The sequence below is a fragment of the Chelonoidis abingdonii genome, chromosome 9 (assembly GCF_003597395.2).
Source record: "Chelonoidis abingdonii isolate Lonesome George chromosome 9, CheloAbing_2.0, whole genome shotgun sequence".
Classification (NCBI taxonomy): Eukaryota; Metazoa; Chordata; order Testudines; family Testudinidae; genus Chelonoidis; species Chelonoidis abingdonii.
The window spans coordinates 13006827-13295184 of NC_133777.1; the positions used below are offsets into that span (position 1 = coordinate 13006827).

General features: G+C 41.5%; 2 protein-coding genes across 5 annotated transcripts; both read left to right on the forward strand.

The window, feature by feature from the left end:
* Positions 1-3787: 3787 nt before the first annotated feature.
* On the forward strand, positions 3788-119607 carry PRKAR1B (protein kinase cAMP-dependent type I regulatory subunit beta). Its single transcript, XM_032771018.2, has 11 exons — positions 3788-4032; positions 5442-5625; positions 24834-25004; positions 29670-29761; positions 61634-61695; positions 62465-62511; positions 74466-74624; positions 84308-84368; positions 88013-88134; positions 116500-116581; positions 116984-119607. Exons 2-11 carry the CDS (start codon positions 5449-5451, stop codon positions 117154-117156), a joined length of 1146 nt encoding a protein of 381 aa, XP_032626909.1. The 5' UTR covers positions 3788-4032; positions 5442-5448; the 3' UTR covers positions 117157-119607.
* Positions 119608-146416: 26809 nt separating this feature from the next.
* Positions 146417-177646, forward strand: PDGFA (platelet derived growth factor subunit A). 4 transcript variants are annotated; one of them, XR_004372392.2, is made up of 8 exons: positions 146417-146979; positions 148572-148668; positions 157175-157279; positions 159609-159796; positions 169587-169713; positions 172937-173019; positions 174023-174136; positions 174241-177646. XR_004372392.2 is itself a non-coding variant. In XM_032771004.2 (7 exons), the coding sequence occupies exons 1-6, from the start codon at positions 146917-146919 to the stop codon at positions 172990-172992; spliced, it is 636 nt and encodes a 211-aa protein (XP_032626895.1). In that variant the 5' UTR covers positions 146417-146916; the 3' UTR covers positions 172993-173019; positions 174241-177646. The 4 variants fall into 4 exon arrangements, 2 of the variants coding, with proteins under 2 accessions (XP_032626895.1, XP_032626896.1); XM_032771004.2 differs by lacking the exon at positions 174023-174136; XR_004372393.2 differs by lacking the exon at positions 172937-173019 and having other exon boundaries at positions 146419-146979.
* The last annotated feature ends 110712 nt before the right edge of the window (positions 177647-288358 follow it).

Below are 288358 nucleotides of genomic sequence, written 5' to 3' on the forward strand. Positions count from 1 at the left end.
AGATTTAAGACCTTGGATATTAAGCATACCTGAGATGAACCCAGCAGTGGATCTACTGGCCAGGCATGAATGGCTATGGAACAGTGCGAGCTGTGCTGAGTGTAGTGATCAACAACAGAAGGAGACTACATACAGCCTAACCTGACTCTGAGAAAAGGCCAGAACAGTCCTGTTTGTGTAGATGATAACATTTTCAAAAGTGCCCAAGTCACTTAGTGACTTTCAATGGGACTTTGTCTCCTTAGATACTTATGAAAATGTTTCAGTCTTTTAATTGTGTCTATCCCATACTCTAGGCACATTACACACATTCAAAAGATAAACATTTACAAAATGCATCAAATGAAGCTGGGACCATAGGAAGTGCCCTGTTGGGTAAGAACAGTTGTCCATCTAGTATCTGTTTCTAACAGTAGCCATTATCAGATGCTTCTAAAAGAGTTGCACGATGTCCCATAGTGAACAGTTATGGAATAACTGGCCCATAAGGGAAAACAACAAGGATTCCTTGTGGCACCTTAGAGAGTAACAAATTTATTTGGGCATAAACTTTTGTGGGCTAGAACCCACTTCATCAGATGCATGGAGTGGAAAATACAGGAGCAGGTATAAATACATGAAAAGATGTGAGTCCAGTTTGCAAATTAATTCCAGTTCTGCAGACACCATCAGATTAGGCCTGAATAAAGACTGGGAGTGGTTGGGTCATTACAAAATCTAAACCTAATTTCCTCAATACTAATTTCCCCCTACTGTTACTCGCACCTTCTTGTCGACTGTCTGAAATGGGCCACTCTCATTACCACTTCAAAAGTTATTTTTCCTCCCTTGGTATCCTGTTGTCAATTGAATTGTCTCATTAAACTGATCTCACACTTGGTAAGGCAACTCACATCTTTTCATGTATTTATACCTGCTCCTGTATTAGTGTCTCTTTCATTCTGTATGCAGCATAGTGCTTGTCTGACCACTACTGTGCATTGGGAACCTAGAGTAATTTGAATTACTCATAAAAATTGCTTTTAAAATGACTTTGCATTTACGGATGCTGAATTTCATCTGCCATTATGCTGCTCATTTGCCTAGCTTGCTTAGGACTCTCCGGAGTTTTTTAGAGTCTTGTCTACTGTTGACTAGCCTAAATAATGTTGTGTTATCTGCCAGTTTTGCCACTTAATTGTTGTCCCCTTTTTCTAAACCATTAATGGGTTTATTAAACACCAGCTGTCCTAGTTTATATCCTTGAGATAGCCTCTTACTAACCTTTTACCCTGTGATTATTGAGGGTATGTCTATACTGGGAAAATGAAGCTATGTTAGAAAAAGTATTATCTCACATGTTTTAATTAGCATGTTGTTAACAACACTTACTGCCATCCATTGTGGACAAAACACGTTAGCTGGCTGTGATTAAGCCTCCATCACAGCTTCCTTTCACCCCAAATTAATTGCTGTTGCCCCCAAACCCCCAAAAAGCTTGGGAGAACAGGCTGCATGTCCTAAAGCTCACCAAATCTGGTCTTTGGAGACGGAGCTTTCTCAGGGTCTGGTTTGAGGGACTGGAACTAACTCCCTTGGGGAATTGAGAACTGTCACAAACATTCCCACCTTCTCTTCCAAGTGCAACACACACTTTTCTGACCTGCCTTCTCTAACAACTACATAGCAGCACATATATTTAAAAGACCAAAACAAAGCCCTACCAAAACAAAATCTTATTGTGACCGATGAACCCTTCACTGTCAGCTGGCAAGATTTCTTAGTATGTACTTTCTGGTTCAACAAAATATGGCATGTGAGGTCTTAAAGAAAAGCCAGAATCACACTGTTCATTAATAGCATTGTGAAATGTACCGACACTATGCAAGGAGTTATGTATGTCTACTGAAAATTTGCTTTAAAGTGTGTATCAAGGCAGAGTTGACAAACTGGCTTTCTGTCATGCAAAAGAGGTTTAGTCACCTGTCTGTTGGCATGTAAATTAAACATTGTAAGTTAACAGCATAGAGAGTCATTTACATATAAAGTCAATGAGAGGATGTGAAATCAACAGAGAGGCAGCACAGTAGAAACTAAGCCACAGAGGTTATCTTGATTCTGATACAGAAAGTGAACTTTGGTGGATATAAGAAGAAGGCAAGGAAAACACCACATCATTCTCCTCCTAGGAAGCAATCAGGCTGTGTGATTATATTCATGAAAATGGGACCACAAAGGGCCTTGGTTAAAATGCTGCAAAGGACATTTGTTGTGAGATAAATTCCTTTAGACAGAAGGCTAGCTTGTTAAATTTAGTCTCTCGAAATCATGTTATGATTTTGTTCTATATGTAACCTTTGATTTTCATTATTCTTAGTATTTCTTAACTCTGATAATAAACATGTTGTTGTTTTCACTATAAATATATCCAAGTGTTGGGATATTAAGCAGGGGCTGATCCTGAGTTGAATCATACAAGCTGGTGTGTACACTTTCCTCTTGGAGACAGCAGACCTGCTGTTTCTGGGAGTGTTTGGTGGATAAGGAGCTAGACACTATAGGGAAATGCTTCAAAGGGGCTCGGGGATGGGATGCACCTATTGTTAAACTTCAAAGCAAAATAAGGGCTGGCATAATCCCTCGGAGAGTGCTTGGGTGGGTCATAGGCTGGTAGCATCAGGGAGCTGACACTCAGTTAAGCACAAGCAAGTCTCTCTCATGCTGAGGGCAGGGGGTAACAAGGTGATGCCCAGTCCTGGGTACCCCAAGAACCTATACTGTGCACACGGTTCCACTCCTGGAAAGAAAATGTATCGCAAGACACAGATTTGTCACGTTCCTTATTGTACTACTGGAAGGCACTCTGGTACTATGCTGATGAGGGTTGTATAAGAAGTTATGTAGAGCAGAATGGTAGCACATTGGAACTCTGAGCCTGAGCACCTGACAGGATGACAACTGCTGCAATATCATAGGGTAGAGAGGCAGTTTCTGAAAGTGACAAGCCCCAAACCATGTAGGGTTTTATAGGTCAAACCCAGCTCCTTCAGCTTGATCCAGACATTATCTGGTGATTGTGGAGCACAGGTGTCATGTGCACATCGAGGGAGACGTTGCTGATAAGCCACCACTTTCTGCAAGAGAAGTTTCAAGGCGTAACTCCAAGTCTAGGGCACTACTGTAATCTAATCCGGGGTGACAAAGGCACAGGCAGCCAAAAGGATGCAGCTTTAGTGCCAAGAGCAGCTCATAAGCACCCTGGCAACTGCTGCTATTGGAACAGCTGGTGATGCAGCAAGACTCCCAGGTTATGAGCCATAGAAACAGAGAAGGGGATACCTGTCACAGAGTGGCACCGATGTCATAGCTGCCATTTCCTCTGGCTAGAGTGACTAGATGTCCCAATTTTATAGGGACATTCCCGATATTTGGGCCTTTTTCTTCCATAGGCACCTATTCCCCCTTCCCCCTTCCCGATTTTTCACACTTGCTGTCTGGTCACCCTACCTCTGGCCCTTTTCTCCATCTCCTGAGCACCACCCCAAAAATCAAGATCCAGATGTCCAGGACACTTTGACAACTAGGGACCCCAGGCTGGGGGAAGGAGGCGCCCCTCCCCGGGCATATCTGTCTGCCTCTCACACACGCTGCGGTCCCTGGAGCAGGTTGCGTCCCCCTCCTTTGGTGCCCCTCTCCCCTAGCCTCCCCCCGGGCGCCCCCCACCGCCCCCCGCTCCCCGGATCAGAGCCTGCTTTGCCTGCAGGAGGTGGGGAGGAAGGCTGTGCTTATGCGTGACTGACAGCAGACGGGACTTCCTGCGGGGGAGCTGCTGCAGCGCCCTAACGCTTTGTAGACGAGCTCTCTGGGGTTGGGGGGCAGGGCGGTGAAGGGGAACCCTCCGCTGGAGACCTTCCAGTGCTGCCAAGGAAGAGGACGGGCAGCAGCAGCCAGGGAAGGAGGAGGCGGCTGCACTGCAGAATAACAGGATCCCTCACCCCCCTGCGTAAGGGAAGAGAGAGAAGAGCCGCTGCTGTCACTGCTCCAGCCACTCAGGTATTTATATGGCCCCTCTGACTCCACATTCTTTCCCCACGGCTCCTCTTGTCCCCTAGCCTGGTTTGGCACCATTGCGTCCTCCTTCCTCTCTGGTTTTGACAGCCCCTTTCCTCTCCATCCCCCTAGCCCCCCCGGCTTTGGAGCTGCTGCCCAGCAACAATGGGTTTATTGCAGCACAAAGCCTGGTGCTAGTGGTGGAGGGAGGGGAGGGGGCTGCTTATTCTCTTCATCACCCCCCCTCCCCGGTGCCATTCACAAAGGCTGGGAGATGCTCTGATGGAGGGGATGTCGTCTCTGGCACTGGGACAATTGAAAAGAGATGCCCCCTTTCCTGTCCCTTTTCCTACCCGCATCCCCATCCGAAAACAAATCCCAGTCGAGCATGAGAGTCTCCCACTTCACTGTAAAACTCATAGCTAAATTCTCTCCTACATGGAGGGAGACACTTTAAAAACTGCTTTAAAATGAATTCTTGGGAGGAAAGGGTTTCCCTCCAAATCAGCTTTAAGACATAGTCCCCAACCTTAGCTCAAGTTTCAGTTAGTTGGAGGGAGAATGGTTTCGTTTCAGATTCATTTTGAGCCAGGTTTATAAGAGCATCTGGCTCTTGTGATGAAGGATTTTGCTGTGCTGTTTTTTGTTCCAAGGGAGCATTTAAGCATCTCATCTATTGTTTTTCTTAAAAAAAAATAATATCCCTCTTGTTTGAAATTGTCCCCAGTCATGAAACATTCCTGCGGGTTAAAAACAAACCTCAAAAGCTGCTCTGAGGATGGGAATTGAGAAGAGATGATGAAACTTAAATTATCTGATATAAATTAATATACATCTAATAGACCACAAACATATGCCCTTTTATTTTGTAGTGGGTGAACACACATTAATCGGAGGAATCAAACATGTTTTTCCTTCATCACCAAACTCCTCTTTGGTGCAAGAGAGCTGCCCCATATATATCTTTAAAAAGGAGTGTTAAAGTATTTTACTAGAGACAGATGCCCCTCCATCTTCTACAGAAATCTAGGACCCTGCAAAGAGGGACCTAGACTCCATTTGTACACCAATGGGGACATTACTCTAAATTGTCATCTGGCAGATATCTTTAAAACTCATAGTGTGCATGATTTATTGCAGCATTGTTTTTAAATGTTGAAGAATGTCTAATAATTTGAATGCTCTTTTTTGTAATTCTTTGTATGTTGATTTTGTAGAGATGACATGATTCAGTATTTGCATGTGAAGTGCCACAGCTCTGAAATGTGCTGAATCGTTAGCTTGTGAAGAGAAGATGTACAATATTAAAATACCTTAGCTCTGTCAAATTGCTTTGACAAAAGACTTCAGGAATTCTCTTTGATATCTAAATTGCACCATTTTCTTACCTACGTTTGTTTTCTGTTTACAAGCCTGAAGATGGCTGCTTCTTCCTCCTACAATGTGGAAGAAGATGAGAGTCTGAAGGGATGTGAGCTCTATGTTCAGAAGCATAACATCCAACAGATTTTGAAAGAGTGCATTGTAAACCTTTGCATCGCAAAACCAGACCGGCCAATGAAGTTCCTCAGAGAACATTTTGAAAAATTAGAAAAGGTCAGTGACTTTCATGTGGCTTCTATTTCAGTTTCCAAGTGTATGAATGCAAAGGATGTTCTTAAAGTTTAATTTTTTCCTAGCATTCTGCTTTAACTTTTAATAAAAGCTCTTAAGAAACAAACTTTTGTTTGCATATGTCCAGTGCAGTATCTGATATCATGCACAACTTTTTTGTGGGATAAGGGTTATAATTTCTCAGCAGATTGCAAGGACAATTGCACTGACTGATAAAATTGATCCAGAGAGTTATAAAAATGTATAGCATTATAACATACAGGGCCCTGTTCTCCCCTTCCTTCAAAAGGACCTGCACAGCAGAGCAACGTGTGGATTCTTCCTATTCATTCCAGTGTCAGGAGGTGTAGTTTGCCCTTACGTCCATCATGGAATCTCCGAGTTCGGGGTAGATCTTGGGAAATGCGGAGGGGCCAGTCTGCTACTTGACCACACTGACTCCTGTCCATACTGGAGAGCACAAGTCCCGCAGGAGTGGTGCTTACAAGGACTATCTATACTTTGACTGCTCTGAAAAGGCGTGTTGCACAGTGTAGAGGCATGTCATTATGCTAGGCTGATCTGGAGTGCCCCCTCACAGATGAACCCTTACTTATTTTTTCCCACGCCCATGGGAATCAAGAAGTCCAAACAGACTGTTGGATGCTAAGAAGCACCTCCTTGTGGAGGGTCTCATTTATTAACAGAAAAGCCAGTACAGAGCATAAACAAAACTTTCACCTCAACATCTCAGCTGCATGACTGGGTCATTCTTAGTCAATCTGTCTTTCACCTGATTCTAGGGCTCACCTTTACCCGGACTCTTCTTCAAGGGTTCTCTCAGTTTCAGTCTTTGCCTCTGGAGTTAGGACTCTTGCCCCTACCAGAGTAAGAGCCTTCTCTGGAGTGAGGGGAGTTAGTCCACTGTGACTCTTCCCCAGGGACAGCAGGTGATCCCTGTCAGGCAAAGCCTCCGACCACTGTCTAGGAGATCCTGGCTGAGACCAGGCCCTCTAGGATACCTGCTGACTGCATCCCTCTTCCTACAAGGCTCCCCTCTCTAAGAGCACCTCTTACAGGTTCCCCATTCTGGTGGGTTCCACAGACAGCTCACCCTCTAGGTTCCCTGCTCAGCCTTTTCCAGGGAGCTCCTCCCTGCTAGAGCTTCTTGTCTCCATTTAGAGATTTCGTCTAACTAAGCTTGGATAATCTTTAGTAAATGAGCACCTGGACCTAATAATCAGCCACCTGGGGTAGACAGTTACCCCCTGATGAGGCTTTCATAAGGTGGTCACAGGCACTTGGCCCTAAATTCCACCCTTTATCTGGAAAAGCAGCACCGATAAACACATCCTCAGCTGGAACGCGACGGAGCTTGCCAAAAGCTATCTTGGCATGAGAAGGAAGAGGGGAAGCATATTGCAAAGAACTTTCTCCTCTGTGGAGATAGGATTCCCTCCAAGCATAGATGCAGAAGGAAGCATGTGGCCCTGGATCTTTAAATGTGCAAGGCCTCAGTCCTGCAAAGACTTACACATGTACTTAACTTTAAGCCTAAGAGTCCTAGTGGGACTACTTGTGTGCTTAAAGTAAGTGTGTAAATTTTTACAGGATCACGGTCTACGTTTTATGTGGTTGCAACTTGACTTCATTTTTTAAAGTATTTTTATTGTAAATGTGGAATTTTAAGTTAAAAAGGAAAAAAATATGCACAGAACAAGAAATAAAATAATCAGCTGCAAATGCAGCCCATGTACTATATGTTATGCATGCATTGTATATATGAGTGGCTGTGTTTACACTGCATATTAGATATATTTTACTGTCTGTACAGGATAGTACACCCCAAACTGGTGTTGTTTTAAAATAAAAAAGAACTATTCATATACTGTTGGAAACATCTTAGCGTGTACATCATGTTATGAGGGGGTAACACTCTTAGGGGAGCACCAAGATCATTAGCTGTGCCACATATATGACAAAAAAGACAAAATTCACATCAAAACAGTTTTTTCTAAACTTTTGAAAACTGAACTCCACTTCAGCACAATGAAAGCAATTTTGGTCCCTCTACCTTGCTATGTATTGGTAGAGACTTACCCATTTTAATGTATACATCTTCTGAACTTTGTAGCTAGTGTGAGGGGGATGTGCATCATACTTTTGCAAAACACTGTCTTAAAATGTGCCATGCTAGTCCATATTATTTCAATATTTTATCATTATTCTCCTTGGCTAATGGGATTATTTATTTGTATTGCAGTAGCAAGGGATCGTGGCTCCACTGTGTTAGATGCTGTATACAGAATTAGAACTTACATTGTCCCTGTCCAGAGAACTTACATTATTTTCACTTAGGTTCTTACTATTTCAGGAGAGAGCAGTAGATAAGAGTTCATAGTAGTAAACAACCTGCCCCATACAAACCAGTGAAAACTTTCCAGTGTTTGGAAAGCCAATGAGATTAGAGGCTAGATCTTCTCTTATGTGAGAAAAACCCAAGCAGGACAGGAAATTCTGTGAATTTCATGTTGACAGTGGAAGGAGGCAATGTTTGCCTTAACCCCTAGGGAACAGTCAGGGGAGTCAGACCCTGTAGTGCTTAAAGTTGGGTGATGTCCCAAAGGGTTGTGTAGACCTGGTAAAAAAATAAAATAATTGAGCTGGGTTGCTGAGGGGTGCACTTTAAACAATATCTTACCAAAGCTGCTGATTCCCAGTTTATGATAGGCTCCCCACTTTTTTCAGACCACTTTAAACACAGAGTTTAAGCACTGAATCTACAGATCTTGGGACATCCCTGGAAACCTATAGCTTTCAAATAGTGGCTAGTTTCTATCTCTGTATAGCAGCATGACTCCCTCAATCAGCAGTCTCCAAAGACCTCCTTGAGGGGAAAGGAGTTCACATCATTGAGCGTCTTCCAATGTAGGATAAGGTTGACTAGGTCAATTGTTTGGGATTGATGGGACGAACCAATGCCCTTGGAGAGTGGTCCTCACAATCGTACCCAGCTTGCTGAGCTCTAAACTCACAGGGGCAACAGTACGAAGATGCTGTGGAGGCAGCACTCCCCTCTTTTCTATGCAATCATCCAAGATCCAACTGAGCTGTGTGATCCCTCAATGAGTAGAAGTATCTAGGGTGATCAGGTCCAATATGTTGCTAGCAACATAAGATCCTCAGCCCTGCAATGTGCACAAGTGTACAGAATAATAGAATATCAGGGTTGGAAGGGACCTCAGGAGCTCATCTAGTCCAACCCCCTGCTCAAAACAGGACCAATCCCCAACTAAATTATCTCATCCATTGCTTTGTCAAGCCTGACCTTAAAAACCTCTAAGGAAAGAGATTCCACCATCTCCCTAGGTAACCCATTCCAGTGCTTCACCACCCTTCTAGTGAAAAAGTTTTTCCTAATAGCCAACCTAAATCTCCCCCACTGCAGCTTAAGACCATCACTCCTTGTTCTGTCATCTGGTACCACTGAGAATAGTCTAGATCCATCCTCTTTGGAACTCTCTTTCAGGTAGTTGAAAGCAGTTATGAAATCCCCCCTCATTCTTCTCTTCTGCAAACTAAACAATCCCAGTTTTCTCAGCCTCTCCTCATAAGTCATGTGCTCCAGCCCCCTAATAATTTTTGTTGCCCTCTGCTGGACTCTCTCCAATTTTTCCACATCCTTCTTGTACTGTGGGGCCCAAAGCCGGACACAGTACTCCAGATGAGGCCTCACCAATGTTGAATAGAGGGGAATGATCATATTCATCCCTCCATCTGCTGGTAATACCCCTACTTATACAGCCCAAAATGCCATTAGCCTTCTTGACAACAAGGGCATACTGTTGACTCATATCCAGCTTCTCATCCACTGTAACCCCTAGGTCCTTTTCTGCAGAACTGCTGCCTAGCCATTCGGTCCCTAGTCTGTAGCAGAGCATGGGATTCTTCCGTCCTAAGTGCAGGACTCTGCACTTGTGCTTGTTGAACTTCATCAGATTTCTTTTCGTCCAATCCTCTAATTTGTCTGGGTCCCTCTGTATCCTATTCCCTACCCTCCGGCGTATCTACCACTCCTCCCAGTTTAGTGTCATCTGCAAACTTGCTGAGGGTGCAATCCACGCCATCATCCAGATCATTAATGACAAAATTGAATAAAACTGGCCCCAGGACCGACCCTTGGAGCACTCTGCTTGATACTGGCTGCCAACTAGACATGGAGCCATTGATCACTACCCATTGAGCCCGACGATCTACCCAGCTTTCTATCCACCTTATAGTCCATTCATCCAGCTCACACTTCTTTAACTTGCCAGCAAGAATACTGTGGGAGACCGTATCAAAAGCTTTGTTAAAGTCAAGGAACAACACGTCCACTGCTTTCCCCTCATCCACGGAGCCAATTATCTCATCATAGAATCCCTGTCCCCATATGGAACCCCACTGAAGCAGTGAGGTTCCATATAGGCTCTGGGCATCACATGTAGAATCAGGACCCAAGAGTGCAAAACTGGTGAATCCTGCACTTTGATGGCTTGTGATGGGGCGATTTATAATTTGTAAACAAAAGTCAAGAGAATTACTTCAAAAACCTTCTATCCTGTTTTTAATATGTACTGACACTATTATTACAGGCAATAGTGCCAAGATAATTTTAATATACCTTGTGTTTGCTGAATTATGAGCTCAACAATTGCTGTCAGAATTTGAGCTACACTAAATATGACTGTTCATACAATATTTTACTCTTGCTTAGGCAGAGCAATGAAAATCTTTGAGTTTAAGATTTTGCTTAAAACTTTTGATCTAAGAGTTGTTTTCAAAAAATTGGATATTTTAGTTCATTTTCCAAATTTCTAAAGTTAAAGAAAAATCTAACTTTGTTTTTTGAGAAATGGCAATAGACTTGAAGGCCAGGACATATTCTCCAAAGTTCACTGAGAAATTTTGGGATGAGAGGTGGGGTTATTGACACAAACTTGATTTACTAACCATAGCAATTCCAGAATGTAGGAATTTAAAAATAATTGGTGGGAATCATTAGTACATCTGTTTCTGTTCATTAAATACAGCAGGACCTGGTTGTCTTCAATGTACTACATCAGCTCTTATCTTTTTACTATTTTATGTTGCTCTGAAGTGAGATAGGTGCCTAGCAGTACAGGTAAGTCAGGATGATCCCTGCCCCAAGGAGTTTATAAACAAATATCGAAGGACACAATGCAATGAGTGACAAAACATTAGGGAGAGATTGTGAGGGGAAGGCCAGAGTGACAATGAGATTACTTTGTTCCTTAACAAAGGTTTCTGCACAGCACAGATTGATGGTGGTTCTTAATGAAAGATCCGAATGAGAAGGCAGTGGGCTTAAAACAAAATGTGGGACCTTGAACATCGTTAGTTTACAGATAGAGCTTTCACAAACCAGAACAAATAGCCTAACCAATAATGAGTACAGCCCCAAACAGTCCATTTCTTCCAAGTCACCTCCTCCTCAAATGCCCAAGGGAAGAAAAAATGGACTTAGCAGCATTCCTGGAATGTAAACAAATCCTGGGTCTGTTGGATCAAAGGTGCAGTTGTCTAAGCCAAACATTAGTCACAGAGAACACACCTATAATGTTGCTAAGGGAATATCTCTTGCCCAACAAAGGATAAAATGTTAATAAAACCCTTGTTTACTGTTATAGCATTAAACCGTTAAGTGTGGTCTGGGGTTCCATGGAAAGTTCTTGCTGACTTATTCTCATTGTAACAACTGCCATTAAAAATCTTGAACCTTTTGTTGAACACAAAAAAGAACAGAAAACAGTTAAAGCATTTGGAACTTAAAGAATTAATTAAGGTTTTCATTTGAACAATTTCCCTTATTCTCATTTTCTTTAGCTTTATAGATTCTTTTATAGGAGGATACCTCTGCTTGATGGACTTTTTAGATGATATTAACTGTCCTTTTTGCGGAAAAGAGAAATAACTTGTCTGGTTTCCTTTAGGACAAAACCAACCAAACACACACACCAAGGGAGAAAGAAAGGATAGCAAAAGAGCGAACCTAGTTTCTGTCTCTAATGTTAATTCTTGCTTGCATCTTAGCTGCTGGAAATGGCAGGCAGAGCATACTATCTTATCAGCCACTCTGGGTATGTCTACACACGGGCCCATGGCCCTTGTCAGCTGATTTGGGCTTGCAGGGCTTGGGCTGCGGGGACTGGACTGGCCTCTCCGGTAGTGATTTAAAGGGCCCAGGGCTCCTGCCGCTGTGGAGAGTCGTGGGCCCTTTAAAGCACTGCTGGAGCTCCTCGGGCGGGGATTTAAAGGGTCCGGTGCTCCTGCCACACCGGCAGCGGGGCTCGGGTGGCACAGTGGCAGGAGCACCGGGGATTTAAAGGGCTCCAGCAGGGATTTAAAGGGCTCAGGCCTGCCTCTGCAGCTAGTAGGTCCGGGGTGATTTAAAGGCCCTGGAGATCCCAGCAACAGCTGGAGCCCCAGGGCCTTTAAATCTTGAGATGCCCTGCCTCTTCCAGCTGAGGCCATGCCTCTTCCGGTTGAGGCCACGCCCCACTCAGGACTCTGCATACCAGTAAGTCCTTTAAGTTACTTTCATCCTTGGCCTTCAAGAACCATTTAATTTGGTGTCTTTGGCCAAGTATCGTATTTAGACTCCCACTTCGCAAAGAGACTATATTGAATTTTATTATTAGCAACTTTACTTTTCCATTTATAAGGTATACCCATCAACAAATTTCTTCAGTGCATATCCGGAGAAAGAAAATGAAATACATGGTAATATATTGGCCAAATGCCAATTAAAGGGCTGAAACTTCCCACTCAGAAAGCAGCCGTGGATTCTGAACTCTCTCATACCCTGCCAGCCAAATCCTCTTCTCCAATAGACAGTATAGAGAGATGAGCTTCTTAATCATTGTTAGTTTTAAATAAACAGATGTCTGAGCAGGGTTGATTATTATATAATGGGTCCAGTTTCGTGGGGTACTGAGGACCTCCTGTCAGGTGATAATTGCCCTCAATTTCTGCTGACTTTGGTGGGAGAGGAGGGCACTCAGCTTCTCACAAGAGATGGTAAACATAATGTATGATCAGGCCCAGTATTTTCAAGCATCACTGTAGGCAGCAGCTCTACACCTAAGAAATCATTCTGGTCACTTTACCAGTGTATGGAACAGCTTCTAAGACCACTGCTTTCCAACAGAAATACAGCTCATTCCTTCAAGTTAGCTTTCCCGCAATAGTGCTTGTGCACACATGCTCACGACCTCCTCCCCAACCACCCTCAAAACACTGAGCACATTTTCCTACCCAGTGAAGTACTAGAGGAATATTATTATATCTTCTGAACCATAAGAAGCATTCAGACACTACGGTGCTGGTCACCAGTATAAGAACTTGATAGATTGAGTAGACAGGGCAAATAGGCTGCCTCAAAAAACATGGTTTAGACTAGAAATCTTTATATTTGTATTTTTAAACCCCTTAACCTACATTTTTTTAAACAAAGGAATGATGTGTTTTAGTAACTTATTTTACTTGTTAGGGAAACCTGAATCTCTGAAATTGTGCTCTTGAGAACCATGTGTCAGAAATAAATTAGAGCATCTCTTAACTCCCTGTCTTAGTTTACATTTGTCCATGTGACAATACCTTCTCAATTCTCTAAGTGGGGAATTGCTGGACTGGAATTCATTGGCAGACTCTGAGGGAAAGTTGCTCATTATCTGCCCTTACTTTGTCTAGATGTATCCTGTGCTTTTAGTTTCTGATTATCAAGTGTTTTAAAGCGCTAATACAGAACGGTGCTTAAGCACATGCCTATCTTTAAGCATGAGTAGTCCCATTGACTTTCAAAAAACATTGACTTCAGTGAGACAAGCACATAAGTAACTTGAAGTACATGAGTAAAGTAACTTGCTGAATTAAGGTAATAAAGTCCAAAAGAAGAGCTGGATCTGTCATTGTCCAGTGGCAGAATTTCATCTTGTTTAAATATCTTGCCAGCTCCTGATTCCCTCAGTGGCCTCTGCTATTTTGAAAGGGGTTTACAACCTCATGTGACCCAGCTCTCTTCAAGTGTAGTGCTTTCATTTTGGGGTTTTAATTATTTTTCAGTATCAGCACAATGGTATTTTCAACATCTTCCCTATTCACTGGCCCTAGCAGTGCCACCATAGCATGGATTAGAAAATGATTTAATTTCTAATGGAAAACTAGATTGGGGATTGGCTAGCTTGATAAGGAGTAACATCACTGTTGCTTGGGGTAATTTATATCTGGAGAAAAGCTACAGCAATATTTTTTGTTATTTCTTCAAACAAAAGATAAGCTGCTATTGACTCATTTCTCGAGTATATAGAATGCTACCTAAAGTGCCTCAAAATAAGCATTTTAAGGGCACAAGGATCATTTCAGAAATATCCACAGATCTGACAAGAGTCATTCATACTCAACTTAAAGTCATAAGAAGATAAGAATGGCCAACCTGGGTTAGACCAAAGGTCCATCTATCCCAGAATCCTGTCTTCTGACAGTGGCCAGTGCTGGGTGCTTCAGAGGAAAGTCAGCTGGTCACATCTCATAGTCTGCTTGAAACTTTTAAATGCAAACGTACCATTGTTAAAATTTATAGGGGAAGTTCACACCTCTCTTGGTTCTATTCTTTCATTCTGTCTGGTTGCAGTCTCAGTAAAATGGCAGAAGTTTGATTTACATTGCGACTGCTATTTTTGCATTCAGAACAGCTAAAAGCTTCAGTTTTTTTTGTGAAAGCTGAAATTGAAGAGCATCCAGCAAAATCTGTGGGAACTGCATAAGCATGCAGATTCAATTCAGGCTTAGTTTGCCCTAAGTAGTGGATGAGATTTTTGATGTTTATAATTGACATTCTTGGAGACTGATGTCTTCTATTTATCTATAGCAAAGGCAGAAGTGGTGCAAGCACTCACAATGCCCCCCATTGTTTTAGAGAGACCACTTCCAAGGTTTTGTCTACATTAGGGAACCTCATACCCATTTTTTAGCTCCAGTATAAGCTCTGGCATAGACTAGGCAAAGGTATTTTTACAGCCATGGTTAGATGTTACAGTGGCAAAAATCCCTATGCTAGGTTTATGCTAGAATTTATACCACCAGTAAAAGGATTACATGATTGGTTAAAAATTGATCAGGGATTTCTAGTGTAGATTTATCTTGGTACAAGGGCAATTCAGTCTTTATTCTAATTCAGTGCCTGGTCTGCCTGCTGTGAATACCAACACAGGTACTGCTTGTGATAATTAATTTCAAAAGAGTTCAGCACTGGTGGAACTCTCCTCTCATAGATGTCACTGGCGCTAGAACTATGCTGATTTTTTTCGTCAAGGATCTGGTCCTGTTACTTTACATGGCTTAGCTGTTCTTTCACTAATTTGGTTTGCTGTTGCATGTGAAATGCCTGTGACTATATAATACCAACTCTTCATGTAAGGTCAAAGTTTAGAATGCAGACAGATGAAAGATTCCGTTCCTTTCTCCTGTGACCCATGTTAAATTGTCTTTCCCCAAATTCTTTCTCTATCAGTGTGTTGGGCAAGGCTTCCCAAGAGCCTTTTAAGTAAGTCTGCAGCTAGTTTAGTCATGGCCAAAAAGTCATTGTGTCTTTAATCAAGGGCACTAACCTAATTTCTAAATTACACCTCTAGCCCGATATAACACGACCTGATATAACACGAATTCGGATATAATGCAGTAAAGCAGTGCACCAGAGGGGTGGGGCTGTGCACTCTGGCGGATCAAAGCAAGTTAGATATAATGCGGTTTCACCTATAAAGCGGTAAGATTTTTTGGCTCCTGAGGACAGCGTTATATCAAGGTAGAGGTGTATTTTATTTCATTTTCTTCTGGTTGTAGAAGATGCTTTGGGTAGTCTGGATCAGGCTATTAAAGCTGTGTCAAACAGCTTTGCCCATATTAACCACTCTAAATAAAGTGCATGGGAGATATAAATAATAACAAATAAAATGGAAATGTAAAATTGGCATAAATTGGATCTGCCTTGAAACATGTTTAAGAAACTGGGCAAGACTGAGAGAGTTTGGTTTTAAAGTAAACAGACACTATCGAGTGCTTTTAAACAATATTTCTGTAACCATTCTGCCAGATGGTGTCAGCAGCAACAAGAGACAGGTTTAATATAGGGGTTCCTCTTAAAATTACAAAAAATACCCCTGTCTTGAGTTCCCACCCAGAAATCTCACTAACTGCCCCCACTTGGTGCCTCTAATAGGTCGTACTTGCTCACTTTCAAGCACTGAGTCTGGTTCACCAACATCAAATCTACTCTGGAGGAATATTGTTTAGCTATAAGAATAGCATTTAGAGAAGCACCAGAAACTTATGGCAGTTGTGCTTTTTTTAAAAAAAAATTTAAGTAAATCTGGATTTTTCAAAGGAAAAATCTTAAAGACACATGGCACCAAATTATGTCTGTTTTGATCAGTGACATTTTAAAAGAAAGGTCTGTTGCAAAACTTTGTGAGTTTATTAGTTTGCAGCCTTTCTGGGTAAATATTAGTGATAAAAGGATATTGATGAAGAACAAGTCTACTCAACCCTGACCCCATTTAAGGTCCCCTAGCACCTTTACTAATTACTATTTTTTTACTGATCCATCTCCCATTTTTATGTCTTCTTCCATATGGCCTACTATCTATGAATCCTCAACCCAGCCTAATGTGGACCAACACCCTCCTACTTCAAATCCCTTTTTAGAATTCACTTAATCCAAAAACCCATTTAACCCCAGCTCCCTTCCCCCTACACCAGGGGTCGGCAACCTTTCAGAATTGGTGTGTCGAGTCTTCATTTTGTTCACTCTAATTTAAGGTTTCACGTGCCAGTAATACAATTTAACATTTTTAGAAGATCTCTTTCTATAAGTCTATAATATATAACTAAACTATTATTGTATGTAAAGTAAATAAGGTTTTTAAAATGTTTAAGAAACTTCATTTAAAATTAAATTAAAATGCAGAGCCCCCTGGACTGGTGGCCAGAACCCAGGCAGTGTGAGTGCCACTGAAAATCAGCCCGCGTGTCACCTTCGGCACCTGTGCCATAGGTTGCTTACTCCTGCCCTACACCATGAGGTGATAGTAAATCAGAGAGAAACTAAACCAACCTGTGGAACTATAGAGATGTTCTTAAAGAAAATGGTGAAGTTATCAATTTATTTTCTTGCATCCCATCCGCTACATACCTAGTGTCTGTATGTGAGTGCTATATAAATAATACATGATAGTAATTTACTGGGTAATTTTGTTTCTAAAACATTCCGAAATGCCACAGGGACTTGGTGATGGAGATTATCTACAGAACATGAAAAAGAAATTTGTTTCTAAGCCTGATGAGTTTCCAGGAAGTAGTGTCACAGACTTAATGTGTCATTTTCTATCCATAATTTTGTTTTTTTCTCTCTATTTATTAGTCTTCTTTTTTCAGCAGTATCATTTAATCAGTAAACGCAAGCAAAGAAATTTAGGAACTGATTTTTCAGGATGCCAATTTGATTTGCATAGTGTTATCAGATCAGAACCACATCTTTTTGGTACCTCTGTCATTTACTAAAGTACTGTAAATACATCAGAAGCATGTTGGGGGAGAGCAGTGAGGTGTCTTGGAACATGGATAACTGAGGAGTGATACTACAAAGAGGAATTTTTGAGGCGCCTTTGTGGTTTACCTCACAGAAATTATCATTTTTTCTTCCTGTGCTCTAAGGGCCAATTTCTGCCACCCTTACACTAAATAAATCCTTATTCCTCGGCTAGTCTCACTGAGTTCAGTGGCGTTACTTGTGGATTTAGGTATTCCCCAGTATAAATGAGAACAACAGAATCTGGCTGTAAGTAAACAGCTGTGGATTTGGCATTGTACATCCTGTAATATTTCCAAATTGAAAATTTTCATGGAGAAGCATTGATATTGCTGAAAAGTGCAGCAAAATATCCTTGCAGTTCAATCTGAAGTGATGTTTATCTATTAGAAGCGAAGCTATTTTAAGTGATTTTTTCTTCACATACTAGGTATGTATACAGATGTATTCTTGGCTTGGATTTTAAAAAGCAGAACCTTTGGCTACAGTTCTCTCTGTTTGGTAATATGAGCTTTTAAACATTGAAAATACCTTCTGTGTTTTGTAACGTAACCTCGCTATTTTATAGTGAAGTATATGTACAAAACTAGGGCAATGGTGGTAATGGAATGAGATTCTGCAAGGCATTGAAGTGGAAGACAAGTTTTAATGCGATACAGGAGGTAAGAGGAAGCCAGTGAAGGGATTCGAAGATGAACAGGATGGAGGCAAAGTCAAAGAAGAGAGGAATGTTTTGGCAATAGTATTTTGCTTAGATCATTGTATTGGTACAGCTGCGCCTCTGCAACACATCTGGTGAAGATGCTCTGCCGACAGGAAAACTCTCTCTTGTTGGAATAATAAAACCACCTCCACAAGTGGCAGAAGCTATATTGGCGGGAGATGCTCTCCCACTGACATAGCGCTGTGCACACAAGCACTTGTGTCGGTGTAACTTATGTCACTTAGGGAGGTGGTTTATTCATACTCCTGAGCAATATAAATTCTGCCGACATAGGCTGTAGTGTAGACATAGTGTAAGAAATGGGTAAGGACATTAGTGGTAAGAGATGGATATTAAAAGATTTCAGAGATGCCATGGAAGAGGAAATGACAGCATTTAACAGCCTGGATGTAGGTGGGGCAATGCTGAGGATTGGGTCAAAAAGCCCCACTAAAGTTACAAGCTTATATGATGGGGCAGATAGTGGAGTTGCCTGTCTGTGGTGATGATGACAGGATTGGATGAGAAGATACGTTCATTTTTCTCCCTGGTGAGATGTAGATGGAGGGGGGACATCTGTGCGGAGCTGACAGAAAGGCAGTCAGAGATGTGAGGACTGCAGAGTCAGAGAAGTAGGGGTAGAGAACTGCAAAATTCCCGTCAACTTCAGTAGGCTTGGAATGAGTCCCATACTGAGGAGATAAAACCAGCACTGCCAATAAAATGGAATAGTTTGACCTAATAAGACTTTTGCAGTTCTAATCTTTATAGTTCCAGGTGGCAGTCTCTAGCAATAACTGAATGGTCATGAAAACTGAATTACTTTCTCCTTCCTAGTGGTGATCACTCCGAGTCAGTTCTGGGGGCAAAAATCAGGAAGATTGCTCAGTCATTAACAGTGTTGCATATTGTCTGTGGGTAAATAGGACACAGACTTCAGGGCCATCAATTAGGAAACTTTCTTGAGGACTAAACTTGGAAAACGAGAAAATATTTCAGTTGGAGAGCACCCTGTGTGGGTGGCAGTTTTAGAACAAAGTGAATAATTTGTGGGGAGCAAAGTGGATATCACTTAATGAAACTTAATGGCCAGCTTTGCTTTTGAAAGTATTTCTGGAATGTTATTGTAAAGCTATACAGTGATTTGTACCTTGTCAAGTGTCATAGGTCTCTGTCCTTTCACATTGTGAGTTTTCAGACAATGACTGAGCATGAAAAGCAGATACGGGAGGAGGAAATACTGCAAATGAATTTCTCCTTGAAAATGTACAAACTCAGAAAGAAGAGAGTCTGTGGGTCAGGAAACATACTCTTGAACTCAAGTATGAAAGGAAGGGACTAACTCAAACACTTGTTCAGCATTGTGACCAGTTGCAATGCTTTGGCTCATACCCTATGAAAACACTAATTGGAGAACTAAATGACCTATTACTTTGAGGTCAGCACACTAAATTCTTTTGTGTCGTGCTCCAAACCCTCCCAGGACAAGTTCCTTAGCTACAGTCACACATACATTCGATTAACAGGCCACTGCAGACATTTACATTTTTATTTTTTTAAATTTTAGGCAAGGATGACATTTCTTGTTCCCTTTCCAATTTTTGTTCCTAATCCTACATCCACCCAAGCTGCCAACTGCAGTACTCCAAGTTCACAGTCCAACTCCCTTGAATTTGCTGGCAATACTATGGTCTGCCTTGAATTTTATGGTATTTGATCAGGACCCAAATGATTTTGGTGGCAGTAGGATCACACTCTTTGTAGATGAAATGGTTTATTATTATTGTAAGGCAGTGATGTGAATTTGTAACTTCTGGGCGTGTTGGTGTGGTTCCACAATAGTAGTGATTTAACACATGCCAGGCCCAAGGATCCAGTTACTACCTCAGTGTAAGTTTAGAGTAATTCCATTGAAGTCAGTGCAGTTACTAGTGTAAAAGTCAAGAAAATAAGGCGCTTGCTATTGGATTTGATCCAATACTACCACCTATTATACAGTGATCTAGTCTGTATGCCTATTTTCTCCATAGACTATCATTTTAAATTGGAAATATGATTTCCCTGCTGTTGTGAATTCTCTGTACCATTCCAACAGAGAGTGAGAAAGCCTGTTGTCATGCCAACAAAAGAATGGTGAGGTGTTTACTTGAAAGTGAGTTCTGCACAAGCATTCATAGCAAGCTATGTCTGATGATCAGTGTTTGAACTAATCTTAAGAGAGTCTCTTCTTCCTTCAAAATATTTGCTCTGTTTATGGAGTTTTACCCCAGGATATAAGGAAGATGGCTATTTGAGAGCAATACCAAGGACACAGTGTATGCTTTTGTTTTCAAAAAGCACTCTTGAGTTCAGTAATGGAAAGCATACCTAGACTACAAATAGCGGCACATGGAAAAACCAAACAGTCAGCTGTCTGCGGCTTATATAAAGAGAGTTTGTAGCGAAGAGACTTCTTTTTAAAATGAATCATATGGTAACTCACTTTTATAATTATTTAATATTTTTTGGTTTATACTGTAATTTGGTTTAAGAGGCATGTGAATTGTGATATTATGTTACCTCATTGAGCCTTTTACCTTTTATGAATTTGTACTGTACTAGGGGACATACTAGTTATTAATTCTTCACAAATGCCTATTATACAATATACAAAAAACAAGAAAAAGCGTGTGTGTAATATTCAGACATTGCAAATAAATCATTTTCTGTAGTAATATATGTCATATATGAAAAGAAAGTGTAAGTGCAAAGTAACATTATATAATTATTTACCTGGTTTTAATAGTATATCTTTTACTGTACTTTCAGAATTAAAGTGTTTACTAGCAGAATGTTGTCTGCTTAGGAGGAGTATGGATTTTTAAGTTTGCAATCAAGTGTCTGGAGAAACCGTATATAGTTTTGGCCTCTCTGAATGAACAGAGTTTATTATACAACTGAAGAATTACATGAAGTTAAAAATGCAGTGTGGGTTATTAATATTTGAAATTTTTCAAAAATATATCATTTTGATGTTAGTAAACATTAAAATTAGAGATGCACAGAACTTTTGTATGTTCTTTAAGAATGTTTGCTTTGCTGTAGCTACTTACTTCTTCTCAATAAGACGGTGCATCCAGATCCTTACTGTGTGTGTATGTTGTGGGGAGGAATCTGGTGAGAATGTTTGGCATGATTCACTGTTCTGAGAGTGTATAAAATCCAGTCTAGCCATCCTCTAACCACATGATTTATAGTTTGAGATAGAATTGAAGAAATTTTCAGTAGCCTGGAGCTCTGTTTTTCAAGTCGGTGAACACTCCCATAAAATCAGTTTGTTCTGTGCCTGTACAGCACCTAGTCAGAAGTGCCTAGGATTCCAAATAGTAAAGGGAGCTTGTCTCCCACAGGAGCACACTCGGCATGCTGCAGAATCAAGCGTTTTGTCTGGTCTCCAGAAAAGTTCAGTAGTTTAGATCTTAAAAATTATCTTTGACCAAAACAAGGATGTGCTGGGAGCTGTCATTTTGAATTATGCAGCTTGAGAAATACTAATTTGTGCCTTAACTCAGCCACCAGCAATATAATCAGTGTTGATGTAAAAGGTACTTTTGGATTAAGAAAGGAAGCAGTATCAATAAGAGTGGAGAAAGTGACTAGAACAAGACGAGAAATGATAAGCAGCATAGCTTGATTTGTCAGACATTCATAAATATCTGTGGCAAACCATGTATTAATCATCTGTTTTTCTTAGAAGCTTTAAAGTTGTGGACACGTGCCAGTAAAACAGGACACATTTTATGTAGCACACTCTTTTCTGGTGTCATACCTGATGAGCTAACCATAACTCATTTCCTGTGTCAACAAAACCAACTGGTTAAGATGGTAATTAACCACATGTCTATCACTGGTACCCTCATCCTTCCTCCTTCACTCCCTCCATGTGTTGCACACAAATTAGAGAAGAATTTCTAAGACAGGAGCTGTTTTTTGGTATCACAATCTAGCACAATGGGGCACTCATCTTACTGGGGACTTTGAGTGCTATTGTGAAAGTAGTTTTGTTAAATTAAATTTTGGGAAAGTTAAACAAATTCAGTGGGTCATGATACATTTTGATAAACATCATTGACTGCCACACACATTTGTAAGTCCCAGGACTTTTTCCCCATACTGTTTCTCTCCCCTGTTAGTGTCTATTCAGGGATTTCCCATCGTTTTCTGTATTGTTTTTGCAGGAGTGGCAATTCGGAACACAGCCTTTCTTTTGGCCAGCTGGTGCTAAACCAGCCATCAATTTTCAAAGTACTCCAGGGACTGACTCAGATCTCATTTATTCAGTTTTTACATGGATGCAACTCCATTGACTTCAGGGGAGTTGCTTACACTGTCATAAATCAGGAGTGAGATTAGAATTGGCCCCCAGCAGTGGAGATTCCAGAATATACAGCCTATTGAAAAAGGTCAGCCAGCAAGTTTGCTGTGTTCTGGTGGTGGGAATCCTGGAACAGAACTTCTTGCAGAGGTGCAGTGGTCTGATTAATGTGTGGCTTTTGATTTAGACTCTTTCCTTAAGAAACATAGTCATGACAAAGTCTGTTCTTTTACCCACTCCCTCATGAATATCTTCCCATGGGACATTCAAAGATTCTATAGATCAACTGGAAAAAAAAAGATTTTGGAAGATAAGTGATAGGAGTACTTCTCACAGCAGTACTAAACCATTGAAAGCAATGAAGATATGTTGGCGGATAATTGGTGAGAGAGTCAGGTCTAGCATTATGGCACGTTATTATGAATTATGCAGAGTAATAGAGTCCTTGATGGGTTAGGTGGCCCAGTGGTTAGCAAACCCAGTGCCACCTCCTGGTACGGTTGCCAACTTTCTAGTCGCACAAAACCGAACACCCTAGCCCTGCCCTTTCCCAGAGACCATGCCCCTTCCCCACCCCTTCCCAGAGGCCCCGCCTCCACTCACTACATTCCCCCTTCTCAGTGGCTCGCTCTCCTGCACCCTCACTTACTTTCACTGGGCTGGGGCAGGGGGTTGAGGTGCGGGAGGGGGTGAGGGCTATAACTGGGGGTGCAGGCTCCAGGATGGGGCCAGAAATGAGGGGTTCAAGGTGCGGGAGGGGGCTCTGGGCTGAGGCAGGGAGCTGGGGTGCAGAGGGGGTGAGGACTCTGGCTGGGGGTGCATGCTCTGGAGTGGGGGTGAGGCTGGGGATGAGGGATTTGGAGTGCGGGAGGAGGCTGCAGGTTAAGGCAGAGGGTTAGGGTGTGGGAGGGGATGAGGGCTCTGGGCTGGGGGTGATGGCTCTGTGGTGGGGCCAGGCATGAGGGGTTTGTGGTGCAGGAAGGGGCTCCAGGCTGGGGAGTGGGGCCAAGGGATTTGGAGTGCGGGAGGGGGCTGTGGGTTGAGGCAGGGGATTGGAGTGGGGGGCTGGGGAGGGCTCTGGGCTGGAGGTGCTAGCCCTGGAGTGGAGCCAGGGATGAGGGGTTTGGGTTGCAGGGAGGTGCTCCAGGTTTTGTGGGGGAGCTCAGGGCTGAGGCAGAAGGCTGGGGCTTGGTGTTGGGGCATGGGATTACCTTGGGCAGCTCCTGATCAGTGATGCAGCATGCTGCCTGTCCTGGCACCACACTGCACGTGCCCTGCAAGCAGTCAGCAGGTCTGGGTCTTAGGCAGAGGGCCAGGATGCAGGAGACACAGCCCTCCCAGCTCCCATTGGCTGGGAACCGACCAATGGGAGTTCAGAGCCGGTGCTCAGGGTAGGGGCAGCACACAGAGCCCAGTGGTCCCCCGTCTAGGAACCAGACCTGCTGGCCACTTCCGGGGCGCTGTGCGGTGTCAGCCAGGACAAGTAGGGACTTGCCTGCCTTAGTGCCACAGCACGGCCAGCCGTACCTTAAATGGCTTGGTCATTGGTGCTGACTGTAGCTGCCAGGGGCCCTTTTCAAACAGGTGTTCTGGTCGAAAAGCAGACACCTGGTCACCCTACTTCCTGGTGGAGATGTCTTGCAGTTTTGGTCCTTCTTTAATCAGAAGTGCGGTGAGGGGGCAGGTGGTTTGGGTCCCTCCTGTAGCAGGGCAGAGATAGTTGCCAGCCCTCCAAGATTGGCCTGGAGTCTCCCAGAATTGGCATTGACCTCCTGGTGACTATTGAAAGCAATCCGGGAGATTTTAATAGGATATTTTAAGAAAATGACATTACGTCATGTTGAGGGAAAAATATCTTCCGGAATAACTTTAGTCAGAGTTGGCAACCCAGCCTGTTCACTGCACCAGATGCCAACCCAGGGCCCTAGGAGAGTAAACAGCGCCTGAACCCGAAGGTGTCCTCTGAGTTACCCTCCCTGGGTCACTTCCTACTGCTGCTTTCCTCTCTGAGCTTACATCCAAGATAAGGTGGAAAACAAACTGTCAGCCCCATCCAGGCTCAGCATATGGCCATATTCCCTCAGGAGGCTTCTCCAGTGCCCTTGTCAGGAGCTTCAGGATAGGTCTGTCCTCCTCCTCAGCCTCCCTCCTTTTGAGCTGGGTTCCTCCCTTTTCAACCCTTTCTCCAGTTGGAGCATGCCCTTCAGAGCTAGAGAGGTGGGACTACCAAGGCTCAGTACGGTCCTTCAACCCCTTCCGGCCCAATGCTGGGTTTGTATACCCCATCACATGCAGATTGTGTTTGCTGGTTTTCCTTCATACAGTTCACTAGTGTTTAATTGTCCTTCATCAAAATACACACAAGTGCACAAATGTAAAAGCATTGATTAAGATGTAGAAATGAATAAATTGCTGTGAGTTACCAAAGAGAAATATACCAAGTTTTATTTAGGGTGGCAGCTACCTAGCTATGAAGGGAAAATACATCTCTGTCTCCTTTTCACTTACAGGAGGAATGCAAACAAATATTGGCTCGCCAGAAATCTAATTCCCAGTCAGATTCTCATGATGATGAGATTTCTCCTCCTCCTCCAAACCCAGTGGTGAAAGCTCGACGCAGAAGGGGAGGTGTCAGTGCTGAGGTGTACACTGAGGAAGATGCTGTTTCTTATGTTAGAAAGGTAACGTGTTAGCAACTGTTTGATTCTGAAGTTTATATTACAATCAAGTGATCTGTTTACATTTTACTCTGTAAAGCATCATTGCAATGGTTGGGTCATTTTATATTGCCACTGCTTCTGAAGAAATGCCAAGCACAAATTAAGAATAAACAAAGCAAGAACTAGAAGTTTGCAGTCTGTGGAATCCCTGGATTCTACTTCATGGAGCTCTTTCAGCCAAATCAATTTATGTTTATAACTTTAAATGTGTTTAATCTTTGGCTGGTGGTCCCAAGAGCATGGACTTTTGCTCATGCCACATTCATCTTCAGGTATTTCTAATTTTACATTAGAGATTCATAAGGTATTAAACTTGGCTTTGAAGAAGCTTTGCATATCTTAGATGAATCAATAAGTGACACCAGAAATACTGGACATTATGGGCCAGATTTTCAAGCACTCAGTCCCCACGGTTGGGCTCAGGTGTACATTTATGGACAAATTTTAAGAATAACTGAGCACCCAGTGTGCTGAGCTCTGTAGAACATCTGACCCTAATTGTGGATTCTGAGCTCTCTAAAAAACATTGGCCTATAATACATAGTACGGTAGTATTTTTAATTAGAAATATTAACTTGTTAAAAATTAACATGAATATTTGCTGTCCTACAAGAGATCCACATAGACTGCCTGGCTCCCTTTTCAGGATTGGATAATGAATGCCAATTTACACATGTGGAACTATTTTAATAATTTCATTGTTTCTGAGTGTCAACATTATTGTAGGCATCTGGTGTCAATGGGTGGAAAGATTTTCTTTCTTCATTTACAAATGTTGACTAACAGTTACCTCCAGCAACAGCTGTTGCTCCAATGTCTGAAGTAGCTCTCCCACCTAAAAGAGTTTATTTTATAGGAACACATTTTGTCAACCATGACTTTTGGGCAGGGTATTTTTTTTCTGTTCGTGATTGTGCGTGCCTTTGTCATCCTCTTATGGTATGAGCTCACTGACTGCTATTGCATCTTCCCTCACAAGAAACAGACACCTGGGAGAGCTTTCAGACTAAAGCTAATTAGAGAAGAGTATTCTCCCAGCATTTAAGTCAAATAATGCTGGCAACTATTCAGTACATTTTAAAAAACACTATAGTTAAACTGTTAATGCATGGCACTGTTTAAAAAAGCATTTATGTGATATTTTAAAAGGCACTTTCAACTACTTAGTATTTTCTCTCCACAGTTCTTGATATCTCCTTTAGAAACTTTAAAATCCCCCACAAATTTTCTCTCTGCTCATTATGGGCCCAGTCCAACTCTTCTGAAGATCAGTGGAAGTGTTCCTCCATATTCCTTTGGATTGTTTTCTTATGTTCCTAACTGAACCTGAAATTAACACAACTTTCTTTGCTTCCTTCTGTCAACAATGTCAGTACAAACTTACAATGAGGCGGGACAGGCAGTTGCTGCAAAGCTCGAAGTACAGTACAGATTATTTTCTGTGTTCTGCATAGAGATGATATGAAATTAATTTCTTAGAAGCAGACTGTGTTTAAATAATATTCTAGGGGGATATTTGTAATGCTAAGAAATAAAGAACTAGGAGGTTTTGTTGGAATCCTTTCTTCAGTGTCATCAGCACATGAATCTACTCAGGATATTGCAGAAGTATGGGTGACAGAGCCATCTACAATGCAGAGATGAATGGAGAAAATGACATATAGAACATCCAGGATGTTTCCAGCCTCGCTAGGATCATGCAGCAAGAGAACTCACACCAGTGTTTCTCTGGCAGGGTAGGACACTGACAATAAGCTCTGAGCTTTTCTCATAGTGAGCTAGCTTATGTCTAACTCTTATTTTGATATTAGGAATTCTGACTCTCTACTCAAGTGAATGTGAAATGTTGCCCTCTGATAAATATATGTGCTGCCATTGACTTCTCTACACCTTTGACTAGAGGAAATCAATGGGAGCTGAAACAACAAGTAGTCCTTGTGGCACCTTAGAGACTAACAAATTTATTGGGGCATAAGCTTTCGTGGTCTAAAACCCACCTCATCAGATGCATGGAGTGAAAAATACAGTAAGCTGTATATATATCACAACACATGAAAAGATGGGAGCTGTGTTGGTGAAGATAGAATTCGGCCTTTGAGCCTTTACCAAGATGGCTGTCACATTATTCTGTACCAGATATGGACTGGCTACAGAGCTTACTTATACAGATCAGATGTGTTCATCTTAAGATCCTTTAATGCTCTGCCATCTATGGCAGTAGTTTGTTTAAATAAGGTACACCTTTACCTTGATATAACGCTGTCCTCGGGAGCCAAAAAATCTTGCCGCGTTATAGGTGAAACCACGTTATATCGAACTTGCTTTGATTCGCCGGAGTGCGCAGCCTGGCCCACCCGGAACGCTGCTTTACCGCATTATATCTGAATTCGTGTTATATCAGGTTGCGTTATGTCGGGGTAGAGGTGTATTTTATACATAGTGCCACCTAGTGGCTAAACCATATACTATAGTTTAGCATACTATTATAGCAGAGGCTCTCAAACTTTTTACTGGTGACATCTTTGTCTCTGAGTGAGACTCCCAGCTTTATAAATGTAACCCACTTTTTTATATATTTAACACATTATAAATGCTGGAGGAAAAGCGGGGTTTGGGGTGGAGGCTGACAGCTTGCAACCCACCCTGTAATAACCTTGAGACCCCCTGAGGGGTCCCGACCACCAGTTTGAGAACCCCTGCATCATAGACAATAGTACTTTTCCTTAAAATAATTCTAGGGTTGTTCTTTGTTCAACACTGCAAAAGGGTTGTCATGCATCATTCCCCCCACTGGAAATAGCCTTCCTCTGTCTAGGCTGGCTCTCTGGCCTAATCTAGATCCCTTGCCTGCCAGATTAATAAGGGAAGGGACGAACAGCCGAAAACAGCCCTTTCTCCCAGTGGGAAAATGGCTTACTTCTGCCTAAATTACAGTGGGGTTAGGGAAAAACCAACAATAAAACCCCCAAGCCCAAGGCCTGCTCTTGTCTCTTGGGATTTTTCCCTGCGCAGTGTGAAAGGGATAACAAGAAGAAGAAGTTCAGTCTTTTTAGGGTGACTCTCACTCACAGCCTCTGTGGGGTCAAAGGGATTCTAAACTAAGCAAAATAAAGCTGATCCCTTTTGAGTGGAGGAAGGACCGTACAGAAGGATATCTCACCTCCTCACTTATTTCTTACCCTGTACTCCCTTAAGGCCCCCTTCTCACCTGTCTCCACCCCTCCTGAGTGCCTGTGCCTCCTCCTATGACAAATTGTTAACCCTTTCCCTGCTAGATCAGAGTAATGTCTGTCTACTCTGTGACAGACACATACTAAAATACTGTCAAATGTTTTACTTTTCAGACTATAGATTTCATTGGTGATATGAAGGCCAGCTCTTCGTTCTGTGGGATTTCTGTGAAAATGTAGATTGCTCTTCCTGTGTGATTATACTCTAGAACTCAAAATATTTTCCTTTTGCTTGATTAACTTATTTTCTTTAACTAATTTTTTGGTGGGAGATTGGAGACGCTTCCGACATAGGAATGTGTACAGTAACTGGAATAATGCAGGAGTTCTGTTTCTTTCATGAGATTGTGTCAATTGCCAGAAGATTTTTTCACCATCTTTAAGACAAGGGGAGCATCTTTAAGACAAGGGGAGCAGTAAAGCATTGCCATACATTCCTGTCTCTGACTTGTCTTTCCATTACGCCCAGCCAGGTCCTATCCCTGCATATGATGTCCTGCATCTAGTCAGTGGTCAGCCTGTAGGTCGGACTGGCCTTGGTTGCACTTGCATTATTTTCTCTGGCATCCTATCATCTGTTTGATACGGTGTCTCCACCATTGTAGTCTTGTTGATTGCAGCCATTCACATCCTATGTCCCTCTAACTTATTCATTTGTCTTACAATCATTCTGTGTTACACCTGCCATCTTCCGCATATCTCTACTGCCTCCAGCCTTCTGATGTCTGCTTCCTTTAATGCAACTGCTTCCAGACCATACATTAATACTGTTAATACACTGGTTTGATATTATGAACTGATAAAGAAAAAAATTACACAAAAAATGAATGGGTCACATGTTTGTATTTTGTAAGACAAAGAAACATCACTCATGTTTTATGTTTAGAGGTACATTGCTTCTGATGTTGCTTTAGGGAGAGGAAGTGTATGAAAAGTGTTTTCCTCAGTCTATTAAAAAAATACATGAAATATGAAAGAAGTTTGCGTAGCTACTGTCAGTTCCTGCTGAATTTTTGCCCTGTACTGTGTAAGGATATTTTATGAGGTGAGGAGGAGAGGCTACCATACATATCTGTTCTTATTGTTATATTAGTAACATTAATTCTTGTACCCAGGCTGTCGGAATTGGAATGTATTGCTTTCTCGGTGGTTTTATATTAAATTATAAATCTGACTCAGCAATGTGAAACAAGCTGCATCTATCATATTGACAAGTGTCAGGGGGTAGCCGTGTTAGTCGGTATCCACAAAAACAACAAGGAGTCCGGTGGCACCGTAAAGACTAACAGATTTATTTGGGCATAAGCTTTATTGAGTAATGCAGTCTTTTAGACATCAAGATATATAATGAAACAAAGCCAGAACTGTAACTTTGTGTGTTTCTTTTCCCCCACAGGTTATTCCAAAGGACTATAAAACAATGACTGCTCTGGCAAAAGCCATCTCCAAGAATGTGCTCTTTGCTCACCTTGATGACAATGAGAGAAGGTATGAGGAGGTGTTATTATCTCAGCTTTTTGAATTAGTGGAATACTTTACTTGAACTAAAGACAAATCCTCCATAAAACTTGATGCATATGCTATTGCAGCCTAGACAGCTTTATGGGACTTAGAACCTCACCCATGGTTATTGGTGGATTTGTATTGTGGCCAGAGTCTACCTAGCCCTTATACAGGGACATAGTGGGGGTGAGTAAGGAGGTGGTGGCCAGTGGAGCTGCTCTCCCTTGCATGAGCTGTGTAAGAACCATTCAGAATAGCAGTTCCTGAATTCAGGGGTGTGCAGGGATTGGTTTGTTCCTACCTCCTGGGAGAACATGGCAGCCTGGAGGGGCAGGGAGCATAGGAAGGAGTGAAGCCATGGACAGGTGCTGGCCAAGTATACAGGGCAGTGTGTGTGTGTGTGTGTGTGTGTGTGTGTGTTTGTGTGTGTATGTGTAATGCTGAATCACAGAGCAGCTGCAGAGCCTCTCCCCAAAGAGCAGCTGCAGAGCCTCTCCAAGCCCCTTAGATGGTTTTCTCAAAAAGTGGAGAACTGGATCCTCTTTTCCACACTCTTCCTTGTCCTCACCTTCCCAGACAGGGAAACCCTACAGATGATGTGGGTGGAGGGTGCACAGCTCTCTCAAATTCAGTGAGCACTCCCTTCTCCTTTCAGAACAGACCTGCTTCTGCTTCCAAGGATTCTTAGGATTTGCCCCTCAGTAGGATTTCTTACTCTGTTTTCTTTCTAATTCATATTGTTTATCAGTAAAGCTAAGACTTTGGCAAGATTATTTTTAGTAAAAGTCATGGACAGGTCACAGGCAATAGACAAATATTCATAGAAGCTGTGACCTATCTGTGACTTTTGCTGCTGGGGCTCCATGGTTTCCCGCCACCGTGGCGGCTGGGAGCTGTGGGGTTTCCCTTCCGCCCACAGCAGCTGGAAGTTGCAAGGGGTCCCCCCTCCACCCACAGTGTCTGGGAGCTGCAGGGATATTTTCCAAAGAGAAAACTGGGACAACCCAACCACTCGCCTGAGGCATCCCCCTCGCCTCCCACCACCCCTCCTGGCTGTCGCCCGCCCATCGCTGGAACCCTGAGGAGGGCCCCCTTAGGAGTCTGTCACCTTTCACTGGAACCTTGCAGGGGGACCCCGTGTCGCTGCTGTCGCCTGTTGCTGGGACCCTGCCAGGGCCCCGCTAGCTGCCAGCTCCAGAGTCCCGCAGCCCCTGGGGCAGATTCAGTGACTTCCATGAGATCCATGACATAAATAGCCTTATTATGTAGCCTTATTTATCAGCTAGGAACTAAGGCCTTGTCCACACTGGGGTTTTAACATGGGTAGCAACACTAGCACAATCCTTCAATGAGGCTACTCACATGCTTAGAGTTCAGCACACATTTATTTACGGGTTCCTACTTATACTAGACATCAACTAAACATCGTCAGAGGCAGTTAAACAATCTAATTACCATGAGATCCCATTAGAGTGCCACTCTCCAGGGTAATTAGGAGGGCATTAACTTTCCATATAATACCTTCTAACTTTCCCAGATATGTAAGTCCCAATACATATCTGCTTTATAAGACTATTAACATATGCAAGCAATGGAAGAGTATTTTTACCACCCTCAGGTACAAATTGAATGGACTAGTATTTAGGCTAAACGAATGTTTTAAGAATTTTTCAGCAGAGAAAAAATGAAGGAAAGACAGTTTTGCTTTCCCAGGTCTAAATCAGCAGGCGTGGCTCAAAGCGATAGCCCAACCCTTGTATACTATTTCTCACATCTCACCTAATTCTGTGAGCTAGTGTCCTTTGTCCTATTATGGGTATGTGGACATAGGGAAGGGAAAGTGTGCATGGAGCATTTCACCTCCTTGTGCACACCACATAAGGGTTAGAGACAATCTGTCGCTGCAGTCTGGAGAGTACAGGGATTGCTTTCTCCCTGGGGAGCAAATTTCCCCTAAAGAAGCAGAAAAGAGGGAGGGCCATTCCCCCTTTACATCAAGGCATGGTGCAGCTTGCATGTTTCCCGTTGCTGCCAGATGTTCCAGGAGAGATTCACCCTCCTGGTGTTCCCCTGCAGCACTCAGTTCTGCACTATCCCCCTGCTTGGGGCTGAGGCTTCATGCCACAATCAAGCCCCGTAGCGAGTACAGCAAGCTCTCATCCACATCAAAAGAGATGGAAATCTCAGAAGGACGGACACATTATGCTATTTTCAGACAAGAATGCTGTCTGCAATTGGCTGGTCTTTGAATCTTAATGAATTTCCTCTTGACATCATACCTTGTTGCTCTAGTCCTGTCTCATGTCAACTACCGGGATACACTACCGTCATTGCTGCCACTCTGCGTCTTACTGATGCAAGCAAGTAGCTAAGCAAAAGCAAAAGTGTATGACTTATATTTTGTCCTCTTCAGAAATATCTATGTTTTTGAATGACTGGCGATCCTGGGGATAATATTTCATCTCTTATGCAGCAGTAGTTTTTTTCTGCAATCAGCTTCTCATCCAGCAGTGTCTGTGATCACTGGATCATTATTTCATTGTCATCCCTCTTCCAAAATTGGGTGCTAGATAACCATTGTCACCCACAAAACAAACAAACCAGCAAATACAGTGTAGAGCTGCTGGTCTCTTGTACTTTTCCTTCTTGTTAGAATCAATTCTGCAAGATAACTTTATTTTTATCTGCTCCATGGCTGAGTCGAGGAGACCTGTGGATTATTCATTGGTCAGAAGCTGTGGCAGTCCTTACGTATGATGTGTGACCCGAATTCAGCATGATAGTGCAATGTAAATTTTCCCATTTCTCATGTATACTATGGGACTACTCACATGCTTAAAATTAGGCATGTACCTTGCTGAACTGGGGCTAAGATAGCATCATTCATGACATCATTGTGGAGAATCTATAATAGCATCCTTTCCTAAATATGGTGCTATGAGTAACAGGGATCTACCTCCACCCGCATAAACTAAGTAATGTAATGGTATACAGAAAATGGCTACAAGCAGCAGAAATGCAACTGCATTGGTATTAAACAGTGCTCAGTTTAAAATCCAGGGGTTGGTTTCTCAGCTGAGCTTTTGGTGAAATGTTCTGACTTATCTAGATGCCTACAACAAGGGTGGGCAAACTATGGCCTGCAGGCTGGATCCAGCCTGTCAGGGCTTTGGATTCGGCCTGTGGGATTGCTAGCCCTGCTCCCATTGCATTTGTAACTTTCATTGCATTTGTAACTTTACTCTTTGTTAAAAACAAATAAACACAGGGCAGATTTTGCTTGGCCAGTATACAGACATGCAGTGAGCAGGGTGGTGTGAGGAGCCTTCCTCTCCCTTGCTGGTCCATGCAGAACCCAGGAAGAGTTGTTATTATATATATTACTGTAGTGCCTAGAAGCCCAAGCCAAGACTATGGGCCCCATTGTGCTAGACATCACATGGACACATAATGAGAGACTTTCCCTGCCCCGAAGAGATTACAGTGCGATCAGGCAAGACCATCAAAGGGCGGGAGCGGAAAGAGAAGCATAGGGAGGCGAAGCGACTTGCACAAGGTCACACAGCAGGTCAGTGGCAAAGCCAGGAATGGAAGCTAGGCCTTACAATTGCCCGTTGAGTGCTTTATCCAGTACACAACACTGCTTCCTCAGAATTGCAGGTCATTCGCTCAGGAAAGTGCAGGGTTTGATCCCATTCTACTCCTTTGGGATTAATAGTGCATCAAAGAGGGTGGGGAAAGGCAGGACCATAGCCCTGACCCATCTGCATTAGCTTGAAGAGTATAATTGGTAATTAGGGGGAGCAGTCTGCATCCTCTAAAGGCATATAGCAGTGGGTGTTCTCTCCCTGCATCTGGAGAATTTTGGGAGACAGTCCGCAGACTATGGCAATTTGGAAGAAATAAATATATGCATTCCCAAATTCTGTCCTTTGATTTGCATTATGTAGTCAGACTTGGGTGAGACTGCAGCTTTTAGTCATGTACCTGATGTTATTTTAGAACATTGCAGATCTCACAGTTTATCACAACTTCAGTTCTTGATTCCCTTTTTAAATGAAACTACGAAGGTTGAAAGTGATGCATTGCCTGATCTAAAATAAAACTTGCCTTTATTACTGAACTGGCTCTATCCCTTCATATTGTGATGATGCAGTTCACTGATGTAGCCTACTGAAGTCATTTGGTGTTGTATTAACATAAGAATAGCAGCATACAACGATAACCTGAAACTGAAGACACAGTGATTATACTCATAGTCAAACGTAACATTCTAGTCTAAAAATGACCAGTATTGAACTATTCTGATGAATGGGATGGATTTTGTTCTTGGAGATTGGTCATTTTACATAATTAAAGAAAGCTGGCTTCTTCCCATGAACACAAAGCCTGGCCTTTGAATTCCACCTGTAATCTGCCAAGAAAGAGGAAGACAATATTCAAACCTATCTCTCAAAAGCCTTCTGTGAACTAAACAAAGCTTTTATGTCTTTTGAGTAATGCTGAAGGTATTGTCCGGGTAGATACCAATGCTGGCTCCCTTATAGTCCAGCTTCTCAGAGTTTTTCTGCTTGATGAATACTATTGATGGCCCAAATTCAGCATGGTACTTAAGCATGTGCCTAACTTTAAGCACAAGGGTAGTTCCCATGTCTTGCCATTGATTTCAGTTGAACTATTCACATGCTTAAATTTAGGTATGTGCTTCAGCATCTTGCCAACAAAGAAAACTTCTTATACTAGGAAAAGTTTGTGGATTTTGGAAACCATAGCTATTTGGCAGCAGAAATGGAAACGGAACAAGGTGGAATTGCCCAGCCATTTGGAAAATAAATTCTCCAATTCTCCATTCAAGGATTAGACACAAATTCAACAGTGACTTTATTTTCAGGCATATCCATCTTGTTAACCAAAGACCTATTGTCTTTTATCAGACAGGTGTCTGGAGGCAGTATTCTCTGGGTTAGTTTGCAGCTTTCAGGAGATTATATCAACTTCGCTATCTTTGTCCAATCAAAACTTTTGTGATTGCAGGTTTTTGGTTTTGTAAGACAGACTTTGCTCCTAAGCATAACTAAAGTCTCTGACATTTGATATTCTCAGTCTTTCATCTTTAAAGAGAAGTATTCTCACACTGAAAAAAATAATTGTAAGAACTTAGTTTTACTTTCATTGTTTTGTTCAACAATTCATCACAAATACTGGTGATTCCGAAGGCAGACTTCAAAAAATCTGTATCAATTATGATCCCAGTGGTTTACCAAAAGGCATTCTATCACCCATTGCTGGTAAGTATTTCAGATAAACAGAGTTTAAGTAGAGCACTAGTTTATCTGGTTTCTTTCTAGAGTATTTGAGTCAAAGAATGTAGAGTTAGGCCGTTAACATTCTTGCACACGTAGGATGATACCTTCATCCTAAACTCAGTGCATTGCAGCTGCTGTACAAGGATATTTTAATACAGTGGTATTTAAGTGTGAAATGATTATTTAAATAATATAGAAAAAGAATAAACTCCTGTTTACTGCTGAATTTATTAACTATTGTGAAATCTTTCAGTGTATATTACAATACCTTTGTGTGCTGCTTCTTTACACAGCAATTAACTGGCAATAATTCTGTAAACTTAGCCATTATGTGATGTAAAGGAGTACAGAATTTAAAAACAAAGGTTGAGTCTTTATTCAATATCCAGTCTTCTCAGTGTGGCAATATTTTGTCTTTATCTTTCTCATTCAAAGTAGATGACAGCTTGTTGGAAGTGGTAATTTGTCTCTGTGCACTGAAGAACAATGGCTTATTTCAGCTTGAGCTATTGAAAGCAGTTTACTTTTTTGTTTTTAGAAAGGACGTGTGCAACTTGTTCAGTTATTCTTACTGTACTATTTCTTGTTTTGTGAACAGAGCTTGCAGTCCTTCATAAGCAAGATTTCATCAAGTGGGAGTTTTACCTGTGCCTGGGTTGAAGGCTCAACTATCTGAGTTGCTCAGTTGTTGGTTTAGGTTGGGATTTCCAAAGAGCTTAAAGGAATTAGACATCCAAATTGATTGAAATGTAATGGGATTTGAACACTTAACTCCCTTAGGTTATTCTGAAAATCCCAGTTGTATATTTTGACATTTAGGCATACAAATGTGCATTACTAAAGTACATCTGCTTAATAATAATACCATTTTTGAAAGAAAGAAATTAGCTTAATGGCAAAACCCCCCTAAAAAACAACAACAAAAAATCTACAATACTCTGAGTTCAAACATTATTTTAGAAATAGAAGATCCAGTTTAATAACCATACGAATCTTCTCTGTCACTCCAATGCACTAATGGAAATTCTGAGTGTAAATTATTTTACTGTTAGACTCCAAAGACTGTTCTAATGGAAGAAAAATCTGACAAACCCAAACAATGATTTAGTTCTTATTTTACAAGTTGGTTACTAAAGAATATGACCTGAACTACATTGCATCTTGTGAGGTAACAGCTGGTCTATCATTGTCCTTGGAAAAAAGTAACAGTTGCTAATATTTCAAGAAACAAAGATGGTCTTTGAATCTACTGGAACAGCTGTAAGAGACTGACACACCATGAACTGTCAGCTGCTAAATTCATATATTCAGACTGACCGAAACAGAATACTTTAACCATTTGGTACCACCAGATTACTACTTTCTTTCTTTAAAATTTAGTTTAAATTTTAAATTTAGTTTTCAAATTGCTTTTTGCTTTCTCCTCCCAGAAATTTTTTTTTTAAATTTCCATACAATTTAGAACAAGCTGACTTTTCTATTTATCCAGCTTATCTTTTGCAACCCCTATTAACACTTGTTTCCCAACCTGCTATTGTACAATTGAAGTTTGTATTAGGTATGTATTACCCGATCTCCTGCATGGTGCACAAAACTGGACAAACACAATGTTTTAGACTGGGTATTAGGGTGAAAATGTCAAACACAATGTTAGAGCCCTCAGCATTTGCCTTTTCTTTCTTTCTTTCCTCCCAACAGTGTAATAGAAGCTCAAAGTACTTAGCTTATACAAGTAGACTTAGAAGTGGCTTGATCACAGTGTAGAAGTACTGATGGAAGGAGAGGATATCTGATACTAAAGGTCTCTCTAATCTAGTAGACAAAGGCATAAGGGATCCAGTGGCTTGCAGCACATGCAAATTGGAAAAAGGTGATTTTTTTTTTAGCAATGTCAGCAAATTAAACCTTGGAACAATGTAACCAAGGATGTGGTGGATTTTCCATCTTTTGAAGTCTTCAGATCAGGGGTCCACTGTTGCCAGCTCTTACAATCTTATCACGAATCTTGCCATGTTTGGTGTTTCCCTAGCTCCTGCAGACAGGTGATTACATGAAAATCTCTGCTTTCATTTATTAAAAGTAAAGTTCTAACCTTCATGCTTGTATGGAAATACTTGAAAACATGAACTGAGTGCACCCTAAAGGCTCAAAAAGCAGAGGCAAACAAAAAGGGTTTAAAATTTACTATTTTAAAACATGATTCCTAAGCCAATCTTGTGATTTTGGGGGCCTGATTTAAGATTTTTGAATTCTTGGGGTTGGCACTACAGGATATCTATAAACTATGTGCTGTAGTGCAGCTACAAGTTACTGTTCTTGATGCAAGAGTTATTTGGTGAAAATCTGTGGCCTCTGTTATGCAGGAGTTCTAGGAAGTCATCATGGCCCCTTCTGCCCTTAAAATCAGTTAATCTATCTACTCCTGTTGCCTTCTGCACAGCAAAGTCACTCCTGTTACTAAGGAGAAGTGTGTAAAGCCCCACAATATTGCTGTTTATTTGGCTAGAGGGCTTATGGTTGACTGAATGATGTGAAGTACATACAGAACACTGATCGTTCTTACATATAGGAGATTTATAAGCTACCTCATTGCAGTTGAATACAGTACTGCCCCAAGTCTAATTTTGCTCTCTCTCTTCCCTTTCTCCCCCATTATTATTTCAACTCAAGAGTCTCCTTGTAATTCTTCCATTGGTGTGAAGGGTTTTTTCCTAGAACGATGGTGAGTGTCCTTCCCTCTAAACAAATGGTACCCCATGATCTGCACAGGGGCAAAGGGAAACTATGGTGAGTCCCGTTGACTCTGTATCATAGCTTCCCACAGACTCTGGGTAGCACAGTTGCGGCATGAGCCGTGCTGGGTCAGGGATTCCCCGAGCTGAGGTCGCCTATGGGACCCTCACTAATAACAATTGCAATATAACAGTGGGTCAAGCCATTACAGATTCTGTTTGCTGTAACATGCTCTAACTTACCCTGTACCTTTGGGTGCTCGGTGGGGGCCCCTGCTCCTGCTCTCTCTGCCTGCAGGGCTGAGAGCACTACAAGGGGCTTATGTTGTGGAATCAGCTTCCCCACCCCCAAGTCTGGATCTGCAATCTCAGGTTCCTATGTGCACTCAGAAGTAGAGGGAAGCGTGGGGCTTTAGACACTGCATGGCTTGATAGTTTAGTGTTTATTTATGGCCTTATTAGTGATTTTCAAAGACATTCGTATGTACTGGAAGGCCCTCTGAACCCACCTGGGCACTCGGCAGTAATGTGTCATTTTAATTTACCTCTTCTCTTTAATATTCTTAACATTATACCTTATATGTAAAGGTAAAGCAAAGAGCAGAAAGCCTCAGAGAACCCCTGACTCTAGAACAGTGAGGGTGGGGAGCAACAGGCCTGATCCCCATAGGCAGATCTTCACCAGAGTGGTCCTACCAGCACTATGCATAGATGGGAATCTTATCTGAGATGCTGTGGTTGGGGAACAGGCTGATTTTTCATGGTGCTATTTCCTCCTTCTCCACCCCTTTATTTCTACATTAGAAGTGTGCTCCGAACTGTGTTGTTTCAGTATTCAGCCGCTAATGCTTAGGGACGGAGATTTTTATAAAAGAGAAAAATCCCTTTGCAGGTCACCTTCAACTTTTCTGATTGTGTTCCATGTTACGCTTTTAAGCCATGATCCTGCACTGTTCATGTCAATGGGAGTTTTGCCTTTGACTTCAGTGGTTGTGGGATCAGGTCTTTATAAGGTTAATGTACTTATTACTGATTATTATTATTTTATTATTTATTAATATGTATTATCAGACAGCGCCTATGAGGCTCAGTCATGGACCAGACCCCCGTTGTGCTAGGTGCTGTACCAACACAGAACAGAAAGACCGTCCCTGCCCCCAAAGAGCTTACAATCTGTGCTGTTATCATCAGCCTGCGAAATAGAACTCAAATCAGGCCACCAGAGGATCTCGGGGTGCTTTGCTACTGGTAAGGTAAACCCTACACATGAGGCCAGTGTAAGTATCCTCATTTTTACAGATGTGAAAACTGGGCCTAGAGAGATTGTCCAAGGTCACACAGGAAACTTGTGACAAAGTCAGTGCAGAATCCAAAGATCTGATTCTCATTTACGTTAACCCACTTTACACCACCCTGGCAGGGCCAGATCTCCTGACATACAGCCCTGTTCCTTTTATAACGGCTGCATTTAAGCACAAGATCCACCTTGCTCTCTTTGGATCTAACTTCACCTCAAATTTCCACTGTCTTGTTTTTCATGTTTTGTAAAAATCAGCAAGCTGAGGATTGAGAAGACTTCAAAAGAAACAAAATTAAAACAGCATTCTGCTTGTTTCATACACTTCCTGGATTTATTTTCTTCCCTGATTCCTTCTTAATAACAGTATCCATAAAACATCATGATATTTACATTTTTGTGTTCATCATCTTTTCCTTCTTGCATTGTCCTCACCTGAAAGCCTTTGGTCCAACACTTTTCCTCAGACAGACATGTGCATGCCCCACTGAGGTCAGTGGGAGCTGTATTTGCACGTCTGAGGTCAGAATTTGGCCTCTTAACATCTTAACAGTTCCCACAACAGCCAATAGAGGTTGCTCACACCAAGGATTTTGGCTCCCCTATTCTAATATTGTAATGTCATTGTGGTCTTAATTCATGATCACAGTTTTATCAGCACAGTGAATCTGTTCCTTTTATAACTGCTGCCTTTAAACTTTTTTGGTACAACATTCAGTGCAGCACATTGTATTTTTCTTCTTTCCAGATGCTAGATTTAAAATAGTCAGGGCATAATTTGTCTTTGGTCCAGCTTTACTTGGTATTCCTTAGTGCTACGGCTTGTCCTATCTTTCTCTCCTGCTTGTTAATTTCTGTAATTCAATAGATAAGTATTTCTTAAACAAGAATTTGAAAATATTGCTCTAGTGTGGTTATATTATTTGAACACAGAACTTGATTCAGTGAAGTGCTCAGAGGAGGTTTCAGCATCTTTGCAGGATCAGGCTTTTACAGTCAAAACTGGACCCGGTGAATTCAATGAGCATTTGGCCACTAACTTCACTACCACTACACTGGTCCTAAAATGGAGGTTAAATAAAACTATTCAGTTGGCTAAGCAATATATTGTGGCATATGGGCTTTAATCTTTCTCCTCTACAAACTCTCTCTACATGTTAATGCTGACATGCCATTGTTCTAGGGAAGTACACTTTATTATGTGCAACCCCATATATACAATACTTGACTGTGTTTCTTAAAGATTGTAATGTGTTCAATGGTGCAATTAAGGTTTTCTTGACCATGCTGGGCCATCAAAAAACTACCTGGTTGTACTACCTCCTGACATATTTTAGTGTTAAGTAAATTTGCATTTATTATAAAAAATACATCTAAATTGTTTGGGTTACCTTGGCATCGTCCTCGTGCCTTATATTTTAAAGTCAAATGTCCTAAACCTTAAAGTAGCCCATAGTTATTAGTACAAGACCTATGTGCTAACTTCTGAGAGCTTTCATTTAGTATGCTCTTTGGTTTTGGAACTCCCTTCCTGTTATGGTTAGCCAAATCCAGCCCTTTAAATCTGGGGTTTATTTTAATTTGTTTAATGTGGCTTGGTCTTAATTACCTGGTCTGTACAGCATTGTGTCACAAAATTTAGATTTCTTTTGCGGCAACTTCCTATAAAAACAATTGCCTTATGAATACAAATATGGTGAGAGTGAACAGTTTATATTTAGAAGGCTAGTTTCATTTTCAAATGATGCTTTCATGGAAAACAAGGTTTAATTGTGTGGGAACAATGGAGATTCTGCAAACAGCTCTAATAGGTACTGCTTTTTTCTCTCCAATAGTTTTATAAATTGGATTAGCTAGAACACAAGATATACAGTGAGAAAAATTAAAAACAAAGCCGTATTATTCTCAGAATCCATAACTCTTTTCTTAATGGTTCAAATTATGAACAATTCACCCAAAGTTTACTTAGAGCTTATTTCTAGCACACAACTTCACACTTCTTATTTATCAGTCTGATTTGTTTTTGCTGCTCTGTTCTGGTGCCGTAGTGACATCCTCTGGCGATGGCAAGATAGCAGAACTCTTTTACAGCAGATCAATGATGTAACTATAAGGGTACTGTGGCATATCCAGCGATTCCTACACACACAAAGTTTGCTTTGTCTAGTGATTAAAGATCATATATCCCTTTGTATATGAATGTAACCTGCCCAATCTTACAAGTTAACCTGCTGTGAGATAAACCATGCAGTTAGCTGGGTTAGTTGATGAGTGAATTTAGCGCTCATGGAAGTGGGGGGCAGATAGCCTTACTTTGAATCAAGCACAATAGGAGCAGGCATTGTGCAGAGTAAACATATATAGTCAAACCTGATCTAAAGCACCCCCTGCCATTCTAGTAGTAAGCCTTTGAGAAAAGTCTTCCAATTGTGCCAGCTATGGTAGGTTTTGTGATGCGCACCAATGAGGACTAGCATGAGAACCATCAAACTCAGTTTGCTTGTGAACTAAATCATCTTTTTGACTCATGTTTTCAAAGGTGAAAAGCCTAGTATATTTCCCTCCTGTGCCAGTTACTCTCATATTGCCAGTTTAGACTGTAGCTGCGTAATTCATTTGCCTCAGTGTTTTGTATGATCTTGTATGGCTCACATAACTCAGGCATTTATGGAGATGCAGGTTTTTCAAGAGATGGTGCGGAAAGATTGAGAAATTGTTGTCAGTTGGAGTAAAATTTTCAAAAGCGCCTAGGTGACTTAGGCTCCTAAGTCCCATTTTCAGAAGTGACTTTGGCAGCCTCTATCTTATTGAGAGTCCATGGGAATTTTGGCTCCTAAGTGTCCGAGTTGCTTTTTAAAATGGGACTGAGGTAGGTTTGAAAATGTTACACATTATCCCTTTGTCATCTCTATATTTAGTTATAAAACTTTTCCCACAAGATTTTTGAGTAGTGATTCTAGTGGAAAAAAAATCTTCGTACAATCTGCACGTAGGCCATGTATGTGACTAGTCAGATTGTCCTTGCCACTGTGAAATTCCCACGCATGGTGGAAAATAGCTGTGGCAGATCAGAGAAAGGGATGATATTTATTTTCTGCAGTGATGAAGAATAACCAGAGCACAATTTTATACAGACCAGACTGTAGTTTGTTAGCAAAACTTTGCATATAAATTAGGGCAGTGGTTCTCAACCTGTACCATACCAGGGCCTACTTCTTTATCCCCTGAGAGCTCTCTCCTATCTAGTTAGAATCTGGCTCAGAGGGACCCTGTACCATTTCACAATATATGCATTTCACAATATATGAAGGGTGGTCAAGACTTCAAGGCTGAGAACCCTTCAATTATGGAATTGGGTATTTTGAGCCTATTGTTTGTAGGAGAATGCAGATTCATGAGAGCGGCCATCATGGTACCTGCCACCTGAGGTCACTGTGTTCAAGGTTATTAAAGAATGTATAACAAAGAAAATATAATCAGCAAATAACCCGGAGGCTAACATTTTGATTGCCAGCAATGCACATATTATTTGAAATAGAAGACTGTATAAAATGTAACTTACTTTGGAAGCAATAGAAAATCTGTATTTTAATGCATAAAAACACATTTGCATTAACACAAGTTTATTTTAGAAAGCACTGGATCTCTCAAACTTTTCCATAGTACACATTTTCTAAGCTCTGTGCTCATTTGTGTTTAACACAACAGAGTATGAACAATCTGAAAGACCCACTATCTCTCATGTAATTCAGTTTCTATTTTGAGACTGAAAAATGTTTACTGGGCTTGATTCTGATCTTGAACTGGTTTCATATGCTAATATTGCTACGTTGACAACAGCAGAGTTATTGTTGATTTACATTGGTGTAGGTGAGATCAGAATCAGACCCAATATAGATTTTTAATTGTATCCACTTTATAACATCTCTTAAACCTACTCTGTATTAAAAACTGTGTCTTAGCTAAAACTACAATACAGTAAGCCTACATCCTCAGGCACAGGAAGACCATGCACTTTAGTTTTCAAGTTGACTGGCCTAGAGTAACAAAACAGATATTTAAAGTAAAAAGTCTCATAATGGTGTGTGTGTATGTGTAAGTGAAATTGCTTCAATAGAGATGATCGCATGTCGGAAAGAGGACAGGGCTGATGTACTCAGCAGAGCATTCTGCCTCAGATAATAAAATGCAAAATACAACCCCACCCTTGCCCCCCGCATGAAGTGGTATCAGCAGCTTGTGTGTTTGTAAGGAGCACAATATCTCTAGTGCCTTCTCTGGGGTATTACAACTCTGCATCACTTATGGCATAGTATAATTGTCACATTATAGCCTGAAATGTCTTAGATGTAGCTTTCATAGCCTTAAAGCTAAGGTGGTTGGACACTGAAATGCTAATTCAGATATTTTCTTCTATTCACAGGCAGTGATTCATGTATAAAGACCTTATCGTTGACCAAAGGAGTATATTCCTTGCAACCTTTTTGCTGTAGTTGGCCACAGGGTGGCCTCTGTAATATATGTCTATTTCTTTCTTGTCTAAATATTCTTTGAACTTGCTACATAGCAGCACTATACGTGATATTCCATTAAATCCAGGATGTTTTTTAATACTGAAAATTGGCATCTGAGTATTAGGACACTCTCTGACACTGATAATTAGAGTATATGTATGATCTATCTTTCATCTCGCTATTGTTATATCTTTTCACTGAACTATACGCAGAAGTACTCCAATTATAATGAAAGAGAAAAGTACACTGAAATTAATATTCAGGTGCTTCACAATACTTGCTCTATGGCTGTATAAACTGAAAAGAGATACAACTCAGGCAATACACAACAATTAGCAGTTCGGTAGTATACTGTGGAGTCCCAGATGAACTCTGCATAATCCATCAGCACCTCGAACTAAAATTGGTGTCCACCATCTTTTTTGTTTGAACTAGATTGTATGTGCTTTAAAACAGACATATGGACCAGGTTCTCCTCTCCATTGCACCAGTGTTATACTGGTCTAACATCTTTGATTTCATTGGAGTTCCTCATGATTTATACCAGCGTAAATGAGACCAGAAGCAGGGTCTGTCTAGGTTCTTAAATTACGTTCATCACTGGTGCATCTGAATGGTTTGCACACAGTTGGTGCTGAATAAAGAATGTAAATTAAAATGTTGGTTAGGACAAAAATGGTACCTGGGGTTAGAAAGACATCACGGATAAGTTTAATAGTGCAAATATTACTCTTATTTTTTAACTTCCTTCATTCCCTCTCTGCCACCATACAAATTATTGAGCTAAAAATATGGTGGAGGTGCCTTTTTTTTACATGTAAGAAAATGCCTGGACTGTGGAGCAGTGGAGAAAACTGAGCTCCTTTCAGCAAGAATATGTCACCTTTAGTTGCTGGCTCAGTGCTTAGGGCCTCATCCTGTAAGCATGTATTGCAAAGTCTAGCGAGTTCAGTGGTATTACTTGCAGTCATAAGCACTACAAGGTTCAGACCCTCAGACACCCCAATGATAGGTATGTTAGAGATAGCATAGATTTGATGGGTAGGTTTTGTTGTAGCTGAATGTGCACTGAAGTTGTACTGCTCATCACAATTGGACAGTCTCCTTTCCCCCACTATTGTCTGGGTTCTTTTAAACAATGTTGATCAGTCTCTAAAAGAACATTGTCTTGCCATCAGTTAACTGTGATACTAGAAGACCAGAGAGCAGATATGGATGGAAGTGAAGGGTGTTGTTGAGCTAACTCAATATGAGTGGTTCATTGATAACACCTGCCTGGTTTTAGACTCAGTAGGAGAAGAGGAAACAGCTGTGTGAATTGTAGGATGACTAGAGACACAGCACTGGAGAATAACAAAATGTCTATGACAGTGACTTGGTATCTGCAAGGTAGATAGTAGAGAGTTTAGTAAAGTACTTATATAATAATAATAATACTTAGCTCTTACATAGTGCTTTTCAAAAGTAAGATCTCTTGGCTCTTTAAAAAGGAGGGTATTTATCTTTTGTTCAACCAGTTTCAGATATTGTATAGCATTGATGATGACTGATAGGATAAAATTACAAACCAAAGCCCCAGTCCTACAACTGGATCAATGTAAAGTTGCATTGCATGTCGGGTGAAACTCAGCTGACTCCACTGGGGCTTTGCGTGGGTGTGAGCATCCATCCAATTCCACGGAGACTCAACTGCAGAATTGGTGCCAAATGGATAAAGAAGCTGTGAACCATAAAACAAAATTAGAAAAATATTGATAGAAGAGAATTTAATGATGCTCTCTTGCGATAGCTGTTTTTGTAAAAAAACCGAATGAACAGAACAATGATTAGATTTCTCATTAGTCAGCCACAATTCTAAGTTGGCCACATTTCACATTTACTGAAAAACTTACATAGAATAGTGCATATGTGTAATGTGATCAAGTTAATGTTGCTGTTGGAATCTTTACTTTTGCATTTCCTGACTTTTTACGATTTTATCTGGGCAAAGTTAATCTTGCATTGGCACAGTTTTTTGTGTTTAATTTCCTAAATTTTAGCCCTGGTAGATTGCAGGATACTGGACTGTAAAATCAATCTATATATAGAAAAGCTAGGGGTTTCTAAAATGTAACTAGTTCTAGAAAGTAGTTTCTCTCTTTGAGTTGGACTCCTGCTAGTAAGAGGGCCTGGCTTTGCAATCAAAAGGGTATGAAAATCAGACCAATTTTTTTCCCCAAAGCTGTTTAGAACACATCTAAAGAAGTGTTTTGTAAGTCTGTGGCATATGCACATTATACAGTATCGATGTGGTATAAGGGCTTGATCCTCATTTGATGTAGTCAGTGCTGCTACATCAATTTACACAAGCCAAGAGTCTGATTGGTATAAACTGCATAATATTTTTGCAGCTTTGCCACTTATGAGTAATGTGCCCATCCCAACTTATGTTGATAAAACCTTTTAACCACCCATGCCACCGTATTCACTTTCTCTTTCTCTACTTTATGTGAGTATGTGTGTTTGCCCTTATACCACAACTCACTGTGCTATATATTTGTGCGTGGGGAATACACATAGACACATGCACACATGTGTCTATGTGATGTGTCTGCATGATGACACAAAAGTTCTTTTTTGGTTGGGATGAGTTCGAATACCTGAATTCCTTACAGTCTGATAACGTACAAGTCTGAAGCCTCAAATGTGAGTCAATCCCTAGGGTTTTGGTACCAGGCCAGATTCTGGGAAAAGATGCAGGCAAAATCTCTTGAGAAAAGTCATTCTAGCAATATTTTTGCCCAAGATAGTACGAATTTTATGAGAACTGCTGATCTCATGAATTTTTTTCCATTGGGGTAAGAATCTTAGGAAAATAACTGTGATGCCACTGAGATATTGCTGTTCTCTAACTGTTGGTAGCTGTTCATAAAAAAAAAAATAATACAACCACAGTATGTTGCCATTGTGTAGCTATTTCCATCAGTGGATCTCAAAGCACTGGGGGAGGTAAGTAGGTGAGGAAATTGAGGCAAAGAGAGGTGAAGTTACTCACAAAGTAAACCAATAAGCATAGAAGAACTTTAATCATGGAACATTCTAAATTTCAAAGACTCTGATTAGTATAACAGCAACACAAAAAAACAACTGGCGGTGAATATGTTTCTAGGGATTTTGCAAATGGCTGGTTTATACATTTTCTTTAGCGGCCTACACAGTTGGTGATAATTCAGAATTTAACTGAGCCAAGCATCAAGAATATTGTGACCACATTTAGGGATGGGTGAAATGTTTTGATTACAAGAATTCCATCCCTTAACCAATGCCCGTACCTTTGTCTGCTCCTCAAACTGGTCTAAGAAGGAGATTACCCCAACTTTACTTCCTATTCCTCCTGCCAGTCTCTCCATCAGCTGGATATTAATCATCTCTTGCCACCTACCCTGCCACATAATCTTCTCCCTTTCACATATATCTTGTTGCAGGGTCCACTCCTTTAGCAACCATTCTATTAGTCCATGATAGTAGCTTAACTTCACTATTACTTGATCTTGGTCATGCAAGACACTTTGTGACATGAGATCCTAAGGCATTCTAGATTTGAATTAAGCAGCATCAGGCACTAGCCAAGAAGGCCCTGGGCCTTGCCCCAATTGTGTTAGTTTCTGGAAGGAGGAGAAGTGGAGTGGAGAAAATCAGGAGATTTACTGCTGAAAAGGCAAAGATAATGGCAGCAGTTAGGTCTTGGATCTTCCTTCTTACTGTCCAGAGGTAGCAGAAAGGCCACTGACTGTCCCTATCTTCCATCATTGCCTCAAGCATCTTTTCCTACCTATATGGCACACTGGTTGGTGCATGGCAGTGTCTTTGTCTAAGTTTGGAATGTGCCAAATGCAGTGAGGGTGCTACTGCAGTCTAAATAATAACTAATAATAGGTGAAGGTGAATAGTTGAAGGGCTAGAAAAGGACATCCAGGGAATGATGAGAAAGGCAGTCTGAAGTCACATCTGTAATAATGGAATTCTTACAATAATCGTAGACAGTATGTTCCCAGTATTACCCGAGCATGTGCTAAGAGACTGGAATTACACATTTCCTGAGATGCTGCAATCCAGTTTAACACATTTAGTTGGATGGGTCCCACAACTCTGATTTTTAGACATGAAGGTTTTCTAGAGAGTGTTAGGAACATTGCTAAAACAGACAATACTACAGAGCTTTCATAAGTGCTTTTGTGACTTCAGAGACATAGGAGATGGATTATGAAAGCTGCCAGTGCAAAATGGAAGATTATTTTTGAAGAATGATATGTCTCCTGCTTGACCCCTTTACCTAACATGCGAGCCAGGAGAAAAACAGTAATGCCAATCTAATAGGCACGCTCAGCAGATAATATCCAAGTTTCTGTTTTATATCCAGTGATGCTAAAGGTTGTTTATAAAGGCAAGGCATTATTGTTTTGAATCGTTGGCACTGCCTCACATCTTTTAAAGTTGAGAGGAGCAAGTCTGACGAGGTTTCCAGTTCCTTGGTCTCAGTTACGAGAGTGGGCTGTTGGAGATCATTTGTGCCTTCTTTGACAATGATCTTGCACTTGCTGCATTCCTCTTTGCCTTGTTAGGAAACATTTATTTTCTTGTCTTTAAATTACTCAGCCTGGCATTTGGATATAATCCAGCCTAGTAGACAGAACTAGTAGAATGTTAAATGCAGTAGTACCTCACTTAATCTAAATGTTGCTAATCTCCATACTATTGCTTTTCCAAGGAAAAGCCACTCATCCCACTTGTCAACAAAGATGCAATACAGTAACAGTGTACAGTAGCAAGTTCAAGATGTGCATACTTCAAAATTTAGGACTTGTCCACATCAGAAGTTAGTGTGAAATAAGCTAGGGTAGAATTTAAAGTGTGATAGCTATTCCACACAACTTCCCAGGTGGGTACTCTTATTCTGTACTAGACGTTCCTTTGTGCAGTTTAGCTTAGGCCACGTCTATACGACGCGCCGTATCAGCGCGTTAAAATCGATTGCTCGAGGATCGATATATCGCGTCTCATCTAGACGCGATATATCGATCCCAGAGCACGCTTAGATCGATTCCAGAACTGCAGCAAGACGAACGGAGTTCCGGATTCTACATGGCGAGCCGTGGACATCGATCCCGCGCGGTGAAGACGGGTGAGTAAATCGATTTTAGATATTCGATTTCAGCTACGCTATTCTCGTAGCTGAAATTGCTTATCTAAAATCGATTTTATCTCGTCGTGTAGACCTGGCCCAAGTCTGCTAAGTAACTGAATGATCTTATTCTTGTAACCCTTGTCCTTCCCTTCTCCATTCCTCTTATTGCTTGTTACTTTCCCTTGTCCTATTTATATTGTAAACTCTTTGGGCCAGGGAGCATGCTATGCCTTTCTATTTGTTGTGTGAAGTGCCTAGCGCATTTTTTTTTGCTGCTGTATAATTAATAAATACTAATTATTACTAGTAGTGAGGTTTCTTATTACTAAGACTTCATTATTTTTGCAAAATATTGTACAGATATTCAGTAATATGCAGAGAAATATGATGACATCAATCTACAGCTGTCAAGGAACACAAACAAAGTGCATTTTATGATGCAGTATCCTTGCTTTTTATTGTTTATTCACTTACCAGCTGATTCATAAAAAATCAGTCATTCACAAGGATTCGCCCATTCGTTAGTTCATATTAGCAAAGTTATATCATCAATAGATTTTCTCTGTGAATTTCAGATTGTGTAGCTCATTTTAGGTGTTCAAACAGATTTTACTTTTAACTTTCTTTCACACGCAAGTGTTTTCAAGTATTTCTCTACTTCTCAGAGGAAAGTGTTTAGAAATTATTTTAATAATGGTTTTTCCTAATAACAAAATCAGATTGAATTCTGCTTGTGCTGCTCCATCTGTCTGAAAATGCCTCTCCTATCCAGCTACTGAGTCACCTAAAAACTTTCCTCTTTGCATTAAACAACTAACTGGAAACCATAGTCACGTTCCCTCCCCCCATTACTACATCCTTACATTCTTCCCTTGCTGTAAATAGTCAGCAAGAATAGTAGCATCTTTACTGTTTTTAAATTTCTACTCCCTTGTTTATTTCTTCTCCTTTCATTTTTTTTTTGCTTTCTACCTTTGAGATTCTCTGTATTCAGCTCTCTAAAGCATTTTATAAGGCAATGCCCTATGAAGCATGTTACATAAAATATACATTATATTGTACCTGATATATTATACATTATATTCCCTGAGAACTGCATCTTGACATGGTGGAAGGGCTTATGTGATCCAGTGACCCTAAGAGCTATGCCAGGCAGGGAATTTTAACTCCTGGTAGGGCCACCCAAGCTGGACGGGTCAAAGGGTAGTAACTAGATGAAAAGCAGCCCACTGATCCTCCAGATTGGGGGGTTGAACAATAGACTAACAACCTATCCTTGTAAACAAGATGCGAAAAACACAACAAGGTAGCCATTCCAGCAAAAAGCACGGCAGACAGGGATGGCAGAGCCTTATTCATGTCCTCATCAATGTCTGATAGTGTGGGAAGGATTCAGATTCAGATCTTGTACTGAGCCCTCTTACATCTCTTCACGCCACCCAGCAGACCTCTCTCTTAAGAAATTATTTTTGAGCTCTTTCCAGTTACCTCCTTGGTTTGGTTTAGGAATGGCACTAAAGGACGTGAATACTCTGAATATTGTGAACTGTTATCACTGTTATTATCCTGTAAACACTTCCTCTTTGAACATCCCAGTTGGGATATAGTAGATGTTTCTATTCAAGATATGAGCTTTCCCTAACCTCCAGAGATAGACACCATATCCTAGCCATAGATTCCCATTCTGAAGGGGACAACATTCTGTTTAACTGCCATTTCAGAGCCACTTTTCCTGAGTCACTCCACTTTGACATATTTTTCTTCACAGAACTGTCCTGAGGTGCTCAGCACTTTTGAAAATCCTAAAATGGATTTAGGAGCCCATTAGGCTTCTATTTTTGAAAATCTTGGCAATGTTTTATATACCTAGTTCTGTGACTTGAGAACATTTACCTCCTAGATCTCACCTAGATCCTGAAGACAGACTTCTAAGGAGAGCTTGCTTTTCTGTTAGCCAGTGGATTATCTTCCTCCTTTCATTCCATTTTTATAAGGTCTCAGATCAACTTCTCTTCTTTGTGTTTTAGGAAATAAATTCTACCAAAAAGTGCAGTAATACTGAATGTCACTGATTTACTAGGAGGGTCGATTAAAATAGTTCTAGATAAACTGTCCATATTAATGAGGTTTTTAAAACTTAAGTATTTGGGACCGTAATGTTTTGACAGAGTGTTCTGCAGCACTCACCACTGAAATCAACAATATGATCAGAGGAGATTAACAGTAATAAGACGGCCTTAGGAAACTAGTATAAAAATAAACCACACAACTTTGATAGTAAGAGCAGTAAACAGCAAATTGAGGCAGAACTATTCCATTCAAACCCCCGAAAACCAATCACATAAGTGAAGCCATTAAAACAAATAGTATAAATGAGCTTGAGAGAGCTATAAGAGAGAGATAGGGTGATTGATGGCTCTAGTGACAAGTTGGGGGCACAGAAGTGGATTAGAGATTGAGTTAAAGGTAACAGTGTGAACACACCTTTTCCTGTCCAGCAGTTCTAATTCTTCTTCCTGCCTGCAAATTCAACATACAATAGTGTATATAGCAATATTTCCTTAAGTTTTTGGATTGATAGATCAATGGGTTTTTGTCTGCTCTGTTCTTTCAGTAATGAAGTTTAGTTTTATACTGGATGCCCAGGGCATCAGGGGTGATGTGTAAACTACCCTTTACATGAACTTAGACTCCCTTAGAGACATTCGTACACTGACTGTACAACTGTCTAAAGGAGTCTAAATTGGTGTGGCTTGTGCTGAGAAACCAGAAGGAGATGTAAAATTAAGATTACACATTTGTCTCATGAGGATTTCCAGAACAGTTGCACAAAGGCAAAATAACCCCTCCCAGCAAACCATTAGGGCATAGTTGTGGCATATCTACAACCTTATTTGCAGAAGGTTTTAACACTTGACCTGCAAAGTCAACAAAAGAATCACCATCTCCCATCTTAATAAATTGGGTTCTATCTGCTCTAATCACCTCCTGCAAATACACCAAGTCATCTGTTTCCTTTTTGCTTAGATCTTGCATACTCTTTGGAGGAGGAAGGTCTACTGTTGTCAGCACTCCTGTTAAATTTATTTGCTTTTCTAATGCAGGGAAGATATGTGTATAAGTCTAAAGGTCACATTCTACATTTATTTATTTATTTGATGTCTTTTGATTTATAGAAATGTCCCTGTAATCTTTGTGCGAGAAACATGTACAAAATTTACCAGACCAACAATAAAATAGGAAGTGTATCTTTAACAAGGCCCTCCCAGAATATTCACTAAGGTTCTGATCTTGCATTTGTTCTCTGTGAGCAGAACCCTACACTCATGTGAAGCCCCACTGAAATGTAAAGAGCAGGTGATGCTCTTTGCAGGATCAGAACCTAAAACCTTGAGCTTTTAGCTTCCTTCCTCACTGCTATGTTTCTTGTAAGTGGACAGTTATTCAGAATGATTTAATGTATGTAAAATTACAGTTTAAATTATAGCAGTCAGAGGTTCCAATTCAGCAACGTATTTAAGCATATACTTAATTTTAAGCAGGTGCTTAAATCTATCTCTGTTCAGGAAAGCAATTAAGCATGTGCTTAAGTCCCACTGATATCACTAGCATGAGTAAGAGTTTGCAGGACTGGGTGAAAAAATTGGGTGAGGTTTAATTTGGCTCTTCAGTCAGTTTTTTTAGAAGTATAAATCCCAAGTCAGTCTGAAGCATCAGAAAATTATTTGCTTCCCATTTAAATTTCAGGATAGTATGCAAACAGATTGCAATTTAGCGGATTTGCTTTTCTATTTTATTTCTAAAATAATGGCAATAATCCATCAGCAGTTTTTCTTTAATCCAGTTAGAAACCCAATCAGCAGCCTATCAATGTATACCTTAACCCATGGAACAAATTCTAAATATCCTTTATTCTTGAGAGCTGAAAGTAATGCATTTAACAAATATATCCCTTTAAGAAATTATGAGTTTTACATACAAGAAGGAAAAATCCAAGGGGGATACTTTCAGAACACAAATGAGAATTAAGCACCCAATTTTCAATGGCCGTTTGTGCCTTTGAAAAATCTTACCCCTGACTCATTGGATGAAAACAGTCCCATGATGAAGCACTACTGTTGACTCCGGAGGTCAGTAATGCTGACATGCTCAAAGGGCTAAATTGGCTCATCAGTGGTCATCAGATTTTTTTTAAGCTGTTAACTTTATCTATGCCTTAGAGAACTACATGTTTCTTTTTAAAGTTATATGAAAGAAATTCTTGGCCAAAATGAAGACATTTGTAAGCATTTCTGATGAAGAAAGAATGCATGTAACAATATGTATAAACTGACTTCATGTTTCCCTGGCCATCTAGATTTATTGTCCTTGGTGGTAAATATTGACCTTGGATTTATCTCAGTCAGTGTTTACCTCTTAGGTCAATAAATCTGAGGTTCACCTCAGCAGAAGTCAATATCTGCTTAGTGTTCTGTTTCATTATTAATATAAATATTTTGGTGACCTTTACATGTATTAAGTAGTCTAGTTTTTTTAAAGTCTTTCTCTTGATATGCTTATTTCTTTAAGTATATTTTTACACCAGCTCCAATATTACTTTGAAATCTGTTAATGCACAGAATTACTGTCCTTTTTTTCTAAGGGGATCTCAGATCTATGTGTTTCTGAGCGTAGCAGGTACTCCATAGTATAATAATATAAAATTGACTACATGGATCACCATTCACTTGTCTACTAGTAGGGCATAATGGCCTATTCCTTTCTCTAGTTTCCTTATATGAGAAATCTTTTCTGTGATAAAGTATTTCCTATTTTGCATCTTTCATAGAGTTTAAAGCCAGAAGGCACCATTAGATCATCTAGTCTGTCCTCCTTTATCTCCTGACCATCTTTATCTTTCTCATCAAATAAACACTTCTTTAGGCTTTCACAGAAATTAGTCTGGGGTGTTTTTGTTTAGGTTTTAGGTTTAGGTTTAATATTTGCTTTGTATGTCTGCCTTCTGAATGGTCTTTGGGGGATTTCCCATGTAGTCTCAAACTGAAGCACCTCAGAAGTTTCAAGTTCTGCTTTCATGACTCTCTTTGGACTGTCTCAGCCATAAACATACACAAATATTGCCTTTTCTGCCTCTGAATAGGTGTAGCTGGATGTGAGAACTGGTGGTGTAGCTGGATGTGAGAACTGCATCTGAGTATTATCTCAAGTCATTAGATAATGGATGGAGTCCCTTAGTTTCCTTCCTCAGTTTCCTCCTTTCCTTCCCCGGAAAGCTTCCTAGAAGTAAGATGCAAAGTTGAAACAGACGGCTCCATTAATGCTCCTTTTTACTCTCATGGGGGCGCGGGGTGGGGGCATGCAAGGGAGAGCATACAAGCCAGAGCTTGAGGGTTCAGAAACAGCTCCACAGCTACTCAGCAGCCTGGAGACAAGAAGATTTCCCTTTGGGCCCTTACAGTATCCAGGCCAGCTACTTGAATTGGGTGCTTGGCTCAAGATATTCCCCATTATTATTGCAGTATTTCAAAACATTTATGTAATACTATAAATTACATTGCATATCAGAGACATAGATAAGATACACCTCCCACCTTCACCCCAGCCAATCTCCGAAGAGAGTTCACAGTCTAAAGGCCTGATTCTCTCAACCCATTCTCATGAGATTAGTTCTTACGCTACTACCATGAGTAATGACTGTTCACATAAGTAAAAGATTTTAGGGGGTGGTCCTTTGTGATCACATAAAAATCAGTGTTGACTGTATGAAGATTTTGGGTTATTCATTCTAAAGGTATGCTAGGTTTAAATGGTTTTAGAATGTGTGCTATGGAAAATTCTGATCCCTGTCACATGGAAAAGCATAAACCAAAGCATATGGATTTATATGAATATTACTTACAGAGACCCAGATACAAGGTATTTATAGTTCTCTTTTCCTGTTTATTCCTTTAATTGGATTTATTTTAAGCGGGCGTTAGTGTAGAAATTTCTGCTGAACTTCTTCCATATATTCTTGTTTTTCACATGAGCACAAATAAAGGGTGTTGACCCCTACATTAAAAAAAATGTGTATTTATGTGAATGGTAGTGCTGTACTTAAACAATAGGGAAAATCTTGTTTTGGCCATCTTTTCTTTATCCTAATGTATACCAATCCCTTCTTAATTTGATGGGCACAATATTTTATATTGCTTTGTCAAAAGCAATCCAGAGTAATATATCTATTTTGGATTTAAGATTCTGTTCAGAGGAATTATACGTGGTGATTTTTCCATCGTTTCAGTATATTCAGAAATAAATGTCAAAGCTGTGTTTGTGTTGAGATAATTTGGCTCAGCAATATATCAAGTCTTCAGCATTTTTTCTTCCTAAAGTTATCATTTGGAGGGATTTGTATGCTACAGGCCATGTAATAGCTGGCTTAATATATAAAGCCTGATAGAGCAAGTAAAGCGCTTGGCTGTTTTTCTGTGATGCATACCTTTAAGTCAGATTGAAGAGCAGCTTACTGTTGTCAACGTTTGATTCATAGACTTGTGTAAATGGGCAAAAAATTCCTTTCTGTCATGCCAGAGGCCAAATTAAACAGAAATCTGTGAACTGGGATGGTTATGTGGTTGTGGGGAAACAACATGGATTGTATAACACATTTCTGCATGTTTTTGTGCTTTGTTTGCATTGTGTTTTGATCTTATTTTATTTAACTCTATAAAATATAATTCTGCCTATTCGTTAAACTGCTGTTAATATGATTACTGCATTAAGGAAAACATGTAGTCAGCAGAGATAGGCAGAAAAAGTGTTAACACTACATATTGTGCATAGGCTGAGTAAGAGTGACTTTAAACATTTCAGTCTTAATGATGTTGTTGTACTAGACTGCCTGCAGAGTTCTCGATATTCCATTTAAAAAAGGCATTTAAAAAATGTCCTACAGATACTCAGTAAGGCATATACAATAGTACTTTTTCCCCGCTCTCAATGTTAATGAAAGCCCAGCATATTTGAGACTTAAAGGCACTTTGGAAACCTGAATCTTAATGGTTGTAGCACCATGGAAAGGTAGAATACACTAAGGCATGCGGTATCAAAAAATGGTCTTTCTTTTTGAATTTCTATAGCAGAGCGAAGAGGGAGCTAGATTAGATTTGTGACATGTTTACTAGGCAGATTTTTAAAACACCACAAAATCTTAGAAAATGAGTGCTCTGAGGTTAAAAGTACCAGGTGTTCTTGCTAGTAGTATTCTAGGTAGGACCCTACCAAATTCACAGCTCTGAAAAATGTGACACGGACCATGAAATCTTGTTTCACCTGTGAAATCCGGTCTTTTGTGTACTTTTACCCTGTACTATACAGATTTCACCAGTACTCTGCCTTACAAAAGAAAAAACAAAATAAGACAAAAAACCTGCTATAGGACTCGGATATAATAGAATAGGACTAAACAAAGTATTTGAAATGCAGGGTTCCCATGGAACATGTTTGCTCAGCTCTTAGTATATGAAAACAAGGAGGCTCAACACAACCGAGTAAGAAGTGATACTGGTTTTTACAAGTATTATGCTGAGAGAGTGTTGTAGAGTTTTTATGGAACTATGCCAGATCAGCTTAATATTTTTTCAAACCTACCCTCAACAATATTGATTTTTTGGTAAGGTGATAAACAAAGAGAAAGTATGTCTAGCATACACACACTGAATGTTTTCTGTTTGCCTGCACAATGAAATAATTCTGTCTGAAGTCTGACAATATCTGAAGGTATAATAAGGATTTTCCATTTGTGTCATGGATTCTCTACAATGTGTACATTTTATCTATCTCCATCTTCCTTTTGTGTGATCTACTTACCATAGTAAGGGTTGAAAACAAATCTGATTTTGAAACTGATAAATTATTTTCCATAGTTTCCTTGTATAGCCATTGCCATGGTCTGATTTTTAATTCCTGTTCTCTCATTTGGCTTTAACAAGGTTGTTCTCAATTGTCTATTGCCAGCATTGTGTTACCTAAAGTAGACATTGCTTTTTTTTTTTCCTTTCTCACTTTCTATGTTGATTCAAAATAACCTCATTGCAACAGCAAATGAGATTATTTATTTTTACCATTTTTTTTAATTATAAAGAAAATCTCTTAGGCCTTTCTGCCTACTGCCTTTCACCTTGTGTTGTGCTTTACACTGGGCAGGCGGATGTGAAGGACTACCAAATCAAAATGGTTTAGTGTGTTATACCCACCTGGCATTCACTGTGCCAAACTCTCTGCTGGTGTAAACGGGTGCAGCTTCCATGACTTCAGTGGAATTTTGCTCAGTTACAGCAGCAGTGAAATTGACCCACCTTATACAGGTGTAAATACTTATATAAGGTGGAAGCCAGCAGAGAAATCAGGCCCTTTGGTCTCAGATCTGACTTCAGTTCTTTGCAATCCTCTTGTACGCTTTATGGAAACCCTCGACATGTTAAAACTTGCTGTGAGTCTTTGATATTTGCAACCCTTAAAAGAAATCCTTTAAATTTTGATATTCTGAGACAAGACATGGCATTTTTTGATGGAATAGATAGAGATTTCAGGTCTAAACATATTCCTCAGTTTCACCTTGTTGGACTAGTTAATAATCAAGCTTTATTTTATGTACAGCTCAGAATCTTTGCTTGTCATTTCATTTACTGTTTTAGATTATATTATCACAAAGTTATAAAAAATTAAATCTGCCTAACCCTCTGTGGAGTTTATCATTGGTGGCCGAGTCCTGCCAGTCTTCCCCTGAAGCGCCAATGGGAGCCTCAAGTATATACAGTCCCATCTGCATCAGTGGTTCCATGCCGAAAACTGCCCCCAAAGCCTTTTGATTGGAGCAGTGGTTTTGGCCCCAACTGCCATAGCAACGAGAACTCACCTTTTCAAGAGGTAGCCAGTAGAGACTATGGAAGAGCAACAGAATAGACTAAAGCTTTTTCCCCTGGGGACAGGGGAGTAAAAAGCTGAGGAGAAGCAGTATTGGCATTAGAGATGAGTGAGCTAAGAAGCTTCTAGGGAAATATTGTATAGGGAGCTGAGACAGCAGTGCTGGGCGAACCCTTCAGGTGCTGGTGCCTGGATGCAGAAGCACTAGGCATCCCTCTTCCTCCGCACATCTTAGGGGTTGTCCATAAATAACGTAACACGTTTTTTGGAGATTTTCAAGACCCACCAGCCCCTTTTAACTCTTTGTAACACTGAAACAAACATGCAAAATTTAGGACTCACCTACCCCCTGCTGTGTTACGTAATTTATGGAAAGCCTTGTAACTCCAACCACCAATATCAGCAATTGAAAAACCCAAACACAACACCCTACATCCTGATTCCATCACCTAAAAACACATTACAAAGGATACATTTAAAAACAAGTAATGCCCCGTGTTAGCAATTCTCCCACGCCACACACTGATACACAAAGACATTGAGTAAAAATCTGTCCCATGCACATTAACCATCTACTTCAGCATTCCGTACCATTCAAAAACTTGGTTGAAGTCAGCATTTGGTGGAGAGGTGGTGAGTGAAGTCGTGTGTGCAGTAGAAGCAGTATATAGGGAAAGACTGTAATATGGAGAAGATGAAATCATGGTTCAGGAGTAGGTTTCAAAGTGTGGGTGAAGATTTAGCTAGTGGTTTCCTAGCTTTTTATATCATTGTTACTGTGCTGCTTAAACAACCACAGACTATTTTTTTAATAAAAAATTTTGTTTGGAGAAATTTATGTGTGTATGTTAAAATATGTATAAATAATAGCAACTTGGAAACAAAAATTCAGATCCCCTCCACACATCTGTTAGAATTCTACTACACAGGCAGGGCTGTTTATAACACTTCAGTGTTTATGCCCTTTGTGGACAAAAGACTGTTGTGAACCACTCTACAAATAACATGTACACTTTGTAGCAAAAAGAAGAAGGTCAAAATCTGGGCCTTGACCATATTATCTCTTTAGTGAGCGCCACTAGTTTTCCTTAGTCCATCTATTTCTTAAAACCAGCTTTGTTTTCTACACATCACTCCTCAGTTTTCTAGCATGAAATTGTATATTGAACATGAAAATATATATTTATAGAAAATTAGTGTTGTATTTTCAAATGCCAGTTTAAACAGATCGTGACCAAACTTTTTAACTTAAAAAAAAAAATTGGCATGCTTTCTTAGGGTATCATTTTTTTTATTTTAGTCTATTTTGTATGTTGTGAATCAAAATCAATAAATGATATCTATCGTTTGAACATCAATTCCATAGTATCCTAAATTAAATCAAAGGTCAGTTTTGGTGCAAAGAAGTTATGAGTTTGGTAGGTTATTAGGCCAAGATTTTCAGAAGGGCTTTGTGAGGTATTGTGTGCCTCAATTTTGGGGGCCCCAACTTGAGATGTGTTAAAGGAGACTGATTTTCAGAGGGTGGTAGTTCAGCATTTTCTGAAAATCAGGTCCATTTAACATGTCTTAACTTGGGGATCCAAAAATTGACACTTAAAATCGTAGTCATTTTTGAAAATGTCAGCCTTGCCATATACCTTAGGAACTAAAGTTCCATGATGGACCAGAAACATGAATAACTATTTTCAGTGACATTCACATAATGGCTGATCACTTAAATTTGTCCATCAGTTATACCCACATATTGCTATCTGGAAATGCAAATCAATATCAACATTAGTTTTGTTGACTTTCTCGCTTGCTTGCTTGCTAACATTTACCCTGCAATTATGTGTGTTTATAAAGTTTCTATTAAAAAAATTGAAGATTTTCTCTAGTAAAGAGAGGATCATGTTAAAATCCGCAATGTATTCCTGTATATTTAAGCAGGGCAGTATTAGTTTAGCAATGCTAAACAGTTATTTCTGAAAATCTAATTCATTACTTCTTTGACAATCTTTGTAGCAGTAGTTTTTAACCTAGGAGTTTGAAAACATTTTTGATAAAAGGAAGAGATGTTCAGAAATCTGATAACAAACCATTCTGGAGAAGGGTGCAGTGCGGTACATAATTTATCAGCCACTATTTGTACAGTTGGTTGTTAAGATATAAATAAAACACAACCTTCAAACAAGAGATAAAAAGCTGACATTGTGCGTGGTTATTTCTCTGTATTTAGTCCAGAAATGGTTTTCAAATCTGTTCAAACAGTCACATTTTGGTTTTGATTATTTTTGTCCATGTTCTGATTTCTCTATTTAGTGGCATAATCTTTTGGGGCCTGATCCTCTGAAGCACAAAGTGCCTTCAGTGCTAGTGGGCTCTTAGATCTCTGCTTGGCACAGAGGAGGGGGTAACACAGGGAGCCAATTGAGGCTCCCTGATCCCATTCTGCCTAGCCCCAGCATAAGACAGAGCTACTGAGAGTACACCACCTGTGGGCACATTGGGGGGGCTCCAAGAGAGGCACAATCCCTGCCAGTTCTCCCCTACGTGTGGTACAGTTCGGCACTGCCTCCTTCACAGGCCTGCATGCTAATCACACCATCTAGCCCTAGCAGTGGAAACGTACTGACTGCTCAGCAAGAAAGATATGCCCCGCTTGAATAATGAGTGAACATTTCTTATAACTGCATCTGAGTGGACTGTGGAACTGTTGGACAGGAAATAAGCTAATAATGGGATTTTACAATGTGCATTTCCCATATAAGGAATTGAAATCCACCACCGGTTTGTTGCTGACTTCCTGGCTATTTTGATGAACCTTTTAAATTTCTTCATTGTTTTCACTTATTTGTGATTGAGAGGAATTTGCTCCATTTTATTGAGAGTTTACATCTCACTCTGTGGGAGAGGCAGTAAGTTGATGCACCCTCCGGGAGAAGCCAGTCACAATTCCTCCCCTTTGCTGGCGGTGGGAAGTGGTTTCCTTCAGCCCTTTACACTGATGAATTGGTGGTGGTGGGGAATAGCCCAGGCTCTACCCAGTCCTTGCTCCCCATCCTCCACCTCTGTGGGGAGGGGAAATAGTGGTTCTGTGGAGTCTGCTCTCTCTCCCACATGGGCAGGCAGCCTAAAGTGATTGTGGAGAGTGGGTTATGTTCCTTACTGCCCAGCCTGGCCTTGTAAGGGCAAGTGACAAGCTTGCTCTATATGTTTAACATCATGGTGCTGTGTGGAGTCCGGGAAAGATGAATTAGTGCAGTGCTCTTGTATTGCTTGAGTGTTTCCATAGCATTGGCCGAATTTTCTTCACACTAGTAACTCTGCTAAAGTCACTGAGTGTAACTAAAGTCAGAATTTGGCTTCATATATTTACCTCTGCACTGGAAGTGTAATCCCTTGCCAGCTCTTATGCTGTCTTAATTTAGTCCTTTATATTTCCGAATGCATCCTGCTTTGTGCAATGGGCTTTGCTGGTAAAAATGGAGCCTCATTTTCAAAAGGGGCTGTGCTTCTTTTTCGGGCTTCCAACAGCTTCCATTGTGACACACACTGGGCTGTTTTGAAAATCTAGCTACTTTACGGTGCCTAAAAGGGAACTGAGGTCTTTTGAAAATTCTCGCCTTAGAGAATAAAAAGCATGAGCTGACTGGTTTGTAGAATGCTTTAATTTAAGAATGGATCTGTACACATAAATTTTGGAAGTTCTTTCAAAATAGCATGAGTGAGTTGAGTCACTGTCTGACTTAGTTTTTAAGTATGGCTCCCACAGAACTAGCTTTTCTGGTGTTTTGCCAGCTAGGGACTCCATGTGCTGCTGCAATTAATGTTTTTCTTTTTTTTTTTTGCAAAATCTGTTAATGAAGGATTAACAAAGAAGAGTCACTTCAGTACTGGTGACTCAGTAAGGAACAAGTTTGTCTCAACAATGGATGTTTATTTTCTTTTATAGTGACATATTTGATGCCATGTTCCCTGTTATGCACATTGCCGGAGAAACGGTCATACAGCAGGGTAAATTTCCACTCTTTTTTCCGTACAAATTTGCTCAGATTGTATAATTTATGCCACTCTTTCTGATGTTCAGAAAATTATAGGGCCAGAGATTTTACCATCTTTGCTCACAGGCAGCAGTATCTTATTCCAGAAGTACCTAAGTATTTATTTATATTGTAAGCTCTTTGGAGCACGGGAATGTCTTGTTCTGTAATATCCAGCACCTAACATAATGGCGTCCTGGTCCATGACTGAGGCTCTCAGGTGCTTCTACAATCTAAATAAATAAAGATAATACTAATAAAAAAGTATCCACATGTCTTTAAATTGGGGGCACTCATGGAGTAAAGTACTACTCAACATGAATAAAGGGGGTGGACTCTGGCACAGAATAATAAAAGATGGAAAATATTTTCAGTGGTCGTTGAGAGTGCTCAGCACCTCACTATATCGTATCCATAGTTACCCGACTTGGCAACTTACTTGCAAGCTTAGAGCAAGTCAAGCAGGACTTTAGTATCCTGAGAGTATTAAAAGTTTCTAATGTGTTGGCCTTCATTTTAAATAAATCAAAATGGATAAACCAATACAACTGAGAAAAAAAATATAAATAATCACCCCTGATATTTCTGTTCATGAGCAAAGTGAGGCATGGATGTTAAGGATATGATTTTCTCTTTAAATAATCAGCTCTGCAAACCTGTGCAAATACGGGGATTGGAAATTATTTATATAACCATCCAGCAGACATTGTGAAAACAATTATCATTTATATTTTTGCTTCCAGGTGACGAAGGAGACAACTTCTATGTAATAGATCAAGGAGAAGTGGATGTAAGTTTTAATTAACCTCCGATTTGGAGTTGCTTCCTCTTCTTATTTAATTTAATCAGACTGTTGCAATACGATGCTCATTCTAAGTTTACATAGTAAAATTTCATGCTCATGATACTTGCTCATGCTCATGAAAGGGGTCTGGGTGTCATAGTGGATCACAAGCTAAATATGAGTCAACAGTGTAACACTGTTGCAAAAAAAGCAAACATCATTCTTGGATATATTAGCAGGAGTATTGTAAGACACGAGAAGTCATTCTTCCGCTCTACTCCATGCTGACTAGGCCTCAGCTGGAGTATTGTATCTAGTTCTGGGTGCCACATTTCAGGAAAGATGTGGGCAAACTGGAGAAAGTCCAAAGAAGAGCAACAAAAATAACTGAAGCTCTGGAAAACATGACCTATGAGGGAAGATTGAAAAAATTGAGTTTGTTTAATCTGGAGAAGAGAAGGTTGTTACAAGGAGGGGGGAGAAAAATTGTTCTTCTTAACCTCTGAGGATAGAACAAGAAGCAATGGACTTAAATTGCAGCAAGGACGGTTTAGGTTGGACATTAGGAAGAACTTTCTAGCTGTCAGGGTGGTTATGCACTGGAATAAATCGCCTCAAGAGGTGGTGGAATCTCCATCACTGGGGATTTTTAAGAGCAGGTTGGACAAACACTTGTCAGGGATGGTCTGGATAATACTTAATCCTGCCATGAGTGCAGGGGACTGGACTAAATGACCTCTTGAGATCCCTTCCACTTGTATGATTCTATGAGTCTACTTGCCTAAGGCCTGATCCAGCGATGTTCTGTGACTCTCCACTCCTGCTGAACTGAGGGAACTCAGCATTTCACAGCATTGGTCACCTTACTAGATTTTGTTGCATTAGGTCTTTTATGTATAATATTATCAGTGGTATATTTTACAGTCACATTTATTTGTCCATTCAAAGCAGGATAATATGGTATCATAATCAAGCAAATTACTTTATCTTTAGAATCCTAACCACACCTGTAAGTGTGCTGCCTTCAGTGGAGCAGGCCACCATGATGGAATGCACCTGAGGGGCCATATGAAACATACGGAAAATATTTTCTTTAATCACTTATCTGAGCTCATACACATTTCTTTTCAAATAAGAGAGAGCGCCCCAGGCTGCTAGTTTCATTTTAGAAACCTTAATTTGCTTTTTAAACTAGATCTGAATAACCAAGCAATGCACTGCATTGATAAAGCAAGGATTCCTAAAAAGTATAAATTGAGTTCTTAAATCACAGAATGCCCATCAGAATTTGCAATGGTTTTGTCAGGAAGTGTTTGAAAGGAAGCTACCCTCTGAATCTGGTTTCCAGTTCTAATCTGTACATGTCTGATCAACTTCACCCGAAGGAGTGGTATGAAATCAACCCCCTTTGCAGCTTTCATTTGGTACAGTCTTCTCACCTCATTGAATTCTCTGGAAGCCACCTCTTACATATCAACTGTTGTTAGATAGGACAGGCTGACTCATTAGCAGTGTTGCTATGCAGACTCCCAGATGAATTCTGTTTGGATTATTTAAAGAAGGCAGTGATTTATTTTGAATCCAGCCAGCAGGCATAGTTATTTTAGTGAAAATTTTTTTTTTTTTTTTCAGAGGTTTGTTTGTGTCAGGGGACCATCTAATTGGTATTGTTGGGAATCGAGAAACCTCACACTCTGCCTCTGGAAGTTACTCCTCAGGAAATCCTTGTGACTCATTGTTCCTATCAAGTGGGGTAGCATGCCTCAATAGCAAACATTGCCACATCGGCAGTGCCAGAAAATAACAAGTGCAGTATTTATAGAAGTGTAGTTAAAAATTACTTTAAAAAAATTCATTTAAGGCCTGATGCAAAACTCACTTGCCTCATGATGATATGCAGAAAATAGACAGCTACTGGAATCTTACTGTAGTCCTCCTTAAATGTGCCTTGCCCTCCTTTGGAAGTTTTATGGAATAGTTAGCTGCATTTTCTGTCACTGAAGATGGTGTCTTGGTCCCCGTCCTCCCACTACATCCCATGATCCCTCACCGTAGCAGCTCTTTTACACAATGTTAAGCAAATTCTTACTGAGAGAATGACACCTTTTCATACATAATCCTGACTATACGTGGTCCCAGGAGGGATCTAAATGCAAAGATTATTTTGACTGATTATTGAGTACATGAAGGGCTGATTTAAAGTAACCTCCATCTGCAGGTACCAAATGGTTTTATGGGCAGTTGCATAAAACCACCTGGGGAGGTGTACAATTTTCAGAAGCAATTTAGTGGCTTAGGAGCTGTGAGTGGGTGTTTTCCTCACACCACCACTGAAGAACGATACGGTGGCTCAGAAGGGTCTAATTAACCCATAGGCTGCATCTGGAGAGAGACTTAAGCTTGAGGACAAGGGAAGTGTGAAGACCCATAGTAGGAAAAGAACAGGAAAAAAGGGACTATGGAGCCACCGTGTACGGGGGCCTTCTTTGCAGAGGGCAGATATACCCTCCTGAGCTGGTCCCCAAATTGCCACTCCCACTGAAGGGCGCTGACAGTCAACAGAGAGGAATCCAAACCATAGGTACTGGAACTAGGAGTGCTGGGGGTACTGCTGCACCCCGTGGCTTGAAGTGGTTTCCATCATATACAGGGTTTATGGTTTGGTTCAATGGCTCTCAGCACCCCCACTATGCAAATTGTTCCAGCATCCCAGTCCGAGCCCTACTTACACAGGCCCTGGAGAGCCAGTGAAGACAATGGGAGGTGCAGATATACGTACAGGGTTATTTGGCTAAGTTAGGTGAACAGCAGCAATATTTACTTAAGATTATCCAGGAAGCGAGCAGGGGCCAAAGGGGCAGAGAATGGAAAAGAAGTTCTGGGCCAGGAGATCAGAGGTCCTGCCAACGCAGTGCTATGTCTGTGGTCAGAAGGGTTACATTAAAAGTGGATGCCTCCCGGGATGGATGCGAGAAGCCCTACCCTGAAGGCAGAAAGACAGGAAAGCCATGAGGCGTCCCACCTGTTGAGAGAGAAGAAAAGGGTTGGTGCCTGTTTTTCCTTTGGGGAATTAGGGTGTTGCCCCAGGGCCGGCGCTTCCATTTAGGCGACCTAGGCGGTCGCCTAGGACACCAAAATTTGAGAGGGTGGCAATTTGGCGGCAGGGGGTCCTTCCGCGCTCTGGGTCATCATCGGCAATTCTGCGGTGGGTCTTTCACTCACTCTGGGACCTGCTGCCGAAGTGCCCCAAAGACCAAGAGCGCGGAAGAACCCCTGCCGCCGCAGAATTGCCGCCAACGACCGGGAGCATGGATGACCCCCGCCTAGGGCGCCAAAAACCCTGGCGCCGCTCCTGCGTTGCCCTCACAAAGAGCAGAACCATGGCCGAGGGAAGGGCAGGGTCCTGACTAATGGCTGGAAGAAAGGGTTAGTAGGCTTCAGCCTGTGCAACCGTCATAGAGAAAGCTGAAGGGGCAGTGATGACAGAGGGTGAGAAAGAACTGGAGGAGAGAAAGGCACCTCCAAAGACCCACCTGAAGGAGGTGAGGTAGACAGTGAGACCAGTCGGTATACAGTGGGAGTTCAGATGCTGAGGGAGAGGGTTTTGAAGGTGTCTGCAGAGCAAGAGAAGGGGCTACAAGAGAAATTGATAGCCACGGAGCAGACTTTACAAGTAGCTGTACAGTTCCAGAGGGAGAAGTACCAGCAGAAGGGCAAACTGCTTCTCTGAGCAGGGGAACTAGAGCAGGAGTGGAGTGACCTGTGAGACCAGCTTCAGCAGATGCTCCGGGTAGGAGGTATCCATACCCTGGAGGACTGCAATCTTGAGGGGGAGAGTAGGTGATGGAGTGCTCAACCCACACCACCTTTGAAGTACTGGACGGGCTAATTAACCTGATAGGCTGCACTTGCGGGGCCGGGGGAGTTAGGCTGGAGGACAAGTACTAATTGAAGATGGAACCCACCTTGGCAGGAGTAGGCAGGGCTTTTATAAAGCCAGGAAGGGAGAGCAGAAGAGGGTGGCAGTGTGAAAATCTGCAGTCACTCTCCGGGCACAGTGAGGAGAGCAGGAAACTGGGGGGAGCGGAAGCCCTGGGATCTCACTCTGAGGGGAAGGTTTACCCAGAGAAGTGGTGGAGGAGGAGGCCTGCAGAGGGCGGTGTAGGAAGAAGACCAGAGAAACAGCAGCAAGGCTTGAGACGGTGCTAACCTTGACTTCTCATTGTAGGGTCTTTGGACTGGAACTTGGAATAGTGGTTGGGTCTGGGGTCCCCTACCAGCCGTGGGGAAAGTAGTACAGTCTTCAATGGAAAGCCTGCCTGGAATGGCACCTGCACAGCTAGTCTGGTGAGACTTTGATATCCTGGAAGGGGAAAACTGTACAGTGATGTGGCTGGAGGGCCACAGCGTCAACTGAGAGTAAGGAATTCAGAGCTAATCCCCAGACCCAGCCACAAGGAAGTTCCTCAGCAGTGAATGAACCTCATTACAGGGGCATAAATACCACTGAAACTCAATGAGACTTTAGCTCCTGAGTGCCCAAGTCTCTTTTGAAAATTGGACTTAGGCTCCTATGTCTCTTACACACTTTTGACAATTTTACCCCAGACCTATAGCCCAACAAGGTACATGTCTAACTTTAACCATGTGAGTGGTGTTGGGCTAACAGCTTTCAGCGTTCCCATGGTCTGCACAGCACAAGCAAGAGCGTGACCCCAAGATGGTGGATCCATGGAGCAATATATTCTAAGATTGTCAATGACTGATATGGAACCTGATTTTCTGTACAAATGCAAAGATACACAGTAATGGTACTTGCAGTTGCTATCATTAAAAATATCAGATGCTACCTGCAAAAATATCATGCAGTGTTTTGAGGAAGAAACTCTTTAGATCACAGGCAGTGTATAGTTAGAGTTATAGGAATATAAACTCCAATTAGTAAGTACAAGAGTTATGATGAATCCCCTTATGGATAATTTTGCAAATCTGTGAAGAACAAAATAAAAGGACAGTCTAACACTATGTCTAACCATCTCTATATATGCGGGATAGGGTGACCAGAGAGCAAATGTGAAAAATCGGGACAGAAGGTGGGGGTAATAGGAGCCTATATAAGAAAAAGACCCAAAAATCGGGACTATCCCTATAAAATCGGGACATCTGGTCACCCTAATGCAGGAGGATAAATGACAAACATTAAATACAAATAACTTAATGTTATATATCCATAACTTTTCTGTCTATGGTCACTGTAAGTGACAGAATAAAATTAAATGCAACACCACATAGTTTACAGGTACATTCCCAGCTTGACAGGAGCAGTAGACCAAAGGGATTGTCAGAGGAGAAACTTACTTTTCTAGTATGTAAGTTTTTGTATTATCTTCCCTTTGGCAGCGATGACGACTTACAGGTATACTACTGGCAGTGTTAATGTACTAAAAATGGACATCTAAATAAGTGCTCATAGCCCTGCTATCTGGACTGAAGAGAAATCACCGTGTTGGTCAAATAATAGAACATCACAAGAGTATAGTGGATAGTTCTTTGAAATCATCCACTCAATGTGCAGCAGCAGTCAAAAAAGCGATCAAAATGTTGGGAATGATCAAGAAAAGGATAGATAATAAGACAGAAAATATCATATTGCCTCTATATGAATCCATGGTATGCCCACACCTTGAATATTGTGTGCAGATGTGGTTGCCCCATCTCAGAAAAGATATACTGGAATTGGAAAAGGTTCAGAAGAGGGCAACAAAAATGATTAAGGGCATAGAACAGCTTCCGTATGAGGAGAGATTAATAAGACTGGGACTTTTCAGCTTGGAAAAGAGGCGACTAAGGGGGGATATGATAGAGGTCTATAAAATCATGAGTGGTATAGAGAAAGTAAATAAGGAAGTGTTATTTACTCCTTCTCATAATACAAGAACAAGGGGCCACCAAATGAAATTAATAGGTAGCAGGTTTAAAACAAACACAAGAAAGTATTTTTCATGCAATGCACTGTCAACCTCTGGAACTCCTTGCCAGAGGGTGTTGTGAAGGCAAGTACTATAACAGAGTTCAATAGGGAGCTACATAGATTCATGGAAGATAGGTCCATCAATGGCTATTAGCCAGGATGGGCAGGAATGGTGTCCCTAGCCTCTGTTTGCCAGAAGTTGGGATTGGGAGACTGGGCATGGAACACATGATGATAACCTGTCTGTTCATTCCCTTTGGGGCACTTGCCATTAGCCACTGTCAGAGGACAGGATACTGGGCTTGATGGGCCTTTGGTCTGACCCAGTATGGCCGTTCTTATGTTCTTAAGAGCCTATACAGCACCGGTGTCTTACTGTGGATCATTATTTCAAGATAATTTACTGTGAGCTAGATTGTGGCCTGGCTTGTATGTCCACACAAAATAGTAAAGGAGGTAGAAGGCACCACTGAGCTACCTATTGTGCCACTCACAATGCAGGAGGGGAAACACAAAAAAGACTGGAGCCTTGGCTTGGCCTCCAGTGCACGAGGCGGCATATCTGTACCAGGTACGAACCTGGCATGGTGTACTTCCTCAACCAGAGCAGTAGGGAGACTGGGAGAGAGATTGTGACTCAATAGGTCATACTCAGAATCTCCCTATTCCGCTGCTGCAGGGGTAGCACTTATTGCAACTGTCTCAGGGAAGATTGTTAACTCATGGTCTAACCCTGTCTGAGGAATAACTTTCTGCTAACTACATTATGGCTTGAGGATTTAAGTTTCAGAGGTCAGGTGTCTACTGGAGGCTCTACTACTTGGAAAAAATGTGGATGTATGCCAAAAATGTATCTAGTGAGGCTTATATTATGGTTTCCAGTAAAGATGTGGAAAGTACCTGCTAAAGTATGTGTTTCTTGCAGAAATCTCTAATCCATGTTTCTAAATATAAAACTGTCCTCCTGTTTATTATTTTAATCTTATAACCTCACATTTTGCTTAAAAACCACCCTCAACAATCCTTTTAAAATATATTTTTTAAAACAACAACTTCCTATTGTATTTAGTAGGGTTGTAACTCTTTTTGCAATCATTTTTGGGTGTTTTCTTCTTGTAAAACAACAGCCAAATGCACTATGGTGGAAAACCAAGTAAAAACTTGCCAGTTGTCCAGACAACTCAATAGTATTTGTACTTTAACTTGAATATTTATCTTATTCAGGGTATTTCCTACAGCATTATATAATAGACAAGTACAAAGAAATCTTGTGGACACTAAGCTAATCTTGTCTATTCATCTTGGGTAAAACTGGCAAGTTTACAAAGGCCACAGCCACCCTTGTATGGAGAAATATGAAGATAAAACAAAGTGAAACAAACAAAAGTTACACAGCAGCTGGTCTATGAATATTGCTGGATTTTTAAGAGCTAGTTAGATTTAATACTAACCTGTTGGTCAATGAAATCTAATGGTATTGCCTTTGCTGAAGAGCCTCCCCTCCCTTTTTTTCTATATATTTAATTAAATGCATCCATGACAAGAAGAATTTCTCAATCGTTAACATTGCCCATGTTTCACATCTTTGTATTCTCTAATGGATGATTTGAAAACATCTAATAAGTACATTCTCTGGGTTACAATTTTCAAGATGCCACTTTGAGTTTCTGAGGATTTTAAAGATAGTCCCAAATTTTGATAGCATCATGTGAGAAAGTCACCCACATGTATAAAAACTTCATGTTTAAGACTCATTTAGATTTCCAAGAAGAAATGAGCCTCATTTCTATTTTGGGAACAGAAATATTTGGACCAACTTTCTCCAGACAAGACACAGGGCTGAAATTATTGCATAACATAATGGGATGATGAAAGTTGCAATACCGGGATAATTTCAATACACAAATGTATTAAATGAGTGAGATTGCCTCCATAGGGGTGTAGAGGGGCAGCAAGAAATGCAAATGGTTAATAAGAAATCAACAATGTAAAACCGAGGACTGAAAAGCAGAAGTACATTCGTTAGGTCTGAATATACTTCCATATCCCACTTCCCAAGCAAATGGGGGCGTTACTATTATTGGTAGGATTAAATCGTATTTTTATAAGTAACCTGAAGATGAACGAAACTAAGATGTGCTCCTAGGCCACTGAGCCTTGTGTGAGGCGCTTCGATTTTCTCTCACGGTTAGTGCCTAATGTATATCACAGCCTGTGAGGAAAGGAATTGAAGAGTACAATATCACACAAGATTCTTCCCGCTAACCTTCTATATAAAAAATACAAAGTGAGCCCACTTGGGTAATTTGTCTTGCTAACAAAAATTGCAGTGCTCATACCAACAGAGATGAAAAACAATAGAAATCTAGAATGCCTTTGATCTCCAGAAAGTAGCAGGCTCTGGCAGCATGATTGCCCTTCATATTTGGGCATCTGCGGCTATGCATTCCTTTACAGCTACATGAAAGTAAAAAGTTCCCGCTACTGTGCAGCTGGGTCAGCTGTCCAAGTAACAACTCGGACTGTTTTGATTGTGTACTCTCTGCATCGGTGAGGGTTCATAAATATATAACATGTATAAGCCAGATCCTATGACCAGTATTTTTTTGGAGGGAGAGAAAGGGGATCTGCCAAGCTGCTGCCATGCAACACAGTTTTCTTTCCCAAAATAGCCTCATCTTCACCTTTCCTTTCCTCTTTTTTTTTTTAATTCCACCTTGAAAGGAATCTTAGTGGGGTTGAACTTTCAGCTAAAGGACAGAATGACAGTATAATATATCATCAATTCACTTTATCATCATCATGAAGACAAAAGTTGATTGTTGACTTAGGGAGCATTCTGCAGAGTGTAGTACAATGGCTTTCCTCTTAAAGGACAATAGTTCTTCTTGTGTTGTTTTGTCTTGAGGAGATTGAAATTGGAAAATGGTGTTTTTATTGGGGAAGAGAGTGCTGGGCCCAGTGATCATGTCATCGGATCAAGATTTGGTTTCAGTTCAAAATGCTTTAAACCTGACACACTTAGTGGGGTTTGACCATTTTAATAAACTGTTTACAAACCATATGTCAAACATGTTTCGTGGAGTCTAGTCAAGTGGGATAGTAAAATTAAAGATGGCTTGGAATGGATTAACTTCAGCCTTTTTTATTGCAGTGCAACTATTATAAATGTCAGTACTTCACTCACTCTACTTTGAGTTTCACCAGATTAATTTTCCCTCTTTGCTTTGCCACTTATTGACTTAACAAGAATTTCCATGTTACAGTTTTAAAATGCGGGTGCTGGAGTGAGCACACTTCCCATTTATAGTTCAGATGCTGTCATTTCCGTCCTAAAGAAACACCCATCATGTTAGCAAGTCATCTTACCACACTTTTACGCAATAAAAGAAATTCAGCTCAACAGCAAGACACCATATACAAAATAACTTTCTGTCCTGAGTGTAAATTCAGGATGAGAGATCAGCTGGCATTCAGGGCCTAACCCAAAACACATTCAGTGGATTTTACCTGTGATCAGACCCTCACTGAGGACACAAGAGTTGCCTTATTGGAGCAGACTGATGGGTCCGTGTAGTGCAGTGTCTACCTCTGCTGGTTGTCTATTCCTGATGCTTCACAATAAGAAGACACCTACCCACCATCTCTAAGAAAAATGCATCTGGCCAATTTTGCAATGTTTAAATATGGAAGGTGTTTTGTTTTTTAAGATTTACTTTTGCTAGGTTACCAAACTTTACAGGCACCTCATTTTATTCATCTACCTTCCCTGCTTTTGACATGCAGGGGTTCCAGGATTCACACTTCAACCAGACTTTGGACTTTTAAACACTCTTTTGTGTGTAAGTTTCCCATCATGAGAAAAATTAACCATTGACCCAACATTCCATTTGGTTTTCCTTCCAAAGCCTATGTCACAGATCAAAAGAAACCCTGCTATTATTTAATGTGTCATTCCCCCATAGTAATGAAGAAATTCAGCTACAAATGGCCTTCACGGCTTGCATTCATGGCTTGGTTACTGCCTGCCTATTTTGGTTTGTTTTTTACCTTTTGCTTCTATCCCTTGATCTCCAGGATGCTCCTGAAATAAAGAGACCCACAACACTGGCTCCTCAGCTATAGTTCGGCATTAGGCTAATAGAAATTCCATGCAGTCCTTACATTCATACAAGGTCTCTGATCAGTTAAGCTGCCCCATGCCCTGAAGGCTTGTTCCAGGTCCTGTTGAAGTCAGTGGAAAGGCCTCAACGGGAGCTGGATCAGGGCTTGAATGAGTATTGGGCAAAACAAACTGAGATTGATTTGGGCTGTAGCACAAGAGACATCTTTTCAGCATAAGAGGAAGATAGATAGATAGATATACACACACACAAAATATTCTAAAATTTGTTCTTATTTTTGGGAAAAGACCAAATATAAATATATTTTGCCCCATATTAGAAACCTTATTTTTTTCATTCCTAATTTATATTAAAAAAATTGCATGATCCATTATTTGTAATAGGTTATGTGAAATTATTTTGGTTTTCTTTTTGGTTTTTTCCTGTTTTGAGTACAGAATAATTGTATGCAGGGGCAGCTCCAGACACGAGCGCACCAAGCGTGTGCCTGGGGTGGCAAGCCACGGGGGGCAGTCTACTTGTCACCATGAAGGTGGCAGTCAGGCTGCCTTCGGTGGCACGCCTGCGGGAGGTCTGCTGGTCCCGCAGCTTCGGCAGCAATTCAGTGGCGGGGACACCAAAGGCGCAGGAGCAGCGGACGTCCCACAGGCACCCTGCTGAAAGCTGCCTGACTGCCATGCTTGGGGCAGCAAAATACATAGAGACGCCCCGATTGTATGTTTCTTTTATTACAGTTTTCTTTATAGAGCTGTTACAGCACTAATGTTCAGTCTCTTTGATTTCTATTGTTACTGCTCCATAATACATTAGGATGTATTCTGCATTTGATATGTGCATGCAGTGTCTGCTGTTCTTTAAACTTCTTAACACATTAACAGCCTAAAAAGGATGCCCCTTATGTTAGTGTATAGTGACAAAACTACATGCATGCTCCAAAATGTACAATCAATTGCATTCTCTCAATGCAATGTAATGCCTCAGAAGCTGTACTGTCAATGGATAACAGGAGGAATTCACCCTAGTGTATGGACCCTGCCCACACCCTGTCTACTAAAGTGAAGGACTTACATGATGCAAAGGAACTTGGGTAGGCCCTCTGTACTGGATTGTATTTCACCCAGTAAAAATGTTGTGCGATAACTACATCAATCAATAATAGTTTCTGATCTAAAATATCTTTGGATCCGATCCATTTCATCAGCAGGATCATAATGGTAGTTTAATAAATTAATTATGGGTCCTGGAGACCAACAGAACTGGTATATGAGTGGAAAGAAAAGGATAGTTATATTTACATGCTATCAAATCCAAAGTAGTCAGTAACCCACTAAGTCAATGGGAGACTTTGAAAACTATCCTTGGATAATTGATGAAGGGAATAAGCTTATAAAAGAAAAATCTCCCCTTTCAGATGAAGTTTTCCTTGTTTTGTTCTGTTTTTCAGTTCACAACAATGGTGCTTTCCGACAAATCTCGTTACAGTTTTTAACAAATCTCCTTCCTTTCAAGTTTGACAGTGTTAATAAAAAGCCAAAGTGGTGACAGTTCTGCTTGTCGATTCTCTGAGTGCTGAACACAGGGAAGGAAAAATTGATGCCAGTTAACCGCAGGAGCTGAAAACTCAGAGAGTAAATACAATTATTGTGCTGAAGCAAGAAGACTTGAAATTCTGTCCACTAAGCAGGTTGTCACCCTCTTTTGTAACTGAGCGAGGAAACTGTTAGGCTACTGTTTTCTTTCTGTGCCTCCCAGCACTATCCAACTTAGATAGATAGGAGATTATTAATGGGTTTTTAGGTAACTAGAAGTAGAAGGAAAAAGCCCAGATAAGTCTCCTGATTATTTTTTCCCTCTTCCTTTTGTAGGTTTATGTAAATGGAGAATGGGTTACCAGCATTGGAGAAGGAGGCAGCTTTGGGGAGCTTGCATTGATCTATGGAACACCAAGAGCTGCCACTGTCAAGGCCAAGACAGACCTCAAACTTTGGGGCATCGACAGGGACAGCTACAGACGCATTTTAATGGTGAGTTTTAAATGTTATGACTTATTCACATTACTGGTATTGTGCCATAAATGTGTACAATATTTATATTTTACATTCAAATTATATCAGTGCTAAACCCTCTGTAGTTTAAGGCTCTAAAACAAACAAATGCACATTAAAATAAAACTGTGGGTCTGTGTGCCAGGAATGAGCATGGGGCTGTGTGCCAGGAACCCCTGAGTACTTCTCCTATCATACACAATAATACATCAGTAATTATTTAAAACTGTGAAACCCTCGAGGTCCACATTACTCCTCTAAGCTACTATACATCATCTTATTGTTGTCAGCCCTCTCCCATCCTCCCTCAACAACACCCCATGCTTGTTGCTTTGTATTGTCGTCATTCTAACTTACACTATAAGCTCTTCTTGGCAGGAGCTCCGAATGAGCTCTTGGCTCCATTACAGTCAGTGGGAAAACTTCCATTGACTTCAGTGAGTCCAGGATATGAACCCCCTACGTCCCCTGCATCCTTGTTTGTCAACAAAGTGCCATGTATGTCCGTGGCACAATAAATAACACTGCACGACCCTAAAACTGCAGTAGCAGCTTCAGAAAGCTGCTAACACTCTGTGACTTCAGGAAAAGATTCCTTCCTCTCCCTCCCTCCCCCAAGTCTTTTCAAAGAAGCCTGTCATAGAAGCTGGCCACCTGCAGCATGCGTTAGGGTGTTGATTTGTCATTAGACCTTGAGTTGTGGATTTATAATGGAAACTTTGACACACGCTTAGCTAAAGCAATGTCGTAGTTTCACCACAATTATTTGTTTTTCTGATGTGAATGTATATACTCTTTTCTCCTCGACAAAATATTCCCTTCTTGTAGATAGTTTACACTTGAATAATGTTATTTAAAGCATCTTTCTTGGTAGGAACTTTTCTTCATTGGTTACATTATTTCATTCTGGCCTGGAGCAAATGTTACTATGATTTCTTGGTAAGAAAAGAATGTGTATTAAAAATATATACAGTACAAATGGAATTACTGGTTGGGTAGCTTAAGGGTTTAGCAAAGGGATACAATGGCCTTCAGTGTCAGGGTCATTAGTTCACATCCAACTGAGTTCAGCCGAGACATAATATTTATGCCATATGATGTCTGATGGGTGCCTCAATGAAGTGAGTTTGTGGCATATATCTAGTTCTTCATGGACTGGTGTCCACATCACAAAAATCACCATTATAACTGGCACTCTCAGCAGAGGAGCTAAAGATTCATTGGAGAAGTAGATGAAATTATTCTTCCATCCATAGAGATAGGAGGCGGCCCCTCCAGAACAGGATTGAGATTCATTGACAAGCAGCTAGTAATGCCACTGAAGATGCTGTATCAATTCTGTGGATGAACAGGATGAGTACTATTTGAAAGCTGCTTAGTGCAGAAGCAGCATTTGTTGACCTTCAAGAAGGCATTTATTTGAAACTTTTTTTTTAAACTCATAGGGAAGGAGAACATAACTTGTTCACTAGTACTTGACTAAGGCAATCAAGACAGGTATCTAGAATACTGCTTGAGATGATTCTGCTTGGTGCAAATATGATGCAAAAGTACAAAAGAGAAATTGTACAAGAGAGAAATAAACAGCATAACTGATGTGTTCTCTGGCTTTTTAAGAAAGGCCTTTTGGTTCTTTCTTTAATCTATCTAATGCAGTGACACAAGAATAAAGAGGAAAATTTCACAATCATCTTTGCTTTTGAGGCCCCTTTGGTCTAAAACTTGATGAAAATGGCAATAACTAATCACACGGAAGCTTGTGAACCATTCAGGTTTGATCACTCAGTTAGGGGTCAGATGCTCATCTCCATTTGATAACTATCTTCAAAAGCTGGGTGGGTATTTCTGGTGCCAGAAGGAATTTTACTAAAAAGGCATATAACCTGCAGCAGAGGAGCCTGCCCCTTTAATGCTGGTGCAAGTATGCTAAACATAGATACAGCTTGACTGTCTAATATACAGATAACTGCCTTTAAAATGCATTTAGAATCCCTTGCTGCTTTCAGTCACTAGGTTCATAGCAAGATGATTTTGTGTATGAGCACTTTGTTGCTTTTACATTTCAGGGTTGTTGTTTTTTTTTTTTAAAAAGTGGCATAGTTGGTGCCATTAAAAATGGAACGTCTACTGCCCTCCGTCAGAGAGTTGCTTAGTATTTTAGATGTCCCACATATTGTCTGGTCTCTTACCGGTTACTTCTGCTCATTGGCATTTTTTTTTATCCACTTAAGCATTTCAGTGATGCTTTTAGATTTACTGTATCCATAATTGTAACTTTTTTTTTCTTGGAGTGGACTAAAGTCTGATGCACACTGTTGATCTAGCTTTTGATTTCATTTGCCATGCATTTGTTGCTTCAGCCTGTATTGAAAGAACCACGTTAAAACAGATGTATTTCTGCATATTTCATCTTCTCTTCCTAGGCAGCTGAGTGCTTGAGGGTCATATTTACACTCACTCAACCAGCTGTGATGATAGCAAGCCTCGGGTCAGTTCCTTCAGTTGAGATGTGTAAAAAACTGCTTGGCATTCATTGCAATCTTTCACAAAGCATTATAACTTTGAAATTCTATGGGGGTTAAAAAAGTTCTTCTAAACCAGTCAACTCTCTTCCTCACCTCCACAAATGTTCTTTCTGAGCACACCACCCAGTTCTCTAACCTTATTTCCTCTGTCTAGGAAAGTTATCTGTGTTGTATGTTGCTTGCCTTACCTATGTAACACGTTTGTGAGTATCTTTGTTTTCATGTTTATATCTTCTTGAATGTGGGTAGTAAGGAATCTATGGCTTGGAATTGTCATGCAGCTTAAGTTGCTAAAATGTTGCTGCTGTCTTCCTTGCCATTTGGATTGAAAACCTTTGGGGATAGGGAGGTCCCCAAGACTGCATACAGTGAATGCCACATAGACAAGGATAAAAGGAGACAAAATGTCCATTTTCTAATAGTGCCCCTATACTAAAACATCAAGTCCATCTCCCAGCCAAGTCAGCCCTCAGGCTGAGGCTATAACACATATTAATCTGTTAAAATGGTGTTATAATTTCTCCTTTCAGAGAGTAATTTAACCTCCCTCCAACACACTTGACCTGGCTGTTATAGGGAAGAAGTTACAGGCTGGACACACAAACTTCGGTATAGTCAGCCACAACATCACTGAAGTTGTCCACATGAGTCATCTGGCCAATTGTGACCTTCTCACCTCTGATATGAATGGCTACAAACCCCAACAACCCCTTTGTCCTGCAGTTGCTGGGGTCTGTCTGTGGCATGACAAGCCAGCCCTGCTTATACACAGTGAGTTACGTAGGATTGGAAGGGACTTCCTTGATCATCAGGGATTGCAGGCAACCCCATCATATAATCCCATAGATAAATTTATCAAGCTCCATTTTAAAACTGGTTAGGTAGTTTGCTCCCAACACTCCTAGTGGGAGGCTGTTCCAAGACCTCACCCCGCTGATGGTTAGAAGCCTTCTTCTAATTTCTAGCCTCAGTTTATTCACAGCTAATTACTTACATCCACGGGCTATACTGCTGGGACACAACTAATGACCAGTCAAGGTTAGTCCATCCCTACTGTAATGTCTGACTTCATTTATGTTGTTCTGACCTTGTTTTACCAACAATGCTTCATAGTGCTTTGGATCGGAGAACACTGTTTCTTTTACCATTCAGAAAAATTAAGTCACATCAATGCACATTTTTGTACAATGTACATTGCATGGTGGCCAAAACATAAACCAAATCCAAAGCCTGCATTCCATTTAACATCTGTGCAATATAGCAGTAGGATCTTATGGCATACTTTGTTTTCATGGTTAGTATGCATTGTTTCAGTGACTCTTTGTTGTGCTCCCTTAAGAATGTACATTTTAAGCATAATTCAGTATCAGTTTTATATAGGGATTAAAACTGAGATGGAATGGTCGCCATTCCAGCACCTCCTGCCAGCTGCATACCTGCCAGCATAACCCTTTTATCTGAAACTTGAGCCTTGTAGCCGTTTGTTTGGCTAGGTAGCCGTTTGTTTGGCTTGTTTGGCTTGTCATTCAAGGCGGGGCTTTTTAGGAAATACCCAATCAACTCCAGCCGGCCCAGCTGTACTTCTGAAAATAAATAAATAAAAGGAGCTGGAGAAGGAAAGCAAAGAGGCGAGCAGAGGGGAAGAAAGGGATAGATTGGAATGGGAAGAGAGAAAGTAGAGGAGGAAGGGGCAATTTGAGTACCTGTTTGGGGGCATTAGATGCCCTGGCTACCCTAATGTATACAGAACAATGACCAGGCTGGCCCCCATGGGACCTGTTTACAATCTCGGAGTCTATGGCATTTGTTTTTCCCAAGCTGTGTGCTGTTTAAACTAAGTTGGGAGCCTGCTAAGTCTTGAGATCCTCTAAACCAATGGGATCTGAATCCCTTTCTGGGATGTAGTTGGTGAACTAATCTGGTCTTGCTTCTACTGACTGACACCAAGAGGAACACTGTGGCTTAGAATTTAAAGGGAGACACTGCCCCCTCCATATTAAAGATTCCTTCTTGTAAATGGGAACAGTCATCTTTTAAGTATGAACTTGTGAATGAGGATTCTGCTTCAGAGAAGGAGGGAGAGGAAACTAAGAGGGTGGGTGGAAAGAAACAGAAGGAGATGGAGAGGAGAAAGATCAGATCAGTTTGTCAAGCTCCCTATTAGTGTAGAATTGTTCCCTAAAGTACTCTTACTAATGTTTTTATCTATTCCAGTTTGAAGTGTCCCAAACAATGAGACTTCCCCACTTCCTTTGGGAAACTTTTCCATGGGCTAATAGATCTCACAGTCAGGAAGATTTTCCTGATATTCGTCTTAAATTACTCCTTTCTTAACTTCCTCCCATCACTCCTAGTTATGCCTCCTTGTATCCTACATTGTAGTTTCTGTGCCTCCTTGGAGTTTACATCCTTTAGATATTTGTAGATCATTTTCATTTCCTCTCCTTAAAATCCTCTTATTTGTTGGTCAGCTAAACGACACATATTTATACTGTTAATATTTTCTCAGAAGCCATTCCTAAATGTTTCAGTTAATTCTTCCCTGAATTCTTTACAATTTGTCTATGTCTTTCTGGCAAGGAGGGAACAGACAGATCGCAACGTGCTAAGTATAGTTACACCAAAACCATATATGTTATTACTATTATCTCTCTGCTCTGTGGTAGGATGTCTTTGCATATACAGATCAAAATTGTATTGGACTTGTTTTTGCTGCAGTATCACATTGCGAACTCACGTCTGACTGTCCATAAATCTCTTTCAGCATTACTACTTTCCAGGTTTATCTGTCCTGTTGAATATTTGTGCCTTGGATTGCTTTCCCTAGATCTCTTAGCTGTATTTTCCAAACTGAATCTCATTTTTTTTCTACCCGTTTCAAGTCTCTCTAGGCCCCTTGGTGGTATTTCCCCATTCTGCCAGCTTTTCACAATGTTTCCCAACCTGCAGATTTCATTAGTGTGTTATTGGCTAGATAGGTCTCCTAGATCACTAATGAGGAGCTTATATAAAGACAGGCCTAACACAGATCCCTGCAGCATTCCACTTGGCACCTCTCTGATTCTCAGATAGACAGGAAAGTAATGGAAAAGTTACGATAGTGTAAAGGATTATGATAGTGTTCGTATTCTGTCTGATTTACATCGACTCTCTGAGTAATGTTCTATGGGACAATCCAGTGCTTTCTTAAAATCTAGATATATTACCCACAAAACTTCTCTTCATCCACTGGTTTTGTAATTCTACCACCCTCCTATCTGCAATCAAACTGTGGCCTGTAGCTAGGGCAGGCTACTATACTAAATGGACAAGTTATAAAAAGCAGATGAGATGGCACAAAACAAACGGAAGAATGTGAGGAGAAGGCTGGAGATGGGGATTAAGGGAGGCAGAGAAGTAGGAAATCAAAAATTCTCTCTCTTCCTGTTTCCATGTGGTATAAACGTCAGCAATACTGATCTGAATACCAGAACAAATAACCATGTGTTTGCGTTGTAATAATACTGTAGTAATGTTTTCTCTAAAGTATCCCTCTGCTCTACCCTGGAGGCAGTCAAAATACAGAAGGATATCCAAAAGTAACAACAAAACATTCTGAACTAAGTTTTATGCCCATGCCTGGGCAAGTGCTTTGGAAGTGGTGAGAGGAAGCAGAGAATCTTTTCTTCTGTGATTGGACAGAGTGCAAGAGCTGGTGGCCAAGTAGGGTTGCCTGAAGAATTCAAGAGTTCCATGTGAGGGCATTGCTTTGCCTTGCTTTCCTGATGGACAGTGGGGGGATGTACTGGCTCTTGTACATCATAGCAACAGGAGCAGCCCTAGCTGTTTTGCCAGCCAGGGTGGAAAACGTTTTTGGCTCCTCCCCATTCTCACCCCCAAATGGCAGACCAAAAACAATGACAAAAAAGCAGAGCCAGCCCAATCAGTGGAGCAAAAATGGCCAGCCAGTCACAGCAGAATAACTACAACAACAACAAAAAGCCGAACAGCACAGTGGTCTGGCACCCGAAGGTGGTACCCAGGGTGACTGCCTTTGCCCGCCCACCCCTAGAACCGACCCTGCATTGCAACTCCCACAGCTCAGCATGCTCTCTCCAGCACCCAAGCAGAGTTATGCTTTTCCAAGCACCATGAAATGGCATCCAACTTCAGCATTAATACCTCACTGAGATGAATACAAGCAATTCCTACATCTCAGAACTATTGTTCCAGGTTGGCTGCAGACTCAGGCACATTTAGTTCATACTTTAAAGGTTTCTTTCCCAAACACATGAGCTAGGCCCTCTCTACACTAGAAAAAAATTGTAACCATATTTAATAGATGTGACACAGGGATGCACCTGCCTGATAATACGGATCTCTTAAGCTGTGTGTAGACAGAGTGTGGGCTTTTTAACATGTGGCAGCCAGCCTTGCTCCTTTTTCATTTCTACCAATTTTGTTTCTTGGTTCTAGGTTCCTAGGCTGAGGTCTAGGGAAACCAGTGGGGCTTTTTGTTGCTAGAATGCATTGTCTCTTTTCTTTTGAAGAACTGTCTCCTTGGTATAGTGGGAGTCAGGAAAACTGGACTTCACTTCTAGCTCTGCCACTGGCTCTGTCTAACCTTGGGCAAGTCCATTTTCCTCTCTTTTCTCTCCTCCCTTTTGTCTGTTGTATCTATTTAGACCGTAGGATCTTTGACCTAAATGGACTGTCTTTCACCATGTTTCTAGCGTCAGCTAGTGCAAATGGAATCTCAGTCTTGATTCTGGTCTCTAGGTGCTATCACAACAATAATAAATATTAATAATTAATTAATAATAAACTTCCATTTAGTTCTTCACACTTACAACATTCCAATCAGGCTAGTTTTGTCAGAGAATTCTATAGAACTGCATTGGCATTGTTATAATCTTACAGAATTAAGAGTTTACACACACGTTTCTTAAAGAAATTGATGGGCTCTTTGCCCTCAGTGCCAGCCAGGATGTCTAGAGTTCTTACCTTTCTGTCTCTCGTCTAGTTCTCTAAATACTTCAGGGTGTGGTCAGGCAGCCTTTCATGGCTTCTGATTACTGCTTCTTAAAATTCATCTGTGTCCGCAGTAATTTTAAAAGCATTTTCCACATCTGTCTCTACATGCCCTGGCCCATCGATCTAAACCACCAATCTGGTTTTCCACAGCTGTCAATTTTGCTGGTCTGGTTTCCACTCTGGATTGCAGGGAGGAGAGCAGGGAGTACACAAGGTCCAGTTTTCCATTCATTGTCTCACAGTGAGCTGTCAGGATTTGGCAAGGTTTGCAGAAATTCCTCCATTTGAAGTTTGTGTTTTTACTCTTGGCATTTCCAGTACTCTGACGGCCTCTGAGGTAAAGAGCATAGTTAGTCAGATGAAGAGGTCAGGTGAAGGTTACCAATGCTATCTCAGCATGTGAGGAGAGATCCTGGGAGACAAAGGATCATCAGGGGGCTATACAATTGTGAAGGATGGGAGCAATGATGTTGGCGGCGGCTGCTGCTGCTGCTGCTGTGGTGCAAAGGCACCTGGTAGAACGTGGCAATCACTGCTGGTCTGGTGGTTCTACTCCAGTACAGAAGGAGCCTAGGAGAGGAGCAAAAATGACAGTGACTGCTGCTCTGATGCACAGTGGACCCAGAAGGAGCATAATTAGCCATTACTGCTGGTGCTGATGCTTCTATCCTGCAGAACTGGTGTAGGAGTAGAGAGAAAGTGGCAGCAACTGCTGGTGCTGTTATTCTTGGGCCAAATCCAAACCCTATTGAAATCACTAGAAAGACTCCCTTTGACTTCAATGAGTTTTGGATCAGACCTATGGGTGGGTGTAGGAGGAGAGAAGTTTAGTTCTTAGTAGTGTAACTGAATAGAGGTATCTGGCTCTGTTCTTTCCAGAGTTTTGTCCCCGTTTTATATTTTCACCCTTACTGGATACTTTGACAATGGAGATTATTATACTGCCCTTTTCTTCTCTCTTCCCAGCACCCATCAACACTTTCCCCTTACAGGAGGACAAGACAAGTGGCTTTTTCTACAGCAAACACTAATATTTATTTATGGCTTATCCACCCACGGTGTGAGTAAATGTGGCCTGGGTTTCCCCATTCCTCAAAAGATTAGCATGTCCTCTCTGCACTAGGCTCTGCCTTCATAAGTCTGGCTAGCAGGTGCACCTTCTGCTAAGATCTTTCACACAGCCTGAAAATGGGCTTGATTCTTATACAGCTCTTCTGAGTGAATAATTGTAAACCAAGCAAATATTGAGTGATGGCAAGAACAACCTTTTTCTATGGCTTGCTCTTTGTTACCAGGGATAGGACTTGTTCTTTTAGGTCACCTATGACTATACAATGAAGGGAGAAGGGGTGAGATTGATAATGTGTGAGTAAAACTGCTGGGAAAGTTCTGTAGGGCAGGACACCTTTTCTTATGCAAAGAGTAATCTGGGTGCAGTGCATCTTGTATTTGGAAAGTCTAGGGTCATAACTGAATCCCTTTCTGATGTTCTGAAAACCCTTTATGATGGCTGCATGTAACCAGATAAAATACTTCATCATCGTAACTTTTCAATAATAACAATAGTAATTTTGTTTATTTGTATTCCATATGCACCTAGAGGGCCTAACTAGGTTGGAGCACCATTACAGAAGGTGCTGTAAAGATATATATATAAATAATATAAAATAATACTTAATAATAAACTCTTGGTGAGTCCCGTTGAAGCCAAGGGTGTCTGAGCAGGCAGATCAGACTGAATCTGTAATGGGTTTCCTCCCATTTTTATTTGTAAGCTCACTACTTGTGGGCCTCATGCATAATAATATCTAAAAATTAATGGAGAAATGCAGCTGCTTAAATTAATTGCTGAAAAGGGACCAAATTCATCCTTGGTGTCCAGTAACTTCATACAAGTCAGTGGAGTTATATGAGGGATGAATTTGATCCTTACTGACATTACTTATCAAGGATATGGCTTACCCAGACATTTTATGAAGAAAATCTTGCTGTAGGCTATTTATACTGGCTGTGTTTGAGTTTCAGAAAGAAAAAAAAATCAGAAAGAGCAGCTGGAGGAGCAAATCACAAAAATACTTCGTGTAATGTTCTGTCTTTTCTCTCTCTCTCTTTCTTTAATAACAGGGCAGCACACTGAGAAAGCGAAAGATGTATGAAGAATTCCTGAGCAAGGTCTCCATTTTAGGTCAGTTGCCCTTTGGACTTCAGTGTTCATTTCTCTGTCACACATGTTGTCTGAATACATTTTGGTTTTTGATGAGATGATAAAAGTGGCAAGTGGTTGAACAGAAGACCTCACAGTATCATCTCCAGCCAAGGAAAAGCATGTAAAAAAATGCAAATAGTTCTTCTCACTAGAACCCATTTTTCTCACCCTTACTGTATACCAAATCAGAATTAGGTGGATTAAGTCTTTCCTTGAAAATCTGAGTAGGCACTTTGCTAGTAACTTTCTAAGCAGTGGTGTCACAAGTGGGCAGTAGAAGAGGGATTTTTGTAATATGAATGTGTTATAAAGTGCTGTTAAATCTTTCCAGCTGACAGGTGAGAAACTTCTTTTTCCTGCAGGAATGATCTTGCATTTTACGTGGGCTAAAAAATCTGACAGTACGGATCTAAGTGGGCTTAGATTGTTTTTGTCCTGTTCTTTTATAACCCAGGTCTTACATTCTTAAAACATCTGTTGAGCTTCTTGTCCTTGGATTTTGTTTCCCTTTGATTAATGTGATAGCCACGAAATTTGGACATGTTCTTGATGGCTTTCAGTAGGAAAAACAACAACCCCTTAATGCCTGACCAATCAATCACCATTAGGAGAACAATTTCTAATAAGGAGGACAGTGTTAGATGATACAGTGAGATGCTGATTCTGTGGGAAATGCATGAAGTTCCCGCTTGAAGTCTATCTTTGGCTATTTTAAAAATATATATAGGTTAATATACTATATAATTGAATAAAAATGTTCATAATTTCTATTTAAACAATTTAAGTTTGCTTATTTATAATATTCCACTACCATTTTAGCTGATATGAGCCTGCAAAAAAGATACTTAGTAAAAATGTACTTGAACTTCTCAGAAGATCTGGCGTGAGAAATTTGCAATTACACTTGTATTCTTTGATTAATGTCAGGTAAATCATTCATTTATATTCTCATCTTTTCTGGCAGGATGCAAAAGAGCCTTCTCCATTACTTAATTTAAATTTCATAAATTAGGAATGCAAATTATGCCAAATTATATGAAGTGTTTAAGGAAGAAAAATCTTTGCACCTGCACTAATGAAGTACAATTACAGCAATGAGACATTTAAAAGTAATTTCAGAGTTTGAAGTTATTCAGAAATGAACTCCCTTAAGCATGCAAGTTGACACTGTAATCTTATACTCAGTCCTTACTTCAGCAAAACTCCCATAGACTTCAGCTCAGCCACTTTAAAATGCACCATTATTTGCTGTAGGAGTTTCTCCTCAGTAAGGACTGAATGAAGACTTCAAATTTGGCTTTATTTTCAGTGCAGAATGTTATTAGACAACATATGTAGTGCTGTGGATGCATTGAGAATTTAGCTGAAATATCGAATACTATTTTGTGTTTAAATAATAGATGACAGCTGGCAAACTCAATAGTCATTTGAGACATCTCAGCCATACAGTACTGATAAATCAACCCCATTTCCCACCTTAACCGAGTCAGAACTCAGTAATTTATTGATATAAACATTTGATGTTTTGAATGTAACGTTTCCAGGTTGAATACTTCCTCTAACTAGTCAACTATGGCATTTTAGAAGTAATGTTTTAAAAATTGCATTCAGACTTATTTAGATTGTGATGCGCAGGTTCAATGTGTATTTCAAGATATGAAAACATTAATATTTTGAAAACTTTCCTCTGAGGCTATTTAAATGTGAGATCAAGATTTGATATGCAAAATTAGGAGATTACAAATCTGCATATAATCTACTTTATCTGCATGTATAAATTTACCTCTGGAACTAAAAGAACTTTAAACAGTTACTTCATGTAAATTCCTCTATAAAGTTTTTATTTGCAAGTACCATTAACTAATGTATTTGGAATGGTACAATCCCTTTAGACAAGAGAGAGACTTCGTGACCAGAGCTACAATTAGCTTTGAATTTTTCATAAAGCCAACTGAAGAAAAAGTTTAAAGGAACTCTTTCTTTTCATTGTTAATTACTGACTCCTTTTTTTTTCAATCAGAAAGCCAGTTCTTCCAGTCTTTACAAAAGGATTTTATGCATATTTTTAATTAAGCTGTACACTTTTTGAATATTGCATTTACAATATTTTTGTGGGCTATGTTTGCAAAGTAAAGGTCATAAATGATGTAGGAAAGTAACTTATATGTAACCATGGAACAAAATTGTTGAAACCATTATTTTTAAATGCACATGAGGAAAAAAACGAATAACAGAAAATGCTCAGTTATACGTACCAAGTCACTCTGAACTTACTGCTACATAGTTTTGTTAGACCGAATACATACTTCTGATTTCTGCCACAGGTTTATTTTAATATTCCTAATTTCAGCAACAAAATTTTTCTTTTTTCATGATGCTTCTAAACAGCGTTTTGAATAACAAGAGGAGGAAGCAGGGTAGAGTTTAATAAAGAATAGTCCAAATTAAGCGCTAACATCAGCAGTTGTGATTCTTGACTTCAAGTAATTCATACTAAAACGTCCATTCACCCATCATTAGTGAAGTCCTGTTGCATGCATTTTAATGTTTACTAGCAAATTCTGCTTTGAAGACATACAACATTTTTAGGCCACCCTTGGAAAATAAAAGATCTATTCCTGCATTCCTTGTGCACTTCAGTTGGCCAAAATTGTCACTGAAATTGGGTTACAACCTTAAACATAACCATGCTAAAACAGCCTGATCTTGAGGCCCTCATAGCAATGAGAGTTTTTCCATTGGCTTTAATGGGACACTGATCAGATGCTTGGAACCAGGTTCTCATCTCTTCTTGTCTCCTTTGTAGCACAAAGCATACACCTACACTGCAAGTGACAGTGAGTCTCTGAGCCCAGGTCTACAAACTCAGGCTCACGGGGCTTGTACTACGGTGCTAAAAACAGCCATGCAGACATTTGGGCTCAGGCTGGAGCTCGGGCTTTGAAGCCTAGGAGGGGAGGGGGGCTTTGGAGCCCAAGCTCCAGCCCAAGCCAGCAAGCCTGCCCGGCTGTTTTTAGCACTGTGGTACATGCCTGAGGCTGTAGACCCGAGCTCTGAGTCTCACAGCTGTGGGGCTGCCATGTGCAGCGTAAATGTACCCTCAGAAAACAGGCTGTAAATAGCCAACTGAGAATCCCCTCATCAGGGAGGAACTCTCACCCGTGTAGCCAGTAGAGCTTGCTCCTGCACTAACTTCCTCTCTGGTGCTGTGGCGTTCATCAGAGGCAGTGAGGGAGTGGAACTCTGCTCTGGTCTTTCGCAGCTGGGCTCATGCACAGCTCGTATGGTAGGGTAGCTCCTAGTCTGCTCAAATACACTTCAGGTCAGGGGCAGCACAGAGCAGACCCTGGAATCGGGGAGATATAACCTTCTGTTGCTACCTAACTTTTAAAATTATACACTTCATCTGGGGCATCAGAAATCACACAGATAGTCAATACTTTCATGTTTCCGGAATAGAGATTCAGGCAAAAGGCACCGATGAAATAAAAGTGAACTGACCACAGTTTCATTGTCTTCTAATATTTCTTTTTAAATAGAACCAGAAGTATCAGGTTAGATGTGAATCCTGTGTCAAAGTTAGACACTTTTACAGTAAAGCTGTATCATCTTTAATTTTTTAGAATCATTGGACAAATGGGAACGCCTTACAGTAGCCGATGCACTAGAACCTGTCCAGTTTGAAGATGGAGAAAAAATTGTTGTGCAGGGAGAGCCCGGGGATGACTTTTTCATCATCACAGAAGTAAGTGTGGCTTTCTGACAGAATTTCCCCTGGTGGGGTTGTGTTCAAGTGATTGGAATGAAAAAAGTTGGCCACATTTAATCTTAGTTCATCCATTGTAAATCTGGAATAACTCGACTGAGGTTAGTAGAGTTACTCCAGAATCAACTGAGATCAGAATCTGTACCACTGGCTTCTAGGGGGAAGTGCGGCAGAGGTGGAACTGCTATGTAATAATCGAATAATGCTGATCTGTAATGTATGAATACTGTATGTGGCGTGGTCAATAAGGTAGAGTATGGTATAGCTGTGCTGGATTATTAGATTTCCTGTATGAATGTACTGGTCTAGTTTAAGAGGGGGATGTCATCAAAACAAGCAAGAAGGCAACGCAATGGCTCTAGATAATTGTGATGGGGTGTTAATCTTTTCCAGGCTAATGTGGGGTGACTGAGGCTCAGAAGAGACTAATTAACCTGATACGCTACCCCCGAGGCAGGGATTAGGTTGACAGGCAATCTCTGAGGATTGAGCCCAGGTGAGCAGGAGGAGGCAGGGCTGGTATAAGGCCAGGAAGAGCGGACAGAAGGGGCTGTGCTGTGGGTTTAGAGAGGAAAGAAGGAAATTCTGGGGAAAAGTAGGAGCCCTGAGATCCAGGCCCTGAAGAAGGAGTTTACCCAGGAGGGTGGTAGAGTGAAAACCTGATAGAGGTGGAGTAGGAAAAGGCTTGGGGGTAACTGCAGTAAGGTTTGGGTCAGTGCAGACCTTGGCCCAGCGGGTCCCAGAGCTGGAACCTGGAGTAGAGGAAGGGCACAGGTTCCCCTACCAGCCGCTGAGGAAGTGGTATAGCCAGTGATGAGCTGCCAAAATATTAACAACCGGTTCCCTACTCCTCACCCCACCAGGGGGTCATGCCCCCCTCGGGACTCCTGCCCCATCCAACCCCCCACATTCCTTGACAGCCTCCCCCCGGACTCCCTAGGCCCCCTCCACGCCCCTTCCCTGTCCCCTGACTGCCCCCTTTGCCACCCCATCCAACCCCTTCTCTCATTCGTCGATGGCACCCTGGACCCCTGGGCCCATCAACCACCCCTTCTCTCTGTCTCCCGACTATCCCTGGAATCCCTTACCCCTGACTGGCCCCCCACGCCCCCACCAAACCCCTGTCCTTCCTGACTGCCCCTGGGACCCTTGCCCCCGTTCCAATCCCCCTGTTCCCTGTGCCCTCTGACCGCCCTGACACTATAGCCACCCCCCCAGCTCATCTGTTTCTAATCCAACATCCCCCCACCTTACTCGCCCCTCTCCCCCCTTACCCGCTTGCCTGGAAGGTGGGGCGGCGGCCAGGGCTGGGAGCCCGGCAGCTGCGTTAGCCGGACCAGGGCCTCGCTCGGCTGGGACTGGGCCAGACCCCGGAGCTGGGACTGAGCCGCACCGCCTGCTGAAGTTGGGGCTGGACCCCGGGAGCCGGGCTGGAGCTGTGCCGCTCAGCCGAGGTTGGGGCCAGACCCCGGGAGCCGGGCCGGAGCCGCGCCACCCGGCCGAGGTCAGGACCGGACCCTGGGAGCCGGACAGGAGCCGCGCTGCCCGGCCGAGGTCGGGGCTGGGGTTGGGGGCCAGGCCGGAGCCATGTGGCACCTGGAGCCCTCCTCCCGCTTGTGCCCCCGCCCCCCTGCCCCAGCTCATCTGGGGGAAGCCGCTGCTTCCTTCTCAGCCTTCCCAGGCTTCCCGCGCAACAGCTGATTCGCGGGAAGCTGGGGAGGGGGAGGAGAAGCCGGGGAAGCGTTCAGGAGAGGAGGCAGAAGCGGAGTGAGGTGACCTGGGGCTGGGGGAAGGGCAGGGAGCTGCTAGAGCTTTTGTTAAATTTAAAAACCCTTTTTGAACCAGTTGTCCCTGGCAGGACAACCGGTTCTAAACGGGCTTCTAAATTTAACAACCGGTTCCCACGAACCGGTGGGAACCGGCTCCAGCTCACTACTGGGTATAGCCTTGGATACCCGAGAAGGGGAAAACTATAGTGACCTAACCAGAGGGCCAAGCCATGAAGAGGGAGCAACTGAGTCACAAAGAGGAAGCACAGAAACTCCTGGTGCAAGAGGGGCTGCGGCATGAACAAGAGAGAGATCGGGGCAACAGACCGAGTGGAGTTACTCCCCAGACACAGCCACTCCAGCCATGAGTGAACCCTGTGATAATAAGCATCCTCCTAACAAATGCTAGGGGTTGGGTGGAGGAGAGGGGCAATTCCAAGACACTGGCTATTAGAGGTGAAGATGGCTTCCAGGCTCCAGCCTGAAGTTCCTCAGCTGTTTTGCTGAAGTTGGGACTGTAGAGATCAAAAGGACCCTGAACAGTGAAAAGAACTCTCTCTGGAGAGTAAGGGAGTGGAAGCTGAGTGTCTGCTGTCCTGAAGACATGGAATACAGACACTGGTCTTGTGGGAGTGGCTGAAGTAGTTGGGGCCTTCCCCAGCCCTGGACTTATGCCTCAGGGAAAGTCTATACACATGCCTATCTATCTGTTGTTTTAAGATCTGTTTTCTCTGAAATGCTTCCGTTCTAAATAAACAGTACTTTTGCTTTAAGAAGGTGCTCCCAGAAGGAACAGAACAGCAGGTACTGAACCAAACTCGGGCCTGCTGAAATAATCACAGTTAACACCGGAGATCTGCAGCCCAAAGTCTGGTCCAAGAGTGCGAGAATTATGGGATTCCCTCCTCACTTCCTCCCCACCCAAGAGAGGTGAAAGCTTGAGGCCTTAGGGCGGGGGGAAGAGACCAGGAGGAGTCAGAGGTGCAGTTAGCCCAGCAACTGTGACAGGTGGTAGTGGTAATCTGTTCCTCTACTTTGCTTAAACCAAATCTGGGTGGCTGAGTGGCTTTCTTGCTTGCTCTCACACAGGCAGTCAGACCAGTCAGGCATCTGAGACATCCTCTGGGAGGTCATTTGACACTTCCCTTTCAGCTCCATCATCTCCCTTCTGCCTCACAAGCAAGCAGATGTTGATGGGTATTTTACACACACGCACACAAATATAGTGCAACTTGGAGCAAGAAGATAATGTAAAAATGACTCAAAAACACAAAAACAGCTTTAGTGTGTGACCATATTCTTACAGTATTAGGAACCCTCACTCCATCTATCCAAATCCAAGAGTTTTGGCTGCATAGTTTCTATTGCTAGCTCAGGGAATGTACATATACAAAGGTGTAGACCCTACCCATTAAGCCCCACTCTAGAATCATTAGGGGCCTGCAAAGCGGCATCTCCGAATTTTGTGAGGGCAGCCAGAGCTCCCTTGGCTCCCTCCTCTCTCAGATTTTTGGGCAAGTACCTCTGCATAAGGCTGCCCGCATGTGGCCCACAATGAATATAATGTGTATAAAATGCCTTTTTTTCCTTCCTTTTTTATGTGGGTGTTGAAGCGCTGAAGAAACTTTGGACCTGGCTTCCCCACTTTTGATGCCCACAAAATTTTGAGTGCAAGTCATTATATCTGCATATCAGGTAGTTAAAATGTCTAAATGACATTAATTGTGCCCACAAAAAAATGTGGGTGCAAAAAGGGAGGACAGATTTTAAAAACCCAGCCCATAATATATTTGTAGTTAGTAAAACAGCTTGTATGTAAGTAGCATTTAGAAAATATAGCTTCTTTGTCAAACAACATAGTGTACATTTCTACAAGTTTTCTAAAAAATTGGTGGCTCCATGGAGCAGCAAAAGGCTACAGTATTAACTAAGTTTTCTTAGCCATCAAATCCAGTGTGGAAAATTGGCAGCCTGCTTAAGAGTTACCAAAGGCCTTTATTTTCCTCCTCTTAATCGAACAGCTGCGAAGACTTGAATGGGGAGCAAAGCACTAGCACTGCATACTCATGTACTATCTGTTCTTCTATCCCTCCAGCCATTCATCCATTCACTCCTAGAATTTCATCTACATGTTTCTCACTTTGGAAGCTGCCTGTGTTTTTCTGTGTTAAAGAATGAAATCCCCTTACCAGTTATTTTATATACAAGTTACACTTGTGCCTGCTTGTGCTGCTGTAGTTCTGAGTTTGTAGTTTGAACCTCATTTCACAGAGGTTTATGGCTCAGATATAAAACTTTTTTCAGGAGATGTGAGCAGAGCCATCAGGAACAAATTATTTTGCAAACTTTGGTTGAAAGTAGTTTGGCTGGTTTGCAGTTACATATGTCCAAAAAATATTAGCTCCTTTAATATTCTTTTTTTTTATTTATGGCCTTATATCCACAAATACTCTACAAACATTACCGGGTTATTTGCATGCTACAAATACAGGAATAATTTACATGCAACTGAAATGCAGTCACTTTTGGGGTGTGGTATGGCCGTTGTTTAGCAGTACACAGTGACACTGTGCAGAAGCAATTTTAGACTGGATTTTTATTATATATTATACTAATGCAAAGTGAAAATGAGTCAACAATGTGATGCAGTTACAAAAAAGGTTACTATTATTCTGGGGCATATTAATAGGAGTATCATATGTAAGACATTGGAGGTGATTGTCCCACTCCACTTGGCAGCAATAGGGCCTCAGCTGTGTCCAATTCTGAGCATCACATTTTAGGATAGATGTGGACAAGCTAGAGAGTCCAGAGGAGACAAATGGAGAGTCCAGTGGAGACCTATGGGGAAAGGTAAAAACAACTGGACATGTTTAGTCGTGAGAAAAGAAGGCTGATGGGAGACCTGATAATCTTCAGATATGTTAAGAACTGTTATGAAGAGGATGTGGATCGATTGTTCGTCATGTCCGCTGAAGGTAGGACAAGAAGTGATGGGCCTAATCTGCAGCAAGTGAGACTTAGGTTAGATATTAGGAAAAACTTTCTAACTGTAAGGGTAATTAAGCTCTGGAATAGGCTTCCAAGGGTGATTATGGAATCCCCGTCACTGGAAGTTTTTAAAAACAGGTTGGACAAACACCTGTCATGGAAGCCTAGGTTTACTCGGGTTCTGCCTTGGCTGGACTTGATGATGTCTCAATGTCCCTTCCAGCCCTACATTTCTATGATTATTATGTACAATAGGTATATACTTAGAAAAAGCAATGGCCCAGCTTCTGAAGCTTTGAAACAATCACAGAGACTTCTGGGATTGATGTCCCAAAGGGTGTCTCCAAGTTTATATAGTTTGGTAGCTCTTACCGTATAAGAGTCCCTAGGAGTGTCAGGCCTACCACAGATTTTAAACAGTTGGCACCATAGTTTTTGTTAACCTGTTCTATAAGCCACCCATGTTTTGTTAACCTTCATAGTTGTTTTCCTCTATAACATTACTTTGAGGTGCTAACATTCCAGCCATGTTGGCTCCTGGTACATGGGGTAGCACCTGACATGATTTGTGCAAAGAAATGTATACATTCAGCAGTGCTCAAATGGTAACTTGAATTTTTGATTAGCCTAGTTAGTATGTTGTGCCTCTTACACTTGACAGTCAAACTGTTTTCTGATGCTGTTGGTTTGGCAATCATCTGTGTTGATTTTTGTGGCCAGTCGTAATTATATGTTTATTTAGCTGTGAGTTTGCAGCCCTGTTTTGATTCCAGGAAATGATAATGTTGTTCTGTAAACTGTTGTATAGTGTCTGGCTGATACAATACCAGCTGTTCAATATGAAGAGGAAGATATTATTGAGTTGGTTGGATTTTCATTTGTTGTAATAACCAATTTGCAGCACCGAGATATGGTATCTATGACAAATAAATTAATAAAACCAATAGATTATTTTGTGACAATATAGACAGTATTCGTTACAAAACAATTCAAATGTCTTGTGGTTCAGTGCAGCTATAACTTTATATTTTAAATATACAAATATCCATACACACAGTTATTGACAATACATGCTTTTGTGCTTTTTTATTTAACATAATATCTATGGCTACTTTCCTCCAAGGATCTCTGCAAAAGTACACGGAGATCTCCAAGAGAACTCAACCACCTCCTAAACTTCCACTGGGTCCCAGTCACAAGTTTGCAAATACTACTACTGTACTCGTGATGGATGCAGAGAGTCCTATCCTCCAATTATTGTTATGTTTAGCAATTTTAAAGATTGATTAAACCTCACAACAACACGACAAAGTAGATAGCCATTATTCCCATGTTACCGATGGGTGACCTGAGTCACAGAGAGGTTGAGGGCAGTGTCCATTAATTGAGAGTGCCTCCATTTTTTCCTGAAGTGCTGAGTACCCACCACTCCCACTGACTTCAGCTGGAGATATCAGTCTCAACACATCTGCAAATGTCTCAGACTGTGTGCCAAAAAAAGGGTAGTAACTAAATTAGCACCCACTTGTGAAAAACAGGGACTAAATGCTTTGGGTCAAAGTGAGTCAGTGACTAAGTAAGGAACAGAACTCAGGATTCCTTTCTTCCATTCTACTTACCTGGCCCCACCCTGTCGACATACAGCACTTCATTTTTCTAACTCATTCTTGCCTTTTCTCTGTCCCTGAAGGGGCAAGATATGTGGCTCCCTCCAAAACCAGTGAATGTTTGCAAATTTGCTATAAATTAGCTGTCTGGCCTTCCTCCTCCAATCAAAACTTTCACACTCCTGGAGGATCAGAAAAGCAACCACAAAGAAAACCATGAATAATTTTCTGCTGACTGCATATGGTGGTGGAGTCCATCTTTCTCTTAACAGGCACATTGAGTATTTTTGTCACATGGAATAATCTCCACTGCCTTGCATTTGTTCACTCATCCTGCTAGTACCATAGCAGTCTTTCCACACAATCCTTTGGCTTATTTTATTACTTATATAGTCAGCGTTCAAGGAAAGCATCCCTGTTATGCATTACAGTATTTAGCATTCCTAAGCATGTGTTCACGTCCCTTTTGAAATCAAAATCAAGCACTTCTAAGTGCTTTCATGAACAGGGCTGGCCTATGCAGGCATTTAAGTGCTTTCCTGAATGATAGTTGTGATCATTAAAGAGATTTATTATGAAAAAATACATGTCTACACTGGCACAGTGTGTCATACATAAGATAAAGATGAGCATAGGAGGCCCATTTCTTCCCTTAGTTATAGCTGTGTGACTCTGCTGACCCCAGCAGGATTGCACTGATGGGAAAGAGGGCAGAATGTTGCTCAAGAAGTGAGAGAGACTCTAGTTTTAATATCTGCTCTAATAATTTTTAGCCTCCTTTGAGATCTATGGAAGAAGAGTGCCACTAAAGTGCTAAGCATCGTCATCCATACTTTACAGAAGAAGAAACGATAATTTATATTCCGGTTTGCCCCAGAGGCTTCAACCAGTCAGGACTCTGTTGTGTTAGGCCCTTCCCCAAAGAGGGGTTCACGTGACTTCGGTGTGTATACAAAAACATTTAGTTTGTGACCAGCTCCACTAGTGTGCTGCACAATGAGTCTCTGTGTGGGCCCTGCTGACATGCTCTAACTGTTCCTTTGTGCACTTTGATCTGCCCTGCTTTGAAATAGGAGTAGATCAAAAATGTAATAAGGAACTGTTACTGTACTTCAGCACACTCCATACAGCCACTCTTGTGCAGCAGGCTAGTGTAGGATAGGTTCACATCCCAGTTTGCTGCAAACTAAATGTTCATGTAGACAAGCCCTTACTTGCACAAAGTCAATGTCACAACCCGATAAAAACCCTGTCCCATATCTAATCCATCTATCTTCATTGTCTGCCAAATGAGTAGTGTAGCCCCTCTCTGTCCCCATTTCCTTATATGCAAAACTGAGGGAATTATACTATTAACAGAAAAACCTTACCCATTTAAGATGTCCGTAGCCACATGTACTGGAGGTAGGAAAGTATTATTAGCCCCCGTTTGTAGATGGGCAAACAGACACAGAGCATGTATGTGTGCATTTGTGTCTGTCTGTCTGTCTGACTTTCTCTAGTGGTAAATATATCCTCAGGATTCCAGGACAATTAAGCTTTTCTTTCACCCTAAATTTTCCTAAACACTCATACGATGTCTTCCTACATTAGAATGGGCTCCTCATTTTTCATGTAAATCTACAATCAGCAGCAGACCCCATCAAGACTTGTCTCAATTTAAATATCTAATGGCTAAGAAAATTGTTTTTCAGATGTAATTTTTTTTTACCTTCTGTACCATACTTCATAATTTAAAGATACAAGAAATCAGTAGTGACTTTATCCTTTAATAACTATTGGCCCCAGATTTATTTACTACTGAGTTGAAACTGTTTTTTTAAAAAAAATGAAAACGGCGGGCTCTGTATTTTCAGACATTTACAGATCTTGTTTTCCACTATGCTTTTCACACAACAAACTCAGGCTTTCTCAGACTAGACAGATGTGGAATGTATCTGTTGGATTCCAAAGTCATGGAATAATTCCATATGAGATTCCTGGCACAGAGGTGCAAAACTTTAAGCACCATGCAGCAATTGTTACCATAAAAGAATTATATTTTGGCAAGTGTAACTCATAACAGATGTACAGTTTCTAACAAATAAATTTGCATTTGTATCATGAACTACCCAACACTACGAAGGCTTTATTCATTTGACTTCATATAAAGCAAATATTTTTAACTACCATTTTAAAGTAGGAACCTGCTAAGTTAAAACTCCAGTAAAAAAAATGTAAATCTAAATAAAATATCATTCAAATAGGGCCTGATTCAGCTGAGTTCAATTAGTGTTTTGCTATTAACTTCAGTGGGAGTGGGATCAGGGCCATGGTACTAGGGGAAAGGACTGTTATAGTCATCTGCTATTCAGGCTACTGGAAAAGTTAACAGACAACAGTAGTGAGAGAGGAAGTTGTTTTCATATGCTGTTCTGTAAATTCAGCCCAAAACTTGGCTCAGTGGTGCAGTACCTAAAAGAAAGTTTTTCTGATTCAGCTGCCAGAAAATTTTAGGGTCTACAGCTGCGAAGTACTACGCTGCGTCTTTCAGCTCCTACCATTCCCTATATCAGATCCTTTGGATCCACTTGTCATTACTAAGCATCACATGTGGCATAGAGTTATGTCATAGAACTGCCGTGAGTATGCTCAAAATGTCCTTTGAGTTCAGTTGGATATTGAGAGCTTATCATGTCTGGTTGGTAACTGAGCTGCTGCCATGTGCCTGTGGCAGTCCTTAAAGTTTGAAAAGGCTTAAGGAACATATACATACCCACAGGAAAAGATGCATCAGGAGAAGATAGTGAAAAGTTTAGGGCGATGCCAAATTATAGTCATGTCGGACAACTTACTGGAACTGTTTGCATGGGTTCCCTTCTGTCTCCCAACCCTGCTAAGTACTCTTAGGCACAGGAAATAAAACTGTGTGCATTACGCAGCTTGACATACAATAAAGTTCAAGGAAAACTGGAGAATATGATATTAGATGTAATAATGAGCAATTTCATATTGGACAGTAGTTTTAAAATCCAGCATAAAAGTCATCTGTTTAACAGTAGCTTTTGATAAGTAAAAGAGAGATGGGATGATACTGACCTCTTTTGTAAAGCCCTCGGAGATCTACTGATGAAAAGCTCTATATAAGAGCGAGGTATTATCATTATTAATTATTATTATTATCATCTTAGTGGTAAGAAAAGGAGATGATGTCAGGTCTCCTGGTTCGATTCTCAGTTCTGCCAGTAATTCACAGTGTGTACAAAATTTTAATATCCTTGTGTCCCTATCCCTATTTTATAGATCAGAGAATAATAAATCTTGTAGCACTTTACAAAGGTGGGTGAAAGATGCTCTTTAAGCACCAAGTATTATTTTTACTATGAAAACCAGGCAAATGAGAAATTGCGTAATTGCAAGGAGGGTCCTAAATAAGGAATGAACAGAAATGATTTGTCTACCATGTAAAGGCTTTTGAAAATGAATGTGTACAGCAGGACGCTTGGCAGAACTGATATGGAGAACTGTGTTTGGACGATTGTCTTCAAGCACAGCTATACCTATCATGGGGACCGTTCCTATTGACTCGGACATTTCAGTCAGGGCCACGGTTTGATGCTTCTGACTGGGCAGGGACATGTTGTGAACAATCATGATCGCTGAAAAGTGTTTGAGATTAGAACTCTGTAGAGTGAAAGCACTGTTTCTGAACACAGCTGTAACACTCTTTGTGCTGACTCCATATGGTTGCAAATCATGTTCAAACCATAATTAGATTGAACAAGGTTTGCACTCTGGTTAAAAATGCTAACATAGAGGGACCCTGTATAGTAGGAGTTAAGGGGAACTCAGCACCTTATCATAGAATATGAGGGTTGGAAGGGACCTCAGGAGGTCATCTAGTCCAACCCCCAGTTCAAAGCAGGACCAATCTCCAACTTTTTTTTTTTTTGCCTCAGACTCCTAAAAGGCCCCCTTAAGGATTGAATTCATAACCCTGGGTTTAGCAGGCTCATGCTTAAACCACTGAGCTATCCTCTCCCTTAAGCCTTGCAGCGTTAGGCCTTTTTGTGGTAAATGTAGGCTTGTGTATTATTGCAAAACAGGCTTTTGAAGATTTATGGTGTAAAAGCTGTTTAACAAAAAAAAAAAAAAAGAAAAGAAAAATAATGGTCCAATTGTTTCCTGCTTTAAATTGTTACACTTTGACACTATAACCTGAAAGAGACCCCTTTGGCACATACCCCTGCATCAAGCAGGAGAACTACAAAGTAAACCTCTTCCCTCGGGTTAATGAAGTCACTGCCTTAGGCACACTCCGCTATCACACATGATAATCTCTTTAAAATACAACGTGATTAATTATTAATTAGGAAGATGAATGTTGTCTAGAAAAGGAGTTTCAAAGGCTACAATCAGAACTGCTTAGTGTCACCAGGATTTGGTTGATAGTGAGTATGTTTGTCAAGGGCTGCACAGTACAGCAGCTTCTGCTATACCTAAAACAATAAATGAAAGAAACCAAAATAACAATAAGTGCCTGAGTTTCCTGGGCTGTAGCTGGTTTAACAACAAAAGGATTATTTTACCCAGAGCCCTTGCAACAAGGGTTGATCTGGTGTCACCAGTTGAGCGTAGCTATTGCAGCTCACATGGGCTCCAGCTCAGCATTCTATCCCTTCTGTGTTTGTACAGTAAGATCCTGGCCTGTGACCAGCTCTCCTAAGCAATGTGGTAATACTAATAATAATACAAGACAGTACTTAAGCACGTGCCTAACTTTAAGCATGTGCTTAAGTCCCTTTGAGGTCAAGCACTTCAAGTTTAGGCATGTGCTTCGTAGTTGCTGTCCTAAATAGGGATTTGATTAAGTACATGCTGCAGTGCTTTGTTGAATTCAGCAATCCAATCCAGCAATAGATGGGCCCAAGCCAGCAGTTGGTGATGTCAGTGGGAATCTTTCCATTGAATTTAGTGAGCATTGGATCAGGCCCTATAGTTGTAACCTGGAGTAAATTCTGGTTGTGTAGGAGGATGACCTCCTCTGAAGGATGGAGGCACAAAATAGGTTATAAAATAACCCACCTAGCTCTCTGAACCATGACCGTGTGGGAAAAGCCTATGCAAACAAGCTTTGCTACTCTTAATTCTCAAGATCATGCCTCCCCACCCACCACCATCATGGAGCAAGAGAAAGAAAGGAGCCACTACTTCTTCTCATCAGCAACACCCTCTTTGTGGTAATTGACCAGTGAGTCAATTTAAAGCAGCTGGTAGCTTTTGTCCTCTCCCCACCCAGGTCCCAGTGCCAAAGGACCTGAATCACTCCTCTCAGCTGCCACAGCTTCTGGCTTTTCCTCCTTGCTTCCTCTCTTCCCATCTCCTTCCTCCACCCCACATATTAACGACTGCTGTGATACAATTGTGTATTTTAAACTCGGCAACAAATCAAAACCTGAGTTGGATCATTTTAACCATTCATATGCTAAAGATCCTGATTGTGGGCATTTCCCATCTGTTTTACCATGTCAGTTTGTTGTAGGTTTCATTGTTGGTGTATGGTAGAAACCAGGACCCCTGACTTCAAGTTCCATGAATTGCTGCTCTGCACCCTGGGCCTTGACAATGATGTGTAATGGTAAAAATAACATGCAGTGAATGTACTGTTAATGCTGCAGAGAACACCATGGTTTGTCACATAAATAAATGCAAAGCTCTTTAGCTCACAATCAAAATTATCTCCTGTTGAGCCACCCATTGCTGATAACACATACATCAGCTAGTTGCCTGTAAACTGACTGTAAAAAGAAATGATTTCTTTAAAAAGAGATAATGTAAAGAGGAGAATAATGTAAAAAACATGTTCACATCTGACACATTATGACAGAAAATATTCCCAGCCAGTCTGGCCAATGCAGGGCATTTGTGTCAAGTTTCTGGGCGCAATAATTTTCAAAAAGAGACATTAGAACCTAAAATCACATTGTTTAAATATTACGTGTGATACTTCTACTAACACATCCTATCTTAGGTACTTAGCTGTCTTATATGGCCCCTATTACTGAGCACATCACAATCTTCAGTGGATTTATCCTCACAACAATGGGCAGTGTTGTTGTCCCTCTTATACACATGAGGGACTGAAGCCTAGTGAGACTAAGTGACTTGCCCAAGGTCACACAGGAAGTCCATGTCAGAGCAGAAAATGGAATCCCATCTTCTGTCCCCCGAGCTTGTGCCCTAACTGGTCCATCCTTCCTCCTCCATCTGAAGCTTTACATTTTCAAAAGCTTCACACACATTTATCAGATTAATCGCAAATTAAGGTTTTCATAAATAGCTAATATGAAGCAATGGGATTCGGGGGGTTGGTTTTGTTTTTTTTTTTAAATGAGACCAATATTTTCAGTGTCAGGTGGCTGAAGTTATGCAACAAAACATAAGTGGGCTATTTTTCAGAGATGCTGACTCACGGCAGCATCCACTGAGGTACTTTATACTTCAAAATTACTGGCTGCAATTTGTAAGTTTTTATAAACTATTATTTCCCCAAAATTTTAAGATCCAGATCCTTGGCTACATCTGAGGAGTACGGAGTTCAAAGGGTGTGCTTAATGCCCTTCACCTTGGTATTCCCTTGAACTTGGGGCCAGTTTGGGAATATCCAATCCGCGGGTATAAATTAGAGGAGCCTCAAGGGTGCTGTAATTTAAGCTTCCTGTCAATTGTCTCAAAGGACAAAATGCATCAAGGAACTGGTACCGAGGTGGGGTGTCCTGATTGCTCCCACTCGCTCTGATGACCCCCAGTGATAGTATCAAGGTGTGTGTATAGGAGCCTTTATGCTGCTTCTGTGTCACTAAAGGTTATCCTGTGGCTTATGCCTGCTTTATGATCAGATTCCATCCACAGTGCAGCACAAAGCAGCTCTGGAAGATCTAACCCCCAAACACCTAAAAGTAATTTAAAAAATCCCAACCTTCTTGCACACTATATGCACAGCACAACAAATTTGCATTGAATTGTCTTAATTCACATCTGGGATGACAGCTTGTATAGAGTGGTTAGTCTCATTCAGCTGTAAGTTAAACCATCTGATTCTTAAATCCCTTAAAACTGAGATTTATACTGGAAATACTGACACACCCTTGATGATAATGGCTCTACCAATTGCCAGTATGGGACACACTGAAAACTAGGAGGAAAGTTGGTATTGAGATGTAAATCCAATGTTAATTGTTGCCTAGTAACTTGCGTTCCATTTTCAAATGTTGAGTGTTTTTAAGATTCTTTCCTCCATGTACCATGTTTCCCAGGACCATATGTTTAGTTAGAACATATTCTTTTTTCTTTTTGGGTACACTTTGGGCCTGATTCTGCTACCTTTACTCCTCTCAAGTTGTACCTTACTCAGGTCAAGAAGTCTCATTGAAATCCCCTCAGTAAAGAATTGCTCAGTATGAGTAAGACTGGCAGAATCAGGCTGTCTGTCTCTGAAGGTATTCAGGAGGTTGTCAGGATATGTGTAAAGGCTTTTGGGGATTGAAGCATTTGCTCACAGACCATTACAAACATTGTGCTCTGAGTGCTTTAAATCTAAACTACAGGTGCCGACAATCCCAGTAGTATTAGCTCTGTGTTTACCGTACCTGAGTATTGTCTCCTCTAAACATATAAACAGTATTTGACATATACCTATATAAACAGTATTCAAACTGATGGGAAGGGGGATGTGGGATTTCCCAGACTCTGGAGGAATTCATCTATCTCTCTGGATCCTAAAAGCCATGCCTTGCAGGGCTAGCTTTTAGCCCTGGTTCATAAAGATACTGTTCAGATGGCTATGGATTTTGCAAGCAAGGCAAGTGGCTTTGTAGTGTAAATTTCCATAGGATTTGCAGAATGTACACAGCTTTTGGGTGATGTATTTTACTGTATTCCAGAATTGCAACATTTTATTTTTGAATGCATCAGGTTCAGCAAACTGAAGGTATTGTAAAAAAAAAAAAAAATTCCCTAGGGAAGCATATCACCAAACCCCATGAGGAGTATTTTATTCCATTCCCACTGCAAATTACTCAACGTTTTGTTTGTTGCTTAGAAGCTCCTGCCCTAGCTGGTTGCAGCTGCTAGCCCAGTTCTGGTCACAGCATTAGTTATGAGACTTTAATTATGATGTCTGTCTCAGACTTTTGCTTGGTCTGGTTACTTCAATATCTACAGAATGTTTTCACAAAGTAGCAGATGGTGGTAGGAGTAACTGGGCCATAAAACAACATTAACAGCTAAAAATGATTTTCCCCAGAAAGGAGTTTGGGAGTGAGGAGAGGGGAATTTAGCACTTCTTTTTTTGTTTTCTCTCTTTTGCATTCAATATTGCCCATTCCGTAGGTGGTGGTATTCTATGCTGTCAGCTCCCGAGACATGATAACTATTAAAGTCAGTCACAAATATGAACAGTTGATGAATAAGCCATTATAGAGTCACTTTTATGTTGACTCAGTGGACATTTCCTGGCTTCAGAGAGAGAAAAGATAATGGCAAGCTTTGTAGAAAGAAAGAATCTTTAAAATGCAATATTTTTTTTCTTTTTGACTTTTATTGCCTTGTACACTGCCTTGTCTGAAGGAGGAAAACAGTGCATTGTTGGCAATTATCCACAGCGCTTGGCACAAACGCCCCTTGAAATCTGGCATCAGGATGAGTATTAATTCTGTTGTTTTCCCACAGAAGCTGCAGAATAGTCAAGGCCAAGTATCTTTAAGATCATTCCTTAAAAATTGAAACCTGGACCTACCTTTACAGTTCGCCTGTTGAAATAGGTAATTTTTCTGCCACCAGTACGATAGAGGGACTGGGTATATTAAAAAAGCAACTAAAACATTAAAACTAGGTAGAGATAACAAGCATATAGGCCCAGATCCTGAGCTGTGATGGAGCCACTTAGCATCACACTGCCTCCAGGATCTGGGCTAGTGATCTCCAGCTGCCATACTGGCCTTAGGATTGGCCCAGCAAACCGCTGGCCTAGAATCAGAACGTACAAAGGTCACATTTGCATCCTCCTGTCTGTCCTGCTCTATATGCTTTTTGGCTATAGGTGAAGACCTGAGCAGCAATATTGTGCAGGTATGCATTTATCAGACACCTGTCTGCTGACCCTGATCTTGTTTACAATGGTGTAAACCACAGTAACATTTCTGAAGTCAGAAGACTATAGGCCTAGTTTCAGAAAGCATTTCCACTGGTTATAAACTTACCCGACTGTAAGGAGTGAGAAATACTTGGTAAGGAAGATCACCTACTGAGCAGAGGCATCTTAATTTATGTTTTCACCTAAGTATTTCAGGGGTCTCAGTACACTTTTTGTATCCATTCTGATTGACAGAGAATAGTCTGCTCCTTTTGGCAATGTGCCTGGTTTGCAGGTCTCTCTCATACAACAGTTCTCATCCTGCTCCCATTGAAGTTAATAGTAAAACTGGTTGGCTACAATGAGAGCATGACTGGACTCAGTACAGGTTTAATGCTGACTTTCTCACCTTTGCAGAGCAAGACTGTCTCTGAGACTGTGATGGGGGTGGACAAGATGATGTAAAAGGTCTATCTCAAATGTACAGTACTATGATTTTAAATAGTAAGCGATCAAGACAAAGGCATTTCCTGGTGATTAATGACTGACTGGGTGTAGTCGTGTCTGGGCCTTAACCCTGATCTCTTCTATATCCCTAGGAAATGCCTTGTGGCTCAGTTGTTTTTGCTGTTTTAAGCTATTATTTGTGTATGATTGATTGTCATTTTTAAAGCACCTTCATAGTTGTGGCTATTTTGGTGCCTGTGTGAAACAGCTTTTGTTCCTCTCTGTCTTGAGGGTGTGGATGTTATTCCTAACTCTATATAAATGGTACCCACTTGGTGATGGGAGCTTAGAAGCACATAAAATTTTATGCATGTGTGATATTCCTGGCATACATTACATTGTACCTTGTACAATACCAGGCATAGTTGGAGAGCTAATATCTAGTTTGTTTTCTAATGTCCTCTCTAGCTTGTAATATGTGATAATGTCACTGAGAATTTTGTGTAAGAATATTGTGCATTAATGTTACCAAGCTTATAGAATGTCAGTACAATTGTATTAACAATATAAAGGCCCCTTCTGAACCATTGTTCTGTCAAGACAAGTGTATGGGAAGCACAGTGCTTCCATTATTACCAGAATGCCATCTTTCGAGCTCATTCAAAGATAAGGGAATTTTTAGGACTTTATCCTGCCAGGTGCTGAGTGTCTTCAAATCCCTTTGAAATCAGTGGGACTTCAAGGCACTTCTCAGTGTCAGGCCCATAATTAGCAAAGCTGCCTGTGTACATACTGCATAAAATAGCTCAACGGTTTTTACAATGTTGTTAGCAGAGGCTACTGTTAGCAGCTGCCTTTTCTGCATATTGAGAACTGTAATCTGCCGTCAATCCTAACGTGCCAAGAGAAGAATTCAGTTGATGGACATGGCTCAAAAAGGGAAATTTTTTTATGCAGACATGGGGCCTGATTCTATAGCCCTTACTCACATAAGTAATCATTATAACAGATAAGTAGTAAAGATGGTCATGAGAGTAATGGTTGCAGAACTGGACTAAAGACAATTGAAATTATAGTTTTTAAATTAAAAAGCTGAATTGGTTTAAATTATTACATTATTATTTTTAAAAATAACATTGAACTTGTCTGAAACATTTGCTGATAGATCGCTGTGGATCTGCTGGATTATCAGACTGTCAATGTTTCTAGCATGTTGTTGCCCTAGAAGAGGAACTACAGCTTCTGAATTGCCTTAATTTGAACTGACAGGGTGATTTATACTGTACATTAATTTTGTGAATGATCAAGTAAGGGGGCAAAGGTGATTAAATAAACCCCCTATGGATACTGCATCATAAATGTTCTTTGTTCATTTCAGGCCCAAACCAACTTCCACTGAAACCACTGACCGTGCTGTGATTTGAATGGAGCTGTTATTTGGCACATGTGCAGTGCTTTTCTGATATTACTCCATAGCATGCTAGTAAATATTCAGTAGCTTGTAATAGCTTAGCAAAGATTTAATCGTAGGACTGTAATGAGGTCTCATGTTTCTGAGAACTAGGGAGAGGCTTACCTTCCGAATGTGTGACTCATGGGGTGAGTGGATTAGCAAAGTGTGAAAAAAAGCAAGGGTCTGCTGTGCATGGTTAGCAGTTGATAGTGCAATGGTTTAACAGGAGTAGCAGAGGGAGAGAGACTACAATGGCTACCTATATCTACACTACAGCACTTACAGCAGTGCAGCCGTAGCACCTGTGGTAGAGACAATCTGAGCTAATGAGAGAGAGCTCTCCCTCATGGCTTAATAGCTTCTGCCTCCACGAGAGGCGGTAGCTATGTTAGCGGGAGAAGCTCTCCCACCGACATAGCGCTGGCCACACCAGCTGTCCATTACTTATGCCAGTGCAATTTACATTGCCCACGGGTGTGGATTATTCACACCCCCTGAGCAACGTAAATTATACCCAAGTAACTTGTGGTGTAGATAAGGTCTAGATCTTTTCCATCTCTCATACGAGCAGGCCACATACTCTTTTCTGATACATGATGCAGAGGGAAGCAAAATGGGTCAGAAAAGCCTTTGAAACTGGGAAGTAGGAGCAACTCCTTTGCTTCATGCCTCCCTTAACAGGATGGAAGAGGCCCCCATTGTTGAAATATATATTTACAAGATGAAACTAGGCTAGTTTCTCCAGTTGGTGTGTTTGATTTTTTCCTTTATTACTTCCATGAAAAAGGTGCAGTCAAGCACAAAAAGGGATTCAGGGAGAACTGCATGAGCCAGATAGGAATGTTCAGGATTGTAACCCTGACTGTAAGGACTCAGCTACACACAAAACATATACCTCTAATTATAGTGGCATAGTTAAAGCAGTACAACCCCCCCTAGTGCAGTCACAGTTATACCGGTATAAAGGTGCTTATGCTGGTATAGCTTATTCCCATAAGGAAAGGGGAGTAAGCCATACTGGTATACAGCAATTTTATCCTGGTGTAACTGCATCCATCCTAGGGGTTGCACCAATTTAACTATTTCAGCAGAAAATCATGCCCTTAACTGAGATAGTTAAATTGGTACAAAAACTGTACATACACCAGGCCTGAGCTTTCTTGCTTTTCTGGTCTGTGGTTTGCTCTCTGACAGGACTGGTTAGTAATCAGTAAGTGGAAGTGTTCCACAGGGGGGCTCCTAAATTCACAAGCAATGACTCTCCCATTCAGAAGCTCCTTTCAAGGATCAGTCCATTCAGCGTTAGTGAGGTGAAGGGAAGTGAAATAGACAGAACATAAAAAAGGTAATTAAAAAAAACATACAAAGCAAAATGCAGTCCTAGGTTTCATACCCACTTCCAGATGACAGAACAGAGTGGTGTGCAATGCAGCTGATACTATGCTAGCATTTTGCCTAAAGCTTTGTAGTGTTATTTACCACACCTCCTTGCACTGATAGCATAAATCATATGAATAGAGCAGACTGAATTCATATGATTTACAGAACATTATTTATAATGAGCCAGGGAGTTTTACCCAGTAGAAGCTGGATTGAGCATATGTACACACAGAACCTAAGTTCTTTGTCAAAGGCAAGCAATGAGATACTGTGATTTATTTTCCCGTTAAAGGAAATGGTGCAAGCCCCATCTCACATGAATGAAGATATAAAGAAGGATTTTCAGGATCTGGCGCAAAGTGACGGGAACTTGACCCCGTTACACAGGGCTCATCCTGTAGTAGATTAGTCGTTTCCACAGTTTGGCCAAGTTCAGTATATTTCCATCTCTAACCCCACGCACAGGAGACTTCCCATCTAATATGCTTTCATCAAACTGCAAGAAGTGGGAAGATAGACAAATATTTTAATGACTCATTAAAATTACAGTTCCTACTGACCCATCTAATAATATTTAGTCACCCATGGCTACAATTTATACCTGACTCGGTTTTTATTATTTGAAAATTTCAGCTCCACATCTCCTTTTTCACCTGTCATCCCAAATAAAACTATATATCGTAGCTTACAGCCTATCCTATTATAACAGTAACATCTCAGCAACTTAGATCTGTGTGAGCCTTCAGATGCTCTCTGCACAGTCTTCTTCATGGAGAACAAGCAGGGGGCTGCCAACCCCCCTGCAGCAGAGTATTCTTCATGGGATGGTTCTGCAGCTGCTTCACATCTAGTGAGAAGGAGTCACGTCTTCACCACCTCCCTGAACATCTGCCTAATATTGCCATGCTGCTTGGGCCAGCTGCTGGGCACAGGATTTGTTCTGACTGGTCAAATCCTGAGCTCTTTTCCCAGATTTTACTTTGGTAAATGCCCATTGATTTCAATGAAGAAGTAGTGAGCATGAAATTCACAAGCTTAAAGCCCTCTGCATTGCTAATGCCCCGCGTTGGAGCTATTAGGGGTTGATAAACCACTAGAAAGGCACAGAAGGGGGCCTGCTTTACTAAGCGTCCTCCATGCCCACCCTGTGTAGGCTGGCAAGCAAAGTGGTGATGGGGGTAGACACTGTGTGGTTGGAGCCCACATTAATGCAAAGCCATTGGCCTTAACATTCGATGCAGGAGCATGGATGGGTTGGCATGGATAGGCTACAGAGCAGTTTTTCTAGAGGTGCCACTTTACCCCCGGGTGTTGGTTTGGGTGTGTGTGGTAGATTTCAACTGCTACACTTCCCCAACATAAAGCCTGAAGAACTAGGTTTTAAGAAGATAAAGTGAAATTCACCCTAGTAAAGACTGAGTCAGGAGCCAGGATTACAAGAATATCAGAATGGCCATACTGGGTCAGACCAATGGTCCATCCAGCCCAGTATCCTGTCTTCTGACACTGGCCAATGCCAGGTGCTTCTGAGGGGATGAACAGAATAGGCAGTCATTGAGTGATCCTTCCCTGGTTATCCACTCTCAACTTCTGGCAAACAGAGGCTAGGGACACTGAGAGCATGGTGTCGCATCTCTGCCCATTGTGGCTAAGAGCCATTGATGGACCCATTCTCCATGAACTTTAGTTGTTTTTTTTTAACCCTATTATAGTTTTGGCCTTTACAACATCCCAAGTTCCATGGGTTGACTGTGCATTGTGTGAAAAAGCACTTCCTTTTGTTTGTTTTAAACCGACTGCCTATTAATTTAATTGGGTGACCTCTGGTTCTTGTGTTATGTGAAGGAGTTAATAATACTTTATTCACTTTCTCCACAGCAGTCACAGTTGTATAGACCTCTATCATATCCCCTCTTAGTCATTTCTTTTCCAAGCTGAAAAGTCCCAGGCTTTTTCATGTCTCCTGATATAGAAGCTGTTCCGTACCCTTAATCATTTTTGTTGTCTTTCTCTGTATTTTTTCCAATTCTAATATATCTTTTTTGAGATGGGGTGACCAAAACTGCATGTAGTATTCCAAGCGTAGGCGTACCATGGATTTACATAGAGGCATTATGATATTTTCTGTCTTATTATCTATCCCTTTCCTAATGGCTCCTAAAATTCTGTTGGCTTTTTTGACTGCTGCTGCACGTTGAGCGGATGTTATCCAAGACTCCAAGATCTTTTTCTTGAGTGATAACAGCTAATTTTGTTTGTGTAGTTGGGATTACGTTTTCCATCATGCATTACTTTGCATTGATCATAGAATTTCATCTGCTATTTTGTTGCCCTGTCACCCAGTTTTGTGAGATCCCTTTGTAATTCTTCACAGTCTGCTTTGGACTTAACTATCTTGAGTAATTTTGTATCATCTGCAAATTTTGCTACCTTACTGTTTGGAATATGTTGAACAGCACTGGTCCCAGTGCAGATCCCTAGGGAACACCACTATTTACCTCTCCCCATTCTGAAAATTAACCATTTATTCCTTCCCTTTGTTTTCTATTTTTTAACCAGTTACTGATCCATGAAAGGATCTTCCCTCTTATCCCGTGACTACATACTTTGCTTAAGAGCCTTTGGTGAGGACTCTTGTCAAAGGCTTTCTGAAAATCTAAGTACTCTGGATCACCCTTGTCCACATATTTGTTGACCGCCCTCAAAGAAATCTAATAGGTTGGTGAGGCATGATTTCCCTTTACAAAAGCTATGTTGACTCTTCCCCAACAAATTATGTTCATCTATGTGTCTGATAATCCTGTTCTTTACTATAGTTTCAAACAATTTGCCTGGTACTGAAGTTAATCTTACCAGACAGTAAGTGCCAGGATTGCCTTTGGAGCCTTTTTTAAAAATTGGTGTCATGTTAGCTTTCCTCCTATCATCTGGTACAAAAGCTGATTTAAATGCTAGATTATATATCACTGTTAGTAGGTCTGCAATTTCATATTTGAGTTCCTTCAGAATTCTTGAGTGAATATCATCTGTTTCTGGTGACTTATTACTGTTTAATGTATCAATTTGTTCCAAAACCGCCTGTATTGACACCTCAATCTGGAACACTTCCTCAGATTTGTCACTTAAAAAGGATAGCTCAAGTGTGGGAATTTTTCTCACATCCTCTGAATTGAAGACCAATGCAAAGAATTAATTTAGCTTCTCCGCAATGGCCTTATCTTCTTGAGTGCTTGTTTAGTACCTTGATTGTCCAGTGGCCCAATGACTGTATGGCAGGCTTCTTGCTTCTGTTGTACTTAAAAACAACAACAACATTAGTTTATGAATCTTTGGCTAGTAGCTTTTCAAATTCTTTTTTGTCCTGCCTAATTATACTTTTACACTGGATTTTTCAGAGTTTATGCTCCTCCAAAAACTGTAACACATTTTAAATAGCCATAAACCATTTTAAACTACCCCAAAATTGCAAACCTTATTCATTAATTTCTCTTCTTTCTTACTTTTATTTTTACAGGTTGGGCATACCAGTTTGTCTTGCATTGTTCATTACATTGATCATACCTCAGGACCAACATATCTGGAAAGTAAAAACTTTAATGCCAGTGATTTTTATTAAAGATTCTCCCACCATTAATGGGCCTGATCCAAATTCCACTGAGGTCGACAGAAGATCTCCTATTTATATCATCAGACTTTGGATCTGGCCAAATATGAACAGAAATATCAGAATATAAAGATTCTCCCACAATTAATTAGTCTGATCCTCAGCCTGAACCTATAGATGAGTCATTTTATTCTTACCAACTGTCCTACTGAAGCCAGAGGGACCACTCGTGTGAGTAAAGTGACTCAGGTTTGTAAGAATGTGAAAGATGAGGCCCTATCAATGATACTGGGGTGCCTTGATCCCAGATGGACGATATGTGTGTTTAACTTTCTGGGATGTCTAATACATCCTTATGGTCAGATAGTAAAACATCTATCAAAAACTCATTACATTGGAGAGGAGGGAAGCTCATGGATTATAAAATTTAATTTACCTTTTACATCTTAAATTATGGTGCCATATCTAAGTTATAAAATTTTTCAAAGCAAATTGCTGGTGCATCTGAAAGGCATTCATAAATATTTCTCACTGCTGCCACACAACTGTTACAGAGGAAGGAACTTGGTGTGTGGGGTGACGATGGTGGATGGTGATGGCACATAGCTTTGAGAACTGCTGCTCCTGTTGTTTTTGCAATAAGATGCCTGTATTTACTTGGAGGAAAGGAGAGGAGGTTACTGATATCAGTTACTGGGAAGACAGAGACCCCTCAGTGCCTGAATGAGAAAATTCCTAGATCCACTAAAGATTTATCATTTCACTCCCAAACTTCTGCTAGTGAGGAGACATGCCTCTCTGCTTTCAGTTTCATATCATCACAAAATACTGATTTATTAAATGGTGTCAAACGTCTTCCTGCTGCCTACAATGTATACTCTACAGTGGAGGAGGCTGAAATAACTATCAGTGTACAAGATGCCGTTTTAAACTGAACAGCATTAAAGGGCTTTATCCTGCGAAACTTTTGTCAAGTGAGTTATCCTGTCGAGCCCAATCCTGCAAACTGTTACTTAAAGGGAAGTGTTTGCCCATGGAGATCAAATGCTTTGGGGGAGGAGAGGGCACACAGGTTCTCTGAACATGCCTCATGAAATGCTTCTGCATCCCAGGATTGGGACAAATGCCACTGTTCATGCAACTGAGGACTTCTGTTGGGAGTCAGGGGTTGCAAGGCTAGGCACAATGGATGTAGACAACTGAGAAATCATACTGTGAACATCTGAAAAGTAAGCTAAAATGAATTATGTCTGTGAAACCTTGGGGTGGAGGTGGAGACTGGGGAGACTAATACCTAATTAGTTTTGGTATTATTGACTTAATTTACAATAACTTATGGGAAAAAAAGGATTGTGGGTTTTTTACAATTTATTTTATTTCTGCATTGGGCTTGTTATACGTGTACAATTAGACTCTCCTCTTTGTCAGAGCAGAATGTGTTCCTGGTGACAAAAGCTACTGCAATATTTATCCATAATGCAAAATGGAGGTGTTATGGATGGATAATTATAAACACCCTCTTCTTTTAACCATAATATGGGCTGTTTTCCTGGACAGACATTATTCCAAAGATGTATGTGTGGAATGTGCAGCTACTGCAAAAAGAGACAAATCAGGTCTTACATCTGGGTGCTGCTGTCAGGGTTTCAGGAAACTTCTTTGACTCTGTTATAGACCTGTTTTTGCTGAGCGGCGGGAAGAGTGCATGTGACTGTTAAAACAAGAGTGGAAAAATATGTATCTGGAATATGCTTTATCCTGCCAAGCTGAGTGTTTATTGTGGAGCCCAGACACATCTCTGCTTCTCCAGCAGATATCACAGTGTTTCTAAAAAGGCAGACTGCAATGGAACGGTGGAAGCAATTGCTTCAGAAAACTCTGACTTATTGAACTTTTATATCACGTGGCCCCTATCAAAAATATTAACAATATTAAAAGAGGCCCATAAAAGGTGATACCAGGAGAGATAAAAGTAGTTCTGCTTGGTATTGTAATTACCTCAGGATGGGTAGTAGGGAACTTTAACCTAGAGGGTCAGTACTCTTCTCATTTTGTTTATCAGGTTTTCATTTGTCATAAATGTTGAAAAAAGTACAGTGGAAAAGAGAATGGCGACTTAGATTTCAGATAAATGCTTTGGTGGAGGAGTGAAGGTTTTGCCACTTTTCAGGTTGGGCCGCGGGTTGAAATAATGAGAGGAGCACAGGGGCTGGAAATCATCTTGGAAGCTGATCTTGCAGGCTTTGCACAGCAAATTGGGTGCTAACGGAATGCAGGCATGGGGCCCGCAAGCTGTAACTGATCTGGAGCTTAGTGAGAGAGGGGTTATTCTATTCCCATTAGTTACTCTGGAGAGCAAAGCATTCTGTGCGTGTGTATGTACACACACACACAAACACACACAGATGTGCACTTTGTGAGAACTACTGTAGTCAGTGTGGTGAAAAAAACATGAGTGCACTCACTGCATTTCCAGCCTTTTACAAGTTGACTTGATAGGCTTAGAATACAGCAGTTTTGGATAAACAGTTTAGTTATATCAAAGATAAAGAATTTTTGCTGGAAATTGACAATTCACCAGATCACTTTAGTATATTTAGTCCTCCTGGCCAGTTACTTTGATGGGTATCCCTAAATTTGCTGCCGACAGTTTTATGTGCACGGCTGTGTTTGACAGGCAAAAAGATAGTTGTAAGCGTAGCTTATTTAAAAACAATATGGACACTGATCCTTCAAGCTCTTGCGCATGTCAGTTTCCCTTGCTCAGGGGAGAAGTGTCTATAGCATGTTTGTGAATTTCATGTCTTTGCCACTTCTGCTCTTTAGAGGTGATATCCGCGCCCTGTTGAAGCCAATGAGAGTTTTGCCATTGACTTCACTGGAAGGCCAGGATTTTACCCGTAGAGCTTATTCTTTTTTGAAAGACTGTTGAAGCAAGGATTTGACATGGTAAATTGTGATGCCCAAGAGAACATGTTGACAGTGCTATATAGTAGTTTATACTAAGCACATGTTACTGGTAAGGAAGCAACAGGGGAGATCGTAACTTTTAATGTGCCGGCTTAATCTGATAAATGACAAACAGCAACAGATGCTGGGGACTTGTGAAATAATGCTCAAACCTTATTTAATATTTACATGCGGTTCCTGGCATGATTAGAAACAAGATTTGCCTTCTGATTTGTGCACTGTGTAAAGGTTAAGGTTATAAATTAACCTAGTGAATAGCCCAGTATTTAAGAAGTGTATGAGCTTTTAAAGAAGAAATCTATTGTGAAATAAGGCATGATGCAAGAAAACTGAGTGTGACATTTCCTTATTTATGTAGCACTTGTTTGGAGGAAGGCAAATTATGACAAGTTTTTACATAACACTGAATATTCCATTGCTGTTTGTTGTTACTGTGCCGTCCTACCCTGGTAAAACAAAGCTCAGTAGTTAACTAGCCATATATTTCTGTTCTGATTTGTAATCCACTGGAAAAAACCACAAGGACTAAGGCCCAGTCCTGTAAGGCAGTGGTCCCCAACCTTTTTGTGGCCAGTAGCACATTCATGTTTTCAGAAGAGTGTGGCAGGCACCAACAATTTTTCAAGGGTTATTTTTTATTTGTACATTAAATAATATGAAAAACATCATATTTAATATAACATAATATATGAATCCAGAGAGAAGAGAGAAGCCGGAGAGAAGCCGTGAGGACAGAGAACACCTGTGCCTGCACCCCAGAGTTCTCTGTCCCCGGCAGGCACGGGGCTGCAGCTTCTCTCTGGCTTAAGCCTCGGCCCCGCACCTGCCAGGGACTGAGAACACCAGCGTCCACAGCCTGCAGCCCTGGAGTTCTCTGTCCCCGGTGGATGCGGGGCCGCGGCTTGTCTTCCCTTCTGGGCAGTAGGTGGGCCCTGCACCTGCTGGGAACAGAGAACACCGTGCTCGCAGCATGAGTTCTCTGTCCCAGGCAGGCACGGGGCCACAGCTTCTCTCCCCTGCTGGGCACTAGGCGGGCACACATAAATGTCCCGGTGAGGCACCATGTTGGGGACCACTGCTGTAAAGTGTTCTGTGCCCTCAACTCCCATTGAAGCCAATAGGAATTGAGGGTGCTCAGTAGCTTGTCTGATCAGACCCTAAATCCGGCTCCGTGGTAGCTTAAAGAGCCTCTTCCCTCAATGAAAGCAAGGAACTGCTGGCAGAGCTGCAGGGAGCTGGCTAGTGGGCTGTCTGGGGGTGGGACTAGTCTGGAGTTTTGGGTTGTCTGCATCCCAAGAGCCAACGTGCAACTAGGTTACACTCAGCAATAAGCACTAATCAGGCTATTGATCGAAGTAGCATCAAAATATGTTCACATGTGGTGCCTGTAGATCCTCCCCGGCTGGCAGAATCCCACTAGTACAAGATACAGCAGACAGTGTGTCTGCTCCCCTTCCCCAGCCTGGCTAGGGCAGGATTTGGCTTCAAGTATTATTTTTCCAAAAGTGAAAACATAAACCTATTTATTCATGCCCAGTCCTGTTATAATAAGGCCCATTGTTGTCTGTTGGGGGTGATTTGGAAAGGACGGAAGAGTTGCAGTTTCAGATCAGTCATATATTATGGATGCTCCACACTTAGATTACAAAGCATCCTTTTCCCCCTGCACTGTCCTTACAGTATCATCATCCTCATTTTTGTCTCAACTAATTGTGTCTCTGGGTCATTTATCGATTTTTAATTTTTTTTTATCAATTTCAATTGAAAATAAATATAGTTCCTCTTTGCTTTATCCTTTTGTGTTGTATTTTTATAGCACAGACTTGAATGGTCCTTTGTCAATCCTTTTTTGTTACTGCAAAAGAATAGGTGGCTTGAAGCCAGAGATATCCTCTTTATTTCATCTATGAAAACTTTGTGGTGTGCATTGAAAATATTATGAGATTTCCTTCAAGGGAGGGTATTTATATATGTCAAGAACCTCTTTGAAGCCTTGTCTGTGCTACAGATTGTAACCGTGTTTTAACATGGGTTAACTAACAGGCGTTAACTAGCACAATTGTTAATTGTACTGTAGACAAGGAACAATGTTTATTTGTCATGTTTATCCCTAGGGCTATTATGATTATACAATTACAAACTGTTGTGTAGACAAGCCTTGAGACTAGAATCTGGTATCATTAAACCTAGCCTCTAAGAGGAATATTGTATGATATGGGATTTTGGGAGATGGATGTTCCATTTAAAATGCTCCCCTTTAGCCAAATTTTATTAAAATGTGTAATTCATCAGATAATTGGATGATTTATGGGATTGCTAATGTGGTATGGAGATTTTCACATCTTAAATTTCCAGCTCATATGTATCCTAGGTTAGATGAAGCATTGTTGCAACATGATGGGTGTTTGATGGGTTCATGTGAAAGGAGTTTGGTGGACCTAGTTGAGCTTTGCAGGTAGCACAGTTGGTCCCCTTGTTGACAATCTCAGCAGAGATCCAATGACTGAACAAGCACGAGGACTGAAATGCTGTCCTTCGGGGCAATGTATGGGACGCTTATTCTCTTGCTGCCTGTGATATAAATATTCTGAGAATGTTAGCCTTCAAGTGTGTCAGTCCAGCCCCTTTCACAAGGCCCTGCATTCATTCAAAACACATTTTTGAATAGTAAATTGTATATTTATGCAAGTCACTGTTGTAGTGTTTAAGGACAGAACTACAGGATCTGATCTTGCTTCTAATGATTTCAGTAAGAGCTCCACATGTACAATAGCTGCACTCGTAAAAGTGTATCCAACCGTGCAGTATTACTGAATTTTTTCTTCTTTGTTACTTCCATTAAAATTTGAGTAATGTAGACTGAGATTGCCATCTCTTTCTGCCCAGTATTCTAAGAACATGGCTGATGCACTGCCAAAGGAAATACTCTGGATTTAAGTTTTTTACAAGCATAGTATGCCGTATTCAAGTGAAGGGATTCAACTATTCAAGTTTTTAATTATGTTTTCTAGGGCACAGCTTCTGTTCTTCAGCGCAGATCTGATAATGAGGAGTATGTAGAAGTTGGAAGACTTGGTCCATCGGATTATTTTGGTAAGAAAAATTCAACATAATAAAATAAAACATTGTTTGGAAAGACATGTGGAAGATAATTAGTCTCCTTCAAAGTTAGTTTTATATGCTTCAGTCAACAACAGGGATATATAAGGTCAGATTCTGCTCTCAGTTGTCCTTGTGGATATCTTGAGTAACTTCACCGAAGACGGTGTTATTCCTGGATCTGCACCAGTGTGAATGAGAATCGTTAAAACATTATGAATGTTAAACTTTTGAGTAATTTTAAATGGCACAAGCATGTATAATACAACAGTATCTGCAACCGAATTATGTAAAGTGTCTATCAAGATCTTTGTTAAGGAATGTATGATATCGCTAATGCACACTGAAGCATTAGAAACAGAGACTATGTGACAGTATATTTATTCCTGCTTCCAGGTGAGATAGCACTGTTGCTCAATCGTCCCAGGGCAGCCACTGTAGTGGCACGTGGGCCACTGAAGTGTGTAAAGCTGGATCGTCCTCGCTTTGAACGAGTGCTTGGTCCTTGTTCTGAAATCCTGAAGAGAAACATTCAGAGATACAACAGTTTCATTTCTCTTACCGTCTAAGCTATTCCATTGGGAATGCTGCCTTTGTGTGACCCTGTGCACTTAAATTTGACCTGTGCAGCTCAATAGCTTTATGAAGAGAAAAAAAGTGTGCATTTAATGTGTCTTTTTCTGTCTATGTCTGATGCACTGGATATAAAGTCAGATGTTATGTATCATTAAAGTAGGACGAAAACCATTTGGATAAGACTAGCTGTTAGGATTGTTTATGAATGGTTTTCGGCTTCCAGGTAAGATTGCTATGTGTTACCCTGTAAAATACTTTCATTGTGCATTTTAGCAACTTAAAAATACATCTGAGTCTCTATTTCTCCATTTATTTTAGCTCAGTCTCCTGAAAGTTAGTCCTATCCATCTCTTGTCAAACTTTTTTAATGAATATACATCCCCCTCTGCCCTTCAGTTCAAAATGCTTTTCACTTGTTACGGGAAGTTGGCAAAACACTACATGACAAAGGACAGTTGCACAATTTGAGGGGGAAGGCAAGAGGAAGATTTTGATCATTCCAATACTCCAAGGAAGAGTAGAACTTTGGATCATTTTGTCTGTTAAACCTACTGGGCCAGATTTGTCCTTGATGCAAATTCTTTGAAGGCAGTGGAGTTACACCAGGGATAAATTTGGCCATGCTCCAATTCAATTTTGAAAGTGAAGATTTCAAGGTGTTTGGGGGATTTTTTTGTAAACATTTAAGTGTAGTCATTCATTCCCAAAGTGGGCTGCCCTGAGTCTTTTTAACTAAGAGCCTGAGCCAAAGCCCACTGATGTCAATAGGAGCTTTTCCATTGACTTTAGGCAACTTCGGACCAGGTCTTAAGACTTTTGAAGCATCATTCTATACACCAGAATATCAGCAGCAGCTTTTTCTGAATAGTATATAAAAAGCTTGAGCAATCATTCTAGAAAGCACATCAAAGATATTCAACGGCAGTTTGGTATGAAAATATTTTACATACAGGCCATTTACTGCAGTTGAAATACCTTTGCTTTTGTATATGATCGAGGTGTTTTGAAAGCCAGACATATACTTTCAAAGGAATCATCCCTGAATATACTGTGCTGCCTCTCGTCAAAAAGACGAGCACTGTGCAAGAGAGTAGTCAGGCCCTGATCCTGCAATGAACGGCATGTGCTTGGACCCCTGCCCCTGGCACAGCCCCACTGACTTTGTTGTGGCTCTGCACAGGCACAGGAACCCTCTTGTGTAGGGCTTTCTGCAGAACCAGGCCTTAGCCTGCTGTGCAGCTAGGGTGACCAGACAGCAAGTGTGAAAAATCGGGACGGTGGTGGGGGTAATAGGAACCTATATAAGAAAAAGACCCAAAAATTGTGACAGTCCCTATAAAATTGGGACATTTGGACACCTATGTGCAGCCCTCCAAGATCTGAACATTTTAAATCATTCCTTTGGGGAATTTTTCCATTGGAGGAAAACTCAGTTTGATCACTGTAGCAAAGTGTGCATCCAACTACCATAAATACACGTTTTGATGATGGTAAAGCCATATTTCTCTGTTTATTAAAGCATCCTCCTATTTGATGACAGTAAGAATTTTTAATATCTTTCCTTCCTTATATGCCGAAATTACAAATTAAACAAGGCAGAGAGAACCTTTTTTAAATCAAAGGGGCTAGTCAAGAATATGGCTAAATTAACTAAAACTGAAAAAGCTCATTATGCTCTTTTAACCTAAATTAACAAAAATTCCTATTGGAATTTTCCCACCAAGAATACTCCTGAGGCTCAATACTACAACCTTCAGAGTAATGTTCGTGGAGCTACATAAATCCATGGACTCCAGGATCAGGCCTATCATAATTTCAAGCTATTGAATTTATTTCAGTATGTTTTTAGTGATCCCAGTAATCTCTATTTATTGCTTTTATTTATTGTGAGTATTATACTTCTTGCATGGATTATTAAATGTGACCATTTGTTTTCCAACTTGCAATTTCATGACAAAACATTTATATAGACAAAAATCTGCCAGACATGTACGTTCATGTAAAAAACTCATTCTTTGCTTAACCATTTTTGTATTTTCCTATTCTGTGCAATTTAAAAAAAATATGTAAAGGTTACTGCTCACTCATGTATGCTCTTTTATCTCTTGCGTTTCTGCTGCTGTATTGGTAAAATTTTGTGAGCGTTTGGCATAAAATGCAGGAAACATTTCAGCATTACTTAAACATTGAGTGTATTAATCTCACTGCTGAGAGTTAAATATACACACATACAAAACAGATACTTTGCTATGAACTTTTAAAGATAATGAAAACCGGATTTGAATTACAATTCTGTTGTAAATAATCTGAAAAGATGTAACCATCTAACAGCAGAATTCCTTTGATGTAAGGGGAACAGTCTATTCCATTTTAAAGATTATTGTAATATTTGATATGGATGATGCAAAAGAATTATGGTATGAATAAAATTCTTGTACGTTATATGTGGCACGTGTGAGCTTCCTAACAATGAAAGTAGTTGTATTTAAAAATCTGAATACTGTAATAAAAAATTTCAGCTGCATTGGAAAAAAAAAACAAAAAAACCCAGGAAGCAGAATAATGTATTGGGTAATGTAATGTAAAAACAATCAGAGTAGAGAAGAGGCAGATAATTCTGATGCTGTACAGAAATGCTCTGCTTCTCTGGGCAGTCAGTCAGGGAAAAAACTCATGCTTAACTGTTATACGAGCAAATGGGCACCATACTCCCTCAAGCATTTCTGTACTGGTATTTAGGCCCCAAATCAGCAAAGTGCTTAACACACGCCTAACTTTAAGTATGTGAACAGGCTTGTTGATGTTTTAGAGTCCCTGTACTAAGCCAGGAGGATTGAAATCCATGGGACTGCCCATGTGCTAGGCATAGGCTTAAATACCTTGCTGAATCAGGGCTTTCATTGGACAGAAAAACTTTCTCAGGGCCTAATGCTGCCCTCTTTCCCCCTCCCAACACGTACAAAGCCCAAGGTCTTGCCCCCAATGGGGATTTGTGCTGACCACACCCTTTGATGGCCAGCCACCTAGATATCGGCACCCTCGTTCAAATCCCTAGTGTAGACAGGCAGAGACACTTTTTGCTACAGTGAAGCATCTCAGGTCAAGCTGCATCAGTGCCAGTGGCGGAGTATAGTGGTTTACCCTGTTTAAGCTAGTGGTTTGAATTGTCTTGGGGGCTGAAATCGGGATAAATCCCCAACAGAGACAAGGCCCCCAAATGAACTGCCTTTATGCAGGATATCTAAGAGGGGCTGGAGGAATCTTTCTGCCCGTCTAACCTGGTGTCTTGGTGAGGAGCAGCTATTCAGTAACCCACTGCCACCGGCAGCTCATTGGCTGTAGTATCAGATGGACTCCCTGTGCATCCCCTAAAAGGTGGGTGGGTTCTCCCAGCCTGCCACCCAGCATTTCTGCCATCTGAGAGGAGCAGCATGCAGAGTCACTCTGATGCCTCTCTGTGATGTCCCACACACTGAGATCATGGGTGGTTCCTCTGTGTCTAGAGTTTTCCACCTTACCATTTTCAGAGTATGTTATTTCCCCCACTTTGCTATGATTCAGGCTGTAAGGATTCATCTTTCCTGAGAATTACTCACATTATGTAGTAATCAGAAGTGACTGCTTTCTCTGAGCATCTTCCAGAATGACATTACCATCATATGCTCCCAGAAGAGGATCTTACCGCCTCTCATTCTCCCTGGGAGTTTTTCACCTTCCTCTGCGGCATGGGGCATGGGCCACTTGCAGGTTTAAACTTGTGTAAATAGTGAATTCTATGTAACGTGAAGTCTTTAAACCATGATTTGAGGAGTTCAGTAACTCAGCCAGAGATGAGGGGTCTATTACAGGAGTGGGTGGGTGAGGTTCTGTGGCCTGTGATGTGCAGGAGATCACGATGTTCCCTTCTGACCTTTAAATCTATGAGTCACCCCCAGGATTTTTGCTTTGGCTGGGTTTGTTTACGCCATAATCATTTGAGCAGTACTCCAGTGGAGATGGTAGAGGATTTTTTTCTGTGGAATTGTAATCCTAGAATTTATTTTTTTAAACAGACATACATGGTTGAAGGTGGTTTAGTCTATAGTTGCTGTATGATCTATGTATGTATTTTTGGAAATGTATGCTGTTTTCTACAGATCGGTGTACAAGGCCCCTAAAACTATGTAATTGTGTCAAACCCTTTAACCTTCAGTTTCTTTTTTCTCCCAAACAGAGTTGGACTCTGCGCCATCAAGGGTGGTGGGGCTGTCTTGGAGAACCAGAATTTTCTGAGGATAATAAAAAACTTTGATTAGTTTCATGTTTGGGTTTTTTGCAACAAATGTCCACTAGGGTTTCAGATGGGATTGTACCTGGGCAGTGCCACAGAGCCTATGCTTCTATTTTTAGCACACTAGCTCAATCAGAGCTAGCGTGGGACTGTCTACTTGAGCTGGAAGTTACATCTTCAATGTAGCCATCACCTAAGGGTGAAATACATCCCTGTGCAGAATCTTAGCACAAGGCCTGTGCATCCCATATGTTCTGTTTTGAGTTCTTAAGTGGTGCATAAGCCCTGGTGGTGGCCTCCTTGGCACAGAGGTGAGTTTCACCCCAATGCACATTTATGTGTAATGTCAGAAGGAGGAAATATTATCTCTTGTTATAAGTGCAGAGGCAAAACCAAGACATGCCTTGTAAAAATAGCCATAGATTTTATGGCCATTTTACTGTGATGACTATATCACTATTGTACGGACTTTGGTGTCTGGATGTATGAGCAAGTAGGATGACAATTGTTTCGCTGTACTGTTGCTGACACATTGATTGTTAACTGCTTTACAGAGCATGCCTATTATATATTTCAGCTAATCAAAGAGCAGCGTATTCATTTAAGGGTCAGAATGGAGTTTCCCCACAATCCACCTTAAACTCCCAGGCATGCTTTTTTCAGAGTGATCCTGGCAATTTTGAGTTTGTCTATTCCCACCCTGTACCCCAAATACACACATCTGCCCACAAGCTCTCAAGAATGTGATCACAGCTGCAATAACTCCTGCAGATCCCACTGCCCTGAGGTGGGGAACAATGGGTGTGCATTGAGCTTGAGTATGTACGTGTGTATGGGCTTGAGAATCCAACTGTGAAACTTGGAGTTATGGGAGCTTATCTGCTTGAGCTCTTCACCTCTGGGGCTTTTCCACAGCTCCTCATTCGGGAGTAGGGTTTTATCTGAGGAGCGTGGCTTGCATGACAAACTGGCCTTTCCTCTGAAAAAGCTGGCTAGCCACACCATCAGCATCTGCAGCCATCTGTGCATTGCCGGGAAGGCTGAAGATGTTTTGTGCTTGGTCAGATTCCAATACCAGAGGGATCTTGCTGGTGTCTAACAGTCTGGATTCAACTTTTTAAAAGAGGCAGCACTTTGCCAGCATCCTTATAAGCTGCAAATGCAAAGCAAAGTATTAATATCTCATCCTATATGGTAGGGTCGCCTACTAGAACTACACAGGTAATCAATTTTGGTGTCACAATTCTCTAACTTCTCCAGAACCATTTTTTGTTTTTGTTTTAAGTTAAGACAGCACACCTGAGAGTATGTGAATCAAGGAAGTGTCTACAGTCTACATCAGCTGGAATCCCAAGTAACCCACGTTCCTGTATTTACTCAAGTTTAAATTAAATCAACAGATTTCTCTTTAAAAACATGAATTTCCATGAAGGAAAAAAAAACCCCAAAAATTACATTACCCAAGACAGCTACTCATATTCCAGCGTAGAACATATCCAAACATGGAACAACAGCATGCCATCTTGTTACAAATGCCAACAATGCTGAATGAATTGGCAGATCCAGTGTTTCCACATAATCTCTAGTCACTACAATGTTAGGATAGTGCCGTATTTTTTACATTCTCCACTTTACTTGCTATTTTGGTTGAAATGAAAAAGAATCTTCTTTGCAAAAACACCAAATCCGATTAAGGTTAGCTGACTGCATTAGCGTTGGGCGAGAACAGTTTCCTGTCTTTTGCAAGAATTCGCCCTTAGACCTGGAAACTATAGTTGGATGATGAGATAGGGATTTTCTCACCACTGCCTGCTGTTACTGGCTGTGGATGTGTATACTGCTGGCTCTAGGGAAATCAAGCTGAATGCCTTTCAGGGAAGTGGCTACTCCCTATCCTCTTTATACAGAAAATGTACTGTCATTATTTGAAAGAACTTTTGTATTGCCCTTAGACTACAAGTATGGTGATTGTTCCATTAGAAGACATCATGGTGCATAGCAGTGAAATACGACGTACAGTACCATGCATGTGTATTTTCCAGATAAACTGTGAACATAGTGAAATGGCCCTGCAAAGAGTTTGGGCACAATAGCTGTTTTACATTCTTTCATACGTGTGGAATTTATATGGACTGTACTGCAGAACGACTCTGTTACATTACCATGTGCTTAAGATAATGTGATGATTAACTAGCTTTCGAGTGGTTTTCTCTTCTAAGTTAGAGTTGTGGTCCAAAGACAAAATAGCACAGACCTGAGATCAAGCTATGGTCTGCTACTGGCTAAATCCCTCACAATCCCACTAAGAAAGAAAGAGAGAAACCAACAGATTTACACTTTAACAATGTGGTGACGTGTGGGATTCCTTTTCCCCTTCCGTCTGTGGAACTGCTAGCTAAGTTGCACTGGGCTAAGGATTTGGCCCAGGCTGAAGACTGTCTGAGTCTTTCCAATATTATATATATCTGTACTATGCCCCCACCCCGAATCTGAAATGCGAGCATTATCTGTCGCTCCCCACAATTTAAACTGTGTAGCAATGATTCCAAGCCCATGGCTTCAGGCAAAAATCAGTTTCTATTGTGACCCTCCTCTTGCAGACAGCATAAAATCCAGGTGCAAGCAGTGGGTCATACGGTTGGGCAGAAGGCACCTTGTCATGGTGCAAAAGTATGTGTTGGTAGGCCTGGCCTCTGATTGTGAGGTGGGTATGGCTACCTGGGAAAGAGGCATGGCTGCTCTTCTACCTGGCAATGCTGTAAATTGCCAGCAGCAGCCACTGCTAGCCAGCAGCATCAGCATCCTGCATGTTGCTCCTACTGAGAAGATCAGTCAGATGCACCCACCACATAGTGTAATGGCCCGGTATGGGAAACTCTGCTGTTAAATGGCCGGATCAATGTATCCTGTCCTGGACATGTGGCCAGCTAAGCACTGGCCCCTCCCTCAGCACTTTGGTTTTTAGTTCTAACCCAGAGTTTAGCCCTTAATGAAATAAGACAGGACAATATCAGATGAGCAGGATTTTTTTTCTTTTTTGAACATCAGAATTTCCATCAGTTCTCGAGGAGCATGAGAATTGGCACGACAAAGGCATATTTGTAAGGGCTGATGAAATGTAGTGGAACCTGTGCTTGGGTAAACTTTGCCCCATCAAAATAGCCGTAAAGAAACCGCCTCCTCACTACAGAAAAGCCGTTATGCCCGGAGCATATTAAATTGTATATGCTTTTTCTCAAGGCTAAAGAATTGCAGCAGTGACAGCAGCTGTGGCTGCTGGAACCAAGCCACAGCATTCAGCTAATGAAGGCCTTGCTGCGGATGAGGTGGGGGAAGGAACACAGCTGAACACAGTATTATTCAGAGACCCACACTGAAATAATGTGCTAGTATTTAGCATGTGTAGTATGAAAAAAGTTACTGCACAGTCACCAAGCAGCAGTGTCTTGGCCAGAGAGAGCAGCAAAGATGATTAGTTGACTCATTCGCCAAGTCTGATTCTTAACGCCTGGAGGATCTGATTCCTACTTGTAAAGATGAGGGAGGAGTTTTCCCCCTGGTCCCCCGAAGAAAGCACTAGCACTCACCTGTGGTGGCAGAGCTGTGCTGTGAGGTAAGGATTTGGCCCATGGTTACTGGATCGGCTTGATCCTGCACAACACAAACAATGCAGAGCACAGACAGTGCATGTAAGCAGAAGATTAAAAGTAGCAAGTACGTGGGATGTGAAGGGCAAGCCATTCCTTCACCACCGGGAGCTCTGCTGACAGCTATCCCATTACAGCTGCTTGGTAGCAAGTGCAGCCCAAGAAGGAAGAATGCAGCCTCATTAGTGTGATGAAGATCACACTTAAACCCATGTCACCTCAGGCAATTCCACTCTCCACCTTCACTGTGCCCCTTTCCCTCTGCACACTTGAGAAAAAGGGAGTGGGGGTACAACAGACTTGGGACTGTCTTCCTGCCAGCTGTCAGGCTCTGCCTAGCACTTAACCTCACCTGAACCCACATATGTTGTCGATAACAGCAACCTTGTACTCCCTGCACTACGCCTGGATTTGCAGGACTCCCCCGTCACTAAACACCTTTGTACTCTACTGCCTCCCAAAATGTGCAGAGGATCCGCAACAGGATCTAAAGAGCTCTCATCACAGCTTCACACAACCTTGGCCCCTTTGTGCACAAATCTTATCACTGACATTCAAGTCAGTTACCTTTTCCTTGGAAGTCGGATCTCTGAGCCTCAATCTCCGGCCCAATTTTTTCTGGACTTCCCTGATCCTAGAAGGCCTCATGTTAGTGCTACAGCCATTGCAGCAGAGGGGAGCTGGACATGTCACCTTCTGGAGCCCAAGTCTGTTGGAGGAATTGTTCTGGGATGTGATGAGTAGCTACAAACTTCTTATTTTTCTCCTGCATTACAGTTTCCTTGAAAGTAGATCTGAATTGATTGGGAAGTGGTGGGGGAATCCTATTTATCCTGTACTTTTGGAACATAAAGAAAAAATAGCATGACGCTTCCTTTGGTAACCCATGAGCATTTTAGTATAGATAGGCTCATTGCAGCATCTCCCAAGCAGTAGAAGGCAAACAAGACAAAGTAAATTAGAAATGAGCATTTTATGATAACGTATTGCAAATGTCTTACTAATGATGAGTTAGGCTCAGAGTTCACACCTTTCAACCAAGAAATAAAAGTAAAGATCACACCTCTGAATGTCCATTTCAGTTTACCTCCAGCCATTCTAGCTGTCCATTCTTTAAAGCAGAGAAGAGATTCATGGCTCTTTTCCAATGCAAGCAACTTTCTTTCATAGCCTATGGGATAAGGAACCTTTCACATTGTGTAGGTATGGATAAAATGATTCAGTAAAATAAAATTCATATTCAGCTGCTTTTAAAGAAGATTATGGCAGATTAGCCAACTAATCTACAGTGAATCCCTTCTTCAGTGATTTCAAAATGTAAACAAATCCAGCCACTTGTCTTTGTGTATAAATATATTTACCATGGATTATGTTAAGATTAACGTTAGGTGATATTTGCAACAATGGTTTTACTTTGTGACATGCTACGTTTGGTAATATAAAACCTACCAAAGGAAAAAATGTCTTCAAGAAAGCATTTAATTTAACCAGATCGGCTGTACAGTTATAACACAGCATGTAAATAGTTTGAAATAGGAAGTTACTATTACCTAAAACTGAAGGAAACTGCTTGCTTGGTATAGAGTACAATTGACTGGGATTATTAAAATGCATTTGTAAAATCTGCACTAAACCATAGGTTTAAATTCATTTTAGCGAATGATGACATAACTACCAGCAGTGCGGGTAATATGGAGTATATATACTTGTAGAGTTTGATTTTCAAAAACTCTAAGCATTGAACTAACTGCACACACAGAAATCAATGGAAATTTTACCATACATTTTATAGGATCAATTGAACAAATGCTGTGTGCTTTTAGAAAATCCCACTCGTAATCTATAAAATGCTTCAATAAATAACAACACAACAAAAATAACCAAATTACCTTTTTCTCAGAACTTTAGAGTTCAGTTTTTTCCCTAGTCAGGCTACTGGAACAAGACATCTTAGAACTTTTTATTAAGGGTGAGGTTAATTATGAGAAACTGATGAATTCTACCAATTGATCGTACCCTTGTAAATTAATACGATTCTAGCAATCTACCAAAAATTGACTAGTTTTTGCCTTGGAGACCATGGACATCATTCATACCTTATAACTTCCAGGCCACTCATCAGATCTGAGCCCTTATTAAACATCTGGAGCAAACTACTTTACAATTAATATATGGCATTACCTCTAACCCTTACAAGTCTATGGGAGTTAAATCTAACTGGTCATTCATTCAGAAGTGCCACATACATACAGCAGACCATTGCTAATCCTCACAGACCAATGAAATTCTGATACTGGGCCGGAGTATAGGTAGTTTGGATGATGTCATAGCCAGTGTGGGAGCAGCAAGACCCTTTCTCTTTCATTCATTAATGTACTGAAACAGATCAAGGACATTTATAATTGGCTAGTGTTGTGCCTGCTCCTCTCACACTGCAGCACGCATTAGTCCACAAACCTGTCCAAGACACCAATAATCAGTACAAGTCAGTGGGCGCCATGTTCTATGGTTTTAGATCAGACTTGAGCTTTAGATGCAAATCATGCCTGTGAAAGCAGAATAAGGCTACCACGAAGGCAGGATTGAGCCTTAGGGCTGGAACACCAGCGATAACAGTAGCTTCACATTTGTAAGTGGATAAATATTATTTTGGTCCATTCAAAGTCATTTTCTGCAGGTACTGGTCCCTCAACTGAGTGGCATCTGTGAAAGAGAAATCCATAAAGAGTTGGGTGTAATGTGAAAGTTGAAAATGTTTAATATTTAATATTTAATATTTTGGGACTTCATCTTTCTAGGACTTTCAGCAGGACTGTGAACCTGAGCTGTTCATTGGCAAGACTATTTTTCCTACGGGAGCAGAACATCTGGAAATCTTTGTAGACTAGTGGTGCATTTTCCTGCAGACGTGGGATTTTCACTGACTCACCAGCTGTATAGAGAACTCTTTAGTGTATGAGATAAAAGACCCTGTAGCTGACCCCTAAGAGAATTGCATTTGCCAGTAACTCTACTATATGAAATGCTGTATTCCAAATACAAAATTTAATTGGAGAGGGAGGCAAAAAATCCCTGTGTGAATATTGTGCAGCTCTCTGGAGCAGGGAGTTAAAGGTCAACAAGCACAATTCTCTTGCTGTGGCACGTGCTCTGGTGCCAAATCTCATTTAATCTGCAGATCTTGTGCAGTGAGGGGGAAGAGCTGGAAGGGGAGTGAGGTTATGTGCAGTAGGTGTCAGGAGCAGAGTTTACACTTCAAAAAACAAGGCACAAGATGCAGTTTCTGAAGGAGCAGAGCCTAAAAGCCAGTGCTTCATAACCTTTGGCAGCAGCATCACAGCATGCCTACACTGTGGTGTTTAGAGGAGTGTCTGACACTGATCATGTGTGGGCCTTTTATCATGGTGGCTTTGTCTGAGGAGGACCAGATAGGCCCATGGAGCAGTATCACTTCTACTGTTACTTCCCAAAGAGTGAGGCGGGCCTCATGAAGCTTTGGGTTGTGACTCGGAGGATTTTTTGTCTATTACGCTATCAGTGGAGCGTCTAGTTACAATGAAAACAGCTGTTAGGAACCTAGGAAAAGAGAAACCACTTTTCCATATGGAAGGCAGCCCCTTCCCACCCATAGCATAATTAGCACCATTTTATACTCTTCTTGAAGCGATAATCTGTTTAAAAGAAGAGATTTCTAGAGTCTTCTCAGACACACTCATTTGCTAACTGACTTCTGATGTAGTTTCTGTTTTCTTTGTTCGATTATGTTATAGGAATCTAGGTTGGCGAGACAATGATTCATATTTAGATCATCCATCCACCATCTGATATGTGTTGTCCATCCAAAGGTAAAGTAGGAAATGATATTGTTGCATTCTCTGTTGTGCTAATGCTGGGAGCTTGGAATGCTTGACGGTGATTTATCATTACAATCAACTTACTATATGCAGATAAGAAAAAGGGTTGTAGCGATCAGGAGACCAACGTTTGAATGGTTGGCAATTTATTATTTACTTTTCACAGTTTAATGTTTATATTTGCCGTAATGCCCACAGACGTCAAGCTGGGGCCCCAATGTGGTACGGTCCATGCAAACACATAAGAAAACATGGCCCCCACCAAGACTTATGATCATTATTTGATGATAACAGTGCATTATGGACCCGGGCACGTACAGTTTGCTTTACCAACAAATAGTTCATCATTACATGTTTGTTGCCCAGCCTAAAATGACCAGGTGTTTCTTCCATGCTGGAAAATGAGGCTTATGCTCCCACTGACTTCAGTGGGAGTTTTACCTGAGAAAGAGTTGCAGGATCAGGCCCTTTGATTTTAACAGACAGAAAATATTGGTCTCCTCTCCATTTTTGTCTATGGTCTAATATTCTGAAAGGCTGTCTGCATCTGTAGAATCTAAATCAGACACAGAGGTAGCGGGGGTCTCAGAAACCTCCTTGCCAAGACTAAATGGAGCATTGTCCTTTGATGTGGTTTGTTGGCTCCCTGGTCTCAAGAGATGAACCTTTTTCAGGGGGGTGTGGTGTGTGTGGAAATCTTACTCTTGGCATGAGTAACTGTTACCCAAGCAAATGCTGGCTAGAGTGCCAGTTACATGGTACATAGTCTAATTTCAGAAGGATCTACAAAGCCGAAGTATTGAAAGCCTTCTATATTGTAATTTTGGAAAGTGTGATGTTCTCTTACAGTGGGAAATTTGGGGTACGATTTTCAAAAGCACTCACAATTGGCCTAATTCGGCCCTTGCTGAAGTCAATGGCATGACTTTCACTGATTTCAGTGAGAGCAGAGTTAGGCTCTGAAAATCCTACCTTTACTTTTTCCTTTTAGTTCCTCATACAATGAACAAAATAGCCTAATAGGTTGTTTCCGTCCTGCCCCCCTCTCTGCTCATACATTTTGACGATACATAAAAAGATACAATCAACCCTTCCTCTGTTTTCCCCAATGATAGAATTGATGTGGGATGTTGCTGACCATTTAGTTTGTATTTGCTAATATCACGAGTAACTCAAAGTCACAATTGTTTACTGTAGCGTCTAGGAATTGGACAGTATCTCTTTAAGTAGTTCAGAAGCCCTCTTGCGTGCCATCCTGCCTCTATGACTGAAGCCATTAAAACCCAACAGAATAGCAGCGTATATAAGTAGCTAGGTTATGTATGTTTGTATATAGGCAGTAAACACAGTTATTTGGTACTCAGCGGAGTCAGCATATTCTTAATGTTGTGTAGGGAATAAAGACGCAGCAATTGGCAATGAGGATGAGATACTACCCAATTCCTGTACAGGACAATTACAGACGTTTGCATTTTGTAAGGATATCACACTGGGTAAGAAACAATATTCAGGATAAAAATTAAACCAAGGAAAACTTGCCCAGCTAACAAGATGATCGCCAGAGAGCCCTTTCGGCCAGTGCTAGCAGTTCCTTCCTTATATAACTCAATGTGTGTTAAAGATTTATTATCCTTATCCCACCTTATTGCCAAGCTGAATGTTTCAATTATCTTTTTATGTCTGGCCTTTCCCTAATATGCAATGTTACATTGTTGCTCCTCTTTCTGCAGAGACAGAAAGGGCCTTGTTTTTCAATCCCTACACTCTCCCACTGAACAGCTAGGGGAAGATAACAGAGCCTATGTGGCCTGCCTTGATGATTTTAAAGGTTACTACTTGACCTCTGTCTCATCACCTTACCCCCATCAATCTAGTTAACGGCTCTATCCTTAGCTCTTCAGAAATGTATCCGGCTTTCTCTGCAACAGACTCATGATTTTATTGCTGACCTTAGCAGTTAATTCCCTTATTTCATTCCTCTTGAGTTTCAAGCTAATTTGTACCCCATCTTGACTCTATAGGGCCAAACTCAACCTTGGTGTAATTCCACTGATTTCAAGGCACTTACACCAGCACTGAATTTTAGTCCATGATTTCTGCTTTTTGAATCGATTAGGATCTCAAACAGCATACTGGCATCAAGCGATTCTTTTCAAGATTTCAAATTCCTCCAAGACTTTAATCATAGAATCATAGAATATCAGGAGGTCATCTAGTTCAACCCCTTGCTCAAAGCAGGACCAATCCCCTTTCCCTTAAGCCACTGGTTTTCAATCTTTTTTCATTGGCAGACCCCTAAAAAATTTCAAATCGAAGTGCAGTCCCCTTTGGAAATTCAATGTGTGGTCTGCTGACCCGTACCATAGATGTCTTAGGCTGAAAACTGACTGAACAAAATTTCAACTATAAACGTTGCATGGGTTTGGCACGGCATTTGATGCAGAATAAGAAAGATCACTAAACGGTGGGTTTCTATGGTAACAACAACACTTCCAGGTTTTGACCTGTAGATGGGGATATTCACATTCTTTCGATTGATCAGAAAAACCGTATGTCTTTTCTGGGCTCTGACTCTTTATTTTCATCACCATCTTTGGCGGACCCCTTAGACATAGTCTTCAGACCTGCAGGGGTCCATAGACCACAGGCTGAAAACCACTACCTTAGGCCTTTTGTCCCCGATACTGTGTATACAGATAATAGGCTAATCCTCACACAGAATTCACCCTGTCATTTAAAGAGCTAGTCAAATTCTTTTCATCAATTTTTTTCAGCACAAAACACCTTATTGACCAAATAGAATTTTTTGTGAAAAAAGGGCCACTTTTGGCAAAAATGTTCTAGGTTGTCATCAAAAAGTTGAAAACTGGTGGAGTGGGTGGAGCTTGGGCTCTGACTCTGCCCCTGCCTCAACACACCAGTGAGCAACGGAAAGAGAGGGAAGTAATCTCTGCAAGGGATAAGGTTGATTCAGATTCCTTCCCCCCTGGAGTAAGGGAAGAACCTTACACAGGACTTGTGACAAAGTCCTGATTGAGCCCTGTGAGAGTCACGTGATAGAGCAGGCAAGGTGGAATGCCATAAGCAGCATTGCAACAACCCATGGTAGCCAAAAGCTTTTGCCTTTTTAACGTTAAAAACATTGCACCCAATGGCTTGCTCTGCTGAGTGGTGCACAGGTAATGAGATTTCTTTCTACTAAACAGTGTGTGCCTCAAGCTGCTGTTAAATTCATTTTTTAAATACAGCATTTTTGATTATTTCCTATTCACTTGATATGTTACCAAAATAGATCCAGTCTTCCCCTGTTTTAGCCTCTGCTAGAACCCTCAGACCAATCTTCTCCTATAACAAAAAGTATGTGGAATGGGCTACAAAAGAAAAATTCCTCTTCTGACAACACTTAAAAAAACAACAAAACTCCTTTTTTGCTTAAAAAAAAACACGTAAAGAACTCTGTTAAACTGCAGCTGTCCAGTGGGCTCCATCATAAATGAGTTCTGCAGTGTCCTTTTAACTATTGCTTTACCACACCTTATTTTAATTGATTAATCCTCCAAAAATAGCTGCAGAAAGAGGAAGCTACTGGGAAGGCTGATGACAGCAATACACATGACATAATTTATTTTGATCTTTCAGAAAGTCTTGCCTGGAGCCTGCAGCTGAAAGTCTGAGCTTTAAGGATTCAGGGTAGGACATAGAAATAATAAAATACATGGTTTAAAATAGAAAACTGAGCATGAGAGATCAGTTAACACTGTGTCCACCTGTGGGAGGAGGGTGGGGAGGAGGGGTCAGTATGAAAGCCTTTTCCTCTTTTTTATTCTGAATAAATGACTCACAGAAAGAGAGAGCGAGAGCACGCGGGTAAACTAGCTGAACTTGCAAATGCTGATGGCACTAAATCAAAATAACGGCAAATGCAAATTTATATCCATGCTGATACACACATATAATGGCAGTTATATATGCAAACCAGAGAGAGAGAGAGATTGTAATGGGTTATACCGGCCCTTTAAGATCAGAAGAGTAAATCTCAGGGGCCAGGCTACCCCATTCCAGGCATTCTGCAGCAGACAGAGACTCAGGGACCGACAGAGGCAGATGCTGGGAGAGAGGAAGCAGTCCCAGGGTAACAGCTGGTGTCTGGAAAACCCCATGCTCGTGTTCTGTTCGGAGTCTGGGACCAGGAGCCTTGTGGTATAAGGTGGGGTAAGGTTCCTTTTCTCAGCCAGCCAGGAAAGTTCTGGGAATGATGGTCTCATATAATGCACCTCTCTCTTCCCTCAGAATGGGGAGAGACTGCTTGCCGGCTAATCTCTCCCTGGCCAGAGAGAATGAGACTGAGTTGTTTTGACTTTGCCTTCAAGCAGTAGAGGAGTGTCGGGAAAACTGTGCCCAATGCTGATGCCGAGAGGGAGGAGAACATTTTGTTGTGAAGGTTTTTTCCAAGTTTCACTTCTCGGCGTGGCTTTGTAGCCATTGTGGATGGAAGCAGTTGACAGGGCTGGCTCTGGCTTTCGGCGTGATACATAGCGATAAACCAAACACAACTCCTAATGGTAAAAAAACACAGTCTGATGGAGACCATTATCCCATTATGTACAGGATGAAGAGACTGAAAGGACATACAAAGGCATTGTAAATGCCTTGCGTGGTGCATGCACAGCAGTGCTATTAACATTCGTGGGATCTGTGTGGGCATCAAGAGAGGGCACTCCCGTGTGAGGGCAAAGGAGATAAAATGGAACTGAAGCGGGAGGTGTGTAGGCTCCTGAAGAGAGCAGCCTAACTATCCAATTAAACAACCTGTCTGACTTGGTGGCTTCTCTGGGAGTTTTGTCCCTCTGAGAATCATGGGAAATGGCCCTTAGCTGAATGACAGAGCACCTGTGCGACTCTCTTGCAAGTCCTCCAGATGACTCTGGGAGCAGGGTTTGGCTTGGTGAACTCACACTCCAGCCCTCCTCATCATGAGGGAAGGGCGCTGTGAGATGCAGCCTTTATGGGGGGAAGAGAGAGAAGGGGAAAGTGGGGATCAGAAGATTCAGTGGACATGACCCTCAAAGGTGAAAATGTTGGAAACTGACAAAAGCCAAGGAACCTCTGAAGTAAAATACTGAAAGCAGGGCCGCCCAGAGAGGAGGCAAGTGGGGCAATTTGCCCCAGGCCCCCAGGAGAGTTTTTCGGGGGCCCTGGAGTGGGGTCCTTCACTCGCTCCGGAGGCCCTGGAAAACTCTCATGGAGCCTGGTTCCCCGGAGCTTCTTCCACTCTGGGTCTTCAGCGGCGGGGGGTCCTTCTACTCCGGGGCGGAAGGACCCCCCGCTGCCGAATTACTGCTGAAGCGGGACCCGCTGCCAAAGTGCAGCCCAGTCTTCAGCAGTAATTCGGCAGCGGGGGGTCCTTCTGTTCTGGGACCCGCCGCTGAAGGGCCCCAAAGACCTGCAGCGGGGACCCCCGCTGCTGAATTACTGCCGAAGACCAAGCTGCACTTCAGCGGCAGGTCCCGCTTCGGCAGTAATTCGGCGGTGGGGGGCCCCCCCCGGGGGTCTTTGGGGCACTTCGGCGGCGGGTCCCAGAGCGGAAGGACCCCCCATCGCCGAATTACCCCAGGCCCCTGGAATCCTCTGGGCAGCCCTGACTGAAAGTCCCCCTTAATCTGCTCTGTTGCGCCTAAATCCTGCAGGGAGAGATTTCAAATGCCACCCTTACCATACAGCGTAGACAAAATGAATAATAATGGGACAAAATTCAGCATCAAGGCTGAATGGCTTGTCTTGTATTCACTTACGTTAGATCCTTAGTAGCATTTAATGCTGACTCTTGTGTACATTCATCTTTCTTAATTTGCAGCTAGATTAAAAAATAATTATAAAAACTCTGCTATGAAAGTCAATTGGCCACAATAAATTGAAATTTTGGATCTATTACAGCCTCTAGGACTAGAGGCTGATTGCACACTGGGTTTATGCTAGTATAACTCTGCCTACTTCAATGGGATTATTTCTTATTTAGGATCTGTTACGAAACCTATTGAAATCAATGAAAAGACCCTCCCAGACATCAACTGGCCTAGGATCAGACTCTTAAACCAACATAAGTGGGATCAGAATTAGGTCTTTGATGTATGCAGTTACAATCCTTATGAGAATTAGCTATTCTAAAAATGGCTGAGAAAGTTAACTTTGAAAAAAAACGAAGTGTATTCCCTGTGGAAGCTGGCAGCCTGGCAGCACTGGAAACTGAATTTCCCTAGTCACAGAACAGGCAAAGTATGGACAGTGTCACTCTGAGCCCATCCTGCCATTGAGCCCTAATCCTGTTCTGGGGAGACCACCTGGAGTGCCGGGTAATTTGTGCCTTTGTGCCTCCTTAGTCCTGGGCCTTTCTGCCAAAGGTGTTATGTCATGGGGGTGTTTTTTCTGATGTGAACATATGTATGCTAGAAATTGGACTGAGACCACATAGGTCACCGAAGATCAAAGCTGCATTTTGAAGCAGTGACACAGAAGTAAAAGCCTCCCAATCTCATTACCTGTCCCTCGAGCCATCTGGTCTCCCATCTCAGCCATTTCACTACTTCTTTTCCAAATTTCAAAAATTATTAGCCCCAATTATGCAGTAATGGTTTTTCAAATGAAATTTACAGCCACTTTTGAGCTCTCTGAGCACAAAATAAAGAATTGCAAGATGTGATACAGAGAGTTCGTCATAGCAAAAAGTTTTTCTGATGACATTTAGGCTAAATAAATGACTCTAGGACTTGGAGGGAGGAACAGAAACTGAATTCCAGACGGTTGGGAAAGCAGAAATGAAATAGCAAACTCCTACTGTAGGGCGGGACCAGGAATCCAAGATATGGGGAACATAGAAGTTGGGGAATGTGCGGTTATGAGGTCAGAAAGCTGGGCTGGAGAGTGTCCACAAATATGTTTGAAAACCAGGAGAGCAGTTGGTTGTGAGATTCGGAGATAGTACACGAGGGTGACATGGAAGGGGTGTGATAATATGGGCTCTGACTGAGCCAGGTACATGAGCATACGCCTAACTTTAAGAATAGAAGTTGTCTTGCTGAAATCAATGGGACTACTCATGGTGTTAAAGTTAAGCACGTGCTTAAGTACCTTGCTGAACCTGAGCCGTACTGAGGTCTTGCTCTCTTGAGTTCAGCATTCCGCCTGCCCCATCCCCCTAGGGATTTACTAAGCCCTACGAGGACGCCAGATCCTGAGTGTCAAGAAATAAAGTGATTTAAGGCAGGAATAAGGGATTCATCAGCAGTTATGTGCTGCGGGTGAGCAGAGGCAGAAAGACCCCTTTACGCACCATGGAAATGTGCAAGAAAACATAAGCAGAGACAATAAAAGGGAAATGCAGATGAAAACAGTTGAGACCAAGATTTCTACCTGGGAGGTAAAGTTAAGGGCTCCGTGAAGGACAGTGACAACAGCCAAAGACTATAAACTAGCAGATAGGAAGTAAGAGAAAATGAAGTCATATCCTGTACTAGTCCGGTAGCTTTGAATTCTGACACGATAATTGCAAAACATAATATGAGTGAGGGAGTGAGCACCCAATTCCCATTTCAATTCTCTTAGCAACCCCTGGAAATCTCACCCGAAGCCCAGCACTGGCCCTGCACATGCAGGTTTTTTAAAAGGTCTATTAGCCAGCATTTGATTTGTCCCTTCTTTCCCCAGTGCTGACCTGGACTTCGGTTGGCCTTGCCCATTAGGAGGCAGAAGGGTCAGTCAGTCATGAGACAGTTGGGGTGATCGAGATGAGGGTTGAGTTGCACCTCTGAGAAAAGAGAAGCAGGAAAGATTACTCCGACCATACTGGGGGCTTTGCACCCTTGTCCACAGAATACTTTTAAAAGTTGTCAGTAACTATTTTAGAGTCTTGGGGTCCTATTACAGTCAATGAGAGTTTTATCAGTACAGTCACGATTTCACTCCTGGTCTTACAGTAGCGCAGGTTTTTGTCTTGAACAGACACAAAATTACACCAAAGATGCTTAGTTGGCCGCATTTAGAATTGAAGAGGACTGGACATTCACACTGCATCATTCCCTGCTATGGGCCCTTTCACTGACACAACAGCCAGTAAGAGCATTCAGAGGAAAAATGACAGTATCTCCAGGTCTTTGCAGTGTTGTGGTATCCGAGTTGGTCCCAGGATACTAGAGAGACAAGATGGATGACGGAAAATCTTTTATTGGACCAACTTCTGTTGTGAAAGAGAGAAGCTTTTGAGTTTAGACAGAGCTCTTTTTCAGGTCTGGGAAAGGTATTCTGAGTGTTACAGGTAAATAATCCTAGGAGGCTTAATCATTTCACCATTGAAATCCAGGGTGAATGTGCTACCCAATCATCTCCCGGCACCAGTAGAGTATATTTAGGCTATTAGGCTGCAACTTGCAACTTATCTAGTAGCCATCCAAGATGAAAGGAGACATGAAAGCTGTGGAGAAAGGGACAGAGAAAACACATAGGTGAGCAGAGATTTGGGAATGAAAAGCAAAGAAGGCAAGTGAGGTGGGACAAAGGATTAAAGGTGTAGGGAGAAGAGGAAGGAAGGGAATGGAAGGGACTGGGTGCAGAGTAGAAAAGAAGAAATGGGAGATATAGACTGTATTATAAACAGGAGCGTAGTTAGCAATTTGAAATGCATGCACACAGTGGCTGGTGGCTGCCCATAACCTTGCAAGCTACAGCAGCCATTACACACCACACAATCATTAATGCAACAGATGCCACCAGAGATACCTAGCAGGTGTTAATATAATGCCTGAGAAAGAAACCACCTGCCAGCTTGGCATGGTTTCCCAGGAAAGATACACAAGTTCTAGTGATTTTGCATTATTTAATAAGGCATCTATTGCTCTCTCAACACACGTCATTCCCATTTACCTTAATGGGAATTATACACATCAAAGGTGAAACAGAGACATAAGCCCAAAATCTCGATGGGTGTAAACAGGAAAAACTCCATTGAAGTCAAGGGAGTTGCACCCATTTATACCAGCAGAGACTCTGACCCCTAGATATTCTATTCTATTCTATTCTATTCTATTCTATTCTATTCTATCCTATGTAGGGTATTGAGAGGATTTCTGTCTTTATAGCTCCTAGACACCAAGGGCTTCTTGCTCACACTGGTGTAAAACTGGAGTAACTGCAGCGATGTCAATGGAGTGATACTGGTGGGAGAGGAGAATTGGCTCCTACAGAACGGTACTTTATGGAGAAAAGACCAGTTTGCTCTCTTGTTTTTATATTGAAAACGTCATAGCAATAAAACCGATGGGTATAATTACTCAATATTTAATACTGAGACGTGTTGCAGCCCTTTACAGACATGCAGGAGAACGTACCCCAGGGAGCTAAAGGTAGCATAGTCAACTTGCAATCCAGCCCCAGGAAGAGCTAGCATGCAGGTGTGTTTTCCCAGAGGCAGAGCATGGACTGAGACTCAAAATTGACTCCCTCCTTCCTCCATGAGAAGTAAATTGTATCAGTTCCTTTCTGGGCACAGTTTACTTCCCCCTTTGCACTGGCTTAGATGTGCTAGCTAGCATGTTGGGGTTGGAGCTAAGATTCTGCCCACTCTGCACATATCTGCATGGAATGGGCAATAACAATCCCCTGGCAGCTACTCTCCCTGCCATGTTACAGGTAGCCTGTGCAGGGTCTTAAGGGACTTTTATATCCCTTTACTCCTCTGCACGGGCCCAGAGCCAGAGTCAAGACCTGGCCCTATCCAGAGACGCAAAGCAAAGATTCAGGGAGAGACTTACGTTATCTTCTGACCTTCTTCTTTTAACCCTTCCTTCTTTGCTCATTTTCTTATTTTAACACAAGGTAACTGTAGCATCTTACTAGCCTTCCCCCATCCATCTCCTCCCTTGGCCTTATTCCCTCAAACCTTGCAGAGTCATCCCTGTGCTTTGCCTCCTCCCGGTTTCATGGAAGAATTCAGTCATGTGGATAATAGAATTATTTATCATTCTCTCCCATTCCAGGATAACTTGCTGCTTATGCAAAGCACCCAGGAGCAAGAGAGATCACACGATAGTTAAACAAGACAGAGCTTACAGGGTCATATCCTCCCATCGACTTCTACACCACTCTCCTCATTGATTTCCAACAGGGAACGAATTCAGCAGGCAGATCGATGGCAGGATCTATTAGTCAAATGTCACCCATTTAAAGGTGAACAAATGCTTAATTCTACAAAGCCAAGGGAGGATGCTAGGGGTGGCTCATCTTTTGCAAAAAAATAGGAATCCATTTTTCATGCAGATCCGAGTAGAGAATGTATCCTTTCTGATATGTGACACTTCAGCTATGCTGGTTCGTCTGATTTATAAATAGGTAACACAGGCCACAAGACCAAGGAAACAAGGATCGAGACAACTACATGTGACATAGTTGAAATGGTTTGAATATTTTGTGCTTCTTTACAAGTTTGTTAACAGCACTTTGTGATATGGCAATCCTAGCACTCACCAGAATATCCATTCAAGTTTTCGCTATGAAAAACAGAAGTGTGTGGGGTCAAGGGTCTGGAACGGGGCCCTTGACAATGAATAGGATTTAGGCTCCTAAGTCTGTTAGGTGTTACAACATTGAGTGCAGCAATACCTAAATACATTTTAAAATCTGGGCCTCTCTGTATTTCAGATTACCAGCTCGGCAAGTGGATATAAAGGAGCAGTGTTGGATTTAGAAAGTGCTTTGAGTAAGATACTAGACAAGGGCAAAGTATTCTTATTCTTATTGAGTATTACTCAGCAGTTCTTACGCAGAATTCAGTGCCGAAGAACTGACGACACATGGGCCATTATTATTTATCGTGTTGTGAGTCTGTATACAGTTTGGACTGAAATGGGCAATGTTATCATTACACACAATGTAATAATTTGAGAGCGAATGTCTCACAACAGCTAGAAAGGTGGATTAAGAGAAGATTACCTTCAGAAGGACTTTGTTGTTGGCCCCAATCTGACAAAGTATTTGAGCACATACTTCATTTTAAGGAGAGGGATTCCAGTGGGGATACTCCTTTAAGTAAAGTTAACCATGTGCTGTTTTGCAGGATGGGGAACTTTGGGCTAGATCTTCAGCCACAGCAAATTGATTACTCCAGCTGAGAATCAGGCCCGCAGGTTTTAAGGAAAAGCCAAAATATGCTTCCAAAAAGGAGCTGTGTAGTGGTAAGATGTGCAACAGTGTTGTAATTATATCCTTTGAATTACTGTCTCCCCCATCTCTGAATGTTGCCTTAGGATCAGTGGTTCAAAGGGCCAGAGATCCAACTACGGAATTTCACAGTCATGACAAACATCTCCAACTCACCACAAATTAGCCACTTCCATGAAAATGCTCATTGTCCCTGTTAATTCAGTGTCTGTGGACCTGATCCTGGAAGCCCTTACGTGTGTAGTCCCTCCTTCAGTGGGGCTATCCACGTATGGATGGGGTAGCTCTGGTGAGTTACAGGGTAGCATGGATGGAGGAGAGTAAGAATTTGGGCTTGCAGCTTTAGCTTTTAGGCAAGAACTGCCACGCTGTTTTTATATGGTGCCTCGCACAATGGAGCTGAGCTGGATCAGGTGCTACCAAAATACAAACAATACAAAATAGTATTGCAGTTTTATGGTAGATAGCAGGGCTGAGTTACATCCTGGATTCAAATCAAAATGAGAATGATGGTGTTTCCCACTGACTTTGCACTGGTATAAATGATGACACAAGGAGTACAACTATGGAGGATCAGGCCCCAGGGTGTAAGATATATGTATAACCTGTAACTATATTTTATACCTATCTATCTCATAGAACTGGAAAGGACGCTGAAAGGTCATTGAGTCCAACCTGCTGCCTTCACTATGAGGACCAAGTACTGATTTTGCCCCAGATCTCTAAGTAGCCCCTTCAAGAATTGAATTCGCAATGTTGGGTTTAGCAGGCCAATGCTCAAACCACTGAGCTATCCCTCCTCCTTAAACTGTATTGGCACTCTCACAGGTGTTCAACTAAATGGGTTAAATAGCAATGACAAAATACAGCACACTTTTAATAGATCTCTCCAATAGGCATGTTAGTTTGACTTGCTGTCATTCCATTGTTGTGTGGAGAAGGGGAGTAGGGAACAGCTTAATATACCACCAAAACAGTGTGCTGGTATGCAAACAGCTTGGTTTAATGCCAAACAATGTATCTCGCTATTCAGTCCGGCAACCCAGCCAGTTCATACACTCAGTCCTGAAGGTGAACTTTGTGTCACTCAATAATGATGCCTACCCACCAGGATCCCTTATCCTTGTCTCTAGGCTGGAAAAATTATTTGCATATTATACAAATCCTACCCATAGATTTCTATGTAACAAGGGTTTGATCCTGTTCCCATGGAGGTCAATGGCAAAATGCCCATTAATTTCAGTGGTACAAGATCAGGCTCTGAATGCAGATACCATCCCATTAGAAAAGACACTAGTCCATCTCCATAAACACTTTGACTTAAAATACAGGCAGAGGAACAGGTTGTACAGGCCAAAGGGTCTCTGCACATTCATTGGATAAATCATGTGAAAATTCAGTGGACTCCACCTTACTGATCACTTTTTCTTACCAAAAGATTTCAATTGATTTGCACGTGTGATTTTTCGAAGTACCTGTCTCCCATGAAAGTATCTGGAATCCTGTGCTAAATAATAATAAACACAGAACAAATAAGCAACAGAAGAGCCCAAAAGTAAGAGCTGAAAAGGGTGGCATGAATATTCATAGGTGTTACAACTGGATGAGGGGCAAAAACTGAAGGGGTGACCTTCCACACTGTGTGCACTTGTAATTTTTTTGCCCATAAACCTGCTGCAGACCTTAAGCCTGTCTCTATGTGACTACAGGCATAAACCAGGCAGTCAACAGTACCGGTAGGTAAGATGATTTGCACATGTAATTTATTTATGCAGACCCAAAGCTACAGGAGCAAATTTCGAAGAACCAAACAATGTGCCCCTGGAGAGGGAGGACATTCAGGCCATCTGAAAACATAGGCCAAAAAAATGAGAGTGTTCAAAGTCTGACTTCTTTCTCCTTTTAAGAAGTGGGTGAGCTGCCTTTTACATGCACTCCATATTTAAAGCTGTTTGCCTGTGTCGTTTTCCGGATTGTGCTTTTTAGACACTGTCCATGGCTTTTATAAATGTTTGGGATTGTTGCTGAAAGACCTGGGATCCTATTCTCCGAGACTGCTCTTTACGGTCTATTTCTGGAGCCATGATGCTTTCTGCTCTAAGTAATTTTGCATCTGCTTTGTGGCAGAGCCTTCGTTACAGAATGTGCCCAGTAAATTCCAGTGTTGGTGTCCTTCCGCCTTCAGTAAAACAAGTAGGCCATCCAAAGAAGAACAAACAAAACATGTGACTAATGTTTTTATTATTTTTTTAACATGATTAAGAAGCAGACGAATCCCCAAACTGAAATCAATTTGTACATTAATCTGGGAGGTTTGGCGGGATTAACTTTCACATTTGATTACAAAAATGTAAACTTGTTTTAGATACTTAAAATTAATTCATTAATGTTTGTCAGGCACTCAGATACCAGAGCAATGAGGTTCCACAGAAATGCCTATGAATAAATCAAATCATTAGAGTGGCTGCAGCCAGGTGGTTGGTGGCCATTTTAAAATTGTCCTGCTTCCAGTGCTTCCATTAGTTCTCTCTGGCTAACTTGTTGGAACCCAGAGGTGCCTTCCCTCCCATTCCCCCCCACTGCAGCTTCTTCCTGCTCTCTCCCAATGCTCTGAGACCACTTCCCTCCCAATCCCCATCACAGCCCCTTGGCCTCTCTCAGCAGGAACTAAGTCAGGGCACACTTTGTAAAAACATGATTTGGTTTCATTATACCAGTTGACCTAGCCCTGTTTATACTAACTTAGCCTGTACTGGTTTAAAATGGTGTTTGAACTGGGGACAGCAAAGATGATTTGGGCCACAGTATGAAAAGAACTTTATGTGCAGCTCAGGACTCCACTGTGCTAGGTGCTGTACAAACATAGAACAAAAAGATCGTGTCTGCCCCCCAAAGCTTACAAACTAAGTGAAAATATAATTCAGAACTCTTGTGTCTTCTGAAGTATGGAGAGTCAGTCTTGTCCATAAAAGCCAAAGAAGTGTCCTACTTAATTCAATGGTGTCTTATAATTTGCACTAATCCTCATTCATACCCATTAAAACTCATACATCATCCCTCCCTACATATAAATGGATATAGATATGACATAAAAATATAGCAATCCACCTCTGGTACACTTTTGTATAATAGACTTACAATACCACTCAACACTCTACTGCATTGCATATTACTTTTGTGTGACATTTTCCATATAAAAGTGTCCTAGCCTGTTAGTAAGAATTCTTAAACAGAACATAGGGATTTTCATACAGAAGGCTACTTAGATACAGAATTTCCTTCATAAGCACAGAAATAACTTTTCAGAGAGGAATAAAACTGCATGCAGAAGTTTCTGCAAGCTAGGCACAGATCATTGGACTCTTTTGGCTCTTACACATTTTGCCCTATTATCAAATATTTGCTACAAACCCATATAAACAGCCAACTGTAAATTGCTTCTAGAGGAAGGATGCCCATCTGATCACAACGAGAGGTTTAAAAAAGATGCAGCTGCAGTAAATTTTTCATGAAACGACGCATACAAGAAATACGAAAGACTTCTTATCACCAGATAACAGCTAAAATTACTCCTGAAGTTGTTGTTTTTTTTAACTAAAGATTCAACTTTTTAAGGAGTTACCACTGAATATCCAGCCAATTATGTTTCTAGATAAACATTAGCCAATGAACTAATGAGGGGGAGGAATAATTGCTCAATGAGATTTGCATTGTTAGACTCTTCACAACCTTTTAGGGACATCATTGTTATTGTTACTATGACAACACTGACCACAGGTTTGATTTTAACCCCCACAAATGATTAGAAGACATTAAACAGTTTAAAATGAAGTCATCACTTTTCTGCTTGTGTGATGTCACCCTCCTGCCCTCCTAACCAGGGATGGTAACCCACAATCCACCCTGCCCAACTCCATATCTGCATAACTGCTGATTATATGTTATACATCCATCCATCGGAGTGCACTGCAAGGTGGCACTTGATTCGTCCCTTAGCACTAGACATTTGGAAATGGTTGCACCCTGGCTCACGGTTTTCCATCTCCAGAAAAGACCCCCCCTCTTTTAAGTGCTTCCAAATCTTCCAAGGTTTTCTGTTTTTTTGGTCTTGAAGACCACCCAGTGGGTCTATATGACATCATGCATGAGAGAGCAGTAAACGCACTTGAAAGGCCACTTCTGTTTTGGTGGCAACCCTTATGCAATTGCAAAGTGCCCATTAAAGCACAAGTTGTTTCCTAGAAGCATGCCCAAGCCAGTAGCATGCAAACCCCTTCAGGGGTTCTGGAAAGCATTCCCTTTTGAAATGCTGCAGGAAACGCCGAGATGAAAGGCTAAGTCTCCTGGCTGTGCAGTTACAGTCTATTGTGTTCCATGAAGGATAGTTATCACTCCTCAGTTGTGTTATTGCAGTTAATCCACTTAAAGGCTATTGGATTTGCAGATGAGCTGAATTCTTTGCTCCTGCTATTAAGATGCTTTGTGGAGACGAGAAAGGGCTGTTATTTCAATCACAATGAGTTCAGTGAGATGTCAGGGTGCAGCCGACACCTTGTGCCGTTTACAGCGGGGAAAGGGGGATATTTTCTTTGCTCCCCCTTCCCCCGCGCCCCAGGAGGAGGCTAGAAGCGCCTTTGATTTGAGTACTCAGAGAAAGGGCACAAATCCCAGGCCAAGGAGTTCGCTCAATCCGGAGTGTAATTTGAACACTCGCACAAGGCGATCGGCTGTGTAAACTGTGGCCAAGGCACCCTGCCCTGCAGCTCCACGGCATAAAACGCGGAAAGGAGGGGCTGAGTCAATAGGATACAGGTTTAATATGTAACAGAGTCAGCCTTTGAATCAGGGGCAGGGCACAAAACTCTTGCTGCGGGTTGACTTTGAACCTTTCCACTGGAGAGTACTGCTCAAAGTGAAGCCACCCTGCGCTCCCCGCCATGGCCTGACCCCCGACCAGACAGACACACACCCACGGCGCGACAAGCAGCTGCTCCAGCTCGTGGCAGGCTCCCGGCTCCTGCACGATGGCCCCAGCCCCCTTTCCACCGCCTGCCTTTTGCAGGGGGGATTTGGGAGAGAGGCGGGGGAGGGGGAAGAACATGTGCCCACCCCAGTGACCTCACCCTCCCCACGCGATCACGAGCGCCTGGACTGCAGCAGAGCTGGAAGAGCACGCAGTTCCTGGGGGGGGGCGGGGGCCCTTGCACTTCATACGTGTGCGAAGAAAAAGGAGGTGGAAGGGGAAAGGTGCCGCAGGCGTAGGGTGGAGACAACGGGGAAGTTCTGGCCGTGGGGGGGGGGCCCAACCACTGCTCCCCTCTCCGAGGCAGAGACACACTCACCCCCAGAGCTCTTGCAAGCGCTTGCCTCTGAGCTTGGCATCCTCAGAGCAGCAGGACAATATTATTCCCAGCCCCAAAATATTTGCAAGTGGGGAAGTGGGCCGTGTCAGTACCCATTAATAATCTCCTTGCTCACTTGTATGGGAGACACTCAGCTCGCTCTGCTGTCTCCTGGGAGTGGCGATTGCGCTGCCGGAGACCTCAGACAGGCCTGGGGTTTTTGGAGGGGGGGGGAGTTTAGCGGGGGGGTTGCTGAATAATGGCGATTTTCCTTTGCCTTATGAACGAGACAAGGTGGATGCTTTTAAGGTTGCAGCCTAGATCTGCGCAGAAGCTCTCAGCCCTTCCCTGTGCATTGGAGCTGCTGGCTCATCCCTCCCTCCGAGTGCCGCAGAAGTGACAGGGTTTGGGCTGGCAGCGGGTAGCCCCCTCCCCCGGTTTTGCAGGGTCTCTTTTGCGGGGCTCAGCTGCCAGGTGGCTTTGCAGCGTGCGAGGTTGGAGACTGCAGCAGGAAGCCCCCAGCCCCTCCCACTACTTGTTGTTTGCAGCCTGGAGTACTCGGGGGGGTGTGNGGGGAGGCAGGCGCATGGGGGTGGGAGGGCGCCTATGGTATATTCTCCTCCTCGGGATTATTTCACACTCCAGACAGCTCAAGAACCCACCCTCTCTGGGAGTTCCGATTCCTCGCTCCGATCGGCCGAGCCGGTGCCGGCCCCCGGGGATTTAAACCTGGCTTTTCTCCCGTGCAAAGTGGGGAAGAAACTGCACTAGGCAACCTCCTGTGATCTTGCAATATTGCTCCGATTTAATTTTTTTTAACCTCGCCCCAGCCGGGGGGAGGGAGAGGAAAGCGGAGGGGGGGCATTTTTCAGCAAGAGAAACATTTCGATCCCTATAAATAAAGATCCATTTACAAGGAGAAAAAGAAAGGGGAAGGTAGTGGAGGGCCGAAGAGGAGGGGGGCGATCTTGCAATACATAAATAATTAAAGGAACCTGCTGCTGCTCGGGTTTGCCTCCTGCCGGGGAAGGGAGGCGGGTTTGAAGCGCTCCCGCACGTCTGGAGGGGGGCGAGCTTGTCTCAGGCAGGTGATGGGCGTTTCGGCGGCGCTCCGGATTGACTCCTTGGGTTTCACTTTGGTCTGATCTAAGCAAATATGCAGAAGTACCGGCTGGTCCAGTCCTAGAAGCGCGCGCGAGAGAGCAGCAGAAGCGGAGCTCCTCTAGCAAAGGGAACATACAAACCCCCCAAGCACACACACACACACACACACACCCCCGGCACACCGCAACGTGGACGAAGAGCCCCGAGCCACACGCCTCACCAGTGCCTTTCCCCGAGGGATGGTACTGAATTTCCTAGCCGCAGGAGCCGGGCTGGAGCTCCGCCGCAGCACCCTTGCCTTGGATTCGTGCCCCGAGTGTATCAGAACGCGATGAGGACCTGGGCTTGCATTTTGCTGCTAGGTTTTTGCTACCTTCCCTTTGCGTTTCCAGAGGTAGGTGAGACTGGCTTCTTGCATGGTTAATTCCTAGTGCTCAGCCGCGGCGGGGGGTTGGAAAGAGTGTTTAGAAGGTCGTTTGGAAGGGAGGGCGGGGAAGCTCCTAGTTTTAACCTGGACAAGGGGAAATCGTTTGTTAGTGTCCTCCAGGGCATCTCTCAGGATTGCTGCCGGACGAAGCGATTCACCACCGTTGTTAGAATTTTGCAAAGGCAAAACCAAGTTGCAAACGGGTGAACAGAATGACCGTGCATTTTGCTCCAGGGCTGTTTGCTGGCTGCTTGCTTTTTGGAAAAAAAAAAAAATACCCACCCCTGTTACAGTTTTCTACACCCATCGGAACGCAAACAGCCTTGGGATTATTTGCAAAGAAATCCGTGCTCGGACCTGTTGTTGCATGGCAAGGAGAAGGAATTATAGCGCAGTTTCCTGCCAACAAGAAACTAGAATGAAACCGCTAATAAAATGACCGAGGAGCAGTTACTATATTGGGTTCATATACACACACGATCTGTGTTTTAAGACCGAAGTCATTTAAAACCTACTCTCCCCTCTTCAGAGCTGAAGTTGTTCTTATGCTGCCAAAAATGTAAAAATAAATATCCCCGCACCTATGTATTTGGAGCCCAACCAGGGAAAAGTGGGTTCTAATCTGACCTAAACCCATTTGTATATTTCTACCGTGTGCTCAGTAGATTCCTATGCAGAGAGATCTAAGAGAAACATGATTTTCTGTCTCTCTGGGGATTATTACAGGTGGCCATTTGTAGGGGAAGATTTGAGGGAATTTGTAGGACAACAGAAGCCCCACTTTGCCTCTCGCTAGCACAAGATACATGCCCACCCCAAAGCATCGTACCTGGGGGGTTATGATTATTATTGTAAGTTTCATTTTCGTTTATATCTAAAGCGTGGGTACTTGTAGGCTCGCCTTCGGTCTCGAGTACATGATTTCTCTCTGCTTCCCGACAGACGTTAGGGAAAGGTGCTGACGCCCTGGGTTGGGGTGAGCTTATAAACAGCTTGAAAACTTTGTTTTATCCCCTTCCTGTAAGTTTGTGGGAGATTTAAGGATCTCTCCACCTGACAGAAACTTTAAACCAGATCAAAGATGAAAGTGTGTTAAAGAATTGCTCAGGGATTTGGGTTTCAGAGTCGTGGCGCATTTCAACCTGATCTCTTCTGCTGGTGATGGCTCTATGAAATCATAAACACCTCTAGGCACCCTGTCTCTTCCCCCGGCCTATGCACAACAGCGGAGCTATCGAGGCGTGGTGAACGCAGGACGACTCCAGACACTGTGGAGGGGAAATTTTAAATGCCAAACCTAAACACGTCCAGGAAAACCCTCCAACGCAGGGTGATGCCTAACATGGGTTACTTGGAAATGTTAAGCCAGGAGCCTGTTTTGTTTAATAGAATTTCATGCGCAAAGCTCCATTCCACTTGAGTAGTGGGGAGCAGGGTGGAATCAGCTCAGAGCTTTCTGGGGTGTCCGTAGGCACACACAGCCTGCACTGATGATGTACTCAGAGGTGATCCTGGAACAGGCGGGGGAAGCAATGATTCGGTGTTTTGTCTGTTTGAAGGAAGCTGAAATCCCCCAGGAGCTAATCGAGAGGCTGGCTCACAGCGAAATCCACAGCATCCGTGATTTGCAGCGCCTCCTGGAGATTGATTCCGTAGGTAAATTATTCTCTTTCCTTCCTTCCCTTTTTATTCCACTGTTCAGAGAGGTGGCACCTGAGCCCACAGATCGGCACGTGTCTGGTTGTTGGGATGGCTTTAAAGAGACGGTCTCTGAATATTCCATTCACTCGTTTCCAGCGCTGGGTGGGCCGACAGACCTAGCCCAAAGATCAGAATCCAAAGCAGGGAAACCAGAGGATGATGATGAGTCAGGCGTTTCTCCCCAATCCCACCAGCGTTCTTAGAAAAGTATAAGAACAGACAAGGATCCATTTCCAAAGCAGGCTTATTTTGCATTTTAAAATGAAACCATCAAAAAGTGAGCAGACACCAAATAAACTTGGTGCACATATTTCTCGGTACAATGTTAATGTTGGTGACCTTTGTACTGTCAGACCTCTTTATCAGCAAAAAGAATGTCCATAATATTTATTGTTGTTATTCCACTGCACCGTTATCTTTAAGCTACTGTGCGAGAGTCATTTAAAATATTTGCAACAATATTTATGAATGAAGTAATGTCTCTCCAAGATCTGGGGCTTACTGAAAGGAAAATAAACTGTCCATACTGATTTTAAACAGGAACCTTCCTATGGAGCTTACAGACACTCATTCAGAAGAGAATAGCAGGAGGTTATTTTCTGCCCCATTAGGCTTGTGAGACTGTACAATTCGCTAATGTTCTACCCTGGAACAAATCATTGCAGTATTGAATCAAATCTGAGAATCATTGCATTATTGAGTCAGAATCATTACATTTCAGTTGACACAGTTAGCTGTTGGTGGTTTCTTCAGTTAGTTTGTGAAAGAATAAAACAAACAGATGCATCCTCCACGAACTAAGGGTAAACCTCTCCCTTTCTAACAGCACAAACAAAAAGTCAATGAATTGTTGCTCGCCTTGGTATTGGGAGCTCTCCATTTAAACCATATGGTATGCATTCTGGTAAAATATAGACTAGGCTCAATCCCCTTCATTGAATGTGGCAACATCTTTTTAAATGATAACTTAATTGTCTTATTTTTTTTTAAAGTGATATAATAGTGAACAGAAATGTACCAGAAACATAGTTTACAGACACGGCTTTCCTTTTTCATGATGCTGAGCAGTAACTGGTGTCCCATTAAACTGAAGTTTCAAATACTCCTCTCATTCACACTGCTTTGCCATAATGGCTGATTACTAATACTGTTAAAAACATTCCTTCTTCAAAAACCCTCTTATCCAGCTTGATTTTGGATTGGGCTGAAATTTTTAGAGACAGAAGTTCTGCTCTGGTAGTGTTTATGTCATTGGGATTAAAGAAGCATTCACAATAAGGACAAAATAAGGAATCCATATGTCCCCACCTAAAATTGTGCCTTATACCATTCAAGTGCATAAAGACCTAATCCTGATCCCATTGAAGTCAGTGAATATTTTAGCTCTTGTGGGAGATGCCTGAGCACTTGGGAATTTGAACAGATTTTTTTTTATTTCCTATGCTTTTGAGTCAATAATTGGTAGATACAAGACTATATTATTTTAAAATACGTCAGTGAATGGAGCAGATCAGAGGAACTTATTCCAGTCTATAATTACTTACCTAATTGCAAACATTAAGCAGAAACAGTACTGAAAAATTAAGACGTTAACCATAAATGTGTTGTTTCATTTTGCTGTTTTACTGCAAAGCATCAGTCAGAAAGCACCAGAGAAATAGGAAATATACAGATTTTAAGATTTGAACATGAAACATTAATATTTTAGGGCATGAATTTATAAAAATCCCCTTTAAGGATCCAGTCCTGCACCTTTATTTTTACTTATGTGAGTAGTCCTTATCCAAGCATTAAACTCTATTACTCTGTTCAGACTAATGGTTTCAGGTCTGGGCCTTGATGGAGGTAGATAGTCATTTACCATCTTAGTTTATGCTTATGCTTAAACACATCACTGGGCCCAATACCCCACGAGTAATCCTTAGATCCCAAGTATTATTATAGCTATACAAAATCAATTAAATTTGAATTCAGTGGGCATAGTTTGGAGATAAAGGATTGCAGGGTTGAGCGTGTTTATTGTATGTGAGATTAGCATGGGCTAGAAAGTCAGATGTCTGATAGCATTGCTAAGATAATACTTCACTCAATACTCTTTCAGTTTAATGTATTTGTTACTTTGAATAATAACTGCATTTTAAAAGAGTTGGTTCAGTTAAGTTCTATGCAGCAGTTATGTTGGTGTTTTTGCAGCATTTACTCTGTTAAATTATGGATTGCACAAAAAAACGCAAAACAAAACTCTATACAACCCATCCAATCATTACTTTCTTCCTCATTTTAGTGCATAACCTTGCAAATCCTTCCTCAAGTGACTAGCTCTATTAAACTCAATAGATCTTCTCAAGTGAGTAAAAATTGCTCTCCTGGACAAAGGTTTGCAGAATCAGGCTTTCATGCAGTAAATGTCTGACTTCCCTAAGAAACATATAGCTCAGTAAGGGGCAGAGTCAGTGGAAATTTGACGAGAGAGAGGTCACTTTCTCTCTCACACTGTAAAACAAACACAGTATATGTTTTTCTCAAGTAAGTCTTGTAAGTCAGAGTGGGCAGCTCTTCCTTGCATTCTGACAGATTTTGACTTGATATTGCACTGCAAGGATGACTGATAACCCCTTCATAAAATTAGAAACCACACCCCCACACCATCTGGCATATTACTTAAAGAAAAACATTATCCAACACGGTGGTTATCAATGTTTTCAATAAAGAAAATCTGGGCCAAATTCTTCCTTGTTTGCCAAGAAGCTGGGAATGGGCAACGGGATGGATTACTTAATGATTACCTGTTCTGTTCATTCCCTTTGGCATACCTGGCATCGGTCACTGTTGGAAGACAGGAATCTGGGTTAGATGGACCTTTGGTTTGATCCAGAATGGCCTTTCTTATGTTGCTATGCTCTTATGGCTTGATCCTGCACTCCCTAGTCTAAGAAAACTACCATTGGCAATAATAGGAGTTTTATCTCGGTAAGGATCCCAGAAACAGGCCCCTATGAAAGTTACACAGATGTAAATCCATTAAGTTCCACTGAGAGCAGAATCAAACCCTGGCTACTTAATATAAAGTATGCATGATCCCAGCAAGTAAATATCTCTAGTGTTCAAGGTCCACAACTTTACTATTAATAGCTAAGAGAATAAATCACCAAAACAGAGGCATTTCATTTACCAAAACAGAGGCATGCCAAACAGAGGCATTTCATTGACATAATTTCTGACACCTGCAAAATCTCTTTGGTGTGGTGGTTCTTACCATTCACACACTGCCTTCTCCCTTCTGTCTTGGGGTGGTAGAGTTCATTTCATCGTCTATTAGATTTGCCTCCTGCCTCATCACTGTTTGGACTGAGATGAGACTCTCCCACAGAGGGAACAATATTTTCCCTGTACATGCTGTTGGAGCATCAACCAGGAAATTCTAGTGTTACTACAATGCTAAATTCTAATGATGTATTATAAAATAACACACACATGGAAAAATTGCTATTATATTAGTTCATTAAATCACAAAGTCTAATTCATTAAAATCTCCTGTTGACTTTAGTGGTCTTTGGACCAAACCCCAGTTTAAAAATGGACAAGAATGCAGATATTATCTTCTATTAGGCCAGCTGGAAACAGTGAAGGAGGCAAGCTTTTGAGATATGTGTCTGTATTTTGCTCTCTTCTCCCCTCCCCCCACCCTCTCCCCTCCCAGACATGATGTAGGGAATGTGGCTCTGGAAAGCTTAAATACTATAATGTTATTCTTTTTAGTTACTAAGTTGCAACTCTATTCAGAAAAATGCATCCTACATGTTACTATTTTAATTTATTTTAGTAGATCAAAGTTTAAAACTTAGACAGTCTCTGAGTTTGGATGTCACAAGGGCATATTTTACACCGGATAGAAATATGATCAAACTGTCTGATTTTGCCTTGGGCTTTTGGGAGTAGGACTGATTTGTAAGAGAGATTGTATTTGTTATTGTACATTGTACTGAATTCCTGAAAGAGAGACAATGAGAATTTCATAAGCTGAGGGTGATACCAGGAATCTTGGACGTCCATTTTTTGTACACACATTGAGATGATACTTATTTGGCAGACTACAAGTAAGCACACCATTTGAGACTATACCTTTTGCACAAAAATTACATGTGAAAACGAGGACACTATACAGATATATAAGTATTTATATAACAGTTGCTTTAGTGTTAGGGCACTTTTCACATGCTTATTTAGAGAGTACAGTAATCACATTATTGGCAGAGTGTCATAGGAACGCTGAGATTTATATATTAGCTACTCCTTGACATAGTGGAAAAGTGCCAATCTGACAAAAAGAACAATTTCAACTACATTAAGGGATGACCAGAGCTAATTGCTAGCTATTTTTCTACCCATCATCAAAATGTTGTCAGTGCATCAGTGCATAAAAGATTAAAGAGAAATTACTTGATCAGCTGCCATGAAAACATTTATTTTATTAAATGAACTACCCCATCTTAAAAGAGAGTGGCATTCATCTTGTTCAGCACAGCATCCTCAAAGTTGACTTAGCGACCAGTACGTTGCAACATTTATAAATTGGGAATCAGACTTTTTCCTATATATTCACATTTCTCAACTCTGTTCTTAGGACCTGATCCTGCAAGGTGCTTAGCACCCACAGCTCTCAGTGAATTAATAGGGAGTTCAGGAAACTCCGCATTTCTGAGGCACTTGGTACCCTGCAGCTTCATTCTCTGGATCACTTCTACCTTGTGGGAAAATTGACATAATTTCTGACACCATTAGTTCAGGAGCCCTTTTGTCAAATTGCGAGTTTATTTCCAGGCTTCAGCAGTCAACAGGAGAGTTCTATTCTGGATTGCTGAAACAGCATTGTTCTAACTATTAAAATGGTAAAAATTCCTCTTCTTTCATTGATTTTAGTGGAAGTTAGGAGCCTAAATACCTTTGTGGGCCCAGATGCCAAGAGGGATACAATATAGGTGAACTGCTTTCAGCACTTTAGCACAGTTCTTACAATAACCACGTGCTCCACAACTCTGCTTATAAAAAGATACCAGTGATGGACTGAAGAAAAAGTATTTTGTATGCATGTTTCGTAATGCATTTAGATTTTCAGTGGAACTTGTTTTACAGTCAGCTGTGTTAGCAGTAGGGTAGCTCTACTCTTTTTGCTCTCAGGAATTGCACCCAGCTGGGCATATGGTTGTGAACTAATTGTATTTTATAGTGATACATCAAGATATAATATAAGCCAAGGGCCTTCAGCGCCTTACAAGTTATCTTATAATAAGCACATCCAACTTGTCATTTTGCTTATAAACTGGTGGTAGAATAAGGCTAAATGGAATTCTGAGTTGTGCAGCTGTGGTCCCATAAACCCATAGTGGTTAGTTGATGAGATTACTTTCTGGATCTTACCCGATTCATGAAGCAATATAGTATGACTGAGTTCTGCTAAATAGGAGCTTTGCCTAGTAGGGGACAGCGGATTGGAATGTGGTCGTCAGGGCTGCTCTACTGCTGGCATCACATTTCATTTCTTTCTTAAGCAAGATGGCCACTACCAGCAGGAGGCTAGGCACAGGAGTTTCAGTTTTACGGATAGTCTTTACTTTTAAACACTGTTTGCAGGTAAGCAGAATGGCTTTTCGCTCTTGTGCTAAGCAGAATTAATGCAGCTTGCTTTTGAATAGGGTGAAAAAACGGGACACCCCATGGGCTGGCCTGAGCCCACCCCCCTGCCCACCCACTCACAGGGCCAGCCTGAGGTCCCACCTCCCTGGGGCCACCTGAGGCCCTCTCCCACCCACCTGGGACTGGCCTGAGGTCCCCTCCCACCCAGGACTGGCTCAGGTGCCCCACAAGCCACTCTCCTTAGCCCTCCCTCCAGCGCAAGACTGGTGTTGCAACTCTCCCTGCCCCCACATGTACTTCCACACCCCACTAAGGGTCGCACCCCACTTTTTTTACAAAATTGTGCAAAAAAACTGATGATCAGTCGGCAAGAGCCAACGGGACAAATGCACAGTTTTGCCAAAAAAGTCGGGATGGCTGGGAGAGGGCTTAAAAAAGGGACTGTCCCGGCCAGAATGGGCCATATGGTCCCCCTGCTTTTGAACTATAGTTTCTTGCATCAAAGAGAGAGAGGTAGCCAGTGCTTACGGTAGCCAGCACTTAATGAGCTCCCAACATATAGGAAATCATTAAAGTTTTGGTCCTACGAGGTGGTGAGTACTTGCAGACCCCATTGAGTAAAAATGACAGGCCAGATACTCAGCTAGTGTAAATCAACATAGCTTTGCTCACCTTAGAGTGGAAGGATGGCCTAATGACACTGGGGTAGGACTTGGCAAACCTGGGTTTAGTTCCCCGCTCAGCTACCTACTTCTTATTATTTTACAGATAGGAGACTGAGGTACAGGATGGATTAAGTGACATATCCTAGGTATCCTTGGATATGTCACTTAATCCACCCCAGGCCTCAGTTTCCTATCTGTAAAATGGGAGCAATATTTCCTTACCCTACAAGGGTGTTGTGAGGCTACAAGCCATTAGTCACCACGAGATGTTCAGACACTCCTGTGATGAAGGCCACATACGTACCTAGATAGATGAGGTTCAAAGGGGCTATGCTGATTTACACCATCCCCACAGGATCAGTTCCACTGTCTTAGGAAATGGGCAGGATTTGCCAACAGAGGAGTGGAAGTGTTTGCTGGAGGCTACAGTTGCATAGCCTACTTAGTCTGCTTTTTTCCACTTATAAGAAAAGAGGAATTACACACTTGAGGGCATGTGGTTCCTTCTAAGGATGCTGAAGGCACCTGGCCTCTGTCTTTATGTCTCACTATGCACTCGAGGCATGCAATTATTTCACAGCCACACGCTCTGTTGGGTGTGATTCTTTGTATGTGGGGGGTGCGGGGGGGAAAGAGTCAGTTTATTTATAGAGCAGCCATGTGTGATCCATACTGTTAACATAGCTGAGTGTAAAACAGGTTCCACTACAGTCTGGATACATTATGAAACATGCATATAAATTTACTGGAACTGCGGAGTTTAGAAGGCGTGCAAAGCTATAGAAAACAGGAGACCATTACATGCTGTTAGCAAGCAGAGAGTGTAATTGATTTTTTGTATGCCAGCCACTTGCATTTTTTATGCGTATTACAGTTCTCCTTGAAGGCATCGGTGAAACCTATAAAATATCCCATTATGTCACAGAGGGCATTCCAATAGGCAGATGACCACACATATGAGATGTGTTGGAATTTAGTTACATTTCAGTCTGCATTTTGTTTATGCCAGCAATGCAGTAAGTATGTGCTCATAGCCTACAGAAACCCACTGCATGTGACACGACCTGGACTGCTTCACTTCACAAAACCAAACAGTGAAGCGGTCATTTTGTTGTTGTATATGATAAATGAAATGCCAAGTTTTCCGTCTTTGCTCTTTCTCATGGCCCTTTAACCCATGTGGTAGGCTTATTTAGGGAACGAGAGAAGCCTGGATGCAATCCCAGAGTCTGCAGTAGCTTCAGATGCCCCTCCAAAGGTTAGGATACTTCACAAGGGATTTGTTCTGCAACAGAGAGACCAAAAGGAAACCCAAACTAATTATTGCTTGGCCTTGAGTTAGTGAGACTAGATAAAGTTTATAGGAACAGCATTATTACTACACCACCATATTTTGTATTGTGTAGACCAGAGGTAGGCAACCTATGGCACTTGTGCTGAAGGCGGCACACGAGCTGATTTTCAGTGGCACTCACACTGGCCCGGTCCTGGCCACCGGTCCAGGGGCGGCTCTACATTTTAATTTAATTTTAAATGAAGCTTTTTAAACATTTTAAAAAACTTATTTGCTTTACATACAACGATAGTTTAGTTATATATTATAGACGTATAGAAAGAGACCTTCTAAAAACATTAAAATGTATTACTGGCATGTGAAACCTTCAATCAGAGTGAATAAATGAAGACTCGGCACAGCACTTCTGAAAGGTTGCCGACCCCTGGTGTAGACTCACACCACCAGAACTCTTGGAACTTCTTAAAGAGAGCTTCAATCTGTGTATTAGCATCATGAAATATTGTTATTCTGATTTCTACACCTAGATTCAATTAGAAAGTTTATTATGCCTTTCACAGGAAAAATGCAACTGAATTAAAACAGAATTGCCCCTGTATCGTACAACATAGAGAGTTACTATATTTTTCCATGAAACAAATATTAAAGAGTTAAAAATGCATATGTTTGTGTGAGAAATTCTGCATTCAATTCTGCCCTTATGCCCCGGCTGTTTTATTGGCAGGAGTCTCACAGAATTGTATATTAAGGCAGGATTTGATCCTGTTTGTATGGCTGACGCATATTCTTATACATTAATGGTGCAGAATTAAAGTGACTGTTGTGCTTATGACACAGTAAAGGTCTGATATTGTCTTTTCTACTTTAGGATATGACGATGTTTCAGAAACAAACTTGAGATCTCATAGTGTTCATTCTGCTAAACATGTTCAAGAGAATCACCCTGTACCCATTCGCAGAAAAAGAAGCATTGGTAAGAAACAACAAGCTATTTGTGCTTAAAGAACAAAATCGTGGAGAGAGGCTCCTTTGATTCGTCATGCAAGACACTTCATTGTGCAAAATAAAAAGTAGAAAGTAAAATGGTCTTTTCCTTTGAGCATGTCACTTTTCCAAAGTCAGTTGTTACATCAGTCACCTTCTGCTGGGTAATCTATCCACAAGAGACAGGCATGAATAAATTCTTTACATTCACTTTCTTGTTGCAGCATGTTAAAAGAGAGACCTTAGTTAGAAAATGCGGAGATATTCAATGTATAATTCGTAGTGTGGGGAACAACTACTGCAATGTGCTTTTTAAAAAAAACAAACCATCAACAGTTGGTAGAGTTTTCGGGACAGAAGCTCTAGAAAAGGAAACAGCTTGACTCTTTCATTCCAAACCAGTTTATCCAAAAATGAAGAGCAAGACTGAAGTGCTATGACATTAATTTCCATCATTACACAAGGGACCAGACATGTTTACAAGGCATTTTTCTAATAAGTATTAATGATGGTTTCAAACAAAAGCCTGGATATAAAATGAAGTAGATGTTAATTGACTTCAAAATTGCATTTTTATGCAACAACACTTGTTACAAGTGATTAGATCTTACTGATTTACCATTTAACTTATCTTTGGAAAACATGCATATTCTTATATGCTGTGGGTAATTCCTAATCAGTATATTTTAACTTTAGGCTAAGAACCCATGAAACATATAGCAGAGCACACTGTCAGCATGGATTTGCAGTGTGAATTGGCAACTGTACATTTATCACACTGAACCCCTCTAGAGAACAATGCTTCTGAAACCACCTGCTGCATTTGGTGCCTTATTCTGTAAGGTGCTGAATGCCTCCCATTTAAGGTCAATGGGAATGGCGGTCTTAGCATTTTGCAGGTGCTGCCTGGTATCTTGCACTATCAGGCCTTTAATGGGCCTAGTTAACAGCATTATAGGGAGTGAGAAGCATCCTTCCTCTGCTGTGATATTTACCCACTCTATAGAGTTGTTTTAAAGCTTCCTCTGGGGGCTTGCCCATCAAAACGGACCTCTTCTCAAACCAAATCAAAGCAAATGTGATCCTAGGCTTTCAAGTTCCGGGTTCAAACCAGATCACATTTTCTTCTCTTTATACTTCTGTTGAGGGTATTGAAGAGCATCCCAACTTCATCACACCCCACCAGCCTAGCCTCTTTAACTGGACAGCAAAAAACAAGCTGCCTTCAAATAAATTCTTACCATTCAAATTTCCCTGTTGGGGCTGCCATAACAGAGACAAAGCATTCTTTGCCAGCCCATCTGGTCCTGAAGTCAAGAATGTCACTTCTTGAGTAGTCCTAGCTCTTATCATCCCAGGCTGCAAGAGATTTCAGGTTTGTGGATCTTGGATTGTTCATATGTCAGCTTAATGCACTGTGACTAAGCTGTCATCTAGCAATATCTCACAACATTGCTTTATTGCACAGCAAACATTATACAGCTAACCCTCAAAAGCCTGAAACCTTTGCTTTTAAACTGGTCTTTCAGCACCAGGAAGTTGCTGTAGATTGAGACCTGGTAAAATAATTTGCTCAGCTGAACAGAGTATTATAGTCACTTTGGTCATGCTATTCTCATGGTTTTGCCTTGTTAAAAAAACCAAGCCATGCATAATTTCCCCAGCTTCATTCAGAAATAAGGCGTGCTGCCATTTGTATGACAGCTTGGGGTTAAGACCACTTCAGAATTGAAAGTTGGAGAAGGTTTTGTCATAAACAAAGGGATGGTGCATGGTGTAGAAATTACAGAAGCAGATTGTGTGCAGTTTATTAAATGTGCTTTGTATGTGTGAAACATACATAGATGTACATTATGGCCCTTATCCTGGAAAACAGCAAAGCTTCCACTGCCTTCTGTGGTTCAGGACCAGTCCCTACCCAGCTGTCTTATCAGGAACTAGTACAACAGTGAGAGTGTCAGACGGTGTCCTTGCCTGCTGTCACCTTTCAGACAGTCTGTGCCTCCCATTTATTTGTCTGCGCTCTGAGCTGCATTGGAAGTTGAGCGATGGAAAGCCCTCGTTTCGTGATCTGGGTGTTTGGAGCAACTCAGGCTTCACTCTTGGGTAGCATGCACAATTGAATGGGAGGCAAGCAGTAACAGCTTATCCAAGCCCCAGCACAAAGGCATATCGTTAATGTCAGCAATAGGAGCACAGAATACCTGTCACAAAAGCCTGGGTAGGAATCACTCTCTTAAGCACGAAGTTGTGTAAGCATGTGTGCTCTAAAGCGAGAACAGCTGTTCACCTCGAAGTTTGGGTTCTTCTGTTTGCAGAGGAAGCCATTCCTGCCGTCTGCAAAACAAGAACTGTTATATACGAGATACCTCGGAGTCAGATCGATCCCACGTCTGCTAATTTCCTGATATGGCCACCATGCGTGGAGGTGAAACGTTGTACTGGCTGTTGCAACACCAGCAGCGTGAAATGCCAGCCGTCACGGATACATCACAGAAGTGTCAAGGTGAGCAGATTATGATTGTAGGGACATTAATGTAAGAGTTTGGGAGCTTCAGACATTCTTGTGTGTATCCCGCTTAGCATCTACCTTTACCACCCTCGTCCTAGCAAAGTCAGTCAGATATCTTGCTCTCTTGTAAGTTGAGGAGATGCCTTTCATAAAATATGATTAGTGGAAAATGTTATTTTTGGATTTGATTTTCATGGATTCCTTTCATTTTCCTTTATATCTAAAAAAATAAAAAATGGTTTTGATTGTGTCTTTCCCACGATCTCTTCCAGAACAGATCTTGAATTTAAAAGATAGAATGACTCAAGGGGCGTTGGACTGCAAAATCCACTGCACAGAATTACGTTTCTTTAATTCAATATTGTGCAGCCTAAACTTGTCTTTTATATGTGACAATATAACACTTTTGATCTGAAAAAATGTCTTCCAAATTATTGTATCCCTGGGGATAAGAGACTCAAGGCTTCATGCTATATTTATTCATTAAGCAAAATCCATTTTTCCCTGCCACAGGCTTCTGGTAAATATTACATGAAGTGAATGGTATTTCTTGTATTTTGCTCTCGTTTATATCTGTGCAATTCAGTAGTTACTCTGCTGAAGTCAACGGACTTGCACCAGCATAAGTGAGATCAGAATCACATTTCATTAACCTCTGGGCCCCATGTTGACTGCAAATTCTAAGGTCAAAATCCTGTTTTTTAAAAACTCAAATATGGATTTGGCTGGGAGGATATAATGAGTGCAGCAGCCACTGTGGTTTATTGAGTAATTATAAGAGGTGCTGCTAACACGTTTATTTGGTCATCGCACATTCCAAGTACAAAGTGTGACATCCCAACCAATTATGAATTATCTGAACCCACAAAAACGTGTCTGAGCAGAAGTCTTTTTAAGGGGTGAAGAACAGTTTCACACTTTGATAAGCTGGAAAACATCTGAACAGATTTTTTCAGTCTTTCCAAAAATAATTATACTTTACACTTACATGGCATCGTTCCTTTGTGGATCTTGATATGCTTTACAAATATAATTAAAAAAAAAAGGAAAAGAAAAAAAATCAGGGACAACACAGTTAACTGCTGGGCTGAGAACAAAGTGGAGAAGTCTAAGCCCCAAAGTTTAAGCCATTTCAAATAGAGACTTAGAATGAAAGTGCCTCCCTACCTGTAATCATAATGTCACTGATGAGGGCAATGCTATCATCTTTGGGCCCAGTCCTGCTCCCACTGAGTTCTCTGGGCCAGATTCTCTCGTTAATATGCTGACATGGTGCAAAGAGGTGAAAATCAGGCCGCATATGCCGAGCAGAGAATTTCCCTGGCTGATGAGAATTCCCTGTTGGTGCATCTGTACCACAACCTAGTCTCCACTCCTCCATCTCCCATTGAACTGTAGGGGGCAGGGAGTGCGTGAGCCGGGTAGTCTGCCACAGCAATCCCCCACTGGCATAAGATGTATTAAGGAACATAAGCCAGTGATAGAGTTTAAAACTTAGGCAGCAGCTTTAAGTGATGTCATCTCCCCACCATTACTGCACCAAGGAATCTGCCTCACTGTCTCACACAATTCAGTGATGCAGCATTGGTCTCTTCAGGATGACATTCATTGTATTACTGGGGTAAGTTAAAAGTAACCCTATCAGGCAAGATGATTTTTATGGCAGCATTAATAAGTTGACACCAATAGTATTGATATACACGTCGGCCTGTTGTTCAGAAAATTCCAAGGCAAGTCCCTTGCTCCAAACAGTAATTAAGTAGCAAGAAGGACAAGAGGTCAAACAGAAACAGGATGCTCATTGTCGAGGTTGCCCGCTGACCCCACAGTCACATCAGAAATCTCTGAACAGAATCTGTATTTGTTTCCTCCAGAGTCGGTTCTCTCATAGGCTTCGATATAATTAATTGTTGGATGAGCCTTTTGGAAATATTGTATTTAGAGCTCAGTGGGTGTGCGTGCCATTATCTAGCAAAGGCCTGCATGAGGGTCCCAGGAAAGGTAGGAGTTGTTTTGGGGGGCTTGTCTGGGTTATTCCTGGAATGCAGTTGAGAGCTCTCTTGTTTTTTCCATGATGTCAGGCTGGATAAAAGCGCCCTTTTGATTAGGACTGGAAGGGCTTCCCTCCTTCCCCTTTCATTGACAAGGTGGTGAGATCATAGCATGCCTAGTCACACTGCAAAAATGTCCACCCAGAAAGGTCAGTGAGTGGGTTTGCAGATGTATTATCTCACAGGCCAAAGCAAAGGAGGTTTCTTTATGCCCTTGTGGACAAAGTTATCATTTATCAATAAGTCAGTGTTAGGGCTGGAATACAAGGACTTAATGCAGGTGCAGTGAAGGTGGGTGCAGGCGTTAGGGACATTCCTCTCCTTGGATTTGATCCTAAGGCCACTGAGGTCAATGGAAAGCCTCCCATAGTCTTCAGTATTCTTTGGTTCAGACCCCTTGTACACCAGGCAGGGGGCTGCTGCAGTCTAGCTGGGGAGCAAAGCAGTGCTCTGGGCCAGCACTGCGGGTGGCACTGGCCTCCCACAAAGGGGCAGGGGAACAGGGGTGCTTTGACCTTTCTCCACTTGCGCATGAGCCAATGGACCTGGCTGGCATTAATACAGCCTGGCACAGACTGCACCCCTTCAGAGGGTGATAGAGCTCACACTCCAGGATATGCTCCCTTTGGGGCTCCCTCTGCCTTCAGGCCCCTCTGAAATCTCCCTACCTCCACATGCAGCCAATGGTTTTAAGAATCACACTGTGATCCTTTATTCTTAGCTTTTAAAAAAAGCCACCTGATACTATGGAATCTCTTTCCTCGCTAACCGATCAACAAAAAGCAGGGTCTGAGAAGTGGGGCTGCTGCTTGGCAACACAGAGAGCACCTATGTCGGATGTGTCTCCCTTTCCCCACAGGAATATGTTTTAAACAATCTAATCATACCTAGCATGACAGAACATCTGTGTGATTGAAATGAAATGCCTGTCTAAAGTCATTCTCCCTCGTTGACCCTCACATGCTTATAAGCACAAGTTCTATTGCTTGTATTTTTATGCTAACATACTCAAGGATTCAGTAATTGGAGCAGACTTGAAGTGTTTGCCGCTTCTTCTTCTGAACCTCTGAGTATCTTTTCTGACCAGTTTTCAGAGCGGTAGCTGTGTTAGTCTGTATCAGCAAAAAGAACAAGGAGTCCTTTTGACACCTTAGAGACTAACAAGTTGATTTGGGCATAAGCTTTTGCAAACTGGACACCATTAAATTAGGCTTGAATAAAGACTGGGAGTGGGATGGGTCATTACACAAAGTAAAAACTATTTCCCCATGTTAATTTCCCCCCTACTGTTACTCATACATTCTTATCAGCTGTTGGAAATGGGCCATCCTGATTATCACTCCAAAAGTTTTTTTTCTCCTGCTGATAATAGCCCATTTTAATTGATTACTCTTGTTATAGTTGGTATGGCAACACCCATTTTTTCATGTTCTCTGTGTATATATATCTTCCTGCTGTATTTTCCACTGCATGCATCCGATGAAGCAGGTTTTAGCCCATGAAAGCTTATGCTCAAATAAATTTGTTAGTCTCTAAGGTGCCACAAGTACTCCTGTTCTTTTTGCTGACCAGGCTACTGCAAACTCTGAACCACGGTGCAAAAGCAAATTGCTCAGTCCTGCAGAATTTTGACTTTGGGAATTCCTCTGTGATTAGCACATGGCAGGGAGTCCAATCGCTCCCTAGTGCCAGCTGGTGGAATGTGATTTTTTTAAAAAAAATGTCACTTGGGGAAATATTTTCTCTAACTGTGCCTGTTGCCTCAAGAAAACTCAATTCATAATGCTTAAAGGGTCCATTGGTTTTATATTCGTTCCAGAAATATGTCAGGTAGATGAAGTATTTAACCAGTCCAAGGACCTGGAATATCCCTTTGTTTGGCATTTCCTGAAGTTTACATAACTGGATCAGTCCAATATCAGTCATGAAAAAAAACACCTTTCCATTCAGCAGATCTGCCAGTGTGTTCCTAGCCAAGACAACAGATGTGGACATTATGGAGCAAATCCTGTTCCCAATGCCAAGCCTGAGTAGCTGAGCTGGGTGCTAGGGATCTCTGCAGGAACAGCAGGGAGCAATCTTCCTTTCCAATCTGTGGAGCAATAGCAGAAGGGCTCCATCCACTATCCTTAGCTGTAATAGCTGTGATGGATTTGAAGCTGCTCTGCATTAATTTATGAATATGGCACATTGACCTGGTTAATGGGATGTTTACTGTATGGATATGCTGGTGTAATTCAACAGGGGGTTGCTGGGAAAGACAAGCAGGAAGAGAAAGAGTAGCCCGAGATAAGCCACTTCAGCAAACCAACACTTGAGAGTCATTCAGAGACAGTACCAGGGCAGGAAAGGGCAGATATGCAAGAGATCAAAAGAACTCTCACTGTTTAAAAAGGAGCATTTCCTCAAGAGAAAGGGGTAGTTGCTTAGGAGAAGCATACTGAGGGCTGGTCTACACTACGGGGGAAAATCGATCTCAGATACGGAACTTCAGCTATGTGAATAACGTAGCTGAAGTCGAAGTATCTAAGATCGAATTACTCACCATCCTCACAGCGCGGGATCGATGTCTGTGGTTCCCCCTGTCGATTCCGCAACTCCATTCGGGTTGGTGGAGTTCCGGAATTGATATAAGCGCGTTTGGGGATTGATAACGCGATATATCGATCCCCGATCAATCGATTGCTACCTGCCGATACGGCGGGTAGTGAAGACGTAGCCTGAGATGCGGGGACCTGATGGGGGTATCTGCCTTGTTTAACGTCAAAGGATGATAAGCCTTTAGGTAAGACAAACAAGCAGATAGAGCGTTCCTTGTTTTAAAATTCTTTTTCTTGAAATGTCTTGTTCCTTCTGTTAAAAGAAACAATACTTTGGTTTTAAGAAGTCTGGCTGATCCCTGGATATCACTAGACTCCTGAAGGAAAGAACTGAAGGTACCCAAGTTCAGTTAGACCTGCTGGGTAAGAATGGTTGCTCCACAGAGTGGTGTAGTCCATGGCCTGGTGTAAGAGACGGAGAAATGCAGAATTGCACTCCTCCATGGGTTAAGGTATGAAGACGGGGATAGATGACAGATGTGTGTTGCTTGGTGCACTGCTGGAAGGTGTTCAGATACTGTGGTGATGAGTGCAGTATAAGAACTAGTATAATATAGTAGAGAGCAGATGCATTCAGTGAGACCAGAAAGGAAACAGGTGCAGCTAGCCCGGTAACTGTGATGATAGCCTCCACAGTCTTTGTATCCCCCATCACATGCAGGGGTCAGTGGCTGGTGAGTCCCTACAGCAGAAAATCCAGCAAGCCTACACTCACAAAGCCTGCATAGCTCCCCTATCTGGCCTCCTCTACACTGTGCAATGGAACTGTAGTGGTTCCTCTGTCAGCAAGACCTTCTGGACTAATCATGCGTATCCTGGTAGGCTGTCCATAGGGTCACACATGTATGGTTTAGGGACCGTGGATATTTAGGTAGCAAGACACCATCTGTAACAAAGCATTTCTTGAGGAGTGTGGTGCGTTCTTATCTCTTCAGTGTCCCTGCCAGTGTCCAGGGCCAGGCCATAGTTTCCCTCTGAGGTAGGTTTAGTGCTTCCAGCCAAAACAAAAGTCCTCCCCTTCCAGGGCAACCACACGAATCCAAAGCAAAATGGTCTTCTGGTCCTCCCCAGGTTCAACAATCCTCCATCCTGAGGCAAAGCTAATCAGATCCTCTATCCTCACTGGGCTAAGTATTCTCTTTTCCTGTGACTCGGGGCTAAATGGCTCTTTCCTTGGTCCACCGTGGGCCACAGCTCTCTCCCCATTCATGCAGAGGAGTGAAAAAGGGACTTCTTCCTACTCTTTCTGGAAGCACCAGTCTGAGCCCCTAGACTGTGTGCCAAATCAGACCTCAAGCCCTCACCAATACTGTTTTACTCTATACTTTTTCCTTCATGTGCTTTGTCACTACCCTGGGTTTCTTTCACTAGGCCTCCTCTTAGGTCCTTGCCACAGCCTCTTCCAAGCTGTTTCCTCTGCTCTTTTGGTGAAGAGCCACACATCAGGTCTGATCTGTCCTCGGTTTCTCCTCTTCTGAGGAAAAGCTGCTCCTTATATTCCCTGATGCTTCTTCCCATCATGCCTTGCAGCATCATACAATTTCCAGTGTCCCTCTAGGGACTACATCTTTCAGTATTCTCTTGTTTTGTTCTGAAATGGGACCAGGCAATACTTGATCTTTAACTTCCCTTTAAGAGCAATTACAAACCCTATAACTGGTAGTGTTATAATCGTTCTTATTCCATATAATACAATTGTGTGATGACTTTTTGACCTACTATAGGCAAATGCACCTTGCTTGAGCAGTAGTTTGACTCCAGATGACTTCTTTGTGTCTAGTTAAAACCCATCAGACCTCTGTCTTCATTCTTTAACTTGACCCCGCAGTTGCAATTTTTAGAATTGCCCGGGTCCATAGAGCTTCATTCCATCAGACCGTTGCTAATCCACTTCTGAACTAGAGCAAACTGATGCCTTTGTTAGTCATTTCATTTCTGAAAAGCGCCCTAATTCAGGATTTTATTTCATGCCTGGTATGTTAAACAGGGACCATCCAAGTGGGCTTTGTTGTTGTTGAGTGTTATAATAAAAGTCATCTCCCATGCTGAGAGGTTTCTTGTAAGTTCTTGTACAGAATTAATTTTGTTGTTATGCTGGTGGGGTTCTCAGGGTTTTCATGCCCAGAGTCCTGCCTTTTTCCTATGCTTGAGTCCCTGATTTCCATGAGATTCTGCATTGCAGCCTGCCTGGGAAAACTCATTACCATTCTTTATGTATCACTGTTGAACAATTTGAAACATTGCCTTCCCCTTGGAGCTGAGGATACCATCAAGTGTTCCCACCAGACCAGATATTTTTATCTGAGCAACATAACTTTCATCTGCCCTCCTTCCTCTCTTCTTCACACTCCCTCCTCACACACAATAGGAATGTGGAATAGAGACCATAGAGGTACAAAGCATAGACCCTAACCTCCCTATTATGGTACAATTATTTAAATGTAATATTTGGGGGAGATTAAAAAAAACCACAAATGGATCTTATCTCCCCCACCGTTTTTATAAGTAATATTTTTTATTGTTGTAGAAGGTTCTTGGTTTTGTTGCATTAGAGAAAGATGAAAGAAGTCCATGCTGAAATGATGGTTTGCTGAGGACTAACCATTTCAAAGCAATAGGTAGTACACAATAGTGTGTGGTTATCCTTCTCTTGGCAAGCAGCAGGATGAGGGGAAAAAGAATGCCAACCTAGAGTTGTATCCTGTGATGTAAAATGCCATGGCTATTTTACATCAGCTGAGAATCTGGCCCAGAACCTAATGTTTTAGCTTAGCATTAATTATAGATCCCATGGTGGCAGCAGGTGTTATGAGACAACACAAATTTAGGAATTTAATTGCATTTGATGTTGCTTTAGCTTGAGAAATTTTAATGTTTACAGCACTTTATAAATCTTCAACCTTCACTTATGTTGCCTGAAGGAGAAAGAGGAGTTTGGGGGATGCTTTTTTGTTTGTTTTAGTCTACATTGCACTTCACTAAAAACTGTAGCTTTTAATTGGTCAATGTGAGGTACGTTATCATCACAGAGTCTCTAAGTATCTCCTCCTACATCTTCCAGTGTGTGTAGCACAAAGTAAGGGGTGGAAGGCGTGTATATATAGTCGTCTCAATTTGGAAAAAAATAGGGATGGCCTAAAATAAAGTTAGATTACAGTTTTAGTGGCAAGTAATTTTTGATGACGCTGGTTAATTCCAACAATTGGAATAAGCATAGCAGATATCAAAGCCATTTCATAATTGCTGGGTCGCTTTCTATGTCTCTGGTTATAGAGGTCTTAATCCCTGTTTGTTATTGTGAATTTTAATTAGTAATCCTTTGATGCTGGGTGACTCAGATGTACCATACATTTTCAAATCTTTGCATTCAGAACCTTGCTAGAGTTATACTCTGATAGAAGAGCCTGAAACATATTGCTGTGACCCATAGTTGACCCTTCAGCAGAGCATTCTGACATGTTAGAGCCAGCTCTAAATCTTTTTGTATGGAAATCTGACAGCCTCAGAAAATGTCTTTAATGTGGACATTTTAACTGCTGCATCTGTCTGTGCAGAACTATTGTTTGCTGGGTAAATGCAAATAGGTTCCAGATCTTGTTGACAAAGGGGGCAGTGACTGAAATGTGGGTTTGAAATCTTGGCTCTGTTGAAGTCAGTGGCAAAACTCCCACTGATTTTAACAAGGCCCAGTATTTCACTCTCGTTCAGATGTCCGTTGGTCATGTGTGTCTAGAAAGCCAAAGGATGGTTTCTGACAATTGAGAAGTATAATCCCCACCTCCATGTTATGAGAACGACTTGCCGCTTTTGGAAAGACAGAGGGTCAATGTTTTCTCAGTGCTAAGATCAAGGAGCATTAAAACTCCCAACAAACAAATCCATACACAATTAGGAAAAGAGTCTATTAAAATTTTTGGACACTGATCATTTTTTAACAACCCTGCCTATTTCACTGATATACAGATTGACTGGTGCTATGTTCTCCAAGCACCACATGTGTGTCAATCATCTGGGCTGTGCAAGGGATCAGAGACCCAGTCTCTCGATTTCTCTGTCTTTAATTTATATAAAATAATACAGTATCCGCACTATTTGGTTTTATTGCTCTCCATGACAGCCCATGTTTATAGCCTTCTACAGGCAAATGGAAGGCACATTTTGGATGTCTCCCTAGTGCCGAGCAGTGTTGAAAAGCAAAGCAGCTAGAAGATTCGCCTTTGGGTATGGTTCTTCCCTCAGCATAAGAGCCTATCTATATTGGTTTCACTCAGGTTTAATCTCAGTGGTGGTTGCACAGGGCACTAAGAAGGTTAGGCTGGCTAGTGTGGATGGGGCCAGTGCATGTTAGAACAAGATTTAAAATGTGTGTTCTATTTTAGCTCTCTTCCTGAGCTAGAATATGGTCCATGCTAGCCCACCAAACGGTGTTAGAACCTGTTTGTTCTGTACTTGTACTTGAACCTGAAATGTACCTGGAACCTAAATGCTAGTGAAATATGTACTCAGTGTGTCTGAAGAGGGAACATTTCCATACAGTAGAGAGAGAACATCAAGCAAGATGGATGTATCTCAGCAAAGACTTTAAAAAAAGCTTTTAATCTCCTTTTCATTTTCTTCCTAGTTCTCCTTTAAAGGTAAGTGAGCTCTCATTCACCAGAGATCCTGCAAGAAGCTTATAGGACAGAGAGAAGACATCCCTTATGGGAGATCATTAAGATCTAGGTTCTCAAACAGCACTGGTGCTTTTCCATATCTTTGCTGTTTGCCTTAGTCTTAAAAACAATGAGTAGTTCAACATAACCATGGTGAAATGTTGTAGAGAGAAAAATGTATTAGAATCTGTAAATTCAGTAGCAAATGCAGATTTGAGACTGAATATGAAACTTTACCTTGACTTAGAAAAATCCTGAAATATAGAATTGCTCAAATCCCATGAATGGGAAATCAAGCTCTTGAGGGGGGAAAAACCTGGTCTGTTTAGAACTGCTGAATTTGTATAAAGGATGTGTCATGAAATAAGTATGTGATGCTCTGCCAGGATAGAGGTGGCTTATATAGATATGTAACCACCTGTCTTAAGTCCTGTTATGCATTAAAATGTCTAAGTACAAACACCATTCTTTTTTTTTTTAGGTGGCAAAAGTGGAATATGTTAGAAAAAAGCCAAAATTAAAAGAAGTTCTGGTGAGGTTAGAAGAGCATATGGAATGCACCTGTACATCATCAAATTCTAATTCAGATTATCGAGAAGAAGAAACTGGTATGTCATCCTTTTATTTTAGTACACATACTTTTATCAGATGGGAACTTGTATTTATAGTAAAGAGTGTGGACCCAACCCTGCTCCCATTGAACTAAATGGGAAAGCTCCCCTTGACCTCATTAAGAACCCCTCCGTTTCAAAGATGTGGAATTAAAATAGGATATGGGTTATATAGAAGAATTTGGATTCAAAGTTGAAATTGCAGCAGTTTTCTTTAGTGCAGCCTTTAAACGTAAAATGCGTAACATAAAAATCTTGCCTAACTAATTTGAAGGTTATACTATTTGTATCTTGCTGGTAAATTCTATCAAGTAATGACCCTTTTGAGATAAAGTTAAGGCTGACAATTTACTTTACTAAAGGGAAAACTAAGTTTGAAATGAACAGAATATTTTATTTAGAAAGAATTTAATTATTCAAAAGTAAGGAATTTTGAAATTGTTTCCTACTGCAGCTTTTATTCAGTTTCCATTTCTCTACCCATCTTTACAGAGATTGTTGCCAGTTGTCACATTAAATGTATGCCTGGCTTGTTGAGAATATGAATGACAGAAAAGGGGATTTATGACTGTGTGGGGGAGGAAATACTTACTTTCAAAGTGGCTTTCATAAAACTATGGCCCAGGTTCTCTCCTGTACCCAGATCCACTGATCTCAGGGGCTAGGAGGCATTCAGGAAGATGGGTATGGAGCAAGCTGCCCAGGCCTTGGCCCAGCCCTGGTGTAAATTAGAGCAGTCTGGCAGCTTAACTTTAAATTATGCCAGGTCACTGGAGACCCTAAAGGGTCATACACCAGTTTTAGACTTGGTGGAGTGCAGGTGCCCCCCGGGGGTGAGGCAGTCAGTGTTGCAGCTGGTGATGGTGGATAATGTAGAGGGAGGACAGGTACAGGTAGATCTTTGGCCTATCTGTGGCAGGGTTTTTTCCTGCAGTCTGCAGTCGGAACATACATAGGGTTATTGTATGATGTCTTGCCTGTATCAGGAGATAAAGTAGTGTTTTCTGTTGCTGAGAAAACAGTTGGCCTGATAAACCACTAGGTTATCCCAGTTTGATGCCTGTGTAACTCCATTGCAGTCAACCAAAACACAAGATGTTATAATCTTTAGATGTAAGTGGGAGGATGATCTGGTGAAGGATCAAGTCTTAACTCCATGTGGCTTAGGGGACCTGATCCAAAGCCTACTGAAATCACTGGAAAGACTCCCATTTACTTCAGTGGGTTTGGGGATCAGGCCCTAGCTCGTTAGCTAGTTTATAAATTTGTCTGTAGAGTTTTGGCAGGGAGAGTGGATTTCTGGACTCTATGTTAGGAAGGGATTGGACAATGATAAATGAAGGGATGGGGCATCTCTAGGTAGTAGCTAGCCGATGGCCAGGGTTACGGGTGAAAGCTAAGGTTGGTCGAGGAATCTTAATTTCTGATTTCCGTACTCTTGAGCATTTTATTGTTATTATTTAACTGTAACATTCATCCATTTCTCCCCTCCCCCCCCATGAAAAAAATTGCAGCCACATTTCTCTATCTGAAAGTCTTTTGTCTGACAGTTTCCTTGGTGTGGGTTTGGGCATTTTTCATTATTATTCTTATTAATTATTTTATTTTTCCTGGCGACCTCTTGCCGTGGAACATTTTGGTCAATAAATTCTGCGTGTGCCCATGGATACGATAACTGCCCTAGAGACTCTGACCGGGCTGGGGGAGTATCTCTGCCATGAGGGATTTTTCAGAGGTTGTACTCCTATTGATTACACAAGGCCTGATTCTCCTCTCACTTGTACCATATAACTCCATCGTGCCAGATCCTCAGCTAGTGCAGATCAACTCCATTGATATCAATGGAACTGTGGCAATTTACACCAGCCGAGGATGTGGCCCACTGACTTCAGTACAGTTACTGCTGATTTATACTGGTGTTAAGAACAGGAGAATCAGGCCCAAAGTGTCTGAAATTTTTATAAGGCAAGTAAATAGGTGAAACTTCCCTGTTTTGGGATTTCTGACAAATAGAAAACTTGCTAAGGGTTCCCCAGGCCTGAGTTTTAGGCAAGTTTCTTGATGCTATCTCCTCCCCCCGATGACACACCTTTGTCTAGGAGGTCCAGGCTTCCCAGTTATCCTGTATATTTTTATTCTGGAGCGTAGAAGTGGGCAGCCCATTGGGCTGATGTCACTGAGGTGGGAAAGCAACTGGCTGGCTATTTCTGGTGCTGGCTCTAATTTGCCTCAGTTTCCCAGCAGAGGTTACAATTTCTGTCAGATGCCTGGCAGAGATTGTAACTTGGGTGAGCACACCCGCTGGAAGTTACCATGTCCTGCAGACACCTGGGGTAAATTCTAACCTCTTCAGAGGACATCTCACTAGCACAGGTTCTTAGCAAATGCAAGGCTCATGAGCTGCAGTTTTATATTTATTGGACTCAGAAGCTCATGTCAGTCGAATTTACCTAGCTATTTGTCTTACAAGAGTGTTCAAGTTCTCTTGACATGCTTTGCTTTACTTATAACCTCCTCTAGGCCTCTCAGGGAAGTTATAATATACATGGAGAGCTGAAAAATTAGGCCTATGCACTCGCTCTCATTGAGCACCAACAGGTAAATCAAGCTGGATGATTTTAGTCCAAGCTAGTTTGAGTTACGAATGGACCAAAACATTTAGGAAAAATTGGTGGCTTTTCATATTTTTGTAAATTGTTCTATGTTCCATACATGAAGAATCTTATCTAATCAACTTTAACTTTCCAAAATGTTTATTGTGGACAACGACTAAGCAGTTGAATTTTCAAGATGAAAAACTTGTGCGTATGTGAGAAAAATGGGAAGTCAGTTCAGAATCGGGCATATGAAGAAAATGATCAGAATGGCAGAAGAAAATGATTCATATCCATAGTTATAGGTGAGAAAATGTTATGGATGGCAAGTTTAAAATAACTAAACTACAGGGACTGAAGGCAAATGTTGAATACAATATGCTAACAGTAGTTACAAGGCAGATCTATCACCACCAACACCATCCTGGGTTACTGGACCTTTGCTTTTATATAATTACTCTCCTTATGCAAACATTATTTCAACATCGGAAGTTATAAAGAAATACCTGTAATGCAAAAGATTGTGAGTATTCTATGAGAGATAACAACTTGAGTGTTTATTACTTCAGTTTTCAACAAAATGCATTATCTTAGGGCTTTTTACCAGCCTACCCTTATGTTAACAGGAAGGCCTAGGGAAACAGGTAAAAAACGGAAACGAAAAAGGTTAAAACCAGCATAAAAACTACTGGAACTATTTGCTAATCAGGTAGGACCTATATGCTGAACACCCTAATGGCACAAGTAATGGAAAATGTAATCAAATATCATCACTCCAGCTTAATCATTGTTCAAAATCTTGACACTTGCTACCTCAAGGCTGCAAAGAGATTAGACGTGATTGGCTTTGATAATTCTACCTGCTTGGTATTTTCCCTTTAAGCTACACATCACCATAAGCATCTTACATTCTTCAGCTACTTCCTCCTCTTGCATTTTATTTATTTATTTATTGAGGGAGCTAATATTTAAGCTTCTTGGAAATCTCAAGTTGCATTTCCTCTGCTTTTTGTTTCATTATTGATTTCTGAAGTCTAAGCATCCCATAATAATGCATGAATGAATTGCCAGGTTACAAATGGTTTAGGTTCCAAGCAGTCGGCTGTGAAAGCATAGAATATGTATAGTAAATCTTATTACATGCATGACCATCAAACATTTTTTAGCCCAAACTGGGGACTGATTAAATATGCATCTGAAATTATCGGAATCACTGCATAATTTACAAAACAAGAGGACACCTGTTCTTCTGTAACAAGGCCCTGTATCAGAGAGCTAAGAACCTTCATTGGTCTGAGGGCTTTCAGAGGAAGAATAGGATGCAAAAATAGGATGTCATCAAAATTTATAAGGTTTACATTGTAGGAAAAAAACAAAACAAGAAACCCCTCAATACAAAAGAATGGCTTGATCAGCACAGTAGCGAAGTTCGATGTGACAGCTGTAAAATTTCAAAATTAAATACTGATTTTATATTTCTAAAATATCTGAAGTCATATGAGCTGCAACAGTTGCAGATGATTCTAGTGTTCTGAGTGGGATTTAATTTGAATTTGCAGTAAATGTATCTAACTGCTGGATGATGGGGAATTTAATAATTCAAGCACTTTATTTTTTTTTTAAACTTTTTTGCACATGAACTCCCAATGTCAGATTTCATTTATATGGATGTATCTTTTTGAAAGAATGCTAAACTTGATATCCTGTTTCAGATTAACAGGTATTTATTGGGAGTAGTATGATAGAAGCAAAGATTTTGTAAAATTCAACTTTAAAAGTCAGCATGTAAACTCAATCAAAACAGCATTTAGAACTTCTTGTCCCAGGTTAGTGAATTTCATGCAGAATAGTTTTTTTTTTAAAGTCATCTCAGAGGAAAGGTCCTGTGATTCTAATCATGGAGTTATTATATCTTTTTTCTCTCCTGCAGATGTAAGGTGAAATAAGCTAGAAAAAAAAAGAACTTCTCTCTGGGACATGGATGTACGTGGTTTGTTACATTCCTGAACCTACTATGTATGGTGCTTTATTGACTGTATACTTTATTTGTTCTCCTATGTGAAACAAACTGGCTGAAAAGAACACTTAATGAGAACAAAGAGACAATGTACATTTGTTTAATGTGACATCAAAGCAAGTATTGTAGCACTCTGTGAAACAATAGGAAGCTTCCCTGTCCAAAAAACCACAAAACAACAAAACAAACAAAGACAATAAAAAAACACAGTTGAATGAATGGAGGATCCCAAAAGTACAAAACAAAAAATAAAAGAGGAAGAAGAAGAAGAAAAAAGACAAAAATCTTAAGTGAATAGTGGATTTCTGTCAGAGCAGTCAATGGTGCTTTATGTCAAGAAATGTGCCTGCTTTCTTGAAGAAGATGGATGGACACAAATGGACTTCAGGCACAAAAAAACAGGAATGTATCAAATGATCAAATGCCACGCAAACACTATAGAAACAGTACATCCTTGCTTGGTGGTGTTTTAAAGTCTATACAAAAAAAGAATACCTTCTGGGGAGCCTTAAATGGATTTTTTTTACACCATAAAGTGATTATTAAGCTTTCTTTTTACTCTTTGCCTAGCTTTTTATTATCTCTTGGACTACATTTATCAGTAACACATATAGAAGACTGGTGTAACAGTAAGCAGAACACAAACATTATGGTATTTCTCCTAGTGGGATGCAAACTAATGAGATATATTAAAATAAAAATGGTATACCTATGCATAATTTTCTAGACGTTTCTTGGTTTATGTCTCCCAACCTCCCCCGTAATTTAAAGCATTTAAAAAAACCTGATGTGTGTAAACAAATCATAGGATATCCACACAAATATCCTTTTTTTTCTTTGAGACTTATGCCAGTTGCCTAATAGTGATATTGTGTTAGCAATTGCCATTCTTATCGGTATACAAATACTTTTATTTCACATGTTGGCGCTATGTGAAATGTACAAATTCTTGTATCCGCATTGTACAATGTCATTGTGGCATGGGAAAGCCCTTGCTGCAAATAGTTGAACAAAACCTAAAATTCTTTATTTTTGGTAAAATGTTATGCTTTATGTGTATTCAACAGAAATATGTGTTTTGTAAAGGTGAAGTTTGTATTTTTATCTAAAATTAACAGTTTTATATACCTAAGAAAGCCTGCTATGTTTTCTTGAACAAAAAAGAAAAGAAAAAAAAAAGCATTTTGTGGTCATATTTTTGTAGTTGAATAGCCCAAATAACTTCAAAATATATTTTAGGTATAGCAGGGCAGATAAAATACTCAGGCACCAACTCCTACATTTTCAAAGTGCCGAAGAATTTAATTGTTCAGCTCCTCCAGGGACTATAATGGGAGCCACATGCCTAATTCTTGTCTGCTGCTTTGGAAATGTAGGCCTGTGCCATATAGATCATGGCTACCCTGTTAGCCAAAATCACTGCCCCAGCCTGGTGGTTTAGATGATATGCCCTTTGTGTTACAGTATTTGGATTATCACATTGGACATGTAAAATAAACTACTAGGTTCTTTTCTTTATGAAACATCTCCAATAAGGCTTCTCTTGCTGTCAGAAGAATCTGTTCTAGGGGCCAGTTTGTCACTTTTGTGTCTCAGTCATAGAATATCAGGGTTGGAAGGGACCTCAGGAGGTCATCTAGTCCAACCCCCTGCTCAAAGCAGGACCATCCCCAGACAGGTTTTTGCCCAAGATCCGTAAACAGCCCCCGCAAGGGCTGAACTCACAACCCTGGGTTTAGCAGGCCAGTGCTCAAACCACTGAAAGATTTCTCTCTCCTTTGTACATCATGACAAAAGAGCAAGTCTTGAGGATAATGTGTCCACCCTGAATTAAAAGTCTTAAATGTGAATGAACTCCAGAGCTTTAAGATGTAACAAAAAAAAAGAGAGATTTTGTTAACACATCCCCCCCCCCCACTATAGCTATGTCCAATTTCAACCAAACAAAGCAATTTTAATGAACAGGCATTGGTTTCAACTGCTAATGCAGGGATAGAATTAGTCACTATCCTGTTTGCAATCATCTTCCCAGTGTATTACATTTAGCACCAAAACTGGAAATACATTTACTAAAACTATCTGTGCTTGTTCTTCACTAAGTGTACTGTTCACAATGTTATGCCCATGAATGTATGTGTCTGCGTTTAAAAGAAAAGTGTATAAATTGTAATTTATATATTTATGTTTCGGTGGGATGTCAATAGTGTTGCTCAGTTTTTGTTTTTTTTTTTCTTTTGGGGGTGGTTGTCTAAAATAGCTAATGAAAAATATCGCTATTAAAATCATGTAGATGAAAAATATTATGTGGCCCACTCAAACATTGTGGAAGTTTGAAGGGATGCCAAAGTCACTTAAGTGGAATAATGCATGAGTGAATTTTTCAACTAAGGTTGCACTGGCACAATAGGGATTAATTTAAATCACTTACCTGGGCCAGATCTTCAGACAGTTTACTTTGGTATAGCCCCATCGATTATAATGGCGCTGTGTATTTATACCACCTGAGTATGTTTAATCCTGATGAAAATGCAAGTAACAGGCATGCATTTTCCCGGTGCCAACATAGAAATCTATTATGCCAAGTTTGAAAGGAGGAGAGAATGAAGACTGAATGAAGAATTTTCTGGTAATTATTTGTCTGAGATTTGAAATCTGTAATTCATTTTGTTACCAGGCATTAGAAGCATACAAAGTCTTTATTTTAAAACCCAGTGTTTACATGGTCACAGCAGCAATCATCAAAGTCTTAGGACCAGATTCTCAGCTGGTGTAAACTGACAAGCTCTATTGACTTCAGTTTACATCAGCTGAAGATCTGGACCACAGTCTTTAAAATATTGCTGAATGTTGTAATTTGTGCCATTGATTCTATTCCAATTGAAATTCTATCTGCAAGCATTTCCAGCATTACTGTCTGTTGAATCAGTCCTCATCTATTTCTGTGATAAAACAAATATAACCAGGAAGAACAGTAACATTAAGGCTTGTGACTCAAAATAGCATAAACAAGGGACAGTAATTCAAAGTTAAGTTGGGCATTTTGAGGGCCAGATCCTCAGTTCACGTAAATCAACAGCTCCACTGATTTCAATGGAGTTATGCCAATTTACACCACTTGAAGGTCTGGTCCTCTACCCTTTACTCATCCCCTTTGGTCTCAGGTCTTGCAAGGATCACAGATAATTGCGTATGGTTAAAGTAACATCATGTTCCAACACTTCAAGCACCATAGATGAGTTTGAAAAAGAGTGTCAGGCTTAACTTTGAATTTCCATGCTTTGCAATGGTTTGTTTCACCATTGTGGCTGTAAATTAAACAGTTTTCTGTGCATTCACAAACATTGTGCAGTGGTGTCTTATCTCTGCTTCCAGTATCAATACAGGAGGAAGTTGTTTATGATGTCAGAGAAACAGGAAGCCATTTTTTTTTTTACATTTAAATTGTAACATTCGGAGTGTCAAAGAAACAGGTTCTGGCACCCGGGAACCAGGAGGTATCTGACTGATGGCCTGTAGTTTTGCTTTTCTGGGAGGTAGGGGATTACAGAAGGTGTAATGAAGCAGTAGGAAAAATCATTCTTATCTGAAAATCATGTCTTTTTTTTTTTTTTTTTTTTGTAATTCTCAATCTGAAATGTCACAGCTCTGGTGCTTGAGGACTTCAGTGATTTCAGGATCAGATGTTTTTATTTGACACCGCTAATACCTCCAGTCATCACCGGCTGTAGGAAACTGGTCTGATAGTCATCCCGTTTGCAGTCTTTTCTGGTTAAAAAGTGCATAATAGGAAGGCATTGGCCAGAAAATGTTATTCCAGCATAATTTTGGCTGCAGTCACCGATTCTGTGTTTTAATACAGTATTCTGCTGCTGTGCTTCCTCTTTCCTCAGTGGCCCTTCACCTGCTTTTGTGAGTGAAATCAATTTTAATAAGGTTATCTTAACCCCTGTGTCACCTGCTTGCTATCTCAGTTTCCCCCTTCTTTGCTACCTGCTGAATGCAGCCAACCCCACTCCACCCGATTTGGTTCACGTAACATCCCCACCTGCGGTCTGGTTTATTAGACTTGCACAATTAATATGAGCAGTTGCTCATTTGGGGCAGCAGTTGGTTCACAAATAAGTCCATTCCTTCTGTCCTTTTGAGCGGAGTCCTCTCTCCCCTCTTGGAACACGGTTTCTCAGTCCCCTTGATAATCCATCTTTCCTCAGTTTGGCTTCAGTATTCTCTCTGCTACATGAAACGCAGCAGCTTTCCTTCTAGGCTCTGCAGTACAATCCCTACTGCACTCTATTCCATTAGCTCTCTTCCTGACTTCCCTGGGACTCTGTCAGGCCATGCATCAGATCCAAGTAAAGCATCCCTCACAGATTCTTACCCAAACCCTGGATGTCTCCTGTCTTTATCCCCACCTAGGAGAATAACCTTATACCTGGATTCCTGTAGTTCACATGATTGCTCCTACTCAGGTGCCCTAAGACTATAGCTTTGAGCTTTAAAGAGCCAGGCCTCGTAACAGACACCTCATTGCACAAGCCTTTAAACCAGTGCTCTGTTCCATAGTTATACACGTATGGGAGAAAAAGAGGCATGTTTTCACCTTCTTAGCATTAGGAAAAACTGTCTCAACAAAGAGTTCCATGTTGCAGCCAAATTCTGATTCCATTTACACCAGTGTAAAACTGGAATAACGCCATTGAAGAGATGCCACATTTACTTTGCTGTAGCTGAGACCAGATGGCCCCCTCCTGTAGTTCAGTTTGGATAAGGAACCAAAAGCATGAGGGTGGGATTTTCAAAGCTGCCTCAGAGATTTGGATGCTCAGTTCCTCTTGGTAATTAACAGCAGTTAGGGCTCCAGTTAGGTGGGTGGCTTTGAAAATCCCATCCTGGATGTTTATCTGACCCCCACTCCATCTTAGGCTGGAAGTCTTGCTGTAAAAAAAGTATGTTGGGTTTCATATTTCCAGTCAAGGCAAACCATTTTTTTGGCATTTCTGCTCCTGGTCCTTGCTGGTCCCAGAAGCACAACAGTCGTATCGAAATGAAAAATTAGAGGGTTGGGGGAAGGAAGCAATTTTTTCAGTTCTCAGCAAAGATTCAGTTCAAGGAATTGAGGGAGGAAGAGAAAGAGGCCCAATAATTCATCTCTCCCTATGCTCTGATATCTTTTTTAACTGGTAGCTGTGCTCCTGTCCACACATTTGTAGAAAAAACGTATTATTTATTCAAGGGCTTTCCTATGCTACTCCTCACTATGGTGTCTGAGTGCCTGATGCCCATTCATGATTTCCTCTTGCTACATCTCAGTGAGATAAAGAACTTTTATTATCCTATTTTAGGGGAGACGGAGGCACAGAGAAGCAACTAGTACAAAGTCACCCAGCAAGTCTACGGCACAACCTCAGGGTGTGTCATCACTGCAAGTGACAGTGTCTTTGTAGCACAGGTAAGCATGCCCATGCTAGCTTTAATTCTAGCTAGCACGGATAATAGCAGTGTGGATGTGGCTGCACCCTGAGTACTTACTTAGAGTCCCTGGAGGGCTTGAACTCCTGTGGCTAGCCCGTGCTGCCACATCTGTACTACTGTTGTTACTCAAGTTAGCTTGATTGAAGCTAGCATGGATATGCCTGCCCGTGCTACAATCACATCTTCACTTTGCAGTGATTACCCACTCTCAGACCAGATCAGTTTCCCCATCCAATGCCCTAAACCACATGGCCAGCGTTCCTTGCCAAAAATGAACCCTGTCATCCTTAAGGTTAAATACTGTAGTGACTGATGAAAATCCAGCTCTCTGCCCATGCAAATGTATACAGTCTGTTATGCTATCATCGGCTAGTCATTTCCTGCCCATCTAAGTACTCAGCCTTCCATGACATCAAGGGGAATTACCCAAGTGGAACAAATGCAGGTTCAGCAACTGTAGAATCAGATTTTATGGGAATCTACAAAGATTTAGTAGACAGTAGTAGGCACTTTCCCCCAGCTCTTAGTCATGCACTCCCTGTATAGAGGTTGGTATCCTCCTTAAGAAATCCCTTTCTACTGTGGCTCCAATCATGAATTCCTTACACAGGCCTAGTTTGGGAAAACACTTAAGCGTATGCATAAATCCATATCTATTCAGCACAACACTTAAGCATGTGCATAACTTTGAGCATGTACTTGCGTCCCATTGGCTTCAGATAAGGCTAAGGTCGTGCTTTAGTGCTCGTCTGGAATAGGTGTGAATCGGGACCACACCAATTCCAGGACTGTGCCCTTTGTACCCTTAATGTATTGAGGTATGTTGTAAATTAAATAACACCAAATATGGAGTAACAAGAGAAAGAAAATAAGAGCATCTTCAATAAGACAAATCTGCGAGACCTCCCCGCAGTGTTTGACATGCTTTAAAAAAATAGTTTCTATCCCTTGCTGTACATACAACCATCTTAACATCTGCAGTGATGGCATTTAAAGTGATTATTGCTCATACACCTAAAGCATGACATTTGAAAACACAGGTTATTTCCATAGCTAAGCGAAATTTGAGAGAAAAAAATCAGCTCCAGATGAAAAAGTTAAGGCTAAGATAAGCATTGTCAAATTTTAAAACATATTCGTCACTCATCCAGCTGTCTAACATGTATTAGTGTGTCCATTAAAGCCAAACATATCTGATGGGACAGAAATTTTGGGCAAAAGTTGTTTTTTTTTTAATTGTGAAATTTTATCTGTCCCCTTACTCAGCTCTATTTATTTGATTTGTAAGGAAAAGAAATTTGTGTAAACTATGTTTATAACTAGCTCCGAATCATCACGGTACATGTGAAAGGGTATGGCTGTGTCACCTTGAATTGCGACAATATTTAAGGGGACTATTCAATCAGTTGTAAATTAAAAGGACAACTCATAGGGTGAAGTGACTTATTTTCCTTGCATTATGTCTCTACGGTTATGTTGTGTTCCATCGCCACTTGCCCAAAAAAATTTATGTATTTTTTTTCCCTTTTATTATTGATTCATTAATGTATAATTCACGTGTATTGCTGCTTGTTACTATGCAAAACAGCCTTTGTATCATACATTTATGGACACATGCTGCTCTGTAAAATGAGAAAAGCATTAGCAACACTATTCCTCTCTGTCAGTTTTCCACATAGGATTTCATCTCGTGAGCCTTGTAGTAGCAATGCTACCTAACAGCTTAGTTAGTGACAGAACTGGGGGCAGAACTCAAGAAGTCCTGGCTCCTACTCCTGTGAGAAGGCTACTAGACCAGGCACAAAGTCCTGGCCTTCCTGAAGTCAATGGGAATTTTGCCATTCACTTCAGTGGGGCCAGGATTTTACCTCATGTCTCTTTCTTACTAAGACTATTTCTTCTAGTCTTAGTCTAAGGCCTTGTCTGCACTATGGGGGTAAGTCGACCAAAGTTACACAACTCCAGCTATGTGAATAATGTAGCTGGAGTTGATGTATCTTAGGTCGACTTTCTGCAGTGTCTACACTGTGTTGGAGACACTCTCCCATCGATTTACCTTATGCTTCTCGTTCCGGTGGAGTACCAGAATTGATGGAAGAATGATCTGTGGTCGATTTAGTGGGTCTTCAGTAAGTAGATATGCCCTGAGTATAAATACAGGGGAAACAAGTCATTAGTTGTGTTCCATTCATTAGCAGGCAATTGAATCTTGGTTAGTTTGGTTTTCAGATGTCTAGAGCTTTCTGAATGGATTAACCTTTGGTCACACAAACTTTCCTTAATGATCTCAAATAAAAAATAAATATGACAAAACAGACATGTCAATAAATGTGCCCTTTTTAAGCTCTGGAAAATATGAAATATCTAGACGCCTAAATCTTCAAGTGAGTAGTGATTTTGGGTGCCTCAATTTTGAGATGCTAAACTAGAGACACCACAAGAGGCTCAATTTTCAGAAAGGGCTGAGTTCCTGTCCTTGGAAATCTGTTCCCTTTAAGGTGTCTCAAGTTGGACATTCAAAAAGCAAGGACTCTAATATCAGTAGTCACTTTGGAAAAAGTAGGCAAGCTTTTAGGACCAAATTTTCAAAGGTGTAGATAGGTGACTAGTGGGATTTTTCAAAAGCATCTAGGCATTTGAAATCAATAGGAAGTAGGCATCTAGGTACATTTGAAAATCCTGCTAGGTGTCTACTTACATCTTTAGGTATCTAAATACCTTTGAAAATCTGTCCCTTAGTATATTTAGCAGCTGGAAAAGAATCTGTTTGGAAAATACAGTATATCTAATGATCATTCAGTGGCCAGAAAGTAGCTGTTTGTAGAATGTGTTAATGTTTAGAGCTTCTCAGCAGTTAATGATCATCGTCCACAGACCATAATTCTTGAATACTTCCCTTATCAATATATATCAGGGCTCGGATGAACTTTGAAAGTTTTGAAAATGGGACACTCCTTAGCTTAAAGATACTGGATGTTCTTGTCAATGATCAACCATATAGAGGGCCAAATCCTAAACTGGAGTAAATTGACATAGCGCCACTGACTTCAATGGAGATGAGGTTTATACACCCTGAGGATTGGGCCCAAAGAGTGTAATACTCTTGAAATGATTCAGATAATGATTTCATTTTTTGGTACTAGGATTGCTGTAAAAATAGATTCTATTCCTGGAGCAGCTAAAATAACTTAATCAGAAGAGACCATTTCCCACAGAGACTCATTCCCACTGGAATTCGCATGTTATGAGACCGATAGTACATTTCACATCCGGATTATTACAAAACAAAACCCAACAACTTTGTTTAGCGAGGCCTCTGACCTGTTAAAAATGCCAAGTATTCATTATCAGACTTTGCCTTGACGATCAGTGGGTAGAATTACTCATTAAAACTGGTCCGTTTGCTTGCCGGGGTAGCAGTAGTAAACTCTATGCATCCTTTGTTTCACCACGTGTAGCAAGAGTTCATTCACATACAGCTGGCTTCTGTGTGGGGGTGAGGGGCTTATCTCTCATGCAAGTTACATTCAAACTTGGAGGTGGTCTTTGATGTCAATGGCAGTTGCGGGTGTTCAGAAAACCCCATCCTGCAGCAAAGCGCATCCAGAATCTGTGGATGCTTCTGGCTGAGATTTCCAAAGGATTTGGACATCCAGTTCCCATTCATTTTAGTGGGATTTAAAAGTCCCAGATGGTTTTGACATTCACAGCCTGTGCGTGTGCAACGGAGACCAATCTTGGCCCTACTTAAGACAATGTGAATGTTGGAGAAGGGACAGGCTGTAGTTTAGTCTCCGCTCTTCAGTCAAGCTGATTCCCAGCAGTAACATGAAAAGTTATTATTCCATACCCAACTTACCACTGTTATAGCTATGTGCTTACAACAACCTACTGACCTATCAAATGTGGCATCCTCACTGATTAAATATATTTGTATTTAACATATGGCAGAGACAGTACTGCGGATGATACCAAGCTGGGAGGGGTTGCAAGTGCTATGGAGGATAGGGTTAAAATTCAAAATGATCTGCACAAACTGGAGAAATGGTCTGAAATAAATAGGATGAATTTCAATAAGGAGAAATGCAAAAGACTCCACTCAGGAAGGAACAATTTGTTGCACACATACAAAATGGGAAATAACTGCCTAGGAAGGAGTACTGCGGAAAGGGATCTGGGGGTCATAGTGGATCACAAGCTAAATATGAGTCAACAATGTAATACTGTTGCAAAAAAAGCAAACATCATTCTGGGATGAATTAGCAGGACCGTTGTGAGTAAGACATGAGAAGTAATTCTTCCACTTTACTCCACGCTGATATGGCCTCAACTGGAGTATTGTGTCCAGTTCTAGGTGCCACATTTCAGGAAAGATGTGGACAAATTGGAGAAAGAAAGTCCAGAGAAAAGCAACAAAAATGATTAAAGGTCTAGAAAACATGACCTCTGAGGGAAGACTGAAAAAATTGGGATTGTTTAGTCTGGAGAAGAGAAGACAGAGGGGACATAACAGATTTCAAGTGCATGAAAGGTTGTTACAAGGAGGAGGGAGAAAAATTGTTCTTCTTAACCTCTGAGGATTGGAAAAGAAGAAATGGGCTTAAATTACAGCAAGGAAGGTTTAGGTTAGATATTAGGAAAAACATCCTAACTCTCAGGGTAGTTAAGCACCGGAATAAATTGCTTAGGGAAGTTGTGTAATCTTCATCTTTGGAGATTTTTAAGAGCCGGTTAGACAAATACCTGTCAGGGATAGTCTAGCTATTACTTAGTCCTGCCATGGGATTGAATTAGATGATCTGTCGGGGTCCCTTCCAGTCCTATGATTCCATATAACATGCTTCCACACTTTATATGATTTAGCCTGTGAAGCTATGTACATATCTTGCCTGGGACCGAGAAAAATTCACAGGACCAGACTTACATTAAAAAACGTATGCATGTGCAAAATGGTTCATTTGCATGCATGTGTCCATCCACACAGAACCTGGATTCATATTTTAGAATGACACACACATACTTCATTTCATGCCTGTTATTATTAATTTCTATCACCTAGCAGTGCTAGCCACAGACCAGGACCCTATTGTGCTAGGTGCTGTACAAATACAGAAGAAAAAAAATGCTCCGTCCCAAGAGGCTTACAATAAAATGAGCGTTGTATTGATTTCAGTGGAACTATTCAACTATTCACATGTATTGGCAGGCTCAGGGTCCAAGTCCATTATACTGCAAAGGGATCTATATGGGCAGAACCTTATTCCCGTGGGGATTCTTTGCAAACTTAAAGCCCTTCTCACCACTTCCTTTAGGGGACTGGAGCCTAAAGTAGGCCTCTCTTCGCAACCCCAGGAAAGCAGTGCAGATACAGATTTTGATCCTACAAGCTGCTCTGTGAGAGTGGGCCCTTGCCTCCAGCTGTACAGCTTGCAGCACTGGGCCCACACCGTGTTCCCGCTAAAGGTGACTCCCTCCAAGGCTTCACTTTCAGGTGAAGGCAGCATGTGTTGGGAGCGTTTGTACATGCTTATGACAGCAGCTGAGAATCAAGCCCCGTGTGTGGCTTAGTCCCACCCACATCAAAATAAATTGGAGTTTTGTCATAGGTTTTCCTGAGATTGGGAAACCTATTAAAATAGGTCGTCAGAATATGAATTCTGTCTTGATGACATCTGTTTTCCGTAGGTATAACGAATTTCTGATGTAATTTACGTAATGAATTATAGATAGTCGATATGCCCTATGTGCCATTCATACCTTTTCAGTATATCGTAGCTGTTGCAAATGTCACCTTTTTAAACAATATTTTCAGTACAGGTTCAATGATACACACAAATATATGTCTCTCTTGCATGTGCTTTAGAAGAGCGTAACAGTCAATGCCTCTTTGCAACAAGGAGCACAGCTGTCCACACTGAAATCCCAAAACTAGGAGTGTGTAGCTAACTTTGGTTTCAGAACACCACAGATGTGGACAGCAGCCAAGTGGTGTGCACTAATCTAATTGCATACCTGGAGTTTAGTGGGTGCAAAAGTTGCTTCTTGGCTACGTAGATACACGTAGGCTGTGATTCAGCAAGGTATGTAATCAAAAGCCTAATTTTAAGCATGTGAGTAGTCCCTCTGAAGTACTTATTTGCTTAAAGTTAGGCATGGTCTTAAGCATCTTGCTGGACTAGGTCCATAAAGAGCCTGCTTTGATAATACCATGTGTGCTTAATATTCTCCTTTTGTGCATGCACAGGCCAATGTTCAGTATGCAAGTGGCATGTAACCTTTTGAAAATCTATCCTATGGCGTTTGGTGAATGCATAACCACTTAGTGGCCTAATATTAGTGAGCTGGGCTGCAACATAAAGCATATAGCAATGTTGGCTTTCCAAGCCCCACCCAAGACTTCCTACTTTGTTTTTCTTGGCATGTTTCTTTATTGCAGTGAGTGTAAAAATAACACACATTTTAATAGGTGAGAAATTAACTTGATCATATCATCTTAAATTGCTTTCTATAATTTAATTAAGAAAACAGTTGCCAACACTGATCTTATATTTTGCAGAACTAGCAAGGATGAAGAATCCTTACAATGACTTCAAAAGAATTTTCAAGCTAGGTCTATAACGCAGGAAAAGCTAAAACCTGAGGTGGAAACTTCTCTCATACTTTATAGCTCATTAGTTAAAGAGAATACATTGTTCTGTACGATATTAATGAATTGTTCAAGAGGAGGGTTGCAAAAGCAAAAATTACATATTCTGAGCTTTAAAGAAAGGTCTGAGTGATTTTTGTTTGTTTAGATATTACGATGATGATGAGATAGATAGATAATTGTAGCTCGCCCCAAAAACACCTTTGTAATTATCAAACACTATCACCTTTGCTGCCAGTTTCACCAGGAAACTGAATGGATCTATGACTGAATGGATCTAGAGATTAGAAAACCCTCTGACCACAAGTAGAGACCTGCGCGGATACAAAATTTGTATCCACATCTGATCCGCAAACATGGTCTGCAGATATAGAATGGATAGCCATAGATTTGCAGGCTCTAGATATAAAATTTGGATCTGCATCCATCTGCAATCTGCAAACATGGTCTGCAGATATAAAGTGAATAGCTGCAGATTTGCAGCGCTCTAACCACAAGCCCTTATCCTCTGCATCAGGGCTGAGTCACATTAAGTGGGAAGCCTTGAAGTGTTTACAGTTGCAGCCTTCTCTGCATCTGTTCTGTGACTAATGAACTTCAGTCTTCAGAGCTGTCAATTCAGTGTCTGTCAACAGATGAAGGATGGTCTTGTGTTTAATGCAATGGACTCCAGAGAACTGGATTCAGCTCCTGGTTGTGCCTCAGACTTCTTTGGTGACCTGGGAAAGTCACTTAAGCAATCTGTGCCTCAGTTCCCTATCTATAAAATGGGCACAAATAACACTTCTCCCCCCCCCCTTCTATCTCTTGTCTATTTATGGGTCAGTGACTGTCTCTTACTAGGTGTATGTATAGCAGCTGCACAATGGGATTCTGCCTTGGAAGCTATAGGTGCTACTGTAATATAAACAAATAATAAATAATAATAGCAATGATGCCATCTATAAATCAAATGGCTACTCCCTTCAAAAACAAAGAAAGTTGGGAAATGTGACCAAAAGAATGGTGAGCAGCAGTTGTTTTTCATAGAAATACTTCATTGAATGTATCATTTTAAAGATCTAAAGTTTCAGGTACTGCCCATGAAACGTTAATATTTCCCACTGTCAGCCCTCTGAAAGAGCCATAGTTCCCTCAGTTTGTTTTACCACTATCCTGCCCACTCCATCCACCCCTGTCATGGTCTGTTGAACTTTCATTGTGTTTTCAGTCTAATTTTAGACTAAGTCCCTGAAGATAGGAATCTTGGGTAAAATTTTTGAAAGCACCTAAGTCTCATTTGCAAAAAGTGGCTTCGGTTTCTAAGGCTCAGAAGTACCTAGATGCTCTTGAAAATCCCACTAGATTCTTATTGCATCTTTAAATATCTTTACAATTCTGGTCGTGTTGAAGGTCAATAGGAATCCAGCTTCTGAGTGCCTCTGGCAAGCTTGAAAATGGAGCTCAGGCTCCTAAGTGATTTAGATGCGTTTGAAAACATCACCCCTTGTCTTTATATTCACCTGGATTTGCTGCATAAGTAATAATGATAAACAATTAGCTGAAGCACTTTATCGATCTCTTCTCTGTATGTGTATTTCGTGGTTGATACTCTAGGTCAGATGGTGTCCATTATGGCCTTAGGTGCCTGACCTCTTGAGGAAAAAACCCTGTTCTTTCTTAAGGCTGTAACAAGTGTAACAAGCCACTTATTTTTAACTAGCCATTTTAACAAGCCAGTCAATGACAACTGCTTAGGACCAGGGATGGACTCAGAAAAGCCTCCTTGCTCCTATAGAAGGTACAAAAGGTAGCTGGGTCCATCTGGCTGAGGTTGGTGGGTCTGGGGGAATGTGTGGCGGAGCAGACTGTTAATGTGATTTTCCATAACTTTCCTTGCAGCTGCATTTTTGAGGAGAAAGAGAGAGAAACGGAGAGGCTTGCAGGAACTTGTTGTGCTGTCATAAATGCTACAGCCACCATCTGTTTCCAGACTACAAACTTGAAAGAAAACCTAGCAGCAATCTCATAATTCACGTGAATGTTTTACACTTGTGAACCCTTCCTGACCTGTGTCTGATAATGAAAGGAGCATGCAGCATCTACGGTTTGGATTTATCCTGCAAGTATTAGTGTTTATTTGTATGTGTTTCTTTTGAAACATGTTTCTTCACGGGCCCTTTAAAAAAAAAGTTCTCAGGAAAGCAAAGCAGACAAGCTGCATAGTCAAAATGCACTCAAGGTTAATCTTGACTACATTGAACTTAATGGCAACACTCCTCCAAATGAGAACAGTTTAACATCTCTCACTCATGTATGTGTTGGTTATTTGTTGCTTAAAGAAGGGAATAAATTTGAAAATGAAATTACAGGTTGTAATAACTGCCATTTTTCAAAGTCTTCTGGATTAAAAACATGCCTTGTGCCGTTAGACCTGCTGCTGAGGGTGCACATTTGAAACCAGCAAAATCAGACGTGATTGTCTATTAATGTCTGGACCCTGATGAAAACAAGTTTCTTTGCTAATCTTGTCTTGAGCCTGGTCCTCTGTGGGATTATGATATCACCTGCTATCTAATGACGTGCCCAGATTCAACACTAGTGAATAGAAGGGACAAAATTCTTGACAATTACTTTTGTGAGTGATAGCTGTCTATGTCTCTTGCAGTGCCAAGTTGCCAAAGGTCTGGTATTCAGGTTGGGATCATTTCACTCACGGAAATATTGTTGAACTGCAGTCTTGTGAATTAGGATTAGCCTCATTCTAGGATTCCTTCTCAAATCTTCTATTCAGCAAAAATGAGAAGAAATGCTACATCTACTTCCTCCCCTTTCTGTTTGGTTACAGGCAGCAAAGCTCCATATCTTGTGCTATTCAAGAGGATAGACTTGATGATCTTATGGTACCTGACTTTAAACTCTATGAATCTGTTATTGTTACTATCTTGATTGCATTGTGAGTCACTTGGACTGGCAGAAGATAAAAGGTTACTTCTTAACTTCCACAGCCAACTGACCTTTAAATCCTAGCACAGATACGTGGGGAGGACAGCACATTTGAAGCATCCAACACAAGGCCAACGATATAGATGTTGTTGTCAAATAGATGGCCAAAAGCTGTCCACGAGGAGCATTATCTAGGGATGAAAGTTCTACTGGGACACCAACTCAACTGGTATTCTCCCATACTAGGGAAGAAAATATAGATCAGAAAAATTGATTTTGAGCAATGAAGACATGTGTTGCCTGCAGAGATGGCCTTTGCAAATCTTCCAGTGCGTCCACAATAGCATGTCATGACATGATAGGCCACTCTTTGTTCAGGTAAATGTTGGGGGTGAAATCCTGGCCCTGTTGATGTTACTGATGAAACTCCCTTGATCCCTAATATGGTTAGGATTTCACCTTGGATGTTTAGCACCAAATGACCTTTTTGCTCTCAAAAGCCCAGTTAATGGCTTGCTGCTGTTCGACTCTGAGGTGTAGGAGCACTATTAAGGCTATTCTGAGGCATATTGATATTGGATGAGATTTGGAAGTAATAAAAAGCTACCTATTACTTGTTCAACTTGGGGATGGTAACAATTACATATCTCTGTGACATTTTCCTATGTGATTAAGGAGCTCTGAGGATTTGATTTTGCCTATGGCCTGATCTACACCTAAAACTTAGGTCAACTTAGCTATCTCACTCAGGGCTGTTAAAAATTTCATGACCTGGGAGACAGGTCGACCTAAACTCCACTGTAAATGCAGCTAGGGTAATGGAATATTTATACTATCAGCTAAGCGACCACCTCTTGGAGAGGTGGATTACCTACACTGACAGACAAAATCCCTTCCCTTAATATAGGAAGCATTTTCACTACAGCACTATGGTGGCCCAGCTGCAGCTTCATAGATGTGCTGCTGTAGCTGCTAGAGTGTAGACATGCCCTAATTCTTTATTGGAGTTAAAAACAACCACAGTAGAGTGTAGGAAAGAGTCAGAATAAACAGCCCCACCTTCATTTTATAGCTCCACCTGCTTTATTTTATTGTTCATTACATCATCCTGCTGGATTCATTTCCTGCTGCCACCAGCCATTTATATCCCCTCTGAACCGGGCAGAGTGTGTGTATGTGTGTGAGAGAGAGAGAGAGAAGTGGGGGCTGGTGAAAAGCAGTAGCAGAGAATGCCTAACATGAATTTCTCATGAGCAGGATTTGCACTTTTTATATGCATGCTCGGACAGAAGCACAAAAGAACTGAGTTATTACTCCATATTCCTTCTTTTCTTATTAATTACCTTACGGTCTGTATTCTTCCAACCCTGTTGTGACATTTCCCCCCTAAATTTAGGTGATCCAGAGGCTAAGAAACAAATACCAATATATGAAACATAGTTCACAGCCAAAAAACAACCTGAGTGAGGCCTGTGATGGACAGAGGGATGGACAACAGGCTCCAGAGAGGAGGAAGAATGATAAAAGCCTTCAAGGAAAACTCTAAAGAGAAACTGAAAATAAGAGAGGGGGAGAAAAGCAAGAAGGAGGGAAAACAAGGGAGCCATTTCCCCTCGTTTCCTTTCATTCTCAAGATTTTGAAAGTATTTGTCCATTTCAGAATGACTGAGCTGCTGCCAGGCCCGACCACCCTTCCACTCACTGCATTAGGAAGCTGGCCCTTCTGAAATCCTGGGTGCCTTGAATGCTATCACTTTCTCTTTGTGGCCTGTTTTTGTTTGGTGGCACTTGCAAGACAGTTTTCAATTTCACTGCATATCAAAGCAACTATATTTTGTTGCAGTACATTTGGAGACACAGATGTCTCCAAAATTCAGCTATAATGAAATAATTGAAAATAAAGGCCCATTTTATCAGCATACACAAATGTCTGCCCTTTATTTAATCAGAATTTCATGCATACGATATTCACTATGTTGCATTCAGATTCCACTGGCTTGTCTCTAGTGCTCCTGGAAGCAGGACTTTCATTCTGTAACTAAAAAGCATGTTACCCTTCTGCTGTTTTGATGGTACGGCATATATAAATCCTACAGCTCCTTCCTACAATCACAGGTAATGGGAACTATCATATCTATTTCACAAAGAAAACTGTTTTTAGCATCAGACCAAGGACACACAACAATGGAAGAGAGTAACCTTTCCCCTTTTCAAATGGTCTCTGAAATTCAGGCATCTGTTATAACCACTGAAGTCTATAGATGAAAAGCGCTAAATAAGAAACAGGGATTATTTATTACTGTTACCTCTTTTGACCTGAGGATTAGTCAATATTCAGGGCTCGCTCACAGGTCCTAATCCAATAGGCACCCTCCGGATCAGGTCCCATTCAAAAGCTGGAGGAGAAGCCCACCTTATAAGAGTTAGCCTGGTGGTGAGAGTATTCACCTTGGATATAGGAGACCCAAGTTCAGTGCTCCCCTCTCTGGCAGATGGGGTGAATGGATTGAAACTGGGGATTCCCATCTCTCAGGAGAATTCTCTAAACACCAGGCTCTGGGATAGTCTGGTGTGGGATTTCACCAGTATCCCCTGTTGAAAGTCTGCCACTGTGGACAAAGCAAGCAAAGAATGATTGGGCCAGCAAGAGAGAGAATGACTCTTTTATATGCCCGTGGTTTGGGCACCCGCCGGGGGCAGGAGACCCTGCATCCTTGTCCCCTTGCTCTAATCACTCTTTCATTATTTAACCACACCTGAACAGCTTCAGCAGGAGAGACTGAGAGTGCTCCACATTAGACAATCTGATAAGTCCGTGGCTGGAGCACTCTCCCGAGAGGTGGGAGACCCCGATTCCCATCCTTCCCCTGCTCTGCCACAGAAGGGGGAATTGAACCTGGGTGCCCCTCGTCTAAACCACTGTGCTCTAATCCGTGGTCTAAAAGTTATAAGGTGGGCACCTCCACCTCCTCTGTGTGGAGCGAGGCAGGCGGATACCTCATTCCTGCAAGAAACTATGTAGACGCCTAGTTCCCGTTCATGGATAGCTAAGCAGAGATAGGCTCCTCCTCCCTGGAGCCTGGACTTAGGGACTTAGCTCTGAGAAAGGGGCGGGGTGTAGCACATCAGTGTCTCCCATTGGCTGGTTTAGGCAGGCAACCACTGAGCATGCTGGCTTATGTGGATCGCATTCTAAGACACGAGTCTCTTCCCTTTCATTGCATAGAGAGCCCAGGCGCTGAACTCAGCTTTGTGGATCACAGTGCTGTTCCTGTGATTTTCTTGGTGCCTCAGGTCCATATCTATAAAATGGGGCTAACAGCAGTGCCTTAATTCCCTGGGGCATTGTGAGACTAAATACAGTAAAGAGTGCGAGGTGCTCAGATATTATGGTAATACATGGTAATGAGGTCTATGTAAGTGCCATAGACAGATAGGGCCCCTGACTCCTAGAGCAGTGCCCTAACCACTGGACCACACTGCCCACTGAAAAGCCTTAATTTTGTATGAGAAAAAGGAATGAAATCCAGCACATAGGGCCAGATCCTCAAAGGTATTGCGGCATCTAACTCCTATTGAAGTCTGGGCCGTAGGGCCTGATCCAAAGTCCACTGAAGTTGATGGGAGATTTTCCATTGAGTTCATGGGGTTTTGGCTCGGGGCCCACAGAGAGTCAGCCAAATAGATCTAGGACAACACAATATCATCAACAGCAACACATTTATGGCTGAATGATCAAAGGCGGGCAAATGGGTGTGCACACACTCATGCCACCTGAAACTAGATAACTATAACAATATTACTTTGAAACAGCACCTCCTCTCTGATGACCTCCAAAGCTCTTTGCAAATGTTAATGAATTTAGCCTAACAACATCCCTGTGAGGGAGGTGTTATTTTTATTGGAAACAGAGGCAGAGAGAGGACAAGTGACTTGCATAATTACTGAGGGAGTCGGTGTTGTAGCTCTGAGTCAGCCTCTCCTGCCTTCACGTTGCATACCTTAGCAACCAATTTGGATGCATAAACAGACAGTTGCAATTACCCATTTATGCCTGCAGAAATGCAGCTTTCAGAAGGGGCACTGCACATGCCTGTATTTGTGCAGATGCCCTCCTTTAAACTTCTATTCTTCAGTCACTGAGCATGGATGAACATTTTCTAGTTTGTCAGGGTGGCAGAAACCCAGGGGCGGATAGTGGAAACTTAGGTCATGGTACAATAAAAAAAACAAAGTGCTTTCTGAGAATCATTATACTTTATCATAGTTGCTAATGATTATTTAAGCAGCAACACATGACGATTTCAAAGATCGGTGTTTTTACAGGACTCTGTCTGATAAGAATCATCTCTTGTGATTAATATTTTGCTTTTTACATAGTGAACATAGCATAGGTATGAGAAGTGAAGGTTAATGATTTCCTTTTCATAAGAATTCAGAGTTCATTCCATAATGCTAATTAAATGTTTTGAACAACAGAGTAGCACCAGGATCCACCCAGTGTTATATAATTATCCCGCAGTCTAACACTTTCATGTTTCTTTGCCATGAAGATCAGAACTGAAACACTGTGAAAGCCATGCAAGAATTGCTTGCGTAATAGAGCCATTTAATTCTGTGCAAATCTAAAATGATCAGTAGCCTCTCTGAAGAAAGAAAACAAAAGGTTTCTTCTAACCAAGAGAGGGTATTTGCTGCTTTATTTAAATGAAACAGTAATGCACATACAGGCACATTTCTTCCAGAGCATGTTTTGCAGATGACAGGTCTATGACTGCAAGAACAGGAGGTAAATTAAACAAAGACAGTATGATCTAGTGGATAGAGGACTGGGCCCCAGAAGATCTGAGTTCTATTCCTAGTTCTGTCACTGGCCTGCTGGGTGACCTTGAGTAAGTCTAGTTGCTTGTCTGTGCCTCAGTTTCCATCTGTAAAATGGGGTTAATGGTACGGCCCGTCTTTGTAAAGCACTTTGAGTGCTATTGATAATAAGTGTGATACAAGAGCTAAGAATTATTATTATTATATAAATTTCTCCATGAATGGATGAACATTGGGAAATACTCTATGGGTAAAAGAGAAAAACAAGAGTGCCACATTTTATTTGTTACTAAAGTGAACCTAGAGACACCTTTCTATCCATGATGTCCAAATAAGTTTCTTGCTTAAAGTTCTCTTTCTCTTTTCAGCTTGGTCGGTACTGGAATACTGTCTTAAAATCGTAAACGTTTTCTTTTGTTGTTTTAAACAATGCTCAAACTTGGACTTGTCAGGCCCTATTACAAAAAACCAGAGCCTTAATATTCTAGGGTTAAAGCTTTTCTAGCCCAAGGGTCTTAAATACCCACCTAAAGTGGTTTCTGCAAAAAGAATAGTAATCATGTCCCTAAAAGGGTTAAGTATCAGGGGGGTAGCCGTGTTAGTCTGGCTCTGTAAAAAGTGACAAAAGAGGCCTGTGGCACCTTATGGACTAACAGACATATTGGAGCATAAGCATAAGCTTTCGTGGGTGAATACCCACTTCGTCAGATGCACATGCACATGCACATGCATCTGACGAAGTGGGTATTCACCCACGAAAGCTTATGCTTCAATAGTCTATAAGGTGCCACAGGACTCTTTGTCCCTAAAAGGGTTGGTGTTTTAAACAGCAAAGCTGGCTTTGATGGTGAAAGACATCTTAAGCTCAGCAGGGACTATATTTCTGCATTGTACACATGGCTGGTTTCAGTGAGGGAGGTCACCTAAATGCATGAATTCTCATGCTTCCCTAACAACATGTTAACATCTTTGTATAAACTGGTTAAATAAACAGTGTTGTTTGCTACTGGAGCTCTAAATGGCTGCTTTTTCTGTGTTTACATAATGCTTCTGTCTGCTCAGTGTAGATTCTTTGTAAACCTACGTTTTAGACTGTTTTAATGTTACTTATTTCTGATTCATTGGTTCTAGCTCAGAGGCACATACTTTTCTAACACACAAGGAAGGGGAAAAAAACCCACCTTTAGGAACTTTGACCTGTTAAGATCACATACAAAAGCAAATCTCTAATGCTAACTTCCAGCTAATGCATCAGATAAGGCCTGAAATAAAATCAGATGCAATATGTCCCTTTAAAATGTCTTTCAAATATGAAATCGCTTTCAGTTAGGGAACTGGCTCTGTATCCCACAAGCTAAAGTGCAACACCAGAGTCTGCTTTCAAGTTTTTTTTTAATAATGGTTATACGATTGCTTACATATTGATTGGCTGGTGTATGTACAACTTTTTTTGGCAGGGGAGGGCACACAGGATCCAAACTTGAGGCTTTCCTCGCCACGTCCCTTTGATTAATGTAGGAGCAGCAGTAGGAATTTTTTGCTTTACCAATAGTTTGGGAAGCCTTTGAGCCCAATTTTTCCATCATCCCCACCCATAAACAAACCACCACTGTAATGATACCAAAACTCCAGCCGCAAAGCTAGGAAGCTTCTGGTTCCTTCCAAGCGGTGGCCAGTGGCCCTGCAGACAATCTGTCAGGAAGTACATGGAACCAGTCTGATACCTGGCACATTTCCCTTTCTGCGGGTGCTGTGCTTCTCTTAGAGGTGACGTGCAAAGCAGAGCATGTTTGTGTTTTGAGCTATTTATATACACCTTCAAGGAACAATCAAGGGCAATATGGCTGGGCTTTCCTTTTTTTAAGTTTTTTCATTCATGTGTCTTTAATTTAGGACTTACAGGTCTTGGCTTCTCTTTTTTTTGCTGGATGATCCTTTGGTGGACTGGAGAAGGTAGCATCATAATAGCAGGGATGTCTGTAGCCACCAGCATTCCAAGCATGTGCTTGGGGCGGCACTTTCCATGAGGCAGCACTCCGGTTCCTATTTTTTTTTTGCATGGGGCACAAAGAGCCTGGAGCTGGCCCAGTGCGGAGGTGAGCTACCGCAGTGGGGGGTCACAGGAAGTAACCCTGGGGGGGCAGAGGAACCACTCCCCCCCAGCTCACCTCTGCTCCATAGCTGCCTGCTCCCCCGAGTGCGCCGCTGCTACGCTTCTTCCCGCTCCTTCCCAGGCTTGCCGCAAAACAGCTGATTTGTGCAACAAGCCTGGAAGGGTGGGGAGAGAAGCGGAGCGGCGGTGGCGTGCTCAGGAGAGCAGGTGGAGCGGAGGTGAGTTGCGGCGGTGAGGGGTGCAGGGAGGGCCACAGGAAGTAACCCTGGGGGGGGGGGCAGAGGAACTGCTCCCCCCCAGCTCACCTCTGCCTCTACCCCCCCAGAGCACTGCTGCTCCACTTCTTCTCCCTCCTTCCCAGGCAAGCCTGGGGGAGGAGGCGGGGCCGGGGTTTTGGGGAAGGTGTTGAAAGGGGCGGAGTTGGAGCGGGGCTAGGGTGGCACAGGAACTTTTTTTTTTTCTTGGGGCGGCAAAAAACTTGGAGCCAGCCCTGCATAATAGTCTGAAATCTGAGTTTCTAAGTACTCAGCTGAGGGAGCAGAGGGTGCTGTCTATCCAACTGCACACAACAGCAAAAGGAAGAAAGCCCATCAGACAGAAAATTTGAGGCTGTTTTCTTGTAGAAAACCAAATGCATAAACACTTTTTTTGTTAGCTTGGCATTACACCTTCAAATTCTCTTTTGTTTCTTCTTCTCACTAATCTTTTTTCCCTTTTGCCTCCCTTTTGCTTGTTCTATAACTTTCAGCCTCACCTGCGGCAAAAAACAGCAGGCAGGCAGCTTCCCAGTGGAAACACCACTGGTGCTGTCACTCAGCAAAGGAGAGGTGATACAGCTGGTACTGTATTTCTTTCTCCAAGGAGTAGATGAATCATCTTTTTAATATGCAGCGTTACCCGGCATCTTTAAAAGGCTTATGAATTCCAGCATCTCAGGAAATATTATTTCCACATTTTGGCCAGACTAGGAATCACTAGGTAGAGTAAACAAGTCAGGTCTTCATTTGCTGTTTCTTTAGATTTATTTGAAGTGAGTCTCCAGGCACCAGGTGCCTGTACAGATTTTACAATACAAGGAGAAGGGCATGTATCCTTGACACCTAAACCCCACTGCCTATGTATGGTCCATTTAATCTCACTGAGCAGACCACTGAAAAATGAAAACCCACCATAACTTAATAGCCCACCCCCATCCCAGAACTCCCTTTGGGTGGTGTGCTGAACACCCTCTCCAGTGTAGGTCTGTGCCTTAAAAAGAGTGCTTGATCTCAAATTTATTTTTTCTGGCTCAGTTCCAGATTAAGGTCCTGTCCCAATCCTGCAAATGGTTGTGTATGTGCTTAATTTTATGCACGTCAGTACTTTGATTGCAAGTTCTTTGGGCCTGGGACCATCTTTTTGTTTTGTGTTTGCAAAATGCCTTGCACCGTGGGGGCCTGGTCCATGAGGAGGACTTCTGGGCTCCACCACAATATAATTAGTTGTTAATAAATACTACTACTACTAAATAATTCCACTGAAGTCAACGGGGCTACTCATGCACTGAAAGGTAAGTACTTGCATAAGTGCTTGCAGAATCAGGACCTAAGGCCCTTCCCTAAATCTGGAACTGGATCTTCAAGCACAGACCTGTATAGAGGCTGCATCATTGGCTTTAATGGGATTATGCACAGTACTCAGGGACATATGCAGGAATAAAAAATTTGACGGCTTTTGGAGACTGCTGCAGCCCTGGCCCCGGAGAAACTTGCTCTCCCCACTGTGGCCCCGGAGCTGGAGGAGTTCTGTGCCTCTGCTTGCCCCCCTTTGTGCATGCCCCTGCCAGTGCTTGTCTATTGTATTCCTCTCAGTTACTCCTGCAATTAACATAGGCCCTATATGAATTGAAGCCCCTATAGGAGTAATGTTATTGTTATTTGTATTATAGTAGCACCGGGAGGCCTCAGCCAAGATTAGGGCCCCATTGTGCAAGGTGCTGTATAAACACATAGAAGAGGCAGTCGATGGCCCAAAGAGCTTATGCTCTAAATAGATAAGACATTTGATGGGAGACTGGAAGGATTGTTATCCCCATTTTATGGATCGGGAACTGAGGCGCAGAGAGATGAAGTTACTTGCCCAAGATCACACAGGAAGTCTGAGGTGGTGAAAACTGAACCCAGATGTTTTGAATCCCGCTCCAGTGATCCACCAGATCCTTCCTGTGTATATTACGATGGGGCCAAGTCTCTAAGGCCTCATCTACGCTGGTGGTGGTGTGTAGGGTACGTGTAGTACACACCACAGGCTCTGTCCCCGCTGCGCTAGGTGACGCTGCATGCAGCAGTGAAAGGCTCCGGCTGAGGGAGGCTAAAACTAGCGCTGTACACATGGGAGGCGCTGAGTGGGCATGGAGAGAGCCGTGTAGTGCACATGCCCTAAAGTTCTGGTGAGTCTTCACTCTACTTGCCTAAGCAGCACCTCACCAACTCTGGTATCAGAGGGGTAGCCGTGTTAGTTTGGATCTGTAAAAGCAGCAGAGAATCCTGTGGCACCTTATAGACTAACAGACGTTTTGGAGCATGAGCTTTCGTGGGCGAATGCATCTGACGAAGTGGGTATTCACCCACGAAAGCTCATGCTCCAAAATGTCTGTTAGTCTATAAGGTGCCACAGGATTCACCAACTCTGGTGCTTTTTACACTGTGCTGGGGTAGGGGCAGGGGCTTGTACTGTACATGCCATTATAAATGTAGAGGTGGCCCAAGGGCATTTCACACTGCCCTGAGCTCCATGCTGCTTCTTTTGTGTCTCTTTCTTTTTTGGCCAGCTCCTTGGGCCCTAATTCCCCTGTGCTCTTGCATTACTTATTCCATCTAAGGGGTGTTGTCAGTTAAGCAAGCCAGGCAACCATCTTCTTGAACCAGTGCTGCAGTTGCTATAGGCATGGTAGTTGATTTTTGTAGGTCAGACTAATGCCCCCTGCTGCACTTTGCATGTCCTGGTGCTGAGGGACTTAGCCATCATAGGAGCACACAGGTACTGCGGTCACAAGTGCTATAGAACTGCCCCTGTATAAAAATCCTGACTAGACCTCTATATTTGTTAAATGTGTTGCAGTGAGAAATACAACAGGGGAGGCATAGCTCAGTGGTTTGAGCATTGGCCTACTAAACCCAGGATTGTGAGCTCAATCCTTGAAGGGGCCATTTGGGTAACTGGGGTAAAAATCTGGGGATTGGTCCTGGTTTAAGCAGGGGGTTGGACAAGACGACCTCCTGAGGTCCCTTCTAACCCTCATATTCTATGATTCAACATAGATATTGTCAGCATGGTAACAGTATTGTTTTCTTCTCATCTCACTTTTTATTGATACAAATAGCCAAGACTTTCTTTTTTTTCTTTGTGTGTGTGTGTGTGTGTGTTTTTAAAGGAGTTTTGTTATTTGTGCCAAGCTCATAATGAGATGCTCCTGTTCAGCAGCCTGGAGGATAATGATCAAAAATATAAACCCAGTAAAATGATCTTTCGATATGTTTATACCATTCTGGCACTTTCCTCCTTAGTATCTCAGTCCCTGTTTATGCTGCAGACCCCAGTGCCCCCACAGTACTTTTATTTACAACAGCACAATCATCATTTCCATGGCAACGTGTTTTTGAAGCTGCAGATTGAGGATTGCAATTTGCTGAAGAAGAGAGTGGAATTATCATTGTTATCTTTTTTACCAGCTAGTAGCAACTTTCAAACGCAAAATAATGAGTTAGGGCAAATCATTTAAATGCTATGTTATAATCAAGGCAATTTTAAAGCACAGCATGGTTATTCTAAAAATAAAGAGAGTTAGATCCAGCCATTTAATGAAAAAAAAAAAAGATCATGCAATGACATCCCCATCACTGCCTTCGACTTGTTCTTTAGATACAGCCTAATTTGGCACAGAACTGTTTACAGAAAGGCTACTTGATCATTATAATCCTATATGTTTTAGACCAAGTTTCCCAGTGTTCGAGACTAACAATGCAGCCAGCCTGTTTGAAAATGGCCCAGGCTAGTAGCAAGTGAATGTTGTTGCCAACTGGCAGCTGATGGTTGGCTCACATGCAATATCAGCCCCTAGCACTTTTCATCTATTGATCTCAAAGCAGATATTATTTTAAATATGGGGAAAGTAAGGCACAGAACCATGAAATAACTTGTCCATGGTGACCCAGCCGGCCAGTGGCAAAGACAGGAACAAAACCCAGGTCACTTCAGCCCCAAGTTAAAGGCTCTGGCCCCTGGACAACACTGCCTCTCTAGTGAATTGGTGGTCACAATCTAGTTCCTAATAGTCTCAGCAGAGATGCCAAGAACCAGATAAATTTACAAGGAACTACTCTCCTGCCCTTCCTCCCAAAAAAGAAGTTCCTCACCAGGCCACAGATGCTGCACAATGGTAGGCCAGAGAAGGGAAGCTTGTGCTACCCATGTGGTTCCTGTTCAGGAGATGAATGAATGTCACTTTTCTAAGGCACTCACTTTCAGCCAGCACTACATTCACTCAAAACGCTTTTCTAAAAAAATAAGTTTCTCTCCTCTCTGGGTTTCGTGGCTCTAGTCAGGACTGGAAGTAAAACTGACAAAATACAGCCAAAAAGTATGCTCTTGTGTTAGTTCCTGCCTGGCTGCAACCAGGGATCCCAGAAATCTCACAAAGAAGGCTCTGGTAAATATCTAAACTCTAGTGTGCTTCACCGAACCAAACTGAACCTTTGGGCACTTTCAGATTCATCTACTGGTAGCAAACTGAATCTGCAGTTTCAACCCCAGCAGGTGGTGATGACACTACAGAACAATCTGAGGTAACATATGTAAATCTGATTTTAGGACAAGCCTCTCAGAAATGATTTTGAAGGATGCTGCAGGGACCCAATTGCTTTTAGATTTAATTTTGACAGCTTGGATGACTAGCAAGGAAATATGATCAGGTATTCAAACTGACTGGGGTACTTCCCTGCCTAATAGAAATCTATTAATCCCAGTCAATTCTACTGAAACTTCCCTGGGATTCAAGGCCTGGCTCTCATCTTTACTTAGGCAAAATTTCCACTGACTTTAATGAGAATGTTTGGCTGAGTGACGCCTGGAGGATTGGGCCCACATGGTTTATTCTTGTGAATGCCCTCAACTGCCACTGGAGTCAATTGGAGTTGAAGGCACTCAGCAGGTACAAGCCCTGAGTTCCAAACCTTGCCTTTAGCCATTAATCTTTCATAACAGTGGCCAGTTAACTTGGCATCACTAGGTGGTAGAAATTACATCAAGCCTGCCTCAACTTTGAATGCTCACAGGAAATCAAGAACCCGCTGTCAAGAAATGTTAAGCACTCGACTGAGGTCACTGAATGCTAATGAGAAAAAGCCCAACCTCTTTAATGTGTACCTTCTTTCTGTCTTCGAAGTCTGGTGTCAGACTTTGTTTGGAGTCACCGCACCTGGGTTGGGAAGTCATGGAGCTGCTAAATATTTTCTGCCCTGAGGAAAGGGCTCACCCTGAGGGTTTCTAGCAATAGACAAGGAGGAAGGTTTTTCAGCACACTCTATGGTTTCAGACTTGAACTTGGAAATGTTTGTTTTTGCTGCACCACCCCTTCCGTCCTGGTTAATGGACATCTTTGGAACCCTGCTTTATGTCCCAAGTGTTTGGTTTACATTCCCAGTGCAGGCCATCTGAATCACTCGTCAGCACAAGGGAAGGAGGTGACACAGCGGGAGGAAAAAGTGACACCCCAGCATAAACATACAAAACAGCTGGACAGCCCTGTTATGAGGAGTGCCCTGAACAAGCCAGTGACAACTAGTCACCTTGCTCAAAATGCTGAAGTCTAACCAGTGCAATATATAGCAATGGGTTTGTCTCTTTTGATTTACATTCAGTTCCTCTAACACTGCATCCTGTTTTCCTTACACACTGCAGCTGTGCATTAAGGTGAGATCTTGAAGATCAGGAAAGAGGATTCTTTTTTAAACCCCAAAATAACCCACAATTTCTCTTTTTTGGTCAGCATATTGCAATCCTTTTTATTTAGCATCTATCAATAGCTAGATTGACCCACAGGAAACTTATATAATCACAAATCTCAGGACAGAGAGAGTTCACTGGGCACTTTTGTCAAGTATCAGAGGGGTAGCCATGTTAGTCTGGATCTGTAAAAGCAGCAAATAGTCCTGTGGCACCTTATGGACTAACAGATGGGCACTTTTGAACAGTCAAGGTGGAAATTTCATTTTCTACTTCTGTTTGATGATGCAGCAAAATCAGTAAGCAAAGTTTATTGAACATACCAAACAGTTTAACACCCTTTACATTGCAGTGTCAGTCAATGCAGTGGTGAGAAAAGGAGAGTATTTAGAAAGTGCATTCAAAAATGTTTACTCCAAATGAAAAAAGTATTATTGGCCCATCCTGGGTTGACTAGAAAATTACCAGTGGATAGCTTGCATGAGGCAATTCATCTGAGAACGGCAACTCTGACTCTACTACAGTCAGTGTCAAGCAGCCACATCTGGATGTTTAAAACTTCTCCTAGTAAGAGCTATTAATGTGATTCATATCTCTAGGGCCCAATCCTGCCTCCACTGAAGGACTGGGGAAGGCATTTGTTTGTGTCTGTTGGTTGAAGTTGTGTGGTATGCTTAGGCTGATAGAAATGTGGGGCTGGAATGGACCTTGAGAGGTCTTGTTAACTACAGCTCACCAATGGAGTTGTCAGATCAGATTTTCTTTCTGAATGCTGACCTGGTATTCTTGTGTAACTAGAGCACCTGATCAGTTCAGCTTTTTATATGGCCACAAAATACTCATCCCATATGAGGAGAAAGACCCTCATACAAAATGCATGAGGCCCTCATGGTTTTATTGTAAATTAGCATGTTTGTTCCTTGCACCCATATTAAGCACTACAGTCCCAGAACTTCAGCTGGTGTCAATCAACCTCCATCCATTCTGACTCTGGCACTTAATGTTGTACCTCTTTCAGTTCTTTAGCTAGGATATCTTTTAGCTCTTAACTATTGCATCTTGCTCTCAGCTCCATCATACAAATCCGTTATAAAGATAAAAGGAAAAGGTGGACTCTTGGACTGATATCCATGAGCTACAGTAACAAAAAATCACAGTCCCTTATGCTTTCCTGTTCTTTTGTTCATTTCCCCCTCATGTCTCATTACATGCAAGCCTAAGATAGGAAGGTACCACATACTTGTCAATAAGAGCAAGTCAAATATTTGTCCAGTAGTTTATTCAGTTAATTTCATGCAGTTTTCAAATAAATTGAAAATTTCTTCCTCGCTCATCTAGCTTAGCAGGCTTGATGTATGATCAGTGAATACTCATGAATGTATATATAATTCCATTGCAACTTATGTGATAAAATATTTACATAATAATTCTCCCCATAATTCTCTCAGCTCCACAGGGCTCTGCTGTGCTCTCAACCACAAACTGTACTGAACAAGAAAGCTGACCAAGAGAGATTCCCTTTGTTTAGTCATGTATATCTGTTACACTAAGTCAGCTGTGGGTTCTAGGCTCATAAATGCAGTAAAGGCAAAGCAAGCAGAAAAGATGAGAAGTCCATTAAAATATAGAAAAATAAATGACAATTGAAAACCCCAGAGGACACATCCTAATTTTAATGTCCAAAACTTCAAATAGCAACTTCATAAAGATATAACTATCCCTTAAAGTCCCTTATTAAAAGGCAGAGAAATTTCTAACTAAACCCCTTAACTGAAGTCTGTCAGCTCCTAATTGAGGAATGAGATCCCAAAACAGTAACATGCTCCTGCCCTGCTCTAAACTAAACTCAGTCTAGAGTAACCTTAGGAGCTATATAAAATTTCCAACCTAGACTGGGCTCCAAAGCTACACCATACTCACAGATTAGAACAAGCTCCTTAATTACAGTAAACTCCCAACCTGGAATGAACTCCCCAAGACCAGAGCAGCCTTCTACCTAAACTAAATTCCTACCCTGGAGGAAGTCCTCAACAGCTGGAGCAAGTCTTATTGACTCTTAGCCCCACCCCACTGGTATTGACCAATTGACCCCCTCCACCTGTCTCAAAATGGAATATTACAACTAGTAGCAAACATTGTGGCCTCTTATAAGTCCAGTAGAATCTCACCCCAGCAAAAATATCCAAATTTTCCATTATTCTAAAATAAAAATGTTAGAGAAAGAAGCAGAGAAGCCAACTCTGCACCAACACTCTATGGTTTGGTTCTTCCTTCCCATTTCTCTTTGGGACTAGTCTCAAGTAATTAAAACGGCCCATTACCCATTGAAACCTTTTTACAAACCACCCCCCAGTCTCTGTGACAGACTGCTCTATCCTAGGGTGGTGCTCTGCTCTTGCAGAAATAACTTATGTAAATAGATGACAACAACACATCCAGTACTCTGCACTTCATATTGCATCTTTCACTGATGGATGTCCAATATTGGCTAAGGTTGGCAACACCCCCTGGAGATTAGATAAGTATTTCAATCCCCAGTTTATAGTTTAGTCCTGCAAAGTGCTGAGCACTCTGCCCATGGTGCAGCAAGGCACCTAGGCACATGCATGACTTTAAGCAACAACTTCAGTATTTCTACTTGTGTGCTTAAAACTAAGCCTGAGCTTAAGGCTTTGCTGCATCAGTACAAGTGTGCTCAGTATCTTGCAGGATGGGGACACTAAGGCAAAGTGAGAGAAAGGGCTGGATACTGCTCCCAGTGAGGTCAATGGCAAAGTTTCATTGACTTCTAAGGGGTAGGATCAGGTCCTAAATGGCTTGCCTGAAATTACACAGCAACTCAGTGGCAAACCTGGGAATGGAGTCCAGGAGGGTCTTACTCCCAGTCTTTAACCATTTTTTTAACTGTTAGACAAAAATTCCTCTCCAGGAGGACAAGAAGTGGATGTGCCAGCAATAAGGGGGTTGAGATCATGGGGAAACTGGGCTCACACCTAAATTCCTTAATTTCTTTTCTAGCCATTTAAATTACTCCAGAAAGTAAACCTACAGTAAGCCCTGATGAATGACAGTTATAAACATAAATGCAAGGTTATAAATCAGGCTTTTTGGATCTACAAGGATAATTTGAAAGTGTTAGCAAAATAGCTAAAGATATGCTCAGTTTGTGGGAAAAAAAGAGTCCCTTCAAAATCAGGCACCTGATGACCTCTGCAGCACTTATACAAGATAAATAAAGATACCCACAGTGAGGCTTGAATATAACTCAGAGTATCAGATTCATATGGATGCTGAGCCTAGTTATCCAACAATCACAGTGGTCTACTGTTGAAAATCCAGAACAGATTACACTTTGCTTAGAAATAGATAGGAAAGTCTTTCGAGATATTGCATATGGCCCCACTATGAAATAAGACCAGACTTATTTAAGTGCCCAGTATTTTTAGCACAGCAATATCCTCAAAGAATTCTTGCTAATTACTAAAGCGATACTAACTTCCCTTTCAGAAACAACTTAAGCTGTCCTTACCCAGTGTATATTGCAACAATTCCCAGGTTTGAGAAGCCCTTAAAATAACTTTTAAGGCTTACATCGTCAGTGAAGTCACAGGAGGTAGTCTGACATGCCCTTGGTTTTCTCAAAGCTCTCTTAACATTATAATAATAATTGCATTATATTAGTTAGTCCTCAGGGACAGCTCCATTTTCCATGCATGTAACCTTTACCACTTTGGGTTGCATACCATACTGTTTGTCTTGGCAGCTTGAAGACCCCATAACTTCACTGCGATAACCATTTTTAGTTTGGCCTGTTGGGGTTTCCTTCAAATCCATCTGCCCTGAGAAATCTAATTCCTGATTTCACCTGGTATCACCTACCGTCTTCATTTGCAAGGACAAAATTAGAATAATTTACTTTTTTCTCTCTCTTTGTTCTCTGGATTTCCCCAGCACCACTTACCCTAGAGATGCCTATTTTCCTTCACCATTTCTGTATTGCACATTTCTTCAAAAATATGCCTGAAATTTAAGGACTTTTAAAAAGGCACCATGAGGCTCCCCATTTACATAACTTTCTATGACATATGGATCAAATGTGCTCTGATTTCTACAAAACAAAATGGATAGTTTTAATGAGAGCCGGCACTGCACATTCAATCTAGGATCTGTGACCCAGCTCCTTAAAGGTGCTTAAGCACTTAACTCCCATTGAAATCAATACTCTGAACCAGGCAAACTCTGGCTGATTTTTTGGGGTAATCCTGTATCCCCTTACTCACATGTTGAGATGTCTCTCAACCACCTCGTTGGAGACACTTACATGATTAGGTCTGCTGATCAAAACATTTTTTTTATATTGTCAATATTTTCTACACACATTAACTGGCCAATGTTAAATCTTAACTGACTAACATACCCCCCATCCCATGAGATATGTAAGAATTAGATTTTGTTGAAGGGGAAACCGAGTAACAAAGAGGTAAACGTGATCTGGCCTAGGCTACTTAGCAAATCAGTGGAACAGGTGGTGCTAAGACTAAGGAGCTACTGACTCAGCCCCAGTCTACCAGACAATTTTGCTTCTTTTCCTACAGGCAAAAAGTTCTATGAACTTTGGGGAGTTTTCCTGAAGGAGCTGCAGGATTAGGACCTAAATGTTTAAAAAATCCCAAACTAGTTCTGGGACGTTTTCTGATTTAGCCACAACTGGGAAGGGCGTTATGTCATTTTAGGATGGGTGGTAGGATCATATGGCAAGCACTACATATTACATAAAAGGCCTTAAAATGTGCTAAGTGAATAATTTCCACTGCCTCTGAAGGTCTAGAGCTCTCATTTGCACAAGCAGAGGAGGGCAAAATAGATCAATGACTATACATATTTGGAGGCACAGCAACTGAATTTGAATCAGCATTTGGACTTCTGCCAAATTAGATGTGGACTCTCCCTGGGATGTTTTAGATTCAAATGTGATAATTTCATTTCCTCCCATTTTCTCCTCTCTGCTTTGCAGTATTCTTCCCCTTTTCCCTGTATTTACTGTGTAGAATGGATTGTTACAGAAAAAAAGAGTTTTTGGTCTCTATGTTTAAAAATTATCCTAATATTATTTTATCTCCTTTCCCCACTCAGTGATTATTCCTTATTCAACATCTTAAACAACATGTACCCCCTTGCTGATTTCTTCATCCTCTGTTTAATTCCCAATATTCAATAGGTGAAACCACCCCTCACTAGCATAATACTCAGTGCTAGCAGATGTCTGTTTCTTCACATGCAGGTGACATTCCTCTGGACCTTTCAGTTCTATCCCTACACTGTAACCCATTTACTACAGTTATCTAGAAATACCAAAACTTTCATCCTGGCCATATGGAAAACTTCTGTTATCCAATGCTATCCTGCTCTAATTTGGAAGAAATAATTGATTTATTGCTGCTGCCTACCTCTCCTGATTTTACAATGCACAGCAAAAATAACACGATGTTCTGGTTTTAAAGAACCTTATGTAAACTAGATTCACATACAACACACTTCCAGTGTGTGATTATGGTAACTCTGCTCAAAGGCTGCCACACTGTATCTTGACTCTGGAGTTTGTTTTAATAATATCCTGACTTTGGCATATGCGATGCATGATATTTGACATGTTTAAAACAATAGCCACAGGAAGATCATGTAGTGTGTTTTTCAACCAGTTCTCACACTAGCAGGGCATTGACCTTGCATGGAAGTCATGCCATATTTTATACATTAGCTGAATGAGTTATCAAGATAGCTATCCATCTGGCTTGAGGTACCAACATAGTGCAGACAGGGGTTCTTTTCCTCCCACAGAACTCTCTGAAGTGATATTGTCAGCACAGCTATACTTAATGGGTTCTATCCACATGCAGTCAATCTCCCAGTGCAGAAGAAATGGTTTACAATCTCTGAAACTTTACACACCTCCATGACTGCCATGCACCAGCAGAAAGGACCATCTACTACCTTTCTGCCTTTCCTTTTGCACTGTGTTTCATTCAGGTTAATAAGACAATGAGGACACTACAAACAATATTCTGACAGGCCAAACAAAGGGAAATTGGTTGTCAACATCTGTAAACAATTTTTATCCACGACTAAAGACTCCCTTTAAATTAAATACCTTTTTCTTTAGGCTTAATATCAGTCTTGGAAATGAGCTGTGATCTTCTATATAACTTTGCTATTGCATGGAACAATTCTTTGTCATTATTAGTCACTACAAAGAATTTATCCAGTTAACTTCATTAAGCAGAAACTAGCTGACATTTTAGGAAGATAACAGAGCAGAACTTTTTGGTCCTCTTATGGTATGTCTATACTGCACACTGAGTCTGGGCTGTGACTCAGGTTTGAACCCAAGCCCCCTTTCCATCCACACACACAAATCAGTGTGATTTGGGTAAGCAAGCACTCTGGACCCAGGTCCTAGGACCCTGCGAGGGAGGTGGGTCAGAGCCCAAGTCCTACTGTGACTTGTGTCCAAGCCCTGTCATTTTGTAGTGTGGCTGCAGCTCAAGTCTCAGACTGAGAAGGTCTGGGTTGTGCAGCATGGATATATTAGCACAGCTGTGAGGTCTGGGTCCAGCAACTGTAATCCCAGGTTTACAATCCAGTACAGATGCTCACATGTGGGCTTGGAAACACTGATGTTAACAGCCTGGGTCCCACAGACTCAGATTTACAAAGCAGTAGAGACATACCCACAAAGTTTTCTGTGAGGTACCCTCAGAGTCTGCCTGCATGAGCTTTTATTATACACATTAAGGTAGAGGTCATTTGTTTATATAAGTAATTTTATTCAAGTAAAATTGCCTGTTTCCTAGTTTAAAAAAATGTATTCGAGTAATGTTCAGTTCCTTAACATGACAGAACAATAACTTTATGCTCCAAGTGTGTGAACTGAGATAAACTGTGGACTACTGGGATGACTTCCACTTTATTAGCTCTCTAGTTTGCCAGTAAAGTATGATAGCCAAGTCATGACTACTATGTGATGCCAGGGCTATGGAAGAGCTCTGTTAATTATGATACATGGTACAATTACCGAGGAGGGAAAAGATGTATTTAGGGCAATATAAAGGATTTGAACAAGAAGCAATGGGATGATATTTAGTTAAAAGAAAACTAGGCTGAATATTAGTACAATTTCCTAGAGAGGAGCGCTATTAGGCTGTGATGTAGTCTCTCAAGAGAAATGTGCCCACTCCTTAAGACATTTATTTAAACTGAAAAAAGACACCTGGTTCTGTTCCCTCTGCCACTGATCTGACCTTGCAGAAGTCACTTCCCTCTCTGCACCTCTGTTTCCCTTCCCACCCTTTGCCTGTCTTGTCTATTTAGACTGGAAACCTTTGGGATGGGGGCTGTCCCTAATCACAGCCTAATAGAGCTATGTGTTTGTGTGACACCTAGCAATCTCCATGCCCCTCCCTCCCCCAATCTCCACAGAGGCCTGTAAGTGCTACCACAATCCAAATAAATAATAGAAAATACAGTATAAGGGAAAATACTGCAGTGGCAGGTAGATGTGCTGGATGACCTTATATTATATCTTCTCAAGCTCTAAATTTAGTGCTAAGTCCCAGCACATTATTATTATTATTATTAATGATTAGTATGTAATTAGAGCATGTACAATGTTTATGACAGTCTCCAATTATGAACATTTAAGAACAAGCTGTTGGTGCAAATCTTTCGGATCAACATTCATTGGCACTGATCATATTCTTTGGTATCACCTTCTAAGTATCTTGTTGTTATAGTAATAAAACCACATACATTTCAATTGCCAAGTTTATGATTCAGTGTGCTATGGGGTATATGAATAAAGCCAGCTGCTCTTGAAGGGTGCAGTTTAGTTCATGGTTCCTCAGCTGGGCTGCAAAAAATCCAGCCTCTCCTTGCTCATAGCCCCTTCTTCCATCCTGAACTCCCCCCTCTCAAACTATAAATAACTCAAGTTATCTAACATTCACCATAAAAGGAATAAGCAGAATTGGAAACATTCATTTCCCTTTGCCTTTAAAGTTCAAATGGATATTATAGCAAGTTAGGTATTCCCAGCAAAATGACTTCTGATACCATATTTGCCGAAATGGTCCCCCAAAGGCAAATATTCTGTAGATGAACAGGCTGTTCTCATGAGTATGTGTGTGAATTATGTTGGCCCATTTATTGGAAGGCTGTGTGGGGTATTTTGATAGCAGGGTGGAAATGACTGTCAGGTTTGATGTCTAGAGTGTTAAAAGACTCCTAGGTTTCTGATCAGTTAGAACCCAAGAAAAACAGGGCTTCTTAGCAATTGATTTATCATATATTAGGGTGAGGGTGGAGATAGAAAAATCTAATTTAAAAAAAAGCTTACCAGATAATTACCAGGGTGCCAATGGGTGCCACCATGAGTACTGCAGCACCATTCCCAATACCACCACCGCCACCCTTATGATTCGGGTGACCATATTTCCCACAGGGAAAACAGGACGCTGCGTAGGGCTAATCCAAGCACCCCCCGCCACACGGGCTGGCCTGAGCCGCTCACCCGAGCCCTACCCCCTGCGGGGCTGGCAGCACTGCTTGCTTGAGCCAAGCCTGCCTCCAGCCTGAGCCCTGCTTCCCCCACCCATGTGGGGCTGGCATCACAGATAACATATTCTGCCATACTCCACATTTTTGACAAAAGTGGGCATTTGTCCTCTTTGCTCTTGCCAACTGATCAAGTTGACAAGAGCAAACAGGAAAAATGCCCACTTTTGCCAAAGAAGTTGGGATGGCCGGGACAGGGCTTAAAAAAGGGACTGTCCTGAACAAAATGGGATACTTTAATTAATCATCATCATCATCATTGTCAGAAGCAGGACATTTCAAAAGCAGATCTGGCCATCGGGTCACCCTTGGGGATTTGGGTAAGGTTTGGGTTCAGCTTCAGTTCTAAACTGGGACCAGAATTGGAGTTTGACAGGGTAAGCTGATTTCCAATAATTTTTCCTTCTTAAATGATGGGTGACTTACAGGACCAGCCATTTCACCTTTTAAGCCACCTTCGAACCAGATGGAACCCATTCCCATTTTGGATCTGATCAAGATCCAGAACTGTAGGGGCGGCTTTGCATCCAGGCATCCCAATTTCAACCTCCACCCGAAATTTATAGTGGACACATAGGATTTGAAGTTCCAGTATGGGCCTCTTTCTATCCCAAAGGGAAATAAGCAGCATAATTACTTAAAAGGAATATGGTATCTGCTAGTAACACTAGATTAAAGAGTAATTTCATGAATGAACTAGCTGGCTATACAGAACAGTATATATGTCAGTATCAATGATTTAAACCCCACCCCACCCCACCCCGAAAGAACCCTACATGATAACTAGACAGAAAATTTAATTTAACACTCAATTTAAATAATCTCCCTTTCCCCTGAGGCATAGCTACATATCAAGGTATTTATATGATACAGAAAAGAAGGTAGAGATGCAACTGATGTTTGAAGTGGAAAACATCAAAGTGATGAGCTATGGTACAAGGAAGACATGCCCGTAGAGCAAAATTTAAAAAGTGTGGGAAGTTAATTTACACTGGTTTACTGAACATCCGGAACAAATCCCATTTCCATTCAGCTTAACTGTAGGAAACAGAATGTCTAATTTGTTTCTTGTGCACCTGCCCACTCTACTCATTTATCTCTTTGCCCTCAAATAATTCAACAATCAAATTCTCTTTTCATTATATGGCCCGATTCTTGCACTGCATCTTATATAGTCTTTTCACCAGTGCAAAATCAGAATGGTTGATTTTCACCCCTACTTTGCATGGCACCTGTGTAAATGCCGACATGAGGTGCAAGGCAATGGAGAATCAGGCCCATAATGGTCATAGGCTTCCCCAGCAGTTGAGCTATATGAAACTTCCCCCAAACTTCAGTTTACCCTGACCCCCTCGTCACTTATGTATAGGTGCCTGTGTGTTAAACATCAAACCAAACCACATCCACACTATTCAATCTAAATCAGTAATGTTAGCAATAAAAATATTGCCTCCGGCACACAATAATATCCTCAAACCCCCAAAACCTGCATGAACAGAGAAGCTTTGGAGTGTGCCTCCTAGGTCAGCAAGTTTGGCCTCTCTTGGAAAAGGAAGAGCATTGACTTCCAGTATTGAGAACCGTCCATTCAAAATGCCCTGCCTCTAGTCCCCAGATGTTGGTATCTGGAGGCTATAAGCTTGAAAGTTCAACAGCTGGGTAAGAGCATGAGGGAGGGAAATAAGCTGCCTCTATGGTACATAGAACCCAAACCTTAATGAGCTTTGTAGGTCTCTTTGAATTGCATCTGCATTGGAAGCCAGTGCAGTTAATTGCAAAGCTTTTGTGCGTGCAGAGAAGTCCATGACAATCTGTCTGAGGCTACGTCTACACTACAGGATAAATTCGAATTAGCTTAAACTGATTTTATAAAACAGATATTATAAAGTCGATTGTGCGCGTCCACACTAGGCACATTAATTCGGTAGTGTGCGTCCATGGTCCGAGGCTAGCGTCGCATTTCTGGAGCGGTGCACTGTTGGCGTAGTACTGCAAATTACTGCGGCAATACGTCGATTGCGTCCCATATGACTAATCCGATATAGTGATATCGATTTTATTGTTACTCCTCTCGTTTTGTAGGAGTACAGAAATCGATTTAAAGAGCCCTTTAAATCGATATAAAGAGCAGTGTAGTGTGGACGGGTGCAGCGTTAAATTGATTTAACGCTGTTAAAATCGGTTTAACAGCGTAGTGTAGACCAGGCCTGAGTCATAAATTTCCCCAGTACTCTTCGAGAATAGTGTAGCTGAAGTCGACCTATCTTAGATCGATTTACCTCCCGTCCTCACGGTGCGGGATCGACAGCAGTGGCTCCCCGTCGACTCCACTTCTGCCTCTCGCCCTGGTGGAGTTCCGGAGTCGACAGCAAAGCGTTCGGGGATCGATTTATCACTTCTAGATGAGAGGAGATAAATCGACCCCCAATAGATCGATCGCTTCCCGCCGAGCTGGCAAGTAATGTGGACATACTCGTCTAGCCTCTGTTAATAAAAGACATTAGAGAATGTCACCAACAGTGCCACTATCTATGCATCCATCACAGACTCATAGAGATGTAGGGCTAGAAAAGAACTCAAGAGGTCATTTCTCTGTTGTCTCTCTTTTTTTCACATCCCTTCACCTCCTTTAACCATGGGTTTTGTTAACATTTGCCAATGAAAACCTTTCAAAATATGGATTCCTCTGGGAAGAAAGATAAGGGAGTCAATTAAAAGGAACACAAATAGTGCTTGAAGGCTCTGGGCTCATAACATCTGTATGTAGACATAAATCCCCCAAATATTTGTAATGGGCTAACTCCCTCCTTTAATCAAAAACAACTGCATGAGATGTAGGAAGTGGAATAAGTGGTGAGTAAGTAAGTGGCCACAAGTCTAGGAACTGAGACATTCTGTTGGCTTGTCATGGGACATACTGTCCTGAGCAAACATAATGCATGGAGAGCAGGATATTACTTGCCATCTCAGCAGCAAGATGCCCTGTGTAATCACACTGTTGGTAGCATACATTCCCTGTTTCCTGCCACCCACACACCCTTGGTGCATCGGCCAGCATTTTAGCTGGGCATAAATCCCAATTGACTCTAGTGCATTATTAAAGTATGTTTGTGTGCCTGTTGGTGAGAGACAAGGTCCCCCATATTCCCTTTCCGCCCTTGTACAAAGGGCAGGATTCAGCCTTGGACATAGATGCAGTCTGTTTCATGCCAATTAAATAGAGAGTGAATGTCACTGATCAGTTGTGGAATCCTTAAAATCATGGATGTTATTATTTCAGCACAAGATTGTAAGAAATTTCCCCTTCATGGACTGAGATACAGAAACACTGGGAAATACCCATGCCGGCAGAGCACATAATAATTCTGGACATATATGTTCTCATTTGTTAAAGCAAAACCTTACTTGTTTTTTTAAAGCATGTGTGGAAAATTGGATATCTTCCTCCTAGTAGGAACATCTCTGGAATCAACCCCAAATCCAGAGTGAGCACTAGGAAAACACTCTTTGAAATGCAGTAGAGTGATAATTTATTTGAGTAGATGAACTAACATTTAATGCCATTGTAATTTTCTCAGCATCCTGCCTTAAAATTCTGAGTTAAAGCAATGTTGGAAAAATGCCATCATTCTTTGGACATTAAAATTTGATCTGTTGTTTTTATGGGATTTTTTTTTGAGGCATATGTTATGTTTTCCTTTCGTCCCATACATGGCAAACTAAATGCCTTTGTAGTTCAGAGTTGCATTCTTTTAAATCAGCGCTGAGTAGTAAGTAATACAATAGACATGGATCTGAAAAAAATTGTTAGCAGCCTGAAAACTGCAGCTGCTTCATTTGTTTTTTCAATGGCTGGGATTTAATTTACTGGAGTTATTAAATGATCTGAACTCATGTTTTCCATGAAACAGGTACATGAAAGAGTTTGACGTGACTGTGGAGATAATCTCATTGCTGTGAAGCAACAGAACTAAGTGGGACAGAGACAGAAATATTCATAGTTGGTAAATGTTTATAGGAATGACTCATCTAACTCTTGATGTTGTTGCTAAGTTAAATTATGGATCGTATTAGACCAGACTGGAGACAACAGCTTTAAAGTAAAGCTCATGATAAATTATCAGAGGTAATCAGTGGAATGAAAACACTGAGTTTAAACCAAAGCCCATTTAAGTCAGTGGTAAGACTCCCTTTGACTTCAGTGGCCTTGGGATTTGGTTCACTATTGGCAAAATCCTGCTCCTTACTAGTAGAACCAGGCTGTAAAGGCTCAATGAAGGGAGAAAGGGAAAGGATCTGGCCCAGGGGACATCCCGCAGTTGCAGGGCAGAATGGCACAGAGCAAGTTACATTAACACATTGATTACTAGACAGGAGGAGTTATACACTGATACAGGTGTTAGATGACAGCTACATGAACAAGCGATTCGTTGGAATGAGTATTGGGATAGTGACAGAAGCAGGTTAATAGTCTCAAGAGGGACTGTTCAGGAACAGTATAAGAGATTTGTCAATAATAGGAACAGATCTTTAAAGATAGTCACTCTACAATCTGCAGAACTTTCCTGGTGCCTGGCAACTGTCTACATTGGATCTAGTAGTACCAATATGCTCATTGCATTTGTGTTTGAGCTGTAAACGGCTGGCAGGCAATGCATCCTTAGCACAGCACGTAGTCAGGTGAAGCCGTTATTATGGAAATGCAAAATGTTTTTGCAAAAGAAGAATGCATGAATTTTCTTTCTTCAGATGTGAGAAACACTAGCTCAGCTTAACTACCCTCCTTAACTACCTTCTTGGTGATCGTGTATGCACCTATAGAAATTCCCTCAATTTCATGGTAATTCTCTGGCTACTGACACCAACCAAGTGCTTCAAGAATCACTCCATGCATAAGGCAGCTGTTTTGCACCTGGTTTTATGGGAAACAGTGAAATGAGATTTTCTCAAGATTTGGGGAGGGGAAAGAACCTGGCGTATTTAAAACAACTATATGAAGATTTAATACATAAGGAATTTATGAACTCTGGTAGCATTCAATAATTAAAGAGTAATGAGCCGACTTTGTGTTTCATAATTTTGTTTTTTAGTGACTTTTCAGTGAATTTTTTTTTAAATTGGCAAGTTCATGGGTTGAAATAAATCATCCAGCTATGGAAAATCTTGTCAGTCTAAGTCAATAGTTCATCAAGAAAAAAAAGTATGTTTTCTTTTTCTCTAGGTAAATAGTATCCAGGGAGTAAAAACTCTACATGATAAAAATGCAGCTTAGGTACAAAATACAAAGCTAAGACTGGTTGATATTTTTCATCAAAAATGGGATTTCAGTTGTACAAAAATCTCAACAAGGCGTCTACTTTCTTCAAAACATTGCAATTTTTCATCAGAAAACTGAACATTTTGGGGGTCTTGGCTTCTTTTTCTTCCACAGTTTTTGGCTGAAATTTGGGGAGTTTTCATTTTTCCTCTGGAATACCCCATTTTCCAACCAGCACTAAACCATGCCTATAGTTCTGTATGGCAAGAGCACCCAGGGTATTCCAGGTGCTATACAGACATGTAAGAAAACAATGTTTCTGCTCCCAAGAACTTGCAATTTAAAGGGAAAAAAATATGAAAAGTGGAGGGAAAGGGGAAAAAACATAGACATAGAGTGTTGGCCTTGTCTTGTTAGTTATATAGTTGGCCTTGTTTTGTTAGGTCTTCTCCTCGTGCACGTCAGTGGCGCTCCATTGGGGACTTGGCCTGTAACGCTTTCTGTAAAAGTTAGTTTTAGTTTGTTCCAAAAAAGGATGTGGGGTTGAAATGAGGAAGAGAAAAGGTGGGGAAGGGGGTGTGGAGAAGGAAAGAGGAGAAGGAAACTAAGGAGGAAGGCATTTGAAAGCAGAAAAGAGAGAGGGGAGTAGCAAGCAAAAGGCTGGAGGGAGGAAGGGTGAGGTGGGGCTGTTGAAAGGTCACAGTGACAGGAGAAGGGCAGGCTGGAGGTAATCCTGAAGCCAGTGCCCATATTCCAAACAAGAAGAACAAACTCTGAATCTAAGCTTCCGGGTTCAGTGAATGATGCCTGGGGACCGTGATGGCTCCTTCCCAGCTGCTGATGCTGTTCACTATGTGGGTGTAAAGCTGCTTTAATCAGTGCCCTAGGTGGGTTCCTATTGGAGGGGTGAGTGGGCCTGGAAGGCCCTGACTTAACCTTTGCCCTTAACTGGTGATGGTGCTGGCTCCTTCGGGGCTTTTCAAAGTCAAGCTTGTCCCTGCTGCTGCAGCAACTCAAGTGGAGGATGGGAGCGGAAAGACAGCTGACAGCTGTTGATCTGTCCCCTGCCTTCTGGGCTGTAGCTGCTGCTGGCTGCTTATGAATGTCTCTCTCACGGAGAGCTCAAAGTAAGTTGTACAGCATTATTAACCTGCTAGCTGCAGATAAAGTATTTAATACAGTGGAAAATATATACAGATGCAATTCATTCTCCTCCTGTTAAATCTGTAACCAGCCGTCATGGCTCAACGAGCTAGACGATCCTATTACATTTCAAAAGGTAGCAATAGGGATTCATCTTCCACACTTTCCATGCTGCCGTATGTGGTTTGAATGAGACGGTTTCCTATTGAAACGACTATCTCCTATCAGCAAGAAGGGCATAGTCTAGGAAAGTTATTAAGTCAAGCGTGCGAGTCTGATGCTGACGGCATTTTTTCCCCCAGCAGCAAACTTTCCTATAGTTTAGCCTGTTTCATGTATCAGTGCACATGAAACTTGTAACGATTTAAATTATATAAAATCACCAGAGATGCTTCCCTGCAGTAGCATGGATGACGGAGACATTGTGTGATATGAATGCACATCACAAATGAATGAATATAACAAAACTGTGGAAAATCATGAACGGTTCACAGTCTAGATTAGTGTGGTAACCATCATTTATTTATCATTGCTCAGGAGCCTATTGCTGAGATTAAGTACAAGCGAATTAGAAGAACCATTGAGCTGTATCATTGAGTCTGGTGGGAAGTGCACTTTTAAGTCTCATGACTTAATATAGCCACAGTCATTATGACATTCCCCATTGCTCTCAGAAAGCCTAGCTGAAATGACACAGGACCAGGCATCTGAAAGGCACCTCACAAGATAGATGATTATATATAGGTTTGGACACGAGGAATGTTTTAACCTTAAATAATAAGAACTGGGTCAGACCAAAGGTCCATCCAGCCCAGTATCCTGTCTACCAACAGTGGCCAATGCCAGGTGCCCCAGAGGGAGTGAACCTAACAGATAATGATCAAGTGATCTCTCTCCTGCTGTCCATCACCACCCTCTGACAAACAGAGGCTAGGTACACCATTCCTAACCCATCGTGGCTAATAGCCATTAATGGACTTAACCTCCATGAATTTATTCAGTTCTCTTTTAAACCCTGTTATGGTCCTAGCCTTCACAACCTCCTCAGGCAAGGAGTTCCACAAGTTGACTGTGCGCTGTGTGAACAACTTCCTTTATTTGTTTTAAACCTGCTGCCCATTAATTTCATTTGGTGACCCCTAATTCTTGTATTGTGGGAACAAGTAAATAACTTTTCCTGATTAACTTTCTCCACATCACTCATCATTTTATATATCTTTATCATATCCCCCCCCAGTCTCCTCTTTTCCAGGCTGAATGGTGCTGGGAAAATAACATAGGCATGTAAATGGCATACAGGAAGGATGGTTTTATGGTTAAATCCCTGGACTGGGACTCTAAAGATCCTGGCTCTGCCACAGATCTTCCTGTTTGTCCTTGGGCAAGTCATGTAACTGTACTGTGCCTCAGTTTCCCATTTGAGAGGGTATAATATTTCTTTCTCCCATCCTTTGCCTGGTTTGTCTTTTTAGACTATAAACTCATTGGGGAAGGATCTGTCTCTCATTATGTGTTTCAACGTGTCTTGCACAATGGGGTCAGGATATCAGTAGGGGCTGGAGCAGGATCCTCAGACTTTTGTACTGGTGACCCCTTTCACACAGCAAGCCTCTGAGTGTGACCCCTCATTATACATTAAAAAAACTTTTTTATATATTTAACACCATTATAAATGCTGGAAACAAAGCAGGGTTTGGGGTGGAGGCGGACAGCTTGCAACCCCCCATGTAATAACCTGTTTGAGAACCCCTGGGCTGGAGGGACCTACTGCAATATATGAAACTAAGAATAATATAAAAAATGTGTAGATACAAATTTTTGTAAAAATTATGTTTGATATGTTTTGTTTTATTTTTAAAGATCTGAGATAAAAAATGTCCCCTGAATATTTCAAGTGTATCTGCTTCTATTGAATTAAAATGATACAGAAGAAATAATATAAAGGTATTCCTATCATCTGAAGACAGATCCTGCTGTCTTTCTTACTCTGGCACAAATCTCACTCATTTTAATAGGAAGTTTGCCTGAATTAGAGTATCAGGATTTTGCTCAGATACTAGACAGGGAGATGGAAGGACCTGACAGGCTGTAATAGTTTGTGGAAAAGGAATTTTGATCAACCAGATTACATCACACATTTTGAAACAGCAAATTAAATCAGCTTTAACAGGAACTGCGGAACATTTCATGGACTTCACCCCGTCTTGCTAACTGCTAAAAAAATGCCAAACTCTGATTAGTTATACCTATGCAAATCCTCTGACTTTCATGAATCTTGAGCTACTCTGCCAAATCTCTTACCAGTACTTCTTTCAGCTGTGCCAATGCAACTGTATTAAAACCAATGCGATGGCAATGCTGAAACTAAATGGAGAACTTGGCTCAGCATGTCCTAGGGTCACCAAATATGGCTTGTGGATTTAAATTACGCAACCATGACATTCTGTCCAGTAAGATCTGGATGTCTCCTGAGCTGCATTGTGATGCCCCTTCTCATGCTGAGTGGTGTTATTATTAGCACTGAGATCTTAACAATGTACCGTAAATGTGGCAATGTAATTTCAGAAACCCACCATCAGAGAGCAACTTAAAAACTCAAAGCACTCTCCCATTAGAACAGTTCCCCATCTATACAATCCTGCTACCTCTTCCCCGTTTTCTGAACCTTTAGGGGGAAAAAGAGAAGCCTGGCAACATACCCTGAAGGTAACCAGATTGGGCTAATTTGGACCAAGAGGTCAGAGCAGATTCCAAAGCTGGGGACCTCACACAGACTGCCCTGCCACCCATTCCATCATGTTAATCCCAACAGGGCTCCAGCTCAGGAGGCTCTGCTGGTCTCAACTGTGGCAGTAGGGCATTAGGAGAGAGGCAGTCTAAGCAGGGCCGGTGCAAGGATGTTTTGCGCCCCAGGCGAAACTTCCACCTTGAGCCCTCCCTTGCCCCCGAGCCCCTGCCCTGAGGCGCCCCCCCCACGGCAGCTCCCCTCTTCCACCCTGAGGTGCCCCCCCGCTGCAGCTCCCCACCCTCGCCCTGAAGCACCTCCCCCGCCCCAGCTCACCCCTGCTCCACCTCCACCCTGAGCACGCCATTGCTGGTTCACTTCTCCCACCCCCCAGGCTTGCGGTGTCAATCAGCTTAGGCGCCTCAAGACTGGGAGGTGGAAGAAGTGAAGCAGCCATGGTGTGTTCGGGGAGGAGGCGGGGCAGGGGTGAGCTGGGGCAGGGAGTTCCCCTGTGTGCCACCCTCCCCCACTTGCTGCAGACGACCCTCCCTGCGCTCCCCTGCCCCAGCTCCCTCCGCCTAAATGCCGGCAGCGACCAGGGCTGCCGAATATCCAGCCGCCGTGGTTGCTGCTGAAGAAAATGCCACCCCCCAAATTCTAGCACCCTAGGCGACCGCCTAGGTCGCCTAAATGGTTGCACCGACCCTGCTTCTAAGCCATTTAAGATTTTGAAGGTCAAGTCCAACACCTTAGTCTGCACTTGGAAACCCATAGGTAGTGTGTGAACTCAGTGGAGCTGCTCATGGAGTAAGGTGCTATTCAAGGTAAGTGGGAGTCTTGCAGTTAGGCCTTTTGTGAAGATGGTGTGTCTGTGTAATACTCATGTTCCATACAGGCGTAACACACAGCAGAGAGAAAAAAGGAAATTACACACACTCTCCTCTGAAAGCTAATGAACACATTAGCAAAGAACACATGCCCGGTTTCCAGCTGTCTCACTTAGGCAGGTTATGGTGAGAGGAACAGCTCTGCTTTCCCCCGACACTGAGTGATAGGCCGTTGAATCACTCACCAGCCATCCCCAAATCATGTTCATTCAAACACCACTTAGACACACCATTAGGGTTCCGTTCGTCAATAAACATTTCCCTCTTTGTGAGGAGCCAGAGCCCACCCAAGTCTGCACAGACTGTGAAAATTTGCTCAGCACTCGGCTGTCTGAGGCAGATAAAAAAAAAATTATCAAACTTATAAAAGTCTTTTTTGGGGCTGTGTGTGTGTAGTAATGGCAGGAGCGGGGCCTGGCTACCATTGTGATGAGCTTGTCTGTTTTATTGTTTAATTTTACATTTGTGTGTGATTATCATTTAGTCACACGGGCTGTCATGTGGGAACTAAACTGAAACCCAGTTCTACAAAGCTTACACGCAGACAGTGCCATTGTGAGTATGGATTGCACAGTGAGTCCTTGCAAAAAAAGCACTTGTTTGCAATAGATTTTGTTTTTTATCCTGGCTAAATGAAGGTTTTGAATGATTGATTCAGATTGATTTGCTGACCTGCTGCCCAGAGCTGCAAAACAGCCTTCCAGGTTAACAGCTCTTCTAAACAGGTTTACCATTGTTTCTGGATATGGTTAATCTTGGGGCAGGAGCATCGTAGGGCTGGTCTACACTAGGGAAGGGGATCGATCTAAGATACGGAACTTCAGCTATGTGAATAACGTAACTGAAGTCGAAGTATCTTAGATCGAGTTACCTACCGTCCTCACAGTGCGGGATTGATGTCCGCGGCTCCCCCTGTCGACTCCGCTACTGCCGTTCACATTGGTGGAGTTCCAGAGTTGACAGGAGTGCGTTTGGGGATCGATTGCTACCCGCTGATACGGCCGGTAGTGAAGACGTACCCTTAATTTCCCCCTACTTGATAGTGAAACCACTTTTCTAGCTCTGAGAGACTGGAGGTAACGAACAGGGTTCTAAACGACTGGGCATTTGACTGAGAGCTGTAGGGTTAAACTCTCCACTGGTACTGTGCTATTGAAGTCAGTCTCCAATGATATTTGTTAAGAAGGTTGATTGCCTTTACGGAGTCTTTTTTATATTAATCTGGAAGCTTTAATAAGGTTATGCTAGGAGAGTTGGAGAGAAGCAGGCTTGCATTTGGGATGAGAACACTGCCACAGACAAAAATCTGTAAAAATTAATCAGGCTTCCTATCTAGACATGCCCCCCCCCCCCCCTCGACCCTGTATACGCCAAGAAATTGAGGGGAAGCATGAGATGCATGGGTAAGAACCAAAGTGAAATCTGAGCTACATCACTGCAAATTTCATGATCATCTTCCTCTCAGCTGAGGTGGCCAGAGAAGAATGTTAGTGTCAGTGACACTATCCAGCTAGACCTCCGCTCATTTCTCTGGATATGATCCAAAGTCCAAAAGAGAAAACCAAGAAGCCATCATCGCTACAGCCCTGCCAATAGGCCTGTAGCTTCACAGAGACAGGAGACTAAGAAAAGTGACTGACAAAGAAGAATATGTGTTGGCAACAAGTACTCAGTTCATATTTTAAACAAAACACTGCAGGCAAATTTCCCACTGAGGTCAGCATTTGGTCAGGGGATACAAGTTCCTATAAACACATCAATAGTTAAGCCGATGACTAAATCAATCTCCTCATCTATCAGCAGGACAAGAGCAGCAAGGTCACATGTGGGGGAATGGTCCTTCTCTAAATTGCTAGACTTTCTGAGTTATTTTCTCAAATCAAATGGGGAAAGTAGTATAGATAACACAATTAATAGTTACAATTCCTCTTCCTCGACCACTAAGCCCATACCATTGTACTGGAAAGGAAAGAAGTAGCATGGGTGTGTGCGTGTGTAACATTTTCAAAAGCATCTAAATAATTTAGGAACTTCTGGGTAAAAATGTCAAAAGCAACTAAGTGACTTAGGTGCCTAAATCCCATCTTCAAAAGAAATTTAGGCACTCAGGAGTCTAAATCCTACTGACTTGGAAATCTGAGCTACCTTATTAAGAGTTTCACGGTCATCCTCAATGACTGCAGATTCTTTCAATGAGATTTAGGCTCTTTAAGTCTCTTAAGTTCCCGAGTTACTTGGTGCTTTTGAAAATGTTACCTTGGGATCTTGAAATTTTGCTGTGTGACTTGAATATTTTTCAGCAACAACAGCTGTAGATGAGATTGTTCATTGTAGATTATATTTAAGGGACTACCTAGGCCAGGAGAACAAAGTAGCCATCTCACAATTGCTCTGATCTGCTTTTAAAATGCCCAAGTGGCTCTGCTTCAGTATCACATGGCTCTGAGTCACAACTGATAGCATCAGTTCTCAAGCTGGAGGTTTGCAGGCCCCAGGGATAGGGTCACTCTCTTTTTTCATGACTGTATGGATGGGAACCTAAAACTTTTTTCTCTTGTAATGTGGGGTCATGGTATGGAAAAGGCTGAGAACCACTGATCTATATTTAACATTTCCCACATTTTGCCAATCCATGTTATCTTTTCCCCAATGTACAGCAGTATGTGTTCCCCTGAGTCTCCTTTCTCTGAAATAGTTTCTTGGCTCTGATTTCCCCTGTCTTTTGTATAGGCAGCATCTGATTGAAAATAGAGTATTTTATAGTTTTGTGCAGAACTCTAGAAATTTCAGTTTAATACAGTGTCACAGTTTCTAGGAGTTAATACCTATGGACCTGATTCTGCTCCAGTTAAAGTCACTGGCTAAATTCCTATAGATTTCAATGGGAGCAGAGTCAAGTCTTACAAACAAGTGTGGTTTGCAGGCATATGAAAGAAAGAGATTAATTTCTTGCCCTTTTCTAAAATGGAGAGGGGTAATATATTGCTTGTACTTTCTCCTTAGCCTATATATTTTTCCAGTAACCTGAATTTTTCTATGTGCTTCCCTACATCATTCCTCATTTCCTGCCGAGATAATTAAACTTTAAAAAAAAGTTGGTGGAAGGTGAAATAAAATATTAGTTTGCAAATTTTGTATTACTCTGGATGTGTCTTAGAATGAGTTTGGCAAGCAAGCAGCAGGGTCCTAGTAAGTAACATGTGGCCTATTTTTTATAAATCAGACATCACTGGAAAGATGGCTTCACAATAAAAAAAAAAAGAAGAAGAAAAATGCTGAAGGCTACATGATTGTCCACCTCTGAATCTAGGGCAGGTTGTAGATATCTCATGAGACAGAATGTCTCCAGGGAACTTCAGACAGAGTAACAGAGAACCATAAAACCACAACAGCCACATTACAGCCAATGGGGTTGGCAATAACTAGAGTAGAAACAACAAGTCTTAATGTGCCTCCATAATTTCTGATTGCTCAAAAGCACACAAATAAGAAATAATTGGTCAACTAATACTGAATAGTATTATACATGCTGTAGCACCTTTGACACCTCCAAAGTGAATAGGTCTAGGCCGCTGCAATTCAGTCCTCAGTCACAGAACTATTTTGTCATTAAACAGAGTGCCACAAAAGAATTACATTATGCATGGCCACGTTTTTAGAAGGGGCTTCAGCCCACCCATGAGCAAGGGCAGGAACAAAATTTTGGGTGCAAGGATTGCATTTCGATGTTTAACTGCCTGAGTGAGACATCCAAATGCTGACATTTGCATTCACACAAGATTGCAACCACAGAATTAGATGCCGTTTAAAAAAAAATTCGCCCTTTAGAATACAAAAGCATATTACCAATTTTATACTACTGGAGTAATAGCTGATTCGTCTAGAGAACATCGTAAAACTCCCTTTCTCCCACTCATATTGTTTATAAGTTCTTTGGGACAGGAATTGTCTTTCACTGTGTGCTTTTACAGAGCCTCTCACACTGGGGCTCTGATTTTGTGTGGGGTCTCTGTGTGCTGCCATAATACAAATAATAACATGATAACAATAAACAGATACATAATGGTTACAGTCTGAGTAGTAGTATTTAGGGCTAAATGGAAGATCTGACATTGCAAATCTGTCATCATTTTAAATGAGTCTCGTGTTATCAATGTCTCTGCTGCCTATGGACAACATGCTAGAGTTTGTTGCAATGTGAAAAATGAATTGGCCTTAGCTGGAATTAGAGAGATAGATTTAACCTACTGGTCCGTGTGAATGGGCCCATCTGTGTCTTTTGTATTCAATTGCCATTTTATTCATGGGACAATGCAATGGCCACCCCATGCCATTAGGCCTTTGCATAACAATATATTCAAACCTGAGGAGAAAGCCACTTTCTGCTTCCAGAACCAATGGTTGAGCATCTCTGGTTTGGACCATTTTCATTTACACTGAAGTCTGGCACTAGCAAGTTAACATCAAAACAAAGCTAAAGTAATCAGATCACTGAGTCCCAACCCCACCCTGCAGACAGAACTAACTTGCTCCTCATGGAGGTTCCCTAACACACGACACCCTTGGTTTCACTCAACTGACATTTAAATAACCGTTGTAGTCAGGGAGAAGCTTATTAAATGGAGAAACTTCTTGGTTAGGAAGTTCTCTACATTTATTAAGCACCTTGCTACAACACCTCCTGGTCCTTTCTGGTAACCGTGGAGGACCCTGAATCGTATAGCCACAATGCAGCCTTTATGGAGCACAGGTAGCTTGACCCATCCTTTAGTTTCTTCTCATGATGACACAACCCCTTGGAATTGTTTAACAGGAGAACAATACAAAAGGTTACGCAGAAAGCAAACAATAGACTGATTTTCACCTGTGGTGAGATATACAACAGCTAGAGACTGCAAATATTCTTTCTGTTCCTCTTTTAGGAGGAGAATCCCACTTACACTCAAAACAGGGGAATAAGTCTGAGTTCAGTGGTACAGAGGCCCTCTTTACTGGACTGATTTCATCCTTACAGGATGCCTGCAATTGTCAGTAGTTCTGCTGGATAAGGAAAATTAATATTATCAGTTGAATGGGACAAGTCAGTGCCATAGGTGGGCTGCTGTGGTGGTGCAAGCTGAATTCACTGATGCCAGATTTAGTGTCCAGGCACAATGGTTTTAGGCTGGGATCAGAAGCTTAAGGGAGTTTGGTGCCTAAACTCCATTGAATTTCTAATTGAGTTTTAATGGGAGTTGATGCCTAACTCCTGACGCCTTTGAACAGTGCAGTTGAAATGTCTCACATGCTGCAATGACAACAGTGTAACTCTGATGTGGTAATGTCTGCTGTGCTACAGTGTCTCTTTATTTAAAAAAAATATGGTCAGGCTGTTTCTTTCGGGTCCAAAGGAATCAAAGAAATCAAGGAAGTCACAGTACTAAAAGAGTAAAGCGCTCTTTTCTAATACTGAAATGTAGACATGACTCAGATTCATTTTCAAATGAGAAAATTCATCCCTCTGGTATATATAAATATGTTGTAATATAAGTTTCCAGGTTCATTATTGACTTGTTTGGTGGCACTTGGCAGAAGAACATAAGGTTTTTTTTATTTCAAAATACACTGGAAGGGATTTAGCAGAGTTTTGGAGACATTGCATTTTCTCTGTTTTGGGAGATTTCTGACCTTTCGCAAAGACTTTAACTGTCTGGGATTGTCACATTTGATTTCTTTAAATAAGGGGGAAAACTCACAAAGAAACGGAAAGGTTAGTGAACTTTGCTTTATTTTGCTCACAGCGAGAACTTTCAAATAATTGGAAAAGAATTTGTTTCTATTTTAAATGATAGAAATTAAAGATAGAAATGACCTATTAGATCATTCTGGACACTTCTCTGGCAGTGTAGTCCTATTCCACTATTTCAGGGACTGGAAAATAAACTCCTGGGGAGGGGACTGAATGGTTCAGAGGACTGATAATAGTTTATGGATCCTCAAATAAGATACGGCCCAGATCAGGAATGGCTGGAAACCTTTACCACTAAACATCTGTTTGGTGGACTGTTGAAATGAATTAGTGATCTCAGTCCAATGTCAATTAACCAATTAATGATTAACATCATAAAAAGCAGAACTGGATCTGAGCATCTTCGATGAGTAGTGACTGGACAGAGAAACTAAGCTACTCTTTTTCCCACAGATACGATGCTGCTCAACAGGGCTGAATCACATTAATCTGGCAATGTGGAGAAGCCTGCATATCTTCCTCTCAATGTTATTCATTATTAACTTTTAATTTTCAATTGAGTGAAAAAAGAGAGGCTTAGATCAATGCAAAAATCAGATCATCCAGTTAAGAACATAAATCTATACTGCAACTTTCATCTAACCAGGATTTATTTTCCAAAGTATTTCCTGGGGATTATATAACCAGAGGGTGATTTTTTTTAAATAGTCCTATGTCAGGATAATAAAGATCATATAACTATAAAAGATAAGTACTTTTTGGCTTTCGAGGTTACCCCAGAGATGTCCCTTTTCTCATATCCCAAAATGGGAATCCACATGTGCGAAGTTCCTGATCTTTGGCTGTGTGATAGCTACTTCTGATAACGCCTATCATCCAAAAAGTCTCCATCACCAAAGTATTCTAAAGAACCTTCAAGTAACCTCACAGGGTTCTCTCTTTCTCCAAATGCCAGCCAAAAAGGATAAAAGCTAGTTATTACTCTTATTATAGTTAAATGTTTAGACACACGCTTTATGTTTTCATAGCACTTTATAGATGTTAGATAAGACATACTCTTTCCACCAAGACATTACAAACTACAGAAAGAATACAAGATGAAGCCCAGGCACCTCTTCTATTAATGATGAACACAAGGCTATCAATTCAGCACCTTTCAGAAGCAGTGATATCTCTTTTCACTGCACTGCACTGACTGGGCATTAGGTGTATGAAGACTGTTATTATTAATAGACATTAAAGCTATCATTGAAGGACTTCGTCTTTGCCTAGAGGCAGAATAAAATCCACCTTATTTTGAGACATGGGATGGGACTCACAGACCATGTCCCAGAGGGTGGGGAGAGTGCCAAGGCTGGGGAGAATTAGTGTGATCCAAACTGTCAAAATGCACTGGATACAGCCAAATGCAATAGGCCTGAGTTGCATAAGCAGCTGTTTTCTTATCAGAGGCATGAGTGTGAGATGCGGAGTCTGGATATGTAATACAGCTGTGGAGGATCGCATTTGAAAATGTAATAAGATCTAAATAGGCTGAGCTCATTAGTGCCTCATTGTATCAGCACTAGTGCCATGCTGAGTTAAATCCAGCTCAGTGGCGTGGCTGGCGCTGCACACGTTCACGAGTTCAATGGATATGAGAGGAAAGCGCACTGTGGGGTTGGTACGGAGAATGTGTGGTGTCAAACTGCAGTAAAGTCTCCTTGGTTGCGTAGCCCAGAGCACGGCCCGAGGAACGGGGGTGGATGGGAATGGGGGTGGATGAGAAATGTGCTGATTCAGCGCATCACTGTATCAGCTTCTATCAGTGGGTTTCCTATCTTAAAATTGCTTCTCCCTGGTGGAGTTCAGCTTTGGTATCACTGCTTGACCTCCATGGGGCTGAATCCTCTGACAGGGTGCAGCTGGTACAGGTATAATTGTATAGGCCAGAAGGGACTAGTGTGATCATCTAGTCTAGGGGTGGGCAAACATTTTGGCCTGAGGGCCGCATCAGGTTTCAGAAATTGAATGGAGGGCCGGTTAGGGTAGGCTGTGCCTCCTCAAACTGGTAGGCATGGCCCAGCCCCCTCCCCCTATCCAACCCCCCCTGCTTCTCACCCCTGGGACTCCTGTCCCATCCACCCCTCTGCTCCCTGTTCCCCGACTGCCGCCAGACCTCCTGCCCCTAACTGCCTCCCCTCGCCCCATCCAACCTCTCCTCTCCTTCCTGACTGCCCCTGCTCCCAGGACCTCTGTCCCATCCAACCATCCCATCTCCCTGACTGCCCCCAGAACCCCTCTCCCCATTCAACCCCCCTGTTCCCTGCCCTCTGACCATCCCGACCCCTATCCACACCCCTGGCTCCTGACATCCCGAGAACTCCCCTGCCCTCTATCCAATCCCTGTCTCCTGCTCCTTAGCCCCTTACTGCGCTGCCTGGAGCACCGGTGGCTGGCGGCGTGGCTGCACCATGACAGGCAGCTGTGCTGCCCGGCTGGAGCCAGCCACGCACCATGCAGCACAGAGCACCGGGTCAGGCCAGGCACTGTAGCTGTGCTGCCCCAGGAGCTTGCAGTCCCGCTGCCCAGAGCATTGCGCCGGTGGCGCAGTGAGCTGAGGCTGCAGGGGAGGGAGAACAGCAGGGGAGGGGCCAGGGGGCGAGCCTCTCAGGCCAGGAGCTCAGGGGCCGAGGAGAATGGTCCCGTGGGCTGGATGTGACCCATGGGCCATAGTTTGCTCACCTCTGACCTAGTCTGACCTCCTGTTCAACCCTGAATTAATTTCTGTCTGAACTAGAGCAAATATTTTAGAAATGATACCTCTTTGCAGCCAGGCTGGGACTATATGCATATCCTGGGTTTTCTCCATGAATATCAAAATAGGATCATACTGATGGTTTTAGACATTTGGTTGGGCTTAGAAATAGACCTATAGACAGTAAATCTAGGGACAAGTGAAAGAAATGGGTGTCCGTCGATTTTCTCTCGAGAGTGGCAATGAAACTGACAGAGATAAATATGACAGCCTGACACTGATTTAGGATTCAAGATGCCCTGTGCAGAATGAAAAAGGTTTCCCAAGGTATAGTGATCAGCTTCAGCTGACACAACCAACTCATTGGGGACTTGTGGGTAACTCGTTCTTCTTGGTATTTGACAAATTTGAGGCAGTGTGTGTTCAGAAACCACATCCAATCCCCAAACATTCCCATTTAAATGGACAAGACTGCAAGCTCATAAAAGAGAATGTTTCTAACTTGAGGCTTCCAAAGTCAATTATATACAATATAGAAGAGGGGTGGGCAAACTTTTTGGCCCAAGGGCCACATCAGGGTTGCAAATGTATGGAGGCTTGTGCCGGGAAGGCTGTACCTCCCCAAGCAGCCTGGCCCCCACCCCTCATCTGCCCCCTCCTACTTCCCACTGCCTGACTTCCTCCCCTCAGATTCCCCCACCCATCCAACTCCCACTGCTCCTTGTGCCCTAACCACCCCCTCCCAGGACCCCCCGCCCCTAACTGTCTCAGAGACCCCACCCCCTATCCAACCCCCCTGCTCCCAGTCCCCTGACTGCTCTGACCCCTATCCACATCCCCCTCTGACAGGCTCCCCCAGGACTCCTCACCTCTCCACCCCCCCGATTCCCTGTCCCCTGACCCCTATCCACACCCTGCCTCCTGACAAGGCCCCCGGGACTCCCAAGCTTATCCAATCCCCATATTCCCTTTCCCCTGACCACCCTCTAGAGCCTCTGCCGCCTACAGCCGCACCCTGCTCCCCATCCCCTGACTGTCCCCTGGGACACCCCACCCCTTATCCAGCCCCCTGCCCCTGCCCCCTTACCATACTGCTCAGAGCAGCATGTCTGGCAGCTGCGCCACCCGGCCGGAGCCAGACATGCTGACACGCTGCTTGGCAGGAGTGCGCAACACCACCACTCAGAGCACTGCCCATGTGGTGGTGTGGCTGCGGAGGAGGGGGGACAATGGGGGAGGGGCCAGGGGCTAGCCTTCCTGGCTGGGAGTTCAAGGGCCGGGCAGGACGGTCCCATGGGCCAGATGTGGCCCACGGGCCCTAGTTTGCCCACTTCTGATATAGAACGACCCCCACTTTTGTCGGATGGGATGCATATCTCTTGCCCAGCCAACTTCAATCGTGTGACCTCAAAGCATTGAAATACACTTTCCCCTTTCATAATAAGGGTACAAAACACTGATCTGGCCAACTGATTCTACTATTAGACTGAATACATCAATTATAGTAAAGATGCACAAGTGCACCCCAAGATGATTGGGTAAAGCTCTTGCAAACACATTTCCACCCACTCACGTGGTGTGAGAATGTTGGAGACTCAAGTGATAAGCTAAATACACACATTTTTATAATACTTCCAGGACTTAGCTCTTTCCCGCCTTAGATCTGAAAGCATTCAGAAAGGAAAATAAGCAACTTTACTGCATTATACAGATGGGGAAAATGAGACAGTGAGAGGACAGTGACTTGATAAAGGTCACACAGCAGCTCCATTACTGATAAAGAACGCAGGTATCCTAGTCCTTATCCAAGGAACCAAACTGCTTCCTTAAAACATCCAGACAGAAGAAACAAAGTATTGTGGAAACCCTTTAGCTTGTGGATGCCGATTTGTACATACAAATAAATATCCTCATGAACATGCTGGTGAATGTTGGGATGCCCTTGGACAATTTGGCCAGATTGTTTCTTAAAGGTCTGCTAAAGATTCCACATTGACCTGGAGTTTTCCCAGTATGGTCTAAGCTACAGCACATCTACCTCACTTGGAATAATTCAGCTGATTTTTGTGCTATTTATCTTTTCTGGAGAAACCCTTTAATTTCTTGTGTTTCCGGAACACAATTCTCTGAAAAAAGTTCTGCATAAATATTCCTGCAAACTTCATAAGTCTCATAGTTTGGATTTGCTTCCTTGTCATCCTTTGCCCTAACACAAGTTGCTTTATTCTTATTCTTCTCTTTGAGCCCTTGTGTCTCCTCCCTCACCCCCAGATTCCCAATATTTCTCTGTTATATGAGTTACAACAGCATACATTCACTCGTTACGTTTTGCAGCCTGTTCACTTCCTATCTAATATTAACAGGCTCCTTTCAAAGTTCTGCACTAGGCCTGCCTGAGTGGTGAGTATCTAAATCTTTTAACAGGTCTATTAACTCTGCTTTTTCTAGATTTTGCTGCTTCATTTTACATGCATGCCAGAAGATTCAGCCTCTTAAGAATGTCTTTGAGGCATCCTCTGCCATAATAAATAACAAAAATGAGAGTTAAAAATATGTTTCAATAATATTTGTTTGGCTCTAGTGTGTGGGTTTGTCTTGCAGAAATGAGAGTGGGAATGAATGCCAGTGTCTGCTGGGTAAGTGCTACCACATTAGAGTACTTACTGTACAAATAAATAACCATATATGTGCTACAGGGATTTTCTTCGATAATGGCCAGCTTATGGTGTACTTTCGGTTGCAGTGATTAATTAGGTGCCCCTTTTAGGGGAAATGCATTTGAACATTTTTGTAAGAATCCTTGTTTTGCGGTGCTGGAGACTGGAACATCCCCTTTGCTGTGACTCTTAAACCTCTTTCCTGATGATCCAGCTACCAGGAACAGAGATTCATTTAAAAGTGGCTTAAATGAACTACAGAAACAAATGGTAAGTGGCTTTTGGCATTGAAAATGCAGTGACTTTAAAGCAATGGCCCAGCTCCATTTTTTAATAGGCCTTAACTTATTGATTATAGCACAGCGTAGTAATTAGAGGTAGGCAGCAAAGTCTTTGATCTTTCCTTAAGTCTGGGGGACCTGCAAATAGGGGTACTTGGACTGGACCCAAATCTAGTAATAATCCAGGAAGGTAAGGGTAAGAAAATGGAATTATGAAAGGACCTGTTTTCCTTCACTCGCCTATGCGCTAAAGACAAATCCTCTTTGCAACATCCAGCCTGAGTAATTATGTTGAGCCCTGGGTGTGTGCCACAAAGCAGCAGCAGATTCATTCTATGGGCAGCAGTACTTTCCGCAGGCCTTGTGTTCTTGCTCTTTTAATAGCTAGTGGATCCAACAGCTCTGCCCCTCTGTGCTCAGCTGCTCAGGAAGTCCCTAAAGATCTGGCGTGAAATCTGACCTCTAGGGAGTTTTGCCATTGACTTCAACAGGGCCCGAATTTCACCGCTGGGCTCCAGAGCGCATAGAGCTGCACAGTCTTCACATACACTCCTGAAATCCCGCAGTCATCCCGTGGAAGCGCACTGGTTGTGTTCCAGGTGGGGGCCACTCTGCATCTGGCAAGGAGAGAGCATGGTAGCTCCTCGATAACTTCTATGCCCATTGCTTTGGAAATGACACAAGATATCAAATAAAAACCCTCCTTTCCTCATCAGTTCCCCTTCTTATTAATTGCCTTTGACACAGTGTGCAACAACCAGTGTGCACAACTGTGGATGCCTAACTGCTTGAACTGCAGCCCCTACCCTAGTCAACCAGCCTACTCTATATTGTCTGCTTGAATGATAGCAGCAAAGTTCCAGATCATCTCTCATTTTCAAAGCCATTAAACACGTCTCCAATGTTTATGGCTGATAATCAAATGTAAGTTAAAGAAACATTTATTTTAAAGTGTAAACTGATCACTGTGGATTTTGTTTTGATGTTACTATTTTGATACGTTGATGTTCATTGGTATAAATAGGGTGCAGTTGTCATAGCACTTGAATAAAAAAACCCTCAGTTGACAGCATAGGTACAATAAAGGGAGATCACCCTCAGTAACTAACTTGCATTAGAGCTGCGTGTAAGTGTCTGACTGATAATTTTGTTTTTCTGGCGTTACTTGGCATAGAATGTAGGATTAAGGGATGGCTTTTGTAAGTAAAGATTTGTAGGCTTGACGCAGAGCACAGATGAATCATGTACTTGAAAACATTATCCACCATAGCTGAAAACAAAATCAGATATGAACCAAAAATGCAAAGTGGGCCCCCTTGATTTGACACAACCTGGCTGTCGTCCAGGAATCATCAACAATCATCTAGTATGGTTGGGAACTAGCCAATAAATATCCAGTAATGAAGATCGAAGGTCTGAAGAATTCACAAGAACTAATTTCTGCATGCTAGGTACGAAAAATGGAGAAATGTTTGTGTTAGCCTCATGAAAAGAAAGACAATCCCACTTCAGGACTCAACCCTAGCTATGTAAAGTACTTATATGACTATTTGAGTGCATTATAATCTCTAAAGTATTTATCCTCACAATACTGCTGTGAGGTAGAGGAGTGCTATTATCTCCATGTTACAGCTGGACAACTAAAGTGCCAAGAGAGACAAAATGACTTCCCCAATATCACACAGGAAGCCTATGGGAGAGCAGAGACCTGAATTCAGGTATCTCAAGTCCTAGGAATCGTAGCTTCCAAGGCCAGAGGGACCATTGTGATAGTCTAGTCTGATCTCCTGTATAACATGGGCACTCTCCCAAAATAATTCCTGGAGTGTGTTGTGACACTGCACCCCGTATTTGTCATAGTAATGTTATGATAGGATTATGGCATAATTATGATGCATTTTGTGCAAGATAAGTCATGTAAGCTGTCATTGAAAAAGTTGTGTTTTGCTGAATATGATTATCCTATTTGTATGCATCATTTTTGTATCTGAAGTTATGAGTACTGACTGTGTAACTGTATTTCAAATGGAGTTATACCTGAGTGACACCAACTAGACCAGTGGTTTTGAAACTTTTTTTCTGGGGACTCAGTTGAAGACAATTGTTGATGCCCGCAACTCAACGGAGCTGGAGATGAGGGGCTTGGGGCGTGGGAAGGGCTCAGGGCTGGGGCAGAGGATGGAGGAGCAGGGGTGAGGGCTGTGGGGTGGGACCGGGAATGAGGGGTTCAGTCTGTGGGAAGGGGCTCTGAGCTGGGGCAGGGGGCTGGGGTCGGGAGAGGGTCAGGGCTCTAGGCTGGGGGTGCAGGCTCTGAGGTGGGTCTGGGGATGAGGGTAATGAGGGGTAATGGGCCATTAGAGAAAACAATAGACCTTAGGAGAAGCTTATCTCCCACCTGGTGAGCTTTCCTTAGAACAATCCAGACAGCCTGTAAGTAATGGCTACTATGACTCTGCAAGGGCATGAGACCAGACCACACGTCTCTGGACTCCATCTTGGGATGTCAGTATTTTTCTACAAACTGGTCTGAGAACCAAGTTTTGAAACAAAGGGTTCCTGCCATATGCTAAAATTATATAAGGCAGGAAGTGACATCATCTGTGGTTCTTCACTCCCCACACAAGAAGATTTCTGGAAACACCTGAGGAACAAAGAATGAACTGGGGGAAGTGCTGGACCCCGGCTAAAGGGATTTCTAGCTTGTGTATGAAAGATCTGGGGATTCCAAGTTGTGAAACAAGTGCAGCTTGCCCCTTAAGAATCTGCAGCCTGCTTGTATCATCAGCCAGGGTGAGAATATGCTAATTCACATCCTATCTTTCTAATATCTTAGATTTAGCATTTTTATTTACTAGGTAACACTGGTCTACAATTTTTGAGAAGTCACCTGCTTCAGAGATAAAATGTGGTATTTATTATCTATTTTGATGTGCTGAATTCAAATATGACAATTAAAAGAACTGATTGGCTACTGTTTCTAAGATATTTAAGTTTTTACATTTTATGTCTATGTATATTGTGTAGATAGTAGAGTTTTAATCATAAATTGTAAACCTAGGTCTTTTCATGTGTTTATGGTTGCTTTACATGATAATATTTCACCTGTCCTGTTTATGTAACACTTTAAAAATCAGCAAAAGGGTTATATAAATAAAATTTATTATGAAACAAAAGGCAAAAAACTATTATGTACATAGTTTAGTCCTATTCAGTGTCTACTCGGCGCTTCTTGGCTTGTCTCTTGTATTCATTAAATGGAGCATCTCTTGTCACTGTCCAGCAATAGTCTGCAAGCATTGATGGGCTCCATTTGCCCTGATAACGTTTCTCCATTGTTGCAATGTCCTGGTGAAATCGCTCGCCGTGCTCGTCGCTCACTGCTCCGCAGTTCGGTGGAAAAAAATCTAGATGAGAGTGCAAAAAATGTATCTTTAGTGACATGTTGCAACCAAGGCTTTTGTATGCCTTGAGGAGGTTTTCCACCAACAACCTGTAGTTGTCTGCCTTGTTGTTTCCGAGAAAATTTATTGCCACTAACTGGAAGGCTTTCCATGCCGTCTTTTCCTTGCCACGCAGTGCATGGTCAAATGCATCATCTCGAAGAAGTTCACGAATCTGAGGACCAACAAAGACACCTTCCTTTATCTTAGCTTCACTTAACCTTGGAAATTTTCCACGGAGGTACTTGAAAGCTGCTTGTGTTTTGTCAATGGCCTTGACAAAGTTCTTCATCAGACCCAGCTTGATGTGTAAGGGTGGTAACAAAATCTTCCTTGATTCAACAAGTGGTGGATGCTGAACACTTTTCCTCCCAGGCTCCAATGACTGTCGGAGTGGCCAATCTTTCTTGATGTAGTGGGAATCTCTTGCACGACTATCCCATTCGCAGAGAAAACAGCAGTACTTTGTGTATCCAGTCTGCAGACCAAGCAAGAGAGCAACAACCTTCAAATTGCCACAAAGCTGCCACTGATGTTGGTCATAGTTTATGCACCTCAAAAGTTGTTTCATGTTGTCATAGGTTTCCTTCATATGGACTGCATGACCAACTGGAATTGATGGCAAAACATTGCCATTATGCAGCAAAACAGCTTTAAGACTCGTCTTCGATGAATCAATGAACAGTCTCCACTCATCTGGATCGTGAACGATGTTGAGGGCTGCCATCACACCATCGATGTTGTTGCAGGCTACAAGATCACCTTCCATGAAGAAGAATGGGACAAGATCCTTTTGACGGTCACGGAACATGGAAACCCTAACATCACCTGCCAGGAGATTCCACTGCTGTAGTCTGGAGCCCAACAGCTAGACTAGAGCCAATCAACAATTTTAAGCATCATTTTCGTTCTCAGTGACCCAGAATTAGTAAAGTTTGACTACATTTATTTCAGAAGCATTTTGGCTGTAGAGCAGTGTAATCTGCTTTGATCTGTTTGCTATCACTTATAATCACTTAAAATTTATCTTCTGTACTTAATACATTTGTTTTATGTTTTAATCAAAACCAGTGAGTTTGGAGTGAAGTGTGGGAGAAACTTTGTTCAGCAGGGCTGTTGCATATTCCTCTCCACATTGAGGGCAGGGGGTGAACTCTATGAGCTTACGCTGTACACTCCTGCTCAGTGATGATTTCCCATTCACAGTTTCATTTTGAGATCTATCAGTTGGCCATTTTTTAACGCATTTAATGTATGCTGTGTTAATTTTATATCATTATAGTTTTTTTGTCAAAATATCCTGTGGTACAAAGCCAAATGTCTTACAGCAGTCTAAGTATATTACATCAGCACCTTTATTAACACCTCTATCAACCAAATTTATAATCTCACCAAACAAATATATCAAATTAATTTGACAGTATCTATTTTCCATAAACCCATGTTGATTTGCATTAATCATATTACTCTACATTAATTCTTTTATTAATGAAGTCGTGTATCAGCTGTTCCATTGTCTTGCCCAGGATTGATGTTAGGCTGACAAACCTATAATTGCCTGGGTCACCCCATTTACCCATTTTAAAAATGACAGAACACTAGCTTTCTTCCAGTCTTCTGGCTCTTCTGCAGTGCTCCAAGGCTTTCTGAAAAATCAACATTAATGGTTCAGTGAGCTCCTCAGCCAGCTTATTTAAAACTCTTGGATGCAAGTTCTCTGGACCTGCTGTTTTAAATATGTCTAACTTCAGTAGACTCTGTTTAACATCCTCCAGAGGTAGTATGGAATGGAAAGAGTGTTATCATTACCATGTGATAAGACTATATCACCTGTTTCCCCCTGAATACAGAACAGAAATATGCATTGAACACTTCTGCCTTTTCTGCATTATTACTGATAATTCTTCCATTTTCATCTAGTAATGGAACAACAGCACTGGGTCAGGATTCTTTTTGTTTCTAATATATTTCAAAAACTCCTCCTTATTGTCATTAACTCTGCTGGCCATAGATTTCTCCTTGTGCCTTTGCTTCCCTTATGAATTTTTTACATTTCCTAACTTCTGATTTCTATTCTTTATTCTAAACTTCCCCTTTCTTCCATTTGTTATATATTTAAATTTTTTTTATAACTGTCTTCACTTCCCCACTTAACCAGATCATTTTTAAAATCTGTGTAGCCTTCTTCCTCAGTTGTGGCTTTTTGGCCATCTAGTAAAGTGTTTTGAAATTGTTCCCAATTATCATTCAAAATATTCTGATTAAATTCTTCCTTCTAGCTGATTTGACTTATAATTGTTTTCAGCTTTGTGAAATTTGTTGTATTAATGCACCAAGTTATATATATATATTTATTACTGGTCTGGACTTTATTCTTCTGCACATTATAAATATGATCAAGTCATGATCACTTGTACCTAAGCTACCATTTATTTTTAGTTGTGTCATCAGTTCCTCTTTATCTGTTAAGACAAGATCTAATAAAAATGTCCCCCTTGTCAGTTGCAACACTTTTTGAGTTCGAGTGCTTACCACTGGCCCATCCTTCCTCTCAATTTTTATTCATACAAGACATCCCCACTGAGAATAAGGCCCCTGTGGTTTGATTTTCAGATCCTATAGAGCTGACAGGGAGGTGTGGGTGCTGAGAAGCTCTGAAAACCAGAGCATGGCCAGTAGATCGTCCATATGAGAGGCTAATTTAAATCATACTGGTATATTTCTCTAGCCATTTTGGTGCATTTATTTTAAGTCTTAATTCTTCTTCTGTTAAGTCTCTTTTCAGCCTTTGGGCAAAAGTGTGAATATGTTATTAAGGAAGCTAACTGGCAACATTTTCCTTACAAGTTTGCTCAGTGGATCTTTCTTAATCTTTGGAAATTAATCTTCAGTATCCAGAATTCAATATTTCACTTTCTTTCACTTTATTGCTGTTGCAAGAGCTCAGATGTCAATCCCAATATCACAGAGATCTAGGGAACAGCTAAATCTATGAGGTCTAGAGATTAGAATATTAAATCAGATGAGAGGACCCTGAACAAAATATTGGGCTACTTCCCCAGCTGGTGTCTGCTGGTGGAGCTCTATGATGATCTGGCCCATCATGGCCTTGCAGCTGTAAATTCTTTTAGCTTGAGACTGATTCTCCTCCTACTTATACAGGTGTAAATTAGGAGTACGTTCATTGCAAGCAATGGAGTTACAGTAGCATAAAATCTGAGTAAGTCAGAAGAGAATCAGGCCCTGTGAGAGGTAGTGATAAGTGCCAAGATTCAAATGAATTTGTAAAAAATAGTAAATGGTTTGCGTCCCCTTGCCAGACAAATACTTGCCTTTTCACTTTGAATGAAGGCCAGATCATGTTCTAACTAGCAGGACTGAGAAACTCCACATATTTTGACATGTTGAGTTTTCTACAGAACATCCCATTGGGAGCATGTGAGGCACAGCTGATAGGACAGGGAAGGTCTTAAGAAGCCATTTCAGGTGTTTCAAGAATCAGAGAGAAAACCATGGAGCTGCTGAAAGTGATATTGGAGGAGGAAGGAAGAGAAGGATTGTAATAGATGTTTAGTACAGGACATTGCTTGGTGTTACTATTCAGATATGCAGAAGTTAAGTGGTATTTCTGTTGAACCAAGGGAGAAATGAATTCTAGAACTGAGAATCCTTCTCTAATACATCCGGTCCTCAGTTCCAGATATTTATATTTGGGGCTGTTACCTTGAGCCCCTTAGCTCATCCCATCTGTCAGGATGAAGCACAAAGAACGTAGCAGTTTCTAAAGTAGCCAGGACCCAAACCACATAACAGTTTAGGAGTCTTCTATGAGCACATACCTAATTTAGGGTGTAATTTAGTCATCAGACATGTGAATGTCCATCTGTTCATAGCTGTTGCTAGTCCACACTGCTATGCCATCACCAGTGGCTGAGTATGCTCAGATGAACCACTGTGTAGACTCGGCTAGACAAAGACAAGTAACATTGCAGGGATCACTTCAAACTGTACTGAACCAAGCTGCACAAACTGTGTTGCAAGAAACTATTCTGTGTTGGCAAGTGGTGGCCTATATCAGCTCTTCCATTTGTTTGTAATTTCCTTTGACTTCAATGGGCTTTACACTAGGCCTTAAATTCCCATTACATTTCTGGGATTTGATTCTGTCTTATGCTAATTTGCCCTTGTTTTCCTTGAGTTTTCCATTCTGTTTTGTGGATTTTGCAGCCATGGATTTTTTTTTCAGTAACTAAGTTCCACAGTCTCGTTACTAGGAAATGTTGCCTGATACTCCACACCTAAGTTTCCGTTGCACAGTTTCATCCCATTACTGCTAATATTATCCCCTTGGGCCAAACTAGTTTCTCTCCCATCAAACACAGGTAGAATCATGTTTTGTTACATTGTACCGCATGTGGAAACACCAAAAACTTAATTTAAAAACAAAAACATCAAATTGTTTCATAATGATGGTAATATATAGCCCTCACTATTGTATGTAAGTATCTGAATGAAGCATTGTTTAGAAATGATTAATTACGTAACATCTGGTAATTAATTACATATCTAGAATGGTCTACACAATTAGTCCTGCCACGAGTGCAGGGGACCGGACTAGATGACCTTTCGAGGTCCCTTCCAGTTCTATGATTCTATGTCTTTGTACGTCTATGTTTATACAGGGCTTTGAACAGGTAAAAGTGCTAAGAGCTCCGAGTAGATTATGAGCCTTGATTATTACTGTTGCTATAACAAACCTGAAATGTGCTGAATTTTTGTGAGCCCCCTTGAATTACTGAAAACTTTACCAATTAACAGAATTAGCAGTCATCAGCGGTAATAGACTTGGGATTTTCATTCTTTTGGACACATTTTTAATCTTTTGTTTAAAGAAAATGGTATGACATTTAAACGCGTAGCTATATTGCTTATTGACACACATTTGGCAAAGCAAGCTATGTTGAAAAAACCCCCTCCTGATCGGGTGATGCTTTGAGATCCCCAGTTTCCTCCCCACCACTTTCAGTTCTGAAATTCTGTCAAAGTTCAAGCTGGATTCCTGAAACCAATTGGAGTGTAGTTGTTCTTTTGTTCCCTGTTGCCAACTGCTGAAAAGTACGTTCATCAGTTTTTGTAGTCACTAACTTTAAAGCCTATAAATCCCATTGCTTTCTTTGAATGCCCAGATGTAAAGTACTGCTTTAAACGTGGGAATGACTTAGCAGAGCTTTTCACTTAGGGTGTTGGATGGACTTCTGTGCTGTTTCTAATTTCATGGAGGAATGCCTTAAGCAGGCAATCTGTTTATTAAGCTATCAGAGGTAAGGCTAAAACTCACAAAATAACTTCTGCAAAAGCCAGGTAATTCTCAAATACAGAAACAACATCCTAATGCTCCCGGTTTCAAAAGAGCAATTCATTTAATTTAAAGATATGCCTTTCTTTGTAGGATATATGCATGACTTGCATAACACTGTTAAAACTAACCGATTCAAATGCTGTAGGGCTGGTTTTTGCACTTGAAGGCAGTGCATGTTTATTTAATTTTTGTCCTCTTGCTATTCATCATAGACTTAAATTAATGCTCTGCTCATGGATGAAACTACAATCCAATTCATTAATCATATTTCTTATTTAACCTGCAATAGTCTGTTAAGACTTGTTCTTGATAGGATTGGAAAATATTCCTTTAATCCAAATGGCTTTCTGCCTATAAACACGTAGTAATTATATTTGCTTGGAATTAATCAAGTTCATTACATTACGTTCAGGATCTGAATCTGAAATATGTTTGAATTGTGAAGTATAACTCTCCCGTCACACTCACTTCAGACACAAGTGATAAAAGACATACTCAGGGTGAGGTTTTCAAAAACTCTCTTTTTTTTAGTTAAATCTACTAAATTTCAAAATGAAACATCCTTAGAAAATGAGCTCATCATTAGCCTAACTCTGTTCCCACTGCAGTAAATGGGAATTTTATCATGGACTTCCATAGGAGTGGAGTTAGGCCAGCTCTGAGGGGTTACGAAAAATCTCATAGTTCTGGGAAACTTTTATTCAGCATAAAAGAAAAAGTCTACCAGCCCCGTGGTGTGATTTCAATTTAACCTAAGCAGTAGCTAGCCCTCTCTTATGAAGAACAGGCTTAAAGGGCATTTGGGAGGAAAAGTGATTGAACTTCAACGTAGTATGTTATTGGAGATTTGTTCTTTTGCTTGTGAAAATCCTTCCAACAGCTCTAGAAGCCCAGAAAGACAATGATGTTATATGAAAAAGCATACTTATATAGAAATGAAGACAATCCTGTTCTTTGAAAAAGATTTGAGAGTTTGAGCCCTATCTCATTTGTGCATCTGCTGTTGTTTTCATTTCAATTTACTCCCACAGGCCCAGGTCTTAAGGTCCTTAATTTAGATTTTGATCAGGCCAAGAGGAGTTTTTCCTGAATAAATGCCTCAGGATTTGACTCATAACAGGTTCCTATTCCCCCTCTTTAAGCTGAGTGAAAGAACATAGGAAATACCAAAGTTCACACTTCCTGTTTTTTATAGTGAGATTTTCCAAAAGAGTCTAAGGGAGTTGGGAACTCTAATCCAGTTAAAATTCTAGGAGAGCTGGGCACTAAGGCCCAGACTTGTAAAGGTATTTAAGTGCTGCTTTTCTCAGCATCACTATGCCTAACTGATTTAGGAGCTTAAATCTCATTTTTAAAAAGCATTTAGGTACTTAGAAGTCCAAATCACTTCCATTGTCGGGTCTTACTCTCTTAACCCTTTTGAATATCCCAACCTTATAGTCCTTGAAAGGAAGGCTAGAAGAGAATAATTAATTCCAAGTATCGAAGTATAATTTTAAAATCATTTTAGTTATTTCACAGGCAAATGTATGGTTTTGTCCAAATATCCATTGTTTAGAGACCATTTCTATTAGCCCTTAAGCCCAGACCCAGGGCGTCATTTCTATGCCTGCAAACAGTGCCTTTTTGTTAAACAGAGTGATTTGGAATGCTGCAAGTCACTAATTACAGGGAACCGAATCTTTCCTCTTTTATTCTGGGAGCTGAATTGCTGCTGGAAAAATAAAACAAAAACATACTGTACTGAAGTGTTCAGATTGCTTAGTAATGTGGGTTGGCATAAAGAGATGGGTTTTCTGACACGTTAAATGCATATTTTTATTGATGGTAACAGCAAAATACAAAATTAGTCTCTGCTCTTTACTTGTATGAGCAATTAGAAAGAAAGGCCTCCAGGTATAGCTGTTTCAACGTGATAAAATCGGCAGAACAACAAGCTGTTGAACTAGAGCAAAGCCTTTGATTCGGAGAAGCCCATGTGGATCACTTGTTTCAAAGGGTTGGGGAGAATAAATCAGGTTGTTTCCTTTCTTTGTGGGTAATTGCAACAGTAATTACTGTAGTAATTGCAGTGTGATACTGCAATAATCCTGGAGCTGTGATCCAAGATCTTAGTTAGTCAATGGAGAAATCTTCCAAAGCGATACATTGAAAGGAACACTGGCAAGTCATGTTGATACATTTCACGATAACTGTTTGCCAAACGTTCCCTTTGTTCTCAGCCCATGTCTCTGCAAAATAAGTTGGATCCAAAGTCCATTGAAGTCAATGGAAAGACTACTATTTAAAGTCAATTGGATTTAAGTGGGTTCTTAAATGCTTTCCTGAATTCAGTGGCATGGTGACCTGGAGTTAAGTGGTTTGCTCAACATCTAACAGGGATTCAGTGAACGAACAATGAATGGCACGCAGGAGTCTTGATCCCAAATCAATCCCTCTGACTACTAAACAGTATCACTTTCTAAGTTGATTTTTATTGTGTATCTACAGTATTTCAAACCCCAAGAATTCAAATATCATGGGTCAAGCCTCAAAAATCATGACAGGAGCTTAAAAATACTGGGATTTAAAAAAACATCTTAACTTTTAGGCTCATGTGATTGGCTTTCTTGTTTCTGAGCCTTTATGAGACACTTGGGTCACCTTTCTAAGCTTGTTCCACAACCATGAGGGCTAGAAACTTACTATTTTTGAAACAAAATCTGAGATTCTCACCTAATCAGAAGATTCCAGGAGCTGGGGCTTTAAGAAAAACATCCATTGTCATGAGACTTCCCATAAAATCACAAGAGCAGGCAACACTATTTATGTATTGCATATGTTGTTATTTTTGGAATTTAATTTTAATTTTAATTCACTCGAAGGGCCTTGGGTAGAGAATGGTACTATATGAATAATTTTACTTTTTAAGCTCTACCACCTTGCTGTATGCACCAGAAGAATTCAGGGTGCTGTACAACAATTAAAATGTAATATTTATATACATTTAAGAATGATGTAAAACTTCCTTTCTAAAGTAAAAAGAGAGCCTATAGTGCAAAGAGAAAAAAACGTGTTAATATTATGAAGGTGATTCCATATCAGACTTGGTAAAGGTGACTTTGAATTTCTTCCTGTGCAGGGTTGTGAATGTCCTTTTAAATATGTTGTTTGTGTTCACAAATAAATCATCTCTGTTTCCCTATCTGCACTCTTTCTTGGATCAAGACAGCTAAAATCTCCAGACACTGGTGGCTTTTAGGCTTTCTTCCCGTTTGGAGTCTCCTGGGCAAACTGCACTAACACTTAGAGCTTTTCTGAGAGAAAGTTGAAGGGTTTATTCCTCAGAGTTTAGATTTCTGCAGCTCTAGTACTGTTTAAGCAGCTCATGCATCTAGTTGGGATTTGACACATGGCAGTCTCTTTTCCACACCTCGTCTTTTGTGGTTTTTAGTTGTCATGGTCTCTCATACACTGATACTGCCAGACATTCAGATCAGACTGTATTAGAAAAACATGGTTATAAAACAAGACTCCAGTTTAAATGAATCATATGCCCACTGTTCTATTGGGGTTGTAATCCCTTTGTTGGGAGGCATGATTTATAAGTATCACACTGTTTCCACCGTAGAGTCTATGCTCACATTTGAGTTTCTCTCAGCTGTCTGCATCCACAAGTGTGTCCTCTCAGCTATGGAATCCTTCTCAGAGGAGTCGCTTTCTAGCCATCTGTTGGTTCCTTCAAATCCCATTTATTTCAGTTGGCCTATATTTGTCTCCCTTCACTGAATTTCTCATCTGCCGCATTTCTCTCTCCAACTAACTACCTAGGACTGTTCTTTCAGTCCCAGCTCTGGCTGTACATGCTTAGGAAAGGGTGATGAAAAGTGTGAAGGGACTTTAAAGGGACAGTCGTCACAGAAAGACACAGATCCATCATACTGGAGTGTGTGTTCTGGTGTGGTCGGGCTGTGTATTGTATTTGGCCCATTGGTCTTACTTTAGAAAATTAGGCCAAACTCTTCAAACTTGGGTTTTTAAAGTTAGACACCTAACTCCTTATTTAGGCACCAAACTAAGAGACTTTTAGCAGTGCTGAGTCCCACAGAGCTCTCATTAGTTTCATTGGGATCTCAGGGTGTTCAGCACCTTTGAAATTCAAATGCTTTTTTAGGTGCCTAAATATGGTTCTAGGTCTCAATATTTAGACCCCCAAACTTGAAAGATTTATCACAAGAACATAGGAATAGCTAGACCAGATCTGACCCAATGTCTCTCTAGTCCAGTATCTGTCCCCCTCATTAGATCTCATCCTGATCTCTGGTAGTTAGAAATTGGCTTAAGACCTGAAGCATGAGATTTAATATCTTCTCCACAATATTTTGTTGTCATTACTTATGACAACTGTGGATATTCCTGTAAGCCATATAAATAGCTAATCCTTTTCTGAATCCTGTTAAATTCTTGGCATAATGACTTCCTGTGGCAATGAGGTCCTCAGGTTAATTACATGTTGTGTGAAAAAGTATTTCCTATTCATGGTTCAGAATTTGCCACCTTTAAATGTCACCGAATGTCCTCTTGTTCTTGTGTTACAAGACAGGGAGAATAGACATGTCTGATATTCCTTCTCTAGGTGATTCATTATTTCACAGACTTTTTATGATGTCCCCTCTTATTTGTCCCCTTTCTAAGGTTAACAATCCCAATCTTTTCAATCTCTCTTCATACGAGGGTTTTTCCATGCCCGTGATCATTCTTGTCACCTTCTCTGAACCTCTTCACGTTATATCCTCAGTGCTTGTGTATTTGGTTTCCATTCTGCAGTGCTTAGATGCCTTGTTACTGGCACACTTATTCCTTAGACCTTGATGCAGCAAAACACTTAAGCACATGTTGAACTGTAAACTCAGCACATGCTTAAGTACTCTGCTTAGCAGAGATAGGATTATTGATATACTTAACGTCATTTATTTAAGTACTCTGCTGAATTAGGGCCTAAATAAATAAATTAAATTTAACCAGCTGGGACTCTCATTGAATTTTGCTATGGGAGAAACAGATTCTTCTTTAGTGTTTGGATTATGCTTTGAAATAATACTCTAGAATTTTTAATAATACATTAGAAGAGATGACAATTTTTAAGTATAGCATTTAATGCTAACTGCATTTTCTAGGGATAGGAAAACTTTTAGCACTGTATAGCTGTTAAAAAGAATGAAGACCGATCTATAAATGTGACTTTAATGTGATCTAAACCTTTCGCTTCAGCTCTGATTTTTAAACTCAGGGCTGTTGCATAGTCAGGAATGGGATTAGATTTCTGCCGCTTCTCCTAATGGTGCAAACATAACAGCTGTCACACAGGTAGTAGCTTCTAAATGTTGTAAATATTGATCCACCAATGTGCCTAACTCAGCTGAACTGGCCGTGACATCATTTTTATAACCTAAAAAGTGATGTCGTAACCCATTTGGGGCAAATGTTATGTCTTTGTATGTCTTCTTGTGAAGTAGGTAGCATACTCTGAGTGCTGCAAAGCAACACCAGGTCAAATAATTTGGTTTTAGTTAAATGCCAAGATTTCAAGTAGCAACATCTTGGGTCTAAAATTCATATGCAAAATTGTTTTTCCACAGTCTTTGGCCAGGTAATTTTGGATGATCAAGATCAGTGTGCACCAAAGGTCAGATCTACATGTACGAAATGTGTCTACACACACAAAACAGGAAGTCTAAATGCACAAAACTGAATATTTTAGGCATGCCAAAATTTGCTCCCCCCTAAATTTAGTGTGATTCATTGTAATCGTGTAAAGTTAGAGGTTTATCCATTGTTCTAGGTCAGTGGTTTTCAAACTTTTCCCATTTACGGATCACTTTGGAAATCTTTCATATAGTCTGCAGATCAGTAGGGGTCCATGGACCACAGGTTGAAAACCACTGCTTTAGGTGCCTGCATACTAAAAAACAATGATCAAACATATTCACACATAAGCTCCTCCTTCTTTGTTCAGTCATTTAAAAATTGAATAGAATGAAACTTGCCCTTGACACTCTACTTAACCTGGGTGACTAGACAGGCCTTGAAGCAGGCCCTGAAAGCCAACCAACTTGGGCTCTCTCAGACCAAGGCAAAGGGTCGCATACTGGAAATACTCTGCCAGCAACTTCCTATCATTTTATCCAGGAGACTGCTTGAGAGCTTTAACTGATCTCAACTGCTCTGGTGGGAAAGAGGTTTCCCAGATTGCTAGATCCCAAAACTTTTTGACCCTAACTGATCTAATGTTGCTGTCACTCAGCATATTTCCCAATGAAAGAAAGAGACTAATGTTAAAGTATGAAAAATATCCCAGTGAAATTTGCTCTGTCCTGCAATTCTGATCACTTCTCTTCAGGGGTTATCTGTCTCCCCATCCCCACAGGGGTACACCATAGGGCTCAGTTAAATTTTCTGCTTGTGCATTCCTTGAGATATGGATTCACACCAATTTAAATCCACAGATGTATGTGTGATCCTTTGGATGAGCAAATTGAGGCTATAGAACCAAGCAGCACTCTGGCCCTCTAAAATAACATCTTTGCAGCTGGTGAGATTGCAGTGGCTTGCTGGCCTGCAAGTTTGGTCAGCTGTGAAAAGCAGTTATTGGTAAAAGGTATTTTCTGCTGAAGATTAACAGATGGGAAATGGCACTGATCAATGGTGAATTCTTGGATCCATTCATAAAAACAACAAAAAAGGCAAAAGCTGCCTGGGTGATGCCCAAGATTATGATCCAGGATGAATATAAACAATGGGAAATTTAAGCTGAATGCCAGAAGAAAATTTTCTAACAAAAGTTGAGTAGTCTGCATGACTTTTAATGGAGCTATGGTGATTTGCACAAGCTAAAGATCTGGCCCTCTGTAATGTATCTTGTGTAGATTGCTAATACGGTGAGACCAACAGGAAGAGAGTGACCCTGTAATCCCATTCCACTGGGATCAGCATTGCCTTATACAGTTAGATTCCTGTGGGCTGCAGCAGCGGGATTCCATGGCACACGGCCATTAGGCTACTTCCTCCTGACTTGCAGAGACCCAGCCCATAGTGTACCTATGGAAGGAAGAGCATGGCCCTTCTCCCAGTCCACTCACATGGACCTGGTGCTACTGAGTTTGGAGTACACACATCTATCTTGTTTGCTCTTTCATTGGTCTTTTTCCACATTTTCCATCTCCCTTTTTACTTTCTGCCTTTCTCTCCCCTCTCTCTTTAAGTCTCTCATGCAGTCTTCTCTTTCTCTTCATTCACCCTCCATTCTTCTCCTCTTTGTTTCCCCATTCCTCCCAAAACAGTCTCCATTACCTGAACAGAAATGTTTCTGAGTGCCCTGGAGCCAGCTGTGATCTGCAGCAGGAATAGAGGCATTGCTAGTCTCAGCCCAGATCTTACCTAATAGAAGATTCTCTCTTCTTCTTCTTCAGCTGGCCACCCAGAAACAATAGCACTTCCATTCTCTGACTAAGGCTTGAGATGGGGTTTGAATTTTTCTTAGGGAAGGGCTTAAACTAGTTCCAACGTAATTATTTGGGGGAAGTCCTATGGCCTGTGTTATACAGGAAGTCAGATAAAATGATCTTTGTGGTCTTTTCTGGCCCTGGAATCTATGTCTATGAAAAGCTCCTGTGCCACAGACAAATGCTATCCCTGTTTCATAATGCCCAGCATTCCCTGGCTATAATAGTGAGCACCTGAGTGGAAATACTTTGTGTATAATAGTTCCTTTAAAAATAAAGACGAAAACTTGTGCTTCTCAGAGCCCACACATTATGCTGTCAGATCCTCACACATTGAGCCGTGAAAAGAGAGTTAAGTGAGGTCTCTTTTGGGCTGCGGATGCTTAGTGGCAGCTTTTCAGGATTCTTCCATATTCCCAAATGCACCCAAGTCTAGACAGAAAGGGGTGTTTTTTACAATACTGAATCACACCACTCAGTTTCTACCCTCTGACTACAGAGCTAGCTGTTGCTTGAATACTGATTGTGCATTTGAGTATCAAAGTCAGACTGGGCAGCTGAGAACACATGTTGGTGATAAATTGTGCAAAGATCCACCAAACACTGAGAATTGGGTGTGAAGATGACTCAGATGGAAAAAAAATTCAGCAGGGGAAAAAACCTTTAAAAAAAGCACCAACAAAAACCCAGATTGAAAACACTTTTTATCTGTGCCTCTGTAGTGCTACTTTGCTTTTGGCACTTCTCCCCCTATATCTAAACCTCTCAAGTAAGCCATAATGACAGCACAAGTTGCATGTTATTTCATGTCCTGCATTGCAAGGCACTGGAATTCCTCAGGTGTCTAAAATTATGGGGTTTCTCAACTGAGATCCCTTATATTCTGCCTAATATTTACTAATATGCAATGGACAAACATATATTGGACTGTGGCCATTTTATTACTGCATAGATTGCATATTTACAGATTCTCTCTCTATATAAACATTTAACAGTCCAATGAATATTCAGACTAGATACAATAAAGACACTTTGTAATTACTGATCGATATGTAAGAAGAAATAGACAAAATAGCTTAGCTAAAATAAGAAGGAACTCAAATCTTACCCATTACTAAAATCCAAACCTGATGTTGTAATTTTTTTTTAATTTGCTTTCATTGTTGTGTTTGGATCTCTGCTTCTTGCTTTGCTGGAAAAGTCCGAGAAAACCTTTTTTGCTGGGATATTTTTGACTAGATTAGAATCAGGATATACCAGAAACCTGCTATAAAAGCATTTTTAGTCAAATTTCTTGATTCCAAAGACTTTGGTGAGTTTCAGTTAAACATCTGCGTTTATGCCTGATTCTCTCCTAGCCTGTAATTTTTGTTGTCATTTTCACCTATGCCTAGTGGGTGTACAAGACCACTATCCTTTGCTGGCAGAATTTTGCACCTATTTTGCACAAGTGTAAATGATCACACAAGCTGCAAAGCAATGAAGACTTCTGTGCATGGACCCTTAGTAGAACTAACCGCTCCCCTTTTTGTGGTTTCTCCCTAGTTATTGTCAGACTGAGCAATAGATCCTCTTTGTAGATTTTGTTCCTTGTTAGTACAGAAATCCTTGGCATAAATCCAATACTTTTATTATGGACATTTGTTAATAATAGAATTTTTGGTGCCCTTCCCATGAGTTTAACCAAATAATTTTCTTTATGACCACAACACTTCCAGGATCAATTGCATTACTAATATGCTTAAAACAGTAAAATAATATATAGGGTCAATATTAAAATTTTGTAGTTGTTGTAGACACATACATCAGCTAATGCAGTGGGATTCTGGTCCATGGGTAGGGCTCTTAGGAGCTATGGATGATAATACAAATAAATAATTTGGAGAGAGAGACAGAGAGAGACTGTTTTGAGAGATCACACATTTAACATTTTCACAGATACGAAGCCAAATTCTTCTCTCATTCACATAGTGCAAACTGGAGTAACTCCATTGACATGAGTGGAACTATTCCAGATTTACATGGTGTAAATTAAAAAATAATTTGGTCCACCTAAATTGAAATATCTATCAGAAGTAGGCAATGTTTGCAAGTGTGAGTGTTTGCACCTCTCTTCTCAAGTATGGCCCTGATTCAGCAAGGTACCTGAGCATGATCTTAACTTCAAGCATATATGAGATGTGTTTAAGTATCTTGAAGATCTGGAGTCATGAATAGCCCTATTTTCTATAATGGGACTACCTGTATTCTCAAAGTAAGGTACATGCTAAACTATCTGAAGAACTAGGGCCTATGGAAGTCAATGAGACTTAAGCACATACTTAAACAAAGCAAGTGATTAAGTGGTATGCTGAGGCAGGGACTCAATGAGAATAATAGGAAATGGGCATTATTGTATATCTACATTTCTATGGTATGTGTTAACCAGCTCTTATTAACAAGCCTGTCCTTCAATAGCAGTTCATAAATCACTGTTGAAGTTACAGGCACTTTCAGAATAGATAGAAAGGCAATTGGGCACTAAAAGATTATTTGGCTATTTGTTTAGCCACTGGCTCTTTGCTGGTAACTGATAGGTTTAAGAGCTGGAAATTTTGGAATTCCCGGGCTGCTTTAGTTAACTTGTTAGGGGTAGTTGTTTGTGTTTGATAAATGAGAAGATGATGTTGGACAATTAGAATAGCAAGTTGAAGGGGGGATGGGGGGCACCTTTATCTGTAAATAATAGAGAGAGAACTTGGAATTCCTCAAGCAGGTAAAGCCACTAGCTTATGGCAATGAGTAACTGTTTTGTCTGTGATGCAACCTGAGAACATTAGTGCTCTCTCTCTTCCCCTCTCATCTACACACACCTACTTAGGATGAGTTACATCTCAAAATTATGGCTTAGTAGAAGCCAAGCTGTCTCTTTTATTCACTCTGCTTGAAAGCTTCAGGGTACACAAAACTTGTGCAGATTTTGTGTGTGTGTATAAAACCCTAAAAAAAAAGTTTTAGGACTTGCATTAAAATAGAAACTACACTGAAAGTCAGATCCAGTCTGATAAGCAATAACTTTTCAGCAGAGTTTAAATATAGGCTGGACAAAAGGGTTTAGTGTAAGGGTCAGAAACAAGGGCAAGATTTTCAAGCATGTATATGTGGAACTGCATGCACTTTGCTGCGGTTAATTGTGCATACAAATGTCCTAATTAGCCATGTACAGTTAGCCTCTGAGTGTGTGTGTAGAAGCAAAGAAATTGCATGGACAATTTATAGGGATGGGTGCCTCAGTCTTGTTTAACAATCTATCCCCAAATGCCACATACAGTGAACGTTATGAATTTCTCTATCCACCATAGTCTAAGTGCAGGAATTCTGTGAGATATCTCCACCTTCTGGACTTGCAGTTTTGTATCTATCTCCTTTCATGATGTGATCAGAAGAGATTAATTCACATTATGGAAAGGATAACATGGAGGAATTATAATGTGAGAAAGTATCAGAGGGGTAGCCATGTTAGTCGGATCTGTAAAAGCAGCAAAGAGTCCTGTGGCACCTTATAGACTAACAGACGTATTGGAGCATGAGTTTGCTTGGGTGAATACCCACTTTGGCAGATGCATGAGTGTTGCATCTGTCAGTTCATGAACTTTTTACCTCCGAGCATCTTAAAGCTTGAATAAATCTGGGCAACACTGAGGCATTTTTGCTGCTAAATGTGTTTTTCCCCCTTGGAAATGGTTTATTTTTCAAAACAGTTCAAATGTGCGAGTTATTTTTCCTGTGGCTTTGTAGCATTCACAGAAATTATTTTTCACAGATGCAGACTTTAAAACATTCTAATGACTGGAAATGGACCAAAGAGTCCAGGAGTAACATAGAGCCAGATTGGGTGAGCAGTAACCCACACAAACAATGCCAATGGAGTGAATGGGACTACGGGGCTGGCTAACAGCTCACCAATGACTCTCAGAAAGCAGTGAAAGTAAGGACCAGTCACTAAACTGATGGGAAGAAGGATAACATGGAAATAGAGGTGGCCAGCAATCTAAAATCTCCTTCTATTATTATTAGTGGGACGGCTTGATTTGTGCTGATTACTTTGGACTGTAGCAAGGTTTAAAGAGACATAAACATGTGATGTGAAAAAATTAAAGACTTTGGGGTTTTTTTTTACCTTAGGGTTAGAGAGAGAAAGAGAGAGTTCTCTGTGGAAAGCAGATGTTTAATTGTCCACAAACAGTAGCAAAAGATCATATGACTAGTACATCTATACAAATTTTAGTTGTACGTACACAGTGTTGTTGTAGCTATGTTGGTCCCAGGATGTATAGGTGGGTTAGGTAACATATTTTATTGGACCAACTTCTGTTGGTGAGAGAGACCATATGTTTAATCCCAGGGATGGTGGCTGTAAATCTAACTGCTCTGTCAGGTATTCAGAAGTATTTCCAACATACTCCATAGTACTAATGTGTGACCAGACAACGAAACTCACCTGCTGCCAGAACAAGTGACAATCATATGTTCCACAGGCAAAGTACCCAGACAATTACTCACAAGTTTCTCATTATGTTTTGTTAGGGTGACCAGATAGCAAATGTGAAAAATCAGGATGGGGCTGGGAGGTAATAGGAGTCTGTATAAGAAAAAGACCCAAAAATTGGGACTGTCCCTATAAAATCGGGACATCTGGTCACCCTATGTTTTGTAGTTATCATGAAAGAAGACTTTACCCTGACCCTTCATATGCATGGGAACTAATGGAATGACGCTACAAAAAAAGCCCTGAAAGGAAAGATAGCTTCTTAGCCATGCCATGGATCCTTAGGGTGGGTCAAACAAATGATTTTAGGTGTGCTGTGCACATGAAGGGGCAGCACTGGTATACATAGTGTTGCCCCTCTTATAAGTGGTAAGAAATAGATATCTGAGGCCTTACAGATCAGCTTCCCAGTAGAGGAGAAATCACTGACATGGCGTCTGGGTATAGTCTAAATGCATTTTTTTTATTTACCTAGATGTATCCACCAGTCCTAGAACAATGGTGGGCACAAACAGCATACAAGCAATCCCTTTTCAGGAATCTCATCCCAACACTGATGCTCAGTTTCCAGAGAGCGACTCTACCACAAGAATTGTTTCCAATCCAAGATGATGACAGAGAGCACACTCTCATGCTGCTCACACAGCTCCCTCTATCAAGACCTTTACACTACAAAATTAGCAACAACACAGTGCACGTTTTCTCAAGAAGGAACTTTTATTTTCACGCTAAGAAAAGAACCTGGAATACTATGTATACTAGCACCACCTGGTGATTCCGGCCACAGCAATACATATGTGGCATTGATAAATTTGATTTTTATGTACAGAGTGTGAGTAGGACATTGCCATTAATTCTTCTCCACAGTGGGCTCAGAACCATTAGTTACTTCCACAGTGATTAATAACTGGTAGTCTAAAATATTCTTTGCTATTGAGTGTTATGGTCACAGCATACTAAATGAAAAGTTAGATAAAAATATAAAATTCTCTTTCTAGAAGGTTGCAATGTAATATCACTTTGTTTCTTAAAATCTGGAACTTTAACATACAAGAACCAAAAACAGAGAGAGAGAAAACAGGCTGCTCCCCAAGGCAGCGAGGCACATCTCATGCCACCTCACTCTAGATTGGCTCTTTGCAGATTGACTATTGCTAGACCCAAATCACATGCTTCCTTACAGTGCTCCCTAGCCTGCTTGCAGTTCCAGGACAACCCCTGAGGATTTAAAGTGATAGCTTACAATTTTTAACACAGTTTTTAGTGCACCACACTGTGTAACAGGGTTTTGGCTTGAATTAGACTGGTCATTTGAGGGTTAAGTCTACAGGTAATCCACTATGCTCAGACAATGCACACATACTGCTGCTCTTCCTTTCATTCTTATCTTCACTGGAAGATTTAGTTGTGGAACAGTTATTGGTAGGTCATTTTTGTCTTTCAGTAGCATCACTGATTTTCTCATCTTGACAGGAAGCCTTTGTGGGCTGGGAGGGTAGTGCTCAACTCTCTCATAAGACAATGGTGCTGGGACTTGTTGTATGTTATGTTATAGCAGTGGACTAGAGAGAAGGAACTTCCCTGAGATGCCACATGTACAGATTTTATACATTTAAAAGAAAATTTAAGTGAAAAGCTTGTGTTAGTTTCTTGCTGTTGCATTAGTTCTTATAGCTGGGATGCTGTAAATATATTGGGGTATGAAGTCAGATGGAACATGTGCAGTTTACCTAGAGAGAACTTTCAGAAACCACACCACATATATTTCTTCTTTGCTTCTTCTGTTTATTTCACAGTGAAGTAACTTCCTTCTCAGCACAGCTGGTGATGATATTACTGGAAGTGGAGGGACATCTGGGATGCTAGGCTCCCTTATGAGACTCCCATAGGGACTGGGCCAGATAAGGTCAACACACCTGCTTCCAACACCCATGTTCTGAAATAGGTCTGTGACTTTGCTGTCAGGGTAGCTTGTTATGTGGAAATAAAGCACAACTGGTGTCCAATGTACTCAGATAACATGAAATATGTTTCCCCTTTAATCTGCCTTTAAGGAAAAAGGCCTGGAACACTTTGGTTGTCAGCACAGTAAGTGGTTCAGTAATGAAATGGGATCTCTGATTATTGTGTCCAACGTACACAGAACTTTCAAAACCTTTCAATTTAGAAAAATCTATTTGATGAATAAACTGGCTATTTTTATTTTTAAATGTCTCCAGCTTGCTAGGGTCTGAAACCCTGGGAAAGCCTCAGGAAACATCAGCAGGGAGAGAAAAATGCGAGGACTGGTGGAAGCCATGAATGAGGCAAAATATGTAATATTCAATTATTTCTGGTTGCAGCGCTATTTTTATTAATGCACAGTCTTGCAGCTGGTTGCCATGTTAGAGGTCACTTGTGAAGGGGGGAATGGAACTCAGAGGACCTTGAGGGAGAAATGTGCCGTTACAGGTTCTAACTTCTAATTCTCTCTCCCCATCTTGCTCTCTCTGATGCACTTCTGGGAACTTTGGACGTGCCTCCTCTTCCATATTTATGTGCTAACCCTTGGAGAGGTTGTGAGATACCACAGTTCTCCCCCAGCTTTATAGTTTCATGACAGCTGGCTTTATGGTTCCTTCCCACAGATGCAATCAGTGTTGTCACACAGACAACATCATGCCTACAAGAGATTGACCCCTGGATAAAGAGCATCTGGCTGAGAAGGAACTCAGGCAAGATTGAAGTACTGCTGGTGGGAAGGTGGAAAGGTTTCAAGGAGCTAGCCAGGACACTGCTCTCATCATCCATTGGTGGCATCTGCATTGTGCATGAAGGCGATATGAAGTCTTGGCATCCTACTGGACTCAATCCCTAATCTTTGAATCTCAGATAGCAATAATGGGAAGAAATGCATCCAATTCCTGCTTGCTAGAAAACCACCCTTTCCCCTTGAATGAGGAGCTGGCTGCAGTAATGGATAAACTCATCTCTCCTACAATGTACTATTGTAACTCATTGCATCTGGAGCTGAAGGAGCAGGCAACACAGAAACTCCAGCATATACATAATGCAATACCTCACTTCCTTAGCAGGAAAATGCTGAGGACACACCATCCCAATGCTCCCTTTACTGGCTCCCAAGTTCATTTCTGATGCCAATTCAAAGCCTTGGTCAGACTCATTCAATGAGCTGGGGCCTGATGATATCAGAGATAGTTTTTGTATTCACAACTCACCAAGCCAGCTCTGTTTTTTGTGGTGCAGGGCAGTTAGTGATGACCAAGAGGAAGCTCTCAAGAGCCACAAGGCATACTGTGCTGTGCTGAGAACCCAAGTCTGTGGAATGACTCAGCCTGGCCCCAGCCATTTTCAGAGCAAATTGCAGAAAACCCCTCCCACAATAGGTGAAGATGGAGTTACAACAACAACAAAAATCGCACAGCACAGTAAGCAAAGGTGCAACATTCGAATTAACTATGGATGTGTCTGTGAATCTGTATTAAGCTAATTGACCATCCAGTACTGTAATGATGGGTTCCCAGAAAAACCTAAGAGAGATGATTAGATCCAAGCTTCTATTCAGAGTCCTCTTCCTCGTACCTAAAGCCCATAGTGATCTAGGTCTGAATGACTGAGATAGGATGCTTTAGCTGAACCTCTTTTTTCTCCTGTTATTGGCCTTCGAAAGCAATTGCAGTTGCCTCAGTTATCCAGGCTCGGTCCGTACCAGGCTAGAGATAGGACCTTGTTGGTTCAGGGATCCCATCTGTGGGCCTCCTTCCTGAGAACGTCAGTCAGATACTTTGTTATCTGCCTGTACGATTCAATTCATGCCACTTCCTGCTCCTGTGTGATCTTTTTCCAACAGCTTTTTTTCTTTGTTGGATTATTTCTTTTCTTTGCCAACTCTGTATTGCCAGGCTGACGCTTGACGACCACTTTTTTAAATCATAGAATCATAGATTATTAGGGTTGGAAGGGACCTCAGGAGATCATCTAGTCCAACCCCCTGCTCAAAGCAGGACCAATCCCCAAATGGCCCCCTCAAGGATTGAACTCACAACCCTGGGTTTAGCAGGCCAATGCTCAAACCACTGAGCTATCCCTCCCCCAGTTGTTTTAAACTGCCTAGCAACACACATGCATGTCAAGAATTCCAGAGATTTTCATAAAATACAATAATAAAATTAATGAAATATTCAGAACTGTGCTGGCCTATGGTGTCCTATTCCTTTTCCTCTCTTAGGCTCAAATCCTTTCCCTAGACATCCTTCCCTTGCCTAGCTGGGAACAGTCATAAGCCCTTTGCACCCCGGTAGAGGGGCGCTCACTTGGGGCTTAGATCTCTCAGATATTTTAAAGGAATGTAAAAGTGCTATTTATGGTCTCAATCCCATGTTTCCTCTCCTGTCTTCCTTCCTCTATCCTTTGAACATTTTGGAAGGATCTTTTAAAGGAAGTTTTGGGGTACCAGGCCCTGCTCTCTCTTCTCTAGCTTTCAGTTTTTCTGAGGCAGTTAGCAAGCTCTTCTGCCCTCACCAATGCAATCAACTTCTCAGTGAAGTCATGACACCGCGATCCTAGGCTGTGAAGTCATGACACAGCGATCCTAGGCTGTGAAGTCATGACACAGCGATCCCAGGCTGGCCGTGATTTTTTCCCCTTTCAGCTGTTCCCTTGGCTACCACACTTGCAAGAGTTTCTATGACCTGCTGGCGCAGTGTAGAATTTTGAATGTGGGGTTTTTATGTAGGTTTGCGAGTCGAGTGGGTGTGTACTGGCTCATGAGGATCAGCAGGACGTACCAGGCTGAAGTTCACACATTAGATGGGTTTGGTCATCTGGAACTGGTGGCAAGCAAAACAGCGCTGCAAACAAGAGGCATTTCTCCTCCTCTTCCCTCATCCCTTGATATTAAGAAGATGATCTAGGCTCTTTTGCCTATCTGCTGGTGCGGCCCATTAGGTTAAGCAGTTGGAGCCCTAAGCAGTACAACTGAACAAACAGCAAAAATTAATTATTCCTTCATTTTGTGGTATGATTGTATGATTTCTTTGACATCATCTATGGAGGGGATAGTATAATAAAATCTTTGCTTAATGAACTTAATTAAGGAACCAACTCCCCCCCCCCACCCAACAGCATTTGAATGTGTTTAAATGAATTAGACAGGGATACCAATGCTTCCATAAACTGAAGCTATCATCCTGAGGTCCATGTCTGTACATACACATGCATGCACACATATATGCAAGAGCCATTATTTTTGTCATGCACTTTGTCTATTTATAATTGAATTACAATTATCCGTTCATACAGGTTGCTTTAAAACTGAGTTCTTACAAAATAGTCCTAATTCCCTGTCATATTTCTAAATGAATCATGCAATCAGACATCTTATAACATATTTTAAAACACAGCAGCTTCATTACTGTTTGATAATTATTCATTAGCAGATCAATGTTTCATACACCCACATCTTTTATTCTCCAGATAGAGCAAAACAAACAGATTCATAGAGGAAATCTGGGTATTGAGATGTCTGTTCTATGATAAGATCTTTTAATAACTTAAATCCTGCATTTACTTGGCTCCCAGAGATGGTGTTTGAGGCTGGAGAAATGTGAAACAGAGTTGCTGAGGAACAGGTTGATCCTATGGCTGGAATGGAGGACTGGGAATCAGAGCTCTTGGATTGAATTTGTGGGACTACCACTGATTTGCTGATTGTCCTTAAACAAGTCATGTAACACCAATGAACCTCTGTTTACCCATCTGTAAAATGGATATATTATGTATCTACCTCACAGACTTGTCTGGGAGATCTTTGGATGAAGGCTGCTATAGAAATGCATGTCATCATCATTATCAGGCTAAAATAGGGACTGTTGATACTTTACACTTACAAGGGGTATCACATAATTCTCCTTAGGTGACTAGCAATAGAGGGAATCTGAGAAGTGCCTCTAGCCAAAAAGGCTGGGGGAGGGGAAGAGGGAACTCTCTGGCTGTTGTTTAAATGTGATCTTGAGTCATGAACTCAGTGTGATGCACTGGAGTGTGTTAGATATTGAAGCACATAGGTATTTAATTCTATATGGCTAGAAAACAGTCTGCTATCTGATAGAACTAGTATTCTAGGCTTTCAGCTAGCATATCTCTTGATTTTTGTATTTGTATGGAGGACATGTATTTGCTTAGCACGACTTCCTCTCCAAAGCGTCACTATTTAAACTCTGCTGCTTACAGCAGTGCAAATTCTATTTTGGCATGATAAATCTCCTGGTATCCACATACCTCTCTTGTTCCTTCCTTCCTGTAATTAAGGCTAAATCTGCTCCAGGACCTGTTCTTTTGTAGAAGGCATCATTTTTAGAGCAATACATCACCAACAAGTCATGACACTAACAGAACCCTCACAGCGAGCTGGTGCTCCAAGGAGGTACAGTATCACCTTGATCACTGAAAAAGCATTGCTCAAAAGAGTACTCCTTCAATGGGCGAATGAGGATGCCGGAGAAGATTTATTCTAATTACAGAGAGATAGGAGGAATCTTAGCATTAAATCCTCGTATTAGATCAGTGACATTAACCAAGCATTCGTATTTTTAACTTTGTCCATTTCTTTCCCAGTAGTTGTTGGAGGAGTTTACTGATTCAATTAGGCCTGGATGAATAATTAATCTTTATCCCCAGGAATATTTTTTTGGATTTTAAATGAATTGGCTCAGCCATTTTCATATTCCCTTTGCATTTGCTTTCCATGAACATTTGTGTGATAGTGTTTTACTGGCATGAATGTTCACAGAAAGCAAACATCCAAATGAGTCATGTTTGTAAGTAGTCACAGAAACCAAGCTTTTGATTGACAAACCCAGTTTGTGGCAGGAAGTGCTTGTGTAACCCATGTTAACACACTATCTCTTTGTCCTCCTCTAGTGACTGGCTCACATAAAGAGTTTTATGCACTGACTGCTGCCTCCCAGCTAATAATGGACTTGATGTTTCTAGCTCATGCAGTAGAGCCTCATGCTGTTATAGCCAGAAGTCCCATATCACTTTCCCATTACACTTGCCAAATCAGCTAATCGGAGAACAGAAACAATATAATGTGACCTATCTGACCAATCACAGCTAAACAACACAGCTCAGATTTAGAATATTCACAATCAGGCTATAGACTAAAAAATTCAAAAGTGAGTCAAATAAATCTTTATTTAATATATGTGAAGAAACCAAGATCTGCTCACAATTCGACTAAACTGCTTTAGAGTTTGCCCTTGACACTCGGTTGGCAAAGTTTAGTCATCTTTAATTACCCGGCATTTATTTGTAGAAATGGATACCGTACAATGAAAATGGTAACCCCATTAAGATGGTATTTTTCCCCTTAAGAATAAATTGAACAAAGCCATGATGGATCTGTACAGCAGCGATAGCGGCAGGATGATTTACAGCCTTTTGCATTTGTGGGCCTTCAAATGTTTACATGTAACTAGAGCTCAGGTTTCAAGACTTTAATGCTATCCCTTCTGCAGCAAAAACTTAGGTTCAGAAGCAAACAAAAGCAGGTTTAGTCCAGAACTGGTATGGGACTTCTGTATTTCCCTAGACAGCCACTGTTTTTCCTGGGTTTGTGTCTAAGCTGATTTTTAAGGTATTTGTACAATATTTTCTGCTGTGAACTTTGTTATAGGCTCATGCTAGCAATAAAAAGCTCACCAAAGAGAACCACAAAATGCCCCCTGCTCTACAACTGGATGAGTTTGTTTTAGATGTGCATACCCATTTTGTGGTTGTGCATGAAAAAAATCTCTCCTAATGGACGAAAGTCTGCCCTTTGCTATAGAGGAGAGGTCAAAAGAAATGCACTATTGGTTATAAGTCCCCTTTCTCCTTTGTACTAAAAATGAGGATATTTTCTGTATGGGGCTGCACACGTGTCCCTTGACCCGAGTCCTGAACAGATATATGTATAAAGCTCTTTTTAATCTCCAAAAGTGCCACTAAAATAATTTACTCCATCTAATCCAGGGGTTCTCAAACTTCATTGCACCACGACCTCCTTCTGACAACAAAGTTACTACATGACCCTGGAGGGGGTGGAGCCCGAGCCCCATCACCCTGGGTAGGGGTGGAGCTTGGGCTTCAGCTTCAGCCCTGGGTCCCAGCAAGTATAATGTTGGGACGATGGAGTCCCGACCCACAGTTTTAGAACTGCTGACATCTAATCTCATTCCTCAAGGCAGGGACCAATCCTATTATCACTCAGTAGAGGGGAGAACAGGTGCTCAGCTGAGCCAGAGTGAATGAGCTGTGCACTGGAGAGGAGCACAAGGGTTGGGTGAGGACAGAATTTCACACCCCAGCCCACAGAGGAGCTACACTATACTATTCCAGTCTTGCACTTCAACCCACCTTGCATCCTGTGGGTCTGCTAATCCATAGGCTACAATTCTGTGCCCCAACCAGCCACGGGAGCAGTCCAAGTTGCATGTCTGGCACTGAAAGCATCACATTTGTTTTGTTCCCAGCTCAGCACAGACATGAGTTCCAAAGCAGGTATATCCATCATGGCAGCACATTGAGGGGCTATCCAATGAGTCACTGGACCAGCCCCAGAAACAGAAGTTCAAGAATAGAAGCCATCATTCTCTTTCTGGCCTAGAGAACAATGTTTCTCTTTTTAAAATAGGCAAGTACTTCTTGTTTCTTTTACTCTGTCAAGATTAAGCTAGAGGGGCTCAGTTCAATGTTCAAACCTGACTGCATGTTCAAAAAGAAAAGAATTAATCTTTAAGGCTGTCATTTGTCCCATTCTCAGCTTGAGATGTCTGTTCTTTGGCAGGATAGGAGCACAGGTCAGAAATAGGCCAGTCTGAAAATTGTGCCCTTTGACATCACTTAGTTGGGCACAGATATAAAGCGTTGCCAGGACTGTCACTGAATCGGAGTGGAAGGCACCAGAAGATGGCTGGTGTTACAGCATCCCAGGCCAAACTAATGTGCTTGTGGTTTATTATTTTTAGTCAACACACAAAAGTGAGCCAGGCACTTAAGAGAAAAATAGAAAGTTGCGGTCTCTTCACTCAGAAGCTCACAATCTACATAGAGACACTGTGTGACAAAGGAAAACAAAATCGAGGGAGACTAGACAAGATTTACCTGTGCAAGATGGTGGTTCTGAAAGTCACGGAAATGGCCTGGAGGAAGAAGTGGGCAGGAAGCAGGTGTGTGTGTGGGGATCTGAATCTAACAGCACTCTGGTGTGGGGCTGTGTGTGTGTATGCATGTGTATGGGGGGGAGGTGCCAGATATCATAGGCCCCTGAACCAGCAGGATGCACTGTGGATTGCGCTATAGCACCAAAATTGGCAGCAATGCAGCTCCTTTGTGGTCAGGGGCTTTCAGCCCAACAACCCTTGCGCTCCTGCCCACAGACTTAGCTGCTCCGCAGGATTTGTCCCTTATTGAGTAGGGCCTTATTAGACTCCTACTGACTTCAGCTGAAGATACACTGGGCTCTTTGGTGGGATTTCCAAAGGCGCCTATGGGAGTTAGATACTCCAACTCCCATTAGATTTCAAAGGGATTTGGGCACCTAGCTCAGTTAGGTTCCTCTGAAAACCCCAGCCTCAGTGACCTAGGTGCCTGAGGACAAACACCAGGGCACAAGTGGTTTGCTCCTGTGAGATGCTAAGCAGTCTCTACCCCAGTGGCCTCCAAAGAGCTGAGAACCAAAAGCAGTTAGGAATATCGATGCAACATGTCTTAATAAACACCACCTCTAAGATTCCAAAAGGCAAGATTCAAATTAGTCTTTGTTTGGCTCCATTTTTTTTCTTTCAAAGAAAGAAACTCAAGCATCTTTTCTAAAATATTTGTTGAGATTAAAAAAAGCTCACCCCTCACCCCTCACCCCCTTCCATATAATAAGCACAATTGTTAGACAAGGCAGGTCTTTGTGCTCCACATTTAATACATAGTTTTTGACCCACAGAGTGATAAGCTGGAAAATAAATGGCTGGATTTTCCCCAACATTGAAGAACGCCTTTCAGATTTACTTGGGAACTTGCCTGCTCTCGTTTCCCCACCTGGCTTTCACTTTGATATCCCTAACATTATCATCACTTTTATTGTCTTTTCATGTCAGTCAAACCCACTTCACTAAATTACTTTCATTTATACATCCTCTCCTGCTATTTGGACTGATCATCAACTAAGATTTAAGGTGAAAACGTTTCTTCTGTTTGACAGGGTGGGAGGTGGAAATGACTATGTGAACAGAAAACTACAGGTTACATAAATACTATGTCATTGTCTATCACCCAGTGGAGCCTTAAATCAATTCATTAGTTTGCACAAAGCTTTTGTGTGCTTTTTAACTATATCATAGCAAAGTTGATTGCACATTCACTTTATGTTCCTTTTTTTTTTGTCATCAGCTTGCCAGCCCCTTATATTGTTAAGATGAGTGTCTTTCTAAAGATTGTTTTTCTTTCTTTAGGTGCTTGGTTTACATTTTCCCTTCACTTCTGAACACATATATAGCCTAAGGCCAAATTATTCATTTTGTTCGCAAAAGGTAGACATAGGGATATTCTTTACTTTTCAAGGAATGAAAGGCAAGCTGAGATATGCTGGATTAATGAAAGAGGTACTGAAAAGCAGCTGGTTGATTCAGCTCACTCACTTTCATGTTACTTCCTAGCAAACATCTACAGACTGAACTATACTATACTGAAAATTTATCCTTACGCCAAAAAGTCTGCTACCCTTTTCGTAGGCTGATTTTTTTTAAACAGGTGTGCCAGCTATGAATTTCATTGTTAGAAGGCCCGGGACAACCCTGTTTCTCAAGGGAAGAAAACTGGGGGGAGTAGTATCTTTCTGCAGTGTTTAATGAAAAGAAATTGAGGAAGATCCCCTTTTGGGGAGCTAGGGGAAAGGGAGATAATATTTTATTACATTGTCAGTAACTGAGCATATTAAAGTCCAAGTCTAGCAAGACTAAAAAGCAAATAGAAAGGACAAACATGCACTACTTTAATAGAATGCTCTAGTTTATTATTCCAGCAGAGATTTAGTCTTTTACATTTTGAAGAGTTCTTTATCTCAGTAAGTCAAGATTTGTACAAAGCTCTTTCACTTATGTAGTCCTTCTGTACCACAGCATTAGCCAGAACGATATCCAGATAGTCATGGATCAGCCAGGACTAATACGCCTCCATTCCTCCCTGTGCATAAGAAATTAAAACCTTTTAGATTCAGCCAGATTCTATCCAGAGGCCACTGTTGCAGTTAGAGTTACCAAAAGCTTTGACTTTGACTTGACTCTTATTTTAAGTACATGTAACATTAAATATTAATCTCGTCCAAATAACTGAAATCCCAAAGCAGATGAAATATGTACAATCAAAACAAACACATTAAATAATATAAGCCAACAATACCCAGAATGCTATTGGACAAATATGCAAATATAGATCCTGACTTGTCTGTACACATTGAAATTCTGGGATAGTAACTATTAGAATATCACTAAATATTAATAAGGAATATTACCACTGTTAGGGGCTATCTTCAGGCTCTTAATTCTTAAAATGTCCTCAAACCATGGTGTGATGGGTCCCTTCCAAAGTGGCACCTGGAACTGGAGTACAGTCGAGCCCTCTGTTTTACCAATCTGCGTTGCCTCTCACACTGCAACACTGTGACAAGCTGCAAAGCTCTCCAAGCTTGCACTCACACCAACATCTACAGGCAGGGATCATACCCAGCTGTGTTCATGAATGCTCTATGAACCACTGCATGAACCAACAATAGAGAGGCTTCAGCCAAAATACCCCCAGGTTCCCAGCCTAGGACCCTGGAGCTATGCTGCTTTGCCCTGGTCAAAAACCTGACCGGTATATATTAATTACCCAGTCCACCCCCTCCCTTGATGTGGAGAGGAATATACACAAAGCCTTTGTTAACTGAGCTGAAATTTCTCCCCATACACTTCACTCAAACCAAACTGTTTTAGGTAAAAAATATAACTAATAATATAACTAATAATATAATATTAACTACAAATAGATTTTAGGTGATTATAAGTGATAGCAAAAAGATCAAAGTATCAGAGGGGTATTTGTGTTAGTTATGGATCTGTAAAAGGTGACAAAGAGTCCTGTGGCACCTTATAGACTAATAAACGTATTGGAGCATAAGCTTTCGTGGGTGAATACCCACTTCGTCAGATGCATGTAGATTACGTAGCAAATAAACAAAAACACTGTTTGAACCAAACAGTGTCTCATCCTTTTAGCTAGTACAGCAGTTTGTAGATATTTTATAAACAGGCTGGAATCTTCTCTTCCAGCCTGGGACCAGCACTTCCCCCAGTTCAGTCTCTTTTCTCAGGTGTTTTCAGGTGTTGAGTTGTAGAGGGAGTGAGGCCCAGTCATGATGTCACTTCCCCCTTTTATATCTCCTTCCAACTTGCTGGGAAGATCTTTTGCTGTGACCTGGGTCAAACAGTTCCCGTTGTGTAGTGCTACTTCTGAGAGGTTTCCATTGTACCCAGTTCCTGGGATAATCCTTGTGTGTGTGTATGTGTATTTCCTCACTAGAACATCTACATTGTTTGGCCATTTTATTGTTGTACCTGAAAGGCTGTTTGTGGGTGTTCCCAACCCCACAACATGTTTCAGTAGCACATACATAGCAAAACTTCCTAACTTCAATGATAGCACATACAACTTAACACAATATTAATGTTCAACGGATTAAGACTTTTAGAATGATATATCAGAAGGCATACTTTGTACATAACATATCATAATTATATCACTATGGCAAATATGGGGTGCAGAATATCTCCTTGTGGCACTGTGTCACACGGTTCTTCAGATGCTGTAAAACGTTAAACAGATACAATAAAATCATTCTGCAGTACCACAAAACCACGGCAGTGTCACATCAGTAAGGAAATACCTCTTTAAAAAGGTTAGTTTTCAACACTGGGATAATGAGAAACAATCTAGAGCATGAAATAAAAAGGGAAGAAGATCTGAAATGAGGAAGAAAGTGAGACACAAAGGGTTGGGTGCAAAAAGGATGGAGATTAGAAATTTCCAGCATTGACAAGAGAGCCAGTGGGCCAGGTTCTGCACTCCATTACACCAGTGTCTATCCGGAGTAACTCTATTGAAATCAAGGAACTGGTATTGCCTACCCAGGCATTCAAAAATCATCAGGAATCTGCCAAATCATGATATTGACTTAAAAAATCATAATTTGAGATGCTTTTTATTTGCCTCCTTGGTTTCGAAGGTTACACTTGGGTGATGTTTTCAAGCTTTTCTTCCCAACCATAAAGGTTAAAAACTTACTTATTTAAGAAATGGAAGCTGAGAGTCTCACCTAATTACGTGCTTCCAGAAGCTGGGACTTTAAGAAAATCATCATACAGAGTGAGGCTTGTGATCAAATCGTGACAGATGGCAACACTGTAAAGAACTGGGGCCAGAATATCCTGAATGATTCATTAATAAGGGGTGAAAAAGGGCGTCATATTCAGAGGGGACCTAACTTGATCTCTTGCACTGTGATTGCAGCTTTGCATATGGAACAAACTGATATTCCCACGTGCAAGCTCTTATAAAAACAAACAAACTCTGCTGGATTTAAAGAAATTTTTCTGTGACACATGGCTAGAAAGGGTTAAACATCCTGCAAAATAAATAACCTTCAAAAAACCGTGTGGGGAGATAAGATAATGTTTGTGTTTTTGTGTATTTACATATGTATGAGTAGGGTCGACAATGTAATCAACAGTCCCTGTCTATGCTGTATTCTGATAATTCAGAAGTCAAAAGAACATCCTATCATTTAAACGTGAATAGAGTAACTCAAATCGACATAGCTTAGGTCTTCTTATTGTGGGGTCCATACTATGTGACGTCGACAGGAGATGCTCTCCCGTTGACTCCCCTTACTTGTCTCGATCAGGTGGAGTACAGGAGTCAACGGGAGAACGATCGGCAGTTGATTTAGTGGGTCTTCATTAGACCCGCTAAATCCCCTGATGAAGCCTTCACTAGACCCACTAGATCAACCGCCGATGCATTGATTGCCGCAGCGTCTACCGGTAAGTGTAGAAAAGCCCTGAGTCTCAAGACTGAGGTCCCAGTTATGCTGGTATGCCCTGAATATATCATCTGGACATTGGACTATAACCTATGAACTATTTCTAAAAGAACTCTTTGCAACTACAAAGCTCACCTAAGTGAATTGAACTCATGTTTGATCTTATAACCATACTCTCGCTCTTTTATTTTTTAATAAATTTTAGTTTAGTTAATAAGACTTGGCTGTAGTGTATATTTGGGTAAGATCTGGAATATTCAATAACCTGGGAGGTAATGTGTCCGATCCTTTGGGATTGGTAGAACCTTTTTTTTTTATATGACAAAATAAGATTTACAGAAATTTTCATCATATTTGATGTGGGTACCTGAATGGAGGCCTGAGACTGGATCACTTTAAGGGAACTGTGCTGTTTGGACTTCTGAGTAACCAGTAAGGTAATAAAGAAGCTGTTTCATGCTGTCTCGGTAAATTTAAGGCCTGGTCTACACTAGGGGGCGGGGGTCGATGTAAGATATGGAACTTCAGCTACGTGAATAGCGTAGCTGAAGTTGAAATATCTTATTTCGACTTAGCTCCCATCCTCACGGCGCAGGATCGATGGCTGCGGCTTCCCCTGTTGACTCCGCTACTGTCGCTTGCTCTGGTGGAGTTCCGGAGTCGACGTGAAAATGCATTCAGGGATCGATATATTGCGTCTAGATGAGACACGATATATCTATCCCCGATAAACTGATCACTACCTGCCGATCTGGCAGGTAGTGTAGACATACCCTAAGTATTGGAATATCCCCCAGCTTTATGGATTATCTGTCCCATTCTTTGCAGTTCACCCTAACTGAGTGACCACAGCTGGCTCCCCACTAGGACCACGGTCACACTCTGAAACACAGCAAGTTTGCTATTGCAAGATGCAGCATTTTTGCTTACTACTGTAGACACTGCAAAAAAATACTGTTAGTAATAGGAAATGGCATTTGTGGGTATTGCAGAGAAGCTAATTAGATCTTAAGTATTTGGTTTGTACATGAAAATGCAGGCTTTGCAGTTTGCTATTAATTGCACATGCTTATTTACATGCACCATTTTGGGGGCTGCTTTTCAAAATTTAATGCAAACAGTCCAAAAACTGTGCATTAGAGTGTCAATGTGAAATGAGACAATCCCTTGCTGGCTTCAAACCAAGTACTCAGCTATTCCAAAGAACCTTCATTGGAGTCATAACCATCCTGCTAAATTGAAGCTGGTAATTAGAAATATGCAAAAAGGTTTGGAAAGAATGTGCATCTCTCTGAACATGGATTTGAATATGGGTGTATCTCACACGGATAAAGTGGATAATTGCCTGCCTATCCTGCCTCTATTCATTGCAGATAATTGAGTTGTTGTCAAACACTTCTAACAAGGCCTATCACAATAAATATGCAAGACAGAGAGGCTCTTTGAATAATCTAATTTTCTTGCTTGAGAAGGCACTTTCCTTTGTATCCGTCATGGGGAACGGCATGGCAACAGGAAACAAGAAAGACACAAAAAGAACAGGGGAAAAAGCATGGTCTTGGCTTTATTTTTATATGACTCTCTTTCAATGCCCTATTTTATAGGGCCCTTCTTTTGGAGTTAAAAACGTTGGCTCACTTGGCATTTGAATGTGGAGCATTAGTCTGAGGGACTGGGAGTGAGACTCGGGGACTGGGAGCAGGTCTGGGGGCCAGCAATTCTTGCATTCTCATCCAGGCTCTGCAAATGACCTGGCGTGTGGGCTGCAAGTCACAGGCTAAGCTCTCTGTTTATCCACCTGTACATAACTAGGATATTTACCTTGCTGACAAAGAATTCAGAGCTGGTTAATGAATGAATGAATGAATGCAAGCGCACCATTTAAGTAATGCAAAGTGTTATTTATGAAACCTAAAACGAATGGTTGTATAAAGAAAAATTATTCGTTGGTGTTAATCCTGGCTGGAGTCCACTAAAATGAGTGAACAGTATCTCTCTAGACCAATTTCTTGTGTCCAGATGGCCATTGCCCTTGCACTAGTCACAGATTCTTTGAACTGTGGTATGTGAAGATTCTTATGACATTTCTCACCACTGTGATTCCCAGACTTGGAGTTCCTTAATCTCTTACTATTCATCCAGTACATTTGCCCATTCCTCACCCTTCTGCTCTATGGCCTCCCAGTCTCAAAGCTACAGAGCTGCTCTCCTTCTATCCTGGCTCACTGTTTTTTGGTTTGATCTGAAATGTGGGAGTACCTCCAGCTGCTGTGCTATTTTCACCAGCATTTCCTAACCCTCATGTTTCCCAGGGCGGTCATATCTCTCGTCTTCTCCTGCAGCTGCTTGTTGCATCACATTCTTTTCTTCCTCCAGTAGGTGACTCCTCTTCACTTTTCACTCTTGTAGCCTGGTCTTTCCTTTTTGGGCACACTCACAACAAGGAGTTACAATATGTTCCAGGGATCATAAGGACCGGATATCCTTTGCTCCTTGGCCTGGATGCTGCATTGTACTACATGCAGTTGGACCTTTTGCAAAGTTGAACCGGCTACACACCAGCTTCTGGGAAATGCAGATTGGCTCCAGGTAGGGAAAGTTTTTAAAATGCAAAAGCAAAGTGACAAGAGATTTTAAAAGGAATGTCTCTTTTTTACCATCTGCTGGTTTGAGACTTAGTGGCAGGGAAAGTGGGTGGAAGGAGCCTTCTGTCTCAAAACCTCCACAGCAGGTAGAGTTTTCTTTTTCTTCTATGTTCCCCTGAGGAGCACTTTATATTCCCCCCCTTTCTGACCTTATGTTTGAATTTTAATCTTGCTCTGAATGCGTGTTCTCTGGGTTTTTTCAATCTCTTTCATGCGGTTTTTGAAATTATAAAATGACCTTTGCTTGAGAACACAGAGGGAGTTTAAAAACTCCTTTTTGCAGTTGTGTTTGTCTCATCAGATTTATATGCAGGGAAGGACTCTCTCTTTCACACATACTCAACCGCTTCTGCGTTTTTGCAATCAGTATTTACTTTCTATGCTGCTGGGAATGTGATCTTGCTGTTTCTTCACCCCAGCTCCTGACCTTGAACACTGAGCAGACGTAACTTGTAGCAACTGTAACACAAAACTGTTGTGTATGCACAAACCAGAATGATTCTTTGACAATTTGGAGGGTTATCAGACTGTCATTTTCAAAGCCTCTTGTAGGAGCTCTTCTTCAGCTGAACTGTTTGCTGCTAGTGCAACATGTAGAGGGGCAAAATACAATTTTGTAGATGTAACATTACCATTTTATAAAAGCACAAGGAAAAAACCCAACTGCTTTTGTAATTGTGCATGTACATAATGATACTTATCAATGAGCTAGAGCTTTACATCTTCAGAATACCTTTGCAGACATTAGCTAATTAACCCCATATCTCTACAAGGTAAGTGTTGTTCCTCCTTTTATACATGAAGAATCTGAGGCTCAGAGGTTAAGTGACTTTCAAAAGGCCACACAGCAAGCATATGGCAGTGGTAGGATTGGAATTCAAGTAATTCTGATTCAGACCATTAGATCACATTACCTGTTTACCAACATTAATTATTTTTAAATCCATGCAAGGAAATGGGCTACATAAAATACAAAAATCTCATAAACCAGAAAGCAGGTCAGCTTTTGCATTACTGTCATTTATGCTGGAGGAGTAGACAAGTTAAATATCTTTCTCCACAAATTGCTTTCACTAAAACCATGTTGGAAAAAGTTCTTTCAGGGATCAGTCAGTTTAATGATGCTATGCTTTTTCTGGATGAGGAGGTGAATTAGAAACAGTTACATTTAGTGTTACATTGAAATCCATTGTGCAGGTTTGAGAAAGAACCGTGTCTACACTAAAACTTGGCTCAAATGAACATATTTCACTTGCCTGAGGAAGGCGCTGCCAACACAGCATTGCCAGGTAATTTCAAAGCATGCAGGGCTTGCACTCTGGACATATACATCTGTTGGCTGAATTATGCCTCATTACTGGGTAGATGCATTAGGAGCAGGCTTAATCTGGCTCCATGTGCAAGACAGAGTGTGAGGGCTGAGGTGTTAATACCACTAGCAGTTCATGATGGGACTTATCTGGGTGAGGCATGTATGTGACCATAGCCTGGTTTGCCTCCCACCTCCATGCAATGATGGTGCTGAGGAGTGCATTATGCAGGTGTAGTAAGAGATGCTTTGCCTAGGGTCTGGGAGGTATATTGTATTTCAAAGGTGTAACTTATCCTGCCTGCTAGGGTGGTGCATCTCCCTCCTTCTTGCCAATTCCCCAGCTGAGCTCCGTTTTGCAAGAGGCGCAATGTAGCCTTGGGATTTTAAATTTTGATTTGATTTGTTTCATTCCAGGTTTATCCAGTGGCAATAAAATACAATATTTAACAGAGTGAACATAATCAACCTCAGCTTAGACACTGAAGGGTTGACTTTGCTGCTTCAGAGAATTTGGCCCTGGTTCTTAGAGAAAATTGAAGGGAAAGCAACAACAACACCAAGCGTGCAGCAGGTAGGTAAACGTCCATTTTTCTTTCTCATTTCTGAACCCGAAAGATCCATGTTGCATTCAGTCACGTAACTACACAAATTAAAAACTTCACTTGGCAAAAATAGCCCCAGAGTCCTTTACTGGCATCTTTCCTGGAATGCCAGCTGTTCAAGTGAAGCAGAGAGGCCAAGCTTTTGCTGATTTCCCTGCTCCAGCAGATACCTGCTCCAGATTTGTTTTTAGAAGAAATAACTTAGTGTACAGGTGGTTTAAGGGTTGAAAGGCACTGGTTTTTTTTTTTGTTTTTTTTTTGGGGTAGATTATCAAGATTGATGCAATATCAGCGTTGGATCTAACTGCCAGTGCAAGAGAAGTGGAATTATATTTGAAGAAAGTATGAGGTTTGAAGTCCATCTTTGAATTCAGCTGCAGATCTTTTCAGGTGGTAATAAACTCAGTAAGGTTTTCCTCTGAACTGCATCTCAAATGAAATGAATCTCACAGCCTGAATAGCAATTAGCAGAATCGATTCTGGGAAGAAAAAAAAGATAACAGACCTCAAAAGCATCAGTGTAAACAACAAAATCTGTGAATGCTTCCCAAGCTCTCTTCTTTGGAGGAATATTAATCAGTGTTTTCTCATGCCTTAATCATTTAAAAGGTTTGCAGGTAGCTTAAGTACAGCATCCATTAAATCACTTTAAACCCACAAGGCCCCAATTCTCTGCAAAATCTATGTAATCCCACTGACTTCATAGCAGTTACTCCAGATTTATGCTGGTGTGACTGAGAGCTAAGGTGGCCCACTGTGAACTTTATAAATCTGTCTCCAAACGTGGCCAAGTCTTACAATTTAGGGTACAAATCTTGGTATGGAGTAAGTGCATTTATATATATATATACACATCCCAAATACTGTTGCCAGGAGCAAATTGTGGCTCCACTCTTAGTACCCTTACACACCAGAGAGTCCACTTTCTGTTTGTTCTCTGCAGGTCTGCTCCGGGAAGAGGCTTAGAATCATGCATTGTGTCTGCGGCCCATATGTTCCCTTGGGTAACCTGATTACTCATGCTGCTGGTGTGAGTTAGCTGTGCAGGTGGGACACAGCCACTCCCAGGCTATCCTGATTAGAACCTTAGCGCAAATTCCTGCTGTCATTTTGAGGGGAAATGGAAAGAGCCAGAATTTGGACCTGCTTGGGAAATGTGGTGACATCTGTTACAAAACCAAACCAATATGTGCTACTTTCCACGGAACGTGAGCCGCTGCAATTCACATCATTTTTATTCCCACTCCACAGACAGGTGTGGAGTTAACAAGAGGACAGTAAATGGCGATATAAAGACTTTGATCTAGAGCATTTTCCAGACACTCCTGAGCATTCATCTTTGTCCAGGGGCACCTCCAACTTTTACGGTAGCCATTTCTGGTTTTTTTCCTCTTATACTAAATGTGATTCCTCTTCCAAAATATGCACCGTGGAAATTAAACAGCATGTTTTGCACACTGTATGTTAAGTTTGGCATTTCTAATACGTCTTAAAAAGGAAAACTGGAAGATAGGCCTCGGTCTATTGGATCAGACCAGTGGTCCGTCTAGTCGAGTATCATGTTAATGACAGAGGCCAGTACTAGATGTTTCAGAGGAAAGTAAAATAAAAACTAGGTGGTTCTAGGATAAATTGCTCCCAGAGAACATTTCCTCCTAATCTACAAGAGTGAAAAGTTGGGTTATGCCTTGAATAAGGCCTTCTAAAACTCTGGTTTTTTTCACATTTGCTATTGTAATATAATATAATACCTTCTGGTATAACACTGGATATTCCTTTTTTTCATATAAAGGTGTAGTCCCTTTTTGAATCCTGCAAAACTCTTGGTCTTGAGGATGACATTATGAGAGAGAGTATTTCCTTATATTGGTTTTGAATTAGTCTCCTTTCAATGTCATGGACTGCTCCCTACTTCTTGTATTATAGGAAAGAGAGAATAAGAGTTTCCAGGTTATTTCTTCTGTGTCTTTTGTAAAGGAACAAGATCTAGAGCTTAGGACGACCTCTCTTTCCTAAGCAGACATGTATACTAAGCTGAGCAGGATGGAATTTTTTTCCCTCTGACTTTTCAGCAAGGATCAGGAAACTGAAAAAATTCAGCTGACAACTTTCAGTTTAAAACAGAATATCTCTATTCAGAAATACCACTAGGGGGGCCTCATGGGAGTTGTAGTTCAGATACTTCATGATCCCATTCAGCTCTGTGAGCCTGTGTAGCAAAGGTCCGTACCCTTCTGTGGCCAGATAAACTGATTCAGCACCTGCCCCAGTTTCTCTAATACCTTCCTTGGCCTACTTTGGCAGCAGGAGTGACCTGACCCTGCAGCAAAGCCTAGTACAGAGCCCAAGCCCCTATGAAACAACCAAATCTTCAGTCCAGCTGGACTCAGCCGGCTGCCTTTTTCTCGCAGGTTTGCCTCAGCCTCTATCTTTCCCCATGCTAGTCCCAGGCCCTCATGGCTCAAAGAACTCCACTGTCCAGGGGCTGGCATGCTCATCCCCTTGCTCAGGGGTTCAGGGAGGCTGCAGCTCCTCGGAATTCCTTCCTCCAGTCAGGCTCCTTGCCCACCACAGCACAGTCTGCTGGCTCTACCGTCCCACTCTCCTCCAATTGCTGCAATTGAGTGGCCTCCCAGAAGCGCCAGTGTTATGTAATATCACCAGTCTGCCTCTCGTGGGGAGTTAGAGTCTGTGTGGGTGCTGCACCATCTCCCCTCAGCACTCTGCGAAGCGTTGCTTTGTAGCAATTCCAGCAGAAAGTGAAATACGCCCCCCTCCCCAATGTTCTGTTCTCCTCACTGTTTTCTCTGCCTACCTTTTTCTCTCTAAGTGAAGAGTGCTGATGGACTGCAATTGGCAGAGAAATGGACTAGCAGGCACAGGTTACAATCAGAATATGTTTTTCTGATCACAATATCATAATTGTATTGCTCCTGTTGAATGAGGATCTGGGTAAATTCCAGCAGTGAATATCTAATCCAGCTTTGGGTTAGCCAGATTTACTCATTTGGTTTCCAGGTGTCATCTCATCACCTAATGCTTTGTACTGTAGGTGCATGTTAATATAAGTTTTCAGTCTTTTCTGTGAAGGAGCTGTGTAACATGCATGTAAGAAATCAGCAAACATGCACAGAGAGAAGAATACATTGAGCAGGGTGTGGCCAAGGTCTAGATTCTGGCTGCCACAGTAAGTGGGAGGAGAGTGTGCAGGCGGCCTCTCTCTCTACCTGTAATGCACTCGCACAGGATCCAACCAGAATCTAGATCATGAGGGCTAGAGTCAGCAAGCAGGTGGCTAAGCTTATCTCCAAGGGGCAGGCCACTGCCATGACCCAGCTCCTTTTAGGCAGCAGGCATTTGGGGCAGCATAGGCTGCATCTTTTTAAAGGAGAAGGTGTAATTGGCTGATTGTATTTGTTTGCTCCAGGCAGAATATCCTGGGGCCCCACTGCTTGGATACAACGGGTTCAGTTTCCTTCTCCCCACTAGGCAGCAGCCGGAATGTGACCTAAGTAATATGTACAGCACAGCAACAACGACCAAATCCCTTTTCAACCGCTATCAAAAGGTATGAAATCATTTCCACTGCACCATTCAGCCATTCTTAAAGCAGCTGTAGACGTCTAGCTTTTAAGCATGTGGTGTTTTGAAGAGCACATTTAAGGACTAGATGTTATCCTGTGTCTTATAATGCAAAAATTCTCAGGTTGTTGAGAGATTCAAAGCCTTTCTAACCTCAGCCCCACATACCTCAACTACTGGGCTCGGCCACAGCAGATGTATCAAGTCTCCATCATTTCTTTATTTCAGTTTTGATATACAAATGAAAAAAAGACCTATCTCAGGCACTCTTGATGCATCATTAAAAATATAATCCAGTAAAGACAGAAACAGCAGTGACAAGCCGATAACCATTCTCCTCAGAAAGGAAGCCAGTCCCCACAGACCCCTAGTGTTCCCCGAAATAAATATCCACACCTGATAAACCTCCAAGCCTCAGCCCTTCCCAAGTGACTCCTCACAATTCCAGCCAGTGTCATTATCTCTGATCTCAGGTTTACACATCTCACTTGGCATCCATTAAGCCCTGAAAATAATTGCATTAACTGAAACCCCCTCATGCCAGCTTTGTGATCCTCTGACATGTTTGCTGCCAGCTTTCGGTGTCAGTGAGTTGGCCTATGTCGCAGAGCAGTTACATTTTTAATGCTGTGCAGTGCATGCCAAAATGGAATGATGGAGACTCTTTCTTGTTGCCAAAATTCTTCTCTAAACTATTGAAGGATTATTGCAATCTTTCCTTTTACAGTGCCTATCGAAATGAAAAGGTGCCATTCTGTGCAATACCTCCCTTTACTAGTACCACCAGCTGAGATCATCATCTTTCTCTACCACCCGCCACCATTTTAAGACGTCACTGGAGAAATGAAGTGGCATATGGGGTGTTGCAGAACAGCAATGTGGACACACTCTTTAAAAATAGAAAAGAGGTGATCTTGACCATTACCACACTAGAAAAGAACTTCCATTCACAGTAAAATAATGGCACAGGTATTAAGAGAAATAAGGCCCCAATTCTCATTTCTGGTTGAGCTCTACTCTCAGTACTGAGGGGATGTGTGGGCAACAGTGGCTTGATGCCAACCCTAGGGGTCTTTGGTGACTAGGGGTCACCAAGTGAAATTAGTAGACAGCAGGTTTAAAACAAACAAAAGGAAGTATTTTTTCACACAACGCACGGTCAACCTGTGGAACTCCTTGCCAGAGGATGTTGTGAAGCCCAAGACTATAACAGGGTTCTAAGAAGAACTAGACAAATTCATGGAGACTAGGTCTATCAATGGCTATTAGCCAGGATGGGCAGGGATGGTGTCCCTAGCCTATGTTTGCGAGAAGCTGGGAATGGGCAACAGGGGATGGATCACTTGGTGATTGCTTGTTCTGTTCATTCCCTCTGGGGCGTCTGGCATTGGTCACTGTCGGAGGACAGGATGCTGGGCTGGATGGACCTTTGGTCTGACCCAGTTTGGCCACTTTTATGTTCTTATGCTCAACCCTGAACAGTAGTAGATCAGCAGAGGGCAATGTGGTGAATCTGCTCTTGATGGTGACAGGGCAGCAAGCACCCATGTTGCCCGTGGTGCCCATGCTCCAGCAATATTCAGTAGCCGGGGGCCTGGCTCCACCAATGTTCAGGGCTGTGCGCCTTCTTCGGAAGTCCTTCCCTGTGCCCTGGGCAGCGGGCAGCTGCCCTGCCTCTTCGTGGTGTGCTCCTTCATCGGCTACTGCTGCTGCTGGCTACAAAAAGGAGCAGCACCGGCGGCAGGCTGAGGTGACAACTGTGCCACCGCTTGTGGAGGGAGGAGGCACACATGTGATGGCAGCCTTCCTGGCACCCACCACAGGGGAGCACATGCAGTAACAGTGGTGCAGGGTGTGTGCTGCTGGGGCAGGGAGGAGAGAGCTGGAGGGGAGTCCTTCTCTCTGGCCTCAGCCCCAGGGCAGCCTGCACCACAAAATCCTCATACCTGGCCCCATCCCAGAGCCCGCAACCCAAGCCAGAGCCCTCACCCCTCCAGACCCTAACCCTTTGCCCCAGCCCTGAGCCTGCTCTTGCACCCTGAACCCCTCATCCCTGGCCCCACCCTGCAGTCCCCACCCCTTCACCCCAACCCTGTGCCCTAGCCCTGAGCCCCTCCCAAAGCTCTCAGCCCCAGCCCCAGCCTGACCCCTCACCCCCAGCCACAGCCAGCACCACCCCAACCCTCTGCCCTAGTCCCCTCCCACACCCCAAGACCCTCATCCCCAGCCCCCTCCCAGAACCCTCATCCCCCCACACCTTCCCACATTGTGCAATATAGGGAAACTTCTAAATGCTTACTGTTTCCAGTCCATTTTTACATTATTTTAATAAATATCTATTGGTTTACAAGGTGGGGAGGGGTGAGGGGGAGTGTCGGGACTTGGACCCATTCTGGGCACCACCAAAAATTATACAAACCTGCTGCCCCTGGGTGAGGATTGAAGAGGCAGGAGTCATAGCAACAAAAGTGACAAAAATGACAGCTGATCGTGTCTGAAAAGAACAGAACAGTATGAGGCCCTGATGGACTTCAGCGAGCAGGGAGCACTATCCAAACAAAAATCACTTTCATGCAACCGACAGGCACCTGCAGAGTAATAAAATCCATTCATCATCTGGAAAATGCAATAACATCTGTGTTTGCCTTTAGCTCAACCAGCTTCTCTGTATCTGAGTTGCCCATCACTGAATATTTTCCCAGCATGGATTTAATACTTCAGCTGGCATTTCACTGTCACAAGGAAAACAGTTAAAGGTGCACGGCTCTATTAAATTCTGGAAAATTCTTCTGATTCAGAACCTCGGATGTCCTTTGCAATGTTAACATTTTCCCACCTACTAGCATTTCATTTACGAATGAATGGATCAGTCTTCATTTTGTCCACAGATGAGGTTTTGATATTTCCATTTTGTCCACATGTACAAAATAAAGGAAACTAATGTCTTTTTATGGACAAAATTAGTCTAGACTCTCTTTCTTTTGGCATTGCTTCCTGTTGACAGCATGATTTGAACAAAATTACATTCTGTTGATAAAAAGGTGCTGAAATGTCTTTCAGTTTCATTGACTGAACAGTCTGAAGTGAGAGGTTTGACAAAATGCATTTTGTCAACAGGATGAACAAAGGCGGAGAGCTGACAGAATGCACTTCAGGCATACAGGGTGGGGAATTACAGACCAGTTTATTTTTTTAAAGTTCAACTCAGAAAATATTAGGAAGAATTTTCGGAGATTCCATGAAGAAGAGTTACTTTGAGAAGTCTCATTTGCACAGACACAGCTAATAGGGGAGAAAGGCATTAAGGAGGTTAATGGGCACAAAACTTGCCCCACCATTGTTTGCAAACTCCATGTAATTTTTTAGAATTTCATTCAATAAGGGGTAAGATTCCCTATTGGAGATGATCTGCTAATGCTAATGGGAGTCTGTATTGGGGTCAAAGTGGTTGATTGTTAAAAATAGGCTGAAAAAGAGGAAACAATGGGTGGGACAGGTTCCTCCAGACTTCTCGAGCTGGAAGGAAATGAACAGCAAGGTGGTTACAGTAGGTCTCATAAATAAAGTGGAATAATGCAGTCTGATCTGGAAGGATTTAGAACTTTTAGTTGATTAGGCTAATGTAAGGAAAATGCATTTGATATAGTAAATGTAAAATATCTGAGTAATATAGTAAAATAAGTAGCATATACTAACTAGAATAAACATAGAGCTGATATAGGATTTAGGGGTGATTATGAAGTCATAAATCCAGAGCGTGGCTATAGTATATAAAGAGAAACAGGTTAGTGTGCCAAGTCCACAGAGGCACCCAGCAATCAGATCTCAAGAAGGGACCAGACACACATAGTTAGAGCTGATGAACAATCAATTTAATTCATAGGCAGAATCACTATTGCACCAAGAGGATAACATTTAAAATGACCACTGTAAGCAATAACTAAGGCTAGATACAAATTCTCATTTGCACTGGTGTAAATACACAGTAAATCTGGCATCAGTTAATTTTCAATGTCAATAAGGCCTGCTGTATTTGTGAGAGATTGGATCTTACTCTTGCTAAGTAAAGGATTTTGGTGTGGATCTATAAAGATATTTGTAATGTAAAACAAATCAAGGTAGATTTATTGCTGACTATTTGGATGGCATTAAATAGATTAGGACAAACACGATGTCTGATGGGATCCATTGGGTGAATGATTCATTATGAGAGGTGTTTATGGGACTGTGCACTATGTTAAGTCCTATGATAGCTTGGAGAGGATCAAAGAGTTGGAACAGCAAAAATCTGTTGTCCATCATGATACCACTTCATTTTGGCACTCTGAATTTGTCCGTTATCTAGTGACTTTGTATTTTAGCAAATCGGTTTTGTAACATGCCATTTCTAGTTGCTTTCCCACATAAAATTATTGTTGTTATATATTAAGTCCCATGTACAATATCTACAATCCAACTGTTGGTCAGATAAGAGGAGATGGAACAAGAGTCAAGTTTGTGATCAGTTGCATTAGTGGTTCTGTATGTTATCAATGAACTAAACATTAGATGGTGCAAAATATCCAATGTAATCTCCAATTTATCTTCTCTAAAGATCACTATGGGGATTGGAATACTGTGCCTGGTAAAGAGCTACCTGAAATCAAGTGTTCCAGATTATTATCACCTTTTCAGGACATGGAGGACTTAATTCCATTTTCACACCACAAAAGTCCATTGACTAGAGAAACTCAGTAGAGAATTTGTTCCAGAGGAACAAACTCTATTGCTTGCTGTGCGTACAGATGCTCTATTCATCTTATTCTGTTGTCATAAGTGACTGCTTTTTTTCATGCAGGCCACAAATGTGTCAACCTAATGGAAATGCATATGCTAAATTTTGCTTACAAAGGGCTATATCCTTGAACTTGACCAAATTCTGTACACCACTTTTGCACTCCTTGATCCTAGGATTGCCTTGATCCTGGTTCAGCCTCCATTTCAAACAGCCCTAAGGCTGTTCTAGTTTGTGTCTGGCTACAATGGACCCTAAAGGGCGTCTGCAAAAGTTGAGGATATCCAGAACACAACAGTTCTCCAGTGATACCTTTTTTCCTTTGGTCATACTCCTGACATACCTCCTACACTTGGGGTTGCTGGTGGGTTGAAGTGTACTGCTGCACATCTTCAACTGGCCTCCTAAGCCAATCTTAAGTGTGCTTGGCGGGGCCAAGGTTCTGGAGCTTTTCAAACAGATGTTAGGTCCACAAGCTTATATGTTATCATGCAGTAGGATTCTTGACTCATTCCTCACTGGAATGTGGTGGCTCTTCACCTATCCATGATTCTAGGTTCTAAGAGTCACATTCTTTAAGTTTGGCATTATTCTCAGCCTCCTTTTTAGGGCCCAATTTGGTGAACTACTGACTAGCCTTCAACTTAAACTAATTCAGTGGACATGAGGAATGTTTAGCACAAGCAAGATGAGGATTAGGATGTGCAGGTGTTTTTCAGGTGTCATACATACATTTGTGCTTAAATTGCATGTGATCCAGATTTGCATTAGATACTACGCAAAATGGCTTCCCTTTTCAGAAGTGCAGCACTTCAGTAGGAACATTCTCCCTCATCACCAGTCAAACCAGATTTCCTTTTGTATGGTATTGCAAAGCGTCCATAGCTGATGTCAAACAGCCGTTTCCACAAGCAAAAAATAAGTGAATGTGGGGATCGATGTACTACAGAGAATATGATCAAAATAGTTTTCTAAAAGGCAGCCTTTTAGTGGTAAGATTAATTAATGTGATTTCTACAATTTTTGCAAAATGTTTTGCTAGATTCTAAGACACCACCACTGTTCAGATGCCATAAAGGGATGTTTCAGTTTAAATGGGGTTTGTACTATATTCAGCAAAGATGAGGTTTTCAAAAGCCTTGGGAATAATATAGAAGTAAGAAAGCTAAAAATAAAGAGTGAGCTGAGATCAAGTTACTCCATCAAAGCATTTAAATTGCCAATGGAAGCCCATCAAAGCCAACTGCACACTTGAGTTTAAAACACAGCTAGACATTTTTTATGGCGAGAGGGGGAATGTGAAGATACAGTGACTAAGCATGGAGCAGGGGTTTACATAACTTTAAAAAAGGTTAGGGTTTTCTTATTTCTGTTATCGGAGGCTAAAGTGTAGAACAAATCCATTAGTTTGGAGCGTTGACACAATGCACTTTTATCATTTTTTGTCAACAGAATGTAATTATGCTCAGATTATTCTGTCACAGGAGAAAAGCCATAAAATCATGTTCCCCATAAAAATAAATTGCATGTTCTATTCCTGGGCAGAGAAAACGGAAATAGGAAAAACTTTGTGAAGACAACCAAGTGAACAATTTTTATTCTTTGGACAGACTTCAGTTCTATGGAGAATGTCATAGAGCATTATTGGCCAGGTTGAGAATGCCAAAATTTGACACCATCATCATGGTAAATCCCAAAGAGACATGTAGCCTCCTTGCATGTAGAACCTCACCAGCCCCATTGACATAGCTATTAGTTGCCAAGTCTTTGTATTTGTGATGTATTTGCCCCCAAAACCAAATGCTGGAATTCTTCCTTCTTTCAACAACTCTCTAAATCAGATGCCAGCATCAAATAATTATCATCATGAGCAGCCTTTCAGCAACAAGCCCTTGCTTGAGCTGGATTCAGCCTCTGTAGTGACAGCACCCTGGCTTAAAGTCTCCACTGGCAGCAGGCCCAGAAGAGTGGTGTTGTAGTCAGACAAGCAGTTTGCAACCATCATTCCTCTGGGACACTTGGAGCTAGTCAGGGCAGCTAACAAAGTCGGCAGACTGGCATGGTGAATGGCAAGATCAGGAAGGCAGGAAGGTGTGCCAGTCCAGGGCATCCCCCTAACAGCCTTTGGTGGTGGAGCTCTGATGCAACACTGGCTGAAATATAAAGGTATCCTCCACAGGCGGAATCCCCAGCGGAGGGTTGCATTTAGATAGACCATCCCCTACCCTCTCCCAGGGTGAATTCCTTTGGCCAGTGCAGCTGTCCTGATGGATGCAGGGAATAATTTGCATCCTGCCCTGTGTCCGTGGCAGTGAATCTGCTGCATGCATGTATTTGATAGAGGAAATACAATTTGAGCAGTGGAAACACATTTCAGTTCTAAGATTAAGCAAAGCGAGGGAAAGCATTTTAAAAATGATGAATGGAATTACTTAGATGGCATCCTTCTAATGTTGGAAATAACATTCTGTCCATCCACCAGCACTTCGTCTCACATTCTGTTTGAAGACAGAGGTGATTGACACCAAGAGGGCTGAGGGGTGAATAGATTTCAGGCAGGCAATTTGTGCAGTACCTGTGAAATCTAAAATGCTGTGGCTGCGTTGGTATACATGGTTGATGAAGGGGATTAATTAACACAGGGAGAAATCAACATCATTTCATGCTTCCTGGATATTCGGGGAGGCTTTGTTACACAGTCCAGTGCAGGTGCAACCCTTTTGATTTCCTATAGACATTAAACAATGAAACACTGAAATGCATCCAGTTTTAAAAATAGATTAAAAAACAATAGCTGTTTTTTGGGAAAGAAACAGAAAATGTGTCCCTGCAAAAAGCTAAACCATTGCTATCTCCCCTGGCCCAAATGTTCTGCTCTCTTAAAGTCATGTTGTGTCACGTCTCACATCTTCCTGTCAATCACTGACATGTTACTTTACCAATTAAGAGACCCGGGGGGATGAAGGGACCTTTGGAAAAACAAAATTAATCTCCCATGAGGATAAAGGGCTGCTGCCTATCACTCTGCATTTTATCACTCTGATGAAGTCAGGAGAAGTGGATGTGAAACAAGCTCGAGATGGAAATGAGGACTGGAATCAGATTTTCGACCTTGTAATGGTTAATAATGAAAATTAAGACATAATTATTTGTTCCATGTTTGCTTCACTGTTTACTCAGATGTGTTAGAGGTGCGTACAGAATTCAGGAGAGACTAGAGCTTGCATCTTTTATGTTCATGAGATCACTTCCAAAGCAATTTAGGAAGTGATCCTTTAGATAATGGTCCATTGATTAGTGAAAGTGCAGCAGGCTTTATACGTTCAAAAATAATTGTACACAGCTGTGGACGCTTGAGGCTGTTTTACTGAGAAAGAAAATATATTGACTAGAAACACCTAATAATAATAATAATAATTAATAATAATAATAACTATTGTTATTTATGTAGTGCCACTGTGCACAGCTCCCTCCAATATGTAGTGAAAAACATAGACTTTGTCCCAAAGGGCAGTTACAATACAGATTAGACACAGAAGACCAAATCCAATCTCATTCATTTGGGATGGGGGGGGGATTATTTTTGAAAGGCTTTTGAGGGAAATGTGTTTCAAGGAGGGATTTGAATTGAGAGGATGGTCATTGACTTCTATGGTCTTTGGTCAGATCTCAGGTGCATAATAAGAAGGAGGTTATTCCAAGAATGCATCTTATTGTGTAACGTGCCATAAGATCTCTAATTCCATCTTGGAAAGCTGCCACAACTGGGCAGAAGAGAGTTTGGTTTTACTTTATGCCTGAGACATCAAGTTTGGATCTAGATCAAAATTTTCCACATTTTCTGGGCTGTTTGATTTCGTTCTGGCCCTCTCTCTAAATAGGGCACTTCACTATCAATGAGCCTAAATCCCAGCGATAAACCAAACTCAAGACCCTTTTACTCCAGAAGTAAGCTTGCTAATAATTAAGTTTCTTCAACACTAGTGTTATATGCAGCTGGGAATTTAAACTAGGACACAATTTTTCATTTCACCCAGATGGTTTGTTCCAATTGTACAATAAGTGAATGCCTTCTGTCCGAAAGAAGCTCAAAGTGCTTACAAGCTGTGCGCCAGATGCTGGACCAGACAGCAAAGCCCTAGTGAAAGGAATTGGGCAAGCTAATAGAATCCTCAGCCTCAACCCGTAATAGCCAGTTTATAGCTATTATGTAGTAGATTATGGGGAGGGGAGCAGGCTGCAACCCTTTTCTTCTCTCTATGTGCATCATTTTGGTCCATTGAATCCTGTGTGCAGAGCCACTAGCACTGCCCAACATGCTAATTTCAATCCAATGGTGAGAGGGACCTTAGAGCTCCACTCCTCTGTTTGCAGCCAGCTTCAGTTTGGATTTTCCACAGCATGGGTTGTCTGTGTGGCAAACATAAAATTTTCTTTTTGCTGATTTTGGATTCTGCTATATGTGCATAAATGGCTAGAAAAATTGGGCCTACACTTTCTGGTACACCCACAAAGAAGATTCACTTTCCCCACACTGCCACCAGCAGTGAGAATTGGGTGACGGGAATTAAAGAGATGTCTGAAAGAGAGATTTATATGGTACCATCTTGTCACAGCTCTTAAGTAGCCCAGGAGAACAGAACCAGAGTTTTTTTCAGGTCGAGAGCAGCATGGAGGCAAAGTAATATGTTTTCATCTTTGCGGTAGGACAGCCTAAATGAGTTTGCAGGGGAATAGCAGCAGCAGATGTTCATTCCAGCCACTGTGTCAACATCTAAAAATCAGTATGACAGGTAAGTATCACACCCAGAAAGTATCATATTTGACAAAGTGACCCTGGAACAGGTGGGTGACTTTAGTTATTTGTTTTTGCTGCATGATAGGTGAGAACTGTCACAGTTCTCTGGAGTTGCTTTTAAAGCCTGTCATCATTTGATCCTGATCAATTATGACATAGTCCTAAGACAAAGACCTTGAACTTACTCCTCTACATGAGACTGAAATGCCGTTATGTGTAAATGTACAGCAGCTCAGTGGAGACAGAGCAGATGATATTTTGATAATACGATAGCTCAACTGATCTGAATAAAAAAAATACAAATCTTCCCTATTGGCATACTTAGCATGAGACTGTGTCAACTCCTCCCTTTAATTCATGAATTAACAAAGGGAGTAACGACATGCCTGACTTTATTTTAGGTTTAGCTGGTTAGAAATTATTAAATCAAATTTCAGTTCAGTGTAACCGACTTTTACAGATTTTTTGTTCAGTTGCCAAGTATTAGAATCCTGAACCTTTTCACTGATATGAGACTTTTTAAAAGTAGTAATTACACTTCTCCTCCTTCCAATCTCTCTTTTGTTTTTGTGTCTCTTTTCCTCTTTCTGTAACTATCCATTCTTTAAATGTGGTTAGGCTGCACCAGGCTTATTTCTACTTGGCCTGGGCATGAAAAGAGGGCTAGCTGTCTTATCTTTGTATAGTACTTTGGAGAAATACTATGTAAGATAATAGGAAACAGACTGAAAGTAATAAATGATTCCATATTATACTGTTGTCAATATGACAGGTGTCAAATGAGTCAGCAAAACACTTAAGCATGGTCTTAATTTTAAGCACATGCTTAAGTTCATCCTTATGTACATACTAAACTTTCAGTATATGTATGACTTTAAGCATATAGTTAAGTGTTTTGCTAATTTGGAGCAAACAGCAATAAATAGCATGTACTAGTTGCTCACTTAGCAATGGACAGCGGTTTCTCAAGTAAAGGTGTGTTAATTAGTGAACTGTTATCAGAATTTGGTTACGAAGGTAATACCAATTTTTAAATGAAAATTTGTTCAGCTCATCAGATGCCACTGAAGGAGAAGAAGGAGCCGGTGATAAGCTATTACAGTGTTTACCTGAATGGATTTTGCTTTGTGCCTTAAACGCTTCTTAGCTTGTTTCAAGGTACAAGGAAAGGAACTCCAGATCTGTTCTGTTAAAGTGTGTGAATAAGGAACATGAGTCAAGTGTCATAGACTGATGACCTCCTGAACTGGTCAACCAAGCAGTAGTAATTATTATGGCACATAAAAGCTATAAGGAGTCAGACTGAAAGACAAATGCCTAAATATCATTCTATTGAAGCATGGCCTTTTAGCGACATTGTTTCAGTGAAGATGTCAAGGATCAGCATCATCCTGGCAGTGGCACCTGCATTTCCATCCTTACGGGGAACTGAGTGAAAGCACAACGTCTATCTTATACACAAGAGCTGTTGTTTCTTTTCTTCACCGGGAATTTAAGAAGACTAGCAGATATTTTATGAAGCTGATTGGAATCCTCCGGTTTTGTTAATGACATTGTTTTGTCTGAGAAAGTCATTCCAGGCTCTGCTTTTTTCAAGTGTCCACATACCAGGCCTCAGAGTTAAGTATACAGAAGGCTTGCTGGGCAGCTGTAGGTGGTCCTCCTACTTGTTAAACATGACAGTTGAATGTATGAATGCATACTAATAGAGTTCAGTTAATCTCCATATCATTTAGGAAGCTAATTGGTTGGTAAGCTTTTAAGGGTCAAATACATTACTGCAAACCTTAGCCTGCACTCTGAATCACAAATGGTTAGTAACAATTTGGATTAACATGCTTCATTCCTTTCCACTATTGATATATACTTACAAAGGATCCATTGCTGCCGAGAATATCTGAGATTTGCAAAGAAAGGGACAAAGCCTGTAAATAGTTTGCAGACTGGGAGTTGGGGATTGTTGGTTAGGACAGAATGCAAAATGTCATATTTTCAATAATAAGTGATAGCCTTGGGATCTACCTTTTAGGGTATGTCAACACTACCCGCAGGATCGGCAGGCAGCGATCAAGCCAGCAGGGGTCGATTTATCGTGTCTCAACCCCTGAGCGCTCTCCCGTTGACTCCTGTACTCCACCGCCTCGAGAGGTTCAGGCAGAGTCTACGGGTGAAGACACCACGGTAAGTCGATCTAAGTACATCGACTTCAGCTACGTTATTCACATAGCTGAAGTTGCATAACTTAGATCGATCCCCCCCAGTGTAGACCAGGCTTTAGTTAGATTTGGAGCTGGATTAACTCTGTATGGGGTGAAATTAGCCCCTACTTCTGTTCACATATTAACCATAAACAGACTTTAGTTTTAATATGTTCAATGTTTGGATGAATGGTTTATTCAGACATAGCAAAAGGTATCTATCTAAACAAGACACTTCACTGCATATGTTTCTCCCTCTGGAGAAAGGATGAGAGAACAAACTACACATGATATAAGGCACAGTCACATTGTTTAAAGCACTACTAGAAGGCATTCAGATACTATGGTGACGAGCAGAATAGAATAGAATAGACATATTTTTGCCTATCGGTGTCCCAAAACTATTCACTCTGCCTATTGCTATAGCATTTGTTACTCACAATTTGCTATTTATATCGTGTGATTGGTTACCGACTATTCATATAATTTTGATGTCATCAGAAATATCTATGCCATGTGTTTTAAGATGTTCTGCTTAACAACCCATCTCTCTTAACAGGTTTTACACTGATGCCTACACCTCAGAGGCCTGCTGTTGTAGTGCCTCCCCACAAGAGGACTTGCTCGCTCAATTGCTCCTGTAGCATGGCTTCCCAAATGCTGGATTTTTCTGACAAGTTTCTTAGAGCTGATAAAAGTCTTGTTGAAATCCCGGTGAAATATACCCACTGCCTTGAAGCCAAAGAACTTAGTCACGTATATCTGGTTTTTGTACACCTCATCCAGGGAAAGACTTAACATTCTCTAACAAAACCCCACTAGTTTATCTTATATATATGAGTCTAAAATTGTCCCTGGAAATGGAATCAGAATTAAAAATGTCTAGATGCCTATTGCTTCTCTCATTTCTTTTTCTGAATAGTGGACGCAGCTTTGTCATTGTCTGTCTTCTTCCCTTTTTCCTATTGACATTCAAGTGTTAAGCAAAAATTCATGAAAACATGCCTTGGGCAATGCCAATTCCTTGCGTAACTCACATAGTAGCCTAGAATGACCCCCATCCTGTTATGGTGACTTATTCATGTTTGTTCTGTCTAGAGCATGCTGTACCATTTCCCTCCATGATCTGGAAGATGTCTTGCATGTCCTCTCTGTTTATGATCAGACTATCCTCAGATATTTCCTCTATCACATTATGATTCATCGTTTGGA

Coding starts and splice junctions, on each gene's coding strand:
- PRKAR1B (XM_032771018.2), top strand. CDS start 5,449: ATGGCTGCTTCTTCCTCCTACAATGTGGAAGAAGATGAGAGTCTGAAG. Junction 5,626..24,833: donor ATTTTGAAAAATTAGAAAAG/GTCAGTGACTTT, acceptor TTTCACTTACAG/GAGGAATGCAAACAAATATT. Junction 29,762..61,633: donor CTTGATGACAATGAGAGAAG/GTATGAGGAGGT, acceptor TTTCTTTTATAG/TGACATATTTGATGCCATGT.
- PDGFA (XM_032771004.2), top strand. CDS start 146,917: ATGAGGACCTGGGCTTGCATTTTGCTGCTAGGTTTTTGCTACCTTCCC. Junction 157,280..159,608: donor TCGCAGAAAAAGAAGCATTG/GTAAGAAACAAC, acceptor TTCTGTTTGCAG/AGGAAGCCATTCCTGCCGTC. Junction 169,714..172,936: donor TTATCGAGAAGAAGAAACTG/GTATGTCATCCT, acceptor TTATGTTAACAG/GAAGGCCTAGGGAAACAGGT.